This window comes from Salvelinus alpinus, chromosome 17 (genome assembly GCF_045679555.1).
Source record: "Salvelinus alpinus chromosome 17, SLU_Salpinus.1, whole genome shotgun sequence".
Taxonomy (NCBI): domain Eukaryota; kingdom Metazoa; phylum Chordata; class Actinopteri; order Salmoniformes; family Salmonidae; genus Salvelinus; species Salvelinus alpinus.
Window position 1 is genome coordinate 17,176,261 of NC_092102.1, and position 283,053 is coordinate 17,459,313.

A 283,053-nucleotide genomic window follows, 5' to 3' on the forward strand; every position below is an offset into this window, starting at 1 on the left:
CAGTGCTCTACCTGATCTATGGGTATAACATCTGTTATATAAACACTATTCTATAACCTTTTGTGTTTCTTGAGATATATTAAAACCCTTTGGTTGAAATCAATTCCCCTGAATAGAGGTGAGCAACAACATAACTTGCCAATTATTTTTTATTGATATTCCCCTTTAAGACTTGCTGCTGTAACCTCCCTCCTCTGCTGTGTAGGTGAAGACATGCCTCTATAAAATTGCTCAGCTTCTGACTTTGAAACAAGAGCACAAATCACATTAATATTCTACCAGCAGCCCCCAGCAATTCATTAATTTTAAATAAATGAAAAAAAACTGTTTTGTTGTCAAAATAACACATTTTGGAGCTTGATAAAGAAAGAAATGAGAGGACGTAGATGTTTTATACAATGGCAATGCTGCATAGCCCATTTATAGGCCTACACAATGCACTGTAAACTGACTAGCCACATATAGCACACACTGTAACAATGGTCCTAACAACATCTGGTTAATGGTAACCATTAGATTTACAGTAAAACTATTTGGTCAAAGTAGAGATCCTAGAGAGAGATGGTTAAACAGAGACCATCATAGAAAAGCACGTGTTATGATATGAGATTGACTTGCTGCTGCTTTCACCTCAGACAGTTGTATGATCAGTGGGAGGGAAACATATAAGACTTTGGGAGAGTGTTCAAGCTTGGACCATCACAATACGGTCAGCAGTCGACACTTTAAGAGGATAACTATCTAGGGCTGGGAATAAGTATTTGTCACAGAGGCACAAACAAGGTTTCTCTCTTGTGAATGTCAACTTACAGTAAGTACAAGGTATAGTGCCTTCAGAAAGTATTCATACCCCTTGACTTATTCCACATTTTGTTGTGTTACAGCCAATACACAATCTACACACAATACCCCATAATGACAAAGTGAAAACATGTTTTTTTTAATGAAATGCAGAAATATCTAATTTACTTAAATATTCACACCCCTGAGTCCATACTTTGTAGAAGCTCCTTTGGCAGCGATTACAGCTGTGAGTCTTTCTAGGTAAGTCTCTAAGAGCGTTCCACATCTTGTTCAACAATTGCCCATGATTCTTTTTTTTAAATTACATTTTCAGGTCATGCCATAGATTTTCATGATTTAAGCCAAAACTGTAACTCGGCCACTCGGGAACATCACCGTCTTCTTGGTAAGAAACTCCGGTGTAGATTTGGACTTGTGTTTTAGGTTATTGTCCTGCTGAAAGGTGAATTCATCTCCCAGTGTCTGATGGAAAGTATACTGAACCAGGTTTTAGCATAGCTCTATTCCATCTATTTTTTTTATTCTCAAAAACTCCCTAGTCCTTAATGATTACAAGCATACCCACAACACAATGCAGCCACCACTATGCTTGAAAATATGGAGAGTGTTACTCAGTAATATGTTGAATTGGATTTGCCTCAAACATAACACTTTGTTTTCAGGACAAAAAGTGAATTGCGTCGCCACATTTTTTGCAGTATTACTTTAGTGCCTTGTTGCAAACAGGATGCATGTTTTGGAATATTTTCTATTCAGCACAGGATTCCTTCTTTTCACTCTGTCAATTAGGTTAGTATTGTGGAGTAACTACAATGTTGTTGAGTTAGGAAGGATGTCTGTATTTTTGTAGTGACTGGGTGTATTGATACAACATCCAAAGTGTAATTAATAACTTCACAATGCTCAAAGGGATATTCAATATCTGCTTTTCTTTTCTTTTTCTTACCCATCTACGAATATATTTAGGGAGTAAATGCCTTTGCGAGGGATTGGAGAACCTCCTTGGTCTTTGTGGCTTGACTGAGGGACCTTACAGTTAATTGTATGTGTGGGGTACAGAGATGAGGTAGTCATTCAAAAATCATGATAAACACTATTATTGCACACAGAGTGAATCCATGCAACTTATGTGACTTGTTAAGCAAATATTTACTTCAGAACTTATTTAGGCTGGCCATAATAAATTGGTTGAATACTTATTGACTCAAGACATTTCAGCTTTTCATTTTTTATTAATTTGTAAAAAATAAAAAAATAAAACATATACTGTATATCTAGCCATTCCTGCATTGTCTTGGCTGTGTGCTTAGGGTCGTTGTCCTGTTGGAAGGTAAACCTTCACCCTAGTCTGAGGTCCTGAGAGCTCTGGAGCAGGTTTTCATCTAGGATCTCTCTGTACTTTGCTCTGTTCATCTTTCCCTCAATCCTGACTAGTCTCCCAGTCCTTGCCGCTGAAAAACATCCCCACAGCGTGATGCTGCCGCCTCCATTTTTTATTATTTAACTAGGCAAATCAGTTAAGAACAAATTCCTATTTACAATGACGGCCTACCAAAAGGCCTTTCAAATAAAAATATAAAAATATAGGACAAAACACACATCACAACGAGACAACACAACACTACATAAAGAGAGACCTAAGACAACAACATAGCATGGTAACAACACAACATGGTAGCAGCACAAAACATGGTACAAACATTATTGGGCACAGACAAGAGCACAAAGGGCAAGAAGGTAGAGATAACAATACATCACGCAAAGCAGCCATAACTGTGCTGCACCGTAGGGATGGTGCAATCCCCTTGGCATTCATGCCAAAGAGTTTGATCTTGGTTTCTTCAGACCAGATAATCTTGTTTCTCATGGTCTGAGTCTTTTAGCTGCCCTTTGGCAAACTCCAAGCGGGCTCTCATGTACCTTTACTGAGGAGTGGCTTCCATCTGGCCACTCTACCATAAAGGCCTGATTGGTGGAGTGCTACAGAGATGGTTGTCCTTCTGGAAGGTATTCCCATCTCCACAGAGGAACTCTGGAGCTCTGTCAGAGTGATCATTGGGTACTTGGTCACCTCCCTGACCACGGCCCTTCTCCCCCAATTGCTCAGTTTGGCTGGGCGGCCAGCTCTAGGAAGAGTCGTCTTCACTATTAGTTCTTTAGTGGAGGTCCTCTACCAACAATCTGAAATGCCCAAAAGGCACCAATGCATCCAACTGAAGGGTATTCTGAAGATTGTTCCATATGTGAGGTGCAAAAAACTTTGTAGTGACAGAATACATTTCAAGAGTTAGCTATCTCTGTGACCGGGTATGGTATCTCATACTTCTATAAGATAGTAGCAATGTTAGGTAACGCTTGTTAACAGAGTGATGGTTAACAGACCGTGGGCTTGGTAGCTTGAATCGGAGCACTAGAACTGTCTGCCACTCACACTCATATCTAACATATAGGTCAAACACATCACCTACTCTAGGTGTTTTTAACACGGAGTGGTAGTGGGAGTCGAGGTGCCATACACATATCTGCATCTTACATAAAAACAACCTGCTTTGAGGTTTCACACTTGACATGACCAAGTATTTGAAGTCATGGATATGAAGTGAAAAGGATATATGCTTCAAGACCCAAGCCTATGACAGGAAAAGTGTACTCAATGAAATAAAATGATAGCATAGCAAGCACACATAGGCAGGATGAAAATAGGGTATAATTTTCTCAGAAACTTTCAAGCATAATATTTGCACTGGATGTAGGTTTCTAGGTCCTGCACAAACTGAAACATGGGCCAATTTTGCTGTGTATTTTAGTTGCGGTGTCAAGGTCATTTATATTGAACATACACTCACCAGTAGGTTTATTAGGTACATCCATCTAGTACCGGGTCCCTTTTGCCTCCAGAACATCCTGAATTATTTGGGGCATGGATTCTACAAGTCAGAAACGTTCACAGGGATGTTGGTCCATGCTGACGTGATGGCATCACGCAGTTGCTACAGATTGGATGGCGGTACACCAACATGTACCGTTGACACCAGGCAGGGTGGGTCCATGGACTCATGCTGCTTACGCCAAATCCTGACTCTGCCATCAGCATGACGCAACAGGAACCGAGATTCGACAGACCAGGCAAAGTTTTTCCACTCCTCAATTGACCAGTGTTGGTAGTCGTCTGCTTCAATAGCCCATCTCTGACAAGGATTGACGTTTTCCGAAATGTCGTTCTGCACACCACTGTTGTACTGCGCCATTATTTGTCTGTTTGTGGCCCGCCTGTTAGCATGCACGTTTCTTGCCATTCTTCTTCAACCTCTCATCAATGAGCTGTTTTCGCCCACAGGACTGCCGCTGACTGGATGTTTTTTGTTTGTCTCACCATTCTCGAACCCTAGACACTATCGTGTGTGAAAAGCCCAGGAGGGCGGCCATGTCTGAGATACTGTATCTGGCTTGCCTGGCACCGACAATCCTACCATGCTCAAAGTCACTTTTGCCCATTCAGGAAACTAGGCGTATGTCGCAAGTCACGACTTCACAGGAGAGCCGTTTGAACGTAAAAAAATTTTTTATTCCAAATTCTCAAACATGTGAACTTTCATGTGCCTTAATAACAAACTTGTATGGCATCTGTAAATACAAACACAATTGTTAAATTACGAGCCTTGTTGGTTAAGCCACAGAAAAAGTGAGCAACCTTCCCACTAGCCATGATTGGCTGAGATAATGAGTGGGCTGGACATGCCGAGAGAGGAGTTCGGATTGGTCTGCCATGTTGAAGGCTTCTGTCTATTTGAGCTTGTCAGTCTGTGTTGGTAATTCTGTCAAATGCGGCTTTTTTTATGTATTGTGTAGTGGAGCTGCGTAAGTGTTGCTCTCCACTTTCTGAAATCAGTGGAATTAGAGTATGATAGCTAAAGAGATGGAGAAAACACCTGTCTCCAGATTACATCTTCAAACTAAGTGCAACCATGGTATGGCATTCCTGACAGGGAGACGCATCCATCATGCATGATGATGTATACAGGTAAGATAGTATAGTGTTAGCTAGCTACATTTAAAGATATTTCTAATTTTGACAGAAAGTGTTTTCATTTCAAGCTAAAGTGTACTGTTAGCTAAATAGCTAGCTAACATTAGCTGGCTGGCTCGTTAGCTAACGTTACGTGACGTGTGTGATCTTAAACATTGTTTACATAGCTAGATTCATTGTTTACCTAGCTAACTAGCTATATGTCTTAAGCTGAAGTGTACTGTTAGCTAGCAGGCTAAAGTTAGCTGGCTGGCTCCCTAGCGGACATTATTATTCGTTTCCCAGAGCTGTTGGCTTTTCTATTTAGAGACTAATTTTAGCTAGATAACATTGAGCATTGTTGGTTAGCTCCCAGCACTGTGGCATTGTTGGCACATTGTTCATTGTTGTTTAACTAGCTAACATTAGCTAGCTGGCTCGTTAGCTAACGTTACGTGATGTGTGTACAACACCCGTTGAATATGGCCGGTGTCAGTAAACATCTGCAAAAAAGCGTAATGAAGTTGTTTCCAGCAGAGCTGGTTAGGCTGTTTTCATGTTTTCCAGAGGTAAACAAATCATCGGCCAGAGCGTCAAGTGTGCACTCCGAGAGTGAAATGAGATGGGTGGGGCTAAAGCTTAAGAGGGTGTGAACATTGTTGAATGGAAGAAAAGCTCTTCACTAGATACCAAAACATTTAAAGGCAATTTTCTCAAAAGTGAGTTTACAAGCTGATCAACTTTCAAAGCAGAATTATTTTCCCATTGTTCCTCAACTGTAGTGTATGATATGCCATTTTGTAGCTCTGCGTCTCTACTTTTATCCAATATAAAAAACACTTTCACATTTTGCTACATAAGACCGAATCCAGGTGGTGAGTCACATTCTAACATTCAGTCGAACAGTAACTGAATACCTCGATGCCTATCTGCCTGCTTTATACACTGTAGTAAACCATGGCCATGTGACTAACTGTCTGAAGAGAGCGATCCATTTTCGTGAACTGGGTGGTGTACCTAATAAACTGAATGAAGTTTTAAGATGCTTGTTATTTGCTAAGGGCTATGATAAACAGATATATTAATAAAAACATGTAATCTATCTTTTCAGACTTGTAGAAGCAGCTCAAGTTCCCGTAGCACATTGTCAAGACAACTCTGAGCCCAGACATCACCCTGGTCTCGGATTCCCCAAAGACCATTATCATTCTGGAGCTGCCAATCCCTTGGGAGATCTTCTGGAGGAGGCGTGCGAGAGGAAGAGGGCCAAGTATGAGGGACTGCTCATCGACTGCATGAGGTAGGGAGGGTTGGAAGGCTAGATGCATGCCTATCAAGGTAAGTTTTGCTGGACCATCCCTCTCACCAGGAGAACAATCAGCAACACCGTCAAGGCAGCTGATAGAGCCTCAAGATGGCTCTGGATCATGAGGAAATCCATCGGGAGCAGAGTAATGCCACCTGGACACAATTGGAGGTCTGATCAACCTCTGCTGGGTCGCCTGGGCGAGGGTGTTTGATGATGCAAAACAACCAATGACCCTAAGTTACGTCACTAAGGATGTGTCCAGGAGCATCAAGAGATGTATTAATTACATTTTTCTCTAAATTAAATTGTACCAAATCGGAACAAATTTGTTTCAGAAACGAGGGCAAAAGAACCCAGTCTTGGTAAATATGTAATATCATAAAAAAAGTAAGTAATCATCTTGCGAGTGAAGGTCACATTTAATGAAATGTTGTCTCTCCATTTTCTAACTGAAATCATTCACCAGCATTTTTTATATAACTAGTTGATTGAATTTTAATATTTTTTGTTTTACATGTACGGCTTTATGAATTAAACACCCCAGCATGGGGTCCTGGATCATTATATTGTTGGTTCACAGTTAGACTAACTAACCAATGCTGCTTTTTTTTCCTGTCCTCTAATTAAAATGTCAAGACACAGACAATCTCTCTCTCTCTCTCTCTCTCTCTCTCTCTCTCTCTCTCTCTCTCTCTCTCTCTCTCTCTCTCTCTCTCTCTCTCTCTCTCTCTCTCTCTCTCTCTCTCTCTCTCTCTCTCTCTCTCTCTCTCTCTCCCTCTCTCTCTCTCTCTCTCTCTCTCTCTCTCTCTCTCTCTCTCAAAATCAATCTAAAATATTTTCAAGCTGTTGCTAACAGCACCCATTTTGCTGCTGCAATACCTATTACAAGAGAAAAGGGACAGGGGGAAATATTTTAAATGGCAAACAGCACCAGATGTTGTCTTGAATCAGAGAAGGGTCTTGGAGCCATTCCTGAGGTACTGGAATATGAAATCTCTGTGTCCCCAACCAACACAAGAAAAATTAGGTAATCAAATGGACTGTTTTCAGAAGGCTAGTGTGTGAGTGTTTTTTGTGATTAGGTTCCCTTGCCAGCAGACAGACAGCTGTGAAAAATCAAGTGCTGGCATTCCCCGAACTGTCTCATAAGTTTAATTTAATTAATTATTTCAATCGATTTCAGACAATTTGTCACAATGAATCCCAACTAACAGTTAGTCTACGGTCTCCAACCACATAGCTGTTATACACTGAGTGTACAAAACACCCCCTTTTGCCCTAAGAACAGCCTCAATTTGTCTGGGAATGGACTCTACAAGGTATCGAAAGCGTTCCATAGGGATGCTGACACATGTTGACTCCAATGCTTCCCACAGTTGTGTCAAGTTGGCTGGATGTGCTTTGGGTGATGGATCATTCTTGATACACATGGGAAACTGTTGAGCATGAAAAACCCAGCAGCGTTGCAGTTCTTGACAAAAACTGGTGGGCCTGGCACCCACTACCATACCCCGTTCAAAAGGCGCTTAAATCTTTTGTCTTGCCCATTCACCCTCTTAATGGCACACATACACAATCCATGTCTCAAGGTTGAAAAATCCTTCTTTAACCTGTCTCCTCCCTTTCATCTACACTGATTGAAGTGGATTTAACAAGTGACATCAATAAGGGATCAGAGCTTTCCCCTGGGATTCACCTGGTAAGTCTATGTCATAGTAAGAGCATGTTTTGTACACTCAGTGTAGACTTGTTCTAATTTCAGCAGTACTATACACTAAAATGTTTTCCTTCTGAAATTGCAATACTCAAGTCTAGCCGCCTGATCACAATATTAGTCACAGCTGTGAGTTATGTTTCTCAGTAGAATGCCAGGGTTTTGTTACTACTGAAATAGCACAGCTTGTGTGGTACACAAATTATAACTCAATTCTATTCAGACTGGCTGAATTTACATAGATAGTATCTCAAGGACAGCAAATATTGTTATCTGATTTCAGCATGTGTCCTCTTGAAGTCGTTGACAAACTGGCACACCAATCCAAACAGCTCCTGAGAATCTTGATCCATTGGCTCTCCGAATTTAACCTTTGAGAAGAAAAGAAAACATTTGCCATTATTTTTGACATTGCAAGGCACAAGCACTTAATTTGCTATCATTCTTTCAGAGATTATAATCTGCAATACATGGCAACCCACAGGTATTAATATATATTTTTTCTAATTAATGGGGTTAACTGATGTCTCTGGTTTGACTGGGATGCATAATGTAACTGCAGTTCATTACAACTCCTTTTTTAATAATGAGCTGATAAACTGCGTGAGCATGGAAGCAATTACTAGACCTAAATATCTTAAGTGAGACAGACGGGTGGCCATGGCATGAATCCATGCCTACACTTAACTCACTAAAGGGTCACCAACTAATACAGTGCAGTGTAAAACAAGTATATAGTATTCCCATACTATGAGGTTGGAATAATACTGTCAATTGTGAAAATGGTGATAATGCCTGTCATGACGTGCCCTGGGGGGAGGATCAATGCCCCCCCTCTCCGCAGTTTTATGACTTTACGACAGGTCGTAAATACCTGGTAGAAACTGACACACAGTATTGAGGGAGAGTCTACCAGAACAAAGAGCTTCTCTTAGGTCAAAACTTCTAATCCACAAAATGGGAGAACTAAACAACATTTCTACTTTTGAGAATGTGGAAATCGTTGAACACTTAAGCGACAGTCATGACGAGTGTGTTTCATTTGGTGATCTCATGAATGACAGGAAACACACATAACTGTATCTCTTAAAGTGTACATTTCCCGGCTGTCAGGTTTACATCTAAATATTGTGAAACGTATGTGATTAAACATGAAACTATTTGTGAAAAGGTGTATTGTGATGTTAACCTTCTAAATGAGAAAATATGGGTTTTCATATAAAGTTAACCAAGTCAGTAGCCACGCACACTTGAGCATAGACATTACGTCGGCCTCATGGACCGCCCTTTTCTCTGAAGTGTATAAAACCCACTCCTGACGAAATTCACATTAGACTAGAAAACATGCAGCTGACGCTTCATGTGAAATGGTTTAAATTACAACTCTACCAAAGGACAAGTCATAGAATGCCGGGACAGAGTCCCCACGTTGGAATAGTTACAATTATATAGACCATTAGACCATACAGCTGTAGTTTTGGCTATACGGCTGGAAATGGTTAAACTCTGAGACTATCGCTCAAATTCTAGATGACACAAATTACTAGTCTGCAGCTAGAAATCACGTAAACCTAGTACGAGAATACCGACAACTGCCGAAGCACCTATTCTATGAGAACATTTCCGAATGGTACTCTGAAGTATCCATTCTAACCATCTTCTGGGAATGTTAACCAGAGACTCTGATGAACTCTACAGGACGATCGAGTGTTTTCAACAGAGAGACAACAACGGCATACGGGCGTAAATATATACATTGCAATTATTCTCGAATGAGCGGCCGTTCATGTGCAAAGGATTAGCATTTCAATGAATATAATTATAGACTGTGTGTAGTGAATCCATTTAGTCTTTCCCGCTCTCAGTCCCCACCCCTTTCCTTTGTCTACCAAGCCGTCATATCGGCTTAGCCCACTAGGGACATTTCCATCATTGTTAGTAACCAATATCTACTGTTTGTTATATAATTCTGTGTGATTATTTAGTTAGTTAGTAAATAAATAATTTTGCCAATTTGTATATCGCTGATTCAAGATTTTAACTAGGGTTCGTGCAGATATCCAAGGGTTTGCGACGTTCAGTAATGAGAACTGATGAGGCAATTGATAATCATCAATGGAAGACTAATTGATAAGATATAAAAAATATCTGAAGAGTTATAGTCGGGAAATTATAACAGAGAAACTACTTTTGAGAAACTAGATGATTACTTCTAAGATTACTTTAAACTCTGAAAGGAGGTTTGCGCAAATTTTTTTTTAACACCTTTGTTTTCTCAATGAAATTCAAATCCGCATTGAAAAAAGGAGTTTGATGGATGGCGGGAAAAGAGTAAGAATAGGCTTTTGTAGACTACAGTCTAAGCTAAATTATGTCTTCCAATGGTGTGACTACTGTCGACATCCAAAGATTATCTAACTTGAATAAACCCCTGGAAGAAAGGACGACAGCAGTGGTGTAGCCTACGGATAAGGATATCACTTCCCAGTGGGCATACAACATGATAAAGACGTACTTTACTGGTTGAAATCTGGTCGGAATGTCTTATAACCAGATCACAATCCGATTAAGATGAAAAATAAGTCTTATTTTGGTTGATATTCGTTTTTTGGTTGAAATCTGATTAGTGCTGAGTGATTAACCAACATTATTGGGGGGTTTCGGTTATTATCCAACTAATTGACCGGCGTCAGTTCAATTACTTGAATTCCAAAGAGTTTTTTAAATCTAAATGCTACCAATTAATAGGCACCAATCTATAAAAACATGAGCATAGTGTTTGTGGGCCATGCACCCATTGCATATAAGACATTAGAACCTTTACAATTATTAAACATGGAGCAATGTTCTTTTTCAGCAGGGTTTGCATGATTCATCTTAGCACACTTGGCCAACAACAGCTGGCAGAGTGCACCAAACTGGGTTAGGGTCTCCTGGCATACTGTACCCAGTCAACACGCTTGAATGCGGGCATGTTCCATTTGAGATTAGGGGGACTCGGCGTGGACTCAGTCTCGGGGGGGCTTCATGTGGGCCAAGTTCTTCCCGAATCCTGCAGAATCATATTACGCTAGGCTCTGGCTAATGGTACACGGCCTGAGTCACTTCAGCTTGTCCGGCCCGATACATTTTTCAGGAGTAGGGCCACTTGAGGTTTTTATTCAGCAGGTGATTAAATATATATTTTCAAACAAATATATATTTCACCTCCAAGTCATCAAATTTGCTAGGTCATTGAAAGCAAAAATGTGTGACAGTCTCCGCGGTCCTATAGCTATCAGAGATGGTCCCTAATTTAGAGAACCTATGTGTGCAGTGTTTTTCATAGTTGCAATCCACCCATTCACTTCCATAAAAAAATATATAGGCTACCAGTATATAAAGATAAACATGCACAATAAAACAGGATACCCTTACAAAAATTCACTGCTGTTAAAATGTAGTAAAACTGAAGTGCAATGAAATAATGGTTGTTTAATTAATGATATCTGGTAGCTTGCTGTGTGTGTTGGCTTCTATTTGGTAATATTTTGTCTGTGTTAGCTAATTGCACTGTTTATTGTGCTGCACATTTTGTTCTGTTCCACTGAATGCTGTTCAATGTTATATTATGACTAACTAAATATGTTTCAGAATTTAAGAAAACACATAAGCATATGCATTTTATTTCAATAACCTACTACAATCCACCAGGATTTACAAAGCCCTGTTTTCAATCACATTTAGTTCCATCAATATCAAATTAGTCCAAAACTATTGCACTTGAACTTGACCCTGAAAATATGACTATTATATTGTCCCTTAAAGCTTTTAATCAATTAACATAATGTGTGCAGTTATTTAAAAATAAAATATTAGCTAAAAAGGAGGTAGGCACGTCCGTTCCAGCTAAAACTTGGATTGGAATCTGTGCTTCACACGCAGCAATAGATCTTTGTGCTTGCTCGAGCGCATCGGTCAACATTCCATATGGCAATTGAGACAGAGTGCCCGGGAGGTTACACAACAACACAGCTGGAAAACAACGACAGTTTCTCTAAATTTACACAAAAACATTTGAAAAGATTTGACTGCTAAGTGGTAGTCTCTGTTCTCCTGCATTCTTGTTTTATTTTCTTAAGTAAATTGGCAGTTTGTTGGGGAGAACATCAAGGAAAATATTAGCTGGCTAATTTTAGCTAGCTAACATTAGCTCTCTGGTTTATCCTCATGGACATGGTAAGTTTTCATTTTTACCTATTGTAGCTGTTGGTTGTTGCTAGCTAGCTAACGTTATGCCATTTTGATATGTTTAGTTAATGACAGTAAATGTGTGTTCTCTCTCTCTCGTGTGTGTGCGCTTGTAAGAGAGAGAGAGGGAGACAGCGAGAGATGATGATCACAATAACTTTAGAAAAGATTCATCATGTCAAGGTTAGGATTATGTATTAGAGTTAGCAGTGTGGTTAGGGTTAGGTTTCAAATCTGATTCAATGACTTGGTGGCTGTGCCAGCTTGTTACCTCTGCAGAGCTGCCTCCAGAACAAGATTCAGGTCAAAAAACGCTAACCTGCACCTCTTAAAGGGAAAGTAATATGAAAGTAATCAGATTATGTTACTGAATTTGGGTAATCAGAAAATTACATTACGATTTTGGACAGGTTACTAGTAAATGTAACGGATTACATTTAGAAAGTAAGGTACCCAACCTGGTCAAGAGTAATATCTAATATCAAGCAAACACAGCTCAATTCTGCTATACAACCACATCACTCTGAGAAGATAAATATCACTGCAGCAGATATTGAACTCTGAACTTAAACTATTACAGTTCAAAGTCCAAGCTATTACAGTTCTTTTCTATCGCTATAATTACAGTATACGTATGGCGAATTTTCACAACTCTTCGTACAAATCTCCAATCGGCTAACACTTGTAACGCAGCCAATTCTTACATTCAAAACCTTTCATTGTGCATTCATTTTGTTTGTAGACATCTTTCGCCATACAACCATTGATCCAAAATGTAAGTCCACTGTGAAATATAATGAGTATATCGGTTTAATCACCAAAACACATCAGAATAATATCTTCTCAATTTAGTTACTTTAACAGCTAGTTAATCCAATAGAAAAAAAAATGAGGATACATGTTTCAAAACTGCCCTTTGAATGTAGTATTCCATAGTGCTGTATATTACAGTACATTGCACTGTTTGCACATTAGGCAATACACTTGCAGTACCCATTCAAATTGACTGAATATCACATTTCCATAATTTCTAGCCCATGTTTTATGAAAAGTGTTGAAGACATTGAAAACATTGAAGACATGTTTCACAATGTAAATCAAATGAAAGAAACATGTTTAGCAGGCATTAGTTTGCACCAGTCCTGTCTTGAGCACGCATCAGTCCTGTCTTGAGCATTTGACCATAGGGTCTTATCGGAATCCCAGTAAATATCCTCATTGTTCATGCACCTGGGAAAAAACCTTTTGGTATGGTGAATCCAAGCCTGACATACTGTAGGTCTGGATTGAAATCATTGCATGCCTCATCCATAGCCTGAAAGAGGGTGGTATGCTCATGGGGATGACAATCATACATCTTCCACCTGTATTCTAATTGTGTATGTATCGTATTGCACTTGTGTATTATAGTGGTCCTGTATGTGGCTCAGTTCATAAGAGCATGCCACTAGCAACACCAGTGCTGTGGGATCGATTTCCACTCAGGTCACACACCAAAATGTGTAGTCTGTTTTCACTGGATGTAAGTGTCTGCTAAGTAAATGGCATATATTAAGGTATTACTGTATTTGCCAATGCAATTTTAGTAAAGCAGTGTGAACCCCCACCCCCTTCCCATGTACTGTATAGGGGATGCATATCCTTCTTGTTTTGGACTTTTTACGTATTGGTATTGTATTACTGCACTTTAGTAGCTAGAAAAAGAAGCATTTCGCTGCACCTGCTGTAACATCTGCTAATCTGTGCACGTGACCAATAAACTTTGATTTGGTTGGATTTGTCACTGTACCTTTCTGATCTTGTCAATATCAGATATTTTTTTACTTACTGTAAGTCAAAATTGAAAAGGCACTCGCACATCTGAGCTATCTGTTTTGCAGGTGCCTGGTAACAGTTGAATAAAATAAGAAACCAGCACACTGCTCTTGCTAGTATCACTGCTCTTTAATAATCTTTACGTATCGGCCTCAAGGCCTTGAATCGAAACCACAACACCTTGAGGCCGATACGCAAAGCTCATTAAAGAGCAATGGTACGATCAAGAGCAGTGTGCAGGATTCTTCTATTTTCTCTAACTTACTGTTAGTAAAATCATAATAGTTGTCGTCATAGTAGTACATTCAAGTAAATATTGTACTTTGTGTTTCTACTTTCAAAGACAAACATGTCCATTATGTGGTTCTCAGAATCTGCACTAGACAAACCGGTGTACATGTCAAATCTATTGGTTTACCAAACGTTTAAGTGATCATCAATTAAGAACAGTCAGATTAAGTAATAATAAAATGTATTTTAACACAACAGAAGAGAATTATATCAAAAAAAATGTGAGCATTTCATTGTGAATGGCAATTACTTTATGTGAACATCTATTGTAATGTGAAACATGTATTTCTAGATGAAACACTGATTAAGTTGGGTGAAAAAGTGACTATGATTTTGTGTGTTGTATTTAGTCAATTGAAAATGTGCTTTGAGTTTTGAAACAACTGCCTTTTTTATTATCCGTTTTGAGCTTTGTACTAACAGTTATGAAAATGTACCACATACATGTAATAATGTTATGTCTACTCCCGCTCCCCCTCTCTGGCGCTCGACTTTCGCCAGTATACTTATCATTACGCACACCTGCCACCATCGTTACGCACACCTGCCACCATCGTTACGTGCACCTGCGCCAAAGACACCTGGACTCCATTGCTTCTATGATTACCTCCCCTATATCTGTCACTCCCTTTGGTTCTTTCCCCAGGCAGTGATAGTTATGTTTTTCATGTCCAGACGCTACTCTTGTTATAGATTGTTCCATGTTTATTGTATTATTAAATTCACCCCCTGCACTTGCTTCTCGACTCCCAGCGTCCGCGTTACAGAATACTGCCTCGACAAACGGAAGCAATAGAGATTTTCTGGTGACTTCGGGTCCAAATGCCACAGCCGAAACCGCCAATCATGCCTCAGCTGGCACGACAGGTTACCGTGCCTCAGCAGGAACCTGAGGCACATCAAAGCGATTAAAAAAAGTAACTTTAAAGTATGTTTATGCATTTCCGCCTATATAAACATGCCCAAAGTTACAGTAACAGAGGGAGAGCAACATTTGCTAAATACTTTCACCTCTGAGACTCCTGCAGTATAGGCTACTACCATTGCTTCTGCATCTGACTGCAAAACCTTCCCCTGGAGAGCAGAGGGAAGGTTTTGATAATGTCACAGATATAAGCTGTGTGAGAGGGTGTCTGTGTGTCTGTGTGTGTGCGTCTCTGTGTGTGTGTGTGTGTGTCTCTGTGTGTGTGTGTGTCTCTGTGTGTGTGTGTGTGTGTCTCTGTGTGTGTGTGTGTGTGTGTCTCTGTGTGTGTGTGTGTGTGTGTGTGTGTGTGTGTGTGTGTGTGTCTCTGTGTGTCTCGGTGTGTGCGTGCGCCTCTGTGTGTGTGTGCGCGCGCCTCTCTGTGTGTGTGTGTGTGTGCGCGCTCGTGTGTGTGTGTGTGTGCGCACGCCTCAGTGTGTGTGTGTGTGTGTGTGTGTGCGCCTCTGTGTGTGTGTGTGTGTGTGCGCGTACCTCGACGTGTGTGCGCCTGTGTGTGTGTGCATGCGCCTGTGTGTGTGTGTGCGCGTGTCCAGTGTGTGTTGAATCAAGTTTGGAGTCCGCAGGAATGTAATAGGTGGAATCTAATATTACACAATTCCCTGGCAAGCCCTAGGCAAGCCCCTCACCCTGTCAAGGCTCACAACTCAAACACAGAGCAAAGTCAGGTGGATTCTTTGTGATGATGGATCATCCTTCTGGAAATAGGGGAGGTTGGAAAATGGGATTTACTTTCTTTGAAAATATATTGTTGTGGAAAGGTTTCTCTTTATGCAATCAGCAACTAGGCTGATGCCAAACTAGACACAGAACAAAGAGTGGGAACTAAGTTTCCAAAAGTTGGTAAATATCCTGAGGCATATCTTCCTGTTCAATATTATTTTATCTATTTATCAACAAGTGTGATGCTGTGATGCTGTATTTCTTTCCTTACAAACCACTGAGTACTTCCTTAGATATATACAGTGCCTTCAGAAAGTATTCATACCCCTTGACTTATTCCACATTCTGTTGTGTTACAGCCTGAATTCAAAATTGATTATACTGATTTTTCTGACCAATCTACACACAATACCCCATAATAACAATGTGAAAACATGTTTTTAGAAATGTTTGCAATATCTCATTTACATAAGTATTCATACCCCTGAGTCAAAACATGTTAGAATCACCTTTGGAGTCGTTCTGGGTAAGTTTCTAAAAGAGCTTTGCAGAACAGGATTGTAAAATATTTGCACACTATTCATTTTAAAATTCTTCAAGCTCTGTCAAGTTGGTTGTTGATCATTACGCGACAGTTCAATTCTTGCCGTAGAGTTTCAAGTGCATTTAAGTCCAAATTGTAAGAGGCCACCAGGAACATCCAATGTCATCTTGGAAAGCAACGTAAGAGTAGATTTGGCCTTGTGTTTTAGGTTATCGTCCTGCTGAAAGGTGAATTTGTCTCCCAGTGTCAGTGTCTGTGCTTAGCTTTATTCCTTTCATTTTTATCCACAAAAAAAACACTAGTCCTTGCCGATGACAAACATACCCATAATATGATGCAGCCCCCATCATGCTTGAAAATATGAAGAGTGGTTCTCAGTGATGTATTGTGTTTGCCCCCAACATAACGAGTTGTTAGCAGTTTTACTTTAGTGCCTTATTGCAAACAGGATGCATGTTTTGGAATATTTTTATTCTGTACAGGCTTCCTTCTTTTTACTCTGTCATTTAGGTTATTATTGTGGAGTAACTACAATGTTGTTAATCCATCCTCAGTTTTGTCCAATCATAGCCATTACACTCGGTAACTGTTTTAAAGTCACCATTGGCCTCATGGTGAAATCCCTGAGCGGTTTACTTCCTCTCCGGCAACTGAGTTTGGAAGGATGCCTGCATCTTTGTAGTGACTGGGTGTATTGATACACCATCCACAGTGCAATTAATATCTTCACCATGCTCACAGGGGTATTCATTATCTATATATTTTTTACCCATCTGCCAATAGGTGCCCTTCTTTGTGAGGCATTGGAAAACCACCTTACAGATGATTGCATGTGTGTGGTACAGAGATGAAGTAGTCATTCAAAAATCATGTTAAACACTAGTATTAAACATAGAGTGAGTCCATGCAAATTATGTGAGTTGTTAAGCATATTTTTACTCCTGAACTTTTTTAGGCTTGACATAACAAAGTGGTTGAATACTTATTGACTCAAGACATTTCAGCTTTTCATTTTTTATTCATTTGGAAACATTTCTAAAAACATAATTCCACTTTAACATTATAGGGTATTACGTGTAGGTCAGTGACACACAATCACAAGTTAATACATTTAAAATTCAGGCTGTAACACAACAAAATGTGGAACAAGTCAAGGGGTGTGAATACTTTCTGAAGGCACTGTACATAAACTAATCAAAAAAAGAAACATCCCTTTTTCAGGACCCTGTCTTTCAAAGATAATTAGCAAAAATCCAAATAACTTCAAAGATCTTCATTGTAAAGGGTTTAAACACTGTTTCCCATGCTTGTTCAACGAACCATAAACAATTAATAAACATGCACCTGTGGAACGGTCGTTAAAACACTAACAGCTTACAGACGGTAGGCAATTAAGGTCACAGTTATGAAAACTTAGGATACTAAAGAGGCCTTTCTACTGACTCTGAAAAACACCAAAAGAAAGATGCCCAGGGTCCCTACTTATGTGCGTGAACGTGCCTTAGGCATGCTGCAAGGAAGCATGAGGAATGCAGATGTGGCCAGGGCAATAAATTGCAATGTCCGTACTGTTAGACGCCTAAGACAGAGCTACAGGGAGACAGGACGGACAGCTGATCGTCCTCGCAGTGGCAGACCACGTAACAACACCTGCACAGGATCGGTACATCCAAACATCACACCTGCGGGACAGGTACAGGAAGGCAACAACAACTGCCCAAGTTAAACCAGGAACGCACAATCCCTCCATCAGTGCTCAGACTGTCTGCAATAGGTTGAGAGAGGCTGGACTGAGGGCTTGTAGGCCTGTTGTAAGGCAGGTGCTAACCAGACATCAGCGGCAACAACGTCGCCTATAGTCACAAACCCACTGTCGCTGGACCAGACAGGACTGGCAAAAAGTGCTCTTCACTGACGAGTCGCGTTTTTTTCTCACCAGGGGTGATGGTCGGATTTGCGTTTATCGTCAAAGGAATGAGCGTTACACCGAGGCCTGTACTCTGGAGCGGGATCGATTTGGAGGTGGAGAGTCCGTCATGGTCTGGGGCAGTGTGACACAGCATCATCGGACTGAGCTTGTTGTCATTGCAGGCAATCTCAACGCTGTGTGTTACAGGGAAGACATCCTCCTCCCTCATGTGGTACCCTTCCTGCAGGCTCATCCTGACATGACCCTCCAGCATGACAATTCTACCAGCCATACTGCTCGTTCTCTGCATGATTTCCTGCAAGAAAGGAATGTCAGTGTTCTGCCATGGCCAGCGTAGAGCCCGGATCTCAATCCCATTGAGCACGTCTGGGACCTGTTGGATCGGAGGGTGAGGGCTAGGGCCATTCCCCAAAAAATATCCAGGAACTTGCAGGTGTCTCGGTGGAAGAGTGGGGTAACATCGTACAGTCAGAACTGGCAAATCTGGTGCAGTCCATGAGGAGGAGATGCACTGCAGTACTTAATGCAGCTGGTGGCCACACAAGATACTGACTGTTACTTTTGATTTTGACACCCCCTTTGTTCAGGGACACATTATTCAATTTCTGTTCGTCACATGTCTGTGGAACTTGTTCAGTTTATGTCTCAGTTGTTGAATCTTGTTATGTTCATACAAATATTTACACGTTAAGTTTTCTGAAAATAAACTCAGTTGACAGTGAGAGGACATTTCTTTTTTTTGCTGAGTTTATATTGACTATGGCCTACGGTACATATTTGAAGTTTGCCCACCCCTCAAAATATGAAGGGCACAAGCATCTGCTGCAGAAGTTAGTAACGTTGAAGAAGAATTTTCGCTGAAATGTATGTCTGGATAATATCTCCACTACTCCCCCCTCCCACAGTGCAGAGGGATAGATAACATGAAAAAGAGTGGAAAGGGTCATCTCGACATTTCAGGACCAGAGGAACCATCTATCTCTGGAGGGGCTGCACAACAGACATATAGAAAAAAATAACTCAGGCATTACCAATATGTCAGTGTAGAGTTTCTTCATTTCCTCACACCTCTTTGTCAGCAGGGAGAGATCTGTGTTGTACTTCTCAATTGTCATCTGGGGGGGGGGGGGGGGGTGAAGAGTGAAGAGGGGTTACTGCTAAACTTATTCGTTATTTGATATATCTAATATCAGAACACCTGTGGTTGGTTGCGTCACAAAACGATCACTGCTAACTGACAGCAGACACCATCAGAGGAACATTATGCAATATGAAGCAACACTTACAGTATGCCTGACAAATAGAAATTCCCTTCCCCGCCACACTATGATGCGCTCATCTAGGGACAAGCACTGTATAAGATAAGTGTAAAGGTTCAATGCACCTGCCGGTCGTTTATTCAATGTGTCAAGGTTTTACTTGTATAGTGTCTGAATTTTGTATCTTTCTGTCTGAATAATAACTGAAGAGAGAAAATAGGCTTATCAGAATAATGAAAAGTTATGAAAAGAAAAACAAAAGTTGTTACCTTCAGGTCTTTGGAAAACTTTGGGTATTGCTCGCCTTGGTTTCTTCTCTTGTAGGTTTTCCTGTACTGAATGACCTTTTGTAACTCATTCTTGAGGACTGGAGGGAAGGACACATTGTGGTCATCATTCATCATATATGATCACTGAAGTAAATTTCTACTTTAAAATCACAATTTTCTCCTTTCTGCTGCCTGGTTCCAGCCAAGTAGCTGATCTGCACTTATGCCAACTTTTCATCACAATTCAACAGCCAAAAGTCATCATAAATGACCATACATGAAGTTGATATTAGACCTACACGTCTTTCCTCTTTACGTTTAACTACGCCATAAAGCCAGTCATCTCTTTGAACTCTGAACAGCAGGAAATGCAAACTTGTAGTGTATTTCATGTTTTAAATAAAAAGGCATCTAAAGATTGTAATTTACACTTTAAAATGTCAGACCTGATTAGCCCTAACAAGAAATGTATCAACCCAAAAAATGTCCATTAATTTTAATCCACACAATAAATCACATTTCCTATTGCTGCAGGATTATCTTCCTGCTGTGAGAAACTGGTTAAATTAAGACCCTACATCTGTAGCTACAGTAGATCATACTATCTTAGACAAGACCATTCATAGGTGTGTATAAACTACAGTCTTTGTTGCACATTGTATCATTAGATCTCCGCACTGTAAAGAGCAACACTTGTTTTTTATCTATACATAATTGAACAGGATAAGAAATGTGATAGACTCACCATCCACTTCAGCAGTGAGACCTTTAATGGAAGCTGACCAGAAACACACACAAGAACACCAAAAAGGTTTTAACTAAACTGATCCAATTGAAATCTACTGTACAGATTTTCAGGGCATTGACCAAAATCTTGATGACTTACCTCCAGGGACAGTTTCGAATTCCGCCAACTCTTGGGGAAAAGTGGCCAAGCCGGCTTCGTGCAACATGATCTGCTCCACAAGGGCATGCAGCAAGGTGAACTTCCTGTCTGTCCCATGGAGCTGGGAGAGCTGTGGGGTTGAAGAGGAACATTGAAAGGTGAGGTGACACTCTCTCCATTATAAAAAAAAAAAAGTTGGATGAATCAAATATTAAAAAACATACTGTGTCAGTCTACACAGAGACCTTCAGAGAATGTGAGAGAAGGGCATGCAGGTACAACTGCAGCAGTCCTGCCTGAGCCACACAACTACTGTTCCTATAAGGCCTTGAGATGCACAGCAGAAGAATTTACAAATTCATGTATGCTGCATTCACGAAAGAAAGTGCCTTTCCCCAAGGCCAACCAAACAATAGTTGGTCAAGGTGCAGCTTCTGTTAACCTTACCAGACAAAAATGAATTTCTCTCTACACTTATATTGAGGCACTGTGTTACTGGAGCCATGTATCAACAATCCAACAATCCAGCGTTAACCCTTACAATTCTGTGTGTTTCTGTTGGGGAAGAATGTGGGTACTATGCTCACAAGGTCAACCAATTGTTGTGGTATTGGCAATACATTTGTTACTCATATATTGTCTGTGTTTCTTATCAATCTGAGTTCAAAACAAATTGAAACAAAACACTGTTTCATAACAAAAACATCACGTCATAAAAGCTTCCATGTTACATGCAGAGTCCTTATCACCTTCAGTAGAGCCGTAATACGTTGTTTCCTTACTTAGACCGTGGTGAGCTTTTTCTGTGAATGAAATACTTGGAGTGTTAAGTTTCCTGAAAATGAATGGAACAAAACCTATAAAACGCATCCATTTTAAACCTGTTTATTTAAAATGTTAATGATCTTTTTACAAATGCAAGCCTTGCTGCACAACAGTGGCTTGTGCCTTCTGTCTTAATTGAAATGGAAGGGGGACCCCTCTCTCAAATCATGTGATGGGATTTATTCCAAAGTCTTTTCTAGGTTGCGTTGTTTTACCAATTTCAGGTCCAGGGCATTCCCCTGAGGGCCAGGCTAGAAGAGATGCATGGAGCAGTAAATGAAGATAGAAACAACAACCACTAATCCAACACAACCTCTATGGCCTTTTCTTATCTTACAATTACTATATCAACATTCCTATCCAGCCATTGATTTCACAGAGAACCCTAAGAATGTGTTTGTGTGAATTTAGCCCGCTCTGTTTCACATTCAAACCTTCTGTGGGAGTATGGGTGTAAGAGACTGCAGTCTCGTTAGAAGGAGAGGAAGCATTTTACATCTGTGGCAAAGTGCCCTTATATCATCCCATCAAGAGACCAGTGCAGCACAGAAGCAGTTCCGGAGGAAATCTATAGAAACTGCCGATATCCTCTAAGACCAGATGCTAATAGCTCAGGGAGATCTTAAATCATCCTATACAAATTGACAAAACTTGGAAATCCACATGTCTAATAAACAATGAGTCTAATCCCAAAACAAAGACTTTCAAAATTGAGAGTTGACGAAAAGGTCCAGCAAGATTAAAGTTGCTGTTGTGACTGCCACTGTGGGGCACCTAGCGGTCGACTTGTCCAATGTCTACGGGTCCAGTGTCTGAGCCATGGTGAGATGTTCCAATTGATTTGTGAAGCCAGGCGGTGATACAATCACCTTCGTATCAGACACACTAGGAGGAATGACCCTAGCTGAGTTGGACTCAGATGACCAGGCAGAGGATGGACGGAAGAAATTTGAATAAAATTGTATTCGTCACATGCTTCGTAAACAGGTGTGGAATAACAGTGAAATGCTTACTTTTCTATTATTACTGAAATAATAGAAAAGTAAAACACATAATAACAAAAGTGATATTAGATACACAATGAGTATTGACAACTTGGCTATATACACGGGGTACCAGTACTGAGTCGATATGCAGGGGTACAAGGTAATTGAGGTAGAAATATTTACATATAACTAGGAATAAATTGAAAGAGAGTAAACAGGTGAAATTGAAGGGAGATGGAGGAGGTAGATCCCACTGTGTATATCAACGAGAAGTCTTATTAGCCTAGTGCTAGACACTCCACCACAGGTCAGACGACAACGGAGAAGAGGAGAACCTACTTTAGTTAAAGAGGAGAGGCGGAATCCCTTGGCCTTTCCCTTCCCTGCGTTCTCGTTGAGGTAATTGCCGATGGACAGCAGGTACTCCAGCACGGAGACGAACGACCTGGAGCCGTATAACTGCGTGCACATCCTGATCTTCTGGTTAATCAGCTGAAAGACAAACAACGGTTCAGGACAGGTCATTTCACTCTAATCTAACTGCATAGTCAGTCTCTTGTTTTGTGCTGAATCAGGGGCTTATGAGAATTGAGTAACCCCAGGTGAAATCCTTTTGATTTTCAAGTCCATTTGCAGTCAGAGTAGTAGCACACATTTCTTTTGGGTTATATAGGCTTGTATGTTCAAATCAAGTAACATTTTATTGGTCTCATACACATATTTAGCAGATGTTATTGCGGGTGTAGTGTTCCTAGCGCCAACAGTGCAGTAATATCTAACAATACAAACTAATCTAAAAGTGAAAGAATGGAATTAAGGAATCCCTTGAATGAGTAGGTGTGTCCAAACTTTTGACTGGTACTGTGCTGGCACACACACACACACTTTTGGTCGTGTAGTGTATTTGATGGGATGTATAGACATTATGGACAGTATATGGATGGAATATGTAGAATAGTACACAGTATGTACAGCAATAGGTGAATAGGATGGCCTTGACTACAGTATATACTATACATATGAAACGGGTAAAATAGAATGTAAACATTATTAGAGTGACTAGTGTTCCATGTCTATGTACACAGGGCAGCAGCCTCTAAGGTGCAGGGTTGAGTAACTGGGTGGTAACCGGCTAGTGACAGTGACTAAGTTCAGGGCAGGGTACTGAGTAGAGGCTGTTTTTCAGTCTCTCGGTCCCAGCTTTAATTCACCTGTACTGACCTCACATTCTGGATGATAGCGGGGTGAACAGGCCTTGGCTCGGGTGGCTGAGGTTCTTGATTATCTTCTTGGCCTTCCTGTAACACTGTGTGCTGTAGATCTCATGGAGGGCAGGTAGTGTGCCCCCGGTGATGCGTTGGGCAGACACCACCCTCTAGAGAGCCCTGCGGTAGCGGACAGTGCAGTTGCTGTTCCAGGTGGTGATACAGCCCGACAGGATGCTCTCAATGGTGCATCTGTAAAAGTTTGTGAGGGTCTTAGTGGCCCCAGCCAAATTTCTTCAGCCTCCTGTGGTTGAAGAGGTCTTGCGCCTTCTTCACCACACTGTCTGTGTGGTGGACAATTTCAGATTGTCAGTGATGTGTACACAGAGGAACTTGAAGCTTTTCAACTTCTCCACTGTGGCCCGTCGATATGGATGGGGGCGTGCTCCGTCCGCTGTCTCCTGAAATCCAAAAAATCAGCTCCTTAGTTCTGTTGACGTTGAAAGAGAAGTTATTTTCCTGGCATCACTCTGCCAGGGCCCTCATCTACTCCCTGTAGGCTGTCTTGTCATTGTTGGTAATCAGGACTACCACTCGTGTTGTCTGTAAACTTGATGATTGAGTTGGAGGCCTGCGTGTCCACGTAGTCATGGGTTAACAAGGAGTACAGGAAGGGGCTTAACACGCACCCTTGTGGGGCCCCTGTGTTGAGGATCAGCATAGTGGGGGTGTTGTTGCTTACCTTCACCACCTGGGGGAGGCCCGTCAGGAAGTACAGGACCCAGTTGCACAGGTCGGGGTTCAGACCCAGGCTTAATGATGGTGTTGAAGGCTGCGCTGTTGTCAATGATCAGCATTCTTACATAGGCATTCCTCTTATCCAGATGGGATAGGGCAGTGTGCAGTGCGATGGCGAATGCATCATCCGTGGATCTATTGGGGCGGTATGCAAATTGCAGTGGGTCTAGGGTGTCGGGTGAGGTAAGATGATCCTTAACTAGCCTCTCAAAGCACTTCATGGTGACAGAAGTGAGTGCTACGGGGTGATAGTCATTTAGTTCAGTTACCTTCGCTTTCTTGGGTACATTGCAAAAGTAATTATATTTTCATCATATTATGTTTTTCAGATTACATTATTTGTTATCATTCATACTACATAGGTTTTGACCATCCTGTAAGCGATTGTATCTTATATCCACAATCATTCTAAGAAACAGGGTGCACACTGCACAATATCCATAGAACGGCAGCTATATAGAAAAATAGGATAAATATTACATTATGTTTGCAATCTCTCTCAACAAGATAGAATTTCCATGTCTGCTAGTGAGTTAAGGACGGACGTGAGGTGGGGAGGTTGTGTGGAAACAGAGAAGCCCTCTGGAAAAACTACCCCACTTAGCAAAGGTGGGTGTCTGATACAACACCCAACCATATGCTCAAGTTTACAGAGTAACTTCCCATAGCACACCAGTGGGACCTCCTCAAGCCTTCTCAGAGCAGCAAACACATATCGGAGTATGCAAATCAGGTCTTCAAGGGGGCAACCTTGTACTGCACTCCTAGCAACATGATTTGCAAGGATCACAAGTAATTCAAGGCTTCCTTAGCACAAGGTCCCTGTTGCCTTAGGCGTTTGTTGTTATATCCACATTTTATTTCCTCCTCTATCAATCTTAATCCACAAATAACAGCTGCTTAGGCATTAACAATTTATACGTATAAGGAAGCGCCTACAATGCCGGATGAAATTCATAATTCGGTGTTGAGCAGACACAAAGCGCACCTTGAGTGTAAAAGCGTTCCCCTTCCCTCCCTGGGCGGTGAGTTCTCTATTTTCCATCCAAGTGCCCTGCCAGTCAGATGGCAGCCAAATCCTCAATGTTATAGGCTTAAAAAGTCTGTCATGTCACAGAATCCCAACGACTTAAACTGTTCAGAGAAGAACCCAGACTTCTCCTTGTTTATGGACACATTGTGTTCAGCTCCGAGATGCTTCATCTGAGGGATTACCTGCCTCCCACCTTTCAAGACACGAACACCTGGGCACCAAACTCATATGCATCCTACAACAATAAGCCCAATTCCCTCCAATAGTTTTCAACTATAATATGAGTAAGAGAAAGCGTGAAGGGGAAGAGAAGAGGAGAGAGACAAATCCAATAATACATTGGTGATCCTGATGAAATTTAAGTTGAACTGTGTAAAGAGTAGTCTGACAGACAATGACAAAACTGCTGGGCTCATAAGAGCCTATACATTGTCCTATTTGTTCAGAGGTACAGAACAGACCTACAGTAGAGGTCAAGCGTACAATGTGACAACTAACCAAGATTCCAGCAACAAACAAAACAGGGCACAAGCAGGTGTTGGTGTCTCACAGTATTATATGGAACCTTGATGCAGTAAACACAGTATGCCGTACAGACACCATTTTATAAGTGTTAACCATGTGCAACTACCACTGTGCTACGGTCCATGAATTTTAACTTCAGAAACAGAATTTCTTTCAGTATTTTTGAATGGTAGAGGGGTGAAACAAGTTTTCAAACACTATTTGGAGACGTCATTCGTTTTTCAAATGTCTTGAGATATTTAATTTATTAGGGTGTGAGGTGAGGCATTTATTTGTTGAATTAAGCCAATAGAAAATGCTTTGCTTTTCACAAATATAAAGAGGCATGTAAAAGTGTCTCTCAGGACATTCTTTCAGTGGAATTTAACCATCCAGCAACAAATTAATGGAACAAAAAAATACTTTGAAATGGGGTAAAGCCTTTGTGTATGTCTTACATCTTTTTCATTAAAAAAACATGTATTAAGATGACATTTTGCATAGAGAATTGATTTATATTCTTATTTTATAAACTTTTTTAGTATATATACAGTGGGGCAAAAAAGTATTTAGTCAGCCACCAATTGTGCAAGTTCTCCCACTTAAAAAGATGAGAGAGGCCTGTGGAAAATAAGTATTTGGTCACCTACAAACAAGCAAGGTTTCTGGCTCTCACAGACCTGTAACTTCTTCTTTAAGAGGCTCCTCTGTCCTCCACTCGTTACCTGTATTAATGGCACCTGTTTGAACTTGTTATCAGTATAAAAGACACCTGTCCACAACCTCAAACAGTCACACTCCAAACTCCACTATGGCCAAGACCAAAGAGCTGTCAAAGGACACCAGAAACAAAATTGTAGACCTGTCCCAGGCTGGGAAGACTGAATCTGCAATAGGTAAGCAGCTTGGTTTGAAGAAATCAACTGGCAGCAATTATTAGGAAATGGAAGACATACAAGACCACTGATAATCTCCCTCGATCTGGGGCTCCACGCAAGATCTCACCCCGTGGGGTCAAAATGATCACAAGAACGGTGAGCAAAAATCCCAGAACCACACGGGGGGACCTAGTGAATGACTTGCAGAGAGCTGGGACCAAAGTAACAAAGCCTACCATCAGTAACACACTACGCCGCCAGGGACTCAAATCCTGCAGTGCCAGACATGTTCCCCTGTTTAAAACTTCTTGTCAATAGGGGGGGCGCTATTTTCACTTTGGAAAAAATCGTGCCCAATTTAAACGGCCTCGTACTCTATTCTAGATCATACAATATGCATATTATTAGTACTATTGGATAGAAAACACTCAAGTTTCTAAAACTGTTTGAATTATATCTGTGAGTAAAACAGAACTCAGTTGGCAGCAAACTTCCAGACAGGAAGTGAAAATTCTGAAAATGTAGCTCTGTTTCTCAACAGAGCCCCATTTTGCCTATTCAACTGGCTTATATTTATCGATATACATGCACTTCATACGCCTTCCACTAGATGTCAACAGGCAGTGGAAGGTGGAATGGGGTGTCTAGCTTGATCTGAGGTCGAACAAGAGCTTTTGGAGTGGCAGGTCAGGAATTTCCTTTCTCTACCAAGGCACGCGTAGCACCTCGATATTGTCTTCTGATAAGCGTTCGGTTTACACGGCGAATATCTCCGGCTCTGATTTTATTTGATACATGTGATAATAACATCGTAAAGTATGTTTTTTCAACCAAGTTTTATCAGATTATTCAACGTTTATTGGGACTTTTCCGTTCTTTGCATAGAGAGAAGATGGGAACGTTATCAAGCTTGGCTAGCATTGTGGCGCGAATTCGACAGAAGAAAAGGACATTCTAAAACCAAACAACGATTTATTCTGGACCAAGGACTCCTTGTACAAGATTCTGATGGAAGCTCAGCAAAAGTAAGAACAATTTATGATGTTATTTCGTATTTCTGTGGAAAATGTTGATTCCTATTCTCTGCCGTTTTGGCGAGCGCTGTCTCGCAATAACGCAAGCTGTTTGTTATGGTAAAGTTATTTTTTTAAATCTAACACGGCGGTTGCATTAAGAACCAGTGTATCTTTCATTTGCCATACAACCGGTATTTTTATGTAAAGTTTATGATGAGTTCTTTGGTCAGATTAGGTGAGTGTCCAAAATATCTCTGGAGATTCTGGTGAATCGATGCTACGTATTCACAATGTATAATCAGGATTTGTAGCTCTAAATATGCACATTTTCGAACAAAACATAAGTGTATTGTATAACCTGATGTTATAAGACTGTCATCTGATGAATTTGTTCAAGGTTAGTGATTAATTTTATCTCTATTTTGTCAGTTTTGCGATAGCTACCTTTTGCGGTGAATAAATGCGTTGTGTGTTTGGCTATTGTGGTAAGCTAATATAATTCTATATTATGTTTTTGCTGTAAAACACTTAAAAAATCGGAAATATTGGCTGGATTCACAAGATGTTTATCTTTCATTTGCTGTACACCATGTAATTTTCATAAATGTTTTATGATGAGTATTTAGGTATTTCACGTTGCTCTCTGTAATTATTCTGGCTGCTTCGGTGCTATTTGTGATGGTAGCTGCAATGTAAAACTATGATTTATACCTCAAATATGCACATTTTTCGAACAAAACATAAATGTATTGTATAACATGTTATAAGACTGTCATCTGATGAAGTTGTTTCTTGGTTAGTGACTAACTGTTTCTTGGTTTGTGATAGCTACCTATGCGGTAGAAACATGGTGAAAATATGCGGTTGAGTCTTTGGCTATTGTGGTTAGCTAATAGAAATACATAGTGTTTTCGCTGTAAAACATTTTAAAAATCGGAAATGATAGCTGGATTCACAAGATGTTTATCTTTCATTTGCTGTATTGGACTTGTGATTTCATGAAAATTGTATTATATGATATCCCTGTCCCGTTAGGCTAGGCTATGCTAGTCAGCTTTTTTGATGAGGATGCTCCCGGATCCGGGATGGGTATCACTGAAGCCAGTACATGTCCAGGCCTGTCTGAAGTTTGCTAGAGAGCATTTGGATGATCCAGAAGAAGATTGGGAGAATGTCATATGGTCAGATGAAACCAAAATATAACTTTTTGGTAAAAACTCAACTCGTCGTGTTTGGAGGACAAAGAATGCTGAGTTGCATCCAAAGAACACCATACCTACTGTGAAGCATGGGGGTGGAAACATCATGCTTTGGGGCTGTTTTTCTGCAAAGGGACCAGGACGACTGATCCGTGTAAAGGACAGAATGAATGGGGCCATGTATCGTGAGATTTTGAGTGAAAACCTCCTTCCATCAGCAAGGGCATTGAAGATGAAACGTGGCTGGGTCTTTCAGTATGACAATGATCCCAAACACACCGCCCGGGCAACAAAGGAGTGGCTTCATAAGAAACATTTCAAGGTCCTGGAGTGGCCTAGCCAGTCTCCAGATCTCAACCCCATAAATCTTTGGAGGGAGTTGAAAGTCTGTGTTGCCCAGCAACAGCCCCAAAACATCACTGCTCTAGAGGAGATCTGCATGGAGGAATGGACCAAAATACCAGCAACAGTGTGTGAAAACCTTGTGAAGATTTACAGAAAACGTTTGACCTCTGTCATTGCTAACAAAGAGTATTGAGATAAACTTTTGTTATTTACCAAATACTTATTTTCCACCATAATTTGCAAATCAATTCATAAAAAATCCTACAATGTGATTTTCTGGATTCTTTTTTCTCATTTTGTCTGTCATAGTTGAAGTGTACCTATGATGAAAATTACAGGCCTCTCTCATCTTTTTAAGTGGGAGAACTTGCACAATTGGTGGCTGACTAAATACTTTTTTGCCCCACTGTATATATTTTGTATATATTGCGCTGTTAACCTATTCCAGCTGCATTGCTGAAATAAATTGTCATACAATGCAACTTCTTGATGAAACACAATTCTGTTAAGTTAAGGCATGATCATTTCAGAGGAAACGATCAACAAAGAAAATAATTGCAGTTGAAAGTTGTGCCAGTGATGGGAGAGTGATGATGTGTGGGGGAAAGGTCAACTTTCAGGGGATCTTTGAAAGGCCAACATGATATATACCATGTAATACATTGTACTGATAATATCTTATACACCCATCCAATCATTTTTACAGTGGCTTCAAAAAGTATTCACACCCCTTGACTTTTTACAAATGTTGTCATGTTACAAAGTGGAACTAAATTTGATTTAATAGTACTTTCTGTGAACGATCCACACACAATACCTTGTAATGTCAAAGTGGAAGAAAAATTATATTTTTTTTATTAAAATAAAACACGAATATATCTTGATTAGATACTGTAACTACTCATGAAAATGAAATATGGAAATATTTAATTTACATAAGTATTAATATCTCTGAATCACTCAGGAACATTCAATACCATCTTGGTAAGCAACTCCAGTGTATATTTGGCCTTGTTTTTTTTTTTATTATTGTCCTGCTGAAAGGTGAATTTGTCTCCCAGTGTCATTGGAAAGCAGACTGAACCAGGATTTATTTTAGGACTTTGCCTGTGCTTAGCTCTATTCCATTTCTTTATTCCCAAATAACTCCCTACTTCTTGCCAATGACAAGCATACCCATAACATAATGCAGACACCACCATGCTTGAAAATATGAAGAGTAGTACTCAGTGATGTGTTGTGTTGGATTTGCCTGGTCTTTGTGGTTGAATCTGTGTTTGAAATTCACTTATCAACTGAAGGACCTTACAGATCATTTTATGTGTGGTAAAGAGATAGGGGAGTCATAAAAAAAATCATGGTAAACACGAGTATTGCACACAGAGTGAGTTCATACAATTATTATGTGACTGACATTTTTATTCCTGTACTTATTTAGGCTTTCCTTAACAAAGGGGGTGAATACTTATTGACTAAAGACATTTCAGCTTTTCATTTGTAATCAATTTGTCAAAAAATTTAAAAACAAAATTCCACTTTGTCATTATGGGGTATCAGTGAAACTAAATCTAAATGTAATACATTTTATATTCAGGCTGAACACAACAAAATGTGGAAAAAATCAAGGGGTGTGAATACTTTCTGAAAGCACTGCAGGTATTTTGCTTCTACTCAAGTCTAGTCTACCTCTATTCACTAATGAATGCACTACCTATCTATCTGCATCTACAGCAAACGGTCACAGTGAGTTATTAATCCCAGGGTTCTCCTCAAAGAATGTAAGAGAGGCGCTGTGCCACTATTTGTTATCCAATACAGCCATGTTTTGCTCTAGATTGCAGGAAATGGCAGTTACAAGTGTTCAAAAACACAACGTTCAAAGGGCCTCCCCCCAGGCCGTACATGGCAGCATCACCTTGTTAAAAAATCCTGGGCAGAACCTTGTGTCCTATACATTGCTTTAGTAGCATGCTAGTTTTGATATGCTAATGTTGATACTGGGACAGAGCCAAAGTGAACTCACTGGCTGCAGATCCTCCATGCTTATGGGAAGCTCTCTGAGTCATCAGCAGATCCAGTCTGGTGCTCAGGTAAGGAATGTTACACATCTGTAATGGGTTGAAGCAGTTATACAGTATGAGTAAATTACAGTCACATAATGTACACACACACACGCATGCATGCGCGCACACAACACAAAAATACACACGAACAAGCGCGCACACACACACACTAACACAATATCCCACATCCTATTTACATACTCTCCTCAAGTCTTCTTTTACATGGAGAGCAGCTATATCTAAGATCCCCTGGGCTGCTAGTGGGAATGCTGTGGGACGTCTCGTCTTCAGTCTGATTCAGCATAGAGGCTGAATGCTTGACACTTTGAAATGATTGGCTGATCTGCCTCGTCGACCTTTGGTTTAGTTGCTAACCTCTAATAAATCATCTGGGTTGTCACGCCGACCGTCTAGCTCATGCTCAAGTGCATAAGGCTTCAGAAGCCAAAGGGCCTTGGTCTGATGGGGGATGTGTGAAATATGCTAGGGTTGGGGTTACTTCTTTATGTCTGTGATTGTTCATCTACTGTTTTAGGGCAGACTAAATGTAGCTATATATCAGGAATTATATTTTTCAAGGCTCGATGTCTAAAAGGCTGGCTGTCTAAAATCTGATCTATACTTCCAAAATGTTTACAAGAGTTTAAATGTGTGTTTTGAAAGATCACCTTTTAGCATTTCTGTTATCCTAAGGATGGCAATGGGACTCACTACTACCCATCATTCCCATAGAGCCTAGGGTATCCACATACTGTAATGCTAAGCTGTTTCACCATGGGAGGTGTTACTGTCACAATGCCTCCTAACATATCCCTTTGCATGTTGTCAGACCTCCAGAAGGACATGGCTGGCTGATCCTGCTCCCTGGAGCACCTGTCATCTCTTCTGCCCATCATCAACCACATGGGATACTTTTACAGTGTATCTAGAGGTGAGAACCCTCATCATATAGTATGTGTGAGAGGAGGATAAAGGTTACTGAGGACACAGCAGCAATCCAGCAGGACAAGGAGAGTCAGAGGAAAGTGCAAATTATTACCATGCAAATTGTAGATGCCGAAATGACATAACATCAACGTCCTGGAAAAACTTAAACTTTCCCGGAAATGTTAAATATGGTTAATTTTGTAGATCCATCATATCCCCTCAAACATTCACAGGGTATTGTGAATCATTAAATTGGTCCTCGACTCATGAAGCATGCACAGCACATGAACAGTAAGAGCTTCTTTCAATTTATGTCAACAAAATCAAAATTAGCCAACATTAAGGTTTTTCCAGGATGCAGGTGATAAGTAGGTATATTAAAGCATGAGTCATGGAAAGCATGGCTTGCGAAGGCACTTACCTCCATCATGTACTGGTCAACAACATGCAGATCTGACACAGACCCCTTAGGATTTATACATTTCCACATCGTCTGACGTAGGTAGATATCTATAAATGGAACATTTCACTGTGGGAGTTCTTTGTTAACACATAAATCACTAGAAAAATCCCTTTCATGTCATAAGAGAGGTCCCACTTGATTGTGTCATAAGTCAATAAGCAATGTCAGGGTTGAGTAGGTCTGCTTTTCTTCAGACCGAAAAAGTGGCTGATATCTATAGTGTGGCATTTCATTCCTCTTCAACATCAAATAATAATTTATGCAAAATATAATTCCTCAGTCAGTCAGTATAGTGGTGATACATAGTCAGAATGGCAGTGAGGCTTTGGCAATTGAATACTTATAATGCATAAATTAAGTGAAATACAACAAACACTTTTTCACAAGACACACTGCTTCATACAAAATAAGCCAGGGTGTCATTTAAGATCATGCTATGTGATGCCCCCTCTCTCTGGCTTTGTCTGAGAGCCATATGCTAAGCTGATTTCCAGTGGCCTGGAGAAAGGGGAGTGATTAAAAGCCAAGTAGCTCAGATGGCCTCTGTCAGCTCCTATAAAGCAGCATGACCGTTGATGCTGGCCACAGCCATCCATTCATTCACTTGCACCGAGTTTGAACCCAGATCCAGGCCTGGGAATCTTCCAAAATGGACTCTCTTCTCCTCGCTTCCTCTGTCATTTGAGTGTGTTTCAACTCCAAACCAAAGATGTACTTTTTCATGAGCCTAGGGTTGTGTCGTTGAAGTAGATCTATAGAGCTATAGCCACAGATCATTAATACTGCAGGCCCAGTGGGGAGTGGTTTCTGTCAGAGATTGTATTCCTGAGGCCATGCCATGCCACATTAAAATTGATATTACGTTTTCATAGAATAAATATAATCCTCTATGCAGTACATTAGATCAGCGTTCCTTGAGCAGATCAGCAGCTCACAAAATAAAGCACTGAGTGAGTAAACTGGTAGGACGTAAGACCCACGACAAGCATTTTACCCAGCGGTATAACAGCTGAGAGAAACTCAATAGTGCCCATCTCCTCAAAAACCTCGCTAATGAAAATTTCATTAGTAGTCTGCTCTGGTAAAAGGTTCTGGCACTAACTTAACTTGCCATGTCTCAATAGGGTCCATTGCTGTATGTACATGTATGTTCCCTTTATGTACCCTGCATTTATAACACTTGATGTTACACAACCTAATGTTTTACCAACTACACCCCTTACTGGGCTTGTGCATGTAGGCTACCATGCAAAATGTTTTACTAGTGCCCTGCATTGGACTTGATAAATCCCTGCATCAAGTCTGAATATTTTGTTTTCCTCAGTGCAGACAACTGCGGTTGTATCCAAATTTGAGATGAATCTGCAACATGGATGTGTTTTTCTGACATAATCCCTTCTTACCTCCTAAGGGAAGTGATCTGTTCATCAGAGAAGCCTCCCTCAACCTCATTAACCAAGAACAGTTTGTCTTTCAGTTCTCCTGGCTCCACAGGGAAACTTGAGGAAGATATCTGGGGGAGCAATAAAAATAAACAAAATCAACAATGACAAATTAAAGCTTTTCTCTTGACAGTCAGAAATGTATGGATTTTCTGACTTTACCTGAAACTTGGAATTAAATAACTACAGAAAAGCATTTTGAAGACAAAAGGTGCTTGAATTAATTCTCAAGTGCCTTTGGGTTGTGCACTCATTTGCATTCTATCAAATCTGAACTAATGAACATTTTTGTTTTACCTGGGAGGAAAACAATTCATTAGTAGTACACTACCATGCTAAAAACAGCATATGGGATGGAATTGTTGTGACATGCTGCAGTCAGGGATGGATTCATGCACTGATTGAGTGACACCCAGTTCAAGGTTAGGGTTTGAGAAGTAATGTGGCAGCGAGCTTCTATGCTATTCTCCTCATCTTAATTTGATAGGTCGACCGTCAGCGGAGGAATTAAAAAGCACCAATCTGACAAGGTTGTGCGGGGTCCTCACGGCACTCCGCTTCTTTACGTGAGGATAATTCTGCTCCAAAGCAAGAGGTCTCATCTGGAAGGAGAAATAATATGTATTTCATACTGTACATCACAAGGCCGTTCTAAACAACACTCCACAAACATATTCTATTACCTTCCTTTCTTCCCACCTAAATATGTCACCTTGTGTAATGGCAGCCTCCCTCCTCTTCACGAGAAGAGGAGGTGTAGCAGGGATTGGACCAACACGCAGCGTAGCCAGTGCTCAACATGTTTAATAGACGAAACCGTGAACACTTACAAAAATACAAAATAACAAACGTGGCAAACCGAACCAGTCCTATCTGGTGCAGAGAAACACAAAGACAGGAAACAACCACCCACAAATCCCAACACAAAACAGGCTACCTTAATATGGTTCCCAATCAGAGACAATGACAAACACCTGCCTCTGATTGAGAACCACATCAGGCCAATTAACAATCCCCACATAGAAACACAAAACATAGAATGCCCACCCAGCTCACGTCCTGACCAACACAAAACAAGGAAAACACACAAGAACTATGGTCAGAACGTGACACCTTGGATGAAACGTTGAATATGAAAATGGAACATGTTGAGTAAATGTTGAAAAGTACAAGTATAGTGGTTAGTCAGTCACGACCCTTGATGTACCGATTTGCTTTGGCTGTAATGTGACAGGACTGATATGTCAAGTCTTGTGACATCAAGACTGAAGTTATTTTCTATTCAAATGTCAGTGTCTGTGTCGCAATTAAACATGACAAAATGTGTCACATCCAGTGATGACAAAGGATAATCGATTGTTACATTAAAAAGGTAGAGCACTTACAGCTCATGGACTTATGAATCCTTCACAAAATAACACATGATTCCTCACCGGAGGGTTTTGGTCTAGGCTTTTACGTCACATTCGAAATTACATAATACAGCGTTCAAAAAAAAGAAGGTAGGGAAGCCCTGCTAAGGTACACAATGTTAGGTCTTTGTAGACAGAAGGTGCCCTTTGGTAAAAGGGGTAAATTTGTCATAAAAAATAAACGGAGGACCAAGGCACTCTTCATATAATTAATTAAAATGCCTTCATTTGTATGGCATGTTCAATGGAACAAAGATTTTAACTCTGGTGCGTTTCGTCCTTGACAAAGGCCACGCATCCGAAACGCATCAAGAGTTTGAAAATCTTTATTCCATTGAACATGCCAAACAAATAAAGACATTTTAAATAGATGAATAGAGCATTCAACTTTATTTTATGATTACTACACTTACAACATTGTGTTTAAGAGCGGTGATGTTCTATAAAATATTACGCTTTAAAGTCATGACCTGATGTTGCTAAACTCAGCAAAAAAAGAAACGTCCTCTCACTGTCAACTGCGTTTATTTTAAGCAAACTCAACATGTGTAAATATTTGTATGAACATGACAAGATTCAACAGACAAACTGAACAAGTTCCACAAACATGTGGCTTACAGAAATTGAATAATGTGTCCCTGAACAAAGGGGGGATCAAAATCAAAAGCAACAGTCAGGTTCTGGTGTGGCCACCAGCTGCATTAAGTACTGCAGTGCATCTCCTCCTCATGGACTGCACCAGATTTGCCAATTCTTGCTGTGAGATGTTACTCCACTCGTCCACCAAGGCATCCGCAAGTTCCCGGACATTTCTGGAGGGAATGGCCCTAACCCTCACCCTCTGATCCAACAGGTCCCAGGTCTCAATGGGATTGAGATCCGGGCTCTTCGCTGGCCATGGCAGAAAACTGACATTCCTGTCTTGCAGGAAATCACACACAGAACGAGCAGTTTGGCTTGTGGCATTGTCATGCTGGAGGGTCATGTCAGGATGAGCCGGCAGGAAGGGTACCACATGAGGGAGGAGGATGTCTTCCCTGTAACGCACAGCGTTGAGATTGCCTGCAATGACAACAAGCTCAGTCCGATGATGCTGTGACACACCGCCCCAGACCATGGGTTTGTGCCCATAGGCAATGTTGTTGCCGGTGATGTCTGGTGAGCACCTGCCTTACAACAGGCCTACAAGCCCTCAAGTCCAGCCTCTTTCAGCCTATTGCGGACAGTCTGAGCACTGATGGAGGGATTGTGCGTTCCTGGTGTAACTCGGGCAGTTGTTGTTGCCATCCTGTACCTGTCCCACAGGTGTGATGTCTGGATATACCGATCTTGTGCAGGTGTTGTTACACGTGGTCTGCCACTGCGAGGATGATCAGCTGTCCATCCTGTCTCCCTGTAGCGCTGTCTTAAGTGTCTCACAGTACGGACATTGCAATTTATTGCCCTGGCCACATCTGCAGTCCTCATGCCTCCTTGCAGCATGCCTAAGGCACGTTCACGCAGATGAGCAGGGCCCCTGGGCATCTTTCTTTTTGTGTTTTTCAGAGTCAGTAGAAAGGCCTCTTTTGTTTCCTAAGTTTTCATAACTGTGACCTTAATTGCCTACTGTCTGTATGCTGTTAAGTGTCTTAACGACCGTTCCACAGGTGCATGTTCATTAATTGTTTATGGTTCATTGAACAAGCATGGGAAACAGTGTTGAAACCCTTTACAATGAAGATCTGTGAAGTTATTTGGATTTTTACGAATTATCTTTGAAAGACAGGGTCCTAAAAAGGGACGTTTCTTTTTTTGCTGAGTTTATGTTCCTGCCTAGCCTTATGCCTCGATCACACCTACAGCGTCATTGTGTTTTGGTACACCAGAAGTGCATTTCCAAAGGAACGTTGCATTTGCCTCGCAGCAGTTGCAGTGCTTTCTGTGTGGTGTATACATTGGATTTATCGAACGTCGGCATCAAATTGTATGTGTAGACGGCTTGACAGAAATGGTAGCATACATATCCAAGTGATGCTGAGTACCATTATGCGCAATCAGGATGTAGGTGTGATTGAGGCTTTAGCCTTGGCAGAAAGTGTTAGAAACAGAGAATTTAGCTTGTTTATTGGCTCTTCGCCAAACAGGTTTTTTTAATCCTGACAAATTAGGATATGGAAATGTAAAGTGTATCCCACTGGGGGCGAAGTGAGCCACAGGTGTTTTTTGAATTACAAATCCAGTCATTTCTCAGTGTGCGTCCCAAATGGCATCCTAATCACTTCATAGTGCACTACTTTTAGCTAGGGCCCATAGGGCTGTAGGGAACAGGGTACCATTTGGGACACATCCTCAGTCATCAATTAGACAAACTAGATTAATGCTCTCAACACAACCTTGATTAGACACACTTACATAAGAGCATACTAGGGAGCTCTCGTGTCGAATCAATCACCGTATTAATTAAGCACATATTTTAAAGTACAAGAAGGGCAAGCTCTGGGATGGCACTACACAGTGCACAATCTAATTTTTCTTCTTAAAACTGAGAGATGTGTTTGAATATGAGACTTGGGTGATGTTGCTCTCTCTGTGTAAAACATCTAATGGAATAATCCTATGAGGATAACTAGTCTCTTTTGCTTGTATTAGAGAACTGATCTTTACAGCCTTATAAGCTATAAAACAGATAAAAGGATCTAGCATATCCAACTGGCTAAAGCTAAATCCCAAAACATCATCTGCTTGCTACTTCAGGAAGCTAACTAGCTGTATAAAATGTGCTTCACTCAAAGTTGCTTTGATAAGGACATATTTTTCTAATAAATTTAGTCCAACACAGTGTGTTTGATATGTAATAGCTGGAAAAATAGCGGGTCATGCCCTGAGCAGTGGTTATTGGCTACTTACACAACGGGTGGGTCTAATCCTGGATGCTGATTGGTTAAAATCGCATTCCAGCCAGTGTCTATTCCACAAGTTACCACTGGCTAAAGCTATGATGTTGAAATGCCTATTTACTCTGTTCCATCTCACTGCGCAATCCGCTGTCTCATCAGCCCAGCCAGACAATTTATAACCTCGATCTCCACTGTAAAAAGCATCTAGACATTTCTTTTAGACTAGCAATTGGTTTTCAATAGCGCAGATTTGTATAAAACTTGCGGTCAGTTTCTCTGACATTTGCAGCATTGTTTCAATATTTAAAATTCGATCTCCAGCTGTCCCATAGTAATGAATGTGTAGTGGTCTGGAGTCGGGGCGGGACAGACATGCAGTCAGCTTTTCTCAGCCAGTCAAAATCATGAATCAGCATAATTTTTATGGACATATACAAAGAATTGTCAATAGAAAACAGGTAAAACTATGAAATGCAGCTAGTTTGCAGACTTTCCAGCTTCAATTTGAAGTGATTGTGTTAGCTGTGTTGTTGGCTAGCTCCTCTGACCAACAATGTCTTGACAAGAGTGCACATTTTATATGCCAGGTGAAATCGTGCATCATTAGCTCATTCTTATAAAGGTATCCAAATAAATGTAAGTAGAAAACAGCTTAAACAAATGCAAATGCGGTTACTTTGCTGTTATTCTGGCTTCACTGTTTGACGTAACTGTAAATTAGCCGTAATTGCAATATTTACCTGGCGCTAACGCTGCAGTAAGCACTACTGGGCGATCTGAAAAGTTAGTCAGTCATCAGTAACATAATACTTTTAGCCAAAAAAAATATTTTCAATGTACAATCTGTAGAAACAATGGGAATAGAAAGGTTCAGAACTTTTGTGAAACATCACAGCTGAAAAATATATGGCAAATAGAAATCAAAACTGGATGGTGTTCAGAGATCGATGGGAGGGGTTGAAGGGAGCTGAAGGTTGGTACTAATAACAAGATAACTCATGTAAAACATACTGTGCCTGTAAAACGTATATAGGTTAAGATTTTTTTTGAAAGAGCACAGTTTGAAATATATGGCAAATAGAAATAGCAGGGCAGGGCAGAAATTTGCCGAACTGACTTGTTGGAAAGGTGGCATCCTGTGACGGAGCCACGTTGAAAGTCACTGAGCTCTTCAGTAAGGCCATTCTACTGCCAATGTTTGTCTATGGAGATTGCATAGCTATGTGCTCAATTTTATTGTTACGCACGCCTCTGAGAAGAGGGAACGCAACACCCTGCTGCAACTCAACTCCCCGTGAAGCAAAAGAGGTATGAACTGTAGGTGGGAGAAAGGACGACAAAGGCAGAATTTACCGTTTACTAGGATTTATTTCCTACACGGTAATATGGGGAAAAGGGGCTGGACGGAACCAAAGCAAAGAAAGTAAATATCAAAGATCCCCCTCTCCTATCTAAACTGCCTACCCACTTAACTTACCTAACTTAGCACCACCTGGTGCCCTAACCAAAATACAGGGGGTGGTCCGTCCAGGTCTTACCTAGTGTGCCTAGACAGTAAATATACTACGGGTATATGTATGCCCGCGGGCCTCTTGCCTAAGCACTCCCTAGGTGCCTTCCCCCAGAATATACCAACCACTCCCAGCAACAACGAACACAGTAAATTACTCCAAAGCCATCAGCCTCCTCTCTCAGCAAATATCTCTCTTTCAATCAAACTCTCTGCATTCCTCAGCCTTCAATGATCTCTCCCTGCCTATCCTCTCTCTCTAATAATGTATCTTCCTCTTAAACAGAACACTGGCTTTTATATCTTCAGGTGGCTATTAGCTGATTAGAGTCAGCTGTATCTTGACGAGGGGGCGGAGTCAGCTCCAATCATCAATTAGCCTGGGGTCGACCAATCAGCTGGTTGGGGAGAACTCAGGAAGCAATGTCCTGAAACACACTCAAATACAAAAGCTACAACACAGAAACTGGGGAACGTAACATTTATAAACTTGTCAGCAAAGGTGTGTCTGAAAAAGCCGAATCCACTATTTTGAAGCGGTGTCCACATACTTTTGTATATAGGATGCCATTGAAAATATTTGGCATGGGTCCTCAGATCCTCAAAAGGTTCACCAGCTGCACCATCGAGAGCATCCTGACTGGTCGCATCACTGCCTGGTATGGCAACTGCTCGGCCTCCTACCGCAAGGCACTACAGAGGGTAGTGCGAACGGCCCAGTACATCACTGGGGCCAAGCTTCCTGACATCCAGGACCTCTATACCAGGCGGTGTCAGAGGAAGGCCATAAAAATTGTCAAAGACTCCAACCACCCTAGTCATAGACTGTTCTCTCTGCTACCGCATGGCAAGCGGTACCGGAGCACCAAGTCTAGGTCCAAGAGGCTTCTAAACAGCTTCTACCCCCAAGCCATAAGACTTCCGAACACCTAATCAAATGGCTACCCAGACTACTTGCATTGACCCCCCCCCCCCTCTCTCTTTTACACCGCTGCTACTCTCTGCTGTTATCATCTATGCATAGTCACTTTAATAACTCTACCTACATGTACATACTACCTCAACTAACCGGTGCCCTCGCACATTGACTCTGTATCGGTACGCCTCTGTATATAGTCTAGCTATTGTTATTTTACTGCTGCTCTTTAATTACTTGTTACTTTTATCTCTTATCCGTATTTTTTTCAAACTGCATTGTTGGTTAGGGGCTCGTAAGTAAGCATTTCACTGTGAGGTCTACACCTGTTGTATTTGGCACATGTGACTAATACAATTTTATTTGATATGCATAGTACTTTGTCATTATGGATAAGAGTGTTATGATTGCAAATACAGTACATAACTGTTTTACCGTAAGAACCATTAATTATTGTTTTAAATTATTGATTGTAACTTACAAGGCACTAACAGAAGATGTACTGAATGTATCTAGAGACAGTATTAGCTACAGCTCCTTGGATAAACAGAGCAAATCCTGTCATGCATACTGTCCCTATGCAACAAGAAAATAATAGATAACAGCTAGTCAGCAGAGATCCTGCTGATAAACATGCAGAGCTCGTCAAAAACAATCATAATCTGTGTGTGTGTGTGTGTGTGTGTGTGTGTGTGTGTGTGTGTGTTCCTCAACCCCCTTATCCCTCATGAGGGCAGAGAACCGCATCGCCTGGAGTTGCCCGCAGGCGTTAGTTACCAAGCACAGGGCCCTGTCAGAGCACAACTTTCCAGGGCACAGAGGAGAAGCACACTTGGAGTTTATCCTATCCTGTCTATTCCTATGACAGACACTCTTAGCGACTGTCGCACGGGGGCTCCATATTTCATGGCCATGCGTACTCTAATTGTGTTGCCAGCCTGCACACTTGTACTGATGTAGTTTAAAAACCCTTTATGCTGCACCACTTGTGGATCACGTCACGCTTTCTGTGTCACTTTGAAGCCCCGCGAGAAGAGAACTCTGAAATCTTTCTACCTCGATCTCACTCACACACACACACTTTCTCCATTGGTCTCAGGTCGCCAAGTCATAGATGCCCCGCTGAACAGTCAAAGCCATTAAATTAAGAAGAAAAAAAGATTGTAGCTTTACCGAAGCCCTGATAGACTGAGACTGCCCCCTGTAGACACACACTGAAGGAAAGCCCATCTCTGTATCTACACTGAAACTAGCAACATTAGCCTATAAGGAGGGTTAATAGGGATGAAGGGCACATGGCATTAACCCATTCAGGTATTCCCCCAGAATAAATGAATATTTTAGAGAAAGCTGAAAGATTAAATAAATTACTGTCATTATGCATACTGCGAGTCTGAGCCGAAGCCTATTTCTATTCCGATACTTACCTAATAAGGCTTTGATGTTGTTTATTTCTCGCGTCTTGTTACGTAGCTACTGTACGAAATGTTTAGCAGCTTTTCTCAAGCAAATACATGTGATATAGAGATCAGATGGAGTGAGTCATTACAGCCAATGTTAAACTCATTGACTTTCCTGTTAAGTACTACCATCTGGTGGTTTCAAAAGGTGTTGCTTCTTCCAAAACTCAATTACAGTAATCAAGTCGTTTCAAAGAAATCTGTTGTTGGGTCCGATATATAACTTGTGTGCAACCCCAGAACAATTTCAAATGAAGAGCATATAGTTGGCCCATCACCTCACCTCAAGGAATTGTGGAGCTACTTACTAAAGTTGTGCGCCACCTTCGTGTTGAGCATGATGTGGAAGCTATTGCTGTGCTCGGTGATCCCACCGAATGTTCCCAAATCTTGAACTGCAAATTGCTCGTACAAGCGTGAAGTGTCAATTTCAATCTTCCCAGCATTTCCCCGTGTCCAGAATGATTTCTCTATCTGCCGAGAGAGACCAATCATAATCAGCACTGAGACAAGCTGTATTCTCTATGAAATGCAATGCTCTGGGAAAGCACACGACACTGACAGACACTGCAGAGAATAATTTCCTATAGTGTTTAAGGAAATTATGAAGTGGAAAATAGGTACTTCCTTATTTACAATTGCAAACTATCTGATGAGCAGGACAAAAACCTCTAACGAATCAGACTCTAGTGTAGTGTAATATGAGGTAATACACCATATTATAAACTGGGTGGTTGGAGCCCTGAATGCTGATAGCGGTGCTATATCAGACCGTATACCACTGGTATGACAAAACATTTATTTTTACAGCTCTAATTACATTGATAACCAGTTTATAATAGCATTAAGGCACCTTGGGGGTTTGTGGTATATGGCCAATATACCACGGCTAAGGGCTGCGTCCTGCCTAAGAACAGCCCTTAGCCGTGGTATATTGACCATATACCACACCACTCGTGCATTATTGCTGAAATATAACATAATGCAATATCATATAACATTGTCAATGTGCATGACTATATTACATGCTTACAAATGTAGTGTAATAAATAGGGATAAACAAACACATCCGTAGTAGTACCTTATCCGAACCAACTTTCTCCCAATGAAAAGCCCTGGTTCGCTCTGTTAAGGGTTTTCTACTGGGTTCATTAAAGGTCAATGGAGGAGGCATAGGGATGAAGGAGGGTCCTGGGATCACAAGGGTGGTGGGAACAGAGACAGGGGCAGGACCAGGGACAGGCACATGACTAGGGACAACTACAGAACCAGGGACAGGGACATTCACAGATGACTTCACAGGGCTGCGAGATTTCAGGACAGCTTTTGCTGGAGAGGTCGTAGGAATTCTTGGCACCTTCCCTCCCCCTGATATCTGATCTGCTGCACCCAACACCGGATCTGATACGCTGAAGCCTTCTCTGCCTGTGGATTTGCTCTCCTCTATAATGTATTTGATATTGTCATAGATTCTTAGATCTGTAACCCTAGGATCCTCATAGATGTGCTCAGATTGAGACTTGCGTTTCCAGTCCAGGCACAGTTTATCTATGGCCTGGACCCAGGCATCCCTCTCTCTCTGGATGGCTTCTGTGCTCTTAGAATGGTCTCTCACAGGTACCCGGAACCTGCAATACATCAGTATGACTTGTCTTAACTTCCTCTCTTGGCTGTGTGAGCAAACAATGACTATCACTGGGCAAACATTTCCCATCTAGATGTATGACATTCTATGTTGTCAAATAGGAGTGTTTTACGGAGGGTATACAAGGCATGCAGTCATAAGAAAGGTCAGACAGCAGCAGCAATGCTCAACTCTTCAGAAAGAATCCTTTGTCAGAATAGAGTTTGTTACAAAGTTACAACATCACTGCTGAATTTAATTTAAATATGTAGATGGACTGACATTGGGAAAGGCCTCATTTACAAAACGACTGCAAAAATAGAAACAATTTCCTAAGAAACTGTCTTTTCCTAAAAAACTGTCCCAAACACCTGCCTCTGAATGGGTTTTTCATGGTCACTCACTGGTACTCATTCTTGTGTGTCAGCAGAGTGAAGGTGTCACAGCTGTGCTGCTTCTCAAAGCTGTTGTCCCCGTCTGAGAAATTAATGACAAATGGCAAGGACTGCTCCCCATCTACCGCCCGTCGGCTGATGGGGAGCAGGTTCAGCTGGCCAGGGTGAAGGCGAGCCTCGTACCTAAGAACACAAGTATAAATATCATCATGATGTAGATAGTAAATAATTCATAGTCAATGTAGGACTCTTCCAAACTTTGTAAAAGCATTGTGCAGTAATCATAGTACAGTACCAGTAGTAGTGGTAGTAGTATCAGCAGTAGCAGTAGTGGTGTAATAGTAGCGGTACTAGTAATAGTAGTGTAGTACAGATCACACACATACTTCACCCATTTAAACGATGCCAAGCCTCCTCTTTGCAGGAACAACAGGCCCTCCATGAGGGTCTTTGGTGCTGGAGGCCGTTCACACTTCTCTTCACTGCCCTCTACTGGATGGCTGTAGACGTTTCTGTAGACGATCTTGTTTACAAGCTGCATCATCTACACAACATGTGTCAAAAAGCCTCAATCAAAAATTGTGAGTCTTAATTGAAAATAACAATTCCTTAAAATGTCTTCAATCTTTATGTCTAGAAGCTGAGTGGCACCCTATTAACCGATCAAGGGAAGTAGCGCCAGAGACAGTGATTGAACTCTTTTCCATCTGCTATGGCTCTACACAAACCAAGCTGCTGTCCACCTCTATAACAGGTTAGAGTTTAGGGGCAGGGATGACTCTCTTACCTTGTGTTTGTCCTCTAGTGAGGTGGCCTCCAGCTCATAGTCATGTCTTCCTCTGAAAGAGACGGAGAACTTGGCCCCAACTCTGTCATCGCAGCTCTTAACACACAGGAAGGGCAGCTGCCGCTTTACGGTGCCTTTCTCTATGCTGCACACCATTTTAGTGTTGAAGTCAATCTAAACATACAGTATAGAGATGCAGATTACTGAGATTTTCACAGCTTTTACTCAATGATGCATGACAGGGTATCTCTACCAGCACACTACAGGCTTTCATCGTGTGGCAGCTGTTATCACAACTCAAGATTTACTGTTTCTAGGCGTTGTAATACCAGTTATTATAACACTTAACTCAATGTCAAAAGATCCCCTATATCTGACTCACCTGAAGAATGCGCTTCTGCCATCTGTAGCGGTTGTACTTGTAAACACTGAAGTTGTACTGGGAAGCTAGCTGTTCCTGCAATGGAGACCAATAAACCAATGACAATGATGCAGGAACAGATCAGAAGAACAGCGTACCTTCGAAGTTGATAGTGAATGACAGAATAACATGGACGACATGTACCGTGTCGTGTGTCGATGAAGTTCATTATGTGTGTGCAAAGACCGTCCAAGGTTAAACCCAGGCTTTGTTGTTGCCATGGTTTCCTGTGCTGATTTCGAGGCCCGGTAGTACAATACTTTTACCTCTAACCTGGTCCCAGATCTCTTTGTGCTGCCATGCCAACTCCTTAGGGTTTTGACCAGAGGCGGTGCTTCGCTCCAATGCTTTCCTTCGCTTTAAATTTTTCTACCGCTCCGCTAGCAGGATTCTCGCCGCTCACCTTCCCACATTCCCCTGCACATTTCTCTGCGTGCCCTCATTGAAAATGAATGGGGGCAGAATTTCTCCTGCTGAATTCATTGTTGGTGAAAGCTTGCATTAAGGCCAATGAGTAACATGACCATACGAGTTGGCAAGACGACACAAACACATCTGGGACCAGGTTGTGGAGGTATTATACTACAGGTCCTTGGCAAGATAGCACAAACAGATCTGGTACCAGGCTACAATACCTCTGTGGCCAGGTTTTGCTTTACCTGCTCTTGGTTGTCTCTCCTGGCCTGGTTCAGGGCATCCTCGATGGTCAGCTCCCCACTCTTCACCTTCATCATAATGCTCAGCTGCATCTCATTGCTCAGCTGGACAAGGAGGACAAAGATCACAGATGAGCAATGTCCAGAAATGATAGTATAATATCTGTGCACACAGCATACAAGCTAAGTGCTCTAAATGTACAGAAATGATAGCATGTGTTCCGAATGCAGAGAAATGATAGCTGGTGTGTTCTGAAATTCCAGTTGAGGATCTTTAACGGAAAACTTCACTGTTCATAGAGCAACCTACACATGCACCTTTAAAACGAATGTGTCACAACAGAAAAAAACATCCTGATTTGGCTTAGTATCAAACATTTGGGCCTAGATTCAGTCAGATCAAGCATTAAGCAGCGATAGCAGACACCCACACAGAGGATGTTTTGGCGGTGTCGAAGGTGGAACTGTGTTGGAGCCGTCAAATTGGTGAGCAGCTGCTCTTGTGATCACGGTCACGAAGCCACAACCGCCCCAGTCGCGTTAGAAGTTCAGAACAAGAAAGTGTACGCTATATAAAAATAAATTACAGTCAAATAGAAAAAAGGTCAATTAGGATTTCTATCTTCCTAATGGAGGTGTAGTTTACGTCGTACATTCCATCGTTCCAACTTGTAAACAAGCAGGGCGGTTTCTAGGATTTGGAAAGATTGGGGGCTTAGTCCAAAGCCAGTTGGGGGGTCCGGGGGCATCCTTTCAACAGCTAAATTCGTGGTATTGGTGCACTTTGAGATGAACATTGAGAGAATAGATATTTTTCAGGAAACTTTTAATTGCCCACCTGCCACAGCAGACACTGCCAGTACTAAATTATAGTTGCTACTGTGAACACAGTGTATTGCCAAAAACCACTCAACAACTTCAAACATAGACTCTGACCTGTCCAATGAGTGAAACTGATTAAAGAATCCCACAGTATCCAAACACCCCCTCTCTCTCACACACACACTCAAACTGCAGTAATTAGATTCCATAGAGCAGCTTTAAGTGATACAGTCTACTGTGTGCTCACCCCTCTGCTTCCTTTCTCCATCACTTTCTCTGCCCTCTTCTGTTGCTGTCTCTTAGTCTTCTATGTTGTGGTCTCTCATAGGTGGCCGTCAGTAAGGCTAGGGAAATTATGTAGCCTAATTATACTAATCCTGTCTATACAGAAATAAATACAATCATTCAAAATAGGCTACTAAAGCATGATTTGGCCACAGAGGATCATTCACTTTTTTTTGTTTTAAATCGCATTGCTAACAGTCAGAAGGACAGGCAGCCTGTGCAATTTGGGAAGCCCCTGTGGCAAATGTCAAATACATGGTTGTTGAGTTGCAACTGTCAATGAAAAGTAGAGGCGCAGCCTGGCATATTGCAATATTTCAAAATACAAATCGTGGGGGAAACATAGTTTAGAATGCAAATGGTTATTGCTGTAAAGAGAAGACAATGAAAATACTAATCTGTCTTTTAGTTATCAAAATGCTCAACTTAATTGAGTGAACAACAGCAGGCCTTGTGGCCTATTTTATTGGCACCAGCACATAGGCAATATCCCCGGTGAGTGCGCACTGTGCATAGTCACTCTTGATCATTGTTGGGTCGGTCGGTGCCACTTAAGTCTGGTATTAAACAATAATTTCCTCTTCCATTTTAGATGGAGTCAACTGTTTGTGTCTCCCCTTCCAGCCCAGCCTCACATTCAATTCGCGCATATATGTACAAAATGTATTTCAGCAGATTTCGTGCGTTTTTGTGCATTTTTGGGGTGGTTCAATTCGTTTGAAAATACACGAATTTCTGTGCTACTTAATTCGTGCGAAAATACACGAATTTCTGTGCTACTTAATTCGTGCGAAAAGACACGAATTTAACCAGTAGGCGACACACAAGCCGTTGCAACAACCATAGACGCGATCGCCTGTATTTATTTATTTTACGTTATGAATATATAGATATTTTGTCTTTTTTTAACCATTTAACCATAAGAGGTTATATATATATTGTCTTTATTTAATCCCTATTAAAACATTGTGGTTTTATGCCTATATGTACTGTTTTCGATTTTTCTGAACAGACTTTTCAGGATAGAATGAATGTAAGCAATGCATGATGGTTAATGGTGTTTTATTCGGTTGTAGTTCCATGTATTTCTTAAAAAATAAACGTGTAAACCATTTTTATTGAACAGAATGTAACTGAAAATACAATGGCAGCCTTGCCATTGTCCATCAATAACAAAACATTTTTTTTTCGTATAACATTTGGGGAAACGTATGCAGTCATTGTAGTCTTACATTTTGTTGGCCAACCAAAATTACCAAAACGTTAACCCGTAATAAGGCTAGGGTGGCTGAGTGTAAATACATGGCTCTGAGTGTAAGCACCTTTTCACTAGAAACGTTCTTGTGTTCAAATTACCGTCAGTGCGAAAAAAGAAAAAAAAGCAATTTCAACCGTTTTGAAAAATGACGCCTGGTAACCCCAAAAAAATACCAGGTGCATGAAAAGTTTGGACTTAGAATATTTTTTGAAAACCTCCATAAATCACTCAGGCCATTGACTCGAGAAGAAAAAACATAAAATATTTTCCAGAAGAAAAAACAGAATATTTTTTGAAAACCTCCATAAATCACTCAGGCCAGCACCCATTGATTTGGGGCGGTAGTATAGCGCTCCCAGAGCGGGTATGGAAGTCTGGATCCCCCCTAAAAGCATTTAAGGCTCTGTGTGTCTTTAAGCACCATACTTTTTCACTCCATCCTTGCTGTGTGTGTGTGTGTGTGTGTGTGTGTGTGTGTGTGTGTGTGTGTGTGTGTGTGTGTGTGTGTGTGTGTGTGTGTGTGTGTGTGTGTGTGTGTGTGTGTGTGTGTGTGTGTGTGAGAGCTTTTCTTTGACATCTGTTTAGCGAAATTACTGATTTACAGTTCATGAGGGTTGACCGATTCACACATTTAAAGTTTTGGAAAGATCTGACTTTTTTAAACCTTCGAAACAGCACCTATGACCCCATTTTAAGGCACTTCCGGTTGGCACAGGAAGCTATAAGTAAATACATATCCTGATCGGGGTATGCTTTTAGAGAATCCTGAGTTTTAAGTCTATACGTTAAGAACTGACTGATTTACACAGGGTTGAATGCACTATATATCACAAACTGCTGGTTGGGTATGGCAAAACACTTTTAGGGTGATTTTATCACTTCCGGTTGCTCCAGGAAGCTTAGAATCAACACAGGTAGACCTCATAGTGGCTTGATGGATTGTCATTGAAGACAGGTTCATAAGACATTCATAACCCACATAGGCTTCAGGTTGAATTTAGGGGTGCAGGCAATGTGTTCCTATGGGGTGAGATGTCATTGTAAACTGTTTGATGTAAACACCTTCTTTTAACTGTTAAGGGTTAATGCCACACGGTCAATGTTAGGCTTGCACAGAGACCTTAGGAACGTTCCTGAGGTCAAATTGTGCTTCTAAACCTTAACAGTTCTCTCTCTGTCTCCCAAAAGCAAAAGACTTGAAATGTAGGTCAAGGGTCATCTTCTTGTCACTGTCGCTGCGCTCAGACCGAGCAAGCTACGGTCAAGCGGGGCATCTCGTTGAACTCGGCACGGCTATGGTGATGTCATTTTTAGTGGTGATTTCAGAATGCTATTTTGGTGGTTTTTCACTGTTGAAACATATTGCAAATGCACAAAAGTCAACTAGCAAGTCAGTGTCCATCAGCCAATTAGATATTTTCAGACACCAAACTGATACCATCTGACTCCAAACTCACTTTTTCCAACTCGTTTAGAAGCCAACTATCACATATTTCAGAGCAGGCCCAAAATTCATAGCGCCTTCCATTTATAATAAAACAAATAATACGTAGTTATGTTCTAGCTGCGGGTCCAGTTTTCACATTATGTTTAGCCCTATGTGAGGCGACCTCGAATCCCAAGTTTCGGCTCGATAGGTCATTCGGTGCCCGAGCAAAACCTTAATTGGTGCTGAAATTCCACTTTTTTCCATGCCTTGCTACGGGGTCCTTGAATGAGCTATCGGACAGAAATGTCGGGGTCCGTCTCTATGGGCCGAGCCGGTTTCAATGCACCTAGTCTTGCAACTCTGGGACTTTTCTAAATGTCACCATTTTGTAATGCTCAAAATGAATTGAAGTCAATGCAAATGCACCGAGGCTTTTTATCGGTCCGAGAACCTTCTAGAGCCACATAACTCACCGTGCTTAATCGACCTGAGCTCTAGAACAGGTTTGTAAAGTTTCAGAACTCTAGGTATGACGGTTCTTTAAAAGTTCTAACAAAAGTAGCTATTGCAGGCACTGTCTGACTCTAAGCCCCTCAGTGTGTCACTCCATCCTTTCTGTGTGGGTGTGTAAATTTTTCCTTGAAATCTGATGGGATGAATGACTGATTTACAGTTCATGAGGGTTGCCTATTCTCATATATTAAGTTTTGGAAAGATTTGACTTTTTTAACCCTTCGAAACAGCCCTTTTGACACCAATTATGGCACTTCCGGTTGGCACAGGAAGCTGAAAGTAAACACATATCCTCATTGGAGTGGGCTTTTACAGAATCCTGAGTTTTAAGTCTATACGTTAAGAACTCACTGATTTACATAGGGTTGAATGCACTATTTCTCTCAAACTACAGGTTGGGTATGGCAAACACTTTTAGGGTGATTTAACCACTTCCGGTTGCTCCAGGAAGCTTAGAATCGACACAGGTAGACCTCATAGTGGCCTGATGGATTGTCATCGAAGACAGGTTCATAAGGCATTATTAACCCACATAGGCTTCAGGTTGAATTTAGGGGAGCAGGCAATGTATTCCTATGGGGAGACATGCCATTGTAAACTGTTTGATGTAAACACCTTCTTTTAACTATTAAGGGTTAATGCCACACGGTCAATGTTAGGCTTGCACAGATCGGGAGGACCTTAGGAACGTTCCTGAGGTCAAATTGTGCTTCTAACCTTAACGGTTCTCTCTCTGTCTCCCAAAAGCAAAAAAATATGAAATTGAGGTCAAAGGGTCATTTGGGTCCTTCTTCTTGTCCCTGTCGCTGCACTCAGACCGAGCTAGCTACGGTCAAGCGGGGCATCTCGTTGAACTCGGCACGGCCTGGAGATAATGGCAATGCCATTGCAGGCTTTGTGTGTCTTTAAGCACCGTACTTTTTCACTCCATCCTTTTATCCCCTTTTCTTCGTGGTATCCAATCGCTAGTAATTACTATCTTGTCTCATCGCTACAACTCCCGTATGGGCTCAGGAGAGACGAACGTCGAAAGCCACGCGTCCTCCGAAGCACAACCCAACCAAGCCGCACTGCTTCTTAACACAGCGCGCCTCCAACCCGGAAGCCAGCCGCACCAATGTGTCGGAGGAAACACCGTGCACATGGCCCCCTTGGCTAGCGCGCACTGCCCCCGGCCCGCCACAGGAGTCGCTGGAGCGCGATGAGACAAGGATATCCCTACCGGCCAAACCCTCCCTAACGCGGACGACGTTAGGCCAACGGACCTCCCGGTCGCGGCCGGCTGCGGCAGAGCCTGGGCGGGAACCCAGAGACTCTGGTGGCGCAGCTAGCACTGCGATGCAGTGGCAGAGCTTCGAGACCCACTTAAAAAATGTTCGTCTGAACACACTGCAACTGGATCTGTAACTTTTTTTATTTTTTAACTCCTTTTTGTGAACATGACCAATTTGTCAAGGTACGATTTCTCTTAAATTACGATAGATAAATGGCTGGTTCTTTTTTTCCTGACACCGTATGCTTATGTACTTTGACGTGAAGCGGTCAAATTAGCACCCTACTTTACGTTTTTGACCTTTAATCCCAGAAAAATGGCCATAACTCAAAAAGCGTTGAGGCCTCAACGCCATCTTGTTCGGGGCCAACTGTCCATTACGTCTTCGAAATATTTTCCGTTTAGGAGAAAAGGCCACATGCATTTGCAATGTGCTTGTGCATTTGCAATATTATTTATTTTGTATTCTCCTTTTTCTGTACTCCCTGACGAAGGCCATGCAGCCGAAACGCGTCGGTTTTTAAACAACTTTGTTTCTATTGAACATGCCATACTAATAAAGGCATTTTAATTAATTTTATGAAGAGTGCCTTGGTCCTCCTTTCTTTTTGATTATTTATTTTCCCTCTGGTGGGAATTTCCTAGACTGCGGGAAAATGACCAAAATGTGTTATTTTTATAAAACGGAAACCGAACATCCGAGAGATTTAGTTTGATGACTTCCTGAAAGATCTCTCCCCCGCGCAAGGCCCGACGCCGTCCGCGAATTTTAGAAACGTTGCAGGACGTCTAGTAAGGGACCTTACATTTGCAATGTGGCGTTTCTCACTAACCATATGGCGAGTGCTAAAATGTTCCCTTAAGGTATGGAAAGGCCTTGGAAAGGCCATAAGTGTAAGCCAACATAATTCATTATTTTACATTAACATGTAATACATGCATTATGAAGAAAATTGTGTAATTTAGGCTCCACGAAATATGAAATGGGTTATGAAGAAAATCGTGTATGGTTGCCTACATGACAAAAAGGCGTTCTGATTACAAGTGCACCAGTATCCAAAGTATTAAGCGAAATCAAGCACAGAAAACAGCATTGGCATTAATAAAACAATATTTCCCACGAATTAAGTCGCAGGTAAATGTGCGTCTTTTCTCAAAAATTCTGTTCAGCAAGTCTAAAACAGTACATATAGGCATACAACGACACATTTTAAAACATGGTTAAACAAAGACAACATTTCTGTATATTCATGACGTTGAATTAGCCATTAAGAAGAACAAAAATGAAATACAAATTATCGCGTCTACATGGTTGTTGCAACGGCTTGTGTGTCACCTACTGGTTAAATTTGTGTCTTTTCGCACGAATTAAGTAGCACAGAAATTCGTGTATTTTCAAACGAATTGAACCACCCCAAAACACCCCAAAAATGCACAAAAACGCACGAAATCTGCTGAAATACATTTTGTACATATATGCGCGAATTGAATGTGAGACTGTGTTGCCCCTTCTCATAGGCCTATCATATTAAAACAGATGCTGCTAATGTTGCCAGTCAAGTGTAGTAGAAGTGCATGAAATGTAGCGTATTTATAAAAAGCCACATTTTGCAGTGCAAAGAAGAAACGTATCTGAAGAACTCTACGCAATGCGCGCCCACCTATGCATTGAACTGTCTTTTTTGTAAACAGTGATTGAGTTATATTATTATCCTAAATTCTGACTATCTACTCCTCACATTACGAATAGTAGGCTATCGTACATAAGTCTACAAATGCGATGATGCATGGAATGCTTTATTATAAAGGTGCCTTTTTATGGTAAAAATGTGCTTCCCCAAACTTGAAACTCAAGCGTTGCCTTTTTTTATTTAACTAGGCAAGTCAGTTATGAACGAATTCTTATTTACAATGACGGCCTACCCCGGTCAAACAATTGTGCGCCGCCCTATGGGACTCCCAATATCGGCCGGTTGTGATACAGCCTGGAGTCGAACCAGGGTCTGTAGTGACGCCTCTAGCACTAATATGCAGTGTCTTAGACCACGGTGCCACTACGGAGACCAATGACGTCTCCTCCTCTCTAAGCCTGGCCTGGTTGTAAAATGTATAAAAAATAAATAATTGTTTTAATAGTAATTTCACAGGCTTTTTCACCTCACATGCTAATTCTTTATTTACCCTGTTTCTTTTTCACTGTCTGTATTTCAACCGTTATAATTTGTGCAAATAAATCAAACTAAATCGAATCTATAGAGCAGCTTGAAGTGATACCCACCTCCGATCTCTCTCCATCTCTTCTGTCACTTTCTCTGTGTCTTGTCTTTTACTGTCTTAGGTTATTGTTAGTTACTCTCCATTGTCTATCCTCTTCTGTTGTGGCCTGTTCTTCTGGTGTCTCTCTCCATCATATCCTACTCTTCCGTTGGATGGCTAAAGCTACTTATGAGGACACCGAGGTCCGGACCTCCGTAATTTTCTCTTATTAGATTTTTTTTTACACAATAAATTCAATAAAATATGGGTCAACATCTAGATATTGCTCCCAGCGTTTATCAAAGCTCAGAACAATTATATTATTAGGGTTCTATTCAATCTGTAAAGCTGAAGCGTAAAGAGATTTCGCAATATAAATGTAAAGGTCATTTCCGATTGAGCCGACATATGCAGCGTTTACCGTGAATGCGGCCTCCGCTAAAGAGGGATCATTGCCTTAAATTTCAATCACGCTGTAGAGCGGAGCCCTTGATCTGACTGAGTTCTAATCGCGCATGCCTCTTTGAAAACGAGTGGAATCGTGAACAGGGGTTTGTTTGATATGTTCGCCTGCCTCCCAGGTTTGCCTTTTTTAGCAGCACATTCACCGATCTCTTAAACAGATAACTCCGCCCTCTCGCTGCACAGGCGAAGGGCCTGAGACATGAAACGAACAAGAGGAAGAACATGGACAAAAGTAACAGTTTGTTTTTTCCCTAATTACTCAGAGATTGATAGAGCTAGACACCATATTTTATGACAAACAACGTATATATGTCATCTACCATTAGCAACTGTAATTTTATTTGTAGGGTAAATTAATTTAAATGAAATAGATGAGAACAGAATTACCCTAATGTTACTTCTGTACCTGCAGCAGGGCAGGAGTAACACAGCCTTGGGATGAAAGTAACAGCTGGCAAGAAGTGCACAATATCTGTTTTATCTCCATGTTTCTGGTTTATAATGCTGGTTACTTTCAACAAATTTACTATCAGCCATGTTTGTGTCAATTTGAATAATTAATGCTATAGGTAAAATATTTTGGAAAATGAACCATGTGTCAACATCTTAATGTTGCGCAAGCACAATATTTTGCCTTACAATATTAAATCGGACTAAAATGGATCACATTATAGCTATATTAACCATCGTTTTCTCATCTCACTTTAATTGGAATGTAGTAGATGTTTTCCACCATTTTTAATCACTATCAATACTTAGACCTACCAATCATACGCGCTCCTTTTGTCTTAACAGAATAAACGTCTTTATTCTCTTCACAAATGGCAAACTCATTATGCTTCACATTTCCATGAGCTAATTAAACCACAGAATCATAAAAATATCTATAACCACTAACCTGTCGATTTAAAGCTCATGTGAGAAGCTGATCCATCAAGTCAATTGATTAAGGCATAATTCTAATGTCATATACTCTGAGTAGACAAAACATTGACAGTGTGTAGATGAAGGGGAGGAGATAGGTTAAAGAAGGATTTTTAAGCGTTGAGACATGGATTGTGTATGTGTGCCATTCAGAGGTTGAATGTGTTACGCCCTGACCTTAGAGATCCTTTTTATGTCTCTATTTTGGTTTGTTCAGGGCGTGAGTTGGGGTGGGCATTCTATGTTTTGTATTTCTTTGTTGTTTGGCCGGTGTGGTTCTCAATCAGAGGCAGCTGTCAATCGTTGTCTCTGAGAACAATACTTAGGTAGCTCTTGCCCACATGGGTTTAGTGGGTAGTTATTATCTGTTTTGTGTGTCTGCACCAGACAGAACTGTTTCGTTTGTTCCGCTTTGTTATTTTTTGTTCTAGTGTTCAGCTGTATTAAAAATCATGCACACGTACCATGCTGCACCTTGGTCCTCTACTTCAAACAGCCATTACAGAATGGGCAAGGCAAAATATGTAAGTGCCTTTGAAACTGATATGGTAGTAGGTGCCAGCACGGCAAAAATAATTAAGGAAATATATACTGTATATATAATATATATGTAGTATATAATATACACTGGGGCCTACAGTGGATTCGGAAAGTATCTGGACCCCTTCCCTTTTTCCACATATTGTCACGTTACAGCCTTATTCTAAAACTGATTAAATGAACACATTTCCTCAATCTACACACAGTACCCAATAATGACAAAGCAAAACAGTTTAGAATTTTTTGCAAATGTATAAAAAACAAACACTATTCTGACCCTTTGCTATGACACTCGAAATTGAGCTCAGGTGCATCCTGTTACCATTGATCATCCTTGAGATGTTTCTACAACTTGATTGGAGTCCACCTGTGGTAAATTCAATTGATTGGACATGATTTGGAAAGGCAAACATATAAGGTCCCACAGTTGACAGCGCATGTCAGAGCAAAAACCAAGCCATGAGGTCGAAGGAATTGTCCGTAGAGCTCTGAGACAGGATTGTGTCGAGGCACAGATCTGGGGAAGGGTACCAAAAAATGTCTGCAGCATTGAAGGTCCCCAAGAACACTTGAGGGTGACCTCCATCAATCTTACATGGAAGAGGTTTGGAATCACGAGGGCTCTTCCTAGAGCTGGCTGCACAGCCAAACTGAGCAATCGGGGGAGAAGGGCCTTGGTCAGGGAGGTGACCAAGAACCCGATGTTTACACTGACATAGCTCCAGAGTTCCTCTGTGGAGATGGGAGAACCTGCCAGAAGGACAACCATCTCTGCAGCACTCCACCAATCAGGCCTTTATGGTAGAGTGGCCAGATGGAAGCCAATCCTCAGTAAAAGGCACATGACAACCCGCTTGGAGTTTGCCCAAAAAGCACCTAAAGGACTCTCAGACCATGAGAAACAAGATTCTCTGGTCTGATGAAACCAAGATTAAACTCTTTGGCATGAATGCCAAGCGTCACGTCTGGAGGAAACCAGGCACCGCTCATCACCAATACCATCCCTATGGTGAAGCATGAAAAGTTCTACAACTGCACCATCGAAGAGCACCCTGACTGGTTGCATCACTGCCTGGTATGACAACTGCTCATCCTTCGACTGCAAGGACTAGAGAGGGTAGTGCGTACGACCCGTACATCATTGGGGCCAAGCTTCCTGCCATCCAGGACCTCTATACCAGGCGGTGTCAGAGGAACGCCCTAAAAATTGTCAAAGACTCCAGCCATCCTAATCATAGACTGTTCTCTCTGCTACCGCACGGCAAGAGGTATCAGAGCGCCAAGTCTAGGTCCAAGAGGCTTCTTAACAGCTTCTACCCCAAAGCCATAAGACTCCTGAACAGCTAATAAAATGCCTACCCAGACTATTTGCATTGCCCCCCCCCCCCCCCCTATTTTACGCTACTGCTTCTCTGTTATCATCTATGCATAGTCACTTTAATAACTCTAGATACATGTACATATTACCTCAATTACCTCAACTAACTGGTGCCACCGCACATTGACTCTGTACCGGTAACCCCTGTATATAGCCTCGCTACTGTTATTTTACTGCTGCTCTTTAATTATTTGTTACTTTTATTTTGTATTTTTTACTTATCAATTTTTTACTGGACATTTATTTTTCTTAACTCCATTGTTGGTTAAGGGCTTGTAAGTAAGCATTTCACTGTAAGGTCTGCAACTGTTGTATTCGGTGCATGTGACAAATACAATTTGATTAGATTTGGTGGCGGCAGCACCATGCTGTGGGGATGTTTTTCAGTGGCAGGGACTGGGAGACTAGTCAGGATCGAGGGTAAAGATGAAGGGAGCAAAGTACAAAGAGATCCTTGATGAAAACCTGCTCCAGAGCGCTCAGGACCTCAGACTGGGGAGAAGGTTCACCTTCCAACAGGACAATGACCCTAAGCACACAGCCAAGACAACACAGGAGTGGCTTTGGGACAAGTCTCTGAATGTCCTTGACTGGCCCAGCCAGAGCCCAGACTTGAACCCGATCTAACATCCCTGGAAAGACTTGAAAATAGCTGTGCAACGACGCTCCCCTTCCAACCTGACTGAGTTTGAGAGGATCTGCAGAGAAGAATGGTAGAAACTCCCCAATACAGGTGTGCCAAGCTTGTAGCGTCATACCCAAGAAGACTCAAGGCTGTAATCAATGCCAAAGGTGCTTCAAAATAGTACTGAGTAAAGGGTCTGCATACTTATGTAAATGTTATATTTAAGTTTATTTTTACATTTTGCAAAAAGTTCTAAAAAACTGTTTTTGCTTTGTCATGGTGTATTGTGTGTAGATTGATGAGGAGAAATAAACAATGTTATCCATTTTAGAATAAGGCTGTAATGTAACAAATGTGGAAAAAGTGAATTGGTCTGAATACCTTCCGAATGCACTGTATGTGAACTACAGAAGACACTGGCCTGTGCTTAAACATTTTGTTTTGTATTTGTCACGCCTTGACCATAATAAGCAGTTTTTTCTATGTGTTAGTTGGGGCGTGATAGTGACTTGGGTGGGTAATCTAGGTGTTTTTGTATTTCTATGGTGGCCTGATATGGTTCCCAATCACAGGCAGCTGTTTATTGTTGTCTCTGATGGGGATCATATTTAGGTAGCCATTTCCTCATTTGTGTTTGTGGGATCTTGTCTATGTTTAGTTGCTCTACCATAAAGACCTGATTGGTGGAGTGCTGCAGAGATGGTTGTCCTTCTGGCAGGTTCTCCCATCTCCACAGAGGAACTCTGGAGCTCTGTCAGAGTGACCATCACCTCCCTGACCAAGGCCCTTCTCCCCCGATTGCTCAGTTTGGCCGGGCGGCCAGCTCTAGGAAGAGTTGGTTTCAAACTGCTTCTGTTTAAGATTGATGGAGGGCACAGTGTTCTTGGGGACCTTCAATGCTGAAGACATTTTTTGGTACCCTTCCCCAGATCTGTGCCTCAACACAATCCTATCTCAGAGCTCTACGGACAATACCTTCGACCTCATGGCTTGATTTTTTCTCTGGCATGCACTGTCAACGGTGGGATCTTATATAGATAGGTGTGTGCCTTTCCAAATCATGTCCAATCAATTGAATTTACCACTGGTGGACTCCAATCAAGTTGTAGAAACATCTCAAGGATGATCAATGGAAACAGGATACACCTGAGCTCAATTTAGCAAAGAATCCAAATACTTATGTAAATAAGTTATTTCTGTTTTTTATTTTAATACATTTTCAAACAACTGTTTTTGCTTTGTCATTATGGCGTATTGTCTGTAGATACATTTTGTAATTATTTATTTTATTTAACCCTTATTAACTAGGCAAGTCAGTTAATTACAAATTATTATTTACAACAGCCTACACCGGCCAAACCCGGACGACACTGGATCAATTGTGCACCGCCCTATGGGACTCCCAATCACGGCCGGGTTGTGATACAGCCTGGAGTCGAACCAGGGTGTCTGTAGTGACACCTCAAGCACTGAGATGCAGTGCCTTAGACCGCTGCACCACTCGTGAGGCCTGATTGATGAGGATTTGTTTTATTTAATCAATTTTAGAATAAGGCTGTAACGTAATAAAATGTGGAAAAGCGGAAGGGGTCTGAATACTTTCCAAATGCACTGCACACTATTGGTTCATATCAAGTCGTAGTAAAGTTCAGCTTCAGACTACAGTGGGGCACTGTGTCACTGTCAGAAGATATGTGCTTCAGTCATAAAAACGTTCTCTAATCTCTTCAGTCTCAGCTAGCTAGTCAGCCAGTACAAACCTAAGTGGCTAGCCAGCCAAGCTAGCTACAGAAACGAAACATATCAAATACACTCGCTAGAAATAAACACTTTAACTAATGTAATGACTTATATCAACATCCTTAAATATACTGTTAAATAACTCTTACTGACACCCAATAGCTTAAGGGTGCTGAGTGCTAACGCTATCTTATTAGCATTAGCCAACTGTTATGCTGAGGGAGACAAGCTAGTTAGCTACCACCAACTCTGCACAAACCTGTGGCTAACTTTCTGGCTGTTCCGCCCTCTCCATTTCATTCACTGCTGCCTGCTCATGCTCAACCTGCTCGCTTTTTTTGCCTCTCTTACGGAAGAAGTTCAGAATATCCATATTTGCTCTGTGCTACACTGCAGACTCAAAGTGAGTGACAGGTGTTTTGCTGAATGATGACATTGACAACTAACCGGTGCTGTAGGGGTGGGGTCAAGGGACGTGAGCGGTCCACTGTGTTGTGAAATCCAGACTAATCACAGCAATTACAGCATCACTCCTGGAGCTTCTTGCAGTGCCTAAGACTGGGTTTGTACTAGATAAGTCAAAATTGGCCAAATAAAATAGCTTTTTGGTCTTAATTCAAGGTTAGTGTTAGGCCCCAGAAACCCAGGCCCAATGATGCCACTGTAAACAAGGCTGCATTGGATTTCTCTTAAAGCCGGGAGCCACTTAGTGGATTTGACAGCTCTAACACAGTTCTCCGACACAGCCAAAACAACTGCTATGCGGATGTTGGCTGAAGCGAATCTGATTGAATCGAGCCCTTGATATATGTATGATGATCTTAGTTCCTCTTTAGTGAGAGAATAGCAGGGCTGCATTTCTGGAATTGAGGAAGTAGAATCCCCAGACGAAAACACCCACACAAGTTGTTTCAGTATTAGTATAGTACTGTAGGACTATGCTATTAGTCATACAGACGCCTATTGAATGACACCTATTTCTACAAAACATGACAGCAACACTACAGTCAACATGTCATCAAGAGTTCAAGAAAGAGCATAGAATACACCAGAGAATTTCCCTTTTCATTGAAATAACAGCATTCATCATAATGCAATTGCTTGGAATGAGGATGAGTTTGATTGGTCCACACGCTGAAATGATAGAATCTTACCTGTGGCACGTCCATTGAACCTTTTTTGTCAAACTAAATCTCAGCAAAACTTTCCAGTCTAGAATGCATGTTTTTTTTGTCATGTACAGTAACACTTCCTTTAAAAGCCATCTAAGAGGTAAGGGGAAGAAAAATGATTTACCTGGCTCTATGCACCGCCCACTTGTCAGATTTCACTTCTCTCTGGTCTATTGTTTACAACGCTCAACAAACGTTGCATGTCAGATCTTGCATCAGTTCATGTTGTGACCTTGTAATCGGGCCTGTGTGTAGCTGGTGTAGAGAATCAGGCGCAGGACAGCAGATATGAGTAATCAACGTATTTACTCAAGAATACACAAATACAACACAATATACCGACCCCATAATAACGGACCGTATACAAGACAAACATTCACTCACAAACAACCATGGGGGAACAGAGGGTTAAATAATGAACAAGTAATTGGGGGATTGAAACCAGGTGTGTAAAACAAAGACAAAACAAATGGAAAATGAAAAGTGGATCGGCGATGGCTAGAAAGCCGATGACATCGACCGCCGAACGTCACCCGAACAAGGAGAGGGACCGACTTCAGCGGAAGTCGTGACAGACCTGTGCTTTTGCAATTAGTTTTTGCCCGGTAGTCATTCTTTCATTTTGTGGTTTTGTCCAAAAGAATAGGCTTATAAAGGAGCTAAATATATAAAACCATAACATTTAGTGATTTAAAAAAAATATATATATATAGTTTATTTTATATAACTAAATATAAAAACCTTCATGAGATCAAAGTCCTAGAGTCAGTCCATACCCAGACGTATTATATTCTAACTTGCCTTAAATTACCAGACATTGGAAATGGTATAGTTTATGAGAAAGCACATTAAAAAAATGCATTTATGTGTTTGCATGGATGTCCTCTGATACCATTGATCAGCCTACCTGTAAAAGTAGGAACGCATGTTCAGGATGCAGTCTTGAATAAATTACACAATATAAATGAGACAATATTTATGTTGCACACCTTTTAGCTTTCTCATTAAATTCTTTACATTCTTGTATATGAATTTCTACAATTTATAGTTGGTTTGGGGTTTTTAAGTCATAGAAATTTAGAACTATTGGAATTTTTACATATTTTCCGATGTACATTGTGTAATTTGCCAATGGTCCCTAACTAGACTCATAGGGAAATCCAATGTCAACCCAAATTTATCACAGGCATTACGATCTGGTCTTGTGAAGCTGCACTCAGAATGTATTATTAATTGTGTGCTGCCAGCTGTGGGCATGTGGACAGGATTGGAACAAACCCAACCTAATTATTTGTCATGCCTCATCTGAGCAGGATCAGATGGTGACGGGTCTCAACCAGGGAAGACCAATGTGATGGCGCTAAAGTGAACTTTTGCAGATACAACACTTTATTCTATCTGTGCAGCAAACATTGGACAAGCCAGAAGTTGCAAAGATTGAAACTATTTTAAGACAGTCTAACAAACCCTAAAGTTTATTTTCAAACCGTATCAATGGTTGACAGGGGCTTTTCCCGATCAAACAAAAAGAGTCAAACAAAAATGTGAGAAAGACCTGGGAGACTATTGATGATGATGAATGTTTACAGATAGGTTTGAATGCCCCATCATGTTCATATAATTGCAGACATAAATTACTGCAGTTTAAGACCATCCAAAGAAAGTACAGTGCGGAAAGTTCGGAAAGTATTCAGACCCCTTGACTTTTTTCACATTTTGTTACGTTTTAGCTTTATTCTAAAACTGGTTAAATAAATAAAAAATCCTCAGCAGGAATTTACCCAATAATGGTAAAGATTTTTGCAAATGTATTAAAAAGAAAAACTGAAATACCTTATTCACATACACTACCAGTCAAAAATGTTAGAACATCTACTCATTCAAGAGTTTTTCTTTATATTTTACTATGTTCTACATTGTAGAATAATAGTGAAGACATCAAAACTATGAAATAACACATATGGAATCATGTTGTAACCAAAAAATTGTTAAACAAATCAAAATATATTTTGTATTTGAGATTCTTCAAATAGCCACCCTTTGCCTTGATGACAGCTTTGCAAACTCTTGGTATTCTGTACATAGCCCCAAGGCCCCTCAAACTCAACTCTGGACCTTGAAGCCAGTTCCACTACTTTTTTTCATTGTTCCCCTCTAATCAGAGACTGATTTAGACCTGGGACACCAGGTGTGTGCAATTAATCATCAGGTAGAACAGAAAACCAGGAGGCTCCAGACATCGTATTGTAAGAGTTGAGTACCCCTGTCCTAGGCTATATGAAAATAAAGAGACATGAGCCACAAAAAAATGTAAATAGTTTGGCTAGCCATTTGATTAGATTTTCAGGTGTCTTATGGCTTGGGGGTTGAAGCTGTTTAGAAGGCTCTTGGACCTAGACTTGGCGCTCCGGTACCACTTGCCATGCGGTAGCAAAGAGAACAGTCTATGACTAGGGTGGCTGGAGTCTTTGACAATTTGTAGGGCCTTCCTCTGACACCGCCTGGTATAGAGGTCCTGGACGGCAGGAAGCTTGGCCCCAGTGATGTACTGGGCCGTATGCACTACACTCTGTAGTGCCTTGCGGTCGGAGGCCGAGCAGTGCCATACCAGGCAGTGATGCAACCAGTCAGGATGCTCTCGATGGTGCAGCTGTATAACCTTTTGAGGAACTGAGGACCCATGTCAAATATTTTCAGTGGCATCCTATATACAAAAGTATGTGGACACCCGTTCAAATTTGTGGATTCGGCTATTTCTGACACACCTATTGTTGACAGGTGTATAAAATCGAGCACATAGCTATGCAATCTACAGAGACAAACATTTGTAGTAGAATGGCCTTACTGAAGACCTCAGTGACTTTCTACATGGCTCCGTCATAGGATGCAAACTTTCCACCTCCAAATGGACAATGACCCCAAGCATACTTCCAAAGTTGTGGCAAAATGGCTTAAGGACAACAAAGTCAAGGTATTGGAGTGGCCATCACAAAGCCCTGACCTCAATCCTATAGAAAATGTGTGGGCAGAACTGAAAAAGTGTGTGTGAGCAAGGAGGCCTACAAAACCTGACGCAGTTACACCAGCTCTGTCAGGAGGAATGGGCCAAAATTCACCCAACTTATTATGGGAAGCTTGTGGAAGGCTACCCGAAACGTTTGACCCAAGTTAAACAATTTAAAGGCAATGCTACCAAATACTAATTGAGTGTATGTAAACTTCTTACCCACTGGGAATGTGATGAAAGAAATAAAAGCTGAAATAAATAATTCTCTCTACTATTATTCTGACATTTCACATTCTTAAAATAAAGTGGTGATCCTAACTGACCTAAGACAGGGAATTTTTACTAGGACTAAATGTCAGGAATTGTGAAAGCCAAATACATTTAAACTCAGGTTAAGGTGTATGTAAACTTCCGACTTCAACTGTAGGTGTTCCTTTTGTCCAGGTGGGAAAGGGAAGTGTGGAGTGCAATAGAGATTGCATCATCTGTGGATCTGTTAGATCGGTATGCAAATTGGAGTTGGTCTAGGGTTTCTGGGATAATGGCTTTGATGTGAGCCATGACCAGCCTTTCAAAGCACTTCATGGCTACAGATGTGAGTGCTACGGGTTGGGAGTCATTTAGGCAGGTTACCTTAGTGTTTGTGGGCACAGGGACTATGGTGGTCTGCTTGGAACATGTTGGTATTACTGACTCAGACAGGGAGAGGTTGAAAATGTCAGAAAAGACACTTGCCAGTTGGTCAGCGCATGCTCGCAGTACACATCTTGGTAATCCATCTGGCCCTACGGCCTTGTGAATGTTGACCTGTTTAAAGGTCTTACTCACATCGGCTGCTGAGAGCGTGATCACACAGTCATCCGGAACAGCTGGTGCTCTAATGCATGTTTCAGTGTTACTTGCCTCGAAGTAAGCATAGCAGTAGTTTAGCTCGCCTGTTAGGCTCGTGTCACTGGGCAGCTCTTGGCTGTGCTTCCCTTTGTAGTCTGTCATGGTTTGTGCAGTACGATTCAATCTTAGTCCTGTATTGACTCTTTGCCTGTTTGATGGTTCGTCGGAGGGCATAGCGGGATTTCTTATAAGCTTCCGGGTTAGAGTCCCGCTCCTTGAAAGCGGCAGCTCTAGCCTTTAGCTCAGTGAGGATGTTGCTTGTAATCCATGGCTTCTGGTTGGAGTATGTGCGTACGGTCACTATGGAGACGACGTCATCGATGCACTTATTGATGAAGCCAATGACATATGTGGTGTACTACTCAATGCCATCGGAAGAATCCCGGAACATATTCCAGTCTGTGCTATAAACAGTCCTGTAGCTTAGCATATGCTTCATCTGACCACGTTTTTATAGACCGAGTCACTGGTGCTTCCTGCTCTAATTTTTGCTTTTAAGCAGGAATCAGGAGGATATAATTATGGAAATATTTGCCAAATGGAGGGCGAGGGAGAACTTTGTACACGTCTCTGTGTGTGGAGTAAAGGTGGTCTAGAGTTTGTTTCCTTCTGATTGCACATTTAACATGCTGGTAGAAATTTGGTAAAACGGATTTAAGTTTCCCTGCATTAAAGACACTTGACCACTAGGAGGCCGCCTCTGGATGAGCGTTTTCCTGTTTGCGTATGGCGGAATACAGCTCATTGAGTGCGGTCTTAGTGCCAGCATTGGTCTGTGGTGGTATGTAGACAGCTACGAAAAATACAGATAAACTCTCTAGGTAGATAGTGTGGTCTACAACTTATCCAGGGTGCATTGCATGGTGCAGTTGCCAGAGATATTATAGAATGGAGATAGCTATGAATCCAATGAAAGAAGGAACGTATAACGCCCCACCCAGCAGGCTGATGACCAATCACGTTCAAGTTGGCATGCTACGTCACTTGGTTCCTAAGCAAATCGTCACGTACCTTTCCTCGAAAGTACGCAATGTCACGATTCCAAAGCTATACGATACAGCAGATAGCAAGTTAATTATCTTACATCTCGGAAAAGATTTGTAATGTTATATTCCTTGTTGATGAAATTTGTGCTAATGTTGTGTTTTTGAGCTAGCACCCAATAGATGCCAATTCAATCCTTGAAGGAGAGAGTTCCTTGTTACAGAATCGTGCAGAATGGACCGTGCGGCCCATTGACATAGCATAGACAACGTTTCCCATCTCCTCAAATATATATCTGCCGTTACGAATGTTAGACTCCACTCTGTGAGGCACATCAATCTGCAGGTTTAACACTGTGAGATTGTAGACTCCTAAATTGATGGTGCAGCTTGTTTAGGCGATGTTACAGCTAACTAGCTACGTTACATGCTGATATTATTTTGGTATTATTGTGGGACACATTTTCGATGATTACTAAAAGAAAAATGATACATAATATTTTCAACCTGAGACTCATTGGCCTTCGCTCATTTTCTGTGAAGAAATTTTCATTGAGTGCACACTGTGCACCCCCAACACATTTAAATTGCATATGTGGTGTTTGGGTCCACTGGACCCAGTTTATACATTTCCTGGCAGGGTTGATGAGACAGTGGATTGCGCAGTGAGACGGAACATAGTAAATAGGCATTTCAACCTCATAGATTTAGCCGGTGGTGACTTGTGGAATAGACACCGTGTACATATTTGTATGAACATAACAAGATTCAACAACTGATACATAAACTGAACAAGTTCTACAGACATATGACTAACAGAAATGTAATAATGTGTCCCTGAACAAGGGGGGGGGGTCAAAATCAAAAGTAACAGTCAGTATCTGGTGTGGCCACCAGCTGCATTAAGTACTGCAGTGCATCTCCTCCTCATGGACTGCACCAGATTTGCCAGTTCTTGCTGTGAGATGTTACCCCACTCTTCCACCAAGACACCTGCAAGTTCCCGGACATTTCTGGGGGCCCTAGCCCTCACCCTCCGATCCAACAGGTCCCAGACGTGCTCAATGGGATTGAGATCCGGGCTCTTCGATGGCCATGGCAGAACACTTTCCTGCAAGACACATTCCTGTCTTGCAGGAAATCACGCACAGAACGAGCAGTATGGCTGGTGGCATTGTCATGCTGGAGAGTATGTCAGGATGAGCCTGCAGGAAGGGTACCACATGAGGGAGGTTACCCCAGGAAATCTTAAGTCTTATTACATACAGCCGGGAAGAACTATTTATAAGAGCAACGTCAACTTACCAACATTACGACCAGGAATATGACTTTCTCGAAGCGGATCCTCTGTTTGGACCACCACCCGGGACAATGGATCGGATCCTAGTAGGCGACCCAAAACAACGGCGCCGCAGAAGGGGCAGACGGAGGGGTCTTCTGGTCAGGCTCCGTAGACGAGCACATCGCTCTCCGCTCCCGAGTATACTACTCGCCAATGTCGAGTCCCTTGACAACATGGTAGATGAAATTCGAGCAAGGGTTGCCTTCCAGAGAGACATCAGAGATTGTAACATTCTCTGTTTCACGGAAACATGGCTCACGCGGATTACATTATCAGAGTCGGTACAGCCACCCGGTTTCTTCACGCATCGCGCCAACAGAAACAAACATCTCTCTGGTAAGAAGAAGGGTGGGGGTGTATGCCTTATGATTAATGAGTCGTGGTGTGACCATAACAACATACAGGAACTCAAGTCCTTTTGTTCACCTGACCTAGAATTCCTTACAATCAAATGCCGACCGCATTATCTACCAAGAGAATTCTGTTTGATTATAATCACAGCCGCGTATATCCCCCCCCAAGCAGACACCTCGACGGCCCTGAAAGAACTTCATTGGACTCTATGTAAACTGGAAACCACATATCCTCGCCCTCCTTTCAGCAAATCCTACGACGACTCCATTTTGTTGCTCCCAGCCTATAGACAGAAACTAAAACAGGAAACGCACGTGCTCAGGTCTGTTCAACGCTTGTCCGACCAATCTGATTCCACGCTTCAAGATTGCTTCGATCACGTGGACTGGGATATGTTCCAGATAGCCTCAGACAACAACATTGATGTATACACTGTTACGGTGAGCGAGTTTATTAGCAAGTGCATCGGTGATGTTGTACCCACAGTGACTATTAAAACCTTCCCCAACCAGAAACCGTGGATTGATGGGAGCATTCGCGCAAAACTGAAAGCGTGAACCACTGCTTTTAATCATGGCAAGGCGACCGGAAACATGCCCGAATACAAACAGTGTATCTATTCCCTCCGACAGGCAATCAAACAAGCTAAGAGTCAGTATAGAGACAAAGTAGAGTTGCAATTCAACGGCTCAGACACTAGACGTATGTGGCAGGGTCTACAGTCAATCACGGATTACAAAAAGAGAACCAGCCCTGTCGCGGACACCGATGTCTTGCTCCCAGACAAACAAAACAACTTCTTTGCTCGCTTTGAGAACAATACAGTGCCACTGACACGGCCCGCTACCAAAACCTGCGGGCTCTCCTTCACCGCAGCCAACGTGAGGAAAAAATTTAAACGTGTTAACCCTCTGATAAGGGAATTTATATGTTTAAAGTAATGATAAGAGAATCTGAATGACATTAAGAGTAATGACTAAAGTATTTCACCCTAATAGTTACAGAAGCTTAGACAATGTGTTTAGCCATAATACTAGAATATTGTGAGACAGTGGGAACATTGTGTTTGTGTGTGATAAAGAGGAACTGACAACAGACATGTTTTGGTACTGTGAGACAAAGGACAGGAGATAAAGTTCCTCCACCCAGGGAGGAACAGATGCACTTGTAGGCGCTTGTAGGAGTTATATAAAAGGCTGTGCGCATGATATGATTTTTAGAACGTTCTCGTGAATAAAGAACCAACCTTTTGCAGAAGCTGAGTCTTTGCCTAATTATTATTAAACCCAGGGTCTTACAAACCTCGGGGATTGGTCAAAGCTTAAATAATTGTTAGTTATAATCATTGGGATTGAAAATTCTCCTGACACCCTCACAAGGCTGCCGGCCCAGGCGGCATCCCTAGCCGCGTCCTCGGAGCATGCGCAGACCAGCTGGCTGGTGTTTTTACGGACATATTCAATCAATCCCTATCCCAGTCTGCTGTTCCCACATGCTTCAAGAGGGCCACCATTGTTCCTGTTCCCAAGAAAGCTAAGGTAACTGAGCTAAATGACTATCGCCCCGTAGCACTCACTTCCGTCATCATGAAGTGCTTTGAGAGACTAGTCAAGGATCATATCACCTCCACCCTACCTGACACCCTAAACCCACTCCAATTTTCTTACCGCCCCAATAGGTCCACAGACGACGCAATCGCAATCACACTGCACACTGCACACTATGTAAGAATGCTGTTCAATGATTACAACTCAGCATTTAACACCATAGTACCCTCCAACCTTGTCATTAAGCTTGAGACCCTGGGTCAACACCCCGCCCTGTGTAACTGGGTCCTGGACTTTCTGACGGGTCGGCCCCGGGTGGTGAGGGTAGGTAACAACATCTCCACCCCGCTGATCCTCAACACTGGGGCGCCACAAGGGTGCGTTCTCAGCCCTATCCTGTACTCCCTGTTCACCCATGACTGCGTGGCCATGCACGCCTCCAACTCAATCATCAAGTTTGCAGACGACACTACAGTGATAGGCTTGATTACCAACAACGACGAGACGGCCTACAGGGAGGAAGTGAGGGCCCTCGGAGTGTGGTGTCAGGAAAATAACCTCACTCTCAACGTCAACAAAAAAAAGGAGATGATCGTGGACTTCAGGAAACAGCAGAGGGAGCACCCCCCTATCCACATCGACGGGACAGTAGTGGAGAAGGTGGAAAGTTTTAAGTTCCTCGGTGTACACATCATGGACAAACTGAAATGGTCCACCCACACAGACAGCGTGGTGAAGAAGGCGCAACAGCGCCTCTTCAACCTCAGGAGGCTGAAGAAATTTGGCTTGTCACCAAAAACACTCACAAACTTTTACACATGCACAATCGAGAGCATCCTGTCAAGCTGTATCACCGCCTGGTACAGCAACTGCTCCGCCCACATCCGTAAAGCTCTCCAGAGGGTAGTGAGGTCTGCACAACGCATCACCGGGGGCAAACTACCTGCCCTGCAGGACACCTACACCACCCGATGTCACAGAAAGGCCAAAAAGATCATCAAGGACAACAACCACCCGAGCCACTGCCTGTTCACCTGTTAAACAGCCATCGCTAACATTGAGTGGCTGCTGCCAACATACTGACTCAAATCTCCAGCCTCTTTAATAATGAAAAATTGGATGTAATAAATGTATCACTAGTCACTTTAAACAATTCCACTTTATATCATGTTTACATACCCTACATTACTCATCTCATATGTATATGCTGTACTCTATACCATCTACTGCATCTTTCCTATGCCTTTCGGCCATCACTCATCCATATATTTATATGTACAAATTCTTATTCATTCCTTTACACCTGCGTGTATAAGGTAGTTGTTGTGAAATTGTTAGATTGCTTGTTAGATATTACTGCGCGGTCGGAACTAGAAGCACAAGCATTTCGCTACACTCGCATTAACATCTGCTAACCATGTGTATGTGACCAATAACATTTGATTTGATTTGTCTTCCCTGTAACGCACAAGTCCGATGATGCTGTGACACACCACCCCAGACCATGACGGAATGTCCACCTCCAAATCGTTCCCACTCCAGAGTACAGGACTCGGTGTAACGCTCATTCCTTCGACGATAAACGCGAATCTGACCATCACCCCTGGTGAGACAAAAGCGCGGCTCATCAGTGAAGAGCACTTTTTGCCAGTCCTGTCTGGTCCAGCGACGGTGGGTTTGTGCCCATAGGTGATGTTGTTTCCGGTGATGTCTGCTGAGGACCTACTTACAACAGGCCTACAAGCCCTCAGTCCAGCCTCTCTCAACCTATTGTGGACAGTCTGAGCACTGATGGAGGGATTGTGCATTCCTGGTGTAACTCGGGCAGTTGTTGTTGCCATCCTGTACCTCTCTCGCAAGTGTGATGTTTGTATGTACCGATCCTGTGCAGGTGTTCTTACACGTGGTCTGCCACTGCGAGGATGATCAACTGTCCTTCCTGTCTCCCTGTAGCACTGTCTTAGGCGTCTCTCAGTACGGACATTGCAATTTATTGCGCTGGCCACATCTGCAGTCCTCATGCCTCCTTGCAGCATGCCAAAGGCACGGTCACGCAGATGAGCAGGGACCCTGGGCATCTTTCTTTTGGTGTTTTTCAGAGTCCGTAGAAAGGCCTCTTTAGTGTCCTAAGTTTTCATAACTGTGATCTTAATTGCCTACTGTCTGTAAGCTGCTAGTGTCTTAACGATGGGAAACAGTGTTGAAACCCTTTACAATGAAGATCTGTGAAGTTATTTGGATTTTGACGAATTATCTTTGAAAGACAGGGTTCTGAAAAAGGGACGTTTCTTTTTTTGCTGAGTTTATGTGTGTGACCAATAAAATTTGATTTGATTTGAGCCGTCATGTTGGTTTTAATTTCCAACTTATTTACATTCGTTTTTACTTACACTTGTATGTTGACTTCTCCATATTAATGTTGGTTTTAAGTTTTGGATGACTTTTCTTAGCGGATGTTCAATCATCGCGTATTGAATTAAGGGGCGTTTCATCCCGGAGAGAACATAATTATACACTTGCAAACTGATCAAAAACGAGGGCTGAGGGGCTTACGTCGCCTACTCCCCTTGCTTGGCTAATCATTTGGACCGACGACAAAGATGGCCGCGGGGATTCCCCCAAAGGTATAAGGCGAAAGTAAGTGGAGGGTGTGTCTTTTTTTAATATATGTTTGAAACGCAGCCAGAGGCTTCTTCCAGTGCCTGCTACTGCCTAGCGCATTATATTGTATTGTTTGTTTTTGTCATAAAAATGTGTCAGTTAAAAATGTTGGGTAAATAATGTATAGCGCAAGAGATGTGTGGTTATGGAAACTCATATCAAACTGAAATGTAAACGACGACAACAAAAAACTCCACGACATTTCAACGTGGACATTTTTGTAATATTTGGTTGACGTTGATCAATGAGATTTCAACCTTTATTCACCCACACAACAAGACAGCCAACAGTTTGTTGAATTCCCAATGTGTTATCACAATGCTTTCAACCAAATTCCAATGGAAAAACAATGTCAGATGTTTGGTTTAGTTGTCATTTAAATATGTTATCACTGCGCTTTCAACCACTTAAAAGCAAAACAAAGTTAAAATGTGAATACAATGTCAGATATTTTGTATTTATACAGCAATTGTATGTGTTATCACTGTGCTTTATCTAGCGTAACAAAATGACGTGGGTTGCATTCGAGATTACATTAAAAGCACATAGTGCAAGTGAACAATTATGTTCGAGATTCTATGCAGATCATAGGAATTGTGATATGAGTTTCTAAAACCACAGAACCTTTGCATGCCAACTTGAACATGCACTCTTTCTATGGTTGCATAAGTAGACATTTATAGTCACAGTAACCTCAATGTGACACTGGATATTTTACTCAAAAGGTTGAATAAATACTGTTATATTAGTTTGTAAGATAGCCTTAACTTTAGGCTATTTACTGTAAAAGTAATACTGTGTTTGGTCGACAACATAACCAAATATCAACATTTTAAAGGATATCTAATGCTTGGATAATTTCATCTGAGCCACTGGCTTAATCATATTCTTTAACTTTAAGTTTGGTTTAGTTGGAGATGTGAATTCAACATAAAATGTGTTACTTTATCGACAAGTTAATAGGCTATTTACTGTATTACAAAAGTGATATTGAATTGTGTTTGGTTGTCAATGTTAACAAATATCAACATTTGAAGGAGATGTATATTTTGTGCTACTGACTTCTGGCTTTAATTCCCATTTGTCTACAAATTAATAATTGATATGTTGGATTCATGTCTCCATCACAACCAAAAATCTAAGTTGAAGAATAGGACTAAATCTAATCAAACTTTAAATGTACTTTCAATAAAGTTTGATTTGATTTAGTCCTATTCTTTAACTGTTTTTGGTTGAGATGGAGAAGTGAATCAAACAAATGAATTCAACCTAGGCTTGAAACCCTAGGCCTATATATATTGTCTATTTTTAGTTGAACCGTGGGTTGAATTGAAACCCAACAGCTGTTGAAGACTTCACAAATGCTATATAGGCCTAAATAGTATCATTGATGATATATGACTTATAAAGTATGGTTACATTTAATTAGCTCTTTTAAATCTGCCCTTTTGACTGACTTTGAGGCCATCAATGAATCTATTTAGTTATTAAGAGATCTCTCAATAATCTTTCTCATGATAGCACATTGGTAGTAGTCACTGACAAATATCTAAGATAATTAGGGCTGAGCTTGATAACATTTTGGGATGGGAGACCAAATTAATACCTAAGATAAATCAACTCTCCAGTAGGAGGTGCTGCCCAGCCTATTGTTTTTTTTACGTTAGTGGATAAAACGTTGAAGATGTGACCTGTTTCAAAGGTACAAATTCAACATATTTTATACAAGGTTTGTCTATGTTGAAAATTGGTTACCATGATGGTATAATCCTGTGGTTGAAATTTCAACCTCAAAACAACAGTTGATTTACTTTTTTAAGATCCAATGTATTTTCCACATACTGTAGATTCCACGTCACAATACCTTGACACGTTATGCAGAAACAATGTTTATTCAACCAGTTTGTCTCCAGTGGGTATTATTGAAAGTGTATATTAAAAACACGTGTATATCAGGGGTGGCTCACGGGTGCCCGTATCCCGCTGCTGACACCAGTGTAGAAAATGTGGGGGGGAAATAAAGTGGGGAATGACACTTCCAAACTATTGGTCTCAAGGCAAGCACAAACCACACTGCCAAATAGGCTTACGTTATTTCCATCGAGACTGCCCTCTTTAACCTAAACTTGATGTACACCTATGATAAATAGCCTAATCAAAGATCACATTTTTCACAAAAATATTGGTAGGCCTACATGACTCATGAATGTTCGTTCCCGCATTCCACATCATCTTGAGTACGTTAAACCTCGGGCATTTTACAGGAAAGGGTCACGTGTGTTTGTCTTCTACGGAATCCCCCCTGTTTCAAGTCACTTATTTATTCTCCGAGTCCAGCCCACCGCTCAGCTCGTTGTCAAGAGACTGGTACAGTCTACAGGTCTACAGTACCGTTGCTTGACTACCCAGACTCGTTGCTCTGGCCAAACGCTACGCCTTACCAACGTTTATGTAGCGAAAGACTGAGCAGCGGAAGAATTTAGTGTGAAGGCTTGTACAGCAGCCTATTTGCGGAGTGGGATTGCATAGAAGCGGAGGAGAGGAGTTGCAACAATACTTGGTTGTTTTAATACTACGACAAGGATCGAAATGATCGTTCTGCTTTTATGTATTCTGTCGGTGAGTAGCTTAGGTTACTTTTTATTATTGTGTGCTATAATGGCATACGTCTTTTGCATTAAGGGAACCATATACAACACATAATATGCTACAAATTGCCTATATTGATGTTGTGTTGGGTTTCTTTTGACTTCATTTTACAATTTAAGCGTTTGTAAAAGATTGCCAAATGCGTCAAAGCTCATTCAACACTTTCACTTTCGATGTCGTTTTGAAGCAACTGCCTCTACAAAAAAAATATGTCAGTTAAAGCTACTGTGTTGCAATATTTTGTTATTTTACTAGCTCTAATGTGAAACATTTGCGCAACTGATTTATGAAATGTGGTTTTATAGGCAATAGTGGCCAATCCTCAAAAAGGGCTTACGTTTTTGAGATACCACAACCCGAGGTTTTCACGTCTCACGTCTCTCATGCCTCCCATTTATGAAATGGATGGTCGTGAAAAAATATTTGACAGCAAAAGTTCTTAAATTGATAGATATTATGACTAAACTCAAAACGTGCAGAATAGCTCCTTCCATCAGCCTCCGCTGCTCCAAATAAATTATGGTGTCCAAAATTCATTATGGCTGCCACAATATCATTAAATGGTGGTTTAATCACCTGTATATACAGTACCTGTCAAGTTTGGACATCTACGATTTTTCTTAATTTTTCCTATTTTCTACATTGTAGAATAACAGTGAAGACATCAAAACTATAAAATAACACATGGAATCATGTAGTACCCAAAAAAGTGTTAAACAAATCAAAATAGATTTTTTTTTTGTTTTTGAGATTCTTCAAAGTAGCCACCCTTTGCCTTGACAGCTTTGCACACTCTTGGAATTCTCTCAACCAGCTTCACCTGGAATGCTTTTCCAACAGTCTTGAAGGAGTTCCCACATATGCTGATCACTTGTTGGCTGCTTTTCCTTCACTCTGCGGTCCAACTCATCCCAAACCATCTCAATTGGGTTGAGGTCGGGTGATTGTGGAGGCCAGGTCATCTGATCCAGCACTCCATCACTCTCCGTCTGGGTCAAATAGCCCTTACACAGCCTGCAGGTGTGTTGGGTCATTGTCCTGTTGAAAAACATTTTTTTATTTTATTTCACCTTTATGTAACCACTCTGGTACAAGTGGGGCGCTAGCGTCCCACGTAACCAACAGCCAGTGAAATTGCAGGGCGCCAAATTCAAAACAACAGAAATCTCATAATTAACATTCCTCAAACATACAAGTATTATACACCATTTTAAAAATAAACTTCTCGTTAATCCAGCCACAGTTTCTGATTTCAAAAGGCTTTACGGCGAAAGCACACCTTGCGATTATGTTAGGTCAGCACCTAGTCACAGAAAACCATACAGCCATTTTCCAGCCAAGGAGAGGGCTCACAAAAGTCAGAAATAGCGATTTAAATTAATCACTAACCTTTGATCTACATCAGATGGCACTCATAGGACTTCATGTTACACAATACATGTATGTTTTGTTTGATAAAGTTCATATTTATATCCAAACATCTCAGTTTACGTTGGCGCGTTATGTTCAGAAATGCATTGTCTCAAACAAACATCCGGGGTAAGTGCAGAGAGCCATATCAAATAACAGAAATACTCATCATAAACATTGATAAAAGATACAAGTGTTAAACATACGAATAAAGATAAACTTCTCCTTAATGCAACCGCTGTGTCAGATTTCAAAAAGGCTTTATGGCGAAAGCATACTTTGCGATTATGTTAGGTCAACGCCTAGCTACAGAAACACATACAGCCATTTTCCAGCCAAGGAGAGGGCTCACAAAAGTCAGAAATAGCATTAAAATGAATCACTTACCTTTGATCTTCATCTGGTGGCACTCCCAGGTCTCCATGTTAGATAATGTTAGATAATGTCCCTCTTTATGACCAAAAACCTCCTTTTTGTTTGCGCGTTTTGTCCAGTAATCCGAATGCACAAGGCGTGTGCACTAAGTCCAGACAAAAAGTTTTTTTTTAAGTACAATAAAAGTTAGTAGAAACATGCCAAACGATGTTTAAAATCAATCCTCCGGTTGTTTTTGTCATAAATAATCAATAATATTTCAACCGGACAAAAGCTTTGTCAATAGGAAAGGTGAAACAAGAAAGGCGCGTTCCCGATCAGGCGCATGGCTGATGTCTGGAAATTTCCACTGGCCTCTCATTGAAAGTGCTGTATCTCCCTCATTTTTCAGAGTAAAAGCCTGAAACAATGCCTAAAGACTGGCCACATGTAGAAGAAGCCATAGAGCTTGTGAACTGGATCCTAAGTCTTTGTGTGGTGGATAGGCTTTCAATGGAAAAACGGCCTTTCAAAAATAATAGTACTTCCTGGTTGGATTTTCCTCGGGTTTTTGCCTTCCATATCAGTTCTGTTATACTCACAGGCATTATTTTAACAGTTTTGGAAACTTTAGAGTGTTTTCTATCCAAATATACTAATACTAATACTAATATATGCATATCCTAGCTTCTGGGCCTGAGTAGCAGGCAGTTTAATTTGGGCACACTTTTCATCCAAAATGCCAAATGCTGCCCCCTACACTAGTGAAATTAACCAGGTAGGCTAGTTGAGAACAAGTTCTCATTTACAACTGCGACCTGGCCAAGATAAAGCAAAGCAGTGCGACACAAACAACAACAACACAGTTACACATGGAATAAACAAACAGTCAATAATAGAATAGAAAAAGTCTATGAGGTAGAAGCAAATGAGGTAGAATAATGGAGGTAAGGCAATAAATAGGCAATAGTGGCGAAATAATTACAATATATAATATGAAGCAAGGGCCAGCCAACGAGAGCATACAGGTCGCAGTGGTGGGTAGTATATGGGGCTTTGGTGATAAAATGGATGGCACTGTGATAGACTGCATCCAATTTGCTGAGTAGAGTGTTGGAGGCTATTTTGTAAATTACATCGCCAAAGTCAAGGATCGGTTGGATAGTCACTTTTACGAGGGTATGTTTGGCAGCATGAGTGAAGGATGCTTTGTTGCGAAATAGGAAGCCGATTCTAGATTTAATTTTGGATTGGAGATGCTTAATATGAGTCTGGAAGGCGAGTTTACAGTCTAACCAGACACCTAGGTAGTTGTCCACATATTCTAAGTCAGAACCGGGCAGGTGTGGGCAGCGATCGGTTGAAGAGCATGCATTTAGTTTTACTTGCATTTAAGAGCAGTTGGAGGCCACGGAAGGAGAGTTGTATGGCATTGAAGCTCGTCTGGAGGTTAGTTAACACAGTGTCCAAAGAAGGGCCAGAAGTATACAGAATGGTGTCGTCTGCGTAGAGATGGATCAGAGAATCACCAGCAGCAAGAGCGACATCATTGATGTATACAGAGTAGAGTCAGCCCGAGAATTGAACCCTGTGGCATCCCCATAGAGACTGCCAGAGGTCCGGACGACGGGCCCTCCGATTTGACACACTGAACTCTATCTGAGAAGTAGTTGGTGAACCAGGCGAGGCAGTCATTTGAGAAACAAAGGCTGTTGAGTCTGACGATAAGAATGTGGTGATTGACATAGTCGAAAGACTTGGCCAGGTTGATGAATACAGCTGCACAGTATTGTCTCTTATCGATGGCGGTTATGATATTGTTTAGGACCTTGAGAGTGGCTGAGGTGCACCCATGACCAGCTCGGAAACCAGATTGCATAGCGGAGAAGGTACGGTGGGATTCGAAATGGTCGGTGATCTGTTTCTTAACTTGGCTTTTGAAGTCCTTAGACAGGCAAGGTAGGATAGATATAGGTCTGTAGCAGTTTGGGTCTAGAGTGTCTCCTCCTTTGAAGAGGGGGATGAACGCGGCAGCTTTCCAATCTTTGGGGATCTCAGACGATACGAAAGAGAGGTTGAACAGGCTAGTAATAGGGGTGTAACAATTTCGGGGGATAATTTTAGAAAGAGAGGGTCCAGATTGTCTAGCCCGGCTGATATGTAGGGGTCCAAATGATAGTCCCACTAAGGGCAAACAAGATGGGATGGCGTATTGCTGCAGAATGCTGTGGTAGCCATGCTGGTTAAGTGTGTCTTGAATTCTAAATAAATCAGAGACAGTGTCACCAGCAAACCACCATCACACCTCCTCATCCATGCTTCACGGTGGGAACCACACATGCGGAGATCATCCGTTCACCTGCTTTGTGTCTCATAAAGACACGGCGGTTGGAACCAAAAATCTCAAATTTGGACTCATCAGGCCAAAAGACAGATTTCCACCGGTCTAATGTCCATTGAATATAGAGAAGGCAGCAGACTGCTTGACATGACAACACCAAGCATTCCAAGTCACAAGCGTCTCTGATGATCAATGAGGCAACTCGGGGGTCTTCAACGAAAGGAAAGAGAACCCTGTACATCTTCTCCATAGCTCTACATCTTGCGGTATACCAAAAGTGGTATAACTTGTGGCTCCAGGATTGAGCTCTTAAGTCACCTCCTTATTATTTGGAAGTAAGCTTTGAATAATTGCTAGTCCAATACTGTTGCCTGAATCCAACATGACCTTCTGCTGGCTCACTGCATTTGTGATGCCCATTGGGATGTTCCGGTGCACTCTTATGATATTTGGGTTGAGCTGGCGAATTTATAAAAAAATTAAAAAATCATGTCCACCATCCTGGCTGTCTGCCCTGGAGTTGCCTTATACAATGGCAAGAAAAATGTGAACCCTTTCGAATTACCTGGATTTCTGCATACATTGGTCATAACATTTGATCTGATCTTCATATAAGTCACAACAATAGACAAACAGTATGCTTAAACTAATTACACACAAATTATAGTATTTTTCTTGTCTATGTTGAATACATAATTTAAACATTCACAGTGTAGGTTGGAAAAAGTATGTGAACCCATAGGCTAATTACTTCTCCAAAAGCTAATTGGAGTCAGGAGTCAGCTAACCTGGAGTCCAATCAATGAGATTAGATTGGAGTTGGTTAGAGCCCTGCCCTATAAAAAACATTCACAAAATTTGAGTTTGTTTTTCTCAAGAAGTATTGCCTGATGTGAACCATACATCTAAAAAGAGATCTCAGAAAACCTAAGATTGCGAATTGTTGACATGCACGAAGCTGGAAAGGGTTACAAAGTCTCTCTGAAAGACATGACATATACCAGACCACGGTAAAACACATTTTCGAAAATGGAGAAAGTTCAGCGCTGTTGCTACTCTACCTAGGAGTGGCCGTCCTGCAAAGATGACTGCAAGAGCACAGCGCAGAATGCTCAATGAGGTAATGAAGAATCCTACAATGTCAGCTAAAGACTTACAGAAATCTCTAGAACATGCAAATATCTTTGTTGGCGAGTCTATGATACGTAAAACACGAAACAAGAATTGTGTTCATAAGAGGACACCACGGAAGAAGCCACTACTGTCCAAAAAAAACATTGTTGCACGTCTGAAGTTCGCAAAAGAGCACCTGGATGTTCCACAGCGCTACTGGCAAAATATTCTATGGGCAGATTAAACTAAAGTTGAGTTGTTTGGAAAGAACAAAACACTATGTGTGGAGAAAAAAAGGCACAGCACACCAACATAACCTTATCCCAACTGTAAAGTATGGTGGAGGGAGCATCATGGTTTGTGGCTTCTTTGCTGCCTCAGGGCCTGGACAGCTTGCTATCATCAACGGAAAAAGGCATCCCCAAATTTATAAAGACATTCTGCAGGAGAATGTAAGGCTATATGTCTGCCAATTGAAGCTCAACAGAAGATTGGTGATGCAACAGGACAACGTCCGAAAACACAGAAGTAAATCAACAACAGAAAGGCTTCAAAATAAGAAAAAACGCCTTCTGGAGTGGCCTATTCCTCTTTACGAAACTGTTTCAGTTCAGCAATATTCTTGGGATGTCTGGTGTGAACGCTCTCTTGAGGTCATGCCACAGCATCTCAATCGGGTTGAGGTCAGGACTTCCTCAACCGATTTGCGATGCTGTGGAATGACCTCAAGAGAGCGGTTAAATAAATAATAAACAGACACAGCCCTTTCACAGACTCTCCTTCACAACCAGACAACCAACATTACACTACAGGAGTATCCCCAGCATCAATCAGACTGAGAACTATAGTCAATGGGTCTCGTTGGCATGCAAGCTGCATCTGCTGAGTGCCTGCACCCAACTGTCATAGAAATGGAAACTGCTGTACTACAGGTTGCTTTCCTGTAACTTGGTTATGCTACTATGTGCTTGTGTTGTGAAAAACATGAACACAGATTGATGAACTAGTTGTATTCAGCTATTCAAACACAACCGAGGCAGGGCAGTGCCACTCATAGTTTGAGTTATACCAAAAGCAGTAGCGGTGGGTGGGTAAAATCACAGGGGAAGCCAAGTCAGGGGGGGAAAATGCAATTTATTACAACCTATGTGTTGTAATAATTGCATTGTTTGCTCTATAACCTGTTAGTTCATATGACTTCACAATGTGATATACAGTGCTTTCGGAAAGTATTCAGACCCCCTGACTTTTTCCACATTTTGTTACATTACAGCCTTATTTTAAAATGGATGAGACATTTTTGTAAATTCATATAAAACTGGAATATTACATTGACATAATATTCAGACCCTTTACCCAGTACTTAGTTGAAGTACCTTTGGCAGCGATTACAGCCTCAAGTCTTCTTTGGTATGACGCTACAAGCTTGGCACACCAGTATTTGGGGAGTTTCTCTCATTCTTCTCTGCAGATTCTCTCAGGTTGGATGGGAAGCGTCGCTGCATTGGCGTCGCTGCTTTGCCTAGGCCACTCAAGGACATTCAGAGACTTGTCCTGAATCCACTCCTGCATTGTCTTGGCTGTGTGCTTAGGGTCAATGTCCTGTTGGAAGGTGAATCTTTGCACCAGTCTGAGGTCCTTAGCTCTCTGGAGCAGGTTTTCATCAAGGATCTCTCTGTACTTTGCTCCGTTCATCTTTCCCTCGAAAAACATCCCCACAGCATGCTGTTGCCACCACCATGCTTCACTGTAGGGATGATGCCAGATTTCCTCCAGATGTGACACTTGGCATTCAGGCTAAAAGAGTTCAATCTTGATTTCATCAGAGCAGAGAATCTTGTTTCTCATGGGTCCTTTAGATGCCTTTTGACAAACTCCAAGCGGGCTGTCGTGTGCCTTTTTACTGAGGAGTGCTTCCTTCTATCATAAAGGCCTGATTGGTGGAGTCCTTCTGGAAGGTCCATCTGGAAGGTCCTCCCATCTCCACAGAGGAACTCCGGAGCTCTGTCTAAGTGACCATCGGGTTCTTGGTTACCTCCCTGACCAAGGCCCATCACCACTGATTGCTCAGTTTGGCAGGCCGGCCAGCTATAGGAAGAGTTGGTTTCAAACTTCTTCCATTTAAGAATGATTGAGGCCACTGTGTTCATGGGGACCTTCAATGCTGCAGACATTTTTTTGGTACCCTTCCCTAGGTCGTTGCCTCGCCTCAATCCTGTCTCGGAGCTCTACGGACAATTCCTTTGACCTCATTGTTTTTTTTTCTCTAACATGCATACAGTGGGGAGAACAAGTATTTGATACACTGCCGATTTTGCAGGTTTTCCTACTTACAAAGCATGTAGTGGTCTGTAATTTTTATCATCGGTACACTTCAACTGTGAGAGACGGAATCTAAAACAAAAATCCAGAAAAATCACATTGTATGATTTTTAAGTAATTAATTTGCATTGTATTGCATGACATAAGTATTTGATCACCTACCAACCAGTAAGAATTCCAGCTCTCACAGACCTGTTAGTTTTTCTTTAAGAAGCCCTCCTGTTTTCCACTCATTACCTGTATTAACTGCACCTGTTTGAACTCGTTACCTGTATAAAATAATTGTCGTAATAGGGAAAGAAGGAAGTGTTTTAAAATGCCTAAATAAAGGTTGGCAATAGGTTTAGCTACCTAAGAATCTTCCTGCATGTTTTCAGACCAAGAAAGCTGTAGATCAGCATGCGTGTGTGTGCATTCTCACTTCTCAAACTATGCAAGTATGGATAGCTGGAGCCCAATATGGCGACCGGAGTATGGGCGTGTGGGTGTGTCGAAGGGAGTGGGTGTATGGAAAGCAAATCAGCTAATTGGGCAGATTTGTTACCACTCAAGACCACTTTGCGTGGCTGATTGGGTTGCACTATGAGTTGATAGTAGGCCACCAGTGCTCTGGTGTTGTGCCTGCCGACTTGAAGTGCTTTCTACTGGGTATCATGGTCATGTAGCAGGTGCTAGGTGGTAGCAGCATGGTCATTTTTTTCTCTCACATGGTTTTATTTAAAGTAGGATAGCAGCCTACACAAGAAATAACTAATATTGCTAACCTTGTCACCTTGATACATACAGTCTACTACTCAATGGTGAGGTCATGAACGGCAACAACACCGGGACACAGTGCCCTTCGCTCCGCTTGACAAGCACTACTGTCTGGCAACGGCGTGGGAAAACCTTGAAATCAGCCGTTGCCTTAACAGGAAGCCAGTGTATATAGGCTAGCACTGGAGTAATATGATCAAATTTGTGGGTTCTAGTCAAGATTCTAGCAGCCATGTTTAGCACTAACTGAAGTTTATTTAGTGCTTTATCCAGGTAGCCAGAAAGTAGAGCATTGCAGTAGTCTAACCTAGAAGTGACAAAAGCATGGATTAATTTTTCTGCATCATTTTTGGAGAGAAAGTTTCTGATTTTTGCAATGTTACGAAGATGCGAAAAAGCTGTCCTTGAAACAGTCTTGATATGTTCGTCAAAAGAGAGATCAGGGTCCAGAGTAACGCCGAGGTCCTTCACAGTTTTATTTGAGACGACTGTACAACCATCAAGATTAATTGTCAGATTCAACAGAAGATCTCTTTTTGTTTCTTGGGACCTAGAACAAGCATCTCTGTTTTGTCTGAGTTTAAAAGTAGAACATTTGCCGCCGTCCACTTCCTTATGTCTGAAACATAGGCTTCCAGGGAGGGCAATTTTGGGGCTTCACCATGTTTCATCGAAATGTACAGCTGTGTGTCATCCGCATAGCAGTGAAAGTTAACATTATGTTTCCGAATGACATCACCGAGAGGTAAAATTATATAGTGAAAACAATAGTGGTCCTAAAACGGAACTTTGAGGATCACCGAAATGTACAGTTGATTTGTCAGAGGACAAACCATCCACAGAGACAAACATATCTTTCCGAAAGAAAAGATCTAAACCAGGCCAGAACTTGTCTGTGTAGACCGATTTGAGTTTCCAATCTCTCCCAAAAAAAATGTGGTGATCGATGGTATCAAAAGCAGCACTAAGGTCTAGGGGCACGAGGACAGATGCAGAGCCTCGGTCTGATGCCATTAAAAGGTCATTTACCACCTTCACAAGTGCAGTCTCAGTGCTATAATGGGGTCTAAAACCAGACAGAAGCGTTTGGTATTCATTGTTTGTTTTCAGGAAGTCAGTGAGTTGCTGCCCAACAGCTTTTTCTAAAATGTTGAGAGGAATGGAAGATTCGATATAGGCCGACAGTTTTTAATATTTTCTGTGTCAAGGTGTGGCTTTTTCAAGAGAGGCTTAAAGAGGCCACTTTTAGTGAGTTTGGTACACATCCGGTGGATAGAGAGCCGTTTATTATGTTCAACTTAGGAGGGCCAATCACATGAAGCAGCTCTTTCAGTAGTTTAGTTAGAATAGGGTCCAGTATGCAGCTTGAAGGTTTAGAGGCCATGATTATTTTCATCAATGTGTCAAGAGATATAGTAGTACAAAATTTGAGTGTCTCACTTGATACTAGGTCCTGGCAGAGTTGTGCAGACTCAGGACAACTGAGCTTTGGAGGAATACGCAGATTTAAAGAAGAGTCCGTAATTTGCTTTCTAATGATCATGATCTTTTCCTCAAAGAAGTTCATGAATTTATCACTGCTGAAGTGAAAGCCATTCTCTCTTGGGGAATGCTGCTTTTAAGTTGATATTTCCACCTATTGTATCTCTGTGTTTACAGGTCTATATTTCCAAGATGCATTGAGATATCCTGATGTTGTGTATGTAGGGCAGACAACTGACTATTTGTATTCCACATTTGAGCAATTTCAGAGCTTATAATATTGGGTTACATGTAACCCCTACCCCACCCCCCTCCAGCCCGGCATTATTCTGCACTTTTTGAGTTTAGGTTGTGTGTCACAATAGCTGTCAATATAAACCCTTTTGCAGTACAACATTTTTTTCACAACCAGTCCATTTCATAAATGGGAGACATTTAGAGATGTGAAAAATATGATTGTGTTTTGTTCTACCCCGGGTAGGAGTATCTCAAAAATGTGGCTGCCTTGCCACAAGCCTATTAGACTAGAGCGTGAATTTAGGTACTTTCCGCCTCTATTGTAGTGGTCGATCTTGCGTCAGTTGAGGTGAGAGAATAGATCATTGTAGGGACTATTTTTTTTTTCTACCTTCTGTTTACAGGTTTTGACCATGATTTACTCATGTGATCCAGAAACACAGTATTTGAAGAATGGGGAGTGTTGCAGTATGTGTGGGCCAGGTAAGGAAGAGAACATTCATTATTTGACATATCTGTACTCTTATCAGCCTTTTGAGTGAAACTGAGTCAATATACCCTTGTAGGATCTACACTCAATATTCATAATCCGCAAAACTATATTATCTTAACAGGCACCAAGATGTTATCCAGCCATAGCGATTGTTTTGATCCACATTGTATGCCATGCCAAGAGGGGGAATACCAGCATGCATTCACAGACAAGAACCGCTGTAAACTGCAACCATACTGCGACCCAAGTGAGACTTTTGATGCTCTTTATGTATTTGAAGACATAGTATGTGTCCGAAATCAGATGTGTCATGCCCATAGTAGGCACAGGGGCAAGATTTGTACTGTTAAAAAAAAAAAAAAAAAACATCTCTGTAATACTACTATCCACTTAGCGATTTTATGAAGTTGCCTTTAGTTAGCCCAGATAGGTTCCCAATCCCGCAAACTCATAACTAGCTACCAAGAAGACATTTCAGACTATCAAGTTAGAATAGCTTAGCTGGCAAGGTTGGTAGACTTTAGAAAAGCAAGCATGTACTGAATAAGACTCATATTCCTTTCAATATTTTACCCAGAGCTGCAGAGAAGCATATTTAATGTATTTTTAAAAAGAACCACCAGTCAGGAAGATACAGACAGCTGAAGAGGTATGCTTAGATATGCAGAAAAATAGACCTATTTATTACATAGAATTCATGATTATGGTTCTAGATTGCAGGAAAAAGCTGTTTCAGGTGTTTGAAAAATGCCCCCCTCCGGACCACCCCCCAGCCATCCTCGCATACTTTCTGCCCCATCAGATTATTGGGGTGCATGACACCCCTGTCCGAAATGACACCCTTTTCCCTATTATAGCATTAGTGCAGGCCCTGGTCAAAAGAAGTGCACTAAGGACTAGCATGCCATTTCAGATGCACGTAGGGCCTACTGTTTATCTGGCTTATCTCTTTGTAATAACACAACACTTGTATCTCCTTCCTGCCACAGATAAAAACTTTGAGCACAGTACCAATAGGAACAAGACAAGCCTCAGCCCATGCAAATGTAAGACTGGATACCACTGTTCCAGTGAAGAGTGCCTGACGTGTGTTCCACATACTAAATGCAGACCTGGAGAAGAGGTCAAATCCAAAGGTAGAAAACACTCACTTTCATCATGCTATCAGCAACGATTGAGTTCCATGCTAGTGTGCCTACTACATGTTCAAACATGGCTTTTAAGTTTCTGTTTCTATTCCGTTGTATTCTATTAAACTGCCAGAGTTAGGCTACCTAAATTGTGTAATTTTTGAACGGATACTCTAACCGGATAATGTATATTTTCTCAGGTAGCCCCATACATGACACAGTGTGTAAGGCCTGTCCTTTAAACATGTTCTCCAGTGACAGTTCTGCAGAGAGCAAGTGCAAGCTATGGACAGTGTGAGTAGTTCGATCCTTGTACCATTAAAAAATGGGATGTGTATGTTATCAAACTGTAAATGAAACCGCAGCCATCATACACATAATAATGTTGGTTTGTTTAATCCCAAATTATGTTTTCAGTTGTAAGTCTGAATTCAAAACTGAAGCCGAAGGGACAGCCACCTCAGACACGGTCTGTGGTAAGTACTATACAGGGTCCACACATTGAATGCAACACAAATTACACATATCACAACATTTCCATTCTACCATACTGAATTGGGGAACTATAAAATATATTCCTTTAGTGTCAGTTGACCATCACTTTCTCACAGTAACTCATTCACTTGAATTGGGCTACATAGTAGGAGGGGCCTGTTTATCCTGGTTTCAAAATCAGACAGCTTAAACCGAAAGTTGTGGTGTGGGAGTGTTTTCTCAGTATTACAGTAGCCTGTAGTAGGGCGGCCAACAGTAGCCTGTAGTAGGGCGGCCAACAGTAGCCTGTAGTAGGGCAGGTTTCAGTAGCCTGTAGTAGGGCGGCCAACAGTAGCCTGTAGTAGGGCAGGTTTCAGTAGCCTGTAGTAGGGCGGCCAACAGTAGCCTGTAGTAGGGCGGCCAACAGTAGCCTGTAGTAGGGCGGCCAACAGTAGCCTGTAGTAGGGCGGCCAACAGTAGCCTGTAGTAGGGCGGCCAACAGTAGCCTGTAGTAGGGCGGCCAACAGTAGCCTGTAGTAGGGCAGGTTTCAGTAGCCTGTAGTAGGGCAGGTTTCAGTAGCCTGTAGTAGGGCAGGTTTCAGTAGCCTGTAGTAGGGCGGCCAACAGTAGCCTGTAGTAGGGCAGGTTTCAGTAGCCTGTAGTAGGGCAGGTTTCAGTAGCCTGTAGTAGGGCGGCCAACAGTAGCCTGTAGTAGGGCGGCCAAAAGTAGCCTGTAGTAGGGCGGCCAACAGTAGCCTGTAGTAGGGCAGGTTTCAGTAGCCTGCAGTAGGGAGGCTAACAGTAGCCTGTAGTAGGGAAGCTAACAGTAGCCTGTGTGGTACCTCTGTCAACACTAGTTTAAGGGACACATAGGCCGTAGGCTATGGTTGGTTAACAATAGTTGGTTGAATTGTTTGTAATGTTCTTTTGATTTACTTTACAGTGCCAGTATCCAGTTCCCATGGAACAATAATCTCAATTGTAATGGCCTTTCTAGCTGCTGGGGTTTTGGGCATTGTCCTGTTCAAATTTAGAGGTATTTAACACTAATTGTATTATGTTATTTGAGTGATAACTTTACATTGGAATCTTTAAGTAATCAAATTTTTATTTTGTTCTAGGTCAACTCGGAGAGGCCTGCAAGAAAGCAAATGTACGTTCTCTATATACATTTTGTACCAGCCGTGACAGTATTACTGCTATTCTGTTATATTTAGATACTAATTCACATATGCATTGTGTCATTCACCGTAGGAATCCTGTATGGATTTTAATCTTAAGAGGGGAACTAAGAGGGCTACAGCAGACGGAAAAGCAGAAGAGGGAAATGCAGAAGGACCTGAAGAGGGGAGGGAACAACTTCAACCTATGATCCAATTTGTAGAGCCACCATCAACACTATACCCACCATTACCAGGTCTTCAAATACCAGAGGAGGTTGAAGCTAAAGACGTGTCAGAAAAGGGACATTTGGTGGTGCAGGAGGAGGGTAAATCTCACCATGTTTCTGATACACAAAGTGTATTTTATGAATAGCTATAGATCACATGACCACCTGGCTTTACCTATTGCTTAACATGATAAACAACAGGTTGTTGTTCAACAGGTTGTGCACAACAGGTTGTGCATTAATTAATACAGTAGGGGTGCGTGGGTATAATCACTGGGGAAGCCAAGCCAGTAAAAAAAGGTCATATTACAACCTATGTTGTGATATTTGCATTGTTTGCTCTATACCCATTAGTTCATACACCACCATGATATACAATAAGACTGTGACAACAAAAAGACAACAGTCACACAGTGGTGGAATAAATTCAACTACACATGCGTTTGTTTCATCACAAGACCGAAGAGCAACATCTGACCGGTGGAGTCCACAAAGCATATTGCACATAACAAACAGTTGTATTACCTACAGCATGGTCAATAAAGTTTATGTTTTTGAAAGTTACTAAACAGCTACTGATTTGGAACCACAGAATTACCTCAAGTCACCACAAAGACAACAGGAACACTGTCCCCGCTATTCCAGCACTATTTCAACTTAAACATTTAAACATCATCATCATGCTTAGTTTAATACACTGAAAACAAACTTAAAAATACCAAAAACATTTTAGTCCAATCAATGTTGCTAAATATAATTCTGGCTGTGTGCGTGCGTGTGTGCGTGCGTGTGTACGCACAAGCAAGTGGGGGAAAAAGTTCACTCACCCTAATTGTAGACTAGTTGAAGGTCAATGCCATCCTCCTCTCTTTCATGTTGGCAAAACGTTCTATGGCTTAGTCATACAGTATGCTTTGTTTTTATTTTCATAGGCTACCTAGCTAAAATGCTTGCTATCCTAACTTCCTCACATGGGCAACAATGATTGATATGGTTGAATATTCTGTACGTGTAAACTGTTGTAAAAAGTATTGGTTGCTGTATTCTGTTATAGAAGATGTTCATAAGCACACTAGAGAATGGCTTTTTATTATGTCTTTCTGTTTTAATTACTCTCCTTTGCATTAAACTATCAAAAATAAATGCTACTGAGTTGTTCATAAAGACAATGCCCATTTAAATTTGAAATGTCTGTTTTGTTGTTTTTAATTCAAAATTAGCATTCAAAATCAAGACTATTTTTTTTGTGTCTCTTTCAATTTAAGTAAAATTTTTAAAGTATAGATTATAATATTGTTGGAGCACACTGTACCTGGCCTTTTATTTTACAGTACTTTTACATTTTTGGGTCAGTAGCAGGTACTCAGATTTTCCACAAGGGGGGGGTAGTGCTTCACTAGAACCTTGAGATTTCAGCATCAGTCAGGGGGTGGACTTCACCCTGTGGTGGAAAAAGTACCCAATTGTCATACTTGAGTAAAAGTAAAGATACCTTAATAGAATATGACTCAAGTAAAAGTGAAGGTTACCAATTAAAATACTACTTGAGTAAAAGTCTAAAAGTATTTGTTTTTAAATATACTTAAATAACAAAAGTAAATGTAATTGCAAAAATATACTTAAATTAAAAATATAGAGCCTTCCAAGTGGTGCAGCAGTCTACGGAAGTGCAAGAGGCGTCACTACAGACCTGGGTTCGATCCCAGGCTGTGTCGCAGCCGGCCACGACCGGGTGACCCATGAGGCGGCACACAATTGGCCTATTCCGCTCAGTGCGGCTTGGCAGGGTCGTGTTTCGGAGGACGCATGGCTCTCAACCTTCGCTTCTCCCGAGTCTGTACAGGAGTTGTAGCGATGGGACAAGACTGTAACTACCAATTTGGATATCACGAAAAAGGGGTAAAAAGTACAAAAATAAATAAGTAAAAATATAGATCATTCCAAATTCCTTATATTAAGCAAACCAGAAGGCACCATTAGCCAGGGGCTCACATCATTTTCAAACAAAACATTTGTGTTTAGTGAGTCCACCAGATCAGAGGCAGTAGGGATGACCAGGAATGTTCTCTTGATAAGTGCGTGAATTTAACCATTTTCCTGTCCTGCTAAGTGTTCGAAATCTGGGTGTCAGGGTAAATGTATTGAGTAAAAATGACATTGTTTTCTTTAGGAATATAGTGAAGTAAAAACATAAATAGTGAAGTACAGACCCCCCCCCCCCCCCCCCACTGGTGGCTCTGTCATACTTTTGTGAGAATGTCATGATCTTGGGAGGCCAGAACAGAAAGGTACTCATAAATAGACATATTAGCTTTACCTTTTAGATGCTGTAAACAAGTTAATTCTGTCACAATTCAAATGTTCCATGTAGCTTGGGTATTTTAATAATTAAAAAAGTTAACCAGCAATGTATTAGACTGTTTTGAAAGTACAGTGTGTGCTTGGATTAATCAATGCTGTACTTGTTTTAATATAGTTTGTGACAGATTGGATCCTGTTGTGTCTCCCTGTTCTGAGGGCTCACACCCTATACGGTCTATGATTATGATCCTTTGGGCCACTTGTAAAACAGGGGACCAATCTACCCTCTGTGTTAGCAATGGACTGGGTGTGTGTATCTTGAGGTGGGATGAAGAATAGAAGACAGTGCATTTCAGGCTTCTTTCCTCTTAGGTGATTTCTCATTATCACCGGATAAGTGCAGTTACAGCCCTTTACATGGAAACCTGGGTGATTGACAAGGGAGAGGTTTTTCTAGTCTTTCACCCCCCACTCATCTCCCCCTAACTGAATCTCACCCATCAGATCCTGTAGGTATGATCTCCTGTTGTCTGATTATGTCCGTTTCTCTCCTACACACACACACAATCTCTCTCTCCATGTGGAGGTTTGGAGATGCAGAAAACTGAACTGGTTTAGGTTAGCAGGCCTGCTCCCCCTTTTGGACTCTTCAAGTTGAATTGTAGGATCAATCTGTTTCTACTCATCTGCAGTTCTACTGTGTTCCATTTTGAAATGGTATTATTCAACTCCTGTCTGAATTTGGATAACGACCCCAATGCAGTTTCCTTGTTTGGGCTATGTTCCATCAAATTGTTAGTGTGACTATCACCCTGCATGGCCCAACAATGAGAGAACCAATGACTTTACTATTAATTAATTGAACTAATTTAAACTGATAAAAGGATGATTTCAGTCAGTGAACATGTGACCATGGGCCATGATTAATTGTCATCCTTGTTATTATTCAACAATATTTATCCTGCATAGATTGGGGTTTAGATAACAAATATTTAATTTGCATATCAATCAGATCTGTTAAATCTTTACAGTCAGGTATTAAGCAATATTCTTGGATAAAAATCGTAATAAACTACCAGAATAAGTTTGGAAAGCTAAATATAAAACCTTAAAATCTGATTGTGGCCTTGCCAGACCTTGCCCAAAAAACAGTAAGAACTGGTGAATGATCAACACATGACAATTCCATTTCATATTTTGAGGGATTTTATTTTACCAAAATAAATGTTAATGATAAGACAAATGAAATTATAATGTACAGATTATTAATGCAAATACATCTACACTTATGTACACAAAACATAACTCTGTAAGAGTCTTCGGTCTTACAAGAAGCCAGACAACATATAGGCCTGCCCAGCATTTTCCATAGTAAGCGTGTAGGCTACCACATAAAAAATAAGCCTGTTCCAATCCCTGGAGTTTGGCATTTTAAAGTGCGAAATATGTAAACATGTGTTTTTGGTCATTTAAAACTGTAAACGCTTCGTTAAAGAATATCGTGAGCAGTATATCTGGGAATACACAGTCCATTCCTTGATGCCCATTCTGACCAGAATTTGCCCATTTCTGTGCTCCTGGGATGACGCACATTGTCCTGGTGGGGCTTTTTCACCGTTTCCGAGGTCGCGGTTTCTGCCAAAGACCATATTTTGGGCTTTTGACACTCAACGTTGTCCTTACATCCTAGACGAGATGGGGATGATGTGCGTTCGGTGTCACTCTTTTCGACATAATTTCCCCCATGAACACGCGTGCTGTCTCTATGGTCATCGCTTGATTGTTTCTCCAGGCGTGCATCCACCAACTCTGGCGTTGAGTTGTCCACTCTATGTCCAATATCCTCCACCTTGTCATCGACGGTTTGAGGATCTATTTCTTCTTCATCAAGCAAAGCGCTTTTCTGCAGAGAGACATCACTCTTCTCCTCGTCGCTTTCGCCCTCCTCCTCGTCAGATTTCCCCTTGAACGCCCAGCTCACCCTATTCTCCTTCTTCAGCCGTCGCCTGGCGTTGGCAAACCAAGTTGACACCTGCGTGAGGCTCATCTTGGTTACGATGGCAAGCATGATCTTCTCGCCCTTTGTAGGATATGGGTTCTTGAGATGCTCGTTCAACCAGGCCTTGAGCGCGCTGGTGCTTTCCCGGGTAGCCACCTTGGCGACTCTGCTTGGGTCATCGGTTGCGCCTGGTCGGTATTGCGGGTAGAACGGCCCTCCTCGGCCGAGAAGCGCTTCATAATACGGAGAGACAGTCTTCAGGTCGAAGGAGTTGTTCTGAAAACACAAGAGAGAGTTGCAACGTTTAAACTTCTGCATAACCGACCACACTGATTTGTCAAGTGCGTAATTACGCATTTCATTTTATTGGCGAGAAAGGCAAGCATCAAGCACAGTTGTACGTTGTATCTGTTGTATTCAGATTACAAAATGTAATGAATTATCCATTAGAAGCATAGGCTATTCTCAAGTAATTTACCATGTGCGCGATGTGTCTGTAGTGTGGATAGGAGATAAAGTTGTATCCCTGTAGTCCTGAATATGCCAAAGGGACCCCAGCCATCGCAGCAAGATGAGGGGCTTGTTGCTGTTGTACCCCGGGTTGACATCCCAAAACTGGTATCTGATATCCAGGGAGCATGTTGATGTTTCTTTCAAAGAAGAAGTTGCCAAATCCAATTTGTGACGCAGGCATCCTTACGCCCTGACTATCAGATTTTGAATGACAGTATGTGCACCCTCGCGAACTTTTAATATACCCCTGTGCAGTCATGGGCGTTCCTTAGCCGCGGCGACTGACGGGTTCAAAAGACTCGCTTTCACTCGGACCAAATCCCATCAAAGGAGAACTCCGCTGTTCCTTTTAACGGTTTCTTAAAGGCGCTAAATAGCCTACGTGATACTTATCTCGAACCAAGCATTTCTATGGTGAGAGACGAATAATTAAACTTCATTTGAAATTCACAATTTTATTCTGATGCATAGGATATAGAGATCTAGCTAACTATTTCTAATAATTGACTTACTATTTTTTGTCACAACATGATCGGTAACCTTAATAATGGAACAATTCCAAACTATTAATTTATGTGTCACCTGAAATTAGCCAAAATTCCACCTTTTATTTAACAGATTTATGAACGCCCAACAAATCGTAATCATTTCACCTTTACTTACCCCAACATTTAGGAATTCCAACAAAATTAAGTGTTTTACAGGCAAAGAATAAACACATTTTCCAAAAGAGAATGAAACTCTTTTAAAATCAAACTCAAGTTTCCCATCAAATTTGATAATAAAATTACTTGAATAAGATTAACACCAGGCAGACCTATCTTGTCTGACGATCAGACCTCTGTTGGAAAATTACTTCTGAACATATAGCTGTGAATTTAGTTAGCCAACTGAATTAGTCTAATGATGTTAACAGATTTCAGGTTTCTTTCCATGACCATTGGCTGAAACTGTAATGTCTTTAATAAATTATTATTTGGATTTGTCTGAGGTTTCATCTAATATTTGTAGCTTGAATTAAGCTATTGGTTTTTGTAGGCTATACTAAATGTCCCTCAACATCTGAAACGAAAAAATGTAGGCATTATGCTGTTATTCCACAAGTCTATCGTAAACTATTAAATTAATATAAAATCGGTAAACATCTCACATATTTAGTTAGATACCAATTTACTTTATTTACTATTCCTAATTAACAAATGTAGGCTTAATCTTTGGGTGCCAATTGGTCAATGGGTTTACCTGCCTCAGAACTTTTTTGTTAATTTATTGTGATTGAACCATAACAGACTGCCCTTTACATGTCGGAGAGTTTTGTTGTGGCTTCAGCATGTCGTTTCAATGGGGCTAATTAAAAGTGGTTAAGTGAAACAGGTGTTAACTAATGCATATGATAATTATGAGATAACAAATGGTGATGTGGGAAGGTCGAATGATTGTTAAAGATGCGAGAAGCAGAAGAGTTCTTATTCCACTCTGCCCTTTCATGTTCTCCAAAAGGACATCAGTTGAAGGATACGTTTTTACAGAATTTGTGCGCACTATAGGTATTTCTGGTTCATTTCTAAAAGGGTGAATTGTTAAATATAAGTATTAATATGTCAGAGAATAACATTTAGCCATGTTTGCATAAAGGTGTCCACATTTTTTAAAATAAATATATATATATATACATATATATAATAACGCATAGCTTACATATCGTATTATCTATTTATTTGTTAAAACAAAAATAATGTTACTGAAGTAAGATACATTTATAACAGAAGACTAGCATCTGCTATTCATCTGTTATTAACAGAATTCATGAAATGCATCATCTTGATTTAAATGTTCACGTTATGCTGAACATAATCAAAAGGCTATTCCACAGATGGTTTGTGTGTGTCTGTCTGTCTGTCTGTCTGTCTGTCTGTCTGTCTGTCTGTCTGTCTGTCTGTCTGTCTGTCTGTCTGTCTGTCTGTCTGTCTGTCTGTCTGTGTGTGTGTGTGTGTGTGTGTGTGTGTGTGTGTGTGTGTGTGTGTGTGTGTGTGTGTGTGTGTGTGTGTGTGTGTGTGTGTGTGTGTGTGTGTGTGTGTGTGTGTGTGTGTGTGTGTGTGTGTGTGTGTGTGTGTGTGTTGTGCATTAGGTAGATGGAGAGGGATAAACAATGGGAAGAAATAGAGGGGAGATGGGGTATTTGGGCGAGGTCCCTCAGGCCTAGAGCAAATTTGTTCAACTGGTACAATGAGTTGACTGGAGAGCAATGAGTCAGAGGCTTAACTAATGCCATCAGTATGTCTTAAAACACAAACAGCTCAGGGCAATTGCTTTTGTCTGACTTGTAGACTGTCCTTTCAATTCTTTTCCTCTTTCGCATGTCGGCTACAATGCAGGTGTTGGTCTTGTTCTGACAGGTTGCATATGTACTGTTTGCTCTCAGGATGTCCCTCGTTTGCCCAGAAGAGTGGCCAAATGGAGGAGGACTGTCCTCAGTTCCCTATGAGATTCAGTATACAAGATAAGATGAATGATAGTCTCTTGTGAGTGTTATATGGCCAGCACATGCACGATTTGGCTGGTCTTAAGGTGAATGGAAAAGTTTCCTCTGTTCTCTTCGAAAACTCCCTTTTAGACAAGATTGGTAGGCCTACTTTAGTCCGTCATAGATGGATCGACTGGAAGCCTCAATGATGCCTTTCATTTCCCACTCTCATACATACTGTATCCTATATAACTGTGCCAATTAACCGTGGGCCTCTGATTAAGTCCAGGAGAAGAACCATGAAGGACAACCTTTCAAGCCCCCTTTCTCTAGTGGAACTCTCAATTATGCTTTTAATTTCCCATTCTCATACTGTATTCGATATCTGTGCCCCACTATAGTCTAACAGTGGGCCTCTGATTGATGAGAAGATCCAGGGCCATGACAACAGCGTGAGTCCTAATGAGCTACTAACAACAATGGGCTTAGGTGTGACTTCAATTACTGGTCATCACCTGCCGCTGAGCTGACACAACAAAAGGCCTAAGTACAGCATGTCAATAGAATAGGTCACGAGAAGGTGTGAACAACACAACAAAAGCTTAAAGGGAATCTACAGAGTATTCAACACCTAGTCCTTGTTAGTTTTTTTTAAACCACAACCAGATACCTGTACTTCTCCTAACAGAGAGGGAAAGTGGTAAGCAGAGAATAAATCTGGATATTTGGCATGAAGTGGGAATGGAACGCATTTCTAAAATGCTTATTTGAATATAATTTACCCAAATACAGAACTAATCACTACTAATGTAACATAAACATAGGAGGCAAGATACACTACCTCTTTAAATCTGACTCAATGAAGCAAGTCAATGTATCAACTTGCTCATTCCCTTAACATTCCGTTCCATTTCCAGGAAATTAAGTGAATGTCAACTCATGACATGGAAAAATCGTCATATAACAAATCCCATTCTTCCCAGGTAACGGGATATAGAGGGACACAACCCCAAATGGAGAAATGTAAGCAAAGCGTACATTTTATCAAGCTCTCCCACCCACTCCTCAGCTATCAACCCCTCCCTTCCCTTCGGACCCTCATCCCTCCTACCTCTTTGTCCTTTGTCATTACTCTTATCAGCTACACTCTATCATTCTTTTTATAGAGAAGTGGCGCTGAAACCGCTTGCAAATGTAAGTATGTCTTTGTTAGTATCTCGGCGGTGGGCTGCTGTCCCGCCCCTCTGGTCCCTCCTGGGTGTGCTCTGATTGACGGCCCTCTGCTGGGTGAGGGACAGGCCGTGTTCGTTAGGCTGTGACGGACAGGCCGACAGCTGGGGGACTGAATGACTGCTGGTGGTGCTGGTTGGGCACTCTGCTGCGTTGGACGTTGGGGGCCACTGGCCCGCTCCACCACCACCACCCCTGTGGGGCCTCACTGGGCCCCTTGGACCCCCAGCCAGTGTAGTTCCCCGGCAGGCTTGCTGTGCCAGAGCAGCTCGTTAGCTGTTAACTGGCAACACCCTGCCTATCCTCCTCAGTGACAGGGAGACTCAGCATGGTATGTTGGTCCAGGTGGCCCCCAACACACATATGCAAGTCAACATGCCCTGCTGCCCAGGAGAGTACATAATTCATTAATTGAAGTCAGAAATAGCACTGTAGACACTGAATGACATATTATAGAAAAATTGGGTATAGTGAACTCCCAGACAGACAGACATATAGTATCTACTACTATATTACAGTAGCTACAGCGGAACATGTGACATGGGAGTACTTTTTTTCTACATGCTGCAAGATTTCCAATTATTATTATTGGAAAATAACCATCCACAATAAGAGGGGTTAAACGTATTGCTAATGCACACTGTGGCAAATAATTCCACTGCTACTCGTGGTGCATGACATGACATGAAATGTAACATCAAAACAATAGTGTTTCATCGTTAATAATCATACAATATGTTGCTCAAAATAATGTATGCTTGTTTTGTTAAAGAGTTAGGAATGGAGGTAGAGGAAGAAAGCAACTCCTAAAATGTAACAAACTAAAGTTCACAGCTAGCATCTAATGAGCTTGTAGGGCATCTGTGACGTGACATCTACATTTCGGTCCATTTGTAAAACAAAGGCTACAAGGAAGCCGGGGGCACTGGTTCTCTGTGTTTCAACCCTTATAACAATGGAAAGCAGGCGCTGGTGGGAGGCAGTGCTCTCATGGAAATGAGCATCCAAACCAACAATGTGTCTCCTAATCTCCTCAGAGAGAGGAATCAGTTACACAGCAGTATGCACCCCTCAATGCTTTTCATTAGAACCAGCGTGCTATTGAAACACTAACCCCCCACCTACTCCCCGCGAACCCCCCCCATCCCAAACCCCCTAATGTGTAGCCACAGGCTCTCCTCACACATGGGCCAGATACAAGGTAGCCCCTCCAGCAGTAACGGGGGGGGGGGGGGGGGGGATCTAGACAGTGGGACAGGGGGTTAGTATTGGGGAGCTAGGCCTCAAAGCATGGGATTAGAGTTAATGTGCCCTCCCTGGGTTATAATCTCTTCAGAGGGGGACTTTGTTTGAGGGCTTGAGGGCAGTAAAATAAGTATCTATTACAGAAACTCCCCTCTTATCCCACACTCCAACAGCCTCCCTCTCTTCAAAAATGAAGCACAAAAACACTTGCCTCTGTTCCCCCATGTCTTCTGATATCCAAAAGCAAGTGCTGCTGCCCTTTTCAGCTAATCTGGAGTTAAGGGCTAAAGCCTTATGGAGAGTAACCACGACACATATTTACTCCATCTGTAGCCTGCAAAGTGAGGAGGTTGATGTAGATCAAAGGAGGCTTAGAAAAGAAGTGAGGATATTACCATGAAAATAAGAAAAAAATAGCGTTCTCACAAGTTTAATTTCTTGTTGTTGGGGAGTCATAATGTGAGAGCTGAACTATGGGCTCCAAAGCTGAGGATTTAATGAAATGTAATCTTGTTAGAATACCCGTGTATAAAGAAAAATCTTGATATTATTATCCATCGACTAAATCTTAAGACCATCCCAACCACAGGAGGCTGCTGAGCGAAAGGACAGCTCATATTCATGGTCGTAACAGAGCCAATGGAATGGCATCAAAACACACATGGAAACCATGTGTTTGATACCATTTCACTGATTCCGCTTCAGCCATTACCACGAGCCCGTCCTCCCCAATTAAGGCGCCACCAACCTCCTGTGATCCAACAGCTGATATTAAGTGCCCATTTTACCAAGTTAACTTGGTAAAACTCCACCTACTGTGACTCTCATAAAGATTAAAAAGTGAACACAAAATTAGTAGCACAACATAGCACTTTAATACCAAAATATCTCAAATATAAATAATGTGCAAAACAAAACAAGCTTGAAGAGGCAGGTTCAAATTGAGGCAATACAAACAACTTGAGGAAAAACATGATGCAAAGCCATGGCACATCAACTAACTTGTTCCACAATTGAATAAGGCACTTCATTATGAACAGACTATTCTATGCCAGTACTCTGGTATTGTTTTGTCTTTCAATAGAATACAACGTGAAATACAATGTGAAATACAACGTGAAATACAATGTGAAATACAAAATTGAAATACAACGTGAAATACAACGTGAAATACAACGTGAAATACAGAGGGTGAACCAACAAAAAATATTGTCCCTTATGACAATCAACCAACTGACAATGTAATAGTGCACTCATCAACATGTAAACGTGGCACTTCAAATCTGGAATGTCAGATCGGCTTGGAAACTAGACATTTGGGCACGGTCTTCACTAAACACGGTGTGAGGAAAAGGCAAGTAAAATTCAAATACAAACTAAATTGAAAGAGCAAGAAAACAAATGCAGCATGCAAAATAGCCTCGTATGTAATGTAACATTTTGTCTCACTAGAATAAAATTCTACTTTTAAAATGGAATTAAATGATAATCAAATAATTTTGGGAGATTACTGCCTTGATTGTATTGTAGCAAACAACAAACTAAACAATTCAATAGTTACAGCTCCCTACAACATAAAAGCATACAGCATAAATACTATAAAAGCATACATTAAAATTCAAATAAACACACAGTGACTGAACATGTTTTTGTGATGTCATTTCTGTGATGTCATTGAATGTGGGACATTTGGCTAACTTCTTCCTTAGCGTGAGAATTTCCTGGGTCTGAATGCGGGGACCATGAGTTGATGGGGCGCTAGTGCCACCCTCTCCTTTACAGGGGCTAGCTCCTCCGCTGAGCCCCACTTCTTCTTGGACTGGAACAACGAGACCAACTTCCTGTTCCTGCTGCGGTCTCTGGCATGGAACTCAGGGAACTCTGAACAAAATACAGACCACCATAGTTGTATAATACATTCTATGTAAGGCTGAAACCTAACGGTAAGGATTACCTTTTTTGGCCTCTGTTTTGACCTTAGTAACAAAGCCACAGGCATTGTTATGACAATGTTATTCTGTATCAGACCGGGGAGGGAAATATTGTGGCCTTTGTTAATTTCTTGCGTGTCAGACAACATTTCAGAGACGTCAGAGAGTCAAAAAGAAAATAGTAAGAGACACTCACGTATCTCCTCTGGAGCTGCTCGGTCTTCCTCTGTAGGCTCCCTGATGTTCAGGTACTGGCAGGCAAGATGGCCGCTGTAGTCCCGCAGATTCTTCTTCGCACCTGAGAGGAAAGAAAGAACAAACAATGACTATAAGAAAACATCTACCTGGAAAAAGGCAATCAATTGCAGAAAGATAATAGATTACCTGTTGCATCGATACCCTCCATTCCACACCCCAAAATACAAAAAGCATGTGGGTTAACTTTCCCTGTCATTTACCATATTTTCCAATGAGCAGCTCCAAAATGTGTCGATGGCCATGCAATGCTGCAATATGCAGGGGTGTATAGCCCTGCAAAACAAAAAGTGGAAAATAATGCAAATGTATTCCCCACCAAAGACATAGGGGTATAATGCAAATTGTATAACCATGTTTTGTTTTTTCAAGAACAAAACAGGCTGTCCAATACAGCTATTTGAACATAACCTCTGACATCCACTGTGTGCAGAGTTCAAGGTTTAACCCTGGAAAAATGTACAAGGCGTTTTAATACCTACCCCCTAGAGTTTCCCATGGCCCCAACACAGCCAATGAAAACATGAAAGGAGAGAATATACAAATTACCAGAGGTTATGGCAACACAACATAATGACCACATATATAATTGGCTAGTTATTCTCAGAAAATTGCCATAGTTGTGAGTTTGGCACGGTAATACATTTACACAATTGACATGATTTATTAGTAGACACTGTGTGGGCGTGTTTTACTATACTTGTGAGGACCAGAAGTCCCCACAAGAATAGTAAACTAACAAATATTTGACCGACTAGGGACATTTTGTTAGTCCCCACAAGGTAAAATGCTATTTGTAGGGGGTTAAGGTTAGAATTAGTTTTAGGATTAGAATTAGGTTTAGGGTTAGGAGCTATGGTTAGGTTTAGGGTTAAGGTTAGGGTTAGAGTTAGGGGTTAGGGAAAATAGGATTTTGAATTGAATTATGTATCCCCACAAGGTTAGTTATACAAGATTGTGTGTGTGTGTTGACTGCTGTATTGCATTTGCAAAGCTGGATCTTCACAGGAACCATTACGATGCAACATTACATCACCAACACCACAGAAAACAACATAACTAACCTGGCTGCAACACATAGGCTCGTTGCCTTGGTAACTAATCTGCCTGGCCGGCCTCCAAATATACAAACAACATACCTATTGCCTGATCACTTCCTGTGTATGATATACTGTACTGAAAGAGGAGGTACTCACATGCTGAAAGAAAATAAAAATAGTAGTAATGTTATTACTACAGTTCGACAATATTTTATAACATACCATTCCAATAGCATAAGAAATTATATAATACAGAACACAATACAGCCCATATTCACAAAAAACAAGAGCATACTCACAGATTTAGTGTTAACATCAGCTCCTGCGTTAGCCATCATGGTAGCCATGTCCTCTTTACCATGTTTGGCTGCCCAGTGAAGAGCGGTCTGTATCCAGAACAAGGAGAGGGAAATGTGAGCCATTCACAAAATACAGTTGTTTGAACCAAACTATTTCCATATACAGAACAAAAGCACTTTACTGCAACACCGACACAGGAGTTGCCCTTTTTATGTATACACAGATACTTGTATTGTATTGACATATACACAGAGACTTGTATTGAATTGACATGCACACAGATAATTGTATTGATGTACACACAAATCAATTTGTATTGGTTGCATACACATGTTTAGCAGATGTTATTGCGGGTGTAGCGAAACGCTTGTATTGTATTGACATATACACAGATACATTCCCAGTAGTGGTTAGTCAGTAGATAGTAATTGGCATAGCATCATTACTCCTCTACCAAGTGGTTTCAACAGTGTGGATCAGATGAGAGTTCTGATAGGCTGGCTGAAGCGGTGGGCCACCTGTGCACAGGAGGAGTGGAGAGATGGAGGGAGAGGTAGAGGGAGGGACGAAGGGATGGTTTCCTGCCATCTAACAGAGCCTAATTACAAAACAACACTGCACTGTGCCCACACCAGGAGGGGGGGGGGGGGGGGTAGCCGCCTGTCACAGGGAGGAAGATTGATGATGTTGGTGTGACCCTCAGAGGGGAGCGAGGGAGACCCACCCAGGAATCGCCCCACTGTCAGCACTCAGCCATCAGAAAGACAAGGCTAGGGCCCCACCACGCCGTGTGCCCCCTGTACACACACACACACACAGAGACATACTCACACCCAGACACACACATAGGCATGCACGCGCAAACACACACGCTCAGAGACAACATGCACACAATTGCCCACAATTTCACCTGCTGAATCGCCCGTAATTACACAGCCTGAAGTGCTCAGTGCTCAGAGACCCATTGACAAGAGTAACAAAGTTGATCACAGCAGCGGCACTATGTCAGAAAGTTGTATGTGGTTTGCGTGGGACTTATTCTTGAGTGTGCAGAGCTTGGCTGCAAATGTCAGCCTCTGAACCACAACGTCTATGTTTCTCAGTCTGACTCCAGTCATGGAACAGGGAGAGCAGAACAATGATGAGAAGTAGGTTACCTTTGTCAATCAAGACTAGTAAAGGTATTTCCTTTACTATAGAGGTGCTTAGGCAGCTTGAGCTCACCATCTATGAACATCCTTGTGCTTGTTCAAGGCCTTAAATGGCATTTCTTCATCTCCTGCATTACACGCTACTACACCAGGAACTTGGTGAACTATATCACAACCTCGATATTAGGACAGAGCAGTTGGGGGAGAGATACACCTCTAGATATCCAAAACCAGTCTGGGACACAGATTGTGATAGATGAAGTCTGGCTCTGAGTATCTCCATCTCTGTTGCCCGCCCTGTCACACGCTGAAGACGGATTGGTCGGCTGGGCCGTTTGAGTGGCAGCTTGGCGGGTCTCCTAGTGAGCAGGAGTGATGGACGACGTGGGACAGGATGTGGCGTTATCCCCTCCTCGTGCCTCTCGTTCCTGTCCCAGCCCGCTGGGGCCACCTCCCGCGTTCCTGCCTGACCGATGACACACTCAGTGTGTGTGTGTGGGTGTGTGGGTAGGTGTCATGCTCCCAACGTGGGAGTAAGTAGTGTCCTAAGGGACAAGGGTTGATCAAGAGGAAACATTGGACAAAATGACCTCTGGCCTGTGACACTTTCCTGTTCATAGTAAGACCACTGAGGAGTGATGGGAGAATGATTTACTTACAAACTGCAGGGTGAGAGGAAGTACGTCACAGTCCAGCACGGCAAAAGGGGGGAGCACATGTCACGTGTAGAGGACGAAAAGGACATAGAGATCAGGAAGGAATAGGATATGTTAGATGGGGTTAACATATGTGGTTCTTTGAATTAGCCATTCCCTGTCAATGACAGTTGAGGAGGAGAGTGTAGCTACACAATCCATCTGCTATTGGGAAGGTCAAAGTTTATGAGTTGTCTAAACTTTGTCTGATGGGGACAGAACTAGTCCACAAACGGCACCCAGACCTCCTCAACTTCAGGCCCTAGGTAAGAGTGACTTCACCGCCGAAGGGTGAAGGTGGGGGCATCAAAGCCGCCCGAGGGAGATTTAGCTCCTTCCCGGGGACATGGCCAACACTGTTCTTCAATTAATCCCAGCCTGCTCTATAACTTTCAGATTATCTTTAAGTGGTTGAAGTCTTTGTGGTGCATTAAGAGTCTCTCTCTAATCCCCGCTCCCATCTCCCTGCACTTCAATGGCGACCCTGGTATCTTGTCTGGGTGGGGATGCTGATGGCAGGGGCTTAGGGATAGGTCTTAGAAGGTGGTCTGACACAGGACAGTGTGAGAACCCCAACACAGGGGAGGGACAACAAACATGAACCCAAATCTCTTGAGCGCACAGGGAGACCAATAAAGGGATTTGGGTTGTCAGGGGGGGAGGGGGGGGCTCCAGGAGCTAAAAAGCTATCTTCCATAATCCTTTTGAAAGCGGCGCCTTTGAAATGCATGATCTTGATGTGTGTACATCACAGGGTTTTTAAAATACAATTAACGGAAAAATAACAATGGAATGTCGAATATTTGAAATGCATTTTTATAGGTTTCATAAAACAATAGGTATAATTTCAGAATATGATCAACTTTCTAGAAATCTAGAAAATGATTGTCAAGAATTGAGATTAACAAGATATAAAGTAGGGGATATCAATACTTAATTCACTTACCCCCTGACAGTCATAGCAGATTCCAAAAAGAAAATAAAGAACATAATCAGTCAATTATAATAGAAATGTAATACAAATATTCCTAATCAAAGTTGTGGAGAAAGTATACTCACTGAAACAAAGTCCTGGTTTAGTCAAATGAAGGAAAGGGAAGGAGGGAAACTACATTTAGTGGTTGCATCCAATAAAACAAAGCTACCCATTTATCCACAAGATGTATACTGCAATGTTATGCAGACATATCCAAGGTGGTTTTGGAAACCTTGGCCTTTGTGAAGGGCAGAGGTGGAGGGGTAGAGGTTACCTTCTTGTTGGCCAGGGAGGGCTCCTGTTTGAGCAGCTGGGAGATGTCAGAGAGACGGCCACAAGTAGCAGAGTAGATCCATTCCTTCTCCACAGGGTCCAGCTGTAGGACAGGGAGTGGATGAGCTAAGCAAATGGATAGTGTCCATAAAGCACACGTCTGGTATGTACAGTATTATGAATATTCATGTCTAATATGTACAGTACCAATCAAAAGTTTGGACACACCTACTCATTCAAGGGTTTTTCTTTATTTTTACTATTTTATACATTGTAAATAATAAGGAAGACATCAAAACTATGAAATAACACATATGGAATCATGTAGTAACCTAAAAAAGTGTTAAACAAATAAAACCATCTCAATTGGGTTGAGGTCGGGTGATTGTGGAGGCCAGGTCTTCTGATGCAGCACTCCATCACTCTCCTTCTTGGTCAAACAGCCCTTACACAGCCTGGGTGTGTGTTGGGTCATTGCCCTGTTTAAAACAAATGATAGTCCCACGAAGCGCAAACCAGATGGGATGGCGTATCGCTGCAGAATGCTGTGGTAGCCATGCTGGTTAAGTGTGCCTTGAATTCTAAATAAATCACATACAGTGTCACCTCAAAGCACCACAAAATCCATCACACCTCCTCCTCCATGCTTCACGGTGGGAACAACACATGCAGAGATGGTCTGTTCACCAAGTCTCTTATTATTGAAATTCGACCATGAAGGCCTGATTCACGCAGTCTCCTCTGAACAGTTGATGTTGAGATGTGTCTGTTACTTGAACTTTGTGAAGCATTTATTTGGGCTGCAATTTCTGAGGTGCAGTTATTCTAATGAACTTATCCTCTGCAGCAGAGGGAACTCTGGGTCTTCCTTTCCAGTGGCGGTCCTCATGAGAGCCAGTTTCATCATAGTGCTTGATGGTTTTTGTGACTGCACTTGAAGAAACGTTCAAAGTTCTTGAAATTTTCCGGATTGACTGACCTTCATGTCTTAAAGTATTGATGGGCTGTCATTTCTCTTTGCTTATTTGAGATGTTCTTGCCATAATATGGACTTGGTCTTTTATCAAATTGGGTTATCTTCTGTATACCCACCCTACCGTGTCACAACATTAAGAAGGAAAGAAATTCCACAAATTAACTTTTAACAAGGCACACCTGTTAATTGAAATGCATTCCAGGTGACTACCTCATGAAGCTGGTTGAGAGAATGCCAAGAGTGTGCAAACCTGTCATCAAGGCAAAGGGTGGCTACTTTGAAGAATCGCAAATATATTTTGATTTGTTTAACACGTTTTTGGTTACTACATGATTCCATATGTGTTATTTCATAGTTGTGATGTCTTCACTATTATTCTACAATGCAGAAAATAGTAAAAATATAGAAAAACCCTTGAATGAGTAGGTGTTCTAAAACTTGACTGGTACTGTATATATTAGCATATATAAAATGTGGAAACTCACAGCCACTGGGGTGGAGCGCATACTACCCATACACTCCTCTTCCGACTCGGACTGAAAGAGACAGACAATAAGACAAATTATATAAGTAATATCATGAGTATTATTGATCCAGCATGCTGAAGCAGCAGTGGCATCTCTCCCAACCAAGGCCTTATGTTGTTCCACATACACACACACACAAATCAATTAATCACAATCACACTGTTTATATGTTTATCACCTCAGACATCAAAAGGGACAAAGTGATCAAACAAGTGTCAGACAGACAGACAGGTAGGATGGAGGCAAACAGAGGTTTTCACACCAAGGGGTCAATGTAATAATAACTGTGAACTCCACTGTTAACCAATAGACATGTCTGTCTGTGGACCTTAGGGCTCCCGAGTGGTGCAGCGGTCTAAGGCACTGCAGCTCAGCGCAAGAGGCGTCACTACAGTCCCTGGTTCGAATCCAGGCTGTATCACATTGGGAGTCCCATAAGGCGGCGCACAATTGGCCCAGCCGGGGTAGGCTGTCATTGTAAATAAGAATTTGTTCTTAACTGACTTGCCTGGTTAAATAAAAATATACATTGGTCAGAGACCATCCCACCATCTGTGTTCCCCTCTGTTTTAAATGTGGTCAGAAACGCCCCAAAAATAAAGCACACATTTCTCTGAATGCACAAAAGTGTCATTCTGGCTGATTAATGTGGGGAGAAAATGGCCGTTTTCTATATGTTTTGTTTGGTCAACCACTTGATTGCTAATTGTTCTGAGATCATACAGGGACATGATGTAAAAACAAAAAAGTCTTTCATGTCGCTGTCATACATGCCTTGTTTAACACGAAAAGTGGAGGCCAATTTATCCACTGGCACATGTCCACTTTTTCTCTGCTGGAAATAAAAATAACAGGGGAAGAAAAATATTGTTGGGCAGAATTTTTTTTATAGTTGAGTTTCATTTTGTCAAGTGGATCTCTCAGCACTTTCCTCCTCTCTGTCATGTAATTCCATTCTCTTTGTCTTGAGGTTTAGAACACAGTTTAGAACAGAGTGATACTTCAGCTTCCCAAGCTCTTCAAGAGCAAATGAGAGTAGCACAGGCAGAGTTACAACTGGGGTTTTTTTGCGCAAAGAGGAAGTTCAACCAGCCACAGTGTAACAGCTTTGTTAGACAGGGGAATATTTGCTGACAACTGGTTCTTTCCACAGCATCAATGATTTTTTGATACAACTCCCACTTTCTAATGTTGTCACATAAGAGAGGTGGTGAGATTCAGGAGGCCCTTTTACGTTATTGTGATCTATGTCGTTGTAGAAATCTAGTTACATCCTATTCAACAAGATAGCTTGTGTTCCTAAGTTTCCATCCAATTGGCGACAGATTTGAACGTGAACATTGTCAAAACTGCTTAAAAACTAAATGCAAAAAAAAACATTTTTTCCACGACAGGTGTGTTTCCATCAAACTGACCTGTTGCTGATAAAAGGCTGTGTGTGATAACGTAGTGCACATAAAAATGACTTTTGCGGTTAAGTTCCCATGTACCGAATAAAAGGGTTTCCATCGCATTTTCAACTCTACTGATGGTTTTGTCACAAAAAAAGTTGCGATAAATAACAGTCTTTCCCAATCTGGCATTGGCCCATGCACTTTAGACAAGAGTGTGCTGATAAAGTGAACAGGTTATATGATGAGATATGGAGACGAGCAAAATTATTGTATTTGATAATTGGCAGGCAAACACCAATCATCATGTCACCAGCATTAAAATAATAGCCTAACCTCGACAATTAGCCTATATTGGACATTTGCATGATCACTGATAATTTAACCACAATGTGAAGTTAAATCTGCCTATAAACTTTTCATGCTTTTCCACGATGTGGTGGTTAGGCTTACAGTGCACCATATCTCTTGACTCCAAGTTAACTTCAATGTGATGGTTATTATATTATATGTAGGGTCCTATAAAATTTGTTCTATTTTTTCCAAAATTCTGTTTTCTCCGTTTAGTTTTTCCAGGTTTTTGTTTTTTTCCAGGTAATTTTTTCCAGGTTATATTTTCAAAATGACACTTTTTTTAAATCGAAAAAACAACCAAATTGGATGTTCTAAATCCACAACAATGCTTAAACCACATCAGGAGACCCCCTTTGAGGTCTAGGACAAATCTAAGAAATTTTTATTTTTGTGTTAGCCTTTTAAAGTTAGCTTTTCGTTAAAAAACAAGGACATTTCTAAGTGACCCCAAACTTTTGAACGGTAGTGTATATATGTGATGGGATGTATAGACATTATGGACAGTATGTGGATAGAATATATAGTATATCTGAAGAATACGTAGGATAGAATAGTATATGTACAGCAAAAGTTATATAGGATGGCCTTGAGTAGAATACAGTATACACATATGAAGTGGGTAAAACAGTATGTAAACATTAATAAAGTGACTAGTGTTCCATGTCTATGTACACAGGGCAGCAGCCTCTAAGGTGCAGGGTTGAGTAACTGGGTGGTAGCCGGCTAGAGACAGTGACTAAATTCAGGGCAGGGTACTGGGTGGAGGCCGGCTAGTGATGGCCATTTAATAGTCTGATGGCCTTGAGATAGAAGCTGTTTTTCCTGCTCTCGGTCCAAGCTTTGATACACCTGTACTGACCTCGCCTTCTGGATGATAGCAGGGCGAACAGGCCCTGGCTCGGGTGGCTGAGGTCCATGATGATTTTCTTGGCCTTCCTTTGACACCGGGTGCTGTGTATGTCCTGAAGGGCAGGCAGTGTGCTCCCGGTGCGTCCCGGTGCGTTGGGCTGACCGCACCACCCTCTGGAGAGCCTTGCGGTTGCGTACGGTGCAGTTGCCGTAACAGGCGGTGATACAGCCTGACAGGATGCTCTCCATGGTGCAGCTATAAAAGTTTGTGAGGGTCTTAAGGGCCAAGCCAAATTTCTTCAGCCTCCTGAGGTTGAAGAGGCGTTGTTGCGCCTTCTTCACCACACTGTCTGTGTGGGTGGACCATTTCAGATTATCAGTGATATGTACGCCGAAGAACTTGAAGCTTTTCACCTTCTCCATGTCGATGTGGATGGGGGTGTGCTCTCTCCTGAAGTCCACGATCTGCTCCTTCGTTTTGTTGACGTTGAGGGAGAGGTTATTTACCTGGCACCCCTCCGCCAGGGCCCTCTCACCTCCTCCTTGTAGGTTTAGGGCCATCAAGGAAACCTATATCTTTCTAGATTAATCTCAATCTGTTTAATGGGCACAAATCAGAATTATTTTTCTAATGAGTTCAAACATGTTGTTGCAACTTGCCTTACATAATGACAGAACAAATGGCAGCATTCAAATGCTAATGGTTGCCCCCTTCATATTGTTCCCCACTCTCAAACATCCACGGTTTGTTTTAAATCCAGATCATTTAGCTACTGCCATCTGGTGGAATTTTGCAGCAACAGTTCCTGCTATGACTCACTATTTTGTTCAGAGAGAGAAAGTAAATAATAAGTATTACTAGGGAGGCAGAGGCAAAGGCCTGTAAATGTCCAACACGGTGAAATGTTACGAAGTAACATTAGGGGAAAGTTTCATCTCAAAAGTATTTTCCTTGTTCCTCGTGTCCTCTGGCTCCAGGACCTGCTCTCCTCGCCTCCGTCTGGCATTTTGAGAGGGAGGTGAGAAGATAATTGGATGACATCTTCTCCTTAGAACTTCTCCTCCAACACTCCCTGTGTTTCCCTCCGATTTTTTGAGAAGATAAGGCAGGGAGAGAGGACGCAAGGAATTGAGGAAAATACTTTAAAGATTTACTCCTGCTGTCACAAGCCTCTCACTTTTGACCCGGAGTCCCTGTCTAGCTCATCCTCTCCGTTACTGTGCGCTAGGGTTTTCTCTGAAATGGACGGTGAGGGGGTCCTCTCGGTGTGCTGGTCCTGAAGGCACAGAGACAAAATACAGAATTAAGCTGTGATGAGGCAGCCTTAGTCTGGCCTCAACACCATTGTAAAAAGGTCTTAATGTCATTTAAAATGCTTAAAAGTATATACATGTGTGGTTAAGATAAAGTGCACGGCTGAATCCCAAATCACCCCCTTCCCCCTCCATTTGCACGTTCACACGCACCGCCCTACACACAAGTGTCCCAAAGCTGAGGGAATGAAAATGATCGAATGTGTAGGAGCTAATTAGACCCTCCAAGCCGGCAAGGTTGAAGGCTCCACAGCCAAGTGCTATCGCACCACGAAACGCATTATGTTTGGAGTTCGCGCAATTGAATACAAAATAATGGCGAGGCAAGCCTAATTATATGCCAGTGCATATGTTCCTCTGATTTCAAGGCTTGACACATTTAACAAATGAAATACCTTCCAAATGAAATGTTTAACTGTTACGGAGGATTACATATTTTATTTTTTAATTTTAATTTAGGGGTGGATCAGCTTAATATTGTGGAAAGATTGTTGCTTCCATCAATGTAATTGTCTGCATCATTTCCAATCCCCCATACCTTTTTTTGGTAAATATATATATGCATATACGTACATACCCATACATAAACATTCATACATACACACACATACCTATATAGACATACATACTTTTTAAAGAATATACCTTTATTATTCCCCGCAAACCCTACCACCCTTCCCTCAATTGGAGTAAACTAATAAACAATAACATTTAGGCTTCTACCTTCAGTTTACACATCTTATACACATTTTACAGACACAATCTATTTTACAATAGTTATATTTTGTTTGTTTTTAGTCCTTCCTCTATTCCTGATGTCCATCCAGTTGGATTTCTATTTGTAACTGTGCTCTTTCACAACATTTCTGAACCTATATACATTTTACAGACCCCGTATGTTTTACATTGGTTATCTTGTTATTAGTCCCACCCTTCAGCTCCATTTAACCACTCCCACTCCTCTTAACATCATCCATTTTGGATTTCCATTTGCCATTATTTTTCAACTGTGCTGTGATGTTTCACAAAAGTACTGAACCTTTCTATTCTCATAGCTTCTACAGATTATAAATTAAAGATAAACATTTTATCGAAAATAATTATTAAATTATTGATTGATTGACTATGGCTTTTCAAATCACCCAGTATTGCTATCGGCAGCATTAGTTCTAGGCAAATGTTGCAATTCTTCAGCCATTCCTGGACCTGTGACCAAAAACGAGCTACATATGGACAGTACCAAAAAAAATGATCTAATGACTCTGCCTCCTCACAGCAGAATCTGTAGAGCTGGGAAGATTGTTTCCCCCATATTTATAACATTCTATTGGTTGCAATAATTTTGTATAGTAATTTAAATTGAAAAATTAGAAGTTTTGAATCCGACGTTGTTTTGCATGTCAATTCATAAACCATGTGCCATGGACTGGGTACATCAAAAATCTCTTCCCAACTAATTTGCAATTTATATGGCACAGCTGTCAATTTTTTGGTCCTTAAATGAAATTGGTATATGTTTTTATTTATCACACTTTTCTTTAACCATTTATGTTCTTTAATGCAGGGCCGACAGACAAGTTCCTTACTTTTCTCCCCTTCTACTTGCCTCTTCCATTTTGGTGCTAATGCTGCAATTAGTTGGTTGTAATTTTGACATTTCCATATGTCTGTGTTAGCTCCATGTGTGACATAACTCCACTAGTCCTATTTATGATATTATTCACTAAAATTATACCTTTTGTAAACACTTCATTGAAAAATAAGTATAATTAGTATATTTGAGTTTAACCACAAAATTTGTTGTATTATTTGTTCTGTCTTTTCAGGTGGATTAAACTGAAATTGCAACCAACTTTCTAAGGCTTGTTTAAAAAATAACTATATTTTAGATATTATTTCCTTTTCAAACAACCGAAAGTGAGCAGTTGTAATCTGAATAGGGAAAGGGAAAAAGGCCATTCTTGAACATGGGGTGAGACATTCTTACCAATTTACTAGAGAACCAGTTTGGATGTAAGTATAACTTTTGTATGACTGATGCCTTTAGTGAGAGGTCTAATGTTTTAATACTTAATCATTTCTGCCCTCTGAATTCATATTCGTTATATAAATAGGCCATTTAAATTTTGTCTGGCTTGCCATTCCAAATCAAATTGAATCTTTTTTGTTCATATAATTTAGAAAGCAGCTCACTAGGTGTAGGCAAAACCATAAGCAAATAGGTAAACTGTGATATGACTAAAGAGTTAATCAGGGCGATTTTTCCACAAATAGACAGGTATTTTCCATTCCATGGTAGCAAGATTTTATCTATTTTGCTAACTTCCTATAAAAATGTATTGGAATTAGATAATTTCTTTCATTTGGGATTTGTATACCGAGTATGTCCACATCCCCATCAGACCATTTTATTGGTAAACTACACGGTAATGTAAAATTTGCATTTTTTTAGTGATCCAATATCATAATTTGGTTTTAATCCAGAGAGGTTAGCAAAAGTATCTAGATCCTCTATGAGGCCGTGGAGGGATTCTAATTGTGGTTTTAAAAGAAAACATGAATCATCAGTGTACAATGACACCTTTGTTTTTAAGCCATGGATTTCTAATCCCTTAATATTATTGTTGGATCTAATTTTAACAGTTAACATTTCGATGGCAATAATAAATAGATGTGCCGATAGTGGACAACCTTGTTTTACTCCTCTAGACAGTTTAAAACTTTCTGAGATGTAGCCATTATTTACTATTTTACACCTAGGGTTACTGTACATAACTTTATTCCATTTTATAAGAGATTCCCCAAAATTGAAATATTCTAGGCATTTATATATAAACTCCAGTCATACTTTATCAAAAGCCTTTTCAAAATCAGCAATGAAAACCAGGCCTGGTGTCCCCGATATTTCATAGTATTCTATTGTTTCCAGTACTTGTCTTATATTATCTTCAAGGTATCGTCCACGTAAAAGACCTGTCTGATTAGGATGAATAATATCTGACAATACTTTTTTAATTCTGTGCCAAGCATTTAGCTAGGATTTTTGCATCACACACTGAAGTGTACGAGGATTATATCTTTGTTAATTTGAATTGGTTTAATTATTAAATGTGGAACATAAATTGCATCATTCAAAGTCACAAGTGTGTCCTGAAGTTAATGGGTTAATTGATCCCCTCGCCACTCAATGGAAGTCACCGTTGGAGTTGTCATCATCAGCAACACGTGACAACGGAGGGCCCTCCGAGCAAGTTGGTAGAGGCGAGGGGGTGATTTGGGATTCACGGCACCAATCCATTGCCATGCATAGGTGTGCCTTACATTAATTGCTTGCTACAGAGTTGATTGCTCAGGTTTAAGCCAGGTATGGCAACTTAAGATAATTAGCGTGCAGCTCACCCATGCTTTCAGTCTCTCTGAGTAGTAGCTCTAATTCTGTTCTATTTGATGCAGCTCTGTCTTAAACTAATGTCCACTCGACTAAATATGCAATTAACTTCATGTTTTCCATAGTATCGCCTGGTCTAATTAACAAATTAAAGTTCAGCTAATTAAATGTATATTCTCATTGGTTAATCATTATGGGCGGGGTTTAGGAGCAAAGGTAGAAAGGCTGTCCTTTTCTCTCAGCTCAGTGTTGAACACCATTTTACAACGTGCTCCATAGCAGTTTGTTTGTGGCGGCCTGTATGTATAGGCAGTTGATGTTAGCTGTCCTGGTTGGTTCTCCTAGTAAGGGGTAGAGTTAGGCTCTGTTTAGCACCGGAAAAGGAGTAATCCGTAGTTATGCTGTTTAACATCTAAGCCTAGTCTTAAAATGCAGTAGGAACCGTACTGAGGGGCTGAGCTTTAGACCCGCCATCATCTGTCATTTTGTATCCTGAATGTTGCTATGGACAACTGTTTAAGACAAGCCATATTTCCTGCAATAAATCCAAGTACTGTTTTTCTACAACCATTGGTCCTCATTTCCACGTGTCACCTACCTTGGATCTCCTATTCAACAGAGGCCATCTCTCCATGCTACATTTAATAAGAGCATTCTTGATTTACACCTGCTTACTGTAACTCTGACAAAGTTCTAGGTAGTATACTATATGTCCACTTCATGCCAAAACCACTTGTGTTGTGCTGTTGCCCTTTTCCTGTGTGAGTAGAGATATTGTTTGCACATACTTATGTGAACACTGACACTATCGGCTTAGCATATATTCTCTTTAAAAGTGATGCTTGTAGACACACTAAGGCTGCGTTTAGACAGGAAGCCCAATTCTGATATTTTTTCCACTAATTGGTATTTTGACCAATCACATAAGATCTTTTCGCATCAGATATTTTTCAGAACTGACCTGATTGGCCAAAATACCAATTAGAGAAAAAAATAACAGAATTAGGCTGCCTGTCTAAACGCAGCCTAAGTAAAATCCCTTCTGCTAGATTGTGTAAACTGAACAGCTGGATATTACTTTGGTAATATATCATTGTGCAATTAACCCTAATATTTATTAGGAAATGCAATTAGAATTTCACAGCTCAAACCAAATGGGAAAGACAACCAGAATGAGGTTGTTAACAGCTGCACCCTTTGAGTAAGAAATGTGGTAACTGGCACAAGCCTTTTGTAAAAAAAAATCTGAGACAATACAGAATGAACTCTTTGAGAAGTCCATAAAATGACAGATTGGAAATTAGTAAGAAGGATAATAATATCAAAGTCTTGCTTTCAATCCATGCTTCCGCTCTAATGCCATGCTCTTTGTGTGAGTTCTTCTCAGCTTTCTAGCATACCTATCAATGCATCTCATCCCTCTTTTTTTGTGGGAAACAAAAACAAAAATATCAAAACTGGTCATGGTTGAAGCTCACCTCCTGCATGTGCTCCTGCTTGGGTGCCTCTTTGAAGGTAATGCTGGGGCTTCCTCCACACCACATCACCTGTGAAGGCTTCCTCGCCTCTGCCCTCTTGGCCGGGTCAGGCTGGAGGTCTGGTTCCCCCTGGGTGTGGAGAGACGAGACCCCCGACACATCCCACTGGACTGATGCTGAGGGCCTGGCATTGCTGGCCGCAGGACTGGCCTGTCTGTCTGTCCCAGGCTCTGTCTCACTGCCCTGCTTCTGCTGCCTGTACCTCTTCTTCAGAATCAGGTACTTCTCACCCTAATGGGGACAGGCGGCAGGCAGGTGATGAGGAGGAGGGTATAGGACTACTGTATAGGAGAGTTTAACTTTGATCTAAAAGTAAAGTCATTATACAGAGTGGCATTTCTTAAACTAAGATATATTTTATTGTGGAAATAATTCAAACTGTTTGAGATGTATTTGTAAGTTGCCCTTTCTAATTATTATGTAACTGAATGGTAATAACATTGTGTAGACCTACAACCGATAACACAGGGCTGGGGCCCTAATCCTATTGATGAACAGCAAACTACATAGTAAACAGACACAGAAAAGAAAATCCTTTTTTTTGTAACAAATTAACTACCATGGCTGAGTAAAGATAGTGGGAAGGCAACTCAATTTGAGTGTGGAACATTAAAGAACTATGCACACTTATCACAGCACACTTTCTACAAATGGTCGAAAGTTCACCTACTTCACTTACATTCTCTGATTTCACAACAGCAACCCTGTCGATGATCCGTTTGAACTCCTCTCTGTATTTGGCTGGGGAAAATGAACAATTTTGGCATCATAGAATTAGGAATTAGAATACTAGAATGGGCATGAACCTTCTTATGAGGGTCCAAAAGTCAGCCATGTTGGTCAGGGAGTTAGTCAAAATCAATGTGAATAATGTATCTGCACTGTATATGTGTTAGCTAGCCTACTAGTTTTAGAGGAATGGTTCCATAAATGTTTCTAATTAACTGTCAATATGCCAACATTCCATTCAAACAATGCCGTCAATTCACAGCCATATATACAATGGCTCAAATCAGTTGATGATAGGATTTAGACAAGTTGTAAATGCAACAAGTACTGATATTGTATCATATAATAGCACTCACAGCTTTCCAAGAAAAAATAAATAATAATATGAGTCTATTTACATATATTTTAGAGGCTATTTATACATAAAATGTGGATAAAACCTGTATAAACTGTATTTTTATTATGTGACAAGATTTTAGGTTGACCATAATTCAATAAAACAATTTCTGATACATCACATGCTTTACTTTTATTTTTGCACAAGTAAAAGCAGGAAATGCATCACCTATACCTCTACTGCAATTCATTCCAATTAGACTGGTTTTGGATTTCTCCCTGGCCAAGATGGCTGCCATTTTCACCCCATTCTGGAACTTTGGGGTTTATAACATATCCCCTCTAGTAATTTAATAGAATCTCTATAGTTGGCATATCAAGTTCCAAAAACGTGATACAACTTTTTGTTTTCTCCCAAAACCCCAGACTTTCATTCTCTGAGGGGGTTAGAGAAAGAAAATGGATGATGAGGATAAGAAATATAATTTGGTCTAACAGTGTAATAATAGCTTTCTTATGGAATGAACTCTAATGGGATTAAGTGTTGTCTTTATTAATTTTGTTACCCCTTTTTCTCCACAATTTCAGGATATCCAATTGGTAGTTACAGTCTTGTCCCATCACTGCAACTCTCACCTACGGACTCGGAAGAGGCGAAGTTCGAGAGCAACCCTGCCAAGCCGCACTGCTTCTTGACACACTGCTCGCTTAACTCGGAAGCCAGCCGGCACAATGTGTTGGAGGAAACACCGCACAGCTGGTGACCAAAGTCAGCGTGCATGCGCCCGGCCCGCCACGAGGAGTCGCTAGAGCGCGATGGGACAAGGACATCCCGGCCGGACAAACCCTCCCCTAACGGCGCTGGGCCAATCGTGCACCGTCTCATGGGTCTCCCGGTCGCGGCCGGCTGCGACACAGCCTGGTATCGAACCCTGGTCTGTAGTGATTACTCTAGAACTACAATGCAGTGCCTTTAGACCGCTGCACCATTTGGGAGACCCTAGATCTTTCTAGTTTACAAGTCATATCCTCTCTAAATCAGGCTGTTGAATCACTGGCATTCCAAGACGTAGACCTATTGAGCCTGAAGAACGCATGATGGCTATTTGAGATTATTGTGTGGCCTGTGAAGACTTGTGGCTGATCGTGGTTGATCTGCCCTCCCTGTTACTTCATCATCTTTCCCCTTCTTGCAGAGGCCAGGTTTGTGTCCCAAATGGCACCCTATTCCCAATTTAGGGCACCATTTTTGACCAGGGCTCTGGTCAAAAGTAGTGCACTTTAAGAAATAGGGTGCAATTTGGGGAGCACACCAGGGGCTCCAAGAGGGAGGGGCTTTTATTCTTCATTCCTCTGCAGGCCAAACACAGATCGAGTTGCAAAACAATCATCTCAGAAAAAAGTCACTGACTGGGAAAAGGGACAAAGAGGAAACTAGGGCTCTCTCTGCCAACATGGGGCAGGCAGATATACAAACAACTCTACTCCCATATCATCTCCAAAAAGCCCACCCCCAACCTATCTGTCTATTTCTGCAGTATTAAAGCTTTCCTATGGGAACCCAAACAAACTGCAAATTGATGGCTATTATAATAGTTTACTGTTTAACTTCCTCTCTGACAGATACAACTGGGTTTGTGAAACGATATTCAGACTTGATGCTGACAGACGTCAGTTTGTATAGGCTGCTGTTTCTGAGAATGTATCTATTACTCCAGCCGGCCAGACCACTTAACATAGGCCATCTTAGTTCAACAGACAATACTAATGGCTGAAGCCCTGTGTTTGAAAGAATGTTTAGGTATGTAAGAATATAGGACCGAACAATTGAGCTCTTTCCTTTTTCCTGACAGCAGCAGGGAGTGGAAAGAACATTTTGAATGTGACAGTTCCATAGCTCACAACTTCACATCCACAAAAACAGGAAATCCAGAGGAAGTGGCCACTTACATCTCATCAACAAAATAATTCCTGGTTTACTGGTACAGGGGTGACAGTTTACATGTTCAGTAATTCATTAGCTAAAAAGGTAGACAGAAAGCCATAGCAACTGGACAGACACAGCAATGTTAGCTATCACTTCCCCACTATGTCCCCACTTTATTCAATTTGTAATAAAAGAGCACCTCATTAGCGATCTAGTTGTGCTGGTGGTGCCTGTGGCCTAAATTATTGCATTATGATTAAAACACTATTATCGTGCAATCATGCCCATTAAAAAATGGGAACACGTGTTGTTAGAAATGACTAAGTACTGGAACTATGTACAGGAAATCATTTTCATAATTGGATACTCCAGCCATGTCAGACAGCACAATATCAAAGCAGCTTTATTTGGAAACCTCTGTCAACAACTGTACCACAGAGATAGCATCTGGACAGTACAAATGTAATACAAGGTCACATTGGATAATCATTCATCTAGTGCCTGTCAAAACATGTTAGGGCCTAGTTATTTTATCCAGTACCAAGCAGGGATAATGCCCTGGTGGATTGCATTGCAAGTGATTGGTCAAACGTAACAATATTGTAATTTCAGGTATCAGTCTCAATTTGAAGAAGGACATTGGAGAAAATATTTGTTGTAAATAAAATTGTAACAGTCTCAGGTTTCAGGATAATGCCAGTTGTGTTCATGACTCAGGGGCTGAGTGCTATTAATTAAAAGGCAGCACCATAATCACACTGTTTATCAGTGTGAATCATTGTTGTAATACCACAACAGAACACCACAGTCCAATGGTGAAAATGGTTGGTTGTTGTGGTCTGGGTCTGAGGAAAGGCTTGTGTAGCAGGCACCAGAGAATTCAAGCAGCTAGAATTGGTCTCAGGAAAGGAAATTACAGAATTCCTGGTGTAAATGTTCTGTTTAAAGGCCCTTTAATGTAAAGCAGATGTTTAGTTTCAGCTACCCGACGGGGAATTGGGAACAATGATAAACAAATGGGTTTGAGGGAAAACTATTCATGAAATAGAATTGTTATAAAGGAATTAATTATGTATGATCAAATGATGTGTCTGGACCACACAGATTATGTTATTGTGACAGCTACATACGTGACAGATGTCGCATGAGACGAGAAACTGTGATATCGCGTCAAGTCACCCATCACGAAGCAGTTGATCAGAGCAACTGTTGCAGTTTCGTTGAAATCATTTTTGAAATTCCACATTTTCGATACAATGTACTGCTACTTACCACGCAGCTGCATGTCGTTATGACCAATGAAAGGCCTGTATATTTTCATTAAATCAGCATTTTTTACTTTCCCTCCGGCGGAGTAGAAATAATCCAGCAACGATTCTTCACTGACATCACCCATTCTTGCTTTATGTTTGCTCGTTTTCTATGACTAAAAAAGGTTTCTTTTCGAATTAGTATGGTCTTGCTGCTATGACATTGTACGCTCCCTGGCTAATTTGAGAAGGAGAAAAAAAAACATGTGTAGCACATGTCCAACTTCACTCCAACCAAACCCAACCCACTCACTGTGCCCCCTCCGTTTAACTATTTCAGTGCTGAAAGAAAACTGTGAGAGGAAAAAGCATTTTGAAAGCATATGTTACAGTATAAGAGATATTTCTGACCAACTTGAACCATTGTGTTTAAGCACAATTGCAAACTCTTTAACACTGATGGTGACATTCCCATAAAACCTAACCCATGCATCTCAGTGGATTACTTTGTGTACAAATCTTTCCATTTTCCCGCAAGTTTATTATTTGCATATTCAATACAAACTCAGGGGTGCATACTGTCGGTAACACCTAGCGAACTCGTCAAGAGGTTCGAGCCTCTTGGTGTAATGGGTAAGGTGTTGACTTGACAGTCTCGAATCCCAGTAGGTGCCACTAAGTGAATTTGCTTTTGCTGTGGGATGGTGACCGATGAGGCCATCGGAGAGTTGTGAGTTACTTGTTATAGAAGTATGGGGACACGCCCTCCCGAAGGAAGATGGAAATGTAGCGACCTTAATGCTGTGTTTGTAACCAAGTGGGAGGTGGGAATTTACAAGTTATGAAGTCTTAAATACAAGTTTAATGAATACACATGCTTTGAACTCGATAGGCTAATGGCAACAAGCTGAGTAAACCATGAACTAAAAGTACAGCTATCATGCTTGTAAACAAATAACAGTGATCAAAAACCATATTAATAGATCGTTTTTTTTATAAATAATGTTTTGTTGTTGCATTTAACTCCTGAAAATGCTATTATCAAAGTCATTTCCATAGTACAGTGTTCCCAAAAAGGACCGGCCGCAGGCCATATTTAACCGGCAAGTGATTATATTACGTTCTCAGAAATAATATATAAACTATTTCGTTATTTATTTATATTTTGGAGGGAACATAAAATACTCTAGAAACGCCAGCAAATCAGCTCCAAGTGATTTTCATTTTGAAAATCTGTTCCATAGTATTCCCATGTATAATAGAGTGTGATCATATGATCAGACTCCCGGTCTTGACACAGCCTGGGATCGAACCCGGGTCTGAGTAACACCTCAAGCACTGCAATGCAGTGTCTTAGACCGCTGCGCCACTCTGGAGTCAAAATTATATTTAATTGCTAAAATATACACTAGATGATCAGAAGTATGTGGACACCTGCCTGTCAAACATCTCATTCCAAAATTATGGGCATTAATATGGAGTTGGACCCCCCTTTGCTGCTATAACAGCCTCCACTCTTCTGGGAAGGCTTTCCACTAAATGTTGGAACATTGCTGCAGGGACTGTCTTTCTTTCAGCCACAAGTGCGTTAGTGAGGTCGGGCACTGATGTTGGGCGATTAGGCCTGGCTTGCAGTCGGCATTCCAATTCATCCCAAAGATGTTAGATGGGGTTGATGTCAGGGCTCTGTGCAGGCCAGTCAAGTTCTTCCACACCGATCTTTACACACCATTTCTGTATGGAACTCGCTTTGTGCACCGGTGCATTGTCATGCTGAAACAGGAAAGGTCCTTTTCCAAACTGTTGCCACAAAGTTGGAAGCACAGAATTGTGTAGAATGTCAGTAGCATTAATATTTCCCTTCACTGGAACTAAGGGGCCTAGCCCAAACCATAAAAAACAGCCCCAGACCATTATTCCTCCTCCACCAAACTTTACAGTTGGCACTATGCATTGGGGCAGGTAGCGTTCTCCTGACATCTGCCAAACCCAGATTTGTCCGTCGGTCTGCCAGATGGTGAAGCGTGATTCATCACTCCAAAGAACGTGTTTCCACTGCTCCAGAGTCCAATGGCGGCTAGCTTTACACCACTCCAGCTGACACTTGACATTGCGCATGTTGATCTTAGGCTTGTGTGCGGCTGCTCGGGTATGGAAACCCACTTCATGAAGCTCCCGACGAACAGTTCTTGTGCTGACGTTTCTTCCAGATGCAGTTTGGAACTCGGTAGTGAGTGTTACAACCGAGGACAGACGATTTTTACACACCACGCACTTCAGCACTCGGCAGTCCCGTTCTGCGAGCTTGTGTGGCTTACCACTTCGTGGCTGAGCAGTTGTTGCTCCTAGACATTTCCACTCCACAATAACAGCACTGACTGTTGACTGGGGCAGCTTTAGTAGGGCAAAAAGTTGACAAACTGACTTGTTGGAAAGGTGGCATCCTATGATGGTGTCATGTTAAAACACACTGAGCTCTTCAGTATGGCCATTCTACTGCCAATGTTTGTCTATGACGATCACATGGCTGTGTGCTCGATTGTATACACCTGTCAGCAACGGGTGTGGCTGAAATAGCCAAATCCACTTATTTGGGTGGGTTTCCACATACTTTTGTATATACAGTGTACTTAAGTATCAAAAGTAAAAGTATAAATAATTTCCATTTCCTTATATTAAGCAAACTAGATTGCACCATTTTCTTGTTTATTTTTGTTTACGGATAACAAGGGGCACACTCCAACACTTAGACATCATTTACAAATGAAACATTTGTGTTTAGTTAGTTCGCCAGATCAGAGGCAGTAGGAATGGCCAGGGATGTTCTCTTGATAAGTGTGTGAATTGGACCATTTTCCTGTCCTGTCCTGTGAAACATTCAAAATGTTACGAGTACTTTTGGGTGTCAGGGAAAATGTATGGAGTAAAAAGTACATTATTTTCTTTAGGAATGTAGTGAAGTAAAAGTTGTCAAAAATAGAAATAGTAAAGTAAAGTACAAATACCCCAAAAAACTACTTAAGTATTTTTACTACACCATTGTGGTGTAATGCAAAAACGGTGTTTGATCAGGGTGGATGTATAACGCAAACGTCTAGCAACCTGAAGGTTGCATGTTCAAATCTCATCAAGGACAATTTTAGCTAATTAGGAACTACTTACTACTTTTTAGCTACTTTGCAACTACTTACCATGTTAGCTAACTCTTCCTCTAACCCTAACCATTTTAGCTAACCTTTCACCTAACCAAATTTGTAACATATAACAAGTTATGCAAATTCGTAAGATATAATACAAATTGTAATTTGTTATATATCATACGAAATGGGTGATGGGCATCCACAAATTATTACATACCATATGAAACGTAACATATCATACTAAATGGAGTGTCTTGATTTACGTACAGAATAATACGAAATGCTCTGAGTCCAGGTTGTTTACCTGGGTGTGTAACCATACCCCACAGCAAAAGGGCCCATCCTGCTCAGTCAGAGCCCCAGTGTAGTGGATGGCTAGTGTCAGTTAAGGTATTATCCTTAAACACAATGTCAGATTAATTGTGTCAATGCATTCTGAATATTAAATGTGTTTGATTTACCCCAGTAATCTCACTCTCCCTTTTTCTCCACTTGTAGCGAGCTACTCTTTAAATTAATTTCTATTTCATTAAGAAATATGCTTGTGATTTCAATTTCATATGTTTTACCCATACAAAAAAATACAATATTGAGATGACAATAAGCTCCTTATAAACTGATACAATTATAGTCCCTAGTCCCTATTAATCTTGCATGTCATAAAAAAAATGTGAACCTTATGCTCTGCCATTTTAGAAAAACACCCTTTTTATGAGGGTCAAGAATGATGATCCGCTGACATATGTCATGTCTTTGTGTTGTAAAGTACCACACAGAAGCTGAGAACATATTTAATCACTTTGCCATTACTGAAATACACTGTGTGGAAGGTAAATCATAAGTAGCAATCATGTAATTACTTTGCTCACACTATGGAGCAATTTTGGATTTTTAACTTAGTCAGCTTAGGGATTCAAACCGCTAGGCTACCTGCTGGGATGTATGACCAGAAAGATTCCAGACCAGGAAATACACAGAGGGGGACCCATCACCTGTCGTTTAAACCTTCGGGGCCTTGAGGGGCCTCGTGGGGCCAGATATTAAGCTAGCTGTGGCCCTCTCAGTCTCCAATAACATGAAAGTCAATCAGTCTCTATCTAACTAATGGCAACGCGTGGCGGTGGCAGTGTATCGGTGCTGTGCTGGCTCTGATGGAGGGCAGCTGTTCACTATGACTAGCATGGTCATCCACCCCATATGGCTGCCACTTGTCTGCGGGCCTTTTCACAGCACAGACCTTGTAAACACTTTATTTCTCTGGCCCCCCCCCCACCTAGCTCTTCTGAAGGGGATGATGTTGATTAATGGGAATCGATGGTAGCGGTATTATCAAGCGGACAACCCATCATTTAAGCCCCTGCTGCCTCTACATCCAGCCAACCGGCCAGCCCTGGGTCTGGGTTACACCATCCAGAGAAAACTGGCTGAGAGAGGAAGGGAGAGAGAGCTTAGAAAGGGGATTGTTTAGACAGACAATGGTGTCTACCTGATTTTAATCCCGGCTCCAAAAGAGCATAGGGATTGGCAGAGTTTAATAAATGAAAGTGCTCTCCATAATCGGGATTTGCGCAAAGTGCCCCTTTGTGTTAATCTGACATTTTTTACAGCATGCTTTTTGACATCTGTCACAGGGAGGAGTGCTCACATGCCCCAGCTGCTTGGAACTAAACAGAACAACCAGGATGATAATACTGTACATTTAAAAGGATCTCATCATAGACAATGCATCCACAATCCCATATACAGTATAGTGTTGGGAAGTATTCCAACATTGAAGAAAAACTCATCAAATTTAGGAAAGCGTGAAAATGCCTTCTTTCAAACATTTAGTCCTATATTTAAGTAATTTCTCGACAAATTAATTTTGTACCAACAGTATCTGAGAATCCAACCTGATTAAAGTACAGTAACATTAAACACTTTCTATGCAATGTCTTTCACCTTAGACTTTGATTGTGAAGATGAGCACACCAGAGTACAGTGTCCAGAGAGCAGCCAGCCACCATAAACTACTACAAGCAGTGTACCACAACCACAACATATGAAGATGAGTTTATTTAGCTGGGATTGTTTAATTACTTTGTGGTTCAAAATGAAAGCTGCATTTCAATAATTAAAGTCCAGCGTATCAGCGCTAAAGCATAAAATGTTGGAAATAAAATCAAGGATTACAACATTAAATCCCACAGGGCCAGATGTGAGCACGGGAGGGGCCACTGCCCACTGACAAACCGGATTCTGGATCAGATTAAGACTAGGGACAATCCCAGAGGGGCCATGGGGCCTTTCCAATGCGGATTAGGGGCATGTGTGGAATCAACATGCTGTAATCCACCGATTAGCTGATAATCACCTGTAAATACACCTTGGTCTGCGCACACTACAGACAGGACAGGACAGGACCAGCCTTTCCTGGAAGTGTGTGTGTGTGTGTGTGTGTGTGTGTGTGTGTGTGTGTGTGTGTGTGTGTGTGTGTGTGTGTGTGTGTGTGCGTGTGCGTGTGTGTAGGCTTACATATTTCCTGCCATACCTCTGGAAGGTCTGCCACACATGCGTGGACCGTGAACCACTATTCAAAGCTGAGAAGAAGTTCTGAGGAGAAGGAGAGGCCAGTCAACCAGATGTATATAGCATTACCTCATCAGGAGTTCAGACCTGTTCAGCAGGAGTTGCCTCTGTAAAGACTGGCCAGTATAAAATAAGAACATCTTGGTTATTAAATAAGGGCTAGATTCAATCCGTAGTGAGGAAGATCTGTGTTATAGCGCGATTTAAATGTTAAGGTCATTTCCAATTGAGCTGACGTATGCAGCGTTTACCGTCAGTGCAGTCTCCGCAAATGCAGGAACATTGACTTTAATTTTCAACTGCACTATAGCAGGTATCTTCCGCTCTACGAATTTAATCAAATTTAATTTAGTCTAGGCCTGGTCCCAGATCAGTGCTTTTCACTATTCCATTGTTATTGCCGAGCATTCCTTAAGGAGTTGGCAAGAGAGCAACAGAAACAGACTGGCACCCAGGCTAACGCAACACCACAGATCCAATGCTTTCTTCAACCTGTCACACCAACCGTAGAAAACGGCAGCATCAGTTATACTTTGAAAATGTATTCGGAGGCTTTTAGATGATCTTATGCGTAATACGAGGATCCAAGAGGTTGTAGTAAAGGGTACAGCATATCATATCCAAGCAATAGAATACTGGATGTACACCTCGTAAAAAGTATAGGCTTACATCAATAGAAGAGGTATTGTGTTATGTACCATAAGCTTAACTGGGTCTGTATCGAGAGGTCAAATTGTGTGTGAATGATGCAAACACAATATACTGAACAAAAATATAAACGCAACATGTAAAGTGTTGGTCCCATGTTTCATGAGCTGAAATAAAAGATCCCATACATTTTCCATAAACAAGCTTATTTCTCTCAAATTTTGTGCACAAATTTGTTTACATCCCTGCTAGCGAGGATTTCTGCTTTGCCAAGATAATCCATCCACCTGACAGGTGTGGCATATCAAGAAGCTGATTAAACAGCATGATCATTACCTTATGCTGGGCACCTTGTGCTGGGACCAATAAAAGGCCACTCTAAAATGTGCAGTTTTGTCAAACAACACAACGCCACAGATGTCTCAAGTTTTGAGGGAGCGTGCAATTGGCATGCTGACTGCAGGAATGTCCACCAGATCTGTTGCCAGAGAATTTTATGATTATTTCTCTACCATAAGCCGCCTCCAATGTCATTTTAGAGAATTTGGCAGTACGTTCAAACGGACTCACAACTGCAGACCAGGTGTAACCACACCAGCCCAGGACCTCCACATCCGACTTCTACACCTGCAGGATCGTCTGAGACCAGCCATCCGGACAGCTGATGAAACTGAGGAGTATTTCTGTCTGTAATAAAGCCCTTTTGTGGGGAAACACTAATTTTGATTGGCTGGGCCTGGCTCCACAGTGGGTGGGCCTATGCCCGCCCAGGCCCACCCATCACTGCGCCCCTGCCCAGTCATGTGAAATCCATTGATTAGGGCCTAATGAATATATTTCAATTGACTGATTTCCTTATATGAACTGTAACTCAGTAAAATTTTTGAAATTGTTGCATGATGAGTTTTTATTTTTGTTCAGTGCCTTCAGAAAGTATTCATACCCCTTGATTTATTCCACATTTTGTTGTTACAGCCTGAATTCAAAATGGATTAAATATAATTTTTTCACTCATCTACACACAATACCCAATAAGGACAAAGTGAAAACATGTTTTCTAAATTATTGCAAATGTATTGAAAATGAAATCCAGAAATATGTCATTTACATAAGAATTCACACCCATGAGTCAATACATGTCAGAATCACGTTTGGCAGAGATTACAGCTGTGAGTCTTTCTGGGTAAGTCTCAAAGAGCTTTGCACACCTGGATTGTACAATATTTGCCTATTATTTGTCAAATTGGTTGTTGATCGTTGCTAGACAAACATTTTCAAGTCTGGCCATAGATTTTCAAGCAGATCTAAGTCAAAACTGTAACTCAGCCACTCAGGAACATTAATTGTCTTGTTGGTAAACAACTCCAGTGTAGATTTGGCCCTGTGTTTTAGGTTATTGTCCTGCTGAAAGGTGAATTCATCTCCCAGTGTCTGGTGAAAAGCAGACTGTACCAGGTTTTCCTCTAGGATTCTGTTTATTTTTTATCCTGAAAAACTCCCCAGTCCTTAATGATTAAAAGCATACCCATAACATGATGCAGCCACCACTATGCTTGAAAATATGGAGAGTGGTACTGTGTTGTATTGGATCTGCCCCAAACATAACAATTTTGTATTCAGGACAAAAAGTGAATTGCTTTGGCAAATATTTTGCAGTATTGCTTTAGTGCCCTGTTACAAACAGGATGCATGTTTTGGAATATGTATATTCTGTACAGGCTTCATTTTCACTCTGTAATTTAGGTTCGTTTTGTGGAGTAACTACAATGTTGTTGATCCATCCTCTGTTTTGTCCTATCACAACCATTGTAACTGTTTTAAAGTCACCATTGGCTTCACTGTGAAATCCCTGAGCAGTTTCCTTCCTCTCTGGCAAGTGAGTTAGGAAGGATGTCTGTATCTTTGTAGTGACTGGCTGTATTGATACACCATCCAAAGTTGAATTAATAACTTCACCATGCTCAAAGGGATATTCCGTGTCTGAATATTTGCCTGTTGGACAGGGTCCCCACCATCTATCAATAGGTGCCCTTCTTTGCGAGGCATTGGAAAACCTCCCTGGTCTTTGTGGTTGAATCTGTGTTTGAAATTCACTGCTCGACTGAGGGACCTTACAGATAATTGCATGTATGGGGTACAGAGATGAGGTTGTCATTCAAAAATCATGTTAAATATTCTTACAACTTATTTGACTTGTTAAGTGCATTCTTACTCTTGAACGTTTGGCTTGACATAAAGGGTTTGAATACTTGATTCAAGACAATTCAGAATACATTTGTAAAAAATTCTAAAAACATAATTCCACTTTGACATTATGGGGTATTGTGTGTAGGCCAGTGACCAAAAAGCAAAATTTTTAATTCAGGCTGTAGCATAACAAAATCTGTGAAAAGTGAAGGAGTGTGAATACTTTCCGAAGGCACTGTATAATGTAGTACCACAAAGATAATTAATGCCATCTACTGGCAGTTTATAATACATACATGTGAAGTTACTTGCTAGTCCAGGTGCACTAGGCTGTGATTTGACTCCATTTCAGTCATTTGAGACACAGCCCACCCATAACTGTTCATTAACAACATAAAGTCAGACTCCTCATATTTTGTGGTTAAAATGCTAATTTATTTAGTGATATAATAATAATAATTTGGTGGGTGCTTATATTTGTCCTAATTCACACATACAAGTGTGTATTAATACGCACGTGTGAATTGGAAATGTGTCTTTTGCATATCCCACTCTCCCTGAGACACCTTCAGAGACTCGAGTCACGGCCCGGGTCTGCCATTATCAACGGCGACCCTGGACCAACTAGGGTCAAGTGTCTTGCTCAAAGGCACAAGTTGACCTTTTGCTTACTTTCCCAACGCTCTAACCGCTAGGCTACCTGATGCCCTGCAAAAAAAAGGTAATATCCATGGTGTATTTCACTACACACAACGTACTCTAAAGCAAAATGTTTGATGATGCTTTTTTTATTTGGTAAGACACTTAAGAGACATTCCTGAAAGGGAGATCAAATAGTTTTGGTTCATAGCAGATTCATCATGCCTGATATGAAAAACAAGAAACGAAATATTAAGTCTACACCAACACAAAATGTACAAGTCATGAAATCAAACAATATTTTATATATAAAACATGGCAAGCTTAATAAATATTACAAATAAACAAAAACTGGTAAAGTAAACAAATGTTAAACTATTTGGTTTGGGCAATATTTGACAAGGAGGGGTTTAGAGAACGCATATTAAACCATCAATAAAAAACAAGCTGAATGTCAGTTTGACCACGTTAATGAACTATGGTGTTCAGTGCTCCCGCCAAATCACTTCTATTAGTGTGGACAGAAACACATTCAAAGAAAACCGATTCACAAACAATATGCAACCCCAAACCGTTGCTCAGTCTCTTTAAGTTATTGTATTGTGTTAATGCGTTACATTAAAGAAACACAAAATATGCAATGTCTCAAAAGGTGTTCCAAGCTCATTGTTACATGGAATATTGTTTTTTGTGTGTGTAGACTGCTCTTTTACAAATCACGACATTCTAACTTGCATTTGTTCCATGTAGGTTGCAGGTTGTGAGTGCATGCTCAAATCTTTCTACATTAGTGTAGTCATGTTCCCCGAAACAACTCCATTCCACCTAATAACCAAGGGTTAATCTTTCTGCTTCTAAACACTAAAGAACGGAAAACCATTTCATTATCTTAGTCTTTGTAGTTAAATCATACCACCACTATTGATTGACAAAAATTGCTTCAGCACAGTAGAAAATATAAAGCCCAGAATTTACTCTGTCTATTCTAATCTTAGATGCGGCAATTTTGAAAATAAATTGTTGGCTCTGTGCGTTTGAAAATACACAGCAGTTGATAACACAATATGTGGTTGTTACTTGAACACTGTTTTTTCATGTATACCTTTAGTTTGATATCTACTTGGTTCTCAGGTCTTAACATCGTTGGGTATGTTACTCAAAGAGGATGAACACCATGACGGGAATCATTTTGATTCAATCAGGAGTTTAGGACAATGTATCATTCACATACAGACACACCCACAATACACACCCAGACAGACACACACACAACTAATTCTAAGTGTCCATTGTGAATGTAAAGTCATCCCCTTAGTGATTAGTCTATTTAACAAAGATACAATTGTGCAACATTTATTGTTTGCATCAAAGCAAACCAGGAGTAGAACATATACCAGGCCATCCTAGTTGCTGCAATTCACCAAACACATTTTAGAGAGCAATTTTTTTCTGACATTGTGCCCCTTTTCTTTTCTTTTAATTACTTAAAGGTGCATTCTCCAACTTTTGCATCATTTCAGCCAGTAGTTTGAAAGTGGTGCTCATGAGCCAAAAGCGGTCCCCATTTTTTGAGTACTACGTCATCCAATTGTGTACTGTGTCATCCATCTCGTGATATATTACACATTTTGCAATTTATATGATATCATTCGAATGTTGCAATTTGAGCAAAATATGTTATGAACTTGGATCCCGGAGTGCATCTTTAAGAGTTAAGAGTGTTTGGGCCACCCAAGCCTTTCCTAGATCTTCTCTGGTCCACTCCGGTCCATTGCAGAGAGAAGCAGGCAGATCTATGCCGGGACAACCCCTCTTTCAGTCTCGTTTTAGAGGGTAGGCCCGATAGGGTGTTACCCTACACCAGTAACTGTCCAGTCCACTGTCCACCCAAAGGTCCCAGCCTCAGCTCCCCTCGACGCTCTGTTCGTCCGTTACAAAGTGCAAGCAGTTAAATGTCTCTTTGCCTTTTCCCTCCCATCCCACACAATAAACTGAAACCAAATGCAACATCAAAGAATATTCTTATTGTCTGATTGCAAAACCGTGCAGCAGACACTGTCCAACAGGCAATGGAAAGGGAGAAGGCAGCTTGAGAGAGTGCATTTGTGTCACAAGGAATTCAGTCCCCTCTACGCAGACTCCATAGAGTGTGGTTCCTCTTCGTGGTCAGGTTGCCACTAGTTGGTTGGTTGTCTGCCAGAGTGGTTACACCTCCCTAGAAACAGAAAACACACAACAGAGATTGATTACCACAAGGCCTTTGATATTGTATAGAGTAAAAGGTAAATTATCCTGAAGATAATTTCTTTATTAGAACTTTGGCTGAAAGAGTTCCTCTGTGGGTTCTACTTTGGTAGTGATTGTAAATAACCATAGCTTGCATTGTGTCAACTTGGCAGAATTTAATAGAACACATGGAAGCCCAAAGAGCACATCCAGGTGTATAGACATGATACCCATGTATAAAGTGAGATGTGACTTACGATGCAGTGAGAGTAGAGTTGAGCACTAGGGTGGTGCGTATCCTATAGAGCTGGGCTAGGGTCAGCTTCTTGTGCTGATGGGTCTTCCTTCTTTTGGGCGACGACTGCTTCTCTGGGCAACCGGCTGTGAACGACTCACTGCACTTCCCCCCCTGTCCTCCAGAGGGCGCCACCACCATCTCCCCATCTGAGCTGCTGCTGTCAGCCTGGCTATTGCTGCCTTCACAGGCCTCAGCTGCAGCCAGAGCCCTCTGGACCTGCCGGGCCTCTGCCTTCCTCAGGGTGTCACAGAGATTACCAGAAGGCATGCTCATACTCAGGAAGTCCTCATACTCAGGCTCTGAGTCTTGGTCAGTCTGAAACAGCCCAGTAAGGTCGTGGGCTGATAGACTCTTACTGTGGACCAGGCATTCCGCCCTCTCGCTCCTGTGTTCTGATTGGTCCTGGGCTGTAAGGCTGCGGGTTTGTATCCGGGAGACAGGTGCATTGTCGCGGAAACGCTGCAAAAGGTTGTCCTCTGAAAGGGACTTGATGTTCAGGCTCTGGAGGCAGCGGAGGCGGGCCGTAACCGGGGGGCGTCGCCGAGGCTTCAAAGACTGAACCACTGACAGCTGGGAACCAACAGAGGTTGAATCCTCCTCCTCTTCCTTCTCCACCAGTTTCATTACCACCTTTTCGTTCTCCATTTCCACCTCCACCTCGTGGCCCTCTATCTCTCCCTCCTCTTCAGTCTCCTCTCCCTTGCTCTGGCCTGGTCGTGTCTGTAGGTCCAGCTCTCTCAGTAGGGACTCTGGGGAGAGGGTACCGTAGGCACTGTCCATGGACAGAGAGCGACACTGAGGCTCCAGCTCAACCTCCCCTCCCTCCATAACACCCTCCTGCTCTGGCTCAGGGTCCCGGTCGGCAAGGTTGTCCTGGGGGCTGGCAGGGTTGCAGTGCAGGGGCTCAGGCCCAGTAGGTGGGGTAACTGTGCCCGAGTCTAGGCTCTTTTCTAAAGGTCCTCCTGAGTCTGTGCTTGTGGCAGAGGGGTTTTGGTGCTCCCCTGAATCCTCTCCTATGTCCATGACTGACAGGGTCTCTGTGGAGCAATCCGAATGACTGGAAGAGAAAGACACCAAAACGTTAGAATGATGAGAATGGTTCTAGTAATATAAACACTAACAATAAATGATCATGTTCACATGAAATAATCTTTGCACAGATCCGATCAACATCTACAGTGTCCTTATAGAAGAATGAAGCTCTACTATGTCTAAGTCGTTGTTCGGGTTTGTACCTTGGTCCCTGCTGATCTTTGTTCCTCATGCAGGGGGAGCTGCTCTTGTTTTCCTCCTCCTCTTCCTCTCCACATAGACGGCGCTGTAGGGTGACCTGCTGCCTGAGAACCTCCTCAGTCCGCATTCTCTGGAGCTGGTTCTGGACGTTGCAGATGGCGTCAACCCAGCTTCGCCCCTGGGCGGCGCTGTTGGCCTGGAAAGTGTAGGCTGCCACGGCGCTCTTGAACTCATTGAGGTAGATGAGAATGAAGGAGCCTATAGTAAGAGAGAACAGCTAATCAAAACATGTTTCTCAAGCATTTGCTTGAGCCTGTCTGCAGTGCCAGATGGGAAGGAACATCACTTTCAAGAGTTTTGTAGTGGTTCCATTGTGCCAGACATGCTTAACATGTGGTTCCATTGTGCCAGACATCAAGCACAGCTGAAGTATGTGAAAGAAAACAAATACCTTGAACCCTGGTTTAAATGTAGCTGCATGCTGGTACTCACCAGGGTCCTTGAGTTCTTTGCAGACAACATTGTGGATGAGGAGGGGCTGTCTGATCACCTTGACCTTCTCTAACCTCTTCACTGGTTTGGTGATGAGCAGCAGGTCTGTGAACAGGAAGCAGTACACCTCCATCTGTGGGAAGGATGGGGAATTGCTTCCAGGTCAATTTCAGGTCACTTGTCATCATTCTAGTACAATAACTAGGCTAAATCAAATAAGGAAATATTATGAAAATAATTTGCTCCCCAATCACCCTGGTCATTGACATATTCTATCACAATGACAATGGGTAGTTCTCAGCCTGCGACAGTTATAATGAGATAAAAGCAGTTACAAAGTAGCCCAGCCAGACTCTTACCCTGCTGTCTTTGCCCTCCTTCATGCGCAGTGCCGCCTCCAAATGGAGCTGTCTGGTCTCCTCTGGTGATGTGCCTCTCATAGGAGCCATCAGGTCGAAGCGGTTGAACTCACGCAGGATCTAAGGAGAGAGACAAGAAGAAGAAGAAGAGTTACACACCAAGCAGAAACACGTTGCACAATTTCAACCCGGACTAAAAATCTAATTCAATAGAGATTCTAGTCTAGCAGTAGACTTGCAGCAGTATATCCAGGAAGCCAGCCCTGAGTGTGGTGAGTGCCCACCTTCTCCAACTCCTCGCTGCTCCCCTCCACTGCTTCGTAGGAGTCGATGCGTCCAGAGATGGCGGCTAGCTTCTGCTGCTCCTCCCGCTGGCGCATCCGAGAGTCCACGCTGTTGATGAAGCCCTCCACACACACCACCATTCCGCTGACGGCGTCGCGGGACGGCGAGTCGTCAGTCTTCTTGAGGACAGCCTTCAGCAGTAGGGGGTACTTGGTGAGTCTCTGGTGAGGCTTGGCCAGCATGTCAGCCAGCTTCAGCCGGTTACACTGCTTATGAGTCTCAGCCCACTGCGCAGGGGAGAGAGAGACCAGGAGTTAGAGGTTAAAGAAAATGTGGCTAGGAACTTAAATGAACAACACTGAAAAGTGCTATGTAGAACGTAATAGTGGTATATGATATTGGTTGACTGTGCTGTATTTGTGAGATTAGTAAATAGTATTTGGTGGGCAGTTGTTTAACTTTACACTATCAGTGTGAACAGAGAGAGATCGGGAGGACAGACGGACTGCGACTCACCGTGACGTAGATCCTGAAGAGCTCGTTGTCCCTGAGGAGTGACCTCATGTATTCCATACTGGCCTCCTCCTCCATACAGTAACGGATGTAGGGCTTAAACCTGGAGCCAATTGTCCTGAAGCCGTGGTAGAGGTCTGTAGGGTTGAGGAGGGTCCTGGCCTGCCGGGCAATCTCCAGGGCAGGCAGCATCACCTGGTTCCACAGGGCCGTATGCAGACGCACAATGTCCTGGATGTTACTGAAGAGTCGCGCAGGCTCCACCTCTGTCAGCAGACCACTCTCCTGCAGGTTCAACAGCCCGCACAGGAACAACTGGAGGAAGAGAGGACATGGGAGAACAGGTTGCAATATGGGACATCTTATAGGAAAGTACTGCACTAGAGATAGACAACCTACACTGAGTGTACAATACATTAGGAACACCTTCCTAATATTCAGTTGCAACCCATTTTGCCCTGAGAACAGCCTCAATTTGTCAGGGGAAAGAACTACAAGGTGTTGAAAAAGTTCCACAGGGATGCTGGCCCATGTTGACTTCAATGCTTCCCACAGGTGTGTTAAGTTGTCTGGATGTCCTTTGGGTGGTGGACCATTCTAGATATACACGGGAAACTGTTGAGCGTGAAAACCCAGCAGCGTTGCAGCCCGACACACTCAAACCGGTGCGCCTGGCACCTACTACCACACCCCGTTCAAAAGGCACTTAACTCTTTGGTCTTGCCCATTCACCCGCTGAATGGCATAGATACACAACTCATGTCTCAAATGTCTCAAGGCTTAAAAATCCTTCTTTAACCTGTCTCCTCCTCTTCATCTACACTGATTGAAGTGGATTTAACAAGTGAGATCAATAAGGAATCCTAGCTTTCACCTGGATTCCCCTGGTCAGTCGGTCACGGAAAGAGCACGTTTTGTACACTCGCTGTATACGTGCCACTAACGGCACTCAGAGAGCAGACCTAACCAAACTAAAATCTTAGCAGGATTCATGGAAGTAGCTCATTTGGACTTGACATAGAAGGTTATGTTGTTCTTCCAAAAATGATCTAGAGGTACACGTGTGTAAGGGAGAGAAGCAATTACTTTGTAAAGGGCACTTACGTCAGTGATGACTCGTAGTTTCTTGATGTAGGTGGCCTCAGTGTGCAGGAGCTCCCAGATAGCCTCCTGCTGGTGGAACTGGCGTCTGGTCAACGTCTGGAAACACACAGAACCAAAAACACACTCATTAGGTAATGGCCTCATACACATCTATGTGAACAGACAACGACACACTCCCTTATCCACGAGTTGCACATAAGAACACAATGCACCCCCCCCCCCCCCCCCCACGTTCATGAGTTAACAGCCTTACACAGGTCTGAACATATAAAGTAGCAACACGCACACACACTCATAGGGTAAAAGCCATAAGCCATGTCTAAGAACATACTGCATGAGACAGACTCATGAGATAACAGCTTTACTGTTACATGTCTGGTCACAAACAAATGATACCATCTAGACCGAGCTCAGTCAAACACTGATTGAGTTGGAGTGTGACTGAAATCCCCACAAACCCTGATCCCCAATCACACAGCATCTTATCACGCACAGACATCGGTCTATCTTGCCTGATTACCTGAGCCCACCTCTAAGGGTGTGAGTTCTGCCCGGGAAGAGAGACGGACGGGATTGATCTGGTAACGTTTATACAACTCCACATTAACCTTAATAAACAGCTGTATAACACTGTCTGTAAACGTTATCCGCCCTGTTGCTGGGAAACACCGGACTGGATGGGCGGGAGATTGTCAGGCCAAAACAGGAACTGATTATGAACAGGTTATGACTTAATATGTGAGTAGCTACATGCATGCGATCAAATCAAATTTGATTTGTCACGTGCACCGAATACAACAGGTGTAGACCTTTCAGTGAAATGCTTACTTACAGGCCCTAACCAACCGTGCAATTTTTAAGTAAAAAATAGGTATTAGGTATTTGTATTAAGCATTTGTGGTTATGTGTCAGTGAATGAGTGTGTGTTTCGGTGAGTTTGTTTTGGTGCGTGCTGGTATTCGTGTGTGTGTGTGTGTGTTCATGTTACCGTACCTCATGGTTGTCGAGTAGCTGTGTCCAGCTGTCCTCCAGGGTGAAGCTGGTCTCCTCCTCTTCCTCCTCCCAGGAGTCGTGATGGAAGGAGAGCTGAGGAGGAACCTTGGGAAGGCCAAACAGAGTGTACGACTGCAGCTTATTCTGGAGCTGCTCCATGCGATCCACCTCCTGATAGAATGGGCATAAACCCAAACGTGTCATTAACCACAGCTCCTGGGCAAATTAAGTATTCCTGCTTCATTCGAACGTAATTCACATGCACAGCACCTTTAGAGGAAATCACAAGGTCAGCATTAAATAAAAGGTTAAATAAAAAAGTATTACTTTAGGAAGGGGAGAGGCATGAACAGTGCCTTTACCTGTATTACGATACAGTTTTCTTTAAGAGAATAATAACCTCTAAGACAGATTGACCTCCTGCATAAGCATAACCCTCAAGAGTCCACTGAATTCTTCAATCTTAACAGCTACCCAGACTATTGTCCTGCCAGGGCAGCCTTATGTGTACGTATGAAAATGAGCTCAGTGTATTGAGATCACTTGGACAATAGAGGAGCTGGGTAAGGGGGCGGGGAGATGCTAACTGTGCTTTGGGGACCTGTCCCCTGAAGGGGATACAGGATTTGGTTGTTTGACCCTGGTTCACCCTTTCTTTGTGGAGAGGGGGCAGGTCTCTGTGGTCCCCCACCCAGCCCTGCCACTGACAGGGTTAAAGATGATGGCCATTGGCCACGGTGAATAGAGATGACCTGGGAGCTGACAGGTGAGTGACAGACACGGTCTCCCTCTGACATCTGCTACTGTGCAGGATATGACCCCAGGGGAGCGCGGACAATGTACGTGTGTGTGTGTGCTTTGTTAGTCTTAAGAGATAAAAGTGAAGGATTATTGCCATTTCGTATTTTTGCATCTTATTTTTTTCCATTCTTGTGTGTGGTATGTTATTATCGTAGTAGGTTCTTGAATAGACATTACTCAAACATGTTAATCCTTTGTTCTTACAGGTCACTTCCACCACAGCTACTTAGTGTATTTGTTTAGTGGAAGGTTGCTGTGTGAGCCTATTCAGAGGCTTTGGAGAGGAGGGATGTGATCTCACTGGGAGCTGAGTGGATATGGCCTTTGAACCCCGTACCACACACACGCTTGCGCGCACAAACACACCACCTCCCTCACTCTACTAGCTGCTAGGTTTCCCCTCTGACGGCCCGGACCAAGCCTTACCCCTCACCTTGCCAAAGGCCCCTGCTCCAGTGTTGGAGCTAAAGAAGCCAGAGAAGCGGCTGGCGGCGCGGTTCTTCCAGCTGTCCGGTCCAGCCCCCACACTGGGCAGAGAGCCGCTCAGTGCGGTCAGGGAGTCCGGAGACGGGATGCTGGCGTCCCCAAGGAACTCTGTTATGTTCTTCCTGCGACGTGCCTGACCCTGCAAGAACCAGGAGAGACCCGAGTTAAAAGCGGGTTTACATGAAGTCACCGTGGAGAGAGAGCGAAACAGAAAGAGAAACAAGAGACGGTAAGAAGAATAGCAACTCATGCGAAAGGAGAGGAGCAAAGATGGGAGGGAAAAAGTCAAATACATGAGGAGAATAAACAGGAAACAGAGGGGATTTTTTAAGTGATGATGACATCAGCAGGAGAGCTGTTAAAGCAATCCTAACATCCTAACTGTCGTTCAGACACAAACAGGACCACAGGGAAGGAATGCCACTTCCTGAGACGGAACACTAATTACCTCACAGAGGGAAAGAGAGCAGGCCAGGGGGGGGGGGAGACGCTGTTCCATAAGAACAGGCGGACGGCTGGAGTCAATCCACTGCATTGCTCCATCACTATTGCTACCCTGTGTGAGCAAGCAAGCCCTCCCGCTGGCCTGCGCGCCTTAAACATGCAATCTCAATCCAATTCACGAGCATCGTCCGGCTGGGAAACCAAACAAACATGGGCCTCCTCAGGCCTCAGAATCTGAGGAAATAGTTGTTTTTTTGCCATCAGAGAGAGACGGTGTGTCAGTGCAGTGTAATCTGCTAGTGGGGACTAGGGAGTCGCTGGGCCATTGACCCGTGTTCAGTTCATGTCACAGTAGAAAGGAACATCAATTCCATGGTATTGACTGCTGCTTTCTTATCCACTGCTCTCAATCCCCACTATTTCCCTGTCAAGTCATTCTGGGTGGCTAACAAATCATAGGCAGAGGATAAGGTCTCCGCCTACAGTACAAGATCCATAGTGAGAATGTACACAAAAGAGGCTGGTTAGCATTGAGCAGTGGTGTGGTAAACAAACTGTCGGATGGAGAGGAGCAATAGCAAACCACTCTCTCTCTCTGCAGACACACATTATCTACTGTACCCATCTATAAACAACACTGCTCAAAATGTATTACCTTTCGGGATTCTTTAAAGGCTTTCATGCAGCAACCCCTTCTCGACCAATCGTTGTAGTACAGTACAATCTTCTCCTCCTATCCAAAGTAGTATAAACTGTACTTCATATCGGAGGAGGTTTTCCTCCTCTGTTTTAGTATCAACGTGGGATAAGATCGAGAGGGAAAGTAACAAATGACTCCAGCATAATTTCCCATCCACTATATTTAGATTTAACTGCTTCGGTGGAGCAAACAGTGTGGTCTCTCATCCAGCTCTGACCAGGGGGGATTTCTGGGGGATCTCGGCCAAGAGGACAAGGACACAGGTGCAGGAAGTGGACCGACAGAGAGAGAGACTCTGGACTCTGTGCTAGTGACAGCACCTCATTGGGCTAGACTGGAGAGGCTAAATTCCTATTAGCTTAGCGTGGTAATGCTCTGGCAACAGATACACAGAGCATGGTAGGTGAGAAAAATGTGATTCTAGTTTTAGCAACACGTTTTTTAGATTAGTATATGATAACGAACATTTTACCAAAACTAAAAACGACACAGTATCAGTCATTTGCAGGACATTTCTGAAATGATGAGTTTCAATACATTACAGTACAAACCAAAGTCCTGGCACTATGCCTACCAACCCAAAGAGAAGTAGGCTAAGCCTTCGCTACCAACAACTGCAATACCATAGTGTGACTTCAAGACTTACTGTCTAAACTGGCAAATAGACGTACACGTCTTTAATTCTAACAGAGATACAGTAAGGGAAAGGCTCCCTGACGTTTCACACAATGTAAGCAGTATAATACTCACCATTGAAACCAGCGGCATGTCAAAGATTACAAAAACCATACTTCGGATAGAGACTTATTGACTGCAGCCCATACCGGACCGGAACCAGCTGCAGTGTTCTCTCAAGTTGAACCTCTCTTCGTCCTTCTCCGCATACATCCGCGACACACACACACTTGAGAGCCAGAGCCCTTAGACTAAGAGGGGAAAGCCCCAGAGAGCGACAGCTGCAACAACTAGAAGTTGTTCCCCATCAGAAAAGCGCTTCTGAAGTCAAGTTATGAGCTGAGATGTCCTGCTCAAGTTGAAAGAGTCCAGGTTTTGATGTTTGATAGAGTGGCTCTTGTGTCCTTCCTATCTCCATGAATACACCATGAGCACCACCCCAGGACTCATCTTTGAACTCTGTGTGTCTCTGTGGTAGTCCTTCAAGTACCGCTGTCCTAACGCTGAGAGGTGAAGCCTGCTGTGCTGACTGAGCCTGCTGCCTGCCTAGCATTTCACACAGCCACTGTCTTGGAGTCATAGCAACCGGGAAGATCCTGCCTGCCCCATTGTGTTGAGGAGGAAAGGAAGAGGAGGCAGGGCTATAGGAAAAGTATGAGTGTGTCGCTTATCTACATAAAGGGGGCGTGGACAGAGCAACAGCTTGCAGGGTAGAACAGACATCCTGGTGCTGCAGAAGACTTGCCAACTGTTCATCTGTCCATAGTGGCTCTTTGGCCCTTTGTTTAGAGCCGCATCTGATGTCCAATTTCCTTGTTCTGACTGTTGGGAGTCCCCCACAGAGCCCCACCCCGTGCCTTTCCTTTCCTTTTCTTTTAAACCACTGCACTTCCCTCCAAACTGACTGACAGCTTTGCAGCTTAATCACTCAAAACTGTCATGCTTCCTTATTGTAAACGAAACTGTTAGTCTACAGTATAGCTGTACAGAAATGTATTCAGGCTGTCACTGGTATGACGCATGTACCAGGCATATAGAAACAGACTCACAAGGAGAGTTTTGCCTTTGGGAGCAAAGCAGATTGTCACATACAAGTTAATTTGGGAATGTCTCCAGTTGTAGAAAAAAAGGCTTTGAGTGACCTAACAAAAACATGTATTACTGAATTGGTGAGAACTCTAGTTAGGCCTTTACCACAGTGAAATGACCACAAAGTCTTGCTCTGTTGTGGTTTGAATGGGCATTCCAAGTTTTTAAATTGAGACGTATCTTTTGGCTCCGTTCACCTAAAAAAAAAAGAGCCATTCATTTGGCTCACAAACAGCTCTTCATTCAGTGGCGCTTAAAAAAGGTATGAAAAACCATGAAAAACAGCACATTTCTAATGTAAAGCCTAAAAGGTTGACTACCATTATGTCAGCTCGTGAAACGTGAGTTCAAATTCAATAACTATATTTTTAACACGCTGTGTGTTCAAGAATGAGGCTCTCTCCTCACTACCAATTATTCCTGCAGTGAGGAATTACCATCTTCAGATAATGTTTTTATAGCTTATCTACAGATAATTGTTGTCTGGAGTAGGGCTGGCATAATTACCGTATAACCGTGTAACCGACGGTTATGGATGAAGCCTGTCATTATTTTTTTTTACCATCATAACCAGGGCTAAAATTAACACCCGCCACCTGCCAAACGCAGGTATATTCTGGCATTGGCGGGTAAGATGTCTATTTCACCAGCCACGTTGGCAGGTGGTCAGGGCTCCACATTGTGAGCATTTCACTCGCATTTGTGAAGAAAAAAGTCAGGTATGATCACATTTATAGTCAAATAAATGCTGCAGTAGCTGTTTTCAAAGTGTTTCTGCCATTTTGTTTCATAGCTGGTAAATTCATCGCACAAAGTCAAAGAACTATGAATCCTATATAGCCTATTCCACTTCGGTCTACAACACCGCCAGGCTGTGCGCATGTGAAGAGCTGAGTGAAATATTCTGTTTTAGAAGCTCTGCAACAGGCATAAAATTTGGTCTGATATATCTGAAATGAAAGTCTGAAGTGAGACGTTGTCCTTGTGTTTCTTGGCTATTTACATTGTTTTGTTCACAAGCAAGGTTGTTTTTCTATGCATGAGTTTCAACTGCTAGGGAAGAGAAGACAAGCTGCTACTAGTCAGACTCAAATCTCAAAAGGCACAAACATGACTCAAATCGCGCTACCAAGGTAACGTTCCGCCCTTAAAGGTCAGGAAAACATTTTTGTATCTGATATTTTGGTTAAAAGACAAACGAAATGAAACATACCATATTACTTCTTACTAGGAATACATGTATTGTTTTAGAAACAAAGCATGCTCATCTGTTTTTTTGTTTTGTTGGTGTAAATGAGGCAAAGCCAAATATATTTGGCCTGGTAAAAAAATCTGAGTGGCTGGTATATTTTTAAATCTACCTGCCACAGTGGCTGGTGAACAAAAAAGTGAATTTTATGCCCTGGTCATAGCCGTTAAAAATGAAATGTTTTTTGTTGTTGTGTGAACGAACAGCTGACTGAAGACCGGATGGCTGGGCATTTGTATGTTGAGTCCGTTTCTGCTCTAACACGGACTCTACAACTACTGATGTGGGCGGCAACATGGACTCTACAATGTGACAAAGGGGCAGCAGGTAGCATAGCGGTTAAGAGTTTTGGGCTAGTAACCGAAAGGTTGCTGGTTCAAATCCCGAGCCGACTAGGTGACAAATCTGTCGATGTGCCCTTGAGCAAGGCACTTAACCCTAATTTGTTCTGTAAATTAATCTGGATAAGAGTGTCTGCTAAATGACGTAAATGTAATTACATTTTGTTGCTCCTTGCTAAAACAAGCAAGGTGTTGTAGCAAAGAAGTCTTCGGTTGCCTAGGCAATGCCCACATCCTTGCAGCAGCAGTCAAAAGCAAAGGAAAGGAGTCAGAATGGGTTTTTTTGTGTGCTATTCGCACGGTTATAACGATAACCGCGGTCATTTGGCTGACCAATGACTGTCGTCCAAAATTCCATGACCGTCACAGCCCTAGTCTGGAGCTCAAAAAGTAGTAATAGCAGTATTCAAATCAGGGATCCAAATGATCGGCTCTTTCACAGATAAGGTTCTCGACATTCACCGAAAATAGAGCTGATCGTTCATGAACGACCCATCGCTAGTTTGAAAATGTTTAAAAAAAATGTTTTCCTCAATCAACTCTGTTTTGGTTTGCAGGTCTAGACAACTTTCCACAACGCTTTCCTGGTTGACTGTAACAAGGAAACAAATGCCCAGTACTGACCTGAAGGGGAAAATCCCTTGTAGTGCCTGTTTCAACAAATAAAGTGTGCCTACTTATTCTACACAGATAGGACTAAGAAAATACTTTCTCATAACATGGCAGATCAACTACAAGCCATCAAATTCAGGTCATCTCTAATCACCTGGAGTAGCTGTCTTTCTTCAGAACTACCAACATCTCTGTGTGGCCCTGTCTATCTAACCAGCCCTCTAAATGATGGTGTTTATTGTTTTACCAACATCTCTGTGTGGCCCTGTCTATCTAACCAGCCCTCTCTAAACGATGGTGTTTATTGTTTTATCAACATCTCTGTGTGGCCCTGTCTATCTAACCAGCCCTCTCTAAATGATGGTGTTTATTGTTTTACCAACATCTCTGTGTGGCCCTGTCTATCTAACCAGCCCTCTAAATGATGGTGTTTATTGTTTTACTAACATCTCTGTGTGGCCCTGTCTATCTAACCAGCCCTCTCTAAATGATGGTGTTTATTGTTTTACTAACATCTCTGTGTGGCCCTGTCTATCTAACCAGCCCTCTCTAAACGATGGTGTTTATTGTTTTATCAACATCTCTGTGTGGCCCTGTCTATCTAACCAGCCCTCTCTAAACGATGGTGTTTATTGTTTTACCAACATCTCTGTGTGGCCCTGTCTATCTAACCAGCCCTCTCTAAACGATGGTGTTTACATGAGTTTCACCTGGCCTCTGTGTAGACCTTTCGGTCACCCTCCATTAATAACAGAGAGGACCCTGACCTACAACACTACTGACAGGTCTGGGAACTAGGGTTGGTGGGCCTCAGCAGTCTGCAGTCACGGTCAGCTCCAAGCAGGTTAATGATATCAAGTCTTGTGTCGAGTCGGCTCCTTATCTTATCTCTGCCGTTTGTGGTCTTAACCATGGTTTGGATGGGGAAATCTTTTAGGTGCCAAAACCCCTGAGGGGCCTTGGTGGAGGATTGTATTGAAAGTAGCTAGAACGGTCATGTCGCCCCCCCCCCACTCACGCTACTGGCCTTTCAGGTCTGTTGTTATTCAGCGATAAGAGGCCCCTTGATCAGGCAGGCTAATTAACGATTGGAAAACAGTGTGACATTAACTTTCCTGGCCACATGGACACAAACTGAAATACATGAAAAAAGGCAAAACACGTATTTGCACACACATGACCATAGCCAGTGCCATGGTGGATACAAAGAACCATTGACGTAAAAAGTGGAAGAGATGAATCGTCCATCACCTGGTAAACCAGATATCACTGATAATACAGGCCAATGGTCAGAATGGGATTCCAAATGTGTCCCTACACAGGCCCACCAGCATGACTGGAGTCTCCACTGTTCATCTCAAACCCACACTACCCTGCTGAGGTTTTCCCCATCATGCTCATGGCCAAAAGATCAATAAATCAGATACAAATCTCCCCCTTGGCTAAGGTTACAGATTGAGAATTCTGCTCATGCAGTTGCTCTGTAAAGTTGTGTCAAATCAAAACTACAGCAATCATTGCCTAAGCATTATATTTAAGCTGGCATACATTACACTGGCATCTTGTCTAAAATCAACTTAAATACTACAAGCACAGAGGTACAGAGACCAGGTGGTTCTGTCTGTCTGTCTCACCTGACATTGTGTTGGCATTGGGCTCTGGAGAGGGGCTGATTCAGGCAGACCCTCAGGAATACCATCCACATGCAGCAGGTCCCAGCTATACCAGGACGAGAGGCGATTAAAACGCAACATTCTCATCCTCACTTACTGTAGATGCAAAACAAGTCCAACAAAAGTCCAAGTGTCACCATTAATTTAGGAAGATCTGGAATCCCCAAAAAGTCTCTACGAGATCCCAAAAACATGACAGCTCAAAAAAGAGAGGAAGAATCCAACCAAAATCCACAGAGAGAGGGAGTCCAAAGCACAGTGAAGTGCTGAGGTGAAGGAGGGTTATAGCTACTTCCTCTGTCGGTCACAAGGGCAGTAGTTCCCGGAATCTCTGTCTCTCCTGGCAGGTCAACCATCACACCGAGATCATAAAAATGCTGTGTGTTCTCCCTTCTCTCGTCAAGCCTCAACACACTCTACTATCCAAGTCGCACACATTAACACACAGCTACTGCTCCTGCAGCAGTTCAACTGGCTCCTAGCCCCTCCCAGTCATAACGGAGCTCCCAGCCCTGATAGGCCGTAAACAGCAGACATCAGTCCCCACCTGGCCCAGCATACTCAACAAACACAGTAGGCCCACTTTACACATAACACCACACTTAGTACACAGAAATATCCCCATTCATGCTGGATAAACAAACCTTCTATTAGAAATGCATATGCCAGCTAGGGATAGTTAGATACACAACTTGGGTTTCAATTGAAGACACGGTTCAGCATTGGACTATTTAATGACACTGCTTTACAGTACTTGTTTAAATCACCAACGTGGACCACATCTACACTACAGCATCTAATATCCAAGAGCAATGGAATATCAAACAAAATCCAGCATTTTCACAGTGGAGTTGTCTATTAAAGTATAAGAACAAAAACATGAAAGTTACTCATATGTCAATTTCTTTCTTCTTAGTTAAGCTGAGATGTGTGAATTGGGTGGCCGGTAGCCTAGCGGTTAAGAGCGTTGGACCAGTAACCGAACGGTGGCTGGTTCGAATCACCGAGTCGACTAGGTGAAAAACCTGTCAATGTGGCCTTGGTGCTTTACCCTAATTGCTCTTGTATGTCACTCCGGATAAAAGCGTCTGCTAAATGGCAAAAATGTAAATGAATGGTTATTCATTTCACTGAACAGGAGTGGAAGTGTCCTCGGAGATCCTCAAACGTGATCACGCGTGTGACTCCTCCCCGTTGTTATTCAAACGACTCTTGCGCAAATTGCTGATTGTCCTCGTTGTGTATTTCACACAGAGGTTTGATGGCCTGAAATGAGTGAGCTGTTCATTTTGTTAGCCTATTCTGAGCAGAACAATCACTACTGTAGTCTAGGGGGAAAGACATGCATGTGAGCACTGTGCTTAGTGGGGAAAATGACACTGAGGTCAAGGAGAAATAAACAAAGACAACTGTTTTTCCCCTTAACCTTCTTCCTGCTACCATCAAAGGACTTTCATCAATACACAGGACACTGTAGTCCTACAGTTTTTAAAGTCAGTTAATAATACATTTAAATTAATACTGTATAATATAACCAAACATGCATGTCTGAATTATAATTATTAACTTCAATATTGTCTACGTGCGCGTGTGTGTGTGTGCGCATGTGTTTAGGGTCTCTGATGAGGGTGTACAGTGGAATGCTCGCGAGTCACATCTATGTTACTTCCTCTAAAAGATGAGGGCTGCCTGCGTTATGGTTCCTTGAACCCTCCAAGCTATTCAACTCCTGTAATATCAATCAATCATATTTAATTTATAAAGCCCTTTTTACATCAGCCGATGTCACAAAGTGCTATACAGAAACCCAGCCTAAAACCCCAAACAGCAAGCAATGCAGATGTGCATTGCTTGCGTTTGGTGGCTAGGAAAAACTCCCTAGAAAGGCAGGGACCTAGGAAGAAACCTAGAGAGGAGTCCTCTTCTGGCTGTGCCGGGTTGAGTTTTATAACAGTACATGGCCAAGATGTTAAAACATTCATAGATGGCCAGCAGGGTCAAATAATAAGAATAATCACAGTGGTTGTAGAGGGGGCAACAAGTCAGCACCTCAGGAGTAAATGTCAGTTGGCTTTTCATAGCTGACCATTCAGAGTTAGAGACAGCAGGTGCGGCGAGAGAGAGAGCGAGAGCGAGAGTCGAAAACAGCAGGTCCGGGACAAGGTAGCACATCCGGTGAATAGGTCAGGGTTCCATAGCCGCAGGCAGAACAGTTCATATATTTATCCCCATCCCCCAGTCTAACTACCTATCCATTACACAAGTCTTCCCTCTCCCTCTGGCCACTCCAGTTCCACAGACACCTTCAGACATCTCTAGGGTGGACCATCATTTCACCTTCTACTATGAACCTTGGGTGGAACAAAAGCCCTGGTTGACTTGGTTTGTGTGTGTGTGTGTGTGTGTGTATATATAGAGTTCCTACTGGTTATATCATTACGACCCCATGTCAACATCTAATTTACAGAGTGACTGACTGATTAGAATGGGGGGTCATCTGAAATTCTGTTAGATAAGGGAGTCCTCTCACCTAACACTGTAGACAAGGACGGATGGACATGTGGGAGGATGTGGAGAGACTGCCATGAGTCTTCCATCTAAAATCACATTTCCATCTGTGCTCTATTGTACTGGACTTGACTGCTTTTTCTCAATCAGGAATTTGTACACCATTACATTCCACAACAGTCATTGGTAGATGGCTTTTCATTCACATTTTCATTCATCCAATACAATACTATTATGGGATACGACATACTGAAAAGAATCACCTGGTAGAAGATAATATATTTTGGAGGATATTAGTCTATCTTACCCAAGGTCAGATGAGTTCACAGTGACAAGGCTTTGTAATGAGTCTGTATATCTGTCAAACACAGTTTCATTCTGAGCAGGTGAATCGTATCCTCTGTACTGTTAACCGGCCTTGGCAATGTTGTATTATTATCTATGGCAACCAAATGGTGCAAATTACATAAAGGCCTTAAAGAAAGTCCAAAGATCACTGCTATAGATGTGATCTAGCTAGGGAATGTAAATCAAAAGACACCAAACATCCACCGCATTCTGTTTGAAGTACTTATTGTTAAGCAGGTGACTGGGGTCGCCAACAGCTTAGATTATCAATAAATGGTACAGGCGACTAGCATTTTCCAAAGCCTGTACAAAATTAAACTACAACTCTTAGAACACAATTATGCTAGTAGTAATTTCACCTTTGGTCAAACTTTTATAAACACTTTAACTTTAGCCTGTGCCTAATACCTTAACCTCTTGGCAGGTAGCAGACACAGTCCTGCCAGTCTACCACCATTTGTGCCATGGGCTTTTCCAGGTGCCAGTAATCTTTGCTCAGTACCTCTGGAGCCAGGAATCCTCTACCTCGGAGCTAGCTGGGTAGGTAGGCAGAGGGTTAGTGCTAAGCTCTGGCTGGGCATGGGGATTGCATTGGGACTGTGTGAGCATTGCACAGAATTTGGTGGGAGGTTGAGTATCTAGTATCTACGTGCCATCACATGATAATGAGCCCTACACAGCCCTGCCCATCCCAGGCCTTTGCCTTCTCTGGTCTGGTGAGAGACGTCAACAGTGGTAATTGGGGAGGTGGAAATGGGTGAACAGGTATAATGTGTATTTGTGATTAAGGTCAATGTGAAAACAGAAACCGATGGGTTGGGCAAGAGCCAGAACACACGTGGGCAAAGCAACGTTTTGAACATTCGTCATCGGCTTTGATACTCTGATTGGTTAAAGACGATTCAAACGCTGGTGACTTTGTTTTGAACAAGGCCCGTTGTCACCACAAACGAATTCAACGCTGGCAGATTCAGACTGAAGTATGTAGCGAACGATAGAGCAGCGGAAGAATTCGGCTTGAGTCGACAGGCAAATCATCGGCTGCAAGTACCGCTAACTTTCCAAGCTCTATGGCACACATAATATTACAAACTTGTAATATCCCTTTTGTGCACAACGGACGCTCCTTTAAGAGAAGCAGAATTTGTCTGGTCTATTTGAAGCCTGCCTGGCTCAATTCATTGTTATGCCAAGCTGTATCCTGTCGCTAGATAAATATTTTAACTACCTGGAGCAAAGTCTTCTGTACGGTAGAGCAGCCAGCCAGGCAGGCTTGGAATGGTCCGTGTGTAATTTAAAAGGGCTGAAGTCAACACCCATAAGGTTCGGCATGTTCCATTTTTCTCTACCAGACCCTGTGCTCTGCTGGAATACTATATTAAGCAAATGCATGGCAGTGTTGAGCTCCTATCCTACAGGATGAAAAGTGTGTAGCCTTTCTCTACACTTTATCTCCCTCTTGAGGACACGGAGAGAATTGCATCAAGAGAATGGCATCAAGAGCTGTCGGTTTGAGATGATGATACAACAATTCATTACATGTACACAACACGGTCGCACTAGGCAACATTTCTTAGCATATGGATTTTTAGTAGCCAAGAAGAGCCAATGAATTTTACTGAAGGGGACTTGTCAAGCATTAACTGTTGACTGAATGAGACACTTCTAACTAAACAAAGACAGGAGTGGAGAGGAACAGTATGACCAAGCTTCTGACTAATCAGACAGGCCCATGTTTAATGTCCGAGGCTGGTGACTTACCCATCCACAGACAGATGGACACTAAAGCCCTGTTACATTACAGCAACCTCAGCTTTATCCACACCTCTACCCGCTTCCTAGCCCAGGGGCACGGCCGCAATGACATCACGTCCATGTTTTCATTGCACGCAACGCTGCCTTGTCTCACCTGTGTGTGTGAGTGTTGAGTGGGTCTAGACTTGTCTGAAGGGCGCTTCACCGTTCACACCCATGGACTTGTTTTTCACTCTAACCACAGAGGGCTAGTCCACACAAGCTTCAAAGCAATGTGCAAGAGCATAGCACCAACCACAGACATTATATTGAGGGAAGGTTGCGCCTGATCATTTAAGCCTCTCTCTTTGTCCGGTGTCAAATCAGTCAGTCGGTTCACGCGATACACAGCTATGGAAAGCGTGCCTGTGTTTAGCACAGAGGACCAGGGTGCCAGTTCACCCCTTGTCCAACAGAGCAGCCAGCCACCCTTTCTCAGCACCTCTTCTCCAGGCCAAAGGGAACACTTCTTGGTCCTTCCTGTCAGTCGGAGGAAGCGGCCAGAGGCAGCGCCTCTTCCTGCGTGAGGTCACCAGTCTCACAGCAGGCTCAGAGGGCTGCAGTGGAGGCTGGCACAGCCCAGGCTAGTAGGAAACATAGTGTAGGCTGGCACAGTACAGAGGTTATGAGGAAATCGATAAGCAGGGTTTAAGTGTTCAGATGGGAGGAAAGATAGAGGTAAATGGAGGATGAGGTAATGGAGGATGAGGTAATGGTAATGACTGGCTTATTATCACTACATAGAATGATCCACTACATGAAGAAAAGGCATCACAGGATGAAGGGTGAGAATATGGAAAGTGGGAGGAAGTCACAACAAAAGTTTCAACAGGTTTTAGAGATGAGTGGGTAGTGGCTGTGTATAAGTCAGACAGGATTTATAGTTTAAGTGTGCTTACAAGTGTCTGTATGAATGTATTTAGTGACAGCATTAATGTGTATGTGTGTGTTTAATGTGAGTGTGAGTGTGAGAGAGGGAGAGAGGAGATTTGGTGTAGTGTGCGAGTGAGAACATACTGTAGAGGCTGCACTGACCAGCAGATCGACGTTGCTCTCCTTGCGTCCAAGGGATCCGTGCTCCACCCTCTCGCTACCGAGGGTAAGGATGTAGGGACTCTGCTCCCCCAAGGAGGGCTTCATGTTGGGCAGACTGAGCGACCGCAGGTCTTTCACCCCCTGCTCCACCTTCAGCTCATCACCTGGCCGCGCTGAGGAGGAACCAACAATGGAGGGTTAGCTTCCATGGTTTTAAAATTCTCTTTATTGAAGCTAGTTATTTGCAAGAGAAAAGTACATCCCGAAAAAAACGTATCAACATTCTTTTCTTTTTTGCTCTAGTTTCCTGTTGAAGTTCTCTCTCTGCGGGCTCCAAAACAGGATCTCTAATCTAGTGGGCAGCCTTAAATCCCTCAAACATTGGATTGTATAAAAGAAAAATACATCAAAACACGTGATTTGATGCCATTACATTCGCTCTGTTCCAGCCATTATTAAGAACTGTGCTCCCCTCAGCAGCCTCCACTGATCTATCCTGATTGCCTAGTCATTTTTACCCCTACCTACATGTACATATTACCTCAACTACCTCGTACTCCTGCACACTGACTCGGTACTGGTACTCCTTGTATATAGCCTCGTTATTGTTATTTATTGTGTAACTATTTTCATTTTGTTCATTTTCTTACTTTTTAAACTCTGTATTGTTGGGAAAGGGCTCTTAAGTAAGCATTTTAACAGTAAAGTCTACACCGGTTGTATTCGGCGCATGTGAAATAAAAAATATTTGATGATTTGCTGCTACAGATAAGTCTCGTGCAGGGATCCAAGATGGGGGACGCCCTGTCCAGTTTCCTCTGATCCAAGGGAGAGACAGGAAACTAAGGCCCTGCCATCTGTCCCACCCAGGCATTTTTAATGCTTGCGGGTAAAAAGAAAAGCCAAATATTCTCTAATATTGAACAATTAATTAGATTAGTGTTTGTTTCATGTTTTGTTAACCCTAAAAATCTAGTTGTCAGTGCAGGGTAGTAATCAAAAGTTGAAACACATTGTACCTTGGTTGGTTTAGAATCAAAACAAAATCCAAAAGACAGAGGTAGATTCCGTGGGAAAATATAAACTCAGCAAAAAAAGAAACGTCCCTTTTTCAGAACCCTCACAGCTCTTCATTGTAAAGGGATTAAACACGGTTTCCCAACAATTAATGAACATGCACCTGTGGAACGGTCGCTAAGACACTAACAGCTTACAGACGGTAGGCAATTAAGGTCACAGTTATGAAAACTTAGTACACTAAAGAGGCCTTTCTACGGACTCTGAAAAACACCAAAACAAAGATGCCCAGGGTCCCTGCTCATCTGTGTGACCGTGCCTTAGGCATGCTGCAAGGAGGCATGAGGACTGCAGATGTGGCCAGGGAAATAAATTGCAATGTCCGTACTGTGAGACGCCTAAGACAGCGCTACAAGGAGACAGGATGGACAGCTGATTGTCCTCGCAGTGGCAGACCACGTGTAACAGCACCTGCACAGGATCGGTACATCCGAACATCACACCTGCGGAACAGGTACAGGATGGCAACAACAACTGCCCGACTTACACCAGGAACGCACAATCCCTCCATCAGTGCTCAGACTGTCCGCAATAGGCTGAGAGAGGCTGGACTGAGGGCTTGTAGGCCTGTTGTAAGGTAGGTCCTCACCGGCACAAACCCACTGTCGCTGGACCAGACAGGACTGGCAAAAAGTGCTCTTCACTGACGAGTCGCTGTTTTGTCTCACCAGGGGTGATGGTCGGATTCGCCTTTATCGTCAAAGGAATGAGCGTTACACCGAGGCCTGTACTCTGGAGTGGGATCGATTTGGAGGTGGAGAGTCCGTCATGGTCTGGGGCGGTGTGTCACAGCATCATCGAACTGAGCTTGTTGTCATTGCAGGCAATCTCAACGCTGTGCGTTACAGGGAAGACATCCTCCTCTCTCATGTGGTACCCTTCCTGCAGGCTCATCCTGACATGACCCTCTAGCATGACAATGCCACCAGCCATACTGCTCGTTCTGTGTGCGATTTCCTGCAAGACAGGAAAGTCAGTGTTCTGCCATGGCCAGCAAAGAGCCCGGTTCTCAATCCCATTGAGGATGCCTGGGACCTGTTGGATCGGAGGGTGAGGGCTAGGGCCATTCCCCCCAGAAATGTCCGGGAACTTGCAGGTGCCTTGGTGGAAGAGTGGGGTAACATCTCACAGCAAGAACTGTCAAATCTGGTACAGTCCATGAGGAGATGCACTGGAGTACTTAATGCAGCTGGTGGCCACACCAGATACTGACTGTTACTTTTGATTTTGACCCCCGCCCCCCCTTTGTTCAGGGACACATTATTCCATTTCTGTTAGTCACATGTCTATGGAACTTCTTCAGTTTATGTCTCAGTTGTTGAATCTTATGTTCATACAAATATTTACACATGTTAAGTTTTCTGAAAATAAATGCAGTTGACAGTGAGAGGACGTTTCTTTTTTTGCTGAGTTTAGTTCATATATTCTATTTTATTAATTGTGAAACTTGAGAGAAGCAAAATAAGATGTGGTGTTCTGATGGATGCTGACTGGTCCTCTGATGCAGTTACCTTTGACCTTGAGATAGTGGCCACCGAAGCGGTAAGCCTCAAAGTTCAGGGACAGGGGAGTGTTGGACTGGTCCAGGAACAGATCTACCCGGGATAACTCAATACCTTTACGCTCAAACACAGGACCCAGCACCTCCCTGGAATAGAGGAACACAGAGACAAAGAGAACAGAGTTAACAGACCAGCAGGGTTTCCCAACTGGCGTCCCGCCCGTGATTGTATTTGGCCCGCCAAGTTTAATTGTTGGACATAAAAAATAAAAATAAACTGTAAAAACACGAGAAAATCAGTTCCAAGTGATTTTTATTTTGGAAATCTGTTCCAAAAATACTCTCACGGATAATAGAGCGATAAATGTGATATTATACAAAAGCAAGCAAAGGTTTTAAATCAACTATTATATCCATTTGGGCTTCTTGCTGTCAATTTGCAAATTATTTGTAATTATGTTCCATGTTGACCTTCCGCTCAAGAAGAAAAAATAAGCCTGCGGCTGAATCTAGTTGATGATCCCTGCCCTACAGGCTTAGTCAAACCATTCATAATGACCCCACCACTCCCCAGCCGCCTTCTTTCTCACCTTAGGGTCTTCTTTTTCACGGCGGGGACGATCTCTGTGTCAATGTCCACGTTCAGATCAAACTTGAGGCTGAAGCACTCCTTGCTGGGGTCCTGCAGGGGGCGACAGACACAGTGGAAGTTAACGGCTGTCGAACTGAAGAGCTTAGTCTGAACGCCTGTAGTGATCTCTTTCTCAGTAGATGCACAGGGAGGCCCTTTACTAGCAAGCAGGCTGGCTGGCTGGCTAAGACTACTCAGGAACGGCCCGTCGGAGACCATTATATATCACTCCCTGGCTGCCACAGAGAACTAACGCAGCCTCAAAGAAACATGTTTGCTGCATGAAGCCTGCAATCATGTTGGCACTGTGATCATCATACAATCTACAACTTTCCACCACATACAACAAGTCAGCTCTGTTCAGACCAACAGACTTCAAATCATCAAATCAAGTTTATTTTATATAGCCCTTCGTACATCAGCTAATATCTCGAAGTGCTGTACAGAAACCCAGCCTAAAACCCCAAACAGCAAGCAATGCAGGTGTAGAAGCGCGGCGGCTAGGAAAAACTCCCTAGAAAGGCCAAAACCTAGGAAGAAACCTAGAGAGGAACCAGGCTATGAGGGGTGGCCAGTCCTCTTCTGGCTGTGCCGGGTGGAGATTATAACAGAACATGGCCAAGATGTTCAAATGTTCATAAATGACCAGCATGGTCAAATAATAATCAGGAGTAAATGTCAGTTGGCTTTTCATAGCCGATCATTAAGATGATGACTTGACCCAATACTATTAGGAACTGAGGTAGAGAGATGTGGGTTCCTAAGGGGTGTATTTCTACGTCGCACCCCTGCCTGCCTGTATCAATACTCACGTCAGTGTGCCGTCGCCGTGGTTTCTTCTTCACCAACTTCAACCCCCCAGGTTTACGTTCCCTGGGGGAAAAAAACAGTCATTTGCACATTAATTGACACAAATATTGAATAAATCATTCTCATATTAACTCCCATAGTGTAATGAAACACCTATGGAATAACAGGTCAACACTAACGTAAACACAAGCACAACTATCGTATATTAATAGAGCAGTGTCGTCAAAGACGACTCCCCTCACTCGTCTAGCGTACATTTTGTCCTTCAAACCAAAATGACGAGCGCCATGCTGACAGACAGACAGACAAAGTGATGATGTCTGGATAGTTGACATAACGGAAGTGACATACCCTCGGTCGTTGGCCCCTTCGTCCTCCTCCTCCAGGTCAGAGGGGGGGCTGGTGCGGGGGGGGCAGGAGCGCGTCGAAACGTTCCGGGCCAGGATGGAACCTTTCAGGGGGGTTACACAGAATATCTGTTAGAGATCTTTAATAACACTTTTCCTTAATAGCACAGGTACTTCCAGTTTAATCTAGCCTGACTAAATATTAAAAGGAAATTCTAAACGTTTATCAATTCTGTGGAAGGCAGTCGCGACTAACACATCAGTTCAATGAGCACAGAAGAAGTCAGACAGTCTCATATCTTACATGAACACAGTTGAAAAAATAAAATAAATCCCGGGTGGAGGGAAGTCAGTGGTTGAACAGGAAGATGGTCTAGAATTTATTCTTATGCATGTAATATGGTTTGGGGAAATACATTTCTTTGACTCAACAGTTTCGATACAAGTGCTGCTCTGCGGACCTTGACCTGACCTATCATATGACCAGTGTTGGGGAAGCTACTCTGAAAATATAGTTTACCAAGCTAGCAATTACTTCATACTGGAAGAAATTATATAAGTTAAGCTACTCTTAAGAAAAATATAGTTACTTCGAAAAGAAACTACTTTGTGAAAAATCATCATGTCCAATTCTGAAATGTCATAGACTACAAATCGCAAGAACAGATCACTCTGGATTCAGATGCTGACAGAATGTGTAATTTAGTCTATTAAACACAAAACTGTTTCAAGTGAGAAGTAGGCAGGTCTGATGCCGAAAAAGAAAGGAAATAACTGCCTACTTGAAAAGAAAAGCAGTTAGTTACTTTTCTGCCATGTAGCGGTGAAGCTAACTCCTGAAAACTCTACCAAGATTAGAATTTATTAAACTACCACCAAGCTACTACAAAATATAGTTAAATTACTAATTGAACTACATGTAGTTCACTACTCCCAACACTGCATATGACCTGACCTGAGTGTAGGATCAGGCACTAAATGTAGTGGAGAGGAAGTCGGGGTGTGTAAGTGTTGTGGTGGGTAGTGTTGTGTACCTTGGGGTTGCAGGTCAAAGCGCGGGTGTCGGTCAAAGTGCATGTTTTCTGTGTCTTCCGGGTGGCAGCGGGAGTCACATGACTCACAAAGGTGAAGAGGGCTCTTGTTGTTCAGGTCCAGGCACTCTGGGTGGTGGCACACCTGGAGAGAGGGAGAGAGAGGGGTGAGGGTCAGTACAGCAGATGTACCAATCAACCTGGCCAGTAGTCTCGCGCGCCAGACACTTCCTCCCCAAGCTCGCAATTAGCCTGGGGAGGTCAAGTAGGCTAACAGAGAGACAGGTCACACATCAGCCTGATGGCAGGACAGACAGCCTAATGCTCCAGGACCCAAGCCATTGTTTACACCATCACAGAGGCATGGAAGCAGCAGACACAGTTTGATATCACACAGCGCACAGGAGGTCTTCTGACTAGAGTTAACCAGCCAGCCATCCAGTCAGGCAGACAGACAGCAGAAGGGAGCTGGATTAGACCCTCTCCACCTGTGGCCAGACCCAGACAGACATCCCCCTCAACTAGCCCCTCCAGAGGACAGCAGCCGAAGGGGGTGGCATCCCTGGCCCAGGGGGTGGAGGACATGGGTAGGGGTTTCCCCCTCTCCAGCCTCTCAGAGCACCAAGAAAACCCAGACTGACTCCTATAGCGGGAATGAGGACGTTTGGGGAGATACAATTTAGGTCCTGGTACCGTAGTTCCTGTCATTGTCTCGGTTCAGGACTGGAGGTTTGTATGCGTGTGCATGCGTGCGTGTATAGGGGGGGCTTCATGTAAACAAGCACACACACACACACACACACACACACACAAGCAGAACAACAAGTGTTTTCCCACAAGCTACCAATCACTCAGGACGAATAATAATCACACAGCCCTGTTGGATGTTCTTACTACGTTGACAAGCCAATAGATACACCTGTAGGCTTTGTATTCCACGTATCAAGTACGTGTCAACACAAAGATGCAGCATGTCAACTCCAGCTATCCACAAACATTGATAATACCATATGTTCTGCTAGGGCCATTAAGCTGTACTTTAAATCCCTGGAAAACAGTCAAGAATACTTTGGTTTAATGAATTGAGGCGTACAGGCATGTGCCCCTGTTGTGCTCTCACCCTCCACCTACCTTCCAGCTGAGTGGATGAGAGCAGCACTGTCCCCCAGCCATACAGTCAGGCTCCATCTCCAGGCCAATAAGCACCCAGGGCTTCAGCTACAAAATCCACCACCTCTCCGGTACGCTAACTAACAGAGTCCTTTCCTTTCTCTCCCCCCGGAAACAGCCACAAGCTGCCTAATTAATCCATACTTCTCAATGTCTAGCCAGGTTAAGTACCAGTAAGTATTTTGAGGAGCTGGTTGGGGGCCGGGGGGGAGGAGTAGATGTGAGGTTAAGACCGGCCAAGCCAAGGAAGGAGTCCCAGTATAGAGATAAACGTGAAGAAGGAGGAGAAAAAAAATACACAAGCAGATTTAAGAAGTCCAAAGCTCCCTAATCTGGGCTCAGTGGACTGGGCTGGTCTCGCTCTGGCAGAGCCATCTGACACTCCGCCGGCAGGCAGGCAGGGTTGAGATTAAACCAGGGGCCCCTCTCTCATTTCCAAGATAGCCAGGCAGGGTCCTCTGACGCTCCTCCTTTCTATTCCCTGGAACCTCTAGTCTACAACCTAACCCAGACACATGTCTAGGGTTAACGCTTGCCCTCTAGGGGGGGGGGAGAGAGAGAGAGAGAGAGAGAGAGAGAGAGAGAGAGAAAAGAGAGAGAGAGAGACAAAGAGAAAGAGAGAGAGACACAGACAGAGAGAGAGAGAGGAGACAGACACAGACAGAGAGAGAGACACAGACAGAGAGAGAGAGACACACAGAGAGAGAAAAAGACACAGAGAGAGAGACCCTTGTTTACTGTAATAGGCATATGAAATGCTCCCCTCCAAAAACACAATTAAGTTAAGTGTGCTTTGAAGTTTTTAGATGGAGCATGTCTCTGGTTGTTGGATGGGAGATTCAAATGCAATTTAAAAGAAAAAGCCTCATACCAAAACATTGGTATGATGGTGTATTACTAGTTATTCCAGCTATGGATTAATATGTTTCATTCTGTTCTCTCTCGCTGTTAAATAAAATACAAAACATCGTGCTATGTAACAACATGAGCATGTCAGGAAATCTCAAGAGTTCTGCTTTCAATTTGTTTTCCTGGAAATAACAATAAACCTTTCCCCTCAGAAGTCATTTCACACACACAAAACACAAATAGCTGACAGACAAGATTTGTAAGCCCCTGTAGCCCAACATCTCTCTCTCAACAACCACATAACAGACGTGACATGGTGTTAATGAAATGTGGAGACAGACGTGTGTGTGTGTGTGTGTGTGTGTGTGTGTGTGTGTGTTCAGATGGGTGAAACAGGAGCGAATCAGATGCCATATTTAGACAACGGCGGGCTCAGCAAGGTAACCAACAACTCAGGCACAGTACAGTACACAGTGGCATGGGCCGGGTGACCAGGCAGCTGCATTCCTGTCGGGAATGAAGCTGCTGAATGTATCTGCTGCCTGGGCGACCCAACACAAATAAACGTGTCACCTCTCGGATGAGGAAAACTCTCCTATGCCTCTTCTCTCCTGGACAAAAAGCCACACATTCAGTCCCAAAACCTGTCAGAGTTTAGTTTTAAAGAAGAAAAAAACAGACTACATTTGAACATACTCAGAGGACAAGACTCAAAGGCTTTGTCACTGAAATGTTGAATGCTCAGTTACCATTTCATGTTAAAGATTGATACTTGGTTGTGATAGTATTTCCAACAATAGGTCACCTGAGTGAAGGTGAGAGCACAGCACACTTGGTGGTGGTGACTGGTACTTGCGGGCCAATTAAAGTGCATTGTGACTTTGAAGGAGGATGATGGTCAAAAGACAACTGGCCGGGGATCGTGAGCTGGGAGTATGCATGTGTGTGTGTGTGTGTCCAGACGCGTGTTATCAAGTCAACGGGATTAGCGGTGGGTTTGGAGGAGGAACAGTGATTGAGGCCCGAGCGACACACACAAGCCCACCTGACAGCTGTGAACACGCACACACACACAGGCCCCTCTGCAGTCCTCGCTCAGGCTTAGCACCATCACTGCCATGTGGTACCTGATTACACACACTTGTTGCCACGCATACCACACACACGACCAAGGCGCCATCACACACTACCACACACACACGACCAAGGCGCCATCACACACTACCACACACACACGACCAAGGCGCCATCACACACTACCACACACACGACCAAGACGCCATCACACACACACACGACCAAGGCGCCATCACACACTACCACACACACACGACCAAGGCGCCATCACACACTACCACACACACACGACCAAGGCGCCATCACACACTACCACACACACGACCAAGACGCCATCACACACACACGACCAAGGCGCCATCACACACTACCACACACACACGACCAAGGCGCCATCACACACTACCACACACACACGACCAAGGCTCCATCACACACTACCACACACACGACCAAGACGCCATCACACATTACCACACACACACGACCAAGGCGCCATCACACACTACCACACACACGACCAAGACGCCATCACACACTACCACACACACACGACCAAGGCGCCATCACACACTACCACACACACGACCAAGACGCCATCACACACTACCACACACACGACCAAGGCGCCATCACACACACAATCATGTGAACACAAAGTTGCTACATTCTAATTTCCAACCATCAATGGGAAGTAGACAACTATTGAATGAACGTTCCTCTCACAGACAACAGCTGTCACACTTTAGAGATGACTGGATTCTCCCGAAGTGATTCAGCCCTGTTACCTCAGAGTCTGGATCACACACACACACACACACACACACACACACACACACACACACACACACACACACACACTATGGTCGGCGTTATAAGGTTTGATCCCCCTCCCTATTAGGAAAAGAATGATAAAATGCAAGGCCAGGCAGCCAACAGCACTGCATCAATCACAACAGTCTCTCTCCCAGTCTCCACCGGGGATGGTTCCCCCCCGGACTGACTGGCTTTAATCTGAACAGCCTGTCCTGCCAGAGCACACCTAATCCCAGCCTCTGTGTGTGTGCGCGCGCAATAAGGTTGTTGATAGTTTCAGTGAATGTTGCAACGAGTGCCTGTACAATGTCATAGTGTGTAAGTGAAAGGTGCAATAGTACTCACTGGAACATAGTTGTCAGGATGGGATATGGGTGGAAGGAGACTGATTATTGAGAGACAATGTGAAAGAGAAAATAGGGCCCTTGTTGTGTTTGGTTACTGCTACACACACGTTGTTGGTGCCCAAAGCTAATTAAATTCCCTTCCCATCTTCTATTGGGTCATCCACATACAGTCAGTCTCCAGCAGCCATCACACACACACACACACACACACACACACACACAGCCTAAATCAACACACCATTGAACAGCTATGACGAACATTCAGTCAAGACAGATGATTGTGTTTAGCTAGGTCGAACACAGACCAAACAGTCATGATGACATTTGGATATGGCTACAGTCCTCTAATAAAGTCTTCCTTTCAGTAATTTACTGTGTGCCTTGTTAACACTGCAGTCAGTTGATAGTGTGCTGCAAAGTGTTTCAGTGAACTATTCAACAATAACATCACTCCACCCCCACACTAAAACATTACTTCAGGGCCAGGCACTAACGTGTTAGACATCTTTGATTTGGCAACTTGAAGCCGCGTTCACCCTTTAGCGTTAGTTACCTTAGCAGATATGCCTTCTCATCATCAGTCATTTAAATACGTAAGACGTACTGAATCACACACACACACACACCCTCCCCCGGCTTGGACCGTAAATGAGGCTCGACTGGTGTCTACCGACCTTGGATGACACGTTATCACAACACACGCAAAAGTGACACACACACAAGTGATTGGTTTTACTCAGTCGTGTACAGTCTTGTACAAATAATAAGACTGTTGTGTGCACTCACACACCCTCAAACGAGACAGACAGTACAGACTTCAGACTCCCTCATACACTGGTGTCAGACTCACTCCCGTCTAACTAATCAAATACATTTAACAAAAATATAAACACAACATGTAAAGTGTTGGTCCCATGTTTTATGAGCTGAAAAAAAATAAAAAATAGAAATGTTCTTTATGCAAAAAAAGCTTATTTCTCTCAAATGTTGTGCACAAATTAGTTTACATCCCCGTTAGTGAGCATTTCTCCTTAGCCAAGATAATCCATCCACCTGGCAGGTGTGGCATATCAAGAAGCTGATTAAACAGCATGATCATTACACAGGTGCACCTTGTGCTGGGGTCAATAAAATGCTCCCAACTGGGTGGGCCTATGCCCTCCAAGGCCCATCCATGGCTGCACCGCTGCCCAGTTTTGTGAAATCCATAGATTAGGGCCTAATGAATTTATTTGAATTGATTGATTTTAATTTTGTATTTTTATTTAACTAGGCAAGACGGTTAAGAACAAATTCTTATTTACAATGATGGCCTACCCCGGCCAAACCTGGACGACGCTGGGCCAATTGTGCCCCGCCCTAAGGGACTCCCAATCACGTCCGGATGTGATGCAGCCTGGATTAGTGACGCCAGTGACGCCTCTTGCACTCTTGCACTGAGATGCAGTGCCTTAGACCGCTGCGCCACTCGGGAGCCCAATTTGATTTCCTTATATGAACTTTAACTCAGTAAAGCCACAGCAGATGTTCCAGACTTGAAAAGCTTCTCCGCTCTCTAACCCTTCCCAGTCCTTCCTATCCTGGTCTGGTCTGTTCTGGTACTCTGTGTTCAGACTCTGCCTCCGTCGGCATGCCTTCAACTTATCAATGAGCTGCGTGGGAGACACTCTCCACACCACTTTAAAAAAAATATACAGCTTCAGCCTGGGTGGCCAGCACTCACCGTAATGCTACAGCTAGCTGTACTACTGGGACATCGTATCAATCATGGTTTTAATTCAGAATGATGGATTGGTACGCAAATGCTAAACACCCAGGGAGTCTGCTTTACATCAAAAAGACAGTTAAATCACTTCTTCTTAGGCCTGCCATCTAGGCCATCATTACTTTTAGTTACCATTTTCTGAGAACACATTTTCATGCCCCTCTTGGGAGTTGAGCATGTGACTGGGGGGCCCCCTGGGTTCACTGTAGAGGTTGGTGTCCTAAACATCACACGCTGTAGCCTCAGTGTACCCAGTGTGGTAGCGGAGGATAAACGCAGGTATACGCCGCATACCCACCTATTTTTCAGTGGGTGTTGCGTATACTCACTTCTTAATCCCCAGGGTACGTGTCATAGTAGTGTAGTGGAGGTATACACCGTATCAATTAATAAGGCAGATCAGAATGTTTAGCTTTAAAAAAAAAATGCTGATATGCGATTATTTCTTCACATTTTAAGTGCAGCAATGTGCACACGGCAGTAGGCCTAGAACAGTGGAAATGTTCCAAAATGCAATTTGTGGAAAACCCCACTCTAAATCCTCATGTGAGCGGTCTCCTGGAAATATGACTTAGAAATTAAGAGAGGGGAGATCTAAAGATGCAACAACTATCATGGGTTGCTAATATGACTAGGATCATGCCTTTGGCTGGAAGACAATGAAAGAAAGTCTTTGTAAAATAATTGCCTCCATGTTTCTATGGTGGGACTTTGGCTATAGGCTACTTTGAAGCAAGGTAGGACATGCCTCATATATGAAGTAAAATGTCTAGGTTTCAAACAGTTAAGGAACAGAAAAAATATATAGTGATGCTAATGATAGGCCTAACCGCCTTCTGGTAGATGGAAAGGCTTTCCCAAAAACTTTAACAAAATGTTAACTAGCTACAAAGTAGCCCATGTCTAACTGTCAGAATGATGTCATGATTACTTGCATCAATCCATTGGCCATTTGTTTTGCGAACTCTCATATCTCATGTGCTACAGAAACACCACTAATCAAACAGTGCTAGGTGCCTGGCACTTAAATTAAAGGGTAAGTACACTTAAAAATCAAAAATGTCAGATTTAAATACCTCAAAAAAGTGGTCTCCTGATGTGGTTTAAGCATTTTAGATCATTCAGAGTGCATGTCAAACGGGAAATGTTTGGCCAAATTAGAGTAAACCCACTTCTCCAGGCACCACTACACCCCTGACTGTACCCTTTTAGTTCTGGCTGTTACTGGTAGGCTAGATGGAAACAGAGAGGTGGGGGGGGGGGGATAAATGAGATCAAAGGGATAGATCAGAGCCCCAGGTCAGGACTGGGCCAGATCTGATCATTTATTTTTCAATAAATAAACTTGGGTGAGTCTGTGAGAAGAGGCAGGGGAGAACAGGGCCGCCGCGCTTTCTCTTTCTTCTCCCGCCATCGGTCCGGTTCTCTAGCTGGGCTCTGAGAGTGTGCCAGGACCAGGCCGGAGCTCTTAAAGCAGGAGGTCTTACACAACGCCAGCCTGACGTGTCTCCTGACTATTAACCCCCTCCCTTTACTGTGGAAGGGTTCGGTTGTCTTCAAACACATATGGAACTCTTCAAAACAGAGGCACTTGTTGTATCGGAGCGTCCACAGCTAGGGCAGAGTGAGCGTGCATGTGTTTCTGGGACACATGGGATGATTCATGTATAAAGGCTTGTACTGTAGGGAGACTTGTTTTCTATCTGTAATGAGGAGATGATTGGCAGAGTGAAACGTCCAAGCCCACACCTGAGGCTGAGTGACTGGTTGACAGGATATATTTTTCTGTATTTATTGCCAAGGCAGCAGCTACTGTTCCCGGGGTACAAACAGGATTAAAACAACCACATCTCAACAAAACGTAACAGCCTACATCATAAACAAAACATTACATCACTTCTCTATCACTACAAATCTACAATGTTACAATGTGTGTGTGCGCACGACTCTTCACAGGCGCCGTTGTGCCGTGAGGTGTTTTTGGTACTTGGTGTATATACAGTATATATGATAAAGGATATGATGTCATTCAGGCCAATGCCACAGGTATTAGTAAAGTAGATTAGGTCATTTGTCCAGTGTTGTACTAAAATTCCTGCAGCTTTTCAGTTTAAATTCAGTCAAATAATGTTGACGTACAACCGGATGCATTTTTCCGAGGCTGGGTTGAACACTCCCAACCAAACAGGCCTGAAATCTGATCCCATCAGTGAGAAAGTCCATAGTCAAACTAAACTGTGTGACTTGTCATCTGTTTAAATGTATTTTAAAGGAGTTGTCAGGCAGACTGGGGGAAAACCACATGGAGAGTTTCATAGTGATGACAAACCTATGACACATCTCCTACTGTAAGTCTTAGGAGAGGGCTGACTTTTCCAGATGTACACACCGTGGAGAGTACACTAGGGAAACAGGTCCGGACTAGAGAGAGGGAATCTGACATCAGTTCGGAATATAGCAGTCTCCAACACAAATCACAAGATTACGCAGTGGCAAAAACCAAAAAGACAGCTCTTCTTCAATGGTCAACGGTCCATTTGATTAGCTGTGTTTGGTCAGTGGATGTACAGTAGAGTTTGGGAATTGTCTGTCCTAGGACAGAGATAAACTGAAGGACATCCATCTAACAGAGCATTACAGGAAATAGCCTAGCTCTTTTTACAAAGGAAACATTCCACCAAAAGTGTGTTTCAACATGCAGCATGAAGAGCCTTGCCTGTACAGTAAACTGCACAAACATGCACAGATTTCACACCCACACCTTGAGAAATAGGCTAGTACTTCAACTAGGAAGAGACTCAGACCACCCCGAAGTCTTTTGTCCCTAAAAGGTCAAGCCAAGCCTTTTATCCTATACCCATATGATATACCGTATCTACGCAGAGGCATTACATTTTTTTTTTTTTAAACAATCATAAAACTGCAGATTTGCTGTTGGCCTCATCGGACACTGAACTGTCAACGATGGCAAAACGAGAGACGACTTTTTCTTACACACAAACATCAAGAGTTATTGGTGTGACCACATGAGAAAACTGAAGACCCACTCACCGGCAGCTGGTCCGTCTCTGCTCTAACGCAGTCAAGTGCACTGAGACGGAGTGAGTGTTGTCTCAGGCTGCACTGCTGGACTGTGATGCAACCAGTCTTCCCATCCATAGCTTCAGGGAAGGAAAAGAGACCGATAGGCAGGAAGGCGATTTGCACGACCAAAAAAAGAGGAAGTGCGTGAAAAAGAAAATAATTTTGGGAACCGCTGGAAACTCCTAGAGAGACAAATTGCTGATTTGGACACAGGCAGTTCCAATTTCGACTTGGAAATGGATAGTTGGTAAGCCACTTTAGATTTGGTATGAAGAAAATGGAGGGGGGAGGGGGACACTGGCTGGGCTGGCGTGTGCCGTTGAGGATCTTGGGTTGTTGATATAAGAAGCAGATGTGGAATATGCCGACGTCTGACAAAAACAGAGACTTAAAGGCCCCCAAACGTTACAATTGATATCTGTGTGTATGCCATCATCACTAGCAGGCAGGAACAGTGTAGAGATAGGGAGAACATGGAGGCTGATTGAAAAAGCTCCAGGAAGTTTGTTGATGGCCTATGCTCCCCGAGGAACAAAAGGGTTTAAAAGTCAAGACATAAAGAGAGGGTGCATTGCACTAGCATTCTCACTGAGGAACAACATATCACTCAACTTCACTCTGGCTGTAGATCTACTCAGCCAGGTATGATATCCCTTTGCCATACCATTCTCCCACCTGTTCCTATAGATTATACCTAGCTGTGAACCAAAATGTAAGATCAACCCTAAAACTACACAACCCTAGGCAGACAATAACACAACATGCTGGGTTCCTTTCACTGAACCTCAGTACTAATGCACACAGTGGGAGAGGTTGTGAGAGGGGTAAGGATGTTCTTGATCACTCACCTCCAGTTTGCAAACAAAATGTGATGGGAAAAAGTGTGTTCCCGAAAAGAATCTCTCAGTTTCGATGGGTAAGTGACAAAATACTTCCAAGGTCACAACTGTCGGTAGCTCGGTGGCAGGCAGACCAGAAGTTAAAATCCCACCCTCGACGGAAGCTTCTCTCTAATCTCGTTCATCCGTCAGTAAGGGAGCGTGAGAGAAAGTGTTTTAAAGTCCCTAGAGCTCTATGAGCAGGAAGAGCTCCAAGGTAGTAAAACGCCACAGGATAACCTGACAGACGAGGCTAGATTGAGCATGAACATGTGAGCTGCCTCGGTGTTTGCGATACCCCGCCCCCCACTACACCATCAGCCTCTCCCTCCACTCAAAGACCTACCAGCATACACACATCCTGGACTGACTCACTGACTTGTATAGAAACCAGTCCTTATTCTAAACATCTCATGTTCCCACCCCACCCCCCTTCTGTCTTCACAGAAATTGAATGACTAGAACGGGATTTTCCCACAATTTCTATGGGTCTCCCTACTCATGTGTATCGTGCTCCGTATTCACCTCACCCTCCCATTTCTCCCTGTGTTTGATCCCTGACCTCTCAGTGGCACAAGGTCAGAGAGTAGCACGCAGGATGGTGTATTTGTGCTTTAAAAAAAAGAGCTGACAGGAAAAAGAGGAGGTGTTTTTAGTGGTTCTTTCCTATGTAGTAAAATAAGGGAACAGTGTAAGAAGCAGTGTTGGAGAACTGCACTTGTTTACTTCTTTCAATATCAGATTAAAATAAGTCACTTGCGTATATGATTTCAATCTTGATGACATGATATTGAAATATTCTAATCCTATGGGCACCTCAATATTGTTGAAACTACTGGTGGCTGAAATATCAAAATGACTGCCTCCCTCATGACCCCATGTCTTCGCGCAGTCTACTGTGCTAACCTGTCCACAAACATGGGCCAGTACACTGCTCTCTGTTCTTTTGTCATTCAACCTAAGCTTAGAGGAGTCTACAATTAGCCAACACTGAAAAACTATTCAGGGGCCCCATGGCTGCAGGAGGCTGGAGAGACTTCCTGGAGGCACAGCCTGGGGAGGGAGAGGTCAGTTCTGTTCGGGTTGGGAAGCCCAAACTAATCTCTCTTCAAAACAAGTCAACATACGGGTCCCCTGCCCACCACCCGCCGTTGCCAACCTCAATTACAGCAGTCTGTGTTTAAAAGATGGGGCGGCAGCCACGCAATTACCCTGAAGGATTAGTCTGTAGTGGCAATGTCATTGTTGGGGAGGAGAAGGGGAATGTATTCTGTGTAAAGAGGTGACCCTCCCTTGATGCCGGACCTTGGCATTAACCCCTCCTGGACCGATAAGTCCAGAAATTCGTTCACAAGGTGTGTTCAAGAGACAAAGAGATAAAACAAAGAGAAAGATAAGTGTGTAGAGCGTAAAGAGCGAGTGAGAAGGGTAATTAAAAGGATACATGTAGCCTAATTATTTCACCATAAATTCTGCTGGAAGTTCCAGGGGCTGGAGTTTGGTTTGGGAGTTCATTCGACTGATTTACAAAGTCGCCTACTATTACTCGTCGTATCCGCGATAATAACATGTTTTGGATTTGTGAGATTTTCTCGAGAACACTGGTCCTTTTTCTAATTGAAGGCTCAGACAGACAGTCATTCTTAAAACAGTTAATTAGTTTCAACCACCCTGTGGACTCCCTCCCTCAGAAATTAGCCCTAACCAGTAATTACACGAAGGCTTTAGTTTGGTTTGCCATGAAGAAGAGCAGAGCTTCACATGTGAGGAGGGATTTGAATTTGTTATGTTGTTTCAACCCATCATCTCGCCACTGGGGGCCTCGTTATAAAGACTTTGAAGAACCAGCCAGTTACATTGGTCGTCCCTGACTCCCTGTCGTCCCAAGGCCATTTCCATTGGTCGTCCCTGACTCCCTGTCGTCCCAAGGCCATTTCCATTGGTCGTCCCTGACTACCTGTCGTCCCAAGGCCATTTCCATTGGTCGTCCCTGACTCCCTGTCGTCCCAAGGCCATTTCCATTGGTCGTCCCTGACTCCCTGTCGTCCCAAGGCCATTTCCATTGGACTGTCGGTTGGACGTTGGTGTTGCTCAATCAGGTGCCCTCTTCCTGTTATTCCACTGCCTGCTTCCAGTTAAAGAGGCTCATGGGGCTTGGGGTTGGGGTTGGCGTTACCATCTCATGTGTACCTCCTCCTGGCTTTGAATACCTTCCTGATAAGACAATCTACTGATCGGCTCACGTCACACAATATCCACGTTTGTTATTGTTGGCCCCATGTCAAATCCTTAGGCCTAATTCCTATACATACAGGGGTATTCCCTTTCTTTTCCGCATTTCAATGACTTGTGACATTATCTTGCTGTGAAATTGGTTGTGTTTTTTATGCAAGCCTACTACCAAGCAAGGTAAGTATCTCCACGGAGAGCAGCAGAGCGCTATTTAATCTGTTAACTGCCTACATTTGCATCATTGCTTGTCTCTCCTTTCACGACTGAAAAATGAATGACCCAAGACTGATGGAGTCACTACTAAACTTATTTCAAGGAAACCCAAGTAAAAACACAACAGCGATCAAATCTGCCACTGTCATTGAGAACGATTTACCATCGGAATACGGTCTAAACGATTTGCGTATGTGAGAACTTCGGAAACCCCCTTGTTTTAACGTCAAGGATGGAAAAATACAGTATGGGAAGAAAGCGGTCGATTGGCTAATAGACGACGAAGTTCTGTGGAGTGAAAAGCTTGTTGTAGCTTGCATCTGAGGCCAACTGTGATTCTAGGTATAGGTCTGTACGTCACCCACGGCTTCCTGCTTGGCTATAGCCACCAGCAGAGACTGTCTTTACCCAATCACCCTCTGTGTGTGTGCCTGTAGACGTCAAGTACGATTACTGTAAGTGGAATATTACATAGTCATACTACCTGAAGTGGAAAATATGATAGTTCATGTATTTAAAATTTGCTCTGTGTGTCATTGAGATTACACAGTAGGCCTGTGCTTTACGGGATGAAATCACTTTCCAGATCGCAAATGCTTTCATGTCCTCAGCCAATTCAACCATGCCATCGCAGAAGTGAGATGTAACCTATGCCGTAGAAATACTTCAATTCTGTTGCTCTATAAAGGTACGTTTCCATAAATCATGTCCAGAGAAAAAAAATTAAATGCTTGAAATGAATATAAAACGCTATCATAAGCCTTATTGGTTTCTGTGTGAAGACGATTGGAGTTCCAGTCTTTAACAGGCATATCAAAAGACACTTCTCTTAACTTTCTCTATGTACTTCACATTGAAAACCCATTAGCCTACTTTTCCCTGAGCAATCCCAATGCCCAAATCCTGCTTAGTAGTCTAACATCACAGTACCACCACAGCAGAAATCCCACCCATGCCAGCCGGAGTGGTTCTGGCTCTGTCCCAAATGGCACCCTATTCCCTATGTGTAGTGCACCACTTTTGAACAGACTCCTATGGGCCCTAGTCAAACATAGAGCACTACATAGGGAATAGTGTGCCATTAGTGACAAAAGCCTTTGACTTGTCATACAGGGAAAAAACTTTCCTTACACAGAAAATGAGGTCATCTTGCCTTCCTTTTCCTGCTAAGAAACCCCAATCGGGGACTCTGTGCTCTCTCATTTCTCCTTACGACTCATACCGGGTCTACTTAAGCTATATTTATTTTGGTGCTTGTTATATAAAAGGCAGTACAAGTTGTGAGGAATATTTGGATGACAATCAAGCGTGAGTTATTGTCATCCATTTTCCATTTTCCTGCTTCAATAAATATTAAATCACCTACTGGATGGTAGAAGTATGTGACAACCAGGACACAGTGCTCTGAGCACATAGAATATGGGTCTACTTTCAATGCAAATGAAAAGGTATATCCATATACACTTTCTCACACACACAAAAAAACACACGTGCCAACATACATGCACACACACATACACACGTGCAAATGCTCTCTCTCCCATGAGCGCGCACACAGACAGAGAGACAGCTAGATAATTCTACCTCGAATTATTGACAGTACATTTTATAAGTCGTGCTCCAGTGTTGGCCGCCTTCATGCCTAAGACCTTTTCAAAACACAGACTGTTCCTCATTAGACCAGGACAAAAAAAGAGGGGGGAAAAGGGAGAAAGAGCAGAATGAAAATTAAAAGGATGTGCACAGCTGCTTTAAATAGTCCTCTGATCTGTCCGTGCCAAGAGGCAGCTAGAGCCAGACTCATACCAGAGGAGAGCCAAGCAGGGAAGGGAAGCATCATTAGGTAACTCGGTAAGGAATTAAGGCTTAACGCCACTGTACCTCAATACCTGGGTTTCAGTCACCCTATAGATGATTGTTGAATAGCTGACGGTGTGACCTTGTGTGTTGTTTTTGTATTTCATCACGCTGGAAGTTCAAGGGATTGTTTCGTTCGTGACTAGCTTTAAAAGGCTGGATAATATTACTTCCAAATAGTGTCACTACTTCCAAAAAAACAATAACATCAGAGAGATATTAGTCATCAAATGGATATGTAAGGGGCAGGAATAAAAAGGTCAAAACCATCCAAGTGAAACCAATTAAACCAAAGAGAGAAATAGAAGTCAGTCAGCTGATTGAAACTTCTCCCCTTCCATCCATCCACCCTTCCATTCCGTCACCTTCCCTGCAGCTGTTTGTACTAGGAGGGGCGCGTTGCCGTGAGAACCCACACCTTTCGGGGCCTGTCTGGTCCTGTCCCGTTCCCGTAGAGACAGGGGGGAGGGGTGTAATTAACTGTATATGTGGGAGACCTGTTACAGAGCGAGCTCAGACTGGCCTCTTCTCCTTACTGTGCCAAGACTGCTGCCGCTAAATCAGTCAGGTGCACAAATAGGGGTATTCTTGTGCCCGAGCACCTGCCCCTTTGCCATCCCACCCGCCAAGTTCCCTTTTGGGTATTTTTCTATTCTTTTTTTGTAAACCGTTTTTGTTGTTGTTGTTCTGAACCCACTGCCCCCAAGTCGTCGTGATTTCGTCAAGTTCGCCACTCCCCACCCCGACCCCGTCCGTTGATCTGCCCTATACGGAGCTCATGTGCGCCGCTTGTGCCTTTCTCCCAGTCTGCCCTGTGTGGAGTTTGCACACCCGCCCGGTATCCAAACATGCATGGCTTGAAATGCGGTCACCGGTCGAGTGTGTAGCCATCTACCTAGTTTAAATATCAACAGTGCTGCCACAGAAGCATAACACTTGATTAACACTTGATTAACATCATCATCAATATTCGGTCTGGTTGGCTGATAGCCTACTCGCAAGTAGCACATCACCATTTCCTTTTAGAATCATAGCCGTGGGAAGGGTCCTGGAAGTGCTGCAGCACCCCTGATAACTGTAAATACATTTGCCAAATAAATATAAATTACTGCTGTCTGTTCAGAAATATATGAAATAATTCAGAATAGCCTTCTACACCACAACTAGGCCTATAATTTAGCCACAGGAGACCAATAGCTGTAGATTGTGTGTAGCTCAATAACAAGGCATAGCCTGAAGTCGGGAACAAGCGGCAAATCTGAAGGTGAACAGCATGCAGCTAAAAGAGGCCTTACATAATATTTCAAATACAAATCGCGGGAAAACAGGTTGGAAACCAAATGAGTCCTGCTGAAAATAATCTATCTGCTGTAAACTATAATAACTCTAATCTATCTGCTGTAAACTACCAAAATATTTTATCAACTTCCAAATATGCCTATTGGGTGAACATTGTTTTACAAAGTAAGGTATTGTAATGACCTTACTAGATCACAAAGGAACAATTGTCCAGACAAAGAATTGAGTTTACGAATTGACGGTTTATTAACCCAATTTCACACAGGCTACTGTTTGGCCGTAGCCCACGCCAAATAAATGAAGGATACCCTATAAAACAACCGTGACCTTCTCTTGTGAAGCTCAGACGTAAGAGAGAACAAAGGCTAAACCTGGTCTTAACTTCCAATGCTCCAACCCCCCGCCCAACCCCCCTCCACGTCACTCCGCCAACCACCAGGATGCCCAGCATCAGAACATTCCAGGCATTCCCGTGATTGGCAGATATCAGATTGATTGGCATGGCGGACCCCGCGAACACTGGGTACTGGTAAGTACAACACAAACAACTAACAGCATAACACACTGCTGTCTGTGAGGGTATGTTTTTTTTAGAGGTATGTTTTTGGCACAAACACATCGGTCATTGCAGTCGAGTGAGCTGCGCATCATTGCGTGAGTCAGTGAAACCGGAAAGGGGGAGGATATACGGACACGCCACATGTCCAAATTGATGACATATGTCTCGCAACGAGAGTCAAGTGAAAATAAACGGATTCGGTTCAGTCAGTCATCCTGATGAGCCCTTCCCAACTAGCTAGTTTAAGCTTGTGGGCTGTTATTGGCTACACGCAAGCGGGAGCGAAGGACACTGTTCCCGTATTGTAGTGTTGCCGGCTTGCAGCGCAAACTCTCCCCATTGAGCAGTAGACTGTATCCCGGATAGTGCAAGTCAGATGGTTACTACCAATTTTACAAGTTATTTCTCGTGTAGGCTGTTATCCTACTCAAAATAAAATCAAGTGGGATGGAACAAATTGACCACGTTAGCTAGCTACCGTAGGCAACGTGATAGCCTACAGCTGCCCGCTGAGAAGCAAGTCTCACGTTGGCAAGCACCTCGATACAACATTGCAGCACTGGACATTCATTGGCACAGGCTTGTCGCTAGGTTAGTTAATTGGCATGTCACGGTGACATCCAGAGAGTGATCGATACTACAAGTTATTTCTCCCTGGCCTATCAAAATAAACATCACTTTCTTTTACAAGTTTTAACTAGCGCCATGCTGCTGTTGTTGCCAGCTAGCAGGACAACCGACTGAACCGAATCCATTGGTCTCCACACTGTTGACTAGTAGTGTGTGCCACAGAAAGTATATGACTCTAGTGACAAAATTAAGGAATTTAGAAGGGGAGGAGAATTTTGGCAGGCAAGAAAATGGCCTTGCCGAAATCCTCTCCCCCCTTCTAATTTCCTTAATTTTGTGGCTAGAGTCAAATACTTTACATTTACATTTACATTTAAGTCATTTAGCAGACGCTCTTATCCAGAGCGACTTACACATTGGAAAGTTCATACATATTCATCCTGGTCCCCCCGTGGGAATTGAACCCACAACCCTGGCGTTGCAAGCGCCATGCTCTACCAACTGAGCCACACGGGACCTACTAACATGTTAAAGCTACTAACATGTTAAAGCTACTAAATACTAACATGTTAAAGCTACTAACTACTTGCATGTTAAAGCTACTAACTACTAACATGTTAAAGCTACTAACATGTTAAAGCTACTAAATACTAACAGGTTAAAGCTACTAACTACTTGCATGTTAAAGCTACTAACTACTAACATGTTAAAGCTACTAACTACTAACATGTTAAAGCTACTAACTACTTGCACGTTAAAGCTACTAACTACTAACATGTTAAAGCTACTAACTACTTGCATGTTAAAGCTACTAACTACCTACAGACAGGATGTTAAAGCTACTAACATGTTAAAGCTACTAACTACTTGCATGTTAAAGCTACTAACTACCTACAGACAGGATGTTAAAGCTACTAACTACTTGCATGTTAAAGCTACTAACTACCTACAGACAGGATGTTAAAGCTACTAACATGTTAAAGCTACTAACTACTTGCACACTGAATATCAATATCTCACAACTTATAACTACAACTTTAATTTTTAATTCCAACTACTTTTAATAATAAGAAGAATTCTTTCTTCCTAACTAAAAGAAGAGGCTGTAAGTTGTGTTGTTAGTGACTTAGTTACTTTCTCTGGCACACACTACTAGTCAACATGAGCTACCAAAATTATTATGAAGTGTGCAGTCCCAAGATAGAAGGGGGGGGGGGGAGATTTGGGCAGGCAAGAAAATGGCCTTGCCGAACCCCCCCCCCCCCCCCCCTTAATTAATAATTTATGTATGTGTGTTATATTAAACAGAGGAGGGAGTAAAATGTCGGCAAGCAATAAACATTTCAGAACAACTACTAGTCGAATGACACATGGGAGAGATGATGCATTTTGTCAAAGAGATTTATTTATAGACTATTACACTTGAAACAAAAAGCCAAACCGAAAGCTGCAGACAATACTAGTGAAACCTCAACTAGCAAGCAAGTCGCAGCAATGAAGAAATGAGTGTGTGCGCATTCACGAGAATGGGGGGGGGGTTCTGGCAGGGGGAGATTTTCGGCACAACACCGGCACAAATTACAAATTAAGCACCGAATAGGTAGTCTCTAGCTAACCACCATATACAAAAATATCCACACAAGCCACATATCATGAATTATAAGATTATGAATATTATCTATATTATTAAGTTATTATTTAAAAGCATTGAAGATGTATCACAATCAGTAAAAACAATCAAGCTAGCTAACTAGCAAATTTACATCTATCATCAACATCAGTGATCAGCTGACAGCTTACCCTCTTCTCCTGATGTCAATCATGTCTGTAACTATCAATCATATCTGTGTGGGGGGGGGGGCATTTTGAGCACCTGCCCCCTGAAAGGTCCATGCACGGCCCTGCTGCTAACCGCCACAGCTGGGTCAGTCAGTCCAGTATCAACTCAGAACTAAGGCCTCGCTATCGGCCTGAAAAACAGTCCCAGACATACAACAAAGGTTCAAATTAGGTTCATACGACTATGGTACAAACCCTTTGGAAACACATGAAATAGTTATCTAAGCCTAACCTCAGTACAGGTAGTGTTAAGTAATGTGATGATGACTCTACTCGTAGACAGCTATAGTAGGTAGTGTCAGTACCTGACTTACTGGGACACCTGGATGTATTCAGTGAATAATTGGACAGGTGAACTTGACTAACGCTACGCCGGGGTGCATGTCTCATGCGGTGACTGGAACTCACAAACGCCTCTGGGGAGCTGAGTTACCGCAGAACGGAACTGTTATAATACTATGAAGTAGGACCAAAGGAAGAGCTATAAAGACCAAGCACTTTCAAATAAAATGGAGAAATAACGTGAGGAAGGAGACTGCAGTCCAGTTGACTGACTGACTGACTCCCTCCCTCCCTCCCTCCCTGTTGCCAAAAGCAGCTCAGTTCAAAGGGGTTGTTCAAGCTCCTTAAAATACTCTTAAAATGAAATATAAAAAGTTGAATGTTTTTGTTCAGAGTCAAATGGCTTCTTTGATGAGTTTATTTAAAACCACATGGGATATAATACAAAGTATATATTTTTTAAAGCTCTAATCATGTCTAAAATGTTTATGCAATGCGGGCAATTGGAGTTAAAACGCAACAAGAGGTAATAAGAAGGGATGGGACTGCAGAACTGGCCTGCTTCATTAGCGCCCCCTGCTGACTAAGACCAGACCTGTCACAGACAGGAGACGTGGGCATTTCTCTGCTGCTCTGTCTGCCAACTGAAGACAACATTAGCACAAGTCAGGGAACAAGGCTTTGCTGTGCCATCCTCTGAAATGTATGAGTTTGTCAACCGACTGGAGAGATGTAGATGATTAAATGGAAATCAGACAGAAAAAGGCAGCAAAGAAGACGAGTGGGGGAGAGATTGAGGCTGGGACAGGGCTGTTGCTTGCAGTTGAAAACAAGGCTTCCGTCCATCCCAGTCCAGTCACCAGCGAGCTTCTCAATCCTCCCTTGCTCCTATCCCAGTCCAGTCCCCATAACTAAACAGGCCTCGTCTTAATCTCCTTCCATAACGTCAGCCCGTGACCTCGGCCAAGGAGACGGGTTGCGTCAGTCGGACAGGCTTTGTCCCAAATTAACTCCCCTCCTCCCACCGGTGCACAGATCAACACACACACGATGTAGACCAGGGATGTCAAACAAATTTTGTCTGTGGGCCGTATTCATTCATCGCCAAGGTCCGGAGGGACGCATTAAAAAATATATATAAACAATAGTCCTCTATCCATCGCTTTTGGAATTTTCGATGCTCCATGACTATCCAGCTTTCGTTTCGGTGATTCTTAGTAACATGGAAAAAGTGAAGAGACTGTAAAATATAGGTCCATTATAATTTCTACACAGTTTCGATATGGTTTTAGTCTTTTCAATGTAGACAGAGGGTTGTTTTTCCCTGGTAGAAAAAAAATGTACTCAAACCACCCGGGAGCCTGAATGGGCCTGCAGGACTTGAGTTTGACACGTGATGTAGACACTTCACCCACTGTGTACGTTAACTGGCTCTTGCTCAACTACAAAATCCTAAAAGGCCTGTAGAAGATCCTTGTTGCCTGTTATAACACGAGCAGGCAAGGAGAAAAGTGATTGTACAGTAGTAGTGTTTCTATCACCCAGGGAAAGGAGGGGAGGGACAGATCTGCTTAATAACGTGTGAAGCCGAAGAGAGGCTAAGAGACTGAAGATCTACAGGTTCATCTCTCCAGCTCTCCTTGTGCCTTAACTTCCTTATACGTTTTTGCAACAGAGAATTGCTAGAACTAGCCTTGTCGTCTATAACTATCCTTCCCTGTGCTGCGTTGTCTTTATTCCCTAGCTTTGTGCTCTTTTCCATTAATTCTCTCTATTATTTTCCCCTCTTTCACTCCAGTCCATCATTTCCATTTTTTGTTAAAGAAAGGGACCGGTTGCTCTGTCACAGAAACTGAGGGTGAAATACATCTCATCCAGATTGAGAGAAAGGGCTCCTGTGAAGTGGACCGTTTTGGGGGAGAGCCGAGCGACCAGACAGAGACTGCTTTGGTTCATCTGGCCGTCTGGCTATGGTCCTGTTTTCAGAAAGCAGCAGCTTCAAAGGAATAATTCCTTTCACAGTCTAGTGGCCAGACACACTGCCTCACGCCTCGTACCCTTTTAACACCTAACAGAAGAAAAGGAGTCTCTCCCTAATCAGGTTGTATGTAGCAGGACCTCACCATAGAGCTTCAATATTCTAGATACCTCTACGAGGGTAAAGGTCTTATGGGGCCAAGCTGGACCTCATGTAGCATAAGAGTTCTGTCCAAACGGACAATCCAAATGAAATAAAGTTACACACTGATCTCTCCTCACTGTGGATTTATATGATAATGATTTGGGCTCAATGGTACAGGTTCAAAAGGATTACCCCTAACTGACTGGCCCATCACAGGATGCGAGTCTTACCTTCGAGGCCTGTCGACGGTCAGGGCACTCAGGATGCTGGCACACCACCCAGTCTTCCTCCTGAACAGGCTTCTCATCTGGAACACACAGCAGAGGAAAGACCATGAGAAACACACACCTCTGTAGAAGATCACACACACAGACCTAATAAATGTGTCACCCTCGACCACTGCTACTCGAACTTCCGCGATGCATACAAAGTGCTCCCCCGCCCTGCCTTCGGCAAATCCGACCACGATGCCATCTTGCTCCTTCCGTCTTATAGGCAGAACCTCAAACAGGATGTACCCGTGACGAGAACCATCAAACGCTGGTCCGACCAATCGGAAGCCACACTTCAAGATTATTTTGATCACGCGGACTGGAATATGTTCCGGTCAGCCTCAGAGAACAACATTGACCTATACACTGACTCGGTGAGTGCGTTTATAAATAAGTGCATTGGAGATGTTGTACCCATTGTGACTATTAAAACCTACCCTAACCAGAAACCGTGGATGGATGGCGGCATTCGCGCAAAACTGAAAGCGCAAACCACCGCATTTAACCCTGGAAATAGGTCTGAATATAAACAGTGTAGCTATTCCCTCCGCAAGGCAATCAAACAAGCGAAATGCCAGTACAGAGACAAGGTGGAGTCGCAATTCAACAGCTCAGACACGAGACGTATGTGGCAGGGTCTACAGGAAATCGTGGACTACAAAAAGGAATCCAGCCACGTCACGGACACCGACGTCATGCTTCCAGACAAACTAAACACCTTCTTTGCTCGCTTCTAGGATAATACATTGCCACCGTCGCGGCCTGCTATCAAGGACAGCACCACCCCCTCTCCTTCTCCGTGGCTGATGTGAGTAAAACATTTAAACGTGTTAACCCTCGCAAGGCTGCTGGCCCAGATGGAATCCCTAGCTGCTTCCTCAAAGCATGCGCAGACCAGCTGGCTGGTTAGTTTACGGACATATTCAATCGCTCCCTATCCCAGTCTGTTGTCCCCACATGCTTCAGGATGGCTACCATTGTTCCTGTACCCAAGAAGGCAAAGATAACTGAACTAAATGACTACCGCCCAGTAGCACTCACTTCTGTCATCATGAAGTGCTTTAAGAGACTAGTCAAGGATCATATCAACTCCACCTTACCGGCCACCCTAGATCCACTTCAGTTTACATACAGCCCCAACAGGTCCACAGAGGACACAACAGTAGTGGGCTTGATTACCAACAACGACGAGAAAGCCTACAGGGAGTTGAGGGCACTCGGAGTGTGGTGTCAGGAAAATAACCTCTCACTCAACGTCAACAAAACAAAGGAGATGATCGTGATCTTCAGGAAACAGCAGAGGGAGCACCCCCCTATCCACATCAAAGGGACAGCAGTGGAGAAGGTGGAAAGTTTTAAGTTCCTCTGCGTATCACAGACAAACTGAAATGGTCCATTCACACAGACAGTGTGGTGAACAAGGCGCAACAGTGCCTCTTCAACCACAGGAGGCTAAAAACATTTGGCTTGTCAACCAAAACCCTGACTAACTTTTACAGATGCACAATCGAGAGCATCCTGTCGGGCTGTATCATAGCCTGGTACGGCAACTGCACCACCCTCAACCGCAAGGCTCTCCTGAGGGTGGTGCGGTCTGCACAACGCATCACCGGGGGAAAACTACCTGCCCTCCAGGACACCTACACCACCCGATGTCACAGGATGGCCAAAAGATAAATCAAAGACAACAACCACCCGAGCCACTGCCTGTTCACACCGCTACCATCCAGAAGGCGAGGTCAGTACAGGTGCATCAAAGCTGGTACCGAGAGACTGAAAAACAGCTTCTATCTCAAGGCCATCAGACTGGTAAAACAGCCATCACTAACACAGTGAGGCTGCTGCCTACATTGAGACACAATCACTAGTCACTTTATACAATGCACTCTAAATAATGCCACTTTAATAATGTTTACATATCTTACATTACTCATATCACATGTATATACTGTATTTTATACCATCTATTGCACCTTGCCTATGCCGCTCGGCCATCGCTCATCCATATACTTACATGTACATATTCTCATTCACCCTTTTAGGTTTGTGTGTATTAGGGAATTGTTAGATTACTTGTTAGACATTACTGCACTGTCGGAACTAGAAGCACAAGCATTTCGCTACACTCACATTAACATCTGCTAACCATGTGTATGTGACCAATAAAATTTGATTTGAAAACACTAAGCCCGTCAGGCCTGAGAATGCTCTATATATAGGGTGTAAGAGTTCAATTGAAAGACCGAGAAAACGGCATTGTTGCCAAAAGTGTCCAGACATGACAGAGCTGTACTGCAATAACTTTCCAAGAACCTTGGAATAGCAGACCTGTCCACAATGACGACTGTGTCTCCCACTCTTTCTTATAATCCATCTTGTGTATATAATATGTTAAACAACAGGCTCCAGGATCGATGACAATCATCCTATCTAGCAAACTAGAATCAATGTAAAGACGTGAGTGGCTAGTGCCAAAAGCTGTTTTGAATAAGAAGTACACAGACTGAAGTAATCTCAATATCAAAGTGATTCCTTCACAAAAACACAGAAGCAACCAGAAACTAAAAGATACCCAGTTCTGAGCCCAAAAGTTAACTCTCTGTTTGTACATGAGCTACAGAGAGAGGACCTCAAAAGTACCTATTAACCTTCTTAAATGAGACAAAACAAGTCTTAAACCCCACTCACTCACGCCAAGAAACAGGTCTGGATCAAGGGCTGCGATATAACTTACTAAAATCCCCCAAAACACATCTGTTGCTCTTCCACTACAGGCATGGCACAAGGCAGGGATAGCAGCAGGGCAGGGGCAATCCCTCCCAGAGTCTGTCCCTCCTGCCCTGCCTGGGAGCAGGCCGAGACGTGCTCTCACTCCTCCTGGGCCTCTGCCAACACCACCTCTGTTAATGACTCCTTCTAGGTTTACAGGCAGCACACTGCCCAGGGAGACACACATTTTTATTGAGATTTTTTTCCTTTTCTTTTTTTCTCCCTTCAGGGGCACTTTTCCTCAAACTACAAGTCTTTATGACACTTGTCTAGTCCTAAAGGCAACAATTTTGCACTGTAGAACCGTTTTCGGCCAGTGCAGAGGAAATGCAAAAGCACCACTATGAGGTCCGCAGAGGCACCCAGTCACAGAGGTGACCCAAGCTCCAGGTAATGGCCGACCAGGGGTCTGCTTCTGGGTCTCTGACTCCTGACCCCGTAGCAACACTCTCTCACCTGTGAAGTTCATGATATTCTGTCTCTCGTATAGCTAGCCTATCCCTTTGTATACCATACCTTTACTATGGGACTCTTCCTCCCGCCCTCGGTCTTCCCCCTTTTGTCTCTCCAGCTCACTCGCCTCCGATCACGGTCTCTCCTGCTTTGGATCACTTTGTACCCTCGCACTCCACTTTTCCCTTTCTCTGCCTATTTGCCCATCTCTGCCTGTGTCTCTCTCTCTCTGATGAACAGGAATTCCTGAACTCAGCACTGCTGATTAAGCCAAAAACAAACAAACACAAGGCCACATGTGACAGCAGACAATGAGTTGATGCACACTAAAGAGACAGCAGAGCGTTCAGTCTGCACAGCCTTTCCCTTGCTCTCTCTACAGCTCCGAGTGCCTCAAGTCTTAGACATAACGTCAATAAACAAGACACAGCATTGAGTGGCAAGCAAGTAACTTTTATAAACCAATAAATAGAAAAGGGATGTGTAAGGCCATGATAATGAAAACTGGATATTTTGTACCATGGCCATAATTGGCTGAAGACCCACTAGCCTAGTCCGATACTGTGTGCTGTAACCAACTCTTCCATCATTGTCAAGTCAAAGGCGTACATCATGGTCAAAAGGAATTGGATAAAGCCCTTAGACTAGACCACCAGGCTACTTACTACCTCACTCCCTCGTTCACCCATAAACCTTACATCACCTCATTCTCCCTCAGACCCTCACAGCCTCACCAGCACAGCTCCATGTTTAGGCAGAGAGAGGCAGAGCCAAGAGTACGTTTAGCCGCAAGCCTTGAGCACACTTTTATAAGGAATGTTAAGAATGCCTCAGTCCTGCATTCAATTTGCTGAGCTTTGCCGTGGCACATCGGGCGTCTGAGGCTTAGCTATTCTCTGATTGTTCCGTTTTATTCCCCCTCTTTCATTTGAAGGGGATTGAGGCAGAGCGATTGTCTGAGCCGGTTGCACACAGGCCAGGAAGAGGATTATTATGCAATGGCCGCCGTCGACCATCTCCTAGAAGACAAAAGACAGATGGCAGACGGAGAGCTGCTGCCCTGCCAGGGAACAAGGTGTTTCCTAGGCCTGGGGCTGGCAGAGATGTGTTGCACTGTATTGCGCTGCATGTGTCAGCATAGCTTATTTCAGTGTCAGAGGCGGGCTGGAAGGCACTGGGAAGGAACTCTGCATCTGCGCCAAATTGTCCCAGCAAGAAGCCCCATTACAAAGAGATTAATTGTTAAGATGTCTTAACACTAAAGAGCATCTGCTATAAAAACACAAACACCTTTTCCCGGCGCTACCACTGTGTGATGTAACAGGGGAGGCAAAGATGAGGATGGGAAACGTGATTCGGGGACTTCCTTACAGGCTGCCCCCAGGTGGTAAGGGTAGGCAACAACACATCCGCCACGCTGACCCTCAACACGTGGGCCCCTCAGGGGTGCATGCTTAGTCCCCTTCTGTACTCCCTGTTCACCCACGACTGCGTGGCCGCGCACGACTCCAACACCATCATTAAGTTTTCCGACGACATGATGGTGGTGGGCCTGATCACCGATGATGATGAGACATCCTATAGGGAGGAGGTCAGAGACCTGGCAGTGTTGGGCCAGGACAACTACCTCTCCATCAACATCAGCAAGACAAAGGACCTGACTGTAGCCAACAGGAAACGGAGGACTGAGCACGCCTCCATTCACATCAACGGGGCTGCAGTGGAGCGGTTTGAGAGCTTCGAGTTCCTTAGTATCCACATCACTAAGGACCATAATTCAAACACACCAACACAGTTCTGAAGAGGGCATGACAATGCCTCTTCCCCCTTAGGGGGCTGAGAAGATTTGGCATGGGCCCTCAGATCCTGAAGTAGTTCTACAGGTGCACAATTGAGAGCATCTTGAATGGCTACATCACCGCTTGGTATGGTAAATGCTTGGCATCCGAACGTAAGGGTAGTGCGTACGGCCCAGTACATCACTGGGGCCAAGCTCCATGCCATCCAGGACCTCTATATTAGGCTAGAGGAAGGCCCTAAAAATTGTCAAAGACTCCAGCCATCCAAGTCATAGACTGTTCTCTCTGCTACCGCATGGCAAGCGGTACCTGAGCACCAAGTCTGGGACCAAAAGGCTCCTGAACAGCTTCTACCCCCAAGCTATAAGACTGCTGAACAGTTAACCAAATGGCTACCCTTTCTATTTGCATTGACTCTCTTGCACACTCACTGGACTTTACCCACACACTCACACATACTACACTCACACTCCAACACACACACACGCATATTAACACACTTTCACACTCTTCACATACACTGCTGCTACTCTGTTTATTATATATCCTGATTGCCTAGTCACTTTTACCCCTACCCACATGTACAGGGCTCCCGAGTGGCACAGCGGTCTAAGGCACTGCACCTCAGTACTAGAGGCGTCAATACAGACCCTGGTTCAATTCCAGGCTGTATCACAACCGGCCGTGATTGGGAGTCCCATGGGCGGGGCACAATTGGCCCAGCGTCGTCCGGGTTTGGCCAGGGTAGGTTGTCATTGTAAATAAGAGTTTGTTCTTAACCGACTTGCCTAGTTAAATAAAAATGTAATAAAACATTACCTCAATTATCTCATACCCCTTCACATTGACTCGGTACTGGTACTCCTTGTATATAGTCTCGTTATTGTTATTTTATTGTGTTACTATTTCCTTTTTTAATATTTTTTTAAAAAACATTCTGCATTGTTGGGAAAGGGTAAGCATTTCACCTTCTACACCTGTTGTATTTGGCACATGTGACAAATAAAATTAGATTTGATTAATTAGACCACCACCATGATTGAAACCCTGGCACTCTTGTAGCCTGGTCCAGATTTGTTTGTGCCGTCTTGCCAATTTCATAGAAGTTGAAAAACCACACAAACAGATCTGGGACCAGGCAAGTACTCTTGTACACTCAGCAGAAATGGTGGCCTGAGCGGAGCAGCCTGGGCTGCCTGGCTGGACCTTGTTATTCCAGTACAACAAACGACGAACCAGCTGTTATTTATGTAGCAGCATATTCAGTGGCAGTCAGTGGGGCCTGAACAAAGTCATCCTGTTGATGTTGTTTTACCCCTGTAGTGGCACACACACACACACACACACACATCTAAAAACAAGGCCACACAGTGCTTCCTCCACTACCAAAGTCCCCAGCAGCGCACAACAAGGAGAAACTATTTAGAACAGAAGAGGGGCAGATAGTGGAGGGTGGACCACTATTTGGATGCAGAAAAAAAATGTATTTCAGGCTGTGTCTGGATAACAGTATACAACAACATAGTTGAAAAGGGGAAATACATTTTCAGTTCAATCGAGTGTTGCAAGAGACATAACTGAGAAGTCAAAAAAAAAAAAAGCCAAACACCACAAAACTGAAAGCATAATTCTGTCCAAAGTAAGAGTATTAGTGCACCAGTTTATAATACTCTTATAACCATATTTAAGAGGGTCATGTGGGGATCATTCATTACATAAGCAGAATATTTGAATTAGAGGTCGACCGATTAATCGAAATGGCCGATTAATTAGGGCCAATTTCAAGTTTTCATAACAATGGGAAATAAGTAATTTTGGACGCCGATTTTTAAAATGACGGCCTAGGAACGGTGGGTTAACTGCCTTGTTCAGGGGCAGAACGACAGATTTTTACCTTGTCAGCTCAGGGATTCAATCTTGCTGTTAACTAGTCCAACGCTCTAACCACCTGCCTCACGAGGAGCCCGCCTGTTACGCGAATGCAGTAAGAAGCCAAGGTAAGTTGCTAGCTAGCATTAAACTTAAATAAAAAACTAAATAAAATTCCTCCTCTGGATCATCCAGATGGTCATTGGCAAACTTCAGAGGGGCCTGGACATGCGCTGGCTTGAGCAGGGGGACCTTGCGTGCGCTGCAGGATTTTATTATCCATGACGGCGTAGTGTGTTACTAATGGTTTTCTTTGAGACTGTGGTCCCAGCTCTCTTCAGGTCATTGACCAGGTCCTGCCGTGTAGTTCTGGGCTGATCCCTCACCTTCCTCATGATCATTCATGCCCCACGAGGTGAGATCTTGCATGGAGCCCCAGACCGAGGGTGATTGACCGTCATCTTGAACTTCTTCCATTTTCTAATAATTGCGCCAACAGTTGTTGCCTTCTCACCAAGCTGCTTGCCTATTGTCCTGTAGCCCATCCCAGCCTTATGCAGGTCTACAATTTTATCCCTGATGTCCTTACACAGCTCTCTGGTCTTGGCCATTGTGGAGAGGTTGGAGTCTGTTTGATTGAGTGTGTGGACAGGTGTCTTTTATACAGGTAACGAGTTCAAACAGGTGCAGTTAATACAGGTAATGAGTGGAGAACAGGAGGGCTTCTTAAAGAAAAACTAACAGGTCTGTGAGAGCCGGAATTCTTACTGGTTGGTAGGTGATCAAATACTTATGTCATGCAATAAAATGCAAATGAATTACTTAAAAATCATACAATGTGATTTTCTGGATTTTTATTTTAGATTCCGTCTCTCACAGTTGAAGTGTACCTATGATAAAAATTACAGACCTCTACATGCTTTGTAAGTAGGAAAACCTGCAAAATCGGGAGTGTATCAAATACTTGTTCTCCCCACTGTATATGCAACAGTTTGGGCCGCCTGGCTCATTGCGAACTAATTTGCCAGAATTTTACGTAATTATGACATAACATTGAAAGTTGTGTAATGTAACAGGAATATTTAGACTTATGGATGCCACCTGTTAGATAAAATACGGAACGGTTCCGTATTTCACTGAAAGAATAAACGTTTTGTTTTCGAGATGATAGTTTCCGGATTCGACTATATTAATGACCTAAGGCTCGTATTTCTGTGTGTTATTATGTTATAATTAAGTCTATGATTTGATGATTTGATAGAGCAGTCTGAATGAGCAATGGTAGGCACCAGCAGGCTCGTAAGCATTCATTCAAACAGCACTTTTGTGCGTTTTGCCAGCAGCACTTCGCAATGCTTCAAGCATTGCACTGTTTATGACTTCAAGCCTATCAACTCCCGAGATTAGGCTGGTGTAACCGATGTGAAATGGCTAGCTAGTTAGCGGGGCGCGCGCTAATAGCATTTCAAACGTCACTCGCTCTGAGACTTGGTGTAGTTGTTCCCCTTGCTCTGCATGGGTAACGCTGCTTCGAGGGTGGCTGTTGTCGATGTGTTCCTGGTTCGAGCCCAGGTAGGGGCGAGGAGAGGGATGGAAGCTATACTGTTACACTGGCAATACTAAAGTGCCTATAAGAACATCCAATAGTCAAAGGTATATGAAATACAAATCGTATAGAGAGAAATTTAACGTCCTGTAATTCCTATAATAACTACAACCTAAACTAAAACTTCTTACCTAAGAATATTGAAGACTCATGTTAAAAGGAACCACCAGCTTTCATATGTTCTCATGTTCCGAGCAAGGAACTTAAACGTTAGCTTTCTTACATGGCACATATTGCACTTTTACTTTCTTCTCCAACACTTTGTTATTGCATTATTTAAACCAAACATGTTTCATTATTTATTTGAAGCTAAATTGATTTTATTGATGTATTATATTAAGTTAAAATAAGTGTTCATTCAGTATTGTTGTAATTGTCATTATTACATTTAAACAAAAAAATAAAAATAAAATAAAAATCGAAAAATATATATATATATATTTTTTTTAATCAGCCGATTAATCGGTATCGGCTTTTTTTGGTCCTCCAATAATCGGTGTTAAAAAAAATCATAATCGGTCGACCTCTAGTTTGAATGCCTTAATGTCTAACTGAGCAGCACCATACAACACCAGGTCATTTCAGTTGATTATTTAATGTGATTTGATCCCGTGTCGGGGCATTTTCTTCAAGTGCTATAGGATGAAATGGCACAGAGCGAGAGGGTGGAGAGGCATGTTCCTCCATTATTGGGGCCTGCGTCCTGTTTATAGGTTAAGGAATGCTACAGTAGTGTGTACTACATTCAGGGGATAAGGGGAGACGGACAGGACTGCCCAAGCCCCAGCCCCACAGTCTTAGAAAACAAAATGGCTACCTAAAATCATTATTATTATTTTTTTTTAAGTGTCCCTCAGCTGACCCTGTAGTAGAACCCTTTTTGGTTCCAGGTAGAGACTTTTTTTGCAGTAATTATTTATTTTATTTTTTAAGAGCGCAGTCCCCTAGGCAACCCTTACCCCAGCCTAGTTGAGAAATGTTTTCAGTAGCAGTTGAGTTGAGGCTTAATTACAGGGACTGTGGGACCAGGTAGGGATCAAAGACCTGCCGTTCAGTTCTATCTGTGGCAGTCAGACATTCCACTTCTTCTAGAACACGAAGGTCTACTCTGCAGACACCTGAAGCTGCCCAGCGACTCAGCAGACAGAGCAGAGGCAGACCTCCAAGAAACTGCTGGCCTGGCTGGGTCTGGGAGGATTGGATAAGAGCATTCCTGTAGCCAGCCCTAGCCCAAAGTTATTACATCCCTTTTTCCTTTCACTAATGGCATAGAGGGCAGTGGATGGAGGAAAGCAGAAGCTTCAAAAAGCAGAAGCACTGAGTGGAGAAAGACAGTAACGCAATTCAGCTGTCCTAGTGTCAGTCCCAAAAGTCACCCTATTCCCTATATAGTGCACTACTTTCAACCAGAGCCTAGTCAAAAGTAGTATACCTTATAACAAATAGGGTGTCACTTGGAACGTCGACCGACAGTATGCACTCACTCCTTCTTCTGTGGTAAATATTTCATCTCCACAGCAGCAGCTGTTCCTATCCCCATTCACTTCTCGGCTACTCTCATTTGAGGTGCTCTCTATGCCAGGTCACTGAGTGTCGAGTGCTTTCCACGGACTGAACGGAAGAAGAGAGCAATGGAAAGAAAAGAAAAAGCTTTCCATGATGGTGCTGAAATTCTGGAGGTCAGATCTCTGATGTATAACCACATGGCATCGCCATCTGCTAGCAGAGAAACCGGCTACATTTCATTCTTCAAGTTGGTCAGTGTCATATGACAACGTGGCTGATTCAGATCAAGTATACATCATCACAGGCCTAATGGTGAACGTCAAATGCTAGGCTTCATGTTACCATGATCATCTTCCAATGGAATCAAATTCCCCCTGCCAGTGCCATTCAGTCTGAATGGAAGTAAGCATGCAATGAACATGTTATTACTCACATACCACACAATCAGCTAGGTCAATGGTCCAGCCCTTGAATATATATTGGATGTGTGTACTTCTTATCCCGTTTGCTCGATCCTAATGCTTACCGCACAGATCATGGATGACGTCCAGAGAGGAAGACCAGGAGTAGTGCTCTGCCACCTGCTCGGTGAGGTAGGAGGGGAGGGTCTCCAGCTCATACGCCCCCCTCTTCTTCCAATACAGGAACATGGTAACCAATCCCCCGAGTCTCCCTCACTCTCAACCCTAACTATGGACCGTAACTCTTCAACCTTGCCTAAACAACCTTCAAATCCTGTCCCCCGATCACTGTAGTCGACCGACACTAATGCCACACCGACATTATGCATTATTTTACCCACAACTACCTACATCTTACCTTCTTACATCAAACCCATCTCTGAATCCATCTTCAGACTCCAACTCTCCAATGTAGTCCAACTCCTCAACTCTGCCAATAGCTCATTCAACTTCATTAAAAAAAAACTGCACCTGCAAAACTAGGCTATATTACCTCATCCAGCTCAACCACTAAACACTTGCTTTGAACCTTCTCTCCAAGCCATGCACCAGAGCTCCTCACTTCAGGTCCAACTGGGCATAAATGAGTCAAGATTTCCATTTTAACTGGGTTTTAATTAGCTCTCTGAAGAAACCAAACCACTGTCTTGGTTTGAAACAGTCTGTTATTCAGATCACTAACATTAAACAGACAGCTCTGACACCTGAATTATCAACGCCCTCCAGGATCTGTATTGAAGATCCAACCCAGCAGAAGAAGACAGGTCTAAACCCTCAACTCCAACTGTGCTCTGGTTCCAACACCTTGACGAACCTAACAGATCCTCATAATCCAAAACCATCAACTAAAATGTTTTTCTAGGGTCTTGGTAACTTGTCTCTTCCTGTTGCTCCTTCAGTCCTCCTGAAGTTAAGGCGTTATAAGCATCCAAACAAAGAGAAGTCCCCTACCGTCGTCCACTTCAAAGCCATTAGCTTGAGCTCCTGACTTTACTGTAGATGTCAAAACAATCACTTCTCCTAAAATCTCACACAGTTCCATCTTCCCAAGGTAAAAGTACTTTGTTACTGCAAACTAGTGATAATTATGTTGTCATCATCCTCCCTTCCTCCCCAACTTCCAAAAGCTTCTCCTGTGCGACAAGCCGACAAGCTGTTGAGTGTCATAGCCTGTGTAGGATGCATGGACGATAGGGGGGCATTCGACCCACTCCACTCCATCAGACAAGCAATGTATTCATACAGAGGTGAGTTGCAATGCATGCTGGGATTGGCAGTCTGGGGCCAATGGCTTTCTAACTGGACAACACAAAGATCTCTTTTAAAAACATACTCCTACACAGAGAGCAGAACTTTCTTTATGTTTTGGGAAAACTGTAAAAGCCTGAAATATTTCTGCATTAATTAGGCTGGCTAGAACCTTGCTCTGTCTGTCTCCGGAAAAATGTATTATTTTCTTTATGAATGCAACAAGTCTCTGATGGCTATGTTCAGCTATTTCTGCGGAGGTACAGTAGTACAATACAGAGACATTGGGGAACTGTTTCTCATAGAGAGAAGACAGACATAGTAAAACCAAGGCCCTTTTGTAAAAAAGGCCACATACAGACAGAAGATGGAACATTTCCGCTCTGCAAATTGAGGATGGTTTAAAACCACACCAGTAAGTCATCAAATCAATTGACAAAACATTTTCAACGTCACTCAAAAGGTCGATTCACTGTTATTATACCTCTATAATAGGAAAATGGAATGAAATACTGTGAGAACGCACTGTGCTAGCCATGGAAGGGAGGGACAATGTCACACAAAGACCCAAATGTCCAATTTTGGGATGAGAAATTAGAGGGTAGGATGGGAGCCGATCTGCTCTGCCGCTCGGGGCTTTGCAGACATGTGGTAATTATCTGGAACAGCTTTGAGTGCACTGCTGCTTGCTATTTAATGATGAGACCAGTCATGGGCTACAGCATGACAACTAGTGCCTGCTGCAGCATAAGGGCCTATTTTCACCCGCCTCCTGCAGAAACAAACGGAACTACTAGAGGAGGCATTTAGACAAGTAGTCCACCATCCCTTTCATCATCTCCCAAACAACCTATACAAAGAAAACTGTCTTTTGAAGGGGACATGTCATTATTCTGCAAATTACATCCAATCAGATTGCCCATCCAGTTGTCTTGTAGTTGAGAAACACACATTATTGAATAGTAGCTTGGTCCAGGGGAGTAAAATGAAAATCACTCATACTAACTACCAGGTATATAGTCTATATGAATCATCTCCTCGGTAAACTTTGAAGTATTAAATGGGGAGTTTGAGGAGGAATGAGTTTGATTGAGTGTGGGTACAAAACTGTAACTGGGGGAGTGTGTGTGTGTGTGTGCGTGCGTGCGCCGGAGAATGGGTGTATGAGTGAGAGTGTTGACAGAGGGAGTCCAGTCGAGCCGAAGGACTTGTGCGTGCCCATGTTGAGGAGGTTTGGGGTTATATTTAGAAAGGTGGCCCATCATAAAGGGACTGGTTAACTCTTCACCACCCAGGCCAGCTGCAAAGAGCAAGCGCCAGGGAATTGAAGGGAGGCCTATCCTATCAGAGCATCTGAACACCACGGAACAAACGACAGTAAATAGTACATCCAATGGCTTCGTCCTTCAGGGGCAAAAATGTGTTTTGACATCTAGTATTAAGAATAACATTCGGACCAACAAAAAAAAAAGTGTGCTGAACTCAGATTCACTAAGAAACAGGAAGCTTGTCTGTCCAGGAGAAAGCATTCAGACTGCTGCTTGCAGAGACAGGCCTGTGTTGCCTTCTATTGACTCTGCTCATAAAGAGCAGACTCCACACGCAGAACTAGTGATGCAGATAAAAACTTTGCATCCTGGTCTTTGTTGTGCTTCTACATCAATGAGCATGTGCTGCGCCGTTCAGGGACAATGCAACAGGCCTTTGGCACAGGCACGGCGAGGCAGCCTTTTCCACTGGATACGCTATAGAGAGCAACCCTCCCATACATACGCAAACATGCCAAAAATGATTTAATTTGTAAACGTAAATATATTCAAAATACATTCATCCCTAACCAAAGACACCAGTACATCAGCTACCCCACTATTCATAGGATGTGCCGCAAAAAAAAGGGTGCGATTGTGTGTTCATTCCCGCAGAGAAAATTGCTATCAGACATGCAATTTAAAAAGTCCATCTTGAAACCACCAGTTAAGAGGGACAAACAACTGGTATTGCTTCCTTCAGCTTGTTGATATGAAGAATCATTTAATTGAAACGGCATGGCTGAAATTGCAGTGGGTCTACCCTCTGAAATCCTCGCAGAAATCAAAACACTCATTCTCAGAGTGAAAATACAGTTATTGTCAGGAGGGCTCTAATGTTCATAAACAGTCATTTGGGCGGGCGGGTGTGTGTGTGTGTGTGTGTGTTTGTTTATAGAGGAACACTCTCAGAGTTAAACATTACCTCCAACATCTACTAACTTAATGAAGCACCATGTGTATGACCTTAGACCTTGTAATTATCCACTCGTTTCTGAAGAGCAGGGAAGCCACAGGTCCAATTTAACAGGGTGTGGTTCTCTCCAAGAGCAGTAGAGAACGACGGTTTAGAATTAATAGTGACCATCGACTCATTTGAAATGCATTACCCAAAGCGTGGTAATTAAACAACTTTTTATGTGCCTCCATAATGAGACTGAACCAAAACGAAATGCTCAGCTGGACAGATTGAGCACAGAACAGGACCTATAGGACTCAAATCCACATATTAATGTGGATTGCTCCATTACTGAATTAATAGACTTAAAAATCAGGATGATCTGGCACAAAACTACAACTCTGATGAGAGAATCTGATAACAAACTGCATCGTAACACACAATAGCCTCTTCTATCAAATAGCGCATGTCCCATCTGACTGTAAGAGGTTGAGTATCTCTACCTCCCTGAGGGTAAAAGGCTGTCACTGTGCTACCTGTAACTTCAACCCCAGGTCCCCCAGTCACAGGTCTGGGTCTCTGAAGAACATCCCAGCTAAAACGAGGCTAATAGGGTCATTCCATTTGATTTCAAGTACTTTTTGACCGCACCCCTTTTGATTTGAATGCATCTTTCTATACATATTTGCCCATGGTAGAAGGGGTCAGAATATAACTTTTTGAACCTGAATGCCAAAACATTTTAGGAGATAGGAGGTGCTCAAAGTTTTGCATACCCCACCATGACAAATCCATGTAAAATATAAATGATGGATATAATTTAAAATCTTAAAAACAGGGTTGACAATTCTTGATTTAAAAAAAAAATTACTTTAACATAAATGATCTAAAAGCACGTAAACTTCTTAATTTTTTTTACATACGTTGTAGTTTAGACCCTATTTTACATCATCTGAGGTGTTTGTTTTGTGCCCACTATCAGATGAGACACAGCATGCTCTTGAATACAGGCTGGGTGTCATGTCCTGGCTGATACATGTACTAAAATGGGAATGGGCAATTCAATGGTAACAGAATGACACATACATTTTTGATGTATGCCAAAGAAAACCAACAATTGAAGTTAAACCATACAATGCACGGGGACCAATTTCAACAATTTCCACTGAAAATTGTACAAAAACACATTTATCAGGATGTAAAGTTTCATAAATTAATGATGATTAAATCCTCCTCAGTTTATGTGACCAAGTTTCCCCAAAAAACTGAGTACTATGCTGTCCAACCTTGTCAAACATACATTTTCAACGTCCATGGATGTCCGGTGCTCAATGGTTATGAGCTGAATATAACAGTATGCCAGTGGAAGTGAGGACAGAGCAGGTGACCGGACTGTGTGGTTGGTGACTACTATAAATTTCCCTTTTTAGCCAATTCAATTGTGGTCATTCTGTTACTGATTTTTCAGTCATTCTGTCAAAGATTTTGTGAGAGAATGACATGTTTTAAATCACTTCATAAATAATAATCAATTGGTATCAGTAAAAACACCAACTGGTAGGTCTACATTTACAGTGGGGGTTTTGTAACAGAATGACAATATTTCTTAAACTTACAGAAGGCAAATCAATTCTGAAAAAATAAACAAATGTTGATATTAGTTGTCAAGGGTATAAACTTCAACTTATGTTTTGATGCAATTCTAATACATTACGACTTTTTCCTGGTTGATGTTTACTAAGACCCGTTTTCCATCTGTTTGACCAGCAATCAAAGACTATACTTCTAAGATGGAAAATGGTTGAAAAATATATACAGTGCCAGTCAAAGGTTAGGACACAGCTACTCATTCAAGGGTTTTTCTTTATTTTTACAATTTTCTACATTGTAGAATAATAGTGAATGCACGAAAACCAGCTCACCCCAAACCATCTAAAATTTGGTTGAGGTCGGGTGATTGTGGAGGCCAGGTCATCTGATGCAGCACTCCATTACTATCCTTCTTGGTCAAATAGGCTTACACAGCCTGGAGGTGTGTTGGGTCATTGTCCTGTTGAAAAACAAATGATAGTCCCACTAAGCGCAAACCAGACGGGATGGCGTATCGCTGCAGAATGCTGTGGTAGCCATGCTGGTTAAGTGTGCCTTGAATTCTAAATAAATCACAGACAGACAGTGTCACCAGCAAAGCACCCCAACACCATTACACCTCCTCCTCCATGCTTAAATGGTGGGAACTACACGTGCGGAGATCATCTGTTCACTTACTCCGCGTCACACAAAGACACGGTGGTTGGAACCAAAAATCTCAAATTTGGACTCATCAGACCAAAGGGCAGATTTTTATTTTACCTTTATTCAACTAGGCAAGAGAGTTAAGAACAAATTCTTATTTAGAGTGTTGGCCTACACCAGCAAAAGCCGGAAAACGCTGGGTCAATTGTGTGCCACCCTATGGGATTCCCAATCATGGCCGGTTGTGATACAACCTGGATTCGAATCAGGGTGAGTAGTGACGCTTCTAGCACTGAGATGCAGTGCATTAGACCGTTGTGCAACTCAGGAGCCCAAATGCCCAACAGTCTAATGTCCATTGCTCGTGTTTCTTGGCCAAAGTAAGTCTTCTTCTTATTGGTGTCCTTTAGTAGTGGTTTCTTTGCAGCAATTTGACCATGAATGCCTGATTCATGCAGTCTTCTCTGAACAGTTGATATTGATATGTGTCTGTTGCTTGAACTCAGTGAAGCATTTATTTGGGCTGCAATTTCTGAGGCTGGTAACTCTAATGAACTTGTCCTCCACAGCAGAGGTAACTGTGGAGGTCCTCATGAGACCCAGTTTCATCATAGCTCGATGTTTTTTGCGACTGCACTTGAAATAACTTTCAAAGTTCTTGAAATGTTGCAGATTAAGACATGAAGGTCAGTCAAAGTAATGATGGCCTGTCATTTCTCTTTGCCATAATATGGACTTGGTCTTTAACCAAATAGGGATGTCTTCTGTATAGCACCCCTACCTTGTCACAACACAACTGATTGGCTCAAACGCATTAAGAAGGAAAGAAATTCCACAAATTAACTCTTAACAAGGCACACCTGTTAATTGAAATGCATTCCAGGTGACTAACTCATGAAGCTGGTTGAGAGAATGCCAAGAGTGTGCAAAGCTGTCAAGGCAAAGGGTGGCTACTTTGAAGAATCTCAAATATATTTAGATTTGTTTAACACTTTCTTGGTTACTTCATTATATGTTATTTCATAGTTTTGATATATTCACTATTAATTTGGCCTGTTGTCCGGGCATCTGGCAGTCTCTATGGGGGTGCCACAGGGTTCAATTCTTGGGCCGACTCTTCTCTGTATACATCAATGATGTCGCTCTTGCTGCTGGTGAGTCTCTGATCCACCTCTACGCAGATGACACCATTCTGTATACTTCTGGCCCTTCTTTGGACACTGTGTTAACAACCCTCCAGACGAGCTTCAATGCCATACAACTCTCCTTCCGTGGCCTCCAACTGCTCTTAAATGCAAGTAAAACTAAATGCATGCTCTTCAACCGATCGCTGCCTGCACCTGCCCGCCCATCCAGCATCACTACTCTGGACGGTTCTGACTTAGAATATGTGGACAACTACAAATACCTAGGTGTCCGGTTAGACTGTAAACTCTCCTTCCAGACTCACATAAAACATCTCCAATCCAAAGTTAAATAGGAAGCCAAGTCTAGATTTTGCAACAAAGCATCTTTCACCCATGCTGCCAAACATACCCTCGTAAAACTGACCATCTTACCGATCTTCGACTTCGGCGATGTCATCTACAAATAGCTTCTAATACTCTACTCAGCAAACTGGATGCAGTCGATCACAGTGCCATCCGTTTTGTCACCAAAGCCCCATATACTACCCACCACTGCAACCTGTACACTCTCGTTGGCTGGCAATCGCTTCATACTCGTCGCCAAACCAACTGGCTCCAGGTCATCTACAAGACCCTGCTAGGTAAAGTCCCGCCTTATCTCAGCTCGCTGGTCACCATAGCAGCACGCGTTCCAGCAGGTACAGTGGGGAGAACAAGTATTTGATACACTGCCGATTTTGCAGGTTTTCCTACTTACAAAGCATGTAGAGGTCTGTAATTTTTATCATAGGTACACTTCAACTGTGAGAGATGGAATCTAAAACAAAAATCCAGAAAATCAAATTGTATGATTTTTAAGTAATTCATTTGCATCTCACAGTTGAAGTGTACCTACGATAAAAATTACAGATCTCTACATGCTTTGTAAGTAGGAAAACCTGCAAAATCGGCAGTGTATCAAATACTTGTTCTCCCCACTGTACCTGCTGGAACGCGTGCTACAGGTGGGTGCTACTATGGTGACCAGCGAGCTGAGATAAGGCGGGACTGTACCTAGCAGGGTCTTGTAGACGACCTGGAGCCAGTGGGTTTGGCGACGAGTATGAAGCGATTGCCAGCCAACGAGAGCATTGATCCCATTGATGCTGTTGACCCGGATCACTGGTTGCTGCAGAAAGAAGGGGGTAAGTGTAACCGGTGTGAAATGGGTAGCTAAACTCAGCAAAAAAAGAAACGTCCTCTCACTGTCAACTGCGTTTATTTTCAGCAAACTTAACGTGTATATTTGTATGAACATAACAAGATTCAACAACAGACATAAAATGAACAAGTTCCACAGACATGCGACTAACAGAAATGGAATAATGTGTCCCTGAACAAAGGAGGGGGGGGGTCAAAATCAAAAGTAACAGTCAGTAGTCAGTATCTGGTATCTCCTCATGGACTGCACCAGATTTGCCAGTTCTTGCTGTGAGATGTTACCCCACTCTTCCACCAAGGCACCTGCAAGTTCTCGGACATTTCTGGGGGGGGAATGGCCCTAGCCCTCACCCTCCGATCCAACAGGTCCCAGGCATGCACAGAATGAGCAGTATGGCATTATCATGCTGGAGGGTCTTGTTAGGATGAGCCTGCAGGAAGGGTACCACACGAGGGAGGAGGATGTCTTCCTTGTAACACACAGCATTGAGATTGCCTGCAATGATAACAAGCTCAGTCTGATGATGCTGTGACACACCGCCCCAGAGCATGAGGGACCCTCCACCTCCAAATCGATCCCGCTCCAGAGTACAGACCTCGGTGTAACGCTCATTCCTTCGACGATGAATGCGAATCCGACCATCACCCTGGTGAGACAAAACCGCGACTCGTCAGTGAAGAGCACTTTTTGCCAGTCCTGTCTGGTCCAGCGACGGTGGGTTTGTGCCCATAGGCGACGTTGTTGCCGGTGAGGACCTACCTTACAACAGGCCTACAAGCCCTCAGTCCAGCCTCTCTCAGCCTATTGCGGACAGTCTGAGCACTGATGGAGGGATTGTGCGTTCCTGGTGTAACTCGGGCAGTTGTTGTTGCCATCCTGTATCTGTCCCGCAGGTGTAATGTTCGGATGTACCAATCCTGTGCAGGTGTTGTTACACGTGGTCTGCCACTGCGAGGACGATCAGCTGTCCGTCCTGTCTCCATGTAGTGCTGTCTTAAGCGTCTCACAGTACGGACATTGCAATTTATTGCCCTGGCCACATCTGCAGTCCTCATGCCTCCTTGCAGCATGCCTAAGGCACGTTCACGCAGATGAGCAGGGACCCTGGCATCTTTCTTTGGGTGTTTTTCGGAGTCCATAGAAAGGCCTCTTTAGTGTCCTAAGTTTTCATAACTGTGACCTTAATTGCCTACCGTCTGTATGCTGTTAGTGTCTTAACGACCGTTCCACAGATGCATGTTCATTAATTGTTTATGGTTCATTGAACAAGCATGTTTAAACCCTTTACAATGAAGATCTGTGAAGTTATTTGGATTTTGATTAATTATCTTTGATAGACAGGGTCCTGAAAAAGGGACGTTTCTTTTTTTGCTGAATTTAGTTAGCGGTGCGTGCTAATAGCGTTTCAAATAAGTGACGTCACTCGCTCTGAGACCTTGAAGTAGGTGTTTCCCCCGCGGATTTTGTGGAGCGATGGGTAACGATGCTTCGAGGGTGACTTGTCGATGTGTGAAGAGCGTCCCTGGTTCAAGCCCAGGTTGGGGCGAGGAGAGGGACGGAAGCAATACTGTTACAAAGTCTGATCCCATATCCTACACCTCCCCTTTACCTTTTATATGACTCTCCTGGGGAAACGGTTAGAGGCCTGAGGAATACTTATGTCTCCTTTATGCTCATCGTCTGTGCAACATGAAACAGCGGATGGATTATAATTACTTACAATGTATGACATATCCTTCACATTTACTGGTGCCATCACACTGGCCAGCTAATTCAACTATTTGGGTGATGAACGGGTGTACACCGCAATAGTGTTGCAAATATAGAGTAATCTTGGGCTAGGGTTTCAATTATTTACATTGGACATACTATGGTTACACATATGGTTAACACATCTTTACCATACTATAATTTCTGCAGCCTTGAAAGGCAGGCATCAACATGGCCGAACGAGAGGCTGCCAGCAATTTATAGAAATCGCTTTCTATGGGTCCAAACCTTTTTTCTATGAATACAAAAATCGCTTTCTACCGTGATAACTTTTTTTCTGTGTGAGAACTTGACTTTTGGAACTGATTTGATGTCAAGAAAAAGACAAGTGACCTATGCGCTTCCAAATATGGAGTTGCAGGCTTGCCATATCTGTCATGCGTATCTCTCTCCTATGTGAAAATCTTTATGGCAGTAATTTAACTTAAAGCCCTCAATTTACAAATACATATCAAAAGGTGTTTGTGGATAGTGAATTGCATTTGTGGATTGGTAATTTACATTTTTGGGAAAGTGATTTACAGTTGTGGATCGGTGATTTACATTTGTGAATACATTTAGCATGATATTGATCTCATAGTACCCGTCTTGACTGAATCAACTTGGAAAAAGCTAGTTACACTAGCTAATGTTAGCTAATTGAGGCTGCAGTGCATGCGCTCTCATCCTAGTTACAAATAACTCCATTCAGAATATTAAGTAGCAGCCTATTGTTGTAGTCTATATCCTTCTCATTTTAATTAACTTTTAATTCAGTCATTTTAATTCCATCTGCCATTGATTAGAGTCGCATACATTTTGACACACACGGAGGCTCTCTGACTGTAGCCTATTGCCGCTTTGACGACTTATGATTGGCCAACAACAAGCTACATGCGCCACGAGAGACATTATAAAAATGTCTCTCTCAACTGCAGCTGTCGCGTTTGGCTCTGTACAGGCCCTTCCAGACAAGTCAGTTAAAATGACACATACCCGAGACAATCATATCAGATCTGACCCAGACCTGTGACATTATTTAGAATTCTGGATCCGGACCCGCTCAGGTACCAGATCGAGTCTCGGGTGTTCCGGTACCAGTGAATCCGAGAAGACCTCTACATGGGTATGCAAAATGGGGCAACTTTGAGTACCTCCATCTCCTAAATGTTTGGCATTCAGTTCCAAAAAGTAACTTTCTGACAACTTCTACCACAGGCAAATATGTATGGCAAGTTTTGTTCAAATAAATGGGGTCCGGTCAAAAAGTGATTGAAATCAAATGTAACGACCCAATAGCCCCACAATCCGGGTGAGACCTGACAACAGAACAACGACAGAACAACGTAATCATTTTTGGTTGCCCTGGCCTCCCATGTGTTTTAAAGAGCCCTTTGTAAAAGAGTGTGGGATGATGGGGGAAAAATATGTGCGAGGGCTGAGGGAGAAGGAGGGGGGAATGACCTCCAGCTGTGAGAGCAGGTTTATGTCTATGACTTCATTGGTGGACATGACACATCTGGGAATGATAACACGTTCAGATGAAGCGAGGTAAAGGGCTGGTTTGCAGTGTAAAACCTTACCACCTTTGCCACAATACTTGGCAGGCAGGCTACATCAGTCATTTCATCAACATTGAATTGTTAATAAATAGTTTCATATGTTGTTTTTCATCACATTAGTGGGTGACTGTCAATGCACCTAGATGGCAATCTAAACGCATCAATTTCAACTGTCAAATCATTCTCCAGGGTTCCTCTACACAGACCTATGTTGAGGAAATGGACACACTGGTAGTCACATACTTTGGAGGCTCTGGAACAGATGGGTATCATGCAAAGATAAAGCAATGGGTTTAAACAGTCACAGTCACATACCCATGGTCAATCCATTTCTGCAGTGGAAGAAAAGAGGTTAAAAAAATAAGAAATAACAGAACAAAGCACCACAAGAAAAAAAAGACGGCGCCGGAGAGGATGGCTGATGTTGTTTGTATCTTATCTTTTAACTTGTTTTTGTACATAATGTTGCTGCTACTGTCTCTTATGACCAAAAATAACTTCTGGACATCAGAACAGCGATTACACACCACTAGGGTTGCACATTTTGGGGAATATTCAGAGGTGGAAATTTTCCGTTGGAATTAACAGGAATATATGGGAATTAACGGGAATATATGCTAATTAATATTAATACAATTTAAATGTAGATGTTTTTTGTATTGGATATATTTACCATGTCATATGGAGACAGACACATAAACCTTTTACCTTATCATAAGTAAACATAATTGCAAATGATTAAATCCTTCCAATATAAAAAAATAAATAAAAATGTAGTTACGAATTGAACTTTACTTAAATGAGTTGACTCTTCACATGGGATGATTTCACTGAACAACAAAAGGGAATATTGAATGATCCATCGCATCTTCCAAAAACATTTTCTGTAAAATGATAGTCTAGAAACTAAAGCTTTGGTTCTCTTACTCTCAGCCTTCCATGTCTTCTCCCTGGAACTCCTCAAATGTCCACCTCTTGAACATCAGACTCTGAGGCCTCATCTTCACTGTCACTTTCCAACCTTGTTGAGGATGGCTCGTTGTCAGGCTCAAAAAGCCTCAAATTTGCCCGGATAGCCACCAATTTTTCAACCCTTGTATTGGGTCAGCCTGTTGCATGCTTGTTCCCAAACAAGGACCAGTTAGGCTCTGAGGCGGCTGATGTTGGTGGGATTTGGAGGATGATGATGATGATGAGGCAACAGGGGAAAGAGCCTCAGATCCACAAAGTACCTTCCACCAGGTGGCTGATGAGATATGTTGGCACGACTGCCATATTGCATCTCCATCCCAAAGCCCTTGCTTGGAAGTGTACTTCGCCAGACTGCCAAGAACCTTGCCCTCATCCAGGCCAAGGTGCCGAGACACGGTAATGATGACACCATAGGCCTTGTTGATCTCTGCACCAGACAGGATGCTCCTGCCAGCATACTTGGGGTCCAACATGTACGCTGCGGCGTGTATGGACATCAGGCAGAAGTCTTCACACTTTTTGATGTATTTCAGAACTGCAGTTTCCTCAGCTTGGAGAAACAGTGAAGTGGGCAGGGCAGTACGGATTTCTTCTCTTACATCTGCAAGCAGTCTGAACATCAGACAGGATGGGACTGTCTCCCTCAATCCGTGCAATGGCTACTGCTATAGGTTTCAGGAGTTTCAGGCTGCTTACCACTCTCTCCCAAAATATCATATCAGCAGACTGTGATAAGGACATTTCTTGGAGAGACTCCTTCCCCTCCAGAAGATGATGACAACACCACCCCCACGGGTGTTGCTGGGCAGCTTCAATGTGATGCTTTTATTCTTCTCACTTTGCTTGGTGAGGTAGATTGCTGCTATAACTTGATGGCCCTTCACATACCTAACCATTTCCTTCACTCTCTTGTAGAGTGTATCCATTATTTTCAGTTCCATGATGTCATTGAGGAGCAGATTCAATGCATGAGCAGCACAGCCAATTGGTGTGATGTGAGGGTAGAACTCCTCCACTTTAGACCAAGCAACCTTCATGTTCGCAGTATTGTCTGTCAACAGTGCAAATACCTTCTGTGGTCCAAGGTCATTGATGACTGCCTTCAGCTCATCTGCAATGTCTGTTGTCCCTTGTGTCTGTGCTCTTGTAGAATACTGGTTGAGGGGTGAAGATGTAGTTAATTATTCCTTGCCCACGAACATTCGACCACCCATCAGAGATGATTGCAATACAGTCTGCTTTCTCTATGATTTGCTTGATCTTCACTTGAACTCTGTTGAACTCTGCATCCAGCAAATGAGTAGATAAAGCATGTCTGGTTGGAGGGGTGTATGCTAGGTGAAGAACATTCAGAAATCTCTTCCAATACACATTTCCAGTGAGCATCAGAGGTGAACCAGTTGCATACACAGCTCGAGCAAGACATTCATCAGCATTTCTCTGACTACGTTCCTCCATTGAGTTAAAAAAAAAATCTGATTCCAGGAGGACCATGAGCTGTTGCTATCGATAAGGTGTCTGATTAATAATTTTCACCTCGAATAGAAGTAGAGGGATTTTGTCAGAGGTTGCTTGTTGTGAGCGCTGAGGGAACTTTATGCACTTGGCCAGATGATTCTGCATCTTTGTTGCATTCTTCACATATGATTTGGCACAGTATTTGCAAATGTACACAGCTTTTCCTTCTACATTAGCTGCAGTGAAATGTCTCCACACATCAGATAGTGCCCGTGGCATTTTCCTGTAAAGATTAGAAAACAAATGGTAAAAAAAACAAATACAATTCCATGTACAGATACATAGTTAAGCAGTTCGATTAAACAACTCCTTTGTAAGATAAATGTTTTAAAATGAAACATGTATGGAAACAGGTGAATTTACACTCAGTTAGCAGGCTCAAACAAGCTAAAACCCACATGGACTAACTAGCAGAAATTGTTAACGAGTTAGAAATTATTTAAACACTTTTCTGTAGGGTACTATTTACTAGTTAACAAAAAAATCATGTCATAGCAAATATATTCATCCCACTCAGTATTGTAATCAGAACTTACCAGAAAGCATGTAGTCCTTGGCTCAGACAGTATAGTAGTGTGGGCTCAATAGCATCTCATTAGTGTGCAAGATCTTGAGAATCACCTGTACATGTGATGGAAGAATACACTGTGCTTGCAGAGGGTTGCAATTCCATTGAATTGGGGATAGTTTAACCAGAATATGCCACAAGACCAAGAATTGTCTTGTGTATCCCACAAAAAAAGGTTCACTGTTAAAAGCTAACTTTTTTGATGAATTTAAGCAAAATGCCCGAGGCAAGTAACACTGAAACATGCATGAGAGCATCAGCTCTTCCGGATGACTGGGTGATCACGCTCTCCGCAGCCGACGTGAGTAAGACCTTTAAAACAGGTTAACATTCACAAGGCCGCAATAACAGACGGATTACCAGGACGTGTACTCCAAGCATGCACTGACCAACTGGCAAGTGTCTTCACTGACATTTTCAACCTCTCCCTGTCTGAGTCTGTCATACCAACATGTTTCAAGCAGACCACCATAGTCCCTGTGCCCAAGAACACTAAAGTAACCTGCCTAAATGACTACCAACCCCAACCCCTCACACTCACATCTGTAGCCATGAGGTGCTTTGAAAGGCTGGTCATGGCTCACATCAACACCATTATCCCAGAAACCCTAGACCCACTCCAATTTACATACCACCCCAACAGATCCACAGATGATGCAATATCTATTGAACTCCACACTGCCCTTTCACACCTGGACAAAAGGAACACCTATGTGAGAATGCTATTCATTGACTACAGCTCAGCGTTCAACACCATAGTGCCCTCGAAGCTCATCACTAAGCTAAGGACCCTGGGACTAAACACCTCCCTCTGCAACTGGATCCTGGACTTCCTGACGGGCCACCCCCAGGTGGTAAGGGTAGGTAACAACACACCCGCCACGCTGATCCTCAACATGGGGGCTCCTCAGGGGTGCGTGCTCAGTCCCCTCCTGTACTCCCTGTTCACTCATGACTGCACGGCCAGGCACAACTCCAAGACCATCATTAAGTTTGCCGATGACACAACAGTGGTAAGCCTGGGGCCTCCCGGGTGGCGCAGTGGTCTAGGGCACTTCATCGCAGCGCTAGCTGTGCCACCAGAGACTCTGGGTTCGCGCCCAGGCTCTGTCGCAGCCGGCTGCGACCGGGAGATCCGTGGGGCGACGCACAATTGGCCTAGCGTCGTCCGGGTTAGGGAGGGTTTGGCCGGTAGGGATATCCTTGTCTCATCGCGCACCAGCGATTCCTGTGGCGGGCCGGGCGCAGCGCTAACCAAGGTCGCAAGGTGCACCGTGTTTACTCCGACACATTGGTGCGGCTGGCTTCCGGGTTGGATGCGCGCTGTGTTAAGAAGCAGTGGGGCTTGGTTGGGTTGTGTTTCGTAGGACGCATGGCTTTCGACCTTCGTCTCTCCCGAGCCCGTACGGGAGTTGTAGCGATGAGACAAGATAGTAACTACTAACAATTGGATACCACGAAATTGGGGAGAAAAAAAGAGGGTAAAATAAAAATAAAAAATTTAGGTGGTAAGCCTGATCACAGACAACGACGAGACAGCCTAAGGAGGAGGTCAGAGACCTGGCCGTGTGGTGCCAGGACAACAACCTCTCCCTCAACGTGATCAAGACATTGTGGACTACAGGAAAAGGAGGACCGAACACGGCCCCATTCTCATCGACTGGGATGAAGCAGGTTGGAGCAGGTTGAGACAGTTCCTTGGTGTCGACATCACCAACAAACTAACAAGGTCCAAGCACACCAAGACAGTCGTGAAGAGACATGACAAAACCTATTCCCCCTCTATTCCCCCTCTGAGGACCTATTTGGCATGGGTCCTCAGATCCTCAAAAGGTTTTGCAGCTGCACCATCGAGAGTATCCTGACGGGTTGCATCATTGCCTGGTATAGCAACTGCTCAGCCACCGACCACAAGGCACTACAGAGGGTAGTGCGTACGGCCCAGTACATCACCGGGGCCAAGCTTCCTGCCATCCAGGACCTCTATACCAGACGGTGTCAGAGGCAGGCCCTAAAAATTGTCAAAGACTCCAGCCACCCTAGTCATAGACTGTTCTCTTTGCTACCACATGGCAAGCGGTACCTGAGCGCCAAGTCTAGGTCCAAGAGGCTTCTAAACAGCTTCTACCCCCAAGCCATAAGCCTCCTGAACATCTAACCAAATGGCTTCCCAGACTATTTGCATTGCCCCCCCCCCCCCCTTCCACGCTGCTGCTACTCTCTGTTATTATCTATGCATTGTCACTTTAATAACTCTACCTACATGTACATATTACCTCGACTAACCGGTGCCCCCGCACATTGACTCTGCACAGGTACCCCTTGTATGTAGCCTCCCTATTGTTATTTTACTGCTGCTCTTAAAATTATTTGTTACTTTTATTTCTTATTCTTATATATTTGTGTTGCCATTTTTTAAAACTGCATTGTTGGTTGAAGGCTTGTAAGTAAGTATTTCACTATAAGGTCTACTACACCTGTTGTATTCGGAGCATGTGACAAATAAAATTTGATTTGAAGACCAGAGAGAGCAGCAGGAAGTGTCAGGAAAGTAAAAGGAGGAGAATAAAAAGGAAATCACTGGAGAAAAAGCGGAACAATAGACATACACGCATCCAAAGGAGGATCTTGAAACCAGAACGAGCCAATTGCCAGTGACCCCCAAACACACCAGACAAAGGAGACCAGACATCTGCTCCCAGATTACACCAGACAGTGTGTTTAAAAACAAGCTTAAAGGCCCAGTGCAGTCAAAACGTAATTTTCCTGTGTTCGATTTACACTCACCGGACAGTTTATTAGGTACACCCATCTAGTATTGGGTCGGACAACCCTTTGCCTCCAGAACAGCCTGAATCGTTGAGGCATGGATTCTACAAGGTGTCGGAAGCATTCCACAGGGATGTTAGTCCATGCTGACACGATGGCATCACACAGTTGCTGCAGATGGTACATTCATGCCGCGAACAGCCCTTTCCATCTCATCCCAAACTTGCTCTATTTGGTTTGGTACTTAATTGACACCCCAAAATTATTTGATATTGAGATAAAACGTTTGCATTGCTGCTAGCATACTAGTAGATAACGCTAGTTAGCATTGGCTCGCAAAACTATCTCTAACTCCCTTCATACTTAATGCAGAGACATACTAAATGTATCCATGAATTCATCGGACTCTGGGCAAGTAGATAAATGGATTCAATGCCAAAATCCCTAAGTATCCCTTTAAGTCCCATGGCGTGGAACCAGTGGAGGCTGCTGAGGGGAGGACGGCTCATAATAATGGCCAGAACCGAGCAAATGGAATGGCATCAAAAACAAGGAAACAATGTGTTTGATACCATTCCAACAATTTCACTCCAGCCGTTACCCTCGAGCCCATCCTCCACAATTAAGGTGCCACCAACCTCCTGTGCGTGGAACACTGACTTAACATCCAAATGTCCCCTCTAGGCTCTACATCGTACACTAACACCACACACTGTTGGTGACTTCACTTGTCAAGCAAACTACATTCAATCGCACACACAGGTATCATAATTATGTCACTTTGTCCATAATATTGTTTAGCCTGTATACATTCATAATTCTATCCATATTTAGCCATGTATATTTCTTGTTGCACTTGTCCACAGAGCGACCAGACAAGACATCTGGTACCAGATTAGACCAGTGTGTTTAAATGCAGAGGCTTAAGACCTGGAACACGGACGGACGGTTGAGACAACCGATTAGGCTACTCAACTTCAAACCCAGTCACCGTCAAATACTGGCTGTACATCCTATAGGACGAAAGGTGTACAAGAGGGCATTAGGAAAAAGAAGAATACTTGCATTGCGGTACTGTAATAATCAGCTTTTTGCAGAATCGTATAAATGAAAGAATATCTAGTAGACTTTGAAGTCATGAATGTTTTCCAATGCAAACGTAACCTGCTCGCTCTGAGGTGTGCTTGGGAGAAGGTGTGCTGGCAGGCCAAAACAAACATTTTGGGAAAATGCAATCAATAATATTAGAGAGAGATCTACAAACAGGTGAATCTAATTCCTCTTCTTTCAACAGCACTGTTTCCCAGTAGACTATCATCGTGGGTGATGTCAAGTCATCTTTAGCTCAAATCTAAGACCAAAATACTTCAGCCATCAGCCACCAACTGTGATGATTCCCTCTGGTCATTTGCCAAGGAAAGGCATCAACTTGGGGATGTGTTGGCTACTTGCCTCAATAAACTGGTGCTGGTCAACTCAAAACTGAACTGTGTCAAGCAAAGACTTGGTGCCATGGGTTCAAAGTTACAAGGTGTTCTTGTTTACCTAGGCTAAACCTACTTTGACTTTCTTGGCCAAAGCTCTATCAGAGTCTGGTCAAATGAATGTATTCTCAGACCAACTAAACAGCATCCATACTCTGTAAGCACTAGTCATACTTACTAGGGATATAATCTGTAAACGCACATATTTTACATCAATTATAATTAACATAAAACACGCTAATGGAGAACTCCTGACCAGTGCACGGAAATAATTCCACAAGGGAATAGCCTAGACGACTGTGAAAAATATCCAAGTGCATCTCAAATGGGCATAGCAGGCAAGGCCATCCTTTAACATCAAATAATTTGAGTACATGCATGAAACATCGAAGGATAATACATGTGATTATGAATGATTTATTTAAGAGCGAAGAGAAACGTGACTGAATATAGGATCTACTTACTGAGTCGTAGTCGGAGACCAAGCCAACTCCTTTGAGGTGACTTGTGCTGTAGAACTGAATTCATGGTCCACTTGCTTGGAACCATTTAGGTCCTATTCTTGGTTCTTATGCTGAAAATCCCCCAATATCAATGGTTGGTCATCTTCGTGTCTATTCTCAATGAATGGTGGTAGATTCCGATGGTCTTGTCTTGAAGTTTGAATCTAACTTGAATGTGCCATTTTATCACTCTCCGTTTCGCCTAGGTGGCATCATATTTATGATCGCTCCCGTAAACCACATAATATTGTTCTATATTGGAACGCTCGACGTTATTTGTAGATCAGTTTGAGAGCAAACATCCTGTTAAAAAACAATCCATTGAAATAATAATCCAACCTTTCGTGACTAACTAACCTGTCACACGATTGGCTGACTGGTGCAGAATATGTCTCATTCAGTAATAAACACCGCCTAATAAAAGGTCAATTCTCCAATATGGCAAATAGGACGCCGCTTTTTTTGTTTACTCCGCTATGCAGCAGTAACCTGTTGCTTCACAAAAAGCATTATCTTCGTCGTCCAGGTCCGAAATATCATATTTGCCCAATCATCACCGTAGCGTTAGTCCCTCCCTCTCACCCGCTCACGATACACTTTGTTTTAATCGCCGGTTATTGCATGGGTGAAGCACGCGGGCTTCTCTGTTGCAATTTTGGCCACTGACTTCTTCTTTAATGTGCAAAGCACATTAAAGTCGGAAACATAATTCCCCGCCAAGTATCGTCGTCTGTCCCTCCACTTTTCAACCATTAAAAGCCTTTTCCATTCATTCAGGCTACCTTCTTTTCTTTCCCTTTACAAGTTGGCATTATGTTGCAGCTAGGGGCGCCATAGTATGGAAGCCCATTATACTATCTCAAAATGTAAAGGTACTAAATCGATTTTTTTTGATACATAGGTGAAAATGTCGAGATACTAAGTCGACATGTTTTAGATACGGTTGAGTCAAAATTAGCAGAAACGAACAAAACATGTTTTTTTTTATAGTATACCATAATTATAGGAAATGTTTCTTCATTTGTAACTTTGTGCTGTGATTTCAGAGGTGGCACCACAAGTCCCAGAGTTGGGGAGAGAGTTGTTTTCCTGGTGCCCAGAGTTTTTCATGATCTGGTGACATTTAATAACCAACCTATATAAAATAAATCAGCTGTAAAACAGTTGTTTATGGGCTATGATGATTTGTTCTAATCAGGTCATATGTATAAAACAAATTTATCAAATCAAAGTTTGTAGAGTCACAAGCTTGACGTAGTCATTGCGAGATCGGAATATGGGATCAAATACTAAACTTTTGACCAAATGTAATACACTATAAGTGAAATGCTTACTTACTTACAAGCCCTCAACCAACAATGCAGTTTTAAGAAAATACAAAAAAAGTAAGAAATAAGAATAGCAAATAATTAATTAAAGAGCAGCAGTAAATAACAATAGCGGGGCTATATACAAGGGGTTCTGGTACAGAGTCAATGTGCGGGGGCACCAGTGTCGAGGTAATTGAGGTAATATGTACATGTAGGTAGAGTTATTAAAGTGACAATGCATAGATAATAATAGAGAGTAGCAGCAGTGTGGAGGGGGGGGGGGGGGGAGGCAATGCAAATAGTCTGGGTAGCCATTTGATTAGATGTTCAGGAGTCTTATGGCTTGGGGGTAGAAGCTGTTTAGAAGCCTCTTGGACCTAGACTTGGTGCTCCCGTACCGCTTGCCGTGCGGTAGCAGAGTGAACAGTCTATGACTAGGATGGCTGGAGTCTTTGACAATTTTTAGGGCCTTCCTCTGACACCGCCTGGTATAGAGGTCCTGGATGGTAGGAAGCTTGGCCCCGGTGATGTACTGGGCCGTACGCACTACCGCAGTGATGCAACCCGTCAGGATGCTCTCGATGGTGCAGCTGTAAAACCTTTTGAGGATCTGAGGACCCATGCTAAATCTTTTCAGTCTCCTGAGGCGGAATAGGTTTTGTTGTGCCCTCTTCACGACTGTCTTGGTGTACTTGGACCATGTTAGTTTGTTGGTGATGTGGACGCCAAGAAACTTGAAGCTCTCCATCTGCTCCACTGCAGCCCCGTCGATGAGAATGGGGCGTGCTCGGTCCTCCTTTTCCTGTGGTCCACAATCATCTCATTTGTCTTCATAACATTGAGGGAGAGGTTGTTGTCCTTGCACCACACGGTCAGGTCTCTGACGACCTCCCTATAGGCTGTCTCATCGTTACCACTGTTGTGTCATCGGCAAACTTAATGATGGTGTTGGAGTCGTGCCTGGCCATGCAATAATCAGTGAACAAGGAGCAGAAGAGGGGACTGAGCACGCACCCCTGAGGGGCCCCCGTGTTGAGGATCAGCATGGCGGATGTGTTGTTACCTACCCTTACCACCTGGGGGTGGCCCGTCAGGAAGTCCAGGATCTAGTTGCAGAGGGAGGTGTTTAGTCCCAGGGTCCTTAGCTTAGTGATGAGCTTTGAGGACACTATGGTGTTGGACGCTGAGCTGTAGTCAATGAATAGCATTCTCACGTAAGTGTTCCTTTTGTCCAGGTGGGAAAGGGCAGTGTGGAGTGCAATAGATATTGCATCATCTGTGGATCTGTTAGGGCGGTCTAGGGTTTCTGGGATAATGGTGTTGATGTGAGCCATGACCAGCCTTTGAAAGCATTTCATGGCTACAGACTTGAGTGCTACGGGTCGGTAGTCATTTAGGCAGGTTACCTTAGTGTTCTTGGGCACAGAGACTATGGTGGTCTGCTTGAAACATGTTGGTATTACTGACTCAGACAGGGAGAGGTTGAAAATGTCAGTGAAGACACTTGCCAGTTGGTCAGCACATGCTCTGAGTACACGTCATGGTAATCCGTCTGGAACTGCGGCCTTGTAAATGTTGACCTTTAAAGGTTTAAAGGTCTGACTCACATCGGCAGCGGAGAGCGTGATCACACAGTCGCCCAGAACAGCTGATGCTCTCATGCATGTTTCAGTACTACTTGCCTCGAAGCGAGCATAGAAGTTATTTAGCTCGTCTGGTAGGCTCGTGTCACTGGGCAGCTCTCGGCTGTGCTTCCCTTTGTAGTCTGTAATAGTTTGCAAGCCCTGCCACATCCGACATGCCTCGGAACCGGTGTAGTACAATGCAACCTTAGTCCTGTATTGATGCTTTGCCTGTTTGATGGATCATCGGAGGGCATAGCGGGATTTCTTATAAGCTTCCGAGTTAGAACCCCTCTCCTTGAAAGCGGCAGCCATACCCTTTAGCTCAGTGCGAATGTTGCCTGTAATCCATGGCTTCTGGTTGGGGTATGTACGTACAGTCACTGTGGGGATGACGTCATCGATACACTTATTGATGAAGCCAGTGACTGATGTGGTGTCCTCCTTAATGCAATTGGAAGAATCCCAGAACATATTCCAGTCTGTGCGAGCAAAACAGTCCTGTTGCATAGCATCTGCTTGATCTGACCACTGGTGCTTCCTGCTTTAATTTTTGCTTGTAAGCAGGAATCAGGAGGATAGAATTATGGTCAGATTTGCCAAATGGAAGGCGATGGAGAGCTTTGTTCACGTCTCTGTGTGTAGAGTAAAGGTGGTCTAGAGTTTTCTTCCCTCTGGTTGCACATTTAATATGCTGATAGAAATTAGGTCAAACTGATTTAAGTTTCCCTGCAATAAAGTCCCCGGCCGCCTCTGGATGAGCGTTTTCCTGTTTTGGGTTGCATCATGTATGCTTTTTTATTTTAGGCTATACATACATAGCTTAGGCAATAAATAAATGACGTTACTGCTTCTTTCCCTTGACCAGAGGAGATCAGAGTGCATAGGCATCTCTAGGCTACCTGCAGCTATCAGTAGACTACAGTTTATCAGACTCAAGCACAGATTAATTGTGCACGAGTTGAGAAATTATGAGGCAAATCAGTCTAAACAACAGAACTTTGCCTCTCTTTTCAACGCTGTTGTGTTAATATTTTTTATTAAATCAAATCACAAATGCTGGGGCAAATGTCATCTTGCCAGCCGGCCCTGCTGTGCTGATCTCTGCAATGTGCATAGATGGAAATTCCACATAATGCCACAAATGAAGAAACATATCCTATATGTAGTATCTCAACGTTTTTACATTTTACATTTAAGTCATTTAGCAGACGCTCTTATCCAGAGCGACTTACAAATTGGTGCATTCACCTTATGATATCCAGTGGAACAACCACTTAGTTTTGACTTAGTATCTCAACATTTTGAGATTATATCCTGAAATTGTAGACTGTACTGTATCTCGAAAGTTTGAATTACACTTCTAGAAATGTTGAGATAGTATTGAAATTGTTATGGTATTTTGGTGGCGGGAATGAGCTTCCATACATTTTCAACTCTACTGATGGTTTTGTCAATAAAAATGTTGCGTTATATAGCGAATGTGCCACTCTGGTCTTGGCACGTGCGATCTAGCCCAATGGTTCTCAAACCTCTCCTTGGGGACCCCCAGACGTTTCACATTTTAGTTGTAACCCTGACCAGGACCAAGTCTGGGAAACCCTGGTCGACATGAGATTATTTTTGATTATTATGGACAAAAAGAGTCAGATTATTTGTATTTGTCAAACGGCAGCCAAGCATCGATCATCATGTCATCAGAATAAGACCCTCGATATTTATTGGAAAGAAACATCAATCTCATCACCGTGCACTTTCACCACCCTGGGAATTTCATCATAACTTAATTCATCTGTAGCCTACTAAACTGCCTAATAAACTGAATGCTTTCCGGAGTTGTAGTGGGAGGAGCACACAAGATCCTCTTGTGACTCTATATTTAAACTTCGATAAATCAAATTGTATTGGTAGCAAAGCCTACACATATTTTGAAGATGCTCTCGCAGATGCAGCAAAATGCTTATGTTTCTAGCTCCAACAGTGCAGTATACCTAACAATACAAAACAATACACACATCTCCCCCAAAACAATTAAGAAATATCAGAATGAGTAATGTCAGAGTCCGGAATATATATATATATATACAGTTGAAGTTGGAAATTTACATACACTTAGGTTGGAGTCATTAAAACTCGTTTTTCAACCACTCCACAAATGTCTTGTTAACAAACTATAGTTTGGCAAGTCAGTTAGGACATCTACTTTGTGCATGACACAAGTCATTTTTCCAACAATTGTTTACAGACAGATTATTTCACTTATAATTCAGAGTATCACAATTCCAGTGGGTCAGAAGTTTACATACAGTAAATTGACTGTGCATTTAAACAGCTTGGAAAATTCCAGAAAATTATGTCTTGGTTTTAGAAGCTTCTGATGGGCTAATTGACATAATTTGAGTCAATTGGAGATGTACCTGTGGATGTATTTCGGGGCTACCTTCAAACTCAGTGCCTCTTTGCTTGACATCATGGGGAAATCAAAAGAAATCAACCAAAACCTCAGAAAAAAAATTGTCTGGTTCATCCTAGGGAGCAATTTCCAAATGCCTGAAGGTACCACGTTCATCTGTACAAACGATAGTATGCAAGTATAAACACCATGGGACCACGCAGCCGTCATACCTCTCAGGAAGAAGACGCGTTCTGTCTCCTAGAGTTGAACGTACTTTGGTGCGAAAAGTGCAAATCAATCCCAGAACAACAGCAAAGGACCTTGTGAAGATGCTGGAGGAAACAGGTACAAAAGTATCAATATCCAAAAGCCCTATATTGACATAACCTGAATGGCTGCTCAGCAAGGAAGAAGCCACTGCTCCAAAACCGCCATAAAAAGCCAGACTACGGTTTGCAACTGCACATGGGGACAAAGATCATACTTTTTGTCCTCTGTTCTGATGAAACAAAAATAGAACTGTTTGGCCATAATGACCATCATCATGTTTGGAGGAAAAGGGGGAGGCTTGCAAGCCAAAGAACACCATCCCAACCGTGAAGCACGGGGGTGGCAGCATCATGCTGTGGGGCTGCTTTGCTGCAGGAGGGACTGGTGCACTTCACAAAATAGATGGCATCATGAGGTAGGAAAATTATGTGGATATATTGAAGCAACATCTCAAGACAGCAGTCAGGAAGTTAAAACTCGGTTGCAAATGGGTCTTCCAAATGGACAATGACCCCAAGCATACTTACAAAGTTGTGGCAAAAGGGCTTAAGGACAACAAAGTCAAGGTATTGGAGTGGCCATCACAAAGCCCTGACCTCAGTCCTATAGAAAATTTGTGGGTAGAACTGAAAAAGCGTGCGCGAGCAAGAAGGCCTACAAAACCTGACTCAGTTGCACCAGCTCTGTCAGGAGGAATGGGCCAAAATTCACCAAACTTATTGTGGGAAGCTTGTGGAAGGCTACCCGAAACATTTGACCCAAGTTAAACAATTTAAAGGCAATGCTACCAAATAATAATTGAGTGTATGTAAACTTCTGACCCACTGGCAATGTGATGAAAGAAATAAAAGCTGAAATAAATAATTCTCTCTACTATTATTCTGACATTTCTCATTCTTAGAATAAAGTGGTGATCCTAATTGACCTAAAACATGGAATTTTTACTGGGATTAAATGTCAGGAATTGTGAAAAACTGAGTTTAAATGTATTTGGCTAAGGTGTATGTAAACTTCCGACTTCAACTGTGTATATATATATATACAGTGGGGAGAACAAGTATTTGATACACTGCCGATTTTGCAGGTTTTCCTACTTACAAAGCATGTAGAGGTCTGTAATTTTTATCATAGGTACACTTCAACTATGAGAGACGGAATCTAAAACAAAAATCCAGAAAATCACATTGTATGATTTTTAAGTAATTAATTTGCATTTTATTGCATGACATAAGTATTTGATACATCAGAAAAGCAGAACTTAATATTTGGTACAGAAACCTTTGTTTGCAATTACAGAGATCATACGTTTCCTGTAGGTCTTGACTAGGTTTGCACACACTGCAGCAGGGATTTTGGCCCACTCCTCCCTACAGATCTTCTCCAGATCCTTCAGGTTTCGGGGCTGTCGCTGGGCAATACGGACTTTCAGCTCCCTCCAAAGATTTTCTATTGGGTTCAGGTCTGGAGACTGGCTAGGCCACTCCAGGACCTTGAGATGCTTCTTACGGAGCCACTCCTTAGTTGCCATGGCTGTGTGCTTCGTGTCGTTGTCATGCTGGAAGACCCAGCCACGACCCATCTTCAATGCTCTTACTGAGGGAAGGAGGTTGTTGGCCAAGATCTCGCGATACATGGCCCCATCCATCCTCCCCTCAATACGGTGCAGTCGTCCTGTCCCCTTTGCAGAAAAGCATCCCCAAAGAATGATGTTTCCACCTCCATGCTTCACGGTTGGGATGGTGTTCTTGGGGTTGTACTCATACTTCTTCTTCCTCCAAACACGGCGAGTGGAGTTAGACCAAAAAGCTCTATTTTTGTCTCATCAGACCACATGACCTTCTCCCATTCCTCCTCTGGATCATCCAGATGGTCATTGGCAAACTTCAGACAGGCCTGGACATGCACTGGCTTAAGCAGGGGGACCTTGCGTGCGCTGCAGGATTTTAATCCATGACGGCGTAGTGTGTTACTAATGGTTTTCTTTGAGACTGTGGTCCCAGCTCTCTTCAGGTCATTGACCAGGTCCTGCCGTGTAGTTCTGGGCTGATCCCTCACCTTCCTCATGATCATTGATGCCCCACGAGGTGAAATCTTGCATGGAGCCCCAGACCGAGGGTGATTGACCGTCATCTTGAACTTCTTCCATTTTCTAATAATTGCGCCAACAGTTGTTTCCTTCTCACCAAGCTGCTTGCCTATTGTCCTGTAGCCCATCCCAGCCTTGTGCAGGTCTACAATTTTATCCCTGATGTCCTTACACAGCTCTCTGGTCTTGGCCATTGTGGAGAGGTTGGAATCTGTTTGATTGTGTGTGGACAGGTGTCTTTTATACAGGTAACGAGTTCAAACAGGTGCAGTTAATACAGGTAATGACTGGAGAACAGGAGGGCTTCTTAAAGAAAAACTAACAGGTCTGTGAGAGCCGGAATTCTTACTGGTTGGTAGGTGATCAAATACTTATGTCATGCAATAAAATGCAAATTAATTATTTAAAAATCATACAATGTGATTTTCTGGATTTTTGTTTTAGATTCCGTCTCTCACAGTTGAAGTGTACCTATGATACAAATTACAGACCTCTACATGCTTTGTAAGTAGGAAAACCTGCAAAATCGGCAGTGTATCAAATACTTGTTCTCCCCACTGTATATGTGTACGTAAATATATATACACATACATATATATATATATACAGTGGGGAGAACAAGTATTTGATACACTGCCGATTTTGCAGGTTTTCCTACTTACAAAGCATGTAATTTTTTATCATAGGTACACTTCAACTGTGAGAGAAAAAAATCCAGACAATCACATTGTATGATTTTTAAGTAATTCATTTGCATTTTATTGCATGACATAAGTATTTGATACATCAGAAAAGCAGAACTTAATATTTAGTACAGAAACCTTTGTTTGCAATTACAGAGATCATACGTTTCCTGTAGTTCTTGACCAGGTTTGCACACACTGCAGCAGGGATTTTGGCCCACTCCTCCATACAGACCTTCTCCAGATCCTTCAGGTTTCGTGGCTGCCGCTGGGCAATACACACTTTCAGCTCCCTCCAAAGATTTTCTATTGGGTTCAGGTCTGGAGACTGGCTAGGCCACTCCAGGACCTTGAGATGCTTCTTACGGAGCCACTCCTTAGTTGCCCTGGTGGTGTGTTTCGGGTCATTGTCATGCTGGAAGACTCAGCCACGACCCATCTTCAATGCTCTTACTGAGGGAAGGAGGTTGTTGGCCAAGATCTCGCGATACATGGCCCCATCCATCCTCCCCTCAATACGGTGCAGTCGTCCTGTCCCCTTTGCAGAAAAGCATCCCCAAAGAATGATGTTTCCACCTCCATGCTTCACGGTTGGGATGGTGTTCTTGGGGTTGTACTCATCCTTCTTCTTCCTCCAAACACGGCGAGTGGAGTTTAGACCAAAAAGCTCTATTTTTGTCTCATCAGACCACATGACCTCCTCCCATTCCTCCTCTGGATCATCCAGATGGTCATTGGCAAACTTCAGACGGGCCTGGACATGCGCTGGCTTGAGCAGGGGGACCTTGCGTGCGCTGCAGGATTTTAATCCATGACGGCGTAGTGTGTTACTAATGGTTTTCTTTGAGACTGTGGTCCCAGCTCTCTTCAGGTCATTGACCAGGTCCTGCCGTGTAGTTCTGGGCTGATCCCTCACCTTCCTCCTGATCATTGATGCCCCACGAGGTGAGATCTTGCATGGAGCCCCAGACCGAGGGTGATTGACCGTCATCTTGAACTTCTTCCATTTTCTAATAATTGCGCCAACACTTGTTGCCTTCTCACCAAGCTGCTTGCCTATTGTCCTGTAGCCCATCCCAGCCTTGTGCAGGTCTACAATTTTAGCCCTGATGTCCTTACACAGCTCTCTGGTCTTGGCCATTGTGGAGAGGTTGGAGTCTGTTTGATTGAGTGTGTGGACAGGTGTCTTTTATACAGGTAACGAGTTTAAACAGGTGCAGTTAATACAGGTAATGAGTGGAGAACAGGAGGGCTTCTTAAAGAAAAATTAACAGGTCTGTGAGAGCCGGAATTCTTACTGGTTGGTAGGTGATCAAATACTTATGTCATGCAATAAAATGCAAATGAATTACTTAAAAATCATACAATGTGATTTTCTGGATTTTTGTTTAAGATTCCGTCTCTCACAGTTGAAGTGTACCTATGATAAAAAATTACAGACCTCTACATGCTTTGTAAGTAGGAAACCTGCAAAATCGGCAGTGTATCAAATACTTGTTCTCCCCACTGTATATACACACACATATATATATATATATATATATATATATATATATATATATATATATATGTATACATATATTTATATATATATATGTGTGTATGTATATATATAATGGTGTGTATAGACAGTATGGACAGTATATGAATAGGAAAGGTGTGTACAGCAGTAGTTATGTAAGATGAGCCTTGACTAGAATATAGTATATACATATGAAGTGGGTAAAACCGTATGTAAACATTAATAAAGTGACCAGTGTTCAATGACGATGTACGGTACATAGGGCAGCAGTCTTGGTCCTGGGCCCCCCACCCTGGGCGCACGTTTTGGTTTTTGCCCTAGCATTACACAGCGGATTGAAATCATCAAAGCTTAATGATGAGTTGGTTATTTGAATCAGCTGTGCAGTGCTAGGTGTGGGGGGGCAGGACCGAGTTTGGGAAAATGCTGGGGTAGAGTACAGGGTGGTAGCCGGCTAGTAACAGTGACTAAGTTCAGGGCAAGGTACTAACTGGGCGGAGGCCGGCTAGTGGTGACTATTTAACGGTCTGATGGCCTGGAGATATAAGCTGTTTTTCAGTCTCTCGGTCCTAGCTTTGATGCACCTGTACTGTCTCCGCCTTCTGGATGGTAGCGGGGTGTCTCGGATGGCTGAGGTTCTTGATTATGTTTTTGGCCATCCTGTGACACCTGTAGATCTCTTGGAGGGATATACTGGTTATTATATCAATATTTAAGCATAAAGGCACTTCCACCGCCATTTATCGCATAATTAATTTTAAAGACACAAAAAGAACCCACTTTCTCTTGTGTATTTTGTTTTGTCAACATTTGGAAAGTTTACCGACAAACGTGTCCTGTCGTGACATTTTTTATTCGACATAGAGGCTACTTTACTCACATAAAAAGGTTGGATGGAAATCTGGTTATTGTAACAAATTGACAGTGAGGAAAAAGTATCCAATGTTTCACTTTAAACAATGTATCAAAATTCAGATACTGTTTCATTCAATCAAACATTCCTTTAGCTCAGGAAACATTCCATAGCTCAGGGGAATTTAACTGGGGTTCCGTGGAGTTACTGCAGGGGGTCCATGAAAAGAAAACACGATACTGTATATATATATATATATATATATATATGTGAAAAGAAGAAAGTGGAACACTTTTCCCCCCAAATATATTTTGAATTTCGCTAGCAACAACAGAATAAATCATTTTGAATTACCTACCATAAAAGAGATGAGAAAGTCTCCTTTTTTTCTTAGCTAATAGACTATGTTAGAGTTTACACTTCCTCTTCCAATTATAACGTGGGCAGGTCAAACTAATGAAAATCTATCTACCGAATCTATAGTTGTTGATTACTTATCTTTGCCATTATCATTCACCTGATGATAAGACAAAACAAAATATTTTGCTAGCGTATGATGGGGGTCGCCGGTTTGCCTGAAAGGGGGTCCGTGGCAAGAAAACATTGAAGGACCCTGCTTTAGCTAACAATCGATACATTTGATGCATGCAATTGTCTCTTGATTGATTGGCCTCGGAAATTACATAGAAAAAAATGCCTAATTTAGTTTTAGCTAAATATTATATTTGATTCCCATGGACTCTGCTACTTTTGGGGCAGAAGTTGCCATTGTGGGCTATGACGTACCCCCTTACATACCCATTGTCTCTATGTTTATTATGCACACTTTGAAACTAACAATAATTTCTTGTTGTGCTTGGATGTTTGTATTGAAAGCCAGTAGTTCACACAGTCACATGCCATTCAGAGTTAGGCAGATTGGTTTAGGGAAAGGTTATTCCCAAGATTGACCAATGGTTCACCGGCAAAAAATCCTAGAATCTGCATGATCTAACCTGTAATGTCTTTACACTTCTCTTAGATGACATTTGGGACTCAAGAAGGCCTTTCAGTCCTCAGCATTTTATTCATATTAGTGGTTGTATAGGGATTCCATGCAGAAGGATTTGTCAGTTGTTTCAATTGAAGCAAAGGCAGATATCAGTCCGTGTCCCTTTGTGGGTGGTGGGAAATGATATAATCAGATGACAAATCTCTATCTTACTGTAAACCGTTGACTTCAACGGTGCCAATTCTACCAGTATTACAAGACAAGAAGGATAAAACATTCTTTGGCTGAACTGTGATGGATTGACCACTAGGCAAGAAGAACATGCCCTCATACTAAATGCATTCCTCCATTTCTACATTAACACCAACCTCCATCTACATTAATCATGAAAAATGGCCCAATGGTTTAGTCTACTACAGTGTGAGCAGCGGATTTCATCAGATAAATCCTATGTGTTTATTCCCAGGCTTTAGGCTCTATTTGGACTGTCTTGAGTGGGACCTCCAACTTGGGAGATCTCTCATTGGGTTGCATGGGACTCTCAGGAAAGATGTCTGCCCTGACAAAGCTAAAAGAATTACGTGACCACAATGCAGCTCCAGTTGTTTGTATGCTCCCCTCCCCAACAAAGGGGAGGGAAATGGTAAACAAAGCAAAGCAAGGTGGGAAATAGGGAGATTATATAAATGGCCCACAACAAATTAGCAAGTCTCCACAGTTGTATGTGAATGTAGAGTATGCTCACAATGAGTCCTTGTTCTCTCTTCCAAGTCAAAACAATCAATGACCAGCAAACCATATCAGACAAGAGCCTTCCTTGTAAAGAGACATGCATGCATACGTGTAGAGGGTGAGAGACTAATTTAGAGTCCCACCTGTCTAATCACTTGAAATGATTGGGTTCACTCAATCTGTGTGTTTGTCATTAGGCTCCTAAACTGTGTCTATACACTCATAATACTCTCGTGTGGCTTCCCATAAAATCTCCTAGGACTGTGAGTTTAAGGTTGATACATTAGAAAAATAAAACTGAACAACACTTCCCTCTTCAGGACACAAAGACAACACCTCGTAATACTTGTGTGACTTCTTATCCCCTTTAACTGTATGATCCACTCTGGTACGAATGTTTTTGTTACTTGAAATGTATACCCCCCCCCAAAAAAAAGTTTGAGGAAAAAAACGTGAACCTGTAAATCACTGCCCTTTTCAGGACACAAAAAAATCCTACACCCAAGTAACAAAGAACTTAAAGGAAGTTTTATTTAGGCCTACTATTACCAACTTCTGTCAAACAAAACTCCTGATGGAACAGGAGGGATAAAAGAGAAAGAGAGAAACAAAATGGGAAAAAAAGAATAACGGACCAGTAACAGTTCTTGCCTGTAGTTCTCATTTCCACTCTGTCCTTTATCGCACCATCAATGCCATAGTTCATATTTTGTCCCAAGGTTAGATGAATAAATAGGTAAATCAATGTTCAGTAATCCAGTACTCTCAGAAATGTAACAAAGACGTTACTTGACGCATCTACATCCACTACTATGGTAAAAAAAAACATTTGATAAAACATGGACGGAAAACTGTAACAATTCGTAGTGAACTACAATGTGTGTACAGGTTTCTCCTTTTTTTGATGCTCTGGAATATTTTTGACAGGTGTTATCCAATAGCTCTATAGACAGATTGTTGAGCAAGTGACATTGTTTTCTTTTGTTTTAATGGTTTTCATTGTCAGAGAATACCCCTGCAAGCACTTTCATGTCCTACTCCATCCAGGCTTTTCATTAATATCACTTGTAGAGTGAATCTTAATCTGTAAAATGGCCAAAATGTACAACCTCTTTTCGAAGACAATATACATTCCGCATTGTGGAAAAATAGTGAAGACATCAAAACTATGAAATAACACATATGGAATCATGTAGTAACCGAAAAAGTGTTCTACTTGAGATTCTTCAAAGTAGCCACCCTTTGCCCTGATGTCAGCTTTGTCACAATCTTGGCATTCTCTCAACCAGCTTCATGAGGTAGTCACCTGGAATGCATTTCAATTAACAGGTGTGCCTTAAAAGTTATTGTATTTGAGACAATCAGTTGTGTTGTGACAAGTTAGGGATGGTATACAGAAAATAGCCCTACATGGTAAAATACCAAGTTCATATGATTACAAGAACAGCTCAAAGCAAAGAGAAACGACAGTCCATCATTAATTAGACATGGAGGTCAGTCAATTCGCAAAATTTCAAGAAGTTTCTTTAAGTGCAGTCGCAAACACCATCAAGCGCTATGATGAAACTGGCTCTCATGAGGACCGCCACAGGAAAGGAAGACCCAGAGTTACCTCTGCTGCAGAGGATCATTAGCGTTAACAACCTCAGATTGCAGTCCAAACAAATGCTTCACAGAGTTCAAGTTACAAACACATCTCAACATCCACTATTCATGGTCGAATTGCTGCATAGAAACCACTACTAAAGAACACCAATAAGAAGAGACTTGCTTGGGCCAAGAAACACAAACAATGGACATTAGACCGGTGGAAATCTGTCCTTTGGTCTGATGAGTCTAAATGTGAGATTTTTAGTTCCAGCTGCCGTGTCTTTGTGAGACGCAGAATAGGTGAACGGATGATCTCTGCATGTGTGGTTCCCACCGTGAAGCATGGCGTGGTGGTGCTTTGCTGGTGACACTGTCAGTGATTTATTTAGAATTCAAGGCACACTTAACCAGCATGGCTACCACAGTGATACGCCATCCCATCTGGTTTGCTCTTAGTGGGACTATCATTTGTTTTTCAACAGGACAATGACCCAACACACCTCCAGGTTGTGTAAGAGCTATTTGACCAAGGAGTGATAGAGTGTTGCATCAGATGACTTGGCCTCCACAATCACCCGACCTCAACCCAATTGATATGGTTTGGGATGAGTTGGACCGCAGAGTGAAGGAAAAGCAGCCAACAAGTCATCAGCATATGTAGGAACTCCTTCAAAACTGTTGGAAAAACATTCCAGGCGAAGCTGGTTGAGAGAATGCCAAGACTGCGCAAAGCTGTCATCAAGGCAAAGGGTGGCTACTTATATTTTGATTTGTTTAACACTTTTTTTACGACATGATTCCATATGTGTAATTTCATAGTTTGTCTTCCCTATTATTTTACAATGTAGAAAATAGTAAACAAAGATAAATTCTTGAATGAGTAGGTGTGTCCAAACTTTTGACTGGTACTGTATATTATGACATGGAACTTTGAACATTTAACCATGATATCACATCTGCTAGGGACATGTCATGATGGGCCACTTAAAAAGACCAAAGATTTAGATTTAGAAAGATTTAGAAAGTTCTGACAGTGACAAGAAAAGCTCACATTTTCAACAACAAAAAGTATATCAATTTGTTTACATCTTGGCTTTGGAATGTGACCCACGAGAAATAGACATTAAACCCAGTATGTGTCCCAAATGGCACCCTCTTCCTTATATAGCGCACTACTTTTGACCAGTGCGCTAGGGAATACAGTGCCATTTCAGATGCAGACAGAGGTTTAACTGCATGTCTAGATATTATCCTTGTGATAGAAACACATTCAAACATCCTAAACTATTGAATACAGCAACCCCCCCCCAAAAAAAATTCTCTCATGATTGTAGACCAAGGTAAACCCAATTGACGCCTACAAGAGGGAGTTGACCTCCACAGCCTGGGCCATCTTCAGCACTCTGATCTGGAGTGTGAGTATGCCTCGAGTCACTCACCCCAACTCTACGGTACACCGTCTCCTGAACCTTCTCTTCTGTACATTCAACGACCTTAACTCTGGCCTTGTTTATTGACTTTAAACACCAAGGCAAAAAAATAAAAAAGATTCAGATTTCTTGCTGTGAAACCATAAAAACAAAAACAATCACTTTGCGTTTTTCATCTGGCCAGGTCTTGTAAGCCCCTTGAAGGCGTGAAGCTTGCCGGCCCCGGTTAGCTCAAAGCTGTAGTCCATTGTGACGTAGGGAGGATCTCCCAGAATTCCCGTCTGTAACAGAAAGAGAATATGGACTAAGATGACGCAAGCATGAGTGACTGAACCAAAATACTTTGATAGGTAAAAGCTTACACCGATGGAGGAACAGGACAACAAATCAGTCCGAAAAAAAATTGAATAGTTTGGGGCAGTTTTATTATAGTTGATATTCAAGTGTGAAAGTCAAACAAAGACATTGAACAGGTTTAAGGAGCAGAGAGTATGTCGGTGGAGTGCTTAGTGTGTGGGAGGTATCATCTCATCTTACCTGGCCTGTGAGGAGGGTGTTGGGCAGTGTGACAGCCCCCAGCAGAAGACAGTTGACCTGACGGAGGATGGAGGGAGCTACAGGTGTAACAAGGAAGTACAGGCCCCGTGCCATGTCCACACCTCGAAGGACACCTGCGGAACAGAGAGAAACACTACTTAATAGATTGCTCTCACCAGCTTGTCATCCATCCAAGAGGTAGTCATCCATGTGGAGATGCCAAACTTAGTTATTGTTCTAGGTTTGATATACATGTATTACTGTTGTTACCACACATCAGAAGACTGAAAGAGAATGTGTTTATGGTTAATATTGTGTATATACGCGTACCAAAGCCCACACAGGGACAGACAGGGGTTTGGGAGAGCAGTACTGGGCTTCCCCTGCCTGATACCTTCTCATTCAGACAGCACAGCCCCACCAGACTGGCATTGGCAGTGTAGAGCACATGAGTTGGTGCCACCTCGCAGTGTGTCACACCCACAGCCACTGCTGAATGGGGAACCTGCAGGGAGAGGACAAGAGATAGACGTAGTGGCATTAGCATTTAACAATAAAAACAGACTTGAATCCTATGCTTATCATAAATAAACATGATTTGGCACACGCATGCAGGCTGGCAGAACAGGACACTTCAGAATAGGTTGCATCAAAGCTTCAGATTGTGGCAACATTCTTCTTCAAAAAGTGATGATGATTTCTTACCTGGTAGGGGGTGAAGCAGTGTAGGGGTCTGACAGGGCCTGGTTCAGGGGACTGCAGCTGGCTGAAGTAGCCCAGCAGAGCCAGGTCACGCTGCTCGTTGCTGCGCTGGTGTCTCCTTTGGAAGAATAACACACACACAGCAGAGGAGAGAGAGAGGAAGTCAGAGAAGTAGGGCAGACGAAGGCTCAGCTTAATGGACAAGTGTTCCTGGCAAGAAGTGCAGGGTGGGTTTGTCTTTTCTCTACAAGTAAAGGGCAAGTATCTTCCATCAGCAAAAAAAATTATATCCATGGCAACCAAGAAAGCTGTTGTGTTGTTAGGACTCTTACATTTCGCCCGGGCGCCCTGCTCCTTCAAACTCTGAGTGAATACGGAATAGAGTGTAACTCCGCTGGGCAGGATGAGTTCCAGAGTTGTCCTCCCCCAAAGCTGACTGGACAGGAGGGTGTGTCTGCCAGCCGTGGGATGACCTCAGGAACTCAGGGGTGAGTTGGGGGCACATGACTTTATCCCCACTACTGAGCTGCACCACGTGAGAAATGGAGAAGAGGCGAATGATGTCCACCAACAACTGAAAGCCAAAACCTGAAGAAGCAGGCACATGTTTAAATGGCAGTATGAAAAACATTTGTAAATAATACAAGTATGAATTACTATGCATTATTTCTGTTAAAATGTGTGCTTGCTTTCCCCTCTAATTAAAGATTGGGCTATACATGAACATGGCATTTGAGACTAATTTTGCCCCCAGGTTGCCAAGAATACTGTGCTACTGACCTTTGACCCAGCCCATGGTGTTGATGACGATGGGCGTCTCTCGGTTGTACAAGCGCCACAGGGACTTGAGGGACTCAAGATAGCGGTCCAGGTCTGTTTCACAGGACGACTGGCCATAGAAGATCATGTGCTCTGGGGCCCACTGGTGTGTAAAGGGGGGACCTGGAAACAACATGACAGACAGACCAGGCTTAGTTTGGATTAGTTAAGACCCCAAACGTTTATAGGACCTTTGAAAATATTGGGAAATACAGGTAGTTGCAGTGTATTTGCCATGTGTAAGGAAAACTCACTCACTGCACTAAAATGTATTGTACACATGATTGTAAAGGAAACAGTTACGATACATACCCAGCAGTGGCTCTCTGACAGTAGACAGGGAGAGACAACCTGAAGGAGTGAACTCTGTCTGGCCCAGGTCACACTCCAGGTATTCTACACTTGCAGTGCTGCACACACAGACACACAGGGAGGGTTATTGCTATAAGCATTGCATCACTGAAGAACCTTCCAACCAAACAAACATAAATCAACAACACACTACTCACTGGTTAAGTAAGGTATTGATGAGGTGACGGTTGAAGGTGGACTTTCCAACATTCTTGGCACCACATACAAGAATAACTGGACAGCCATCTAGCTCCTCTGTAGACAAAGAACAAAAACAGTCCATAGGTCATCAGGTTGAAATATCTCAGTCTCCATCATGTGGAATACAACAGAAACATGACATACTTGTCTATTGAAAAGAACTGAAGGGGGCCTGTTTGTCATGTTAAAGAGGGGCTGAACTCACTCATGTCACCTCACTTCTCCACATCCTCATTAAGAAATGCTAGAAGCAATGAGAGTTTGAAGTGGGTGTATTATGTTCTCATGCTCTACCGTTGCGTGTCGTTTACTTGAAATATCCCAAACAGCCACCGTACATGTGACGAATGGCTTAGCAACCTGGGCCACATTCATGATTGCTTGGTCTACATGTCAGAGGTATGTTTTGTTCTATAGTACATATTTCAATTTGAACGTTCCCAAAGATTGTGTCCTGCTGAACGCGGCCTGGTGACACAGCATATGAACGTGATTGGTCAAGAATACCAAGCTCAGAGGATTTCCTGTTTTCTGTACCTTCTCTGGTATCAGTGTCTTTGATGACAGTTGTGTTTGTGATGCTAACATTAGCTCACGAATGTGAGGATGTTTGAGTTGGAAAAAACCCAAGACCTTGATAAACACCAAGTCTCGTTCTTTCAACATAACATTGGCAACGATTTATGTATTGTTGTCTCATGTAAACAAGTCCGAGGCGCTGCATGCTAATGGGTTTACTGTAGGTTGATTCTGCTGCTACAATTGGATAGAGCGCACTTGGCGCAACCGGTTCACCGTACATGACAATACTCCCTAGGCATTACCATCCCGTGTTAGTGGGCAAGACTGGGCATGATTGAAATCAAAAAACAACTCTCAAATATCCAAGGACTTAGGAGTGTAATAGTTTCCCCTAAATGTCACAAATCTCCCTTTTGGAAGATAGTATACTTTTGGTTATAAAGTCAGTATTTACACTTTGTAGTCAATGTTGGCACTAGAATAAGTGTTTCTAAATAATACTGATGCCACGTAGATCTTTTTCAACCAAATAAGTCATTTTTTGGGGTTCATCTTTAAGATAGCAGGGCTGTGTGTGTGTTTACCTGCACATGCGTTAACCAGGCCGTTGAGAGCCTCCCTGTAGGTCTGTGACATAACCATGCCTCCGGCTGTTTTCCGCAGTGGGGTTATGCCAAGGCCAGAGAGCGGAGTGTCCAGCATAGCTGAACTGTCTCGGATGTCCCTCTATCATTCAAATAAATCAAATGTATTTATAAAGCCATTTTTACATCAGTAGTTGTCAAAACATGCTTTACAGTAACTCTACAAAGAAGAGGTCGGTACAATAAAAGTTTGTATGAAAAGGCCAGTAGTAACATGCTGTAGATAGATGACAACATAGGATTATCAGTCAACCCACCGAACTGAGTCCAAACAGCTCTTTGAGGTCTGGGAAACTGGTGAGGAACCGCGTCAGAGGGGTGTCCAGGGGCTCCAGCAGGATCACACAGGAGTCTGAATCTACTTCGCTCAACAACCTATTACGTGACTCTAAACAGAACACAGAAAATAAAGATTAAATGCTGCTTGTTTGTAAGGTTTCTTCAAACTCAAACCAACAATTTACTCCCTCAAGGGTGATCTAACTATGCCTATAACTGGAAACAAATCACTCAAAGAAGGCAGCTGAGGATAGTGTCATGCAAATTATTTAAAGGGGGGGATGGTCTCATTCAAAGGCTATCCTTACCTGTAGAGAGGTACTTGCGGACAATGGCTTTGGCCTCTAGACGGCCCGCTTTCTTGGTCTTGCTGGGGTTAGGGGAATCCCCCAGTGCTGTGACGGTGAGGGGGCAATGTGAGGAAGGGGAAAACAGTGGGTAGGACTGCTGACCCTCCTCAAGTGTGAAACCATGCACCTCCACCCGACCGTACAGACATGACAGAAGGCACTTCCCTCTAAAACACAGGGTCTGCAGGAGAAAGAAATCAGGGTGACTTAGAATAACTTTAATCCACACAGCATGGACAAAATTAATAATACCATTTATAAGAGACAAAACCGTAGCAGGAGGCATTAGTGAAAGCACACAGGAAGTAGCTTATAGCGGGGAGTGTAGTTGCCACTGAAAAGTAAAAAGTGTAGCTGAAAATACTGCGCAAGTACCTGACCCTGTTGCATGACCAGCACTGTGCGATTATGGATGTAGTCTCGCTCTGCACAGTGAACAAAAGCCTCCTCCTCTATCCTGCCAGGCGCAGCTTTGGCTGAGACACAACTCTCCTGGCCCTCCATACTCTCTCCACCACCATTTTGATGTAGAACAGACTTGGCAAAGGAGCTCCAGTCCTGGGACTCGTCTGAGTCACTGCCCTGCTCTGGTCCACCTGCTCCCCCGTTGGTCAGGTGACGAGTGGGGGTCCTCTCCGTGGCAGCCGGAGTCTTGACCTGTCTGAAGGACACAGCCTTGGCCGCCTTCTTCAGTCTCTTCAGGTTAGGCTTGTCCTTTCTAAGGTTAGATGCGTGGTGCTCGAGCTTGGCCATGGCTGTGCTTGGGCTGAGGTTTGAAGAGTCTGAGTTTTTGGGAATTCTTTTGGGCTTGAACCACTTGCCATTACATTGTTGCCTCTTGGACGTCTGCTTGGTTTTGGGGAGAGATTTGTGCGCTTTCATGGTTTCTTATGGCTTTCCCTTTGCAAGTAAGATGTAAGGTGGGAAACCCTGGAGAGAGAATTGTACAAAATGAACACGACTAATGCAATGGGCAAGCATCGATCTAGCTATCTGTACATACTATACTAGCAGGCAAGTTAAGATTGATTGTTGTTAGCTAGCTAACGTTGGTGTAAATAGATAAAACGTTAGCTAGGTAAGTTATCTGTAGCTAGCTAACCCAGCTCACCTAACTACTAGTAGTAACAAATTGAACTTCTCTTCGCTAAGGTGAATGAACACAGTTGCTGCCCAATACTACAGTGATGTCAATATATTTCTGGTTAGCTAGCTAAGATAGCTTTTGTTACATTAGTTAGTTAGCCAAAAAACGTTACTGGTGTTGTATTGGAGAGCATATACCACGATCGGCAAGACGAAGGTTGGATACCAAACAGTACCCCCCCGTAGCTTCTCAAAAATATGCTTGGAGAACCTCTATAGCGAACGAATAAAAATCGTGTTGCTACAGTATACTGTTAGCTAGATAGCGTAGTGGTTTCACCATGTGAGCCAGCCAGACGCCATCCTGAGTAATAATTGGCCAACCGGTATCCCACAGCGACGTTTACAGCGTTTGCTTCAAAGTTAGCAAGCTCATTTTGCAGTTACCTACCTTATATTAGTTACAGATACCTAAAATAGGCATTTATTCAATTAACGCAACCTGGATACAAAATATTAACTGTAGCTCAGGCTATACTGCCCAATAATTTTTTTTGGGGGGTGAGGTTATCGATAAAATACGATGGACAGTAAATACCTTCACGGAGTTCACGCATGCTCAGTTGTTCGCGTAGCTAGCTGCTAGCGTAGACAGCTAACCATGCATCCACCAAAGAGAACATTAGCTCGAAATGTCATTATTTAGTCGATCCCCAAATAATGCAATTATATAACTACACAATCGTGTAATCTGAACGTGATGTTAACATGCTACCCACCATTCAATTGCAAAGCGTGTATTTATGGTTAGCTAGCTCGCTTGCATGATGCTAGCCTAACCGTCACATCCGGTCCCTACCGCCTGGCCTGGACGAGACATAACGCAATACATGTTCCTGATACGTTAGTCAAAATAACTGTTTATAAATTATATTAAATGCAATGCACCATTCCAACAACCGATAGCAGTGACACGATTGCCAGCATCCTGCAAAGGTAAACCGCGTCTCTGTTGTTTCTACTGGACAGATGAACGCTTAGGGAGCGTCTGTATAATGTCGGAAACGTCGAGGTGCGTAGCTAGTTAGGGGCCTACCTACTAAAAATGTCTGGGTAATACATTGTCTAATCTTAAACTAATTATATTTATTTCAGTATTATTATCTCATATGTGTTGACATATTTAGTACTACTCAACCCCTTGTGCAAATGTCCCATACCAGGTTTAAGTGAATATCTAGCTAATAATGCATCTGAAGTCTGGACTATGCATGACAAATGACTGATGATGCTGTAGATAAGACTTAAGACTTAAGATTGCAAGAATACTAATAGCCTAATGATATTAATAGAAGTTACAGACAGTAGCCTATTTTCTATTAATTTCTTCAACTGTCATCTGTTTTCGGACTCTTTCAAGCAACTCCATGACACTGAATCCAGTGTCCCTTGAGAAGCAGCAATCTACTGTCAAGGGTGAGAGATGCTTACACAGGTGAGCAGCACCCATGCCCAACGGGTGTTGTCTTTTCTGAATGAGCAGAGGGGTCTTGGCTGGTTCTGTGATGCCAAGCTGACTGTAGGAGGAGATGGGAGGGCATACAATGCCCATCGCAACATCCTGGCCTGTTTTAGTAAGCTTTTCCAGGAATCTGAGCCAACCACTACCATGGTTAAGAAGGTCTCCCTCCCAAAGGAGTGCCCCACTGACGGCCTGGAACTACTTCTCGACTTTTTCTACACAGGGAAGTTGAAGCTTGACTCTCTGAATCTGGACAATGTGCAACAGGCTGCAGACAGCCTATGTGTACCAGATGCGCTCGCCCTGTGTCAGCAGTTCGCCACAGAAGGGACAGTCTCTCCAGAAGAACCTCAGTCTGCAGATCTTCTGGGTGAAGATGATGGCCTAATCTCACCTGTAACTTCTACTGAAACCAAGGTCCCCCTAAAAAGGGGCAGGCCCCCCCTAAAAAGGGGGAGGCCCCCCCCAAAAAGAGGGAGGCCCAAAAAATCCCAAACCCCTAGTAGCGGCTTAAGTAAGAAGGATCCTCCAGAAGCAACCGCCACCACAACTCGCTCTGGGCGTAAGGTGAAGGTCTCCAGAAGGCTGCTTGGAGAGGGCCCCAGGCCGCAGCTCCTGCCCCAGGGGACCACCAGCAGGGGAACACCACAACTAGTTATCAGCCTAATGGATAGAAGTGATGGGGCTGAGGACGAGGGACAAAGCCTCCCTCAGCCTACAGATACAACAGAGGTAGGCTAGAATACGTAACCTTATCCTAAAGTGTTAACGTAAGAATAGATTAGGAGGATATGTTCCTACAGATTTGTAGATTTTATACTAGAACTATAAAGTAGGCCAGGGATAGGCAACTAGATTTAGCCGCCGGATGATTTTTGTCAGAGCAAATGGTCGGGGGGCCGGAACATATTTCTAAGAATTTGTACACTGCAAATTGGCCACAACTATGCCCAAAAATAGATTGTATTTGAAAATAATTTCATACCTTATTTCTGTTAAGACACAATCATGTCTCTTTTTTTTTATTCATGGGAATACTTGGGAACAGATTTCCTAAATTAGATATATTTTTTAGCTGAATTCCTGGTGTTTTCCCCCCAAAACTTTTTTATAATAATAATTTACTAAAAACTTTGGCGGGGCCAAAGAAAATCACTCATAAACCGGTTTTGGCCCGCGGGCTGCCTGTTGCCGACCCCTGCAGTAGGCCTATACCTTACTGCAAGTGCTTAGGCTATAACTACAATATGATGGATAATGCATGAAATATTGTGTCTCCCAGTTACAGGTGGATGGGCCAGAAGATGTGATGAATGACAACAGAGATGATGATTCATTGTGTTTGTTTATTTCACAGGTAACAGACATGGTCACTGGCATTGTACCAGATGTTAGCTATAAAGCTAATTCTCATTTGCAGCCTCATGATGATGATGACGATGATGATGGTTTGATGGAGGGGGTGGATGAGGACACTGATGAAGAGTATGTGCCCCATGCCCTACCGACTACCACCTCCAGCCCCAAAGGCAGACGTAAGGGACCAGGTAAAGCTGTCAATAAAGAGAACAGCGAGGAGGTGGCCAAGGGCTCCAAAAAGGGCTCTGTTCAGTGCCCCACCTGCAATAAGACCTTCCTCAGCAAATACTATCTCAAAGTACACAACAGGTATGCATCTCACTGCTATCACGTTGCATTGACTTTGCATTGATTCTGTCTTTATTATACAATCTTTTGTTTTTAAAGGTTGGTCCTGTTGAGATAAAAATATCTTGCAAGAGAGACCTGAATAATGAAAAAGACTGGTATTATTGAGTGACTGGTGTTGGTGTGTTATTTATGTTCTTCCACTGTTCACCAGGCGTCATACGGGTGAGAAGCCCTTTGCATGCTCTAAGTGTGGGAAGAGGTACTACAGGAAGGAGAATCTGATGGACCACCAGGCCCGGAACTGCAAATGTGGTGAAAAAGTCAAAGCGGTGAGTGATCAGCAGGACTAAAGTCATGTCCGCTAGTCATCAAAAGGAAGAAAAGTGAGCATAAAGGGGAGGGACTACCATGACTTGTCCAATAAGAAATGCTTATTTTTGTTTTCGGTTGTAAAACATTTTGACACTGTGTGCCCTAAATTACACAATACCTTACATTTTCCCTCATGCACTGTATGTGTTTATTCTTGTTGTTACTACAGGTGCACAACTGCCTTCAATGCCCCATGTCATTTGACAGAGTGGTGGATCTACGGCTGCACACGGTCTCCCATACAGGGGAAATGCCCAATAAGGTCCAGCATCTACCACCTCACACCCTTGAACACGCCCACAGGACAGTGAACATCAGGGTTGGTGTCAAGTCTGAATTGAGTTGCGAATTGCTCTTTAATTCCAACCCAATTCTTGAATTTGAATTGGCCACACACCACAGGAAGCATCATTTGAATTGAATTTGAATTAAAGGGAGTAGAATTTTATTCAATGAAATTCTAATGATTTATTCTACACGTCACCATAGTAATGATTATTTTGACATCATGTACTGTATGTTTACCAATACCATGTAGCATAAGGTTGAAACATTTCCATTTGTAAAACTCATTCTCCTAAAACAATTGTAAATCATTACAGTGATTTGGAAATATTCTAAGATCAGGTTGTCTATAATATTCATGAATTTGTTTTAAAATATATGAACAAAAATACATTTCCCAGATTACGTTAGATCAAACACTGCAATATGGAAGGGAACAATCTAACAACTCATGTCAAAGAAAAATAATCAAACTAATATTTAAAATGGTATGTGTATTCTTTGCATTAATTATGTGGCATATCCTTTTGATAAAACATTTGTCAAATGAATTAGACTCATGTTTCACATCTCAGTTGAATTAGTTTGAATTGCTTTGAATAAAATGATACTTCCCCCAGTTCAAATTCAATTCAAATTCTGCTTCCTTTGGGGTGTGGCCAATTTAAAATGAATTGTTTGAATTGAATTAATATATTCCAAATTGACCCCAACCCTGGTGAACGCGTCATTAATTTACATTTGAAGACTTCTCTCTCTAGTGTGCTTTGTATCAAACGCATATTGACATATTATCGCTTGATCTTGTATCTATTTCAGTGTACGTCATGCTCGGAACAGTTTATGCGTAAAAAAGATTTGAGAAATCATGAAATCAAAATCCACGGTGCACCCAAACCACATGCAGTAAGTCTTCTCTCTTTCCTTTGCGTTAATTGGTCGGCCTTTTCCTCTATTCAAACCTTTTTTGCTTCTGCATTGTCGTCTAACCTGTGATTTAATATTTCCCACAGTGCTCTCTGTGCAGCAAAGCCTACCTGTCTAAAACGGAGGTGCGTCTGCATGAGGCTTCCAAGCATCGAGGCGAGAAGCTCTTTGTGTGTGAAGAGTGTGGCCATCGAGCCTCCAGCCGAAACGGCCTGCAGATGCACATCAAAGCCATTCACAGGTGGGGCCGAGACTGGGCATGGTAGTGGGTGAGGAGTTTGTTACCGTGGGGGAGCTAGACTGTTTGACTTAACCGATATAGCCTACTGTCGTATAATGTGAAGTAATGTATCAAATAATGTGATGTCCCTGTTTGTTTGTCTCACTTTCTCAGAAACGAGCGTCCATTTGTGTGTGAGTACTGCAACCATGCGTTTACCCAGAAGGCCAACCTCAACATGCACCTGCGCGTTCACACTGGAGAGAAGCCCTATCAGTGCCACCTCTGTGGGAAGACCTTCCGGACACAGGGTAAGAACTGCCGTCCTCTCTCTAGGCCCTACAGATACCATAGCAGGACACACCCATTTCTAACAACGAACATAGTTGCACAGGTCCTACAGTATGATTTAGTCTCATAGTTATCATTTAGCTAGACTAAAACACACTCTCTGTCTCTCAGACTAACGCATAAACTCTCACATTAACATCCAGTGAGCTCTCACACTGCCTATTCCAACGCTTAAACATTGTGCTTGTGCCGATGCCTATGTGTGTGTTTGTATGTCATTCCAGCCAGTCTTGACAAGCACCATCGCACCCACACGGGAGAGCGGCCTTATAGCTGTGAGTTCTGTAACCAGCGCTTCACAGAGAAGGGCCCGATGCTCCGCCATGTCGCCAGCAAGCACCAGGACGACCGCCCTCACTGCTGTAAGATATGTGGCAAGACCTTCAAGGGTGAGAGAGGAACTGTCATGGTTGACAAGAGATTGTGGCATCACTGATGATACTACCTTTTCAGTTTAAATAATATTTTCTGTTATGTTTTAATCTAATCAGTAGATTTCTTCCTGAAAAGATTCAATCCTGACTTTAGTTGAACAAAATGCAGCAAAACACGTTTACTGTATGTTTTCTTATTGTCTTGTTTGTTAAATCCTCCAGCCATCGAGCAGCTCCGCGTCCATGTGCGTCGCCATCAGGGCATGAGGAAGTTTGAGTGCGAAAAGTGTGGCTACAAGTTCACCAGACAGGTAAGCCATGCATTTCCAGTGTGCTAGCTTGGTTCCTCAAATGTCCATGCATGTTTAATGCTCACCCAGCCACTGAGGGGACAAATGAAGCTGTATAAAATTTGAATTGAATACCGAAGTCTCTCCTCTATTCCTCCAGGCCCACTTACGACGTCATATTCAGGTCCACAACCGTACAGAGAACTACAACCCGCGGGAGAGGAAGCTACGGAACCTGATAGTAAAGGATGAGGGTTCGCAGGAGGAGGATGAGACTAGCCCCTCACCAACACCACCCACTGAGAAGGGGACACCTGAGGGTCTGGCACCTGTCTCTGGACCCAGTGTCCCTCTTCCTGTCTTTGGACCTGGACTCAGTGTGTCTGGACCTGGAACTGTACCAGGAGCCAGTGACATCCTCAGGGTGATTATCCAGCCCCTGGTGGAGGAGGTGGTGTCCAGCCAAGGGCAGATGGTGGTGGGCTTTAACCCGGCTGTGGTGGGGCATGGGCCTGGCCAGTTGGAGGTAGGCTTAACCCAGAGCCAAGGTGTGGTAGGCCAAGGCCAGATAGAGGTGGGCCTTACCCATGGCCAGGTCGGCTTTCCCCAGGTTGGGGTGGGACAGGGGCATGGCCAGGTGGAGGTGCTCTCCTCCCAGGGTTTGGGTGTGGTGGGGCATGGTTTCATTGTGACAGATGTGATGGACCAGACTCTCCTGGTGGCAGGAGACTACCCCATCCCTGAGACCACGGTGGATCTAGAGGACATACGGGAGGATCCTCCTGCTAAGAGCAAGGCCTGAGGCAACGTATTGTGACGTGCAATCTACTTGGGAAAATAGATGGGATTTGAAAAAAGTAATTAACTGTTGTTTTGAGGGTGAAATTTCAACCACAGGATTATGTCATCATAGTAATCAAATTTCAACATAGTATAAAATCTGTTGAATTTGTACCTTTAAAACAACGTCAGATCTTCAACGTTATGTCCACTATCAGGAAAAATCAACAACAGGCTGGGCAGCACCTAGTGGAGAATCTATCTACAGCAGGGCTGACCAAACTGGGGCTTCTTTTAGTTTAAAAAAAAATGTATTTATTTTTTACAAAGTCAGTCGGGGTCTCAACTTACTGTTTAGAGATACCATAGTAGAATACAAAATGTGCAATTTCAATAGTTTTCTTCTTGTTATGTCAGTCACTGACAGTCAATCAATTTGCCCATGTCAGCTAACATTTTATAGATTGCTAGGTAAGTCAGTCTAGCCAGCTATCTAAATGTTGTTGTAATCATGGCCGAGTTACTGACAGGACACCCAAGGCATGTGCCCAGGGGCCCTGACCTCCAATGGGCCCCCATTGATTTTTGTTAGTCACTCTCACACAGATATCATAAGAACATGCAGGGAATTCACATAAAAATTTCTACATTTTCTCTCCATCCCATGGCAAAATGAGTAGAATTGCATTCAATTAGTTTTGCTTTCAATTAGTTTTAAAACTGCAAACTGTTCTTTCTGCCCCATGAAAAAATGTGTATAATTGCAGAAAGTCTGATTTAAAACTGCAACATTTTCTCCACGCCCCAAGGAAAGTGTGTCGAATTGCAGGACATTAACTTTAAAGTAGCACATTTTTCTCTCTGCCCACCAATAGAGGGGCCACTAAAAGGTTTTGCCTTTGAGATGGGTAAAAATCTTTCATGGGGCCCCCAAAATGCTAGGGCCCTGCACATTTGCAAGTTATTAGCGTTATGAACATAGAAAGTAATATTTCTTTAATGCTGGCAATCAGAATGTGTTGTTTGGTGTCAAGTTATATGGCTACAATTTGGTTAATGTTTGAAATGTATGTATATGATTACAAAAAAGCAATTGTTTTAAGACCCTAAAAAGCGATTGTTTAAATTGTTATATTTCTAAATAAATTATGTCTATTTGTTCAGCCCACCATTCAGATTATACTTTGGCCCACCAAGCCCAAAAGTTTGAGGACCCCTGAACTACAGCTACCCTTTAGTCTCCCATCCAGGGTTTTAACCAAGCCTAGCGCTGCTTAGCTATGATATTTGTCACTATTACCAATGCGCTATCTAGAGAATGATTGTTGAGAGATGTAAATAGATTCACTGTTGCTATCGAAGTCATTAATTAATTTGTAGACAAACTGGAATTAATGCCAGACTAAGTCAACACAGATGGAACTAGCCAAGCAGAAGATAAATCTCCTTCAAATGTTGACATTTTGTGTTTTCAACCAAACACAATTCAATATTACTTTTCTAATACAGTAAATAGCCTAAATTTAAGGCCATTTTACAAACTAATGTAACATTCAAATTAGTAACACATCCATGGCCACATTTTGAGGTTACTGTAACTTTACATTTCTTCTTATGTAATCATATAAAGCATGCATTTTCAAGATACAGATAACTGCCAAACTAATGGAAACACTTGAGTAAATGAAGGTAAGTGTGCTTCCTGAGTTAATTAAGCAATTAATATGCCATCATGCTTAAGAGTCATGTATAAAAATGCTGGGCAGGCCATTATTTTGGCTCCCATGGCTATGCCCCCACAGGATGACAATGGCACCATCCACAGGGCACGAGTGGTCACTGAATGGTTTGATGAGCATGAAAACTATGTAAACCATATACCATGGGGTGTCTCAGTCACCAGATCTCAACCCAATTGAACAATTTTGGGAGATTCTGGATCGGCACCTGAGAAAGTGTTTTCCACCACCATGAACAAAACACCAAATTATGGAATTTTCATGAAAGAATGGTGTCACATCCATCCAATAGAGTTCCAGCCACTTGTAGAATCTCTGCCAAGGTGCATTGAAGCTGTTCTGGGTTGTGGTGTCCCAATGCCCTATTAAGACACTTTATGTTTGTGTTTATTTTGGCAGTTACCTGTACCACGCATAGGCCAGTCACAGGTCTGTGGGGATGTTCACAAGTGCTGTAATAATCTGCCAGAATCTTGAACAGCATTGATCACTTGCGCCATGTACTTTTAATGTCATCTCAACTGCAATCCAGGTCATTTGGTTCTGCTATTAGATGATAACCCAATCTGTTGTATAAATAAGCAGAAAATCTGACATGTGCTTTTAAATGGTTGAAAGCATAGTGATGGATATTTGGGTGACAACTAAACCAAAAATCAGACATTGTTTTTCCATTGGAATTTGGTGGTGCTTGTAGATGGTTGAAAGCATAGTGATAACACATTGGAAATTCCAACTAACTTTAGACTGGGTGAATATAGGTCGTAATGTCATTGATCAACGTTATCAACTAATTATACAATTATCTGCGCTGAAATGACGTGGTGTGCCCGGCACAGTGGGTATTGCAGTAGCCATGTTTGTCTAAATGAATGGCACACTTGGAGAGTTGCGCTGTACAGAAGAACCTCACCCAGTGGAAACCTCTACTCAGCCCAGTAGACTATGAAACCCCTCTAGACATTTCCCTACTCTGTGGACTTCATATTCATTTTGCCTGTGCATGGGGTCTGACAATGAACTACAACTTGTTTTAGGCTGCTTCCAGTCATCACTGGCCAGGCCATCATTGTAAATTAGAATTTGTTCTCGTCTCACCTTGATAAATAAAAGGTTACATTTAATACTTAAGTAATTTAAGGTTATGTATTAAGGTTTTTATTAAGTTTGTGTTTTTACACGTACATCAGTGATGAGACAAATCAAGCCAATAGGTCAGTTTGTGAGAAGTGAATGTAAATGAATGGGATTGTCTTGCATCAACAAGTCAAGCAGTAACCAGAATTAAGTAACAGTCCTGCCTGCAGTTTTATTGTGATAACACTCACTGTAAGGACATCACTACAGTATACCAACCTCAAAATGTTTGAACACAAACAACTTGTATGAAAACTAAGAAAACACAAAAAACATAATAGCATAAGGTAAGTAAACAATACTAAAAATGACTTTAGTCAAACAATGTTACAGAAATAAGCTGAGAATGTATTATTACTTCCAGTTGACAGTGGTTGTTTTACCATGATCTATTTTCATATGTACCTGTGCCTCCTGTTGCAATGGAAAAAAACGAACATTATCAGAAATAACACTACAAAAACATATACATTTTCATAAATAAAATTAAACCACTCTAATAAAATAAAGCATCTATAATGAAGGCAATCTTCAAAGAAAATATATGACCAGTAATTCATGCAGGCTACATTGGTAGTCATGCCAACAAAGTCTGAAACAGAGTCAGTCCGGATGAGGGAGAGGAAAATGGTGATCAGCATCTGATAGAATATTGTCATTAGCCCCATTTATACCTGCATCCTTTGTCCTGATCTTGTCCACATTCTGATTGTGCCCACATTTTTAGACAGGTGTAGATAATCAAAATACACATTGTAATCTGATTGTGATCAGATCATCCTGCCTACCTCCAGATGTAGTCAGACACACATTGTGTCTGGATATCTTACAAGTCTAGACCGATCTGGACAGAGGAACCATTTATATAATAATTATTCCGCCCTCTGAAAACATTGACAGGTGGGACCATTAACTGATTAGATCAACATGTCTTACAATAAATCAATATTATTTTGAAAGAATAGCTATGAAATAATTTGTATATAAAGGAAGGGACCAGATAATCTGGTCACAATGCCGACACAGTGGGAAAGGTGACACCTAGACAGTCGCACAACTGAATGCATTCAACCGTAATGTGTCGTACGCATTTAACCCAACCCCTCTGAATCAGAGAGGTGCAGGGGGCTGCCTTAACGTCCAAGTCGACTGGGGAGCAGTTGTTATTGTTGGTGCCTTGCTCAAGGGCAGAAAAGCAGATTTTCCCACTTTGCCAGCTCAGGGATTTGAAAAAGTGACCTTTCAGTTACTGGCCCAACGCTCTTAACCTCTAGGCTACCTGCTGCCCTGGACGAATAACAGACATTTTAAAACCACGTGTAGACACGTTTCTTGAAATGTTTGCACAATCAGAATGTAGACAAGATTAGGACAAAGGACCCATGTTAGCACCAGGTATAAAACAGGGATATAGAAATAGAATGAGAACTAATCTACGGAATTTATCAGCCCAGTCCGAGTTGCATCATATGCAACCATGTTCTGATTCCCCCCTTTGGTTCCATAACAGGTTCCTAGCAGTATAGCTCTGGAAAAATCTCCAGATACATCTCTCAACGGTTATCAAATCTGGTTTAGTGCTGAAAAACCTTTTTGTGGTTGTGTTGGCTTTTGGAATGTATGGGCTCATGCTATTGATTCTGAAGGATGATGTTGGCTCTCACTCTAAACAACCGAAAAGTGGAAAACAGCTCCATAGTTACTTGATTATGTAAAAAAAAAAATATACAACCATAATCAAGACGAAACACTACTACTGCCTGCCATAGACGCATGTATGGGGCAGCTTGTGCTTTCCCCAACATGAGACCTTCATACCCAGCCAGTCTATTAGTCCAGTCAATAATAGGCAAACTGATCGTGAGCTATGACAGAGTGGCAGGCAAGTAAATAACAAGGGGATGACAAACTGCACACATGCTCTGTCACAGAAGTGGCACAGTGTAATGTAATGACAGTCCTATAGTGATCATCCATGCAGGACAATTTGATCATTATAAGCAGTTCATCACTATAACCGCATTCACTATAAGCAGAGTGCACTATAACGTTTTTCTACCGTCTATCTGTAGTATCATAATGAGGTGTATGTTTTCACAGTAAACCTAAAATGGCACTAATGGTTGAAACAGTCAGGATGATATCCCCTGAACCATTAGTCCATGTAGTGTGTTACACTGGGTTGACGTCGTGGTTCTGGTTGAGATTGAGGTTGTGGTTGTGCAGGGCCTGGTTGCGGTGGTGTCGGTGCAGGTGGATGGAGTTGGCCTCGGGCAGGTCGATGGGTTCGAAAGTGTTGGATACGGCGGGCATGAACTGGCGGAAGATACTGACACTGCCATGCCAGAAGGTGGGCTGGGGCAGGCGGCCCGTGGGGGTCCAGGTACGGGTTGAGGGGTCGTAAGCTTCCACCACGTCAGACAGCTCAAATGTGTTGTCATAGCCACCAGACACGAAGAGACGACCGCCCAGGGCTGCCACACTGCCTCCTACATGGACCTGAAGGTAAAAATGTTATTATCAGTTGAGAATACGCCGATCTTAAAACAAAACTTGTGTAGTCTGCAATTACAGATACACATGCATTACATATTTTGATAAGAAATACTATTGTCAAGGCTGATGGAAAAAGTGTGTCAAGCCATAAGTCTTAACAGCTCGAGTGTGTCACATACCTGTGTCATGGGACTGATCTTGTCCCATCCATTCTTCTGAGGGTTATAGACGTCGACCTCTGCCGAGTCATCCCTAGAACGCAAGAATCTACAGTGAGAAATGTCACGCCTAGCCAAAATCATATACCATTCATCCTCCTTTTGTCTGTTTGCTGATGATAGGCAGTGTTTTAAACATTAGAACAGAATAATTAACCTGTATGTAATACCATATTATGTAGAGTTCATTTTTTTATCTCATCCAACTGTTATAAAGTTGATCCCATTGAGATTAAAAACATTTTTTATAAAGTGGCACATTCCTGTCCATATTCTCCTCACCTGACAAAGTATATGAGCCCATTGAGAGTGACCGTTTTGGGAGCGAAGGACCACGGCGGCAGCTCGCCACAGTTGACTAGGGTCCATCGATTGGCTTCCGAATCATAGCACTGGATGGCCATGTTATCCTCCCCAGTGGTGGTCATGGAGCCAATGGCGTAAAGGCGCCCCCTGCAGGGGGTGGTGGAACAGTTGTCCATGGCGTGCAGCATGGGGGGCAGGGCCTCCCAGCAGTCCAGCGCGTGGTTGTAGCGCTCCGTGCTGTCTGGCGCCACCACGTACAGCTGGCCCTTGAGGACACAGGAACTGTGGTACTCCCGGGCTTTCAGCATGGGCGACACCTCGGTCCACTCATTGACGCTGGAGTTGTAGCGCCACACGCCGTCATAGAGTCGTGAACCGTCAGATCCTCCTAAGGACAGGAGAGAAGGGTGTCAGAGATGGAAGAGATCCACAAAAATACAAGTAGCTACAGTGCATTCGGAAAGTACTAAGTGTAACAGTATAACGTTACGGCGTCCCCTCACCCCGTCACGGGCGCGAACCAGGGACCCTCTGCACACATCAACAACGGTCGCCCACGAAGCATCGTTACCCATCGCTCCACAAAGGCCGCGGCCCTTGCAGGGCAAGGGGAACCACTACTTCTAGGTTTCAGAGCAAGTGACGTAACCGATTGAAACGCTATTAGCGCGTACCCGCTAACTAGCTAGCCATTTCACATCCGTTACATAAGACCCATTGATTTTTCCATATTTTGTTACGTTACAGCCTTGTGCTAAAATGAATTAAATAAAAAAAAATCCTCAATCTACACACAATACCCCATGATGACAAAGTGAAAACAAGTCTTTAGAAATGTTTGCAAAAATAAATAAATGAATAACTTATTTACATAAGTATTCAGACACTTTGCTATGAGACTCGAAATTGAGCTCAGGTACATCCAGTTTCCGTTGATCATCCTTGAGATGTTTCTACAACTAGGAGTCCACCTGTGGTAAATTCAATTGATTGAACATGATTTGGAAAGGCAGACACCTGTATATATAAAAGGTCCAACAGTTGACAGTGCATGTCAGAACAAAAACCAAGCCATGAGGTCGACGGAATTGTCCGTAGAGCTCCTAGACAGGAAAGTGTCGAGGCCCAGATCTGGGGAAGGGTACCAAAACAATTCTGCAGCATTGAAGGTCCCCTAGAACACAGTGGCATCCATCATTCTGAAATGGAAGAAGTTTGGAACCATCAAGACTCTTCCTAGAGCTGGCCGCCCGGCCAAACGGAGCAATCCGGGGAGAAGAGCTTTGGTCAGGGAGGTGAACAAGAACCCGATAGTCACTCTGACAGAGCTCCAGAGTTCCTCTGTGGAGATGAGAGAACCTTCCAGAAGGACAACCATCTCTGCAGCACTCTACCAGTCAGGACTTTATGGAAGCCACTCCATAGTAAAAAGGCACATGACAGCCCGCTTGGAGTTTGCCAAAAGGCACCTAAAGACTCTCAAGACTATGAGAAACAAGATTCTCTGGTCTGATGAAACCAAGATTGACCCTTTGGCCTGAATGCCAAACGTCATATCACTACGTGACACCATCATTACAGTAAAGCATGGTGGTGGCATCATGCTGTGTGGATGTTTTCAGCGGCAGGTACTGGGAGACTAGGGGAAAGAGGAACAGAGCAAAGTACAGAGAGAGATCCTTGAAGAAAACCTGCTCCAGTGCGCTCAGGACCTCAGACTGGGACGAAGGTTCACTTTCCAACAGGACAATGACCCTAAGCACACAGCCAAGACAACACATGAATGGCTTCGGGACAAGTCTCTGAATGTCCTTGAGTGGCCCAGCCAGAACCCGGACTTCAACCCGATCAAACATCTCTGGAGAGACCTGAAAATAGCTGTGCAGCGACGCTCCCCATCCAACCTGACAGAGCTTGAGAGAATCTGCAGAGAAGAATGTGAGAAACTCCCCAAATGCAGGTATGCCAAGCTTGTAGCATCATACCCAAAAAGACTTGAAGCTGTAATTGCTGCCAAAGGCGCTTTAACAAAGTACTGAGTAAAGGGTCTGATGACCCATGTAAATGTGATATTTCATTTTTTTTTTTATATACATTTGCAAAAATGTCAAGTCTGTTTTTGCATCGTCATTATGGGGTATTGTGTGTAGATTGATGAGAAAAACTATTTAATCAATTTTAGAACAAGGCTGTAACGTCACAAAATGTGGAAAGAGTAATGGGGTCGGAATACTTTCCGAATGCACTGTGGTGCTTATTGAAAACCCTTTGCTGTTCGAGCAGAAATCCCCAAGAGGTCAACCTGACATGAGATCTGGGCATCAGCTTTATGTGGAAGTGGCCCTCCACAATATTTGCAGTTTTTTTTTTACATGATGAATAACTTGGAAACTGAATAACGATACGAGTCCACCAGACATCCCACCAGGGGTCTTTTCACAAATCCAGAACAAATTCAAGAAAGCGTACAGTATTATACAGAGCCATTATTGCATGAAACTCCATTCCATCTCATATTTTTCAAATGACAGCAAACCTGGTTTCAAAAAACAGATAAAGCAACACCTCATGGCACAACAATTTGACCTAGATAGTTTGTGTGTATGTATTGATATATAGGCTACGTGTGACTTATTAAAAATTGATGTAGTTCTGTCCTTGAGCTGTTCTTGTCTATTAAAGTTCTGTATTATGTCATGTTTCATGTTTTGTGTGGACCCCAGGAAGAGCAGCTGCTGCTTTCGCAACAGCTAAATGGGGATATACAATTTCAATACTTTAATCAAATGCAATATCTTCTTTCAGTTTCCTGGCCATGTGCTGTACTCACATTCTGTGTCCGTATGTAGTTTCACCTTGTAGATGTAATGACAATATTGCCACAAGGACATTGAATCAAAGGTACCTTACTAAATCAACCTGTCAGCATGAAGACACCTTTCATAAAACCAGCCCATTCCCCAACCATGTGTTCTGTGCTGCAGCCATATGCGCCTTCTGCCAGCGATGGTACGGTATGAGAGCACTGCTAATGATTTATGACCCCTATCACTGACCAGAATTACAGGCAGCGTTCGAGGGCCTAGAATGTTTTCTCAGTGGAAACACTGTCTTTTCCTGAACCCGAAGGCCACTCGGTAATGATGATTGCCCCTCATTTAGACCTGGGTTCAAGTAGCCTACTATTTAAAATCACTTCCAATATGTTATCTGTGCTTGATTGAGCTTGTCTGGCTTAACAGACAAGCTCAAAATGGCAAACCCTGCATGTCTAGCACTACAGGCAGCTTCAAATACATACTCAAAGTATAATACAGATTTCAAATTGTATTTGAACCAATGATGTACACTACCGTTCAAAAGTTTGGGGTCACTTAGAAATGTCATTGTTTTTGAAAGAAAAACATTTGTGTTTTATTCCCATAAAATAACATCAAATTGATCAGAAATACAGTGTAGACATTGTTAATGTTGTAAATGACTATTGTAGCTGGAAATGGCAGATTTTTAGATGGAATATAGGTGTACATAGGCCCATTATCAGCAACCATCACTCCTGTGTTCCAAATGGCACGTTGTGTTAGCTAATCCAAGTTTATCATTTTAAAACACTAATTGATCATTAGAAAACACTTTTGCAATTATGTTAGCATAGCTGAAAACTGTTGTCCTGATTAAAGAAGCAATAAAACTGGCCTTCTTTAGACTAGTTGAGTATCTGGAACATCAGCATTCCTGGGTTCAATTACAGGCTCAAAAATGGCCAGAAACAAAGAACTTTCTTCTGAAACTCGTCAGTCTATTCTTGTTCTGAGAAATGAAGGCTATTCCATGCGAGAAATTGCCAAGAAACAGAAGATCTCGTACAATGATGTGTACTACTCCCTTCACAGAACAGAGCAAACTGTCTCTACCTAGACCAGAAAGAAGAGTGGGAGGCCCTGGTGCACAACTGAGCAAGAGGATAAGTACATTAGAGTGTCTAGTTTGAAAAACAGACACCTCTCACAAGTCCTCAACTGGCTGCTTCATTAAATAGTACCCGCAAAACACCAGTCTCAACGTCAACAGTGAAGAAGCGACTCCAGGATGCTGGCCTTGTAGGCAGAGTTCCTCTGTCCAGTGTCTGTGTTATTTTGCCCATCTTATTTTTATTGGCCCGTCTGAGATATTGCTTTTTCTTTGCAACTCTGCCTAGAAGGCCAGCATCCTGGAGTCACCTCTTCACTGTTGACATTGAGACTGATGTTTTGCGGAGGAGTATTTCTGTCTGTAATAAAGCTCTTTTGTGGGGAAAAACTCATTCTGATAGGCTCGGCCTGGCTCCCCACTTGAGAGCCAGGCCTACCCATGGCTGCACCCCTGCCCAGTCATGTGAAATCCATAGACTAGGGCCTAATTCATTTATTTCAATTAACTGATTTCCTTTGGTTGAATTTCGTTGAAATTGTTGCATGTTGCGTTTATTTCTGTTCAGTATAATTTCAAAACTATGCATTAAGGTAATCATAGTATAAATGTGGAAAAACAAATGTAGACATTAATAACTGCATTTCTATATCTTCCAAAATACTTTTTACAATAGTGGGGGAGTGCCAAGATGGAGGAACAGTGGCTCTAAACAGTGTCAGTCATCTAGTGTATATATAAATATTTGATGTGAATCCAGGTCTGTCTCTCAGTGATGAGCCCATGGATCACTGCTGCAGTCTTAGCAGGACACCATATCCCTCCCGCCTAGCTAACTTACCTCAATTCTCTTCTCTCTCACATATAGCAAGAGTAGCTGGCTGCTGTGGTTTATTTATACTCACACTGCCTGCCTGCTATTTCATAAGATGCAAAATGGCTGGAAAGCTGCAGAGCATTCTGGTAACAGAGTGACTAAGACACCACACAGCAACGGTAACCACTTATGTACACTGCAGTCCATTGTAAAGTTAAACTCAATGTAGATTATAGCTGGATACAATGTGTTTAAACATATAGCCTGTGTTACATCTTAAAGATGTTATGCTGCTTTATCCAGTAAAATCAAACTCCAATACCTTTTATACTTTGTCACATGTAAAACTAATTATTACCCTTCATAAATCCATTATAAAGTATACCTCAATGATAAGTGTTACCAAAACATAAATAGTGTGTGCAAGAGTGTACAGTATGTCAAGGCATTGTCAACTTACCTGTGACATACATATCGTTGCCCAGGGCAGCTATACTGTAGCCCCCTCCCAGGTGATCAGGGAACTCAGCAAGATAGCGCCACTGTCCAGTCTGAGGGTTGTAACAGTCCACAGTGACCAGCTCGTCGCAGTCCTGGTCACAGCCTCCCACCACCACCAGGATCTCAGCCAGTCCGGTTGAGGGCCGTGGCCGCATGCGTTGGCAGGGTCTGTCGTGGCGGTCGTACTCACACGACTGGAAGCTCCGGGCCTCGCTCACCATTCTCAGGCAGGAGGGGGAGAGGTAGACCAGTGGGTCGCTCTCCACGTGGGCGAGTAGATAAAACCGGCGCACGAAGGGTAGTCTGACCTGCTGCAGCAGCTCGGGCCAATAGTGGAGCCGCCTCTGTAGGTCTGCTTTGATCCAGCGCACCGCAATCTGATAGGCCGTCTCCTCCTTGTCCACACACAGCGCGTCGTCCGACACAAACTCCAGCAAACGTTTCCAGGGCAACCGCTCAAAGTCCTTGCCTTTGGCCAGATCCACAATGTTCTTGAGGACAAAGCGGCGTGCGCTGACGGCTAGATCGCGGCAAGCGTAGGCCTCGGCAAAGTCCTGGATCTCCAGGCAGTTGGAGACGTCTAACCTCTGCTCAAGGAAGGCACAGCAGGCCTCTTTGACCGAGGGGAACTGGAACAGGTCGGCAGTCTTCAGCAGAAGATCTACATTATCCTGGGTGACTGTGACTCGGCCCGTATAACAGAAGTCCACCAGCAGGCCCAGCAGTTCAGCAGACACCTCGTGAAGGACCACACGGTCCATGGCGCTCTCTCTCAATGTCCCGGCGAACATGGCCCTGAAGTAGGTGCTGGCTGCGGCCAACACGGTGCGGTGGCAGTGGAACTCCTGGCCCTCGGCGCACAGAGTGATGTCGAAGAACTTGCGCTCAGCACGGAGCTCGTGGATCCCCCGGAGAAGGTTGAAGGCGTGGGCCGTGTCGAAGAAGGGCAGCGTGGACGGCTGCGTCTGGATCACTGGCTTCTCAGATATCACTCCTCCCTCTAACCCCCCTCTGTTCATCACCCCTCCCTCCATCTCTCTGTTTGGATATCTCAAAGAGGTTGTACTCAGAAGACTGGGTTAATCTGAAAAACAGAAACAGCATTATCATTTCTCTTACAATCACTAAACGGGTTCAGATTCACAGATTCACTCACTGTACCATAACTCTTAATATATATCCTACAAACCAAAAACACATTAAATAAATAAGCAACACTGTAAAAATTCAACAGAGTTAGCGTTAGCAAGGCAAGCTACTTACAGAAACCGGTGGTATTTTCAACACAAATAACAACCAGATAAATTACAGTAAAATAAACGATGAGGATCCCCCTGCCTGATGAGACCTACTGGGCAAATTAAAACAGGAAAACAACACTGTGAAAAAACAGTTGCCTGTGTTCTAGAAGGTACCACTGCAATTTGGACAGCTCCAGTGACTATGAGCAGCTCCCTGTCCGTGTTTAAGAGAGCTCTGGGTCTATAAATACACCAACAGGCAGTGTCCATTTCCACTGTGTGGGGAGGGGTGTGTGTGTGTGTGTGTGTGTGTGTGTGTGTGTGTGTGTGTGTGTGTGTGTGTGTGTGTGGAGTACGCCTAATACGTTGTGGATTACCTCAACTCCCATATCTCTGTCTGCCTAACGTACATCCTCCTATCAGCCCCCCCGAAGTTAGTTGTCAAACTAGAGCCTGCCACTGGCCTGCTGACAGTCACCCTCAGACCCAAACATTGCACTTCCTGTCATAACACCCACAAATCAGCTTGTTAAAAACACCGGACAGACTAAAGCTACCATGTGTTCTAACCAGGCCAAACACAAGAAATACCTACTTGACAAAAAGAAAGTCTCACAGTTCTCTGAAAACTGTTGTAAAACTATTAATCACCTAGCATGCCACAACATAAGGAGAGCTCCCTGGTTTCGCACTGAAATGTTATAACAAGTCTGCTCTAATAAGGAGAACATCCATGACAAGGAGGGAGTCTCAAAAGAAAATGTTACAACGTTTTAGGAGCTGGTTTAAAACTGTGAGTCACTGTGTCATGTCACAAGATTCACACATTTAAATAGAAGCCCCTGGATTCTTACTGGAAAGTTATTTCTTGCTAATGTTGCCTTTAAATCTGTAACCTTCTAGACTTAGCTTATTTCTAAGACGATTATCAGGTCAAATTGTACAATTCATATTGAACATCGACACGGAAGTTGACTCATCATCAATGCTATTCTACATGTTATGTCATTGGGGAGCTTCAACAACAACCAGTCATCTGAAGGTTCAGTAAAACCTTCATGGCTATTAGTATCCAACATGATTCCAGGTGGGATTCCAGGAAAATCATGCCTACTTAAAATACACAGGTCTTTACAGAGTTGAGCTTCATAAAGGCCTTCCATTGCAAAAAAACAAAAGACGCAGAGCGTAGAACCTCAGCGGAGCACACAGCTCACATTCCACACCAGGATTCAACAATGCAGCCAGCCGTCAGTCGGTGAGCCCTGAACCAACTCCCCCCAAGGACAGAGTGGGCCCCCTAAAGGTTAGCATACTCTACAGAGGTCTGGAACCTGCTCTAGAGTCTGCCTAGCTCTGCTCTGCTCTTTAAAACTTCTGGGTAAGTGATTGTTTCAGGTTGAAAGGGATAATTGCATTTCCTTGTACTGTACTAGGATCTGGTTCACCAATTCTACATACGTCTATGAAGTCAATGTGTTAGGCTATAACTCCTATAGCACAGCATTATACAAGCCAGCTACTGCCTTTCTGGTCATATATTAAATTGGATATTATAGTACATTCAATTGGACATTATAAATCCACGCTACTATTCCTTCTCGCCCCCATCTTGGTGTGAAAGTAAGTATGATAGCCTACCCAGCTAGCACATTTGGTTCCTTGGAAGTTGTGGGAATGTACGTTTTTGGTTTTCCATTGGTTCTGGGAACGAAGCCATAAGTTTCCTGACCGGTAAAACTGAACTTTTTTTTTAACATTCTGAGAATGGAAGTAAACATTTTGCCAGTTCTGAGAACGTACATTTTTAGTTTGCAGGGAGGTTCTGGGAACATTTTACTATGGTTCCTTGAAAGTTTCCCTGGCAGGTTATTTGAATGTTCTAAGAACAGAAATTATAGGTTATTTGAAGGTAATTCAATAATGTTCTGAGAACATATTTCAATAAGACTTTTAATAACACTGCTAGCTTAGTTTGGGTTAACTGTTTTGAACTTCAAGCACAGATACTGTAGGACACATGGAAATTAATTTGCTTAGACATTAATCATGTGAACAGTTTTTTTGATTGTGACACGGTACCAGTGAGATTCAAACCTATGATTTTCTGTTCTCTATCCCTGGAATTAGTCTGGTAAAGTAATGAAATGTCAAGAAAATAAAGTTGTTTTGTTTACGTTCCTTAAAACTTCTTATGGCTGCAATCCCGTTAACGGGATCGATATGACAACAGCCAGTGAAAGTGCAGGGCGCCAAATTTAAACAACAGTCATAATTAAAATTCCTCAAACATACATGTGTCTTATACCATTTTAAAGGTAATCTTGTTGTCAATCCCACCAAAGTGTCCGATTTCAAATAGGCTTTACAGCGGAAGCACCACAAACGATTATTTTAGGTCACCGCAAAATCACAGAAAAACACAGCCAATTTTCCAGCCAAAGATAGGAGTCACAAAAAGCAGAAATAGAGATAAAATTAATCACTAACCTTTGATGATCTTCATCAGATGACACTCATAGGACTTCATGTTACACAATACATATATGTTTTGTTCGATAAAGTTCATATTTATATCCAAAAACCTCAGTTTACATTGGCGCCATGTTCAGAAATGCCTCCAAAATATCCGGAGAAATTGCAGAGAGCCACGTCAAATAACATAAATACTCATCATAGACTTTGATGAAAGATACATGTTTTACATAGAATTAAAGATACACTTGTTCTTAATGCAACCGCTGTGTCAGATTTCAAAAAGCTTTACGGCAAAAGCACAATATTCAATCATCTGAGAACAGCGTTCAGTCACAAAAGGAAGCCATACAGTTACCCGCCAAATTGTGCAGTCAACAAAACTCATAAAAAGCATTATAAATCTTCACTTACCTTTGCTGATCTTCGTCGGAATGCACTCCCAGGACTCCCACAAGAAATGTTTGTTTTGTTTGGTAATGTCCATCATTTATGTCCAAATAGCTATTTTTGTTAGCGTGTTTGGTAAACAAATCCAAAGTCAGGAAGCGCGTTCCCTAAAAGCAGACAATGTCAAAAAGTTCCGTAACAGTCAGTAGAAACATGTCAAACGATGTATCGAATCAATCTTTAGAATGTTATTTAACATAAATCCTCAATAATGTTCCAACCGGAGAATTACGTTGACTTCAGATGTGCGATGGAACAGAGTTCCCTCTCATGTGAACACGCATGGTCAGAGCATGGTCACCTCATGGCAGACCTGACTAATTCCTGTCTCCTTCTGTCCCACTTCACAGTAGAGGCATCAGACAAGGTTCTACAGACTGTTGACATCTAGTGGAAGCCGTAGGAAGTGCAAAGTCATCCATATCCCACTGTGTATTCAATAGGGGCTGGGTTGAAAATCGAACAACCTCAGATTTCCCACTTCCTGTTTGGATTTTTTCTCAGGTTTTTGCCTGCCATATGAGTTCTGTTATACTCACAGACATCATTCAAACAGTTTTAGAAACTTCAGAGTGTTTTCTATCCAATACTAATAATAATATGCATATATTAGCAACTGGGACTGAGGAGCAGGCAGTTTACTATGGGCACCTTTCATCCAAGCTACTTAATACTGCCCCTACAGCCATAAGAAGTTAAATGTGCTGAGAATGGTGCAGGATAGTTGCTTGGCTTTTGAACATTCTCAGAAAGTTGTGGGAAGGTTGAATGCAAAATAAACATATGACAACCACCCTCTCACCAAGCTCTAAGAAATATATGGTTCTCAGAACGTTATGTGCTAGCTGGGTACTCTGTAACTGTACATGGACAACACTGTTTTTTGACAAACATACATGTTAGAACTATATCTGTGGGACACATAGAGAGTAGGTTAAGTGATTTCCAAAGACCTGAGAGGGGTATTAAGCAATTTATGAGTAGTGTTTACCAACCTAGAATAGCAGAGTTAAAGCGATAGCCTTCACTCAGAGCGAGGGAGAGAGCAGAGGTGGGTGGAAGGAAAGAGCAGAGGTCGGTGGACTAACTGGCTGGTACGTCAGGACCAGGAGAAGAATACAGAGAAAGTATTGTGACCATCATGCACCATGTGACTAGAACCTACCCACCAACCCACACAGGAAGCATTTTATGTTTATTGGCAAACGTGGACGATACATGCCACCACCCTCACCACGTTTCATAACAGTAGTGGCCTGTGTGGCTGGCCCAGGAACTAGGAACTTGAATCATGCTCTATAGTTAGGGGGTTTCACCAAGGAGGTCATACTTCCTAAGACACAGTCAGTCATAGTCAGTCATAGTTCTCAATAAAAAGCCAGTCGTCATCTAATAAGTTGCTGGACTATTTTTCTTGGGTGGAAATGGGGAATGGCTGATGAGCTAAGCTTGGTAATATAGTGGTAATAGATGAATTGCTAGGTGTCATTTCCTTCTAAATACACTTGTTGACACCAATGACTGTAGGGTTGACAGTTCAAAATACCAAGAGGTAAATGTCAGACCACATGGTAACAAACAATTTGTTAAGAACATAGTAGAACAAGGCCTCACTTTCAGCCTGAAAGTCTTCTTTAGGTTATTTTTCTAGAAACATAATATGGCACACATCCTGAAGCCGCAGAGTGAAACCCTAAACAAAATGTTAAAAAAAAATCCTCCCCAGTGATCCTGGAAAGAAGTACATTGATCTCCATTAATGTGTGCCTACAGCCAAAAGAGTCATTATGTTATGAAGTATGGTTTCAGAAAGTCTTCGAATCCAGCTATGAAATGTTTATTTGGAAGCTATGCCTATTCTGTGTACATGGTTGAGGTAAATAAAAACCAGACTGAACTGTTTTCCTTCCAGTGGGTCCGACTTCACTATTCAGCCAAAACAACAACATATTCTGTTGGCCCCCTGCTGGTAGGCCCTGATAAACACCAAAGAAGCAAAATCCTATACCTAATTACTCTTAGTTCAAAAGCAACACCAAAACTATGGTTCCATAAAGTGCCTAGTCATCGCTTAACCTAGCTAAAAATAATATAAAAAAAGAAAGAACAGTGATTAGAAACCCAGGATACATTTGAAAAAGTACTAGCCACCAGCAGGCCAATATAAGCCTGGCCGCAGATCTGTTAGTGCTCTCTAATTGCCACATCATATGGTTTGGCAAGACAGCACTAACCGAGCTAGGACCAGGCTAATATTGCACCTGGTAGGTAAATGTCCATGACAACACAGATGCTGCAGGGCCTGCATACTAGGGGCCTGGAGAACCAACAGAGTGGAGCGAGCTAAAGCGCCGGGTTCTCCACAGCTGATCCCCGTGCAGCCTGGCTTTAAAAAGGCAACAAACCCAGTCAAGCACTTTTCACATTCCATCTGGAGAGAAGAGGGACAGTTTGAGCCCTGAATGTGGTGGGGCTACTTAGATAAGAGTAACACTGGGTGGAGTGGTGGAGGTGGAGGACAAAGCCTTGTATGCTGACTGATAGCACATCGTCTTTGCTCACCAACCTATAACCTTAAAGTACTTTCCATAAAAGGCGAGTTCATGTTCTATTTGTCACATGCACAAGTACAGTGAAATGCGTAACTGGGAAGCCGTACCCAACAGTGTAGTATTCAATATCAAAAAAGTATAACTAATAACAAAATATAATAAATAAAAAAAACACATGAAATAAGAGAGAAGCTACAGTATATACAGGGTCTGTATATACCAAAACCAAATTTACAATGTGCAGGGATACTAGAGTATTGAGGTAGATATAGGCAGGGATTAGGAGACTGGTAGCAGGATAAATAATAATAAATAGTATGGCAGCAGCATAAGTGGTGGGTGTGTGCGTGGTGAGATTGTGTAGGTACAGTGGGGAGAACAAGTATTGGATACACTGCCGATTTTGCAGCTTTTCCTACTTACAAAGCATGTAGAGGTCTGTAATTTTTATCATGGGTACACTCCAACTGTGAGAGACGGAATCTAAAACAAAATTCCAGAAAATCAACCAACCCAAATCCATAGTAAAAGCCAAATCCATGCAAGTGTTTCAATTTATGATACAAAGAAATGTATCAAGACTACATTACTACAATATCATAAACCCCATGGCATTAATATTTTTTTCCCCTTTCTAGCAGTAAAGACAGTAGGCCCAGAGGTATCATGCCCATAGGGGGCACAGAGGCACATGCCCAATCAGATTTGTCCTGTTAAATAAAATACACATTCATTTCTTTATTATGACTTTTTTTCTCTCTCTATGAAATACTAGCTTCTAGTCACATAGCAATTTTATGAAGTTGGCTTTAGCTAGCCCAGATTGGGAACCTATCTCATAACTAGCTACCAAGAAACCATTTCAGGCTATCAATCAGGTTAGAGAAGCTAACTTGTTAGCCTCTTTTAGAATTTGAGAGTGAAATACTTATATATATCGGTTTGTATTTCCGTTTTTTATTTTCAATATTGATGCAATTCGCACGTGACAAACACTTGCACAATATGGCCGAGCCTAACCAAACCACAGACCGAACGGCAAACACTTCCATCTGATTGCGAGGAAACGTGCTTCGGTCGATTATGTTCGGTTACATTCGGCTATTGTTAACATATACTCTTTACAGACAGACATTACAGTATGTTGCTTGTAAAAATACAAGGCTATGTTTTTTAGGGCCCAATTCTTAACAGTCCCATTTTTACCACATTCCTGCCGGGATAAGCCTTTTATATGTCCCGTGCACATGCCAGCAAGTTCAGGAATGGGAGTAGGCGTGGGCCGATGTAGGTGAACATCTATTTGAATAAATCCATTGAATATACACCGTCACAAGGAAATACATTTTTTATTATTTTTAGGCAGGTCCTAAGAAACATTATAACATTATATTTATTTCCAAAAGAATAGAATGGGATATTTTGAGATGAATTATGTTACTGGTCTGTGCCCCATGCACATAAAATCAAAAGTTATTATGTTCATTAAACAGACAAGACACACTTAGGCTACCCTGATCACAGTCACACACACAGCATTTAATAGTGGGCTATATTATATAATGAAATATAACAGAGTAAAATACAAATGTTTTTCCCAAACAACTTGCGTCATGGCAACGTGTGGAACCGCTGTCATATAAAAAGTGATATTTGGAAACAGCCCAAGGCAAGCCCATGTTCTTTGAGCCACATTTCATCTCTTTCCTACTCTCTTAACGGCAGGTAGCCTAGTGGTTAGAGTGTTGGGCCAGTAACCGTAAGGTTGCTGGGTCAAATCCCTGAGCTGACAAGGTAAAAATCTGTTGTTCTGCCTCTGAACAAGGCAGCTAACCCACTATTCCCTGATAGGCTGTCATTGTAAATAAGAATTTGCTCTTAACTGACTTGCCTAGTTAAATAAATGTTTTTAAATGATACTCTCACTCTGCTTTGTTAGGGAGCAAGCGTAGGGTTGAGAGTCCTTCATCATGATTCCGAAGGAAAATAATATCAATCTATATTTTAAAAAGCATGTGAGTCTGGCATTCATATTTCACAACCTCTGCAGGCTTTTGGAGTTGCCTTTACGCGATCAAGTAAAATAATAGGCCTTCACTTGATTTGGACTATGTTATTCCATGGTAAATGTTTCTGATCAGTGATAGATGAGCAAACAAATAGATGAGCAATACCACCTCCCCTTATTTGCCCACTCAGAGAATTAACCAAATATACAGACAGAGATTCAGGTAAACAAAATCACATTGATTGATTAAGACAAGTCACAGGCTTTTGGTCGGGAGTAGGCCTAGGTTACTAAACTACTGCAAGTGAAGAGCAAAATAATCCACTTGTTAAGCTACATAACATGCTGGCAAAATGTTCTGATCAGTGCTAATAAATGAGACAACTAGACAAGATGATCATGAGCAGCACTCAACTCAACTTAGGCTACAATTAGGCTGTAGAAATGCTAGCTAACAAATATTCAAACAGAGATTCAGTGAAAATAAAAATCTGACATCGATTGATTAATCAAGACGAGTCCCCATGCTTGTCTCAAAGCAGCGTGAAACGGTGCTGGAATAGTTGACCACACTGGCTATTGCTTCAAATGTATTATAGCAATTGGATGACTTTGGAAGTTTCAGTAAACAACAATTTGATGCCTTCAATTGCATTAGCCTACTTCATTCCAATATTTTCATAATTCGGTGATCTTTATTACACACAGTAATTATTTATGGATCCATCCAGTTAAGAAAACAGTGCATGTGTGGGCTATGCGAAGAGATGGATGAAGTAACATGCCTAGCAACCATTAAGAGCTTAAGAGCGTAGTGCATGCCAATTAAGCATTAAGGCTGCATTTCATACTAAACCGTAGGCAGAACTTTACCGCAATAATGACTAGATCGGTTGGCGGAAATAAAAGTAAAGGCGTTTGTCTCCGGCAATACCTTTCATTTATAAAGAAAAGTTGACAAAAAGTTGGCGGGATGCTAAAGCTGGCGGAACAACGTCTTGGTTTGAAAGGCGTAATATTGTGCACCAGGTGCAATGCGTCAAGAGATTGAAAATACAGGCGACAGAAGCTACCGGCGTCACAAAAAGTTGGATAAACAACACTTTCCTGTGGATAGCCTATATCCACCTACCGCCAATAAGAATAATGTTATTCAACATTCTGGCTTGTAGAGACTATAGCATCTTTTGTAAGGCGACTTCAGTCAGACTGAAAATCCATGGAGTAACCACGGTAACAGTCTGAACTTTAGGCAACTACCTTGTCTAACTATCTTAGCTGGCTTGTCTGCAGGAACGGTTGGTAGACTTTAGAAAAGCAAGTAATAACTAAACGCTGGGGTCGCGTTAAGAGTTCAGAAATCTGCATTTTCAAAACTCAGACCTCAAAAAACAAATGGTGTTTTAAACCATTTCTCCTGTGTTTTATATTGAAAGTCAAAAGAAAAAAATGCTTGCTTCAATAGTGATCATGGGCGTGCAACTATAGTTTTCATTCACAGATAATACATTAGTAGAACACATTCGGCTGAAAATAGCTTCATTTTCATCAGATGACAACAGAAGTGCAACGCTATTGGCTAGCAGCCACACATGAGCTAACAATGAAAAGGTAAGGTATCTTTTGCAAAAACGATGCACATTTTCTAATGTTTATCCTAGAAAGAATGTAGCCAGCTACATTTCCTAGTGTTTTGGTTGAAATCAATCTTGCATTTTACCAAAGAAATGCAGGCTACACTGAGAGAAAAGTAACTACACATCAATCAGAGCTCTGTCTGCTGATAGAATGCCTGATGGTGAATTCTCAGAGTGGAGAAGTGTAACTGAAACACAAAATGAGTCTGATGCCGAGCAGAAATTACAATAAGAAGAATATTGTATAAGATATTTCTTGTGTTTTATATTTTTTTTGTGTGTGAAAAACGCAGAATTGTTTTAACGCGAACCCTGCTAAATGTAACGTTACTGAAAAACAATGAAACTCCTTTAAATCTTTTACCCAGATTTTAGCAGAGATGCAGATAAGCATATTTAGTCTCTTTAAAAATATAACCAGCCAGGAGGATACAGACATAGAATTGGGCATGCTGATTATTGCTCTACATTGCAAGAAAAAGCTGTTTCGGGTGTTTGAATGGAAAATTATCAAATTTATGGACGGGGGCTACCACACAGGTATTCACTTTGTGCCCCTCCGAATTTTGGGGTGCATGTCACCCGAGTAGGCCTAATCCGCATTAGATTCTGTTCATTATAAACAAGGAAAACTATTAAAGATTGACAGGTATCCTACGAGTTACCAGTGTCTTTGTTTATGAGATATAACACAATATACTACCTCCTATATCATGTAGAAGTCCATTATTATTTAATGTCAATATACTGTCCAATCACGACGGTCTCCTTTCCATCGAGGAAAAACAAAACCTTCTTCGCAGACATAAAATATATACATCATTAAGTAAATACACTTACCAAATGTAACGTATTCTAGTCAACGAATGGGTTATAGTTTTAAAAACTTTACATTTGTTTACATTTCCTATCTGAAAATAAACTTTGATGTTGCTTCTCTTCTCCAGTTATCTGCGCCATGATTCTGCGTCGTGTGAAGAATTGGGACAGCCACAGATTATCCATTATATTTCCCAGATATTCTAGTGGCCGCTCTAACCATGAAAATAAATGTCTTAAAAAATGGAAGGCAGGAGGCAAGATCAGGTGGGATCATTCTAGCCAATGAGAGGGCAGAAGCATGTGAACAAGTACAACTGTTTCCACTGGTTACCAAAGCCACAAAGTCAAAATTGGCTATATCGTAAAGGTGTTTTTTTTTGTGTGTGTTTTTTCGTCTTCATTTAAAGTTAGGGTTAGGCATAGGGTCAGCAGCGTGATAAATGTTAGGAAGATTACTTTGTGGCTATGGTAAATAGTGACGACCAGGCATAACTCACAAATAAAGTGTTTTTTCTCAAAATGGCCGGGATGTCACCTCTCCTACTTATATCAGTACACTCGTAACAACCTAATCATTACGAAACGTATATTTGATCAAATAAGCCACACGTAGCAAATAAGCCATTACATTTGTTGTTCACCAAATTCGACACACATTGACCACACAAAAACTCCTCGCTTGGTGAGTGAAAAAAACGAAAAACCGCCACCTGCTGGAGATGATACATTTTGGGCCCAGTTATCCCTCTCGCTTCGACTCTTCCTCTCTGGTACAGCCTCCAAACGTGCTTCTTCTTCTTCTTCGGTATAGAGACGGTCCACACAAACAAACGTTTAGTGTGCATGCCGCCACCTACTGTGCCAAAGGCCTGTGCTATCCCAGGATCCTTTGAAAGTCCCTACCCCATTGAAGCTAACATTTAAAAGGTTTAAGGTAAGGGTTAGGATTAGGTAAGGTTTATTTTTAGGGTCAGGGTAGGGGTTAGGGTTACGTTTTAGGGTATGGACATCCCAAGTATCAAATATTGCACTGACCCTGTGCCAAATGCTCCTCATTGGATACAGTAGTTGGCACAGTGTGACATTCACAACTTGTTACAATGTGGTTACATACAATGTAGCAAGAACCTAAAACCTAAAACTACTGGATATATTTTATTTTGATCACCATATTTATCCTTAACAATCTTTTGTTTTTTGGTGTCTTCATGCTGTTGCTTGAATCTGCATCATGCAGTTATGGGTTATTTTTTCTTATTTAAATTGAGAAAATCTGTTGCAAATTAAACCATATTGCACACATGAATTGTCAACATTTAGTTATGCTTTTGTTATAAAATGTATATTTTATTTATTAGAAGCGCCCCCCTTGCCAAGAAACTGAAAATCTCAACACTGTGTACTACTCCCTTCACAGAACAGTGCAAACTGGCTCTAACCAGAATAGAAAGAGGAGTGGGGGGCCCCGGTGCACAACTGAGCAAGAGGACAAGTACATTAGAGTGTCTAGTTTGGGAAACAGACACCTCTCACAAGTCCTCAACTGGCAGCTTCATTAAATAGTACCTGCAAAACACCAGTCTCAACGTCAACAGTGAAGAGGCGACTCTGGGATGCTGGCCTTCTAGGCAGATTTGCAAAGAAAAAGCCATATCTCAGACTGGCCAATAAAAAGAAAAGATTAAGATGGGCCAAAGAACACAGACACTGGACAGAGGAACTCTGCCTAGAAGGCCAGCATCCCGGAGTCGCCTCTTCACTGTTGAGACTGGTGTTTTGCGAACCCACAAATACTTAAGATACTCAACTAGTCTAAAGGCCAGTTTTATTGCTTCTTTAATCAGAACAACAGTTTTCAGCTGTGCTAACATATTCACAAAAGTGTTTTCTAATGATCAATTAGCCTTTTAAAATGATAAACTTGGATTAGCTAACACAACGTGCCATTGGAAAACAGGAGTGATGGCTGCTGATAATGGGCCTCTGTACGCCTATGTAGATATTCCATTAAAAACCTCCCATTTCCAGCTGCAATAGTCATTTACAACATTAAAAAGGTCTACACTATATTTCTGATCAATTTGATGCTATTTCAATTGACAAAATATTGCTTTTCTTTAAAAAACAAGGACATTTCTATGTGACCCCAAACTTTTGAACAGTAGTGTGTATATATATATATATATATACACTTGGAAATCCCGTTTTTGACTGCAGTGGGCCTTTAAGAATTATTTAATCAAGATGGTGTATTGTCTTTTGTCTTCTGAATGTATTCAGTGAATCATTCCAGCCTCCTCCATCATGTCTTTGGGTGGGTGGTCAAAGTCCCACATTGTCTAATGAATGCCTGGCTTGCAACCAAACCAGGCCTCATTATCATGGGTTTTCTCCTAGCCAGGGCCCAACTTGGAAATACATATTTATTTAGATAAAGTCTCTGCCTCAAGGCTTGTCAAACCTTATCTTGATGTCGGTAGAACATGTGTGCATATATTCATGCCCACTTCCCACTTTTAATCCACTTAAAAGCTTCTGATGCGTGAGACGTCTATTTTTAGATAGTGGTATGGCATTTAATGATGTGCCTTGCTGTTTGATTTCTCTTTTTATTTGTCTTGGAATATGCTGGCTGTCTTGATCCAAAGACCGACTGGTTTTGAGTGGACAGAATAATATTCATACAGCAATTTGTATTACCATATCCTCAATACATAATAACAAAATAAAATACAAATGTTATAGTATGATTTTTTTTCTTCACATTACAATTAATTGAATGCCTTGAGACTGATAGATGCTGGTGATAGTCAATCAAAGCTAATCCTCTTTGTAAAGGTCTCAGTACTCAGAAAATGCAGCTTGTAAAGGCATCACTAGTCACTCAATAACCATTTTGAAGCATATGAAGGAAAACAATTATACATGACCTTCATGCTTAATTTACAGAACTGCTTATAATTCAGACCATTCTTTGTACCACTCGTTCGTAAGTGAACAATAATACGATAATGAGCAAAGAAAAGGGAGTCTTGAATGTAAAATAAGGGTTAAATTACCCCTTGCAGTGCAATTAAAATTGGCCTCTCCATGAACTTTCTCTGGGCTCACTTGAGGTTCCCTCAGGCTGTTTAGGCCAGGGAAATGCTGACAGCACAGTACAGGCTCTACTTATAGAAGGAACATTGATTGCACTATCACTGCAGTTCTCAATTCATTACTTATGAATCTGAGGATACAGGCAAGAGATTGGAGTTGATAACTTTATTGTCTATGTTTATTGCTATTGTTCAATTTGTAGGATTCTTCATTAAATTCCTAGTTTAGATTTTCCCTTGAAAAATATTATCCAAATCCTATTTGTTAAAAGCTTTTGTGTAATTCTTATTTCTGTAAGACTTACCTCATTATATGTCTATTATCATGTATCATTGTCACACCCGGATCTGTTTCACATGTCTTTGTGATTGTCTCCACCCCTCTCCAGGTGTCGCCCATCTTCCCCATTATCCCCTGTATATTTATACCTGTGTTGTCTGTTGCCAGTTCGTCTTGTTTGTTAAGTCAACCAGCGGTTTGTCTCAGCTCCTGCCTTTCCCCAAGTCGCTCAGTTTCTCATCCTCCTGGTTTTGACCCTGTTCTGTCTCTGAACCCGCCTGCCTGACCACTCTGCCTGAGCCTGCCTGCTGTCCTGTACCTTTTCCCCACTACTCTGGATTATTGACCCCTGCCTGCCTTGACCTGTCGTTTGTCTGCCCCTGTTGCTGTATTAAACATTGTTACTTCAACAGTTTGCATCTGGGTCTCACCTTCATACCTGATAGTACGAACTGGCCATGACTGGCCATGACCCAGCAGACCCGGACCAGCTGTGCAATGCCATCTCCTCCCAAGGAGCCTCCATTGGTAGGCACAAGCAATTACTTCGTGGTCTTATGGAGGGGGTCCAAACGTTGGCTGAGCGCCATGACCGGTACAGGACGGCAGGACGACTTGCATAATGACTGACAAACTGCCCAGAGAATATATGAAACAAAATAGAATAATAGTAAATGTACGGTCGGTAGCGTATTGCTGCCACTCAGATTTTTTTATTTTTATGTAACTATTCCGAGATGAGATTACGTTACTACGAATTAATTGAATAACTCATTATATCGAGAAAGAAAACGTTATAACAAGAAAGATGTCATTATTATGAAATAATCCAGTTGCACATTATTGCTTGGCTTCCTCTCCTGCACAGGTTGACCTTATGGCTGGTCTATCAACTTTTATTTGCTCCTCGGTTTGAAGCATTGGGATATATTAGTGTCATTGAGCAATATAGATGGTGTTGTCATTAGTTTATGTATATTGCGGAGAATTCTGTTTTCTCTAAGGCTCTACAGACATAAAAAACATTCAGACCTCCTTAACATAGGGTTATTCCTTATGGATCAACAGATGCAGCTGTAGGAGTGGTGGTGGCCACTGGAGGGCAACTTTAACACTGGAGCATATGTAGGAGCTCATCATCATGAAGTTCATCTATCAGACTGTTAAAAAGTCACCACTAGCCAAGTACCCTGCCCTGAACCTTAGTCACTTTTCTAGCCAGCTACCACCCTGTACCCTACCCTGCACTCTAGAGACTGCTGCTCTATGTACATAGTCATTGAACCCTAGTCACTGTCACGTCTGCTCCTGCTATATATATATATATATATATATAGTGTATTCAGACCCCTTGACTTTTTCCAAATTTTGTTATGTTACAGCCGTATTCTAAAATGGATTAAATCGTTTCCCCCCCCCATCAATCTACACACCAATACCCAATAATGACGAAGCAAATACAGGCTTTAAGAAATATTAGCAAATTTTAAACAAATAAAACAATGGAGATATCACATTTACATAACAATTCAGACCCTTTACTCAGTACTTTGCCCCTTTTTTTTCAATTTTCGCCTAAAATTCCATACCCAAATCTAACTGCCTGTAGCTCAGGACCTGAAGCAAGGATATGCATATTCTTGATACCATTTGCAAAGAAACATTTTGAAGTTTGTGGAAATGTGACATGAATGTAGGAGAATATAACACATTAGATCTGGTAAAAGATAATACATAGAAAAAACCAACCTTTTTTGTATTTTTTTTGTACCATCTTTGAAATGCTAGAGAAAGGCCATAATGTATTATTCCAGCCCAGGCCTCATTTTTATTTTGGCCACTAGATGGCAGCAGTGTATGTGCAACGTTCTAGACTGATCCAATGAACCATTGCATTTCTGTTCAAAATGTTGTATCACGACTGCCCAAATGTGCCTAATTGGTTTATTAATAACTTTTCATAACTGTGCACTCTCCTCAAACAATAGCATGGTATTATTTCACTGTAATATGTACTGTAAATTGGACATTGCAGTTAGATGAACAAGAATTTAAGCTTTCTGCCAATGTTAGATATGTCTATGTCCGGTGAAATGTTCTTTCGTCATGCTAATCACAATAGCGCACATTAGCTCAACCATCCCGAGGGTGGGACACCGATCTGTAGAGATCCTTGAGAGTTTAAAAGCTTGCCATTCCGGGCCTAAGCCTGTGTTCCTGGCCTTAACCTAAGCATCATCTCTTTTATGAATGACTTCTGATAATTCCAGAATGTACCAGGCATTCGATCTACCATTAACCCTTAATTTTTTTGAAGGGAACATGATTATTGTCACGGATCCCCCGGCACTGCTGCTCATTCCGTTCACCATCTCCGGAGGTCTACGTCACCAGCCTTCTAGGCATCACTGAACTGGATTCATTACCACCAACCCCGGACTGTCTTGTCTCATTACGCACACCTGGTTCCTATTCCCCCTGATTGGTATGTGTATATATGTGCCCTCTGTTCCCCATTGTCCTTGTCGATTATTGTCCCATGTCCGTTGGTCTTGTGAGTACCTGTGCTCTGTTGTATCGGCTTTCGTGCTATGTGTTATTGTGCACTTGTTATTACGGATCTCCTCACATGTGTTATTTATAGGTTTACACCTCGCTCTTTTGTGTGGGTTACATCCCTGTGTTATATATACAGTGGGGAGAACAAGTATTTGATACACTGCCGATTTTGCAGGTTTTCCTACTTACAAAGCATGTAGAGGTCTGTAATTTATCATAGGTACACTTCAACAGTGAGAGACGGAATCTAATCTTTTTTCATAGTTTTGATGTCTTCACTATTATTCTACAATGTAGAAAATAGTGAAAATAAATAAAAACCCTTGAATGAGTTGGTGTGTCCAAACTTTTGACTTGTACTGTATTTCACTGGTGTATTTGTTAAAATAAGATCAATCAGAGTTGACTTTGAAGGATCTCAAGGATTGGCTGTGTAGGCTTAGTCACCAGCTGGGTTGGGTTTAGATCATTAAACGTGTTTTTAGATTGTCTAAAGCCTGCATTTCCCAATCATAGTTTAGGTCACCCAGGATAATAACTTGTGATTTAGTAAACAAAGACAACAAACTAGTTAACGCCTCGAGTGCAAAAAGGTTAACCAAGGGAGGAAGGTAGGCCCCTATAACAGTTATGGATATTTTTCCCCCAGACAAACACTGAAAGATAATAGCTACATTGTTTTGGCATGGGGAAATGGATTTCAGAAAAGTAAAAATATTTTTTAAATAAAAATGGCCACTCCACCACCTCTACCCTGTCTGTCAGCTCTGAACACATTATAACCCTCAATATTATTATCAGAGTCCCGATTGAGAGGCTTAATATCATATGTTTACAGTCACACCACACCATTACTGTACCCACGTGACCTGTCACTATAAAAGGCGGTGTGGCATGACATACTGTCTGTTGCTTTACTCGAACTCCACACAGGTGGAGGAACGACATGAAAGCTTGGCGACCCGTTACTCTACTCGAAGAACCAAGGCTACATCCATAACCCAAAGTTCTCTTTTGTTTTCGTAATGGATCACAAAACAACAATGGGTGTTGTAACTTTAATGGGTTACAGAGTTAATGTTTACAGTTAATTCATTGAGCTGTATCTACAGATATTTTCTTTAGAGTTATTTACAAATGTAATTGTATTAGAATTTGTGTGTTGGGAGAACTACATACATATTTCTGTTGTATTGGATTACGCTATTGACTGCAAGTTCCAGAATGCCTTGCGACAGGAGGGAGAGAGAAACGGGCCAGTTATGTACAAGTGACAAGTGATTATGCTGACTTTCGCTAGCAACTTTCTTTTATAGTTTTGTAGAATCTAAAGTTGTTAAATGTAACGTGAACAAGTAGTATTACTAAAAGAAGCTTTCTTTTCAAACCCGACGTCCCGAGTCATTATTTTGAAGATAGTTATTCTATTATGGGAGAGGCTGTACCAAAGAGGTCGTTCAAACAACAGAGTGGGATAACCAACCATTTAACTTAGTCCAGATGAGTCACTGGGATGTCCTTGTATCCACCACAGGATGCAATAGAATATAATTACTCAACAGGGTAATACAGAATTTCAACTCTGGTATACAACCATAAACACAAGCAAGCTGAAAGCTAGAACTTAAAACATGAGGCTTCAATTGGGTACAAAAGCACCAAGAGTGGAAGGCCTCTGTATAGAACATCCATCTCACGGATGGTTGATAAGTATGTACAAGGTTCACGGTACGCTCACTTATCTGGGTGCCATGTCCAGAACCACAGACCCCACTGATAGTGTGGACATAACATTGAGTCTGTAGTACCTCATGAATGTCATGGGTGTTGCCCAACTTGCAGCAGCACAGATAGAGTCTAGGGAGACCCCTCTGAACAAGGCCCATGAAGTGGCCATACCCCTGGTGGAGTGTGCTACCACGCCATCTGGAGTTGGTTTACCTACTTCAGCGTATGATTCTGACACTGCATTGATCATCCAATGTGCCAGTCTCTGCTTTAAGACAGTGTGCCCTTTGGATTTCTTCCCATAACACATAAAAAGCTGTTCTGTTTGACGAACAGTTCTTGTTGCAGCAAGATAGGCACTCAATGCCCTAACCGGGCGAAGTGTATGCAACTCACGACTCTCCTGTGGGGAGTGAGGAAGAGGTGAAATGCCGCTATGATTAAGGGCTGGTTAGCGTGTGATGAACGCAAATGCTGGATTTGGCTGAAGCACTGCCTTAAATACATCTTCTGCTAAAGTGAGGCATGAAGGATGGGTAGAAAGTGCATGTCTTGACTGAAAGCATACATAGCTCAAGTGAAGACGGGCTCAAATGGTGGGCTCCTAAGTGACCGTAGGACAACATCTAACTCCCATGAGGGTACTGAAGGAGCCTTGGGGGGCTATAACTTGCGGGCACCTTTCGTGAATTGCGATACTAGAAGGTGTGTCCCTGGTGATGCACATGCAATCTGGTCATGACCCATAGAGATGGCTGCCATATACACTTGTAGATGGGGACTTCCCCGCAGCCATAAACTCCTGGAAGAAAGTCATAATGACAGAAATTTGTCAGGAAGATGGCGATTCCGCATGATTGACACACCACTTCCTGAACACATTCCACTTTTAGGAATACAGGGTTCGCATAGAGCAGTTGTTCCCAAACTTTGTATAGTCCTGTACCCCTTCAAACATTCAATCTCCAGCTGTGTACCCCCTTCTAGCACCAGGGTCAGCGCACTTTCAAATGTTGGTTTTTGCCCTCATTGTAATCCTGCCACACACACACTATACGATACATTTATTAAACATAAGAATGAGTGTGAGTTTTTGTCACAACCCGGCTCGTGGGAAGTGACAAAGAGGTCTTATAGGACCAAGGCACAAATAATAACAACAATCAATAATTTTGCTCTTTATATAACCATCTTACATATAAAACCTTAATTGTTCATCAAAAATTGTGAATAACTCACCAAAGGTTAATGAGAAGGGTGTGCTTGAAAGGATGCATATAACTCTGCAATGTTGGGTTGTATTGGAGAGAGTCTCTGTCTTAAATAATTTTCCACACACAGTCTGTGCCTTTATTTAGTTTTTATGCTAGTGAGGCCCGAGAATCCACTCTCACATACAGTGGGGAGAACAAGTATTTGATACACTGCCGATTTTGCAGGTTTTCCTACTTACAAAGCATGTAGAGGTCTGTCATTTTTATCATAGGTACACTTCAACTGTGAGAGACGGAATCTAAAACAAAAATACAGAAAATCACATTGTATGATTTTTAAGTAATTAATTTGCATTTTATTGCATGACATAAGTATTTGATACATCAGAAAAGCAGAACTTAATATTTGGTACAGAAACCTTTGTTTGCAATTACAGAGATCATACGTTTCCTGTAGTTCTTGACCAGGTTTGCACACACTGCAGCAGGGATTTTGGCCCACTCCTCCATACAGACCTTCTCCAGATCCTTCAGGTTTCGGGGCTGTCGCTGGGCAATACGGACTTTCAGCTCCCTCCAAAGATTTTCTATTGGGTTCAGGTCTGGAGACTGGCTAGGCCACTCCAGGACCTTGAGATGCTTCTTACGGAGCCACTCCTTAGTTGCCCTGGCTGTGTGTTTCGGGTCGTTGTCATGCTGGAAGACCCAGCCACGACCCATCTTCAATGCTCTTACTGAGGGAAGGAGGTTGTTGGCCAAGATCTCGCGATCCATGGCCCCATCCATCCTCCCCTCAATACGGTGCAGTCGTCCTGTCCCCTTTGCAGAAAAGCATCCCCAAAGAATGATGTTTCCACCTCCATGCTTCACGGTTGGGATGGTGTTCTTGGGGTTGTACTCATCCTTCTTCTTCCTCCAAACACGGCGAGTGGAGTTTAGACCAAAAAGCTCTATTTTTGTCTCATCAGACCACATGACCTTCTCCCATTCCTCCTCTGGATCATCCAGATGGTCATTGGCAAACTTCAGACGGGCCTGGACATGCGCTGGCTTGAGCAGGGGAACCTTGCGTGCGCTGCAGGATTTTAATCCATGACGGCGTAGTGTGGTACTAATGGTTTTCTTTGAGACTGTGGTCCCAGCTCTCTTCAGGTCATTGACCAGGTCCTGCCGTGTAGTTCTGGGCTGATCCCTCACCTTCCCCATGATCATTGATGCCCCACGAGGTGAGATCTTGCATGGAGCCCCAGACCGAGGGTTATTGACCGTCATCTTCAACTTCTTCCATTTTCTAATAATTACGCCAACAGTTGTTGCCTTCTCACCAAGCTGCTTGCCTATTGTCCTGTAGCCCATCCCAGCCTTGTGCAGGTCTACAATTTTATCCCTGATGTCCTTACACAGCTCTCTGGTCTTGGCCATTGTGGAGAGGTTGGAGTCTGTTTGATTGAGTGTGTGGACAGGTGTCTTTTATACAGGTAACGAGTTCAAACAGGTGCAGTTAATACAGGTAATGAGTGGAGAACAGGAGGGCTTCTTAAAGAAAAACTAACAGGTCTGTGAGAGCCGGAATTCTTACTGGTTGGTAGCTGATCAAATACTTATGTCATGCAATAAAATGCAAATTAATTACTTAAAAATCATACAATGTGATTTTATGGATTTTTGTTTCAGATTCCGTCTCTCACAGTTGAAGTGTACCTATGATAAAATGTACAGACCTCTACATGCTTTGTAAGTAGGAAAACCTGCAAAATCGGCAGTGTATCAAATACTTGTTCTCCCCACTGTAGGTACGTGGTTGCAAACGGCATCAGTGTCTTAACAGCGCGAGGCAGGATACTCTGAGTGCAGCCCAATCCAGAAATCTGGCAGTGGCTTCAGATTAAATTACATTTTCACAGGACCGCTTGTTGCAATTTTGATGAGGATCTCTTGTTCAGATATCGGTAAGTGGACTGGAGGCAGGGCATGAAAGGGATAATGAATCCAGTTGTTTGTGTCATCCGTTTCAGGAAAGTACCTGAGTAATTGCACACACAACTCACTCAGGTGCTTGCTATATCACATTTGACATTGTCTGTAAGCTTGAGTTCATTTGCACACAAAAAAATCATACAATGATGTGTACTTGTGTGTTGTCCTTGTTAACGCAGACAGAGAATAGCTCCAACTTCTTAATCATAGCCTCAGTTTTGTCCCGCACATTGAATATAGTTGCGGAGAGTCCCTGTAATCCTAGATTCAGATCATTCAGGGGAGAAAAAACATCACCCAGATAGGCCAGGCATGTGAGAAACTTGCCATCATGCAAGCGGTCAGGCAAGTGAAAATTATGATCAGTAAAGAAAACTTTAAGCTCGTCTCTCAATTAAAAAAACGTGTCAGTACTTTGCCCCTTGATAACCAACTCACTTCTGTACGTTGCAAAAGCATTTCATGGTCGCTGCCCATATCATTACATAGTGCAGAAAATACACGAGAGTTCAGGGGCCTTGCTTTAACAAAGTTAACCATTTTCACTGTAGTGTCCAAAATGTCTTTCAAGCTGTCAGGCATTCCCTTGGCAGCATGAGACTCTCGGTGGATGCTGCAGTGTACTCAAATGGCGTCGGGAGCAACTGCTTGCACAGGCGTTGCAACTCCACTATGTCTTCCTGTCATGGCTTTTGCTCCATCAGTACAGATACCAACACATCTTGACCACCAAAGTCCATTTGATGTCACAAAGCTGTCCAGTACTTTTTAAAAAATCCTCTCCTGTTGTCCTGGTTTCCAGTGGTTTGCAGAAGAGAATGTCTTCCTTAATTGATCCCCCATAAACGTAACGGACATATACCAGGAGCTGTGCCAGGCCCGGCATGTCTGTTGACTTATCCAGCTGTACGCATAGAATTCACTGGCAAAACATCTCCTGCCATGTCACTGATGCGTTATGAAACAGTGTTGTTTGATGAAGTCATTGTATATATTTTTTGGCCTTTTCCCCCAGCATTGTCCCAGCCATAACCGCGGGAGCAGGAATAAGTAAGTCCTCCACAATAGTATGGGGCTTGCCTGTTCTAGCCACTCGGTAGCTCACCATATAAGTCGCTTCTAGCCCCTTCTTATTAGTGGTATCTGTTGCTTTTATACATGTCTTTTTACTTGAAAGTCGTCTTAATTATCACTCAAAAATCTCCCGTGGCTTATTTTTCAAATTTGCATGTTTTGTTGCTAAATGCAAGATTGAAGGTTTCATCTAGTCATGAGATAGTACTTTTGCACATATAACACACTGTGGTTGAGGAAGGGCACTACTCATAATATGTGAACCCCAAATCATAGTAGTTCTCATCATATTTGCGCCTCTTCGATGGTCCAACGTCCCTGTCTGTTGTTCGGTGCTTTCCCGGGTAAGGGGGAAGTAGCTCTTTGGCTGCTTCAGATTCACAACTGTCGGTGTCCATGCTAGCTGGGCTAACAACAAATGTAGAATTACTGATGCTAGCATTGGATGTGCTCTTGGAAGCAGAACAGGTGCAGGTGCAGTACTGCTGGTTGTAGCAGTACCACCAGTAGAGGTGGTATGTGTCTCTATGGATGCGGGCCTTACTTTTTTTTAACCATTTATCAATTTTCGAGAAAACAGATTGAGCAGCAGCTACGTTTGGCTACATACGGACCGTTAGTGGTATTCCTGCGAGAGAGTAACGGTTAATGTGATTGGATGTTAGTTATTTGACTAGGCTACCTGTATTTGACATTGTATTGTTATTTCGCTGAACACTTAATGGTTTAATTTTATTTTTGGCAGTGAAACGAGGCTACTCAGGTGAGAAAAAAACCTCACCCAAATGTATAGCCCAGTTGGAAAATATAAATGGACCATTTGAAAATGTGAAGAATTTTCAAATGGTATATACATATAAAAAAATAAAAAATAGAATAATTTTTATTTGGTGTACCCCCGACGGCATTGTGCGTACCCCTGGGGGGTAATGCTCTGGCCAATGTGGAGCAACAAGTAGAACTGACGTGCTCTCAATACTGATCTTCCTCAAGACTGCTGAATTCCTAAGCCTAGCGGCTGATTCAGTGCTGTCATGTGTTCTTTGTTGGAAGCGATCCGATGCCCTGCATTGTTTGTTATGCAGCTCTTGGTCTGAACTGTGATGGAGAGAAGCAGGCAGAACAAGCAAAGCAAATGATTTGTCCATACGGGGAAATGGCATTCTAATCTGCACCATGAATAAGCGAGTGAATATGCTTGCCATGGCAGGGGTTCTGTCATTTGGCATGCTCCATGTGCATTGGAGCTCACACACAAAGTATTTGAACAACGGGATGGATGTCTCAGTCTTTGAAGAACTGAATTCATCAAACTTAGATGTGGATACCATGGCAGTAGGTGCATGTTCCACGCTTGCACTCGCAAAGATTTCAGACAACCGACCGGGAGACCCATGAGGCGACGTACAATTGGCCCAGGGTCGTCCGGGTTAGGGGAGGGTTTGGCCGGCCGGGATGTCCATGTCCCATCGCGCTCTAGCAACTCCTTTGGATTAGATACAACGAAATTGGTGAGAAAAGGGGGGAAAACAAAATAAATAATAAAGATTTCAGACAAGGATATTTTCTGGTCAACCGTCACTGCCAGGCCGGCTGGGTATACGATACTATAGCTGTGGTACATAGCATAATCATCATCAGAGTGCTCATAGTCTGTGTCATAAAAGTGGGAGGCTCTTGTGGACAGTACATCACAATCATCCGATTCAACATCTATGCTCTGTTCAGAGGTAGGGGTTGGATTTGGTACTGGCGGGGGAAGCCTGGCCAGGATGTTCTTGAGGGCAGACTCAATGGTTGGTGCCCAGGTGAAGATGAGCGATGACATGAGTGGAATGACATCCTGTGTACAGCATCAGTGTGCAAAGAATGGATTTTCACATAAGAGAAGTGTGTTCCAAGAAAAAGTTAACAAAAAATAGCTTTTTGTTTCAATGTGTCTCGGTCAGTGGTGTAAAGTACTTAAGTAAAAATGCTTTAAAGTACTACTTAAGTAGTTTTTTTTAGTATCTACTTTATTATTTATATTTTTGACAACTTTTACTTTTACTTCACTATGTTCCTAAAGAAAATAATGTACTTTGCACTCCATACATTTTCCGTGACACCTAAAAGTACTCGTTACATTTTGAATGCTTAGCAGCACAGGAAAGTGGTCCAGTTTACACACTTATCAAGAAAAGATACCTTGTCATCCCTACTGCCTCTGATCTGGCGGACTCAATAAACACAAGTGCTTTGTTTGTAAATGATGTCTGAGTGTTGGAGTGTACCCCTGGCTATCCATAAATTTAAAAAACTAGAAAATTGTGCTGTCTGGTTGGCTTAAAAAAAGGAATAAGAAATGATTTATACTTTTACTTTTGATACTTAAGAACATTTAAAACCAAATACATTTAGACTTTTACTCAAGTAGTAATTTACTGGGTAACTCACTTTTACTTGAGTCATTTTCTATTAAGGTATCTTTAATTTTACTCAAGTATGACAATTGGGTACTTTTTCCACCACTGGTCTCGGTGTAGGCCTCGATGGCCTTTGTATCGACATCGGAAGCTTAGAGAGAAAGTTATGCTTACCGTTGGCCTGGACCCATCGTGCTTCGGGGTCAAGACTCCCGCCTAAATATATATCAAGGTCTGGGCTCGAACTCACGCTTATATGAAGCTATCTGACTGGCACAGTCAAGCGTGGACTGTCAGTCTTGGCGTTGGTGAACTCAATCAAGCGAGGAAAGGTAGCCTTCAGCCTGAGCTCCGTAATCACTGCAAATCTCCAAGCAGGGTTAGTTACGCTGGATCAATGGGCTGGTGTGGCAGTCAAGCGGGGAATGGCATGAAACTGCAGTTCAACAAGCGCCAACAACAGGTACAACAAGCTAACTCGCTACAGTAGCTATGTGTGGCTAACTTAGCTAGCTACCTGCGAGCTTTCTTCTGAGGTAACGGGATAGACCCGAAGCTAACTAGCTACCTTACACACAAGGAAAGAAATGCCTGACAAAAAGCAATAAAAATTAGCTAGTATGGGCAGGCACAATAACAGGAGAGAGGAGGCGTAGATTAGATAAAAAATCAACTACTCACGGTACCTCCTCAAGTCGTTGAAGAATTGTAATTCCGTAAGAAAGTAATCCGAAGAGGATTAATAGCAATCTCATAATTTTAAATACATAAATGTGAGAGTGAAGAAAAGACAGTACGTCAGGCCACACCACCTTTTATAGTGACAGGTTACATGGGTACAGTAAGGGTGTGATGGGTACAGTAAGGGGACTGATAGCCCCATTTTGTTCAATTTTCGCATAAAATGACATACCCAAATCTAACTGCCTGTAGCTCAGGCCCTGAAGCAAGGATATGCATATTCTTGGTACCATTTGAAAGAAAACACTTTGAAGTTTGTAGAAATGTGAATTGAATGTAGGAGAATAACACAATAGATCTGGTCGAAGAAAATACAAAGAAAAAAACAACCATTTAAAAAAAAATGTCGACCACCATAATTGAAATGCAACAGAAAGGTCCCAAATCTAGCCATCACTCTGGTTGGTGTCTACACGAGGGCAGCAGTGTATGTGCAAAGTTTCAGACTGATAACTTGAAGTATGAGCAAGCTACATGACATTTAGTGTGAAGTCACCCAGGTACATTTGGGCAAATCGTGAAGGACACATTTACATTTACATTACATTGTTCTGCAAGAATATCGTCAAATCTGTATATTTGGACTTTGATTTAGCTTTTCCAGTATTAGTAGCCATATTGTAAGTTCAACATTTGCAAAACACCCAGTTTTCATAACTCTCCATGTTCTTGCAATTTTTTTGTCCAAAAGGAAAAGGCTTTCTATCGCACAAGGTTAGCAGCAAAATTGTGTGACAGATACTGGGTTTCTGTAAAGCCCAGCTCATTGGCTATCTAGCTAGCTTTGTTTGACCCCGATTGGTGCGTATTTGACAAAGTTACAGTCAATCAAGTGAAGACCGCCCGTGTCATCGACATGAGGGCGTCCCTCTCTGACCAAATTTGGTGTCCTATAGGATATACTACACTCCTAATAGATATAGTGAAGTCTGGTTACGTTCTAGGATCTCTGAGGAATAAATACGAACGTAATTTGAGTGGTTGAAACAACGTTTAGGGTTAGATTTTCACAGATTCCTTTCTTTGCAAATTGAACTAATGGAAAGACAAAATCGATCGTGCATGCTATACGGACCTTTTTAGGATATGAGCAAGGATTTTATCTCTGGGACCCTTGGGATGATAAATCAGAGCAAAATTTCGGAATGTAAGTACACATTTCACCTTCGGAGGGGAATTTATTAAACCTATTGCGGTGAAAAAAGTGTTTTGTTGTTAGGAGCTCTCCTCAAACAATAGCATGGCATTTTTTCGCAGTAATAGCTACTGTAAATTGGACAATGCAGTTATATTAACAAGAATTTAAGCTTTCAGCCGATATAAGACACGTATATGTACCGATATTTGTTGTTTCTCTAAAATCTGCAATCGTGACACACGGCGCTGAATGATTTATAACTGCCCCGTTGACGGGACGCCTATCCCTAATAGGAAGTTTTTAAGCATCTCAATCGCATGAAGGGGAAAGAGTTCCGTTAGGCCGTTTGGCGACCCTTTACAAAATGAATGACAACTCAGAAATCTCTGCAATGTACACAAACTAATGACAACACCATCTATATTGCTCAAAGAAACTAATATCTCCCAATGTCACAAACCGAGGAGAAAATAAAATGTAATCAACTCAAGCAAACCGCCAATAGGTCAACCTGTGCATGAGAGGGAGCCAAGCCTGCAGAGTGGCCTATGCTAGTGTTTCAGTATAATAAAGGCTATTTATCATAATGTGCAACCGATTATTTCGTAATAATGTGATCTTATCTCGTAATAATTAAATCAACAACAAAAAAATCGTAGTGGCAGCAATATGCCTAAAACTTATGAAAATTAGCATTTATTTTTTACATGTAAAATGTTTCTCCTTTGAGACACTAGATGGAGATATTCTTCACTTTTAGTTTTTTGGCACCCTTGTCTCTCTTGACTGCTCAAGATTGAATCAAGAGCTGTAGGAGAGGCATTGGAAGGTAAAATGATTTATTTCCAGCAGAAATTATATAAGGCTGTGTTCAGTGAACAAAAGCAATTCCCAAGCAGATCTTTGGCTTGCCTCTTTAAAATGGCTCATATTGTAGTGCAATATTTTGTAGCCAGTGTCCAAAACTCACAAGCCCCAAGATCACACGTTTACATTTCTCTTTCAAACTTATGGCTCCTAAGTGCACTGCCAATGATATTAATTGTATCTGTAAAAAAAGATATATTCTTAGCTTGCATTCATCACATTCTACATAGAGTAGATGATAATAATTTATTCTGGCAGCAGGATATTACCAGAGGTAAAGAGCCCATCATTAAGAACTTTGACTGATGTCCTCCTGACATCACTAGCCACACTGCAGTATGTCTCTGCTTGATGGAAATGTACCAGAATACCTAACAAAAATTAAAGGGAATGTCATGAAAATAGATTATTCCCTATTCAGTTAACATTTTGTAAAATGTTTAAAAAATAATTTAAAAAAAGATTTTTTTGCTTTATGTGTAGTGTTGTCATTGACATATAATTATGCATTTATGAAGATGCACATTAGACTGTGGTCGTGAATCAGCCGAATGGATGCGACGTCAAAAGAGTGATTATACACACACACATCTGTAAACCACACATTACTCCAGCTGGTAGTGGGATGGTACAGCAGGACTGATTAATGTAAGGCTTGCTAGACATCAGTCCTGATGACGTTGTTTCCATGACGTTGACTCCAGACATTTAGGAATTCAGCACAGTCGAATTGTTAATTATTATTAATATGACAGTTCAAGTGTGGGATTGAATATCAATACACACCTCTGGAGGGAGAGGTGGTAGAGAGATGGAGAGAGAGAGGGGGGGGGGAGAGAAAAAGATGGACAGAGAGAGGGAGGGACTAGGAAAAACCCAGTATGGGGTAGGAACAAATACTCATAACCTGCTGAGCTAGTACACTTTAATTTCAGACAATAGTAATCATCTCCCTGTGCTCTGATGTGCTTTGCTTAATTAAATGCCATGCTAATTGTTTCATAGTATTGCTCTTCCATGGGGTGGAAGCTTTGGAGAGTTTGTAATAACACACCTTGGCTTTCCTCTATCAGGCAGACAAAAAGGGTGAATTCCTGTGAATCTCCAAGGAAATGCTTATTATGTATGAGCCCATGTGGGGTGCATTTTATGGCTGCCAACTGAAATGTAGGTGGTTTCTTTCTATGAGCACCCCATCCAAGTGGAGCACCAAGGGAGCATTTTCACTATTCATCAATGCCGAACAATACCTTGTTGATTTGGTCATTTTAAACCTGCCATTGTAGATGCACTTGATGTCTTAGTTCAATAAAGAGGAATAAGCAGTATGTGGATTTACATCACACTGCTTCAGCACCCTCTGCAAACCAGACCTGAGTTCAAATACGTGTATATGAATATTTGTTATAAAAAAATACATTCGGTGTATTTGAGTATTTTAAAATACACAGCCCAAAACAAGTACTTTTATTTGAGTATTTGAAACGTTATTTGGTAAAAAAAACTAAACAAATTGTATTTGAACGTATTTAAAAAAACATATTTCAAATACTATTATCATTAATACCTGGGTTAAATGCATGGGAGTGTATTTAAGTATTTTCAAATACTTTCCAAGTGTATTTCCAAATACATTCCAATATTATACTAATAGTTTTTTTCTGAATACTTGTTTTGAAAAGTAATTGAAATACCTGAAATAGTATTTCAATCCAGGTCTGCTATAAACACATTGACATAATTTGGGTAGACATGTTGGAGAGAATGTACATAGGGTGGAAGACTAAACATACAGTATTTTAGTGTTGTTTTTGACATGAAAACACCGCTATCACTTAACATCAAATGCTAGGCGTAACAGTGGTTCCTTCTTTTATGCATACAGTGTCATCTAAGCAAACCTTTTATTAAGATAACATTCATATTTGAATTAATACGTCATTCTCTTCAAGGCAGATTATATCTCACCAGCGCAGGTCAGGAACAAAAAAGAAAGAGACAATGAATCTAAGACCCTTTGTAACATCTGAGTTGTTTGGATTCAAAATCTGAGTTGTTGACCAATAGTATTACTGTAAAGTTAACCTCCAATCAGATATCAGACCTACAGTCCTGTAAAGACACAGAACCTCTGCTTCTCAGAGGTGTGACAATAGGGGTTGGCAAGAGCAACACAGAGAATGCTGAATTCCTAACACAATACAGTTGATAAGAGTCCCTTCGGGGGCTGGGCCGTCCTACATAATTTTAGGGTCAGGTGGGTGACCTGTGTGCCCACTTGGTTGTTTGTTGTTCCATGCAGCCTGAGCCCATACAGTTAGTTCTTTGTCAACCATGTCATAAAAAGGATGTTTTTCATTTAGAGGGCAAAACAACTGCTTTTGTTTCCTGATGCCTCATTGGATGGCAATCAGAAGCCAACGATCTGTACCCTCGTGGACGATTGCTGTTTGTCAGCCCTTGTTTTAAAGACTTGGTACTCGTTATCACCCTTTAACGCCCCTTATTCCCAAATGCAATACATGTTTAAATCCAAATTACACACACACACGGGATGGTATTCTTCCTCTCAATACAGCCATTCAACGCTTGCCTGAACAGTCTAGTCTCATGTAGTTTGTCATGAAAAAAAACACACAAGTCTGCTTTATTATCATGATAAATCATGTCTGATGTCAGATTTGCTGATGGTGTACGCATCATAATCAGTAACTGAATGAGAGCATGGTGATGTGCATAACATCTGCAGCCACCGAGTCCCACTGCAGGGAAATAACGGAATAAACATGGATGGAATTAGGGGAAATGTCCCTCTGTCTTTGAAATGACATTTTGAAGTTTATACGGCCTATTCCTAACACCATCAAAGAGCTCCAACAGAACATTAGAAGTCTTTATATTATGTCCAGTCCCTTTATTTCGTAACGTCAGCAAAATGTTCTACTTTTTTTATAGACACATTCATCATATTTCTGTCTTGTCTACTTCAGACATGGGGAATAAAGAGCAACTGCTGCTTCCATCCGGCCTCCCACCCACTGCAGAGACTCACCAGACATTCATCCCTTACATGATCCCTATCTCCTCTCCATTAACACTGCACAATTAATCATCCATGTCACATAATGTATGCAACTGTAGAGGATGGCCCAGGGTAACCTAGCTCAGAATGACATATTTAAACAACATAGAGGAGGTTTAACTGCTATATTGACTATACCCTTCAAGAGGAAATCTGCAGTTGATACATCCATTTTTGGACTTATAAATTAATGAAATGCAGGGGCACAACTTTCCCGTGGGACAGGGGGACATGTCCCCGCCACATTCTGACATTGCATTTTTGGCCCCCCCAGTTTTATCATTGTGACGCAAAATGAGGCAACAGTGTGCTTTAGGACCATGCAGATGCCTCCGAGCGGTCGGGTAGGCTGTTTGGAGTATTTATCCAACTGGATTTAAAAAAAAAAATGATGTCCCCCCACTTCTAAAACCAAAGTTGCGCCCTTGATGAAATGTACCCATTGATTGTTGAAGAATTTAACTTATAAATGCCTCATGAGCTTAGTTCAACTGTTGTAGCCAATCAGAACCCAACATTTTTGTTTTTGTACTCCAATGTTTGTAAACAAATTAAAAGTAAACAAACACTGTATAGCCTCAAAACATGATTAAAATGTTCATTTTAACACCTTGCATCTATAGCACTGTCTGAATTTGAGAGTGGTTACATTTCTCCAGACCCATTCCTCAGCTTTATACCGAAACAGTGGTGAGGATTACGTTTTGCTATTGTTTTAACTCCGGATTACACTCTTGTGTAGTTGTATGCAGTTTATGAAGTCAGTCATCATCATTTTCATAATTACTTCCAATGTACTAAAAGATTTATACGTTTTGCCTTAATGAGAGATAATGAGAGAGGAGATATGCCAGCAGCATACCACCCTGCATACCACTGCTGGCTTGCTTCTGATGCTAAGCAGGGTTGGTCCTGGTCTGTCCCTGGATGGGAGACCAGATGCTGCTGGAAGTGGTGTTGGAGGGCCAGTAGGAGGCACTCTTTCCTCTGGTCTAAAAATAATATCCCAATGCCCCAGGGCAGTGATTGGGGACACTGCCCTGTGTAGGGTGCCGTCTTTCGGATGGGACGTTAAACGGGTGTCCTGACTCTCTGAGGTCATTAAAGATCCCATGGCACTTATCGTAAGAGTAGGGGTGTTAACCCTGGTGTCCTGGCTAAATTCCCAATCTGGCCCTCAAACAATCATGGTCACCTAATAATCCCCAGTTTACAATTGGCTCATTCATCCCCCTCCTCTCCCCTGTAACTATTCCCCAGGTCGTTGCTGCAAATGAGAACGTGTTCTCAGTCAACTTACCTGGTAAAATAACGGTTAAATAAAAAAAATTAAAAAATAAAAAAAAATAAAAATTAAATAATTTTTTTTTTTTATAAATGGAGACACTATCTTTGACCCACCTCGGAATGTGGAACTTGCAGAATTCGGAACACTCTGAACACTTTCAACAGTCAAAGTGAAAGAAAGTCAATATATTTTTTATTAACTCCACGAAGAAGTCAAGTGACTGTATGATGAGAAGGAAGTTTGCTGAAAAGAGAGACATGAAAGGAATCACTGAGAGATGTCTGAACGTCTTGTACTCACCATGTTAAACCGACTCAGTAGGGTGCAGTGGTGCATGTGCTTAGCTCCAGGCCCTGTCATGGCTGCTGCTGTGACTCACCGGGTGCAGAATAATGTATGTCCACAACAAGGTACACTGACTCACTGACTGACTGACCCGGCCAAACACAGGGCTTCAGCTAAAGATCAAGAGGTCAAATAATCAGTGTTGGTGGAGCAGACATAGCAAAATGTCACAGTGACATTATATGTCAAGCACCGGTTTAAATTCCTACAGGAGCATTAGAAACTACCATTGCATATTGTATTAAACTTGAAAATCATTGGGTGAAAGCTACTATGTTGGCGGAATGTTCTCACTGGTTTACTTATTATGCAAAACCACAACACTGCTGAACGGCATGTTATGCTACGTCAACCATATGAACAGCTCATAATCACGAGGGAAATGTGTTCCCTGCGTTCCTCCCAACAGACTAATTCCCTGCATGTGGAATGAAATGACACCGACATGACAGTGGCCCTGCTGCTAAAGTGTTCATTCTGGTTCAGTTTGTGGAAAATAACAAGACATTAAACTCCAGGAGGCGTCGAGAGCTGGATGTTTCTGCTTCACAGACTGTCTATGGAGTGCAGCTTCGCCTCTCATCACTAGAGATACACACACACACACACACACACATACACACACACACACACACACACACACACAGTCTCTCGCACACACACAGTCTCTCTCTCACACACACACACACACACACACACACACACACACACACACACACACACACACACACACACACACACACACACACACACACACACACACACACACACACACACACACACACACACACACACACACCCCCCGAAGACACTTGACACTTACCATAGTGGGTCCTGCCATATTGTAGAGGCAGCTGTGTTATTAGGACGGTGGATGGCGCTTGTTGAGTCTTGGTGGGCTGGAGAATGACTCAACTGGTCATTAGCTAGGAATAAAAGAACCCTGCAGCACTAACTACTGGTGTGTTTGGTGTGATGATGATCTGCTGCATGGGTGCATTTAGCTTTCAATGGCTCTCATGCGAGCTTACCGCCTTGTGGTGTATTGTAAAATGTTTCTCATGGCAAAACATTGTATATTATGTTTGTACGAGTGGAGCAGATTCATAACACAGCAATATTAAAGAATTAACTTGCTAGGCACAAAAAAACATGACCTCATATTGTAATGAAAAAGTTACATCAAAACAAGATGACTTGGTGAGATGTTTTCATCCTGTAGAAGATGTGATTATTTCCTGCCAAACACACTTTAAAATGGAAATATAAGTGTTTGTGACAGTCTCAGAACAGTGAGGGTTGTGTTTAACCACACAGAAAGAAATCTCATACTTCTGCCTCAGAGCCGACTATCAGATCATTCTGCCCCAGTAATTTCACACACCGAAAATCTGAAATTAGACACAATGCATCAGCTAGAGGTAGGGAGAGCAGGGTCTGCACTTTTCCAAAAAAAGAGTTCTTCCTAGAACCATAAAGGTTTCTTCAGCTTACAAATACCCTAGTGCCTAATTCTCTGCACAGTGTGCTCTTTATTGCTGCTTAGTTTTGTCCAATGTCATCACTACACTCCCAATGGGATGCTTCACTGAATCCCATATCCATTTGACTCCCGAGTGGCAGAGCGGTCTAAGGCACTGCATCGCATTGCTAGAGCAGTCATTACAGACCCTGGTTCGATCCCACAACCGGCCGTGATTGGGAGTTCCATAGTGCGGCGCACAATTGGCCCCACGTCGTCCGTGTTAGGGGAGGGTTTGGCCAGGGCAGGCCGTCATTGTACATTAGAATTTGTTCTTAACTGACTTGCTTAGTTAAATAAAGGTAAAACAAATAAATAAATGTACGTAAACTCTGAGGAGTGTCTGAATTGGCTCAGACTTATAATTGTTATAAGAATTTGACTGAAAAGGTTTTGATGTTTTTTACTCACAAGATATTATATTTGAATTTCTCAAAGGATAGTAAGTAGACTTATCTCATGAGTGATTTAAACAAACAGCACATTTAGAATAACCTGCGTTTCCTCTTTCATGAAGAGGGTATAATGAATATTGTTTTTCCCTGTGACTCTAGAAAGGTATGAACTCTCAGCTGTCAATCATTTATTTTGAATCATCTTTGTTATCTATTCTTTGCTGTTATCTTAGAGGATTTTTTGTTGTTGAATTCTTGGAATATAGAACCCCTCACCCCTCCCTCCTCTCCCTTTGGGATCTGTTGCCGTGGTGATGACTATAAGCATTTTATCCTGAGGAATGTGAAAAAAGCAAATTTAGCCTCTCATTTCCTGTTGTAGCTGCTGGTACCAGTCATTGGTATGAGGCTCCATACATCTTAAATCACTTACAAGACAAAGCATGAACAAAGAGATGCCTACTAGGCCAGAGGCCTAGAATCTTAGGAAATTAGAAAACCATACAACCGTTCTCCAATGGACAGGATACAGAATTAGGGATTTCATTCCATTTATAACATCTGAAGGTCTAACTTTTTCAAACCTAAACTAACCACCATTGACGTATAAACAATACCAAGTTTTCAGTAACCTGATCACCCAGGCTCGATATCCACAGGGTGTCACAGCATCTAAAGGCTTTGGATGAGACCCATTTAAATAAGACAGAATTCCTGAGAGGACAATAAAACCCTTTGCATAGAGTAATTTAGAGTTCACCCTGCACATATACAATTTTCCACTGATATCATACATCCATATAGATGGCATAAAAGTCCTCCTCAGAGGACAGGTTTTAGATAGATACCTGACATGACTGCTATAGTATTATTCTATTGCACGTTCCAGTAATCAACCCTCTGGATACTGTAGAGAGAGGGAGATACATTTTGGCCCCTCAGAGAGGGGAAGGTCATACTAACCCTTAGGCATTGTCTTGGGCCATTTGCCATGCGGACGGTGGTGACAGAGAGCACATAAATTAGGGCCAAGCCTAAAAGGGTGCTGGCTGACTGGGGTCGCTGACTGGAGTACTTTAATTGTTAATCATTATAACAATTATTTAGCTTGAGCTTTTTTTCAATTGTGTACATTTTCATTGACTGGTTTAAAGCAATCTTTTTTAAGTGGTTTTGGTAGTCGCAGAATGTTTCTGTGCATACAGATGCAATAAAGTGATCAATGGAATTCGACCAAAACAATGGAAATGCCACAGAAATGCCACTCATGCAGAACAAATAGGAATAGCTGATTGGCAGCGGAGAGAGGCCAGGTGCGTCAGTGCACATGAAAGAACAGTGAAGACATGAGACACGCAGCTCAAAAGTCTCCCCTATTGATCTTGTTTAGGAACAAAATTCTACTCTAGGCTGCAGTGAAACTGTAATTTGAATAACGGCACAAAATGTTACATTCCATTCACTTCATTTGGATCAGCTTTACGTGTCCCCAACCGATTGTGTTTTTTTGTTCGTTTATTTGCGTTGTTTGTAACTTATTTTTTTTAACTTATTTTGTACATAATGTTTACTGACCAAAAATAACTTCTGCGATTACTCACCACGGACTGGCAGAATCCTTTTTTCCCTTTAACGAGTCTGACGAGCCTGACGCAAATGATATACTGCTTTCTCGGAAACAGGCCTAGATCCCGTGATTTGCGTGAAGAGGAAAAAGGGGCCAGAGGGCAGGCTGCCTAATGAGAATTCGATCGAATAAACCCCCACTTCCTTCCATTCTGCTAGCAAACGTGTAATCTTTGGAGAATAAAATCGATGACATATGCAGAAGATTAAACTACCAACGAGACATTCAAAACTGTAATATCTTATGCTTCACGGAGACGTGGCTGAAGGATGACACTATCAACATACAGCTGTCTGGTTATACGCTGTACCGGCAGGATAGAACAGCGGCGCCTGGTAAGACAAGGGGCGGCGGACTACGTATTTTTGTAAATAACAGCTGGTGCATGATATCTAAGGAAGTCTCGAGCTATTGCTCGCCTGAGGTAGAGTATCTCATGATAAGCTGTAGACCACACTATCTACCTAGAGGGTGTTCATCTGTATTGTTCGTTGCTGTTACATACCACCACAGACTGAGGCTGGCACTAAGACAGCATTGAATGAGCTGTATTCTGACCATAAGCGACTAGTAGCCGGGGACTTTAATGCAGGGAAACTTAAATCAGTTTGACCAAATCTCTATCAGCATGTTAAATGTGCAACCAGAAGGAAAAAAACTCTGGACCACCTATTTACTCCACACACAGAGACGCATACAAAGCTCTCCCTCCCCCTCCATTTGGCAAATCTGCCATAATTCTATCCTCCTGATTCCTGCTTACAAGCAAAAATTAATTCAGGAAGCACCAGTGACTAGATCAATAAAAAAGTGGTCAGATGAAGCAGATGCGAAGCTACAGGACTGTTTTGCTAGCACAGACTGGAATATGTTCCTGGATTCTTCTGATGGCATTGAGGAGTACACGATATCAGTCACTGGCTTCATCAATAAGTGCATCGATGATGACGTCCCCACAGTGACCGTACGTACATACACCAACCAGAAGCCATGGATTACATTAGAATTATAATTCCAGCATCCAAACTCTGCAGCAGCCATTTAATGAATGGAAAGAGACATCTGTTACATCACACCAAAAAGTTTGCCATTTGGAGATTGTCAAGACAAGCTTGGATACTGGGTAGTTGTGCAAGGTAGGGATGTATTTTTTGTTTGTCGATATTGACATAGTCTATTTGATCATGGTGTTGAAAACACAAACCGTGATATTGAAGCGCCCAAAGTCTGTATGCTTTGCTTATTGGTTATGTGGTGCATTGGTGGAAAATGAATTGCATAGGCTGATCATTGTCTGCAGCTGGCTCTGATCGTAGTGTAAATGAAACAGGCAGGGAGAGTGAACTCATCCGTGGTGGTCGACAAACCCTTCTGGCCCATAGTCCTGCATTGTATCAACTGTGCCACAAAAGCATGCTGAAGTGGCAAAGTCCACATTTATAAACACAGGGTCACTACAGTTATTGTTATTTGTGGTGGTGAACATTAATTTTGAGGGGGAGGCTGTGCAATTTTTTTTTTAGAGTACAAGCTGAGGGTCATGTAAAACATATTTTATACTTTGGGGACGAGTTGGACCAGCATACAACATAGCTCAGTATTTTAATTATGTATTTTATACAGTGATTTTAGCTAATCTTTGCTCATAATTATCGAAATGGGATTTTAGTAACCAGAGAAAGTGTCACGTTCCTGACCTGTTTTCTGTTATTTTTATGTGTTAGTCGGTCAGGACGTGAGTTTGGGTGGGCAGTCTATGTTATGTGTTTCTATGTTGGTTTTGGGTGACCTGATATGGTTCTCAATTAGAGGCAGATGGTTTACGTTTCCTCTGATTGAGAGCCATATTAAGGTAGGTGGTTTCACATTGTTGGTTGTGGGTGGTTGTCTCCTGTGTCTGTGTTTGTCGCGCCACACGGGACTGTTTCGGTTTGTTTGTCCGTTCGTTCTTTTGTGTAGTCATTTTTCCTGTTCGTGAG

At 42.4% G+C, this 283,053-nt stretch overlaps 9 protein-coding genes and 1 non-coding gene across 32 annotated transcripts; 2 read left to right on the plus strand and 8 right to left on the minus strand.

The window, feature by feature from the left end:
• Nucleotides 1–7,255: 7,255 nt before the first annotated feature.
• Nucleotides 7,256–34,480, minus strand: LOC139542333 (formin-A-like). Of its 3 annotated transcripts, none has more exons than XM_071347621.1 (8): nucleotides 34,345–34,480; nucleotides 31,512–31,596; nucleotides 22,850–23,002; nucleotides 20,700–20,829; nucleotides 20,559–20,591; nucleotides 19,814–19,911; nucleotides 19,317–19,400; nucleotides 7,256–8,204 (listed from the first exon to the last, which is right to left on the minus strand). In XM_071347621.1, the coding sequence occupies exons 2-8, from the start codon at nucleotides 31,527–31,529 to the stop codon at nucleotides 8,103–8,105; spliced, it is 618 nt and encodes a 205-aa protein (XP_071203722.1). In that variant the 5' UTR covers nucleotides 31,530–31,596; nucleotides 34,345–34,480; the 3' UTR covers nucleotides 7,256–8,102. The 3 variants fall into 3 exon arrangements, with proteins under 3 accessions (XP_071203722.1, XP_071203721.1, XP_071203720.1); XM_071347620.1 differs by lacking the exon at nucleotides 34,345–34,480 and adding an exon at nucleotides 32,900–32,983; XM_071347619.1 differs by lacking the exons at nucleotides 31,512–31,596; nucleotides 34,345–34,480 and having other exon boundaries at nucleotides 22,850–24,835.
• Nucleotides 34,481–34,850: 370 nt separating this feature from the next.
• Nucleotides 34,851–61,208, minus strand: LOC139542331 (uncharacterized). Of its 3 annotated transcripts, none has more exons than XM_071347617.1 (9): nucleotides 61,103–61,208; nucleotides 46,444–46,545; nucleotides 45,746–45,820; nucleotides 45,364–45,537; nucleotides 44,963–45,120; nucleotides 44,586–44,759; nucleotides 43,639–44,185; nucleotides 42,866–43,031; nucleotides 34,851–34,985 (listed from the first exon to the last, which is right to left on the minus strand). In XM_071347617.1, the coding sequence occupies exons 1-9, from the start codon at nucleotides 61,115–61,117 to the stop codon at nucleotides 34,891–34,893; spliced, it is 1,506 nt and encodes a 501-aa protein (XP_071203718.1). In that variant the 5' UTR covers nucleotides 61,118–61,208; the 3' UTR covers nucleotides 34,851–34,890. The 3 variants fall into 3 exon arrangements, with proteins under 3 accessions (XP_071203718.1, XP_071203719.1, XP_071203717.1); XM_071347618.1 differs by lacking the exon at nucleotides 61,103–61,208 and adding an exon at nucleotides 54,299–54,879; XM_071347616.1 differs by lacking the exon at nucleotides 61,103–61,208 and adding an exon at nucleotides 47,510–47,608.
• Nucleotides 61,209–71,717: 10,509 nt separating this feature from the next.
• On the plus strand, nucleotides 71,718–89,244 carry LOC139542335 (tumor necrosis factor receptor superfamily member 5-like). Of its 3 annotated transcripts, none has more exons than XM_071347625.1 (9): nucleotides 71,718–71,881; nucleotides 84,974–85,052; nucleotides 85,184–85,309; nucleotides 86,052–86,198; nucleotides 86,393–86,486; nucleotides 86,610–86,668; nucleotides 87,610–87,702; nucleotides 87,788–87,819; nucleotides 87,921–89,244. In XM_071347625.1, exons 2-9 carry the CDS (start codon nucleotides 84,983–84,985, stop codon nucleotides 88,200–88,202), a joined length of 903 nt encoding a protein of 300 aa, XP_071203726.1. In that variant the 5' UTR covers nucleotides 71,718–71,881; nucleotides 84,974–84,982; the 3' UTR covers nucleotides 88,203–89,244. The 3 variants fall into 3 exon arrangements, with proteins under 3 accessions (XP_071203726.1, XP_071203725.1, XP_071203724.1); XM_071347623.1 differs by lacking the exon at nucleotides 71,718–71,881 and adding an exon at nucleotides 74,249–74,524; XM_071347624.1 differs by lacking the exons at nucleotides 71,718–71,881; nucleotides 87,610–87,702 and adding an exon at nucleotides 74,237–74,524.
• A 2,301-nt stretch (nucleotides 89,245–91,545) lies between these two features.
• On the minus strand, nucleotides 91,546–93,132 carry LOC139543246 (iroquois-class homeodomain protein irx-1-B-like). The gene is made up of 2 exons (XM_071349495.1): nucleotides 92,835–93,132; nucleotides 91,546–92,632 (listed from the first exon to the last, which is right to left on the minus strand). The coding sequence occupies exons 1-2, from the start codon at nucleotides 93,126–93,128 to the stop codon at nucleotides 91,847–91,849; spliced, it is 1,080 nt and encodes a 359-aa protein (XP_071205596.1). The 5' UTR covers nucleotides 93,129–93,132; the 3' UTR covers nucleotides 91,546–91,846.
• Nucleotides 93,133–98,660: 5,528 nt separating this feature from the next.
• On the minus strand, nucleotides 98,661–119,306 carry LOC139542336 (ankyrin repeat domain-containing protein SOWAHC-like). The gene is made up of 12 exons (XM_071347626.1): nucleotides 119,031–119,306; nucleotides 115,446–115,507; nucleotides 114,707–114,997; nucleotides 109,705–109,803; nucleotides 105,891–105,941; nucleotides 104,431–104,532; nucleotides 104,240–104,251; nucleotides 103,145–103,147; nucleotides 101,334–101,420; nucleotides 100,198–100,270; nucleotides 99,936–100,037; nucleotides 98,661–99,689 (listed from the first exon to the last, which is right to left on the minus strand). The coding sequence occupies exons 1-12, from the start codon at nucleotides 119,152–119,154 to the stop codon at nucleotides 99,514–99,516; spliced, it is 1,182 nt and encodes a 393-aa protein (XP_071203727.1). The 5' UTR covers nucleotides 119,155–119,306; the 3' UTR covers nucleotides 98,661–99,513.
• A 9,017-nt stretch (nucleotides 119,307–128,323) lies between these two features.
• On the minus strand, nucleotides 128,324–206,452 carry LOC139542337 (pleckstrin homology domain-containing family G member 5-like). 7 transcript variants are annotated; one of them, XM_071347628.1, is made up of 18 exons: nucleotides 205,642–206,452; nucleotides 176,035–176,111; nucleotides 154,849–154,990; nucleotides 153,819–153,918; nucleotides 153,470–153,530; nucleotides 152,617–152,708; nucleotides 152,037–152,173; nucleotides 149,431–149,621; nucleotides 136,928–137,119; nucleotides 135,694–135,861; nucleotides 134,701–134,796; nucleotides 133,600–133,911; nucleotides 133,083–133,370; nucleotides 132,799–132,918; nucleotides 132,440–132,572; nucleotides 131,950–132,205; nucleotides 130,674–131,771; nucleotides 128,324–130,405 (listed from the first exon to the last, which is right to left on the minus strand). In XM_071347628.1, the coding sequence occupies exons 1-18, from the start codon at nucleotides 205,724–205,726 to the stop codon at nucleotides 130,396–130,398; spliced, it is 3,558 nt and encodes a 1,185-aa protein (XP_071203729.1). In that variant the 5' UTR covers nucleotides 205,727–206,452; the 3' UTR covers nucleotides 128,324–130,395. The 7 variants fall into 7 exon arrangements, with proteins under 7 accessions (XP_071203729.1, XP_071203731.1, XP_071203728.1 ...); XM_071347630.1 differs by having other exon boundaries at nucleotides 135,694–135,864; nucleotides 149,449–149,621; nucleotides 205,642–206,450; XM_071347627.1 differs by having other exon boundaries at nucleotides 135,694–135,864; nucleotides 205,642–206,450.
• trnaa-ugc (transfer RNA alanine (anticodon UGC)) lies at nucleotides 172,003–172,079 on the minus strand. The gene has a single exon. It is a non-coding gene; the product is annotated as a tRNA-Ala (tRNA).
• A 12,198-nt stretch (nucleotides 206,453–218,650) lies between the features above and the next one.
• On the minus strand, nucleotides 218,651–227,627 carry nol9 (nucleolar protein 9). 8 transcript variants are annotated; one of them, XM_071347644.1, is made up of 13 exons: nucleotides 227,604–227,627; nucleotides 225,945–226,499; nucleotides 225,528–225,750; nucleotides 225,198–225,328; nucleotides 224,881–225,022; nucleotides 223,732–223,828; nucleotides 223,535–223,632; nucleotides 223,184–223,345; nucleotides 222,736–222,991; nucleotides 222,407–222,521; nucleotides 222,032–222,206; nucleotides 221,702–221,835; nucleotides 218,651–221,445 (listed from the first exon to the last, which is right to left on the minus strand). In XM_071347644.1, exons 2-13 carry the CDS (start codon nucleotides 226,449–226,451, stop codon nucleotides 221,323–221,325), a joined length of 2,163 nt encoding a protein of 720 aa, XP_071203745.1. In that variant the 5' UTR covers nucleotides 226,452–226,499; nucleotides 227,604–227,627; the 3' UTR covers nucleotides 218,651–221,322. The 8 variants fall into 8 exon arrangements, with proteins under 8 accessions (XP_071203745.1, XP_071203740.1, XP_071203744.1 ...); XM_071347639.1 differs by lacking the exon at nucleotides 227,604–227,627 and adding an exon at nucleotides 227,435–227,565; XM_071347643.1 differs by lacking the exon at nucleotides 227,604–227,627 and adding an exon at nucleotides 227,254–227,390.
• Nucleotides 227,515–234,594, plus strand: LOC139542339 (telomere zinc finger-associated protein-like). 3 transcript variants are annotated; one of them, XM_071347635.1, is made up of 11 exons: nucleotides 227,515–227,651; nucleotides 228,076–228,909; nucleotides 229,535–229,845; nucleotides 230,039–230,156; nucleotides 230,369–230,518; nucleotides 231,304–231,390; nucleotides 231,498–231,652; nucleotides 231,806–231,942; nucleotides 232,207–232,371; nucleotides 232,579–232,667; nucleotides 232,807–234,594. In XM_071347635.1, exons 2-11 carry the CDS (start codon nucleotides 228,139–228,141, stop codon nucleotides 233,446–233,448), a joined length of 2,625 nt encoding a protein of 874 aa, XP_071203736.1. In that variant the 5' UTR covers nucleotides 227,515–227,651; nucleotides 228,076–228,138; the 3' UTR covers nucleotides 233,449–234,594. The 3 variants fall into 3 exon arrangements, with proteins under 3 accessions (XP_071203736.1, XP_071203735.1, XP_071203738.1); XM_071347634.1 differs by having other exon boundaries at nucleotides 227,628–227,727; XM_071347637.1 differs by lacking the exon at nucleotides 227,515–227,651 and having other exon boundaries at nucleotides 227,710–228,909; nucleotides 230,369–230,461.
• Nucleotides 234,595–236,449: 1,855 nt separating this feature from the next.
• Nucleotides 236,450–255,969, minus strand: LOC139542342 (kelch-like protein 21). 2 transcript variants are annotated; one of them, XM_071347646.1, is made up of 5 exons: nucleotides 255,753–255,969; nucleotides 244,509–245,633; nucleotides 239,299–239,710; nucleotides 238,978–239,050; nucleotides 236,450–238,801 (listed from the first exon to the last, which is right to left on the minus strand). In XM_071347646.1, the coding sequence occupies exons 2-5, from the start codon at nucleotides 245,581–245,583 to the stop codon at nucleotides 238,475–238,477; spliced, it is 1,887 nt and encodes a 628-aa protein (XP_071203747.1). In that variant the 5' UTR covers nucleotides 245,584–245,633; nucleotides 255,753–255,969; the 3' UTR covers nucleotides 236,450–238,474. The 2 variants fall into 2 exon arrangements, with proteins under 2 accessions (XP_071203747.1, XP_071203748.1); XM_071347647.1 differs by lacking the exon at nucleotides 255,753–255,969 and adding an exon at nucleotides 245,813–246,001.
• Between the last annotated feature and the right edge of the window lie 27,084 nt (nucleotides 255,970–283,053).

Excerpts from the sequence above, each read along its gene's own strand:
- LOC139542333 (XM_071347619.1), bottom strand. The coding sequence starts at position 23,035 with ATGACCTGTCCTGAACCGTTGTTTGTCTTTCAGCTGATTAACCAGAAG. Across the intron at positions 20,592-20,699 it reads ATTCGAAACTGTCCCTGGAG|CTTCCATTAAAGGTCTCACT; the intron begins GTAAGTCATCAA and ends GTTTCTGGTCAG. Across the intron at positions 19,912-20,558 it reads TCTCACTGCTGAAGTGGATG|TCCTCAAGAATGAGTTACAA; the intron begins GTGAGTCTATCA and ends CCTTCCCTCCAG.
- LOC139542331 (XM_071347616.1), bottom strand. The coding sequence starts at position 47,530 with ATGGAGAAAGGAAGCAGAGGG. Across the intron at positions 45,121-45,363 it reads CACTAGAGGACAAACACAAG|ATGATGCAGCTTGTAAACAA; the intron begins GTAAGAGAGTCA and ends CATGTTGTGTAG. Across the intron at positions 43,032-43,638 it reads AGAAAGTTGGTTCGGATAAG|ATAGAGAAATCATTCTGGAC; the intron begins GTACTACTACGG and ends CTCTCTCGGCAG.
- LOC139542335 (XM_071347623.1), top strand. The coding sequence starts at position 74,495 with ATGATCGTTCTGCTTTTATGTATTCTGTCG. Across the intron at positions 85,053-85,183 it reads TTGCAGTATGTGTGGGCCAG|GCACCAAGATGTTATCCAGC; the intron begins GTAAGGAAGAGA and ends TTATCTTAACAG. Across the intron at positions 87,820-87,920 it reads AGGCCTGCAAGAAAGCAAAT|GAATCCTGTATGGATTTTAA; the intron begins GTACGTTCTCTA and ends CATTCACCGTAG.
- LOC139543246 (XM_071349495.1), bottom strand. The coding sequence starts at position 93,128 with ATGACTGCACAGGGGTATATTAAAAGTTCGCGAGGGTGCACATACTGT. Across the intron at positions 92,633-92,834 it reads ACAGACACATCGCGCACATG|AACAACTCCTTCGACCTGAA; the intron begins GTAAATTACTTG and ends TTGTGTTTTCAG.
- LOC139542336 (XM_071347626.1), bottom strand. The coding sequence starts at position 119,154 with ATGGGTGATGTCAGTGAAGAATCGTTGCTGGATTATTTCTACTCCGCC. Across the intron at positions 115,508-119,030 it reads TAACGACATGCAGCTGCGTG|CCAAATACAGAGAGGAGTTC; the intron begins GTAAGTAGCAGT and ends CATTTTCCCCAG. Across the intron at positions 99,690-99,935 it reads AGCAGCTCCAGAGGAGATAC|AGTTCCCTGAGTTCCATGCC; the intron begins GTGAGTGTCTCT and ends TATTTTGTTCAG.
- LOC139542337 (XM_071347627.1), bottom strand. The coding sequence starts at position 205,726 with ATGGTTCCAAGCAAGTGGACCATGAATTCAGTTCTACAGCACAAGTCA. Across the intron at positions 137,120-149,430 it reads TGGTCAGTGCAGCCTCTACA|GGTCAGGCACGTCGCAGGAA; the intron begins GTATGTTCTCAC and ends TGGTTCTTGCAG. Across the intron at positions 132,573-132,798 it reads AGGAGGGCAAAGACAGCAGG|ATGGAGGTGTACTGCTTCCT; the intron begins GTAAGAGTCTGG and ends TCCTTCCCACAG.
- nol9 (XM_071347644.1), bottom strand. The coding sequence starts at position 226,451 with ATGAAAGCGCACAAATCTCTCCCCAAAACCAAGCAGACGTCCAAGAGG. Across the intron at positions 223,633-223,731 it reads ATCAATACCTTACTTAACCA|CACTGCAAGTGTAGAATACC; the intron begins GTGAGTAGTGTG and ends CTGTGTGTGCAG. Across the intron at positions 223,346-223,534 it reads TGTCAGAGAGCCACTGCTGG|GTCCCCCCTTTACACACCAG; the intron begins GTATGTATCGTA and ends TGTTGTTTCCAG.
- LOC139542339 (XM_071347635.1), top strand. The coding sequence starts at position 228,139 with ATGCTTACACAGGTGAGCAGCACCCATGCCCAACGGGTGTTGTCTTTT. Across the intron at positions 230,519-231,303 it reads ACAGGACAGTGAACATCAGG|TGTACGTCATGCTCGGAACA; the intron begins GTTGGTGTCAAG and ends TATCTATTTCAG. Across the intron at positions 231,653-231,805 it reads CACATCAAAGCCATTCACAG|AAACGAGCGTCCATTTGTGT; the intron begins GTGGGGCCGAGA and ends TCACTTTCTCAG.
- LOC139542342 (XM_071347646.1), bottom strand. The coding sequence starts at position 245,583 with ATGGAGGGAGGGGTGATGAACAGAGGGGGGTTAGAGGGAGGAGTGATA. Across the intron at positions 239,711-244,508 it reads CAACGATATGTATGTCACAG|GAGGATCTGACGGTTCACGA; the intron begins GTAAGTTGACAA and ends TCCTGTCCTTAG. Across the intron at positions 239,051-239,298 it reads GGGCTCATATACTTTGTCAG|GGATGACTCGGCAGAGGTCG; the intron begins GTGAGGAGAATA and ends CTTGCGTTCTAG.